The 288,358-nt window shown below is 42.0% G+C and overlaps 1 protein-coding gene and 1 long non-coding RNA gene across 8 annotated transcripts; one reads left to right on the forward strand and one right to left on the reverse strand.

The window, feature by feature from the left end:
* Positions 1–16,949: 16,949 nt before the first annotated feature.
* On the reverse strand, positions 16,950–195,255 carry NR3C1 (nuclear receptor subfamily 3 group C member 1). 7 transcript variants are annotated; one of them, XM_029583736.1, is made up of 9 exons: positions 194,975–195,255; positions 190,226–191,275; positions 82,422–82,585; positions 78,942–79,058; positions 54,872–55,153; positions 45,780–45,924; positions 25,951–26,081; positions 19,971–20,128; positions 16,950–17,163 (listed from the first exon to the last, which is right to left on the reverse strand). In XM_029583736.1, exons 2-9 carry the CDS (start codon positions 191,260–191,262, stop codon positions 17,011–17,013), a joined length of 2,187 nt encoding a protein of 728 aa, XP_029439596.1. In that variant the 5' UTR covers positions 191,263–191,275; positions 194,975–195,255; the 3' UTR covers positions 16,950–17,010. The 7 variants fall into 7 exon arrangements, with proteins under 7 accessions (XP_029439596.1, XP_029439595.1, XP_029439597.1 ...); XM_029583735.1 differs by lacking the exon at positions 194,975–195,255 and adding an exon at positions 193,783–194,030; XM_029583737.1 differs by lacking the exon at positions 194,975–195,255 and adding an exon at positions 193,518–193,725.
* A 33,106-nt stretch (positions 195,256–228,361) lies between these two features.
* On the forward strand, positions 228,362–251,312 carry LOC115079961. Its single transcript, XR_003853464.1, has 3 exons — positions 228,362–228,849; positions 249,417–249,506; positions 250,845–251,312. It is a non-coding gene; the product is annotated as an uncharacterized LOC115079961 (long non-coding RNA).
* The last annotated feature ends 37,046 nt before the right edge of the window (positions 251,313–288,358 follow it).

The following is a 288,358-nucleotide window of genomic DNA, read 5'->3' on the forward strand; positions in this document are numbered from 1 at the left end:
ACAAAAAAAATCTAACTCACCAAGTTCTACTCATTTATGCTCAGTCAGCCACAAAAGAAAGAAGCAAGCTCAGTAGGCACCAACTGTATATTAATGCCCAGTGCTGTTATTAACCAACCCATTGCATCCCTGCGTGCAACATGCAGGAAAAAGAGAATGGGAGCTAGGGAATGAAATGACTTTTACAGACCCAGACTGACAGTATGGCTGCGAATGGAAAAAAAAAAAAGTTTCATTTTGTTTTCTTCTTTTTGTATTTGTATTTCATTCATTTGCTGAACTGAAACAAAAATTACATTAAAAAATATCAAAAGAAACAGACAAACAAAAAAAACTGGGCATCTAAATGGCAGATGAAATTTAATGTAGATATAATGCAAACTGATGCACATGCAGGGACAATAATCCTGACTATACTTACAGTGCTGGATTCCATATTAAGCGTCACCACCATTCATGAAAAGCGGGGAGTGGCTTGCTTGTCACGGCGGTTGCTGCCCCAAACTAAATAGGCCAGATACTTTACTTTCAATGCATATCCAGCATAACTCTCTGCTTCAATGGCAGGGGAAAAGTCTGATACTTCAAGCAAATCCAACATAGCTCTCTGCTTCTACGGCAGGGGAGAAAGTCTGATACTTCACGCAAATCCAACATAGCTCTCTGCTTCAATGGCAGGGGAAAAGTCTGAAACTTCACGCATATCCAACATAGCTCTCTGCTACTACGGCAGGGGAGAAAGTCTGATACTTCACTTTCAATACACATCCAGCAGGGCTCTCTGCTTCAACGGCAGGGGGAACGTAGAAAGGTGGATCTATATACAGACAATAACCAACAAGGACTGAGTGACAGTCTGGGTAAACAAAGGCATGGGTGTAGCTTGCTTATTGCGGTGGTTACTACCCCTAACTATGGTAGATATTCACTTGGATACAGTTCCAACACTGCTCTCTACATTAATGGTGTGGGTGGAGGGGAAATGGAACCAAAGGGTTACTAAGAGCCAAGAGTAACAGAAGTATGAGAGAAATAAAAAAAAAATTAAAAAAAAAGTGCATAGCCTGCTGAGCAGACTGGATGGGCCGTTTGGTCTGCTTCTGCTGTCATTTCTATGTTTCTATGTTTCTAGAAAAGGACCTTGGGCTCATTGTGGATGACACATTGACATCTTCAGCTCAGTGTGCAGCAACGAACAATCAAGCAAATGGAATGTAAGGAATTATTGGGAAAGGAATAGGAAATGAATAGCACCCGTGTATCAATGCATGGTGGCAGCCAGACCCTGAATATTGTGAGAAGGGAAATAAACATTATTACCGTCTCCCTTATGAAGGGAGGGTGAACAGCTCGGCGAAGAGAGGACAGGGGATACAGAAATGCATAAAATCACGAGTGGTGTGGAACAGCTTCTCTGGAACAAACTGCTAGCACAATTAAAACCTAATTTAGGAAAGTAAGTTTTTTCAGTCAACACTATTTATAGACATTTGATATTTCGCCTTTTACCACAAACGGCCTCAAGGTGGATTACAATCAATTTTAGATCAAATGATTTACAGTTGAAATAACTTAGAAGGGCGACCGCAGTTACAGATGGAAGAGACTTGGGAATCCTGGCTATTTGGAAGTTCAGGGAGTTAGAACGGTGGGAAGGCTAGAAAAGTTGTCATTAAGGGTAGTAGTATAACGGTATTTAGAAAAGGTTTGGATGCATCCATCAATAATTATTAGCCAGAACGACTTTGGTTTCACAACCTATTAATTCATGTGGAGAGCAACATGTAACCGACTTTCTTATCAGGATTTGCCAGGTACTTCCAGGCCACCCGCGAGTCGCCACTGTCAGACACAGCCTGAGCAAGCGTGCACTTTTAATTTCTCTCTCAGATGTCTGCAGAGCTTAATACACTCATCTAAAATTCAATTTCCTGGTGCAATGCAGTTGGTTGAAACAGCTTTAATTATTTTTATTTCACACTAATGTACCTAGTTTGCCTTTCTATTTCAAACTAAATTACTGCATTCTCTGTACGTAGGATTTTTTTTTTAAAGCTTGAATGCAGTTTATTTTTAATTTTACTTTCCTGATAGACGGCTACTCATTTTGACTATAAAATTATTCATTTTGAGGTGCTCTCCAAACTCCAGTTAGCTGTTTTGTTCTGAGAATGCAAATTCAAATCTGACCAGTGAATGAGCCATAGGTGCCTGGGGTGGAAGGTCTAACCCTACCTTCTATTCCCAAAGGGCCGATACTCATAAGAAAGCACTGCCCTGAAGTATCTTATATAAATTAAATTAGCTCCGTGATACTCTAATAAGAGAGAAATGCATTCAATCAATCAGACCACATAAATAAGAGGATCTATAAAAAAAAAGTTATAATTACTAGGGAAAAAAAATAAAGAAGTAGTAAAATGCATGCATTACCCAAAATTCTTACCAACATCGTTCAGAGCACTTTATAGCTGTAGATCTGAAAGCACTCTGTGTATCACAGGTAGGGTGAGAGGTGTCCTGGGATATAAAAGCCATTCTATGCAATATCATATGCACAAAAGGTCACCTAAAGGTCACAGTAGCAGCGATCTCTTATAGCACCAATTCCCTCTGAATCACAAAATCCAACTTCAGTAATCCAGTATTCAGTAATCCGGTGAGCAAAAACATAGCTGGATCAAGTTATCCTTGCCACTTTATCTAGAATATTCAGCAGGACTTATCTGGGTAAGTCTGCCCCTGAATTTATTTGGATAACTTTACCCAGCTAAGTTACAGTATCTAGCTATATTTAGCACAACATTTTCCCGGACCAGGCTTCCTTGGCCAAGTTTATCCAGCTGCTGCAGAATATTGGCACTAGTTGGATACATTTTTTCCATGCTTCCTGCTCTGCCTCCGGCTAATGGCTTACCTGGGTAAAACTTCATCGGTGAGAGGGTGGAAATTTCAAACCTTGGGCTTTGTCTGGCTAACTTACTGCCTGACGTAATAATACATTTCTAGCAAACTATTATGTGCTAAATTTTCTTTATTCACACAGTAAAAGTTAATTCCTGTTGCAGTAAGGTAATGGCATGTTAATACATCAAGAGTAAGAAAAAAAAAAAGGGATGCTTACCAAGCATAAAATACTATTTATGTGCATAACAGAGATGTGAATTAATTTAAAACTGTGTAAATGGGACAAATGAGGCCTTACATTTTTACATTTATTAAAATTTGTTTATCACCCAACACAATTGTTCTGGATCAGGCAGACATCCGAGTTTGCTATCCAGGCAGCTAAACTTTTTCTCCAATCAGTTCTCAAGACAAAGATTCTTTAAGTTTGAAATTATTTATTGTACAGGTAAATTCTACTTACAATTGTTGCATCTCAAACATAAGATCTTTGGTAACTGGAGACAGGGTAGTAGGAGAAAGAAGGGAGTCTTTTATGTTGCAGGGGTTGGTTTATGGTAGAGGTAGGAAACATGAGGGATATGAGACTGATTTAGTCTTCGGACGAAGGCAGAAAGAGAAAAGGTAAAAACCTGATCGTTTCACAGGGTTTTAAAGAGCGCTGCTAGCTCAGAAGAAAGCGTGGGGAAGACTGAGCTCTCGTGGAGAGCTGCTAAAGGAAACTCCTCCACAAGCTGGGGGCAGGGGGGCAAGGTCCAATGGCAGTGAGCCTAAGAACCATGTGACACAGGGGAAGCATGAAGTGCAGTCCCTTGAGCCTATAAGGCACCTAGGAAGACTCAAGTTAGATTGAGGGGCATTCAAGCTCTTCCAATAGTGAGAGAAAGTGGAGGGGGGAGGGAGCTTCTCTTAAGGGCGAAGGCTCCTCTTAAAGGCAAAGGCTCACAGACTTTTATCATGGGTTACAAAAAGTGTTTCAGTATCAAGAATCCTCAGAAGGGAAGACTGCACTAAACACAGTTAAACTACAGTATATACAGATACAAACATGTACCTACTGCTGGGGACAGAACAATAAAGGCCTAGGTGATGAACAAAAAAGAACATACATAATCATATAAACATAATACATATTTTTGGGTATTTTCATTTGTTAAGATAATTGGGGCTTTAAAAATTGATGTGGCAATCAAATATGGCGTCTGCATGAACACATGCCAGGATCTCCCTCCTAAGCCTTTGGGCTCTTGGTTATCCCCTCCGCAGGCTGAGAAATCCAAGCTGGTACAACGTCCTTTGCTGTGTCTCACTGAGCTGGTTTGCCACTGAACTCGAGTGTGTCTTCCCGAGATTTTGCGGAGGTCCCTGTTCAGCCAGCTGCAAGGCTGCTTTGGGAGAAGAAACTCTGCATGTTCCTGTTGAAGCCATCCCTTCTATTTGCCATCTGAGAATGGGTACACTGACATCAGTATTGCAGGAAGGGGGGGCCCTCTGAGGAATGTCAGTCTTAATGTTACTGCATACATTGAGGTTCAAGTATTGTGCGACAGCAGAAGGAGAGACACTTTTTATGATCTTTGGTTTTCTTCAGGATAAGGAATGTGTTATGAGATCCTTTTTAAAATGTATGTTTTGTGTCATAGGCACAAAGTGGATATTTCCAGATATTTCTAGGGCTACATAGGAGCACTAGAAGGAGTTTCTGACGATGCACCAAGAAGCTCTGGCTCTTGGTGCTCAGTTTACGTTACGTTTTCCTTGTAAATGCATTATTGTTTTGAACACCATTAAATATCTTTTCTTTGAGCCCTCTCAATTACAATTCTTTTTAGTTTCTGAGGGATGATTCTTTCTTCTTATTCAGAATGCAATTTTATTTTTCAGTCTGTGCTGGTGCTATTTTTTTGTTTTTTTTTCTTTGTTTAGAATGCATGCTCTGATATTGGGTTGCATCTCCCCAAGAATGCGGTCTCTTAAGTTTAAGCAGGGATTTCTTTTTGCCAATTATATCAGAATTCTTTGCTTCTATTTCTGGAATGTGTATGCTTGTGAAATTTTGAGAATGATAAAGATAAAAATATTTGATTATCAGTCATCTTTCAAGAGGGTTACTCTTATGCACACTGCAAAACTTTGAAAAGCTCCTGCTTCATTTTTACCCTCCACCCCACCTCCCCAGTGTGAGTAAACATTTTCACTAAAAAAAAAAAAAGAAATCCGTGTTTGCATGATTATAAAACTCTACAACATTTTTATGCAACCTCAGTGATTTTAGTAAATGTACTACAAACACATAAGGAGGCACGGAATGAAAAAAGCAGGTTTTTATTATATGATTTCTGTCCATTAGTCGGCGCTGCCATGAATAGATCACATTCACCGCAAGTTCTGTACAGATGTGGCTTCGTTTTACCGGAACGGCAAATTTCAGTGAAAATAAATGTTTAACATTTCCATACAAGAAAGAGTTTGCAGTCCGACATTTCATGGAGCAGGTGAAAAGACAGCGTTACTACAGAATCATCGATCAGAATGAATAAAAAACTACAACTTTTTGTTTTAAACAGGAGTCACGTGTTTCAATTATTTTACAGGGTTTAAAATTACTGTGATAAAAAATAATGAAAAAGCACTTTTTTTTTTTGCAGTAATGCCATACACCAGTATAATATAGGATCTGTCGTCTCCATTATATCTCTATTTTTCTTTGTTTAATATACAAAATAGAATATTGACAAACTTGGATCTATGCAGCTAGGCAGGTTATTTGGGGATATTTTCATACATACAACCTTTGCTTAGAACAGAATAAAGCCTGGTCTCGGGCACAGAACATTTCTTTTCTGCAAGAGGCTCTAACTCCTTCCAAACTGGAAAAGGGTGGCTTTCTTACACAGCATAAACCAGACAGGCCAGCTGCAGGCCAAAAAAAAGTTTAAAAATGAAAAAAAAAAAAAAAAGTGCTCAGGACTGAGAAAATGCCAAACCTTGAATCCTCTGAAATATGCAAACATTTAACTCTCTTCATTCACATCCTACTGCTGCCGACACGCCACTCCTTCCTTCCTATTTCCAGTAGTTACGAAAAAATTAAAGTGCAAATCAAGAAGTGATTTCTCTTAAAGGCGCTGTGTTCGTGAAGGACTCAGCAATCCAAGAAAAGCCTTTAGTGTACAGGCCACTGGCTTTAGGATTTTAGTTTTGGTGTCGTAGCGGTAGCAGCTACACTCACTCGCTCTACTTGTCAAAGGGCTTCCAAAACCCAGGATTATTTTGATTTACAAGTTAATCTGTTCCTTCAGAGGGACTGCTTATCAGTTACCAGTGTCAATTTACTCTGGTATAGGGCTACGGACCAAAGCAAGCTGAATTCTGGCATCAGTACAGAAAGACGGAGAGAATAGAAAATGGGCAAGGAGGCAAGGCATACATACAGAGCACTATTTATTCCTGAAGAGGTAACCCAGACAGCACTAAGCTGTTACAGGCTGTAATGTGGTTAATCAGGAGGGGAAGATTTCCTCTGCTGTTCCACTTCAAGAACCATTACAACTAAGACTGATAAGATTTGGGGGGAGGAAACAGGGAAACTGGCTGATTAGCTAATCATCAGTGCTGCTCTAATAATGTTAAGACAATTGCACCACTTCTCTTATCCATACCTGGAGCTCACCTCCATTGTGCAAAGCTATTCCTTGTACCTACTGCATTGCAGGACAAGACTGATGAACCACCTATACTGTAAGGCACTACAAGCTGGGATTAGCCCCCCTCAGACAGTAAACGCAGATATCCCCCCTCCCTCCCAGAGGTAGAGAATCTCCCTTTCCCAGAGGGACCACAGCATACCAAAAATATTTTCTCTCTCACAGCTAATACTTTTACACGGTCTAACCACCTGTACTCTACATATGCTATAAAACCTACCCAATAGCTCTCAAACTACTTCACTGCAATGCCCTACTACAAGGGTTATTTTCAAAGAAGTTACACGTGTAAATGTAACTATTATTGTAGCAATTTTAAAAAGCCATTCATGCGCGTAAAATGTACATACATGGGTAAATCCTATGCACAATTCAATGGCTTACATTGTAGAAATTTTCAAAGGCACACTTACACAGGTAAAGTGCATTTAGACGTATAAAACCCAATTTTAAGCATGTAAATGCTTTTGAAACCCAGGCCCTTTGGAAGTATATTTTAAAGGGACATAAAACAATATTTTCTGTGAAAAATCGGCTTGCTATATAGTTTCCTGCCTGATACACAGGTAAACTTGCATGCGTGCCATCTTGTGTATAAGTTTACCTGGACTAAGCAGAGGCACTCCTGGGGATGGAGATGGGGGAAGGGTCTGGATTTACATGAATACATTGCAAAGTTTCACCATAAACAAGCACATTTTGCAGGAAAATTGTTTGTGCACCAAATATTTGGTGGATGGATTAGATTTTGTGGGATAATTTTCCAAGTGGACATGTGCACATGAATCTGCTTACGTTTACCATAATTACTGTTTTAATTTAAAAAAAAATTAAAATAAAATTGGTGCAACTTATGTGCATATTTTTTGCAATATAAGTTATGCAAGATTTAAAAGTTACCTTTCTTTAGGCCTATTGAACCCCAAGTAAACAGATGACAACTCAGAGGGCTTGTTTGCAAGAGAATATCAGGGTTAGTTTCACAGCTCTGGAGGGAAGATCAGTCTCAGGTTATCCACATGTGGCACTAAGAATGTAAATGGGGAGGGGGCCCACAGTCGTTTATGTCTATCCTTGTCATTGGGATGCTAAGCACTTACTTATAAAGAACTTACTGAAGAACTGCGAATGGATATAAATTCAATTAATAAAAAGGTGTTTTATGCAGTGTGATGTTACAATAAGGCTTTACTAAGATTTGTTTTCTTGTAGAAAAACAAAAGTACTGCAAGGTTTAGAGCCTCTTTCGAAAATAAAATAAAAATTGTGATGCCCGCCTTTTACCCTGGTATATATCTATAGATATATACACACGTTTCAATTAAATTTCCCACTGGCAAGCAAGGAAGCACACCGTTTCCACTTATATCGTGAGATTTCATGAGAATTCAAAAGGAGGTATCAGGATTGAAAGAAAGAGGAGATAGCGATACAAGGCAATTCCTTACATTCTCTTACAATAAAATAACTTTTTTTCCCAGGTGGTGCTGCTATTTTATTTTTAAAGCAAATACTGTTAATCGTCAAGCTAGATCCATTAACAGGCAGTATAAATACTTCCATTTGGCTGGCTTGCAATATTTCCTGCTCTGTAAGAAGGTTAGCTTAGCCTTTACAAAATGTACAGAACTTTACAGACATCCAAGGAGAGACTAGAATAATTACATTTTTATTTTTAAAAGCAATGATACTTTAAAGTAGCATCTTATCAGATTAACATTCAAAATATTCAGGAATTAAAAGAAAGAAAAAAAAAGAAAAACAAACCAAGCAAAGCCATCATCTTTTGTTCCCTGTTTCTTTTTGGAAACAGAATGTTGCTGTACTGGAGGAAAGCATTAGTGTTTTGCAAGGTTCTGTATTTACATATTGCTGGTACCTGTATGTGTATTATTGCCGAACTGTTTGTACGGTTTTCCTATGCTCGTGAGGCTGCATAATGAAATCAGCCCCAAAATGTTAGGTGGCGCGCGCACACACACACACACACACACATATTCACGCATCGTACACTACGATGCACACCCATGCGTGCTCAAGCGCGGCTTTTCTATTTTTTTCCCGAGTTGCCATTTCTTTTCGCCCTCTCCCCCTGGAGCTTGGTGCAAACTCTTCAGGTGCAGAGAAGGGCGCAGGTGTGGATTTGTGGACTCTCAAATAGAATGTAAAGGGAGCACCAAGTACAGGTGTACACGAAAATTACAGGACGACAAGTTCTTACCCAGGCGTTAATACAAAAAAAACCCAAAACACGAAAAGCAGCAGGTGAATTCACATACTGAGAAATTCCCACGAACAGATGTCGTTTTGCCTCTCCTCCATAAAGTGCCTTCTTGATGGTAAAATGTATTAGATAACCACACATTCAGTTTGGTTACCTCTTTAGCATTCTAGTGACCCCAACAGAAAATAACTGTAGAAAGCATCTCTCTTGGTAACAAAACTTTTTTTCATCTAAAAATCTCTTATTATACACTATACAAGCTATTTTTACAATCAATTATTTAATTGCTCTGTGTTTAAAAGCTGCAGTAGCCCTTCCAACTCCTTTGCAGGTTTCAAATATTCTATTAAGATACAATAATTATTTTAACTAAATATAAAATATATTAAAAGTTTCACATTTTGACATTTTCTGTCTAGAGGAATTTGTTTTTAAATTTATGTTGAATGAAATATATCTGCCCACTTTAACTCAAGATTACATTTTAGAGTGGTGATAGTAACACAAGCTCTCAGCTACAAAGAATATTAATTAAGTGTCTGGTGCACAGAGAAAGGGCTACTATAGCTTTGGAATTGTTTAAAATATATATTGATCTATCTTTGACAAGGCAAAATTCACAAGACCTATGGTAAGTGTATGGCACAGTAGTAATTGATATGAAGGGACACAGTTTTTACAGACAGAGAGAAAGCAGGGTTGTTTACCTGTAACAGGTGTTCTTCGAGGACAGCAGAATGTCAGTCCTCACACATGGGTGACATCATCAGATGGAGACCCGATGCAGAAAATTTATGTCTAAGTTTCTAGAACTTTGACTACGCATACTGTGCATGCTTAGCATGCCCTATGCTACACGTCCATGCGGGGTCCCTCTTCAGTTGTGTAACATAGAATTACGATTAAAAATAAAAAATAGGAGAAACCCAACTCTGCAGGTAGCGGGTGGGTTTCATGAGGACTAACATCCTGCTGTCCTTGGAGAAAACCTGTTACAGGTAAGCAACTCTTCTCTCCGAGGACAAGCAGGACGGTAGTCCTCACACATGTGTGAATCCCTAGGTACAGGCTCCTCCCCTACATAAAAGGGGACCAACAGACAACAAAACCAGGTGCCAACGGGCACAACAACAATAGTGCTGTTGGTAATAGAGGTGGAGTCAGCCTGAACCCAAACAATGGGCCCTAGGCAGGACAGAGTTGGGTTCTACACCTTAAAACAAATTCCAAAGGACAGATTGGCCAAACCTACTTTCTTGTCAGCCATCCCTATCCATGCAATGAAATGTGAATGTGTGGAGAGAACTCCATGTAGCAGCCTTGCATGGCTGTGAGCAACAGGGCCTGGAGGTTCAGATGTATCAATCTTCCTCATCTTGTGTGATGAGGAAGACTGATCGGCCTCTGGATGGATGACTCCTGCAGGAGTGGAAACCAGACCTGTCTTGGCCAGTAATAGGCCATGAGTATCATAGTTCCCTTGTCCTCATGAGGCTTCAAGAGAGTCTTCACTACTAAGGGGATCAGATGATACACGTACAGAAGACTTTGCCCCAATGTTGGGCAAGGGCGTCTGAGGCTGGTTTGCTGTCTTGCCCTGTACAGGGGCAGAAATGAGAAGCCTTTCTGTTGCAAGGGGACGCGAAGAGATCCATGACCGGCCTCTCCCAAAGGCAGAATATCTGATTTGCAAACCCCTGGTCCAGGGACCACTCGTGGGGTCTGAAGGTACGACTCAATCTGTCTGCCTACATGTTCTCCGTTTCAGCCAGGTACATGCCCCATGACCAGATCTAAACTACTTCCTGACACAGAAGGTACAATCCCATACCTCCCTGCTTGCTGACACCATATCGCCACTTGTTTGTTGGTTTGAATCAGGACAACTTTGTTGGACAGCCGATCTCAGAAAGCCCATAGTGCATACCTGATCACCTGGAGATCCAGGAAATTGATTTGGCAACAGCTTTCCTGGGCAGTCCAGAGATCCTGGGTGCAGAGCCCATCTACATGAGCTCTCCAGCCCAACATAAATGCATCCGTGATTAGGACAATTTGGGTAGGTGGATCCTGGAAAGAGATCCCCATTCCAGATTTGAAAGTACCCGTCACCAAGACAGAGTCCTGGAGGGGGCAAGGTGACTAGGATGCAATCCTGTCACCACTGCGACCTCAGGGTCTATTTGGGCCTTGCGCATGTGCAATTGTGGCAAGGGAGTGACATGATCGGCTGTGGTCATATGGCCCAACAAGTTTAACATGTGCCAGGCTGACACCTGCTGAATCTCTGCCACAATGGTCAGAGTGAATGCCCTTTAATGAAGCAGGAAGGCCTTGGCCTCAGCCGTGTCTATAATAGGGCTCCTATGAAGTCCAACTGAAGTGATGGGCTGAAATGTGACTTCAGGTAGTTGACGACAAACCCTAGTGACTCCAACACCCGGATGGTCAAGCGCAGGGACCTGACGGCCCCTGCCTGAGATGTAGCCTTGATCAGCCAATAGTCCAGATGGGAAAACATGCACCCCCAGCCTGTGGAAGTAAGCTGCCACCATGGCCAGACAGTTTGTAAAGACCCCTGGTGCTGACACAAGCCCAAACAGCAATACCTGATACTGGAAGTGCTGTTTTCCCATCACAAATTGGAGATACTTCTGGTAATTTGGGAAGATCTCGATGTGGGTGTATGTGCAGGCCCAACGTGACTGGGTGTGCACCTTGCATACCTAGGAGGGTGGTGGCAGAAGGAGAAGACGTGAGGCCACCAGCTGAGCTCAACTTGCCAGCGGCCAAAAATGAAGAAAGGCTGCGGTAGTTTCCGCTTTTAGCTGCATGCATGCCTACAACTTTCCGGCTCCTGCCCTCCCTTCCAGAAAGGCCAGCAGTGGGGCCGAAGAAAGAGTAACCCGTGGGGCCATGGTGGAGCTCATTCCACCATGGCCTGAAGTTAAGGGAAGAGGAGGCTGGCAGGGCTGTGGTGGAGCTCATCCCACCTCGGCCCAAACTGAAGGGGCTGGAGGGGGCCGCAGTGGAGCCCCTCCCACCCATGGCCTGGAGAAAGGAAGCAGTGTGTGTGCATATGTCTATGTGAAAGCTTGAGTGTGTGTTTGTGTCAGAGCTTGCTTGTGTATATGTGTCAGTGCTTGTGTGCATATGTGCATGTCTGTGTGAGAGCTTGAGTATATATGTCAGAGCCTGTGTTCATGTGTATGTGTCTAAGTCTATGTGAGAGCTTTGTATGTGTCAGAGCTTGTGTGCATGTGTATGTTTTTGTATCTGTGTTAGAGCCTGAGTGCATATATATGTAGTGTCTGTGTGAAAGCTTGAATGTATGTCTGTGTCAGAGCTTGTGTTCATGTGTGTGTGTGTGTGTGTGTGTGTGTGAGAACCTGTGTGCAAGTGCCTGTGTGCGCGCCTATGTATCACATATAGGTTCTCACAGGCATACTCACACACACAATATGTCTGTGAGGGAAAGAGAGCAAGTGTGTGTGAGAGCATAGGCATGTAGAGATGGAGTGTGTGAGAAAGTGAACATGTCTGTGTGTGAAGATAAAGTTTGTGTGGCTCTACCTCCCCAATCCACGACAAGGTGACTGAAAATCAAAAGATCCCAGGTATGGAGCGAGCAGGAGATTTTTTAATCCTTATTAGTTTTAATTACTGGATGTAATTAGATGTTTCTACTGTTTTGAAATATTTTATTGTTTTTTTGGGAAATATTAGAACATTTTTAATTATTGGATTTTTTTTATTCATCAGATGTTTTGAAATATTTTATTGATGTTTGGGAAATTTTGGATATTCTATTTATTAATTGGTTTGAAATATTTATTCTTTTTATGATTTTACTATTATGATTGATGTTTTATATTTCTTGATTTCATTTTTTAAATGTTTTATGAAGAATGGTAATGTTTCTTTTTTTCCCATTGTTGCTCTGCTGGCGAGGCGTGTTGTGGGTTCTAGCTCAGTTCTTCTTAGCATGTTTCTATTTAAACTTTCTGGTCTCTTTATTCTGTATATGGTCAGGTTCTGTCTGTGTTCTCCATGTGTGACCGAGGTGAGGTACTCTGCTACCATATAATTTAACTGTAGTGATCTGTAGCAGTCTGATTTGACCTGTTTTCCTAATAGGAAGTGTATTGGTGTTCTAGGGCCTGATGTAATATGTGCAGTGTTATCTTTTCATAGATAAGATTGTTACTGTTTGAGTGCTGGCAGTTAGGGTTGTTTTGGTATGGGAGGCTTACTATATTGCAATGGTAATTCTGTTTATTTGTGGCTTTGTGAGGGCTAAGCCCACACCCAGCATACATTACAAAAAATGTAATTCCATAGGAGTTCCAAGTGTCTTTTTTGCAGGATTTTCTGGTTGGCACCACAGCAGTGCATATAAATATAATATGCATATTGTAAGTGATATTTTGCCTCAGAAGACTGTACTTTTGGATTTTGTTTTCATATAAAACAAGTTATAAATGCATAATTGAATTGTGTGTGTGCGTCTGTAGAGGGTGTGTGTGTGTGCATGTGCGCGTCTGTAGAGGGTGTGTGTGTGTGCATGTATGTAAAGCTGTAAGGTTTGCTTAAGGTACCTAATACCCTTCCCTTGACCATGGGTTCCGTTTGGAGGGGATGTCAGTTTTTAAAAATATAGATTGCTGGACGGAGCTGGGCTTTTTTGATGGGTGCGGGGCAGAAATTGAATGTTGCAGGGGGCAGCACAGTAATTGCTCGCACAGGGCAGCAAAAAAAGCTACCACTGGCCCAGTGCATGCATCCTTCAAATCGAAGAAGCATAGCTAATCCCTTTTTTGCAAAAGGAAGATCAAGTTGCCCAGGGAAACCATCTTGAACTTTTCCTTTTTGAAAAATCTGTTCAAGGCCCTTAGGTCTAGGATAGGACGGAGTCATCCTGTTTTCTTTGGATTCAGGAAGTACCTGAAGTAAAATCCCCACTCTCTTTGGCCTGCTGGAATAGGCCCGACCGTGCTGGCTGTTAAGAGGAAGGAGAGCTCCATTAGTAGTACCTTCTGATGTGCTACCGGCCCCCAACATGGGCTTGGAGGGCAATTTGGCAGGGTACCCAATAAGGTTTAATTGGTACCCTTGATGGACGATGGAAAGAACCCATTGGTCTTAGATTATACTGGGCCACTGGTCCTCAGAGAACTGCAGTCTGCCCCAGGTATGATTAACTACACTCCCTATGACCCAGGCAAAACCCCGTCCCTGGAGTTGATAGAGGCGCCGGCTGGGCATTGAGAGCTCTCTGCTGCCTGGGACAGTTATGAGAGCCTTGATGCTGCTGATGGGAGCACAAGACTTCTTCTGCCCCCATCATGCAGACCTCCTAGCAGAGGAGGATGGGTCCGGAGTGCTGGCAGAGTTGTTGGAGGGTTTCATGGTAGTCCTAGAGCTGGGCCAGCGAGTCTTTCCTGTATCTCTGGTCAGAGACCCGAGACCCAAAGCCATTCCACGGGTGTCGATTCTTGCTGCAGAGATCCTCATTGCCGTTTCGAAAACATTGTAGGTCACGCAGACCTCATGTTTTCCGCACCCTAGGCCCTCATGCACCAGCGACATGAGGGTGTGTATTGCTGCTGCTGCTGCTAAGACAACTGCCTGGCCACCTTCTGCACCTGCTTCCAGATGTCCTGTGAGTATTGGCTCATGTAGAGCTGGTAGGAAGCTATGCGGGCAATGAGCATGGTGCCATGAAACACCTTCCTCCCAAGAACATCCAACCCTCTGTGATTCTTCCCTAGGGTGCTGAGGAATGGGTCCGAGTCTGCTTGGCTCTCTTGAGAGTGGACTGGATTACCGCTGACTGGTGGAGCCTTTTGGACAAGGTAAACCCCCATCAGCTGCCTCATTCCAAAAGCGGCTAAAAAGCCAAAGTGAGCTCACACACCACAATGCTGCAGCTCTGCGGGAAAAGAAAGACTGAAAAGGGACCCCGCGAGGATGTGTGGTATAAGTGCGCGCTGGGCATGCTCTGCGTGCCCAGCCAAAGTTCTAGAAACTGACATGAGTTTTCCGTGTCGGGGCTCCATCTGATGATGCCACCCATGTGTGAGGACTACCATCCTGCTTGTCCTCGGAGAAAGAGAGACGGACAGAGCATGAGAGAGACAGACAGAAAGAGAAATCTGACAGATTATCATTAACCTACAATATCAGGAGCAGAGCTCTTTGATGCTTTGGGAAAGGACATGAACCAATCAGAAATAAGATGTGTTAAAAAAAAAAAATGGGCCTCTAAGCTTGAAGTCAGCATTTTTCAGCCAGGGATCTTTACTGCACAAAGTTAGGTTGCCTTACTCTTACTGTTTACAAACAAGATTTAGCCACTTTTGTTAAAGATTCTGTTTTAGAGCACATTCATTGTAAGGAAACAACAAATTCCTCACCATAATATTCCTGCACGGATGCCGCGTTCATATTATCCCTGCCCTTTTGACCACTGCACATGTGAAGAAAACATTTTGGGAAAAATATTTCAGTACCTGGACTCATAACATAATACTGTCTTGAGTTATGCACACTTAACTATTGTCCTAAATGGACAAAAATAAAAATAAAAGGAACTTCTTTACAATTTTCTTTATACTGGTTATGGCTAATGCTTTAAAGTGGGTCTCCAGTGATTAAAGTCAATATGTAAAGAAGATACCCTTTGGAGCTCTCCCCCTAAAAAGTATGGAAAGCATTCAGCATCATGGCTTAGGATGTACTTTGCATGGTGGCGCATGGGTTACTGAATCAAATCCCCCATCTACTGGGGTTGTCCAGGTCTGGAGGGGAAGGGGTTACACACAGGCTCAGAATGGCATGAAAACAGCTGCTGCTATCCATTCAGCAGCAAGGAGGATGCACCTTGGAAAAGATGCCCCTTCCAGCCCTCAGGTTGGCGAGGGTGCCTTGAACTTCCTGAGCATGCCTTCTGGGGAGAAGGGAGCAGCAGAGACCACTAACGCAAGAGACAAAACACGAAAACAAAAACGTAGGGAAAGCACAGCTTGGGGTAATGAGGGCTTCCTATGAACCCCACTGGCGGTAATGGTATCAAGAGGTGCTAGGTGCAGCTTCCCTACTTTTCAAGGCCCAGCACGGCATACAAGATTGCTCTATGACTTATAGGCTTATGCTGTTCACCGTTTTGCACCAAGATGCACTCAATTTACTACACAGGACTGACAATATCAAACAATGCGGGCTCCTAAAACTCTACTGCAGCAACATCTCATTGGAGGTGGCTGAGTTTAAATAAAAAAGTGAGGTACTGCTGAACAACAAACTTGTGGCACATCCATGCTCACCATTCCCCTTACAGTGTATTCCCATAATGGCTCTTTGCTCCTGGCAACCAGAGTGAAATCAAGGGCCAGCCTCAGGATCACTTACAGACTAGACTGGACTGTCTGCATGGTATCTCATATACAGCTGAAAGTGGGGATTCTGACCATGCACATCTGGGTCTGCATTTGGATTTTTTCTTTGTAAGGAGTTTGTTTAGGAAAGCTATGAGCGTTAAAAAAACAACACACAAAAACGGCAACAACCTCTACTCCCTTCCAAAAAAAGTCCCAAATAGAACTGTACAATAGGCATCTTGAAGTAATACAAAAATTATGTAAGAAAAAAAAAATGAGCAAGCCTGTTGACGGTATAAATTTGAAAGGAAACCGCTAAAACCAAAGAATAAAGGCTTAAAAAAAAAAAAAAAAAAAAAAAAAAAGAAGAAAAAGGCACGACTTCCCTTTTCTGATATACACTTGTAAACTTTCTTTAGATTACATGCATGGGTCAAAATATCTCAACTATACAAAAAAAAAAGTGACAAATTTTTATCTTGCAAACTCAAAAAAAAAAAAAAAAAATTATTAGCCGAATGTTTCTAATGCTGACTCCCATTCGAAATCATTTTTCCTTCTGTTGTCCAACTACGAGAAAATCATCTGCTCCAGTAGCCCAAGTGTTGGCCCTCTGTAAACCACATGTAGTGCATAATTACAAAAAAAATATATAAACAAAAATAAAAACACCATTGCAAGGACAAAAATCAACACGTTTGATAGTCTGTATAATAAAAGCTATAAGTTGACTTTTTTTTTTTTAAATTCCTTAAGGCAACTTTTTTTTTTTTTTTTTTTTTTAATAAGGCAGTCACTTCTGATGAAATAGGAGTTTTTTGATATTTCCAGAGGAGTATTTTGGTATCTGATTGCTGATGATTTCTGACAGCATCTCTGGGAACTCGATGCTCATTGATTTATCCAAAAATGAATGGAAGCAAAAGCTTAGGAGGTTTTCAACAACCTGCGAGAGGAAAAGCAAAAAAACAAAACAAGAATCTCATTAACATGAAAAAAACAAAACAAAAGAAAGCAAGCAAAAAGCCAGGGAAAAGTCAGTCTTTTTACTGTATTCCTTACACTTAGTAGTGTAGTATATCTGGATTTTTCCCTGCTAAATGCCTTTTTTAAAGATTTTGCATAGGACAGCATAAAACACTAATGAAATTCTTTACTACTGCAAAAGCCTGAGCAATTTCTACAATAAAAGATCTGTGAAAAGAAAATGTGCAAAAGTAATCCATTTCCTTCAAATGCACTCAATCAAATGGTTTCCAGATGGAATCTTTTCTAAACTGTTCTGGTGCCAGACCTCTTGGCCACTACACCCTGAATTTCTGGGAGTGTGTGTTGCCCACATTAAAAAACACTTTTAGGTGCCACTTGGACGATCATGGAACTCCAGAGATCAGGGGAAGATCTGAGGAGATTTGAAATTCACCCTGCCCAAGAACAGTGCAGAGACCTTGCAGGTAGAATCAGACCCCCTTCTAGTACAAGGAATAACTGGACCACAAATAAGGGTTTTGAAAAATCTAGTAGTCAATACAAAACCCACTGGAGTTGCCCAAAGGCAAATCTTGATAAACGAAAGATCAATTTATTTATTTTATTTATTTAACACTTTTTTATACCGACCTTCATAGTAAATAAACCATATCGGATCGGTTTACATAAAAATTCTAGAAGGACTGGGCTACTTTCCATTTTAAAACAGTTATCGTAATTCAAAGTCCCTCAGAACAGATCATTTACATCACCAAATTTAAAAATATACTAGAATCTAACAGAGCTAATTCTAATTTGGAAGTTAATAAGGACAAAACAGATGAGTGTGGCTCTTCACGACATTCGACTCGTTAGAGATGCCTATTTGTTGTATGTGCCAGAGGAAATTCCACGGAACAAGAACAGAATAATAGACTTATAACTCGTGTGTGAGGAAAAAACCACTTCAAATCAAAACTGAAAACAAGTTGCCTTTAACATAGCTAATGCCTCTACCTCTGCGACCTGCTCCCCCCTCCTCAGCAGTCTCTGCATGCATTTGCTGCTTCCTGAATTGCTTTTAAGTGCTCCGGAGCTCCTGCTTTGATTGAAAAGGTGACAATTCAAAATGAAAAATACACAAGAGGAGGAATGTATGAGATATGTGAGCTGCCTCCTCACTTTCAGGAACTTGGTTTACTTGCTGCCGGCTGGCCGCCCTCGGCTTGAGTTATGAGGAAGTACATTTTCCCTGTACTTTATAACCCATCGCAGTCCTCACTACGCAGCCTGTATTACCCTTGCACATGGAATCCATTATATAATTGGGAATGCAGGATCTCTGGCGAGGTGACTTCATATTTCTGCCGTTATTTTATTCCATGAAATCATGTTTACAAGTTCTTGTTTGCACAATTCTGCTTCCTTTACCATGTTATGCAAAAGTTGTCGACATCAGTATTTCCTTTCATTTATTTTTGGAATGCTCTTCGTGATGCTCTGAGAGCCATCAATCTTCCTTCCTTTATTTCCCCCTTTTTAACTGAACTGTATGAAAATCTTTTCATTAAATGCAATGTAATTTAGTAAACTATGGCAATAGAAAACTGTCTGCCAATTAGCTTCCTCCATGCCTTAAAATTTCACAGTTTTATTTGGCAAAAGGGTAGTAGTTTGTGTGCCTTCTTTTGGGCATAGAAACACATTGTGCAAAATTTGTGACTAAATTGCAATTTTTTAAACAGCCCCTCTGGACTAAAAAATCACCCCAACTACATTTTTGTTTTATTCCTTTGGGGAAGACAACAAAGAACCATCAGGAGCTGTGCTTTGTGCTTTAAGGCTGTGACCTAAAAACAAGACAACCTACAAGATACAAAGCACCTAAAAACATGCAATGTGTACACTATGGAGGAAGCCATATGGGAGTTGATATAATGGGAAATATATATATATATATATGAAAGAATAGTGTAGTTATCTAAGATTTTCTTTAGGCAACTGCTAAAGTATAGCCGGCCTAATAATAACAAATGATCAAGCATGAAACAAATGCGTGTATTACAAAGAAGGGCTGATCTCATGGCAAATGACCACTCTAGTTAATGCTGTGCTAGAATTACTAATCTGAATGGCAAAACTCTGGTTTTTAATAAGAGATTGATTGTAAAGGCATTGGTTTAAGGAGGGGATTATTGGGTAAGTTGTTGAGACACACTGTGGCACTGTATATAGAACTAGGAAACAACCCCCTGGCACCAGCACTCTCCCCCATCAGGAAACGAGTATTCCACCAGAAACATCTTCCCAGCCTCACCAGGTCTTGCTCAGTATTTAGCTGACATCATGCAGGATGTTGTTCCATGTCAGCTGAGCAGAGAACGTTGGACAAACTCAGGAAACCTCTCTTGTTATACAGAAACTGTGCCAAAAAGGCAATTTAACTAGCCCCACGCAGCGTTTTCTTGATTAAGTCACTGGAAGAGAATGTTGTCTTCGTGACTCCGCCACAACTTCCAGATCATTACTGGATGAAAGTGTGCGAGTCTTCAGAGCCACTGTCAAGTTGATTCGACAGAAAAGTTTGGTTGCCACTGGAGTTTGGCACACACAATTGCAGTTATGACTCTGTAATCCCAGAGGCAACCGAAGAGAAAGCAAGAGGGTTGCAGGCTTCCCACAGCTGACCCAAGAAAAGCCAGTCATGGGAATCTGCACTGGTTATGACAGTGCAAAAGCAACACATCGCTACCACAGGTTTCCGTTATAAGCTGTAAAACTTACCTCATGCATTGAATCCATAAGTTTTGTCAGTTGATAAAATCGTTGCCAGTTCTGACTGGAGCTTCCTTCTCTTTTTACTATGGCTTTTCCCAGCTCTTTGATGTATGTCATACGGATTTCGTCAAACAGTGCCTGGCTTTTCAGGCCTTCCTTTGGAACTGCAATATTACAATTCATTGTTAAAAGGCTACTGATAGGAGCATGTGTTGTATGATGGCCACTGCACAGTTTTCCCATTTACAGATTTGTTTTTCAGAAAGTCAATTTCCAACCTAACAATCTACAACAGGGATTTCAAACCTGTCCCAGTGACCCTGCAGCAAGTTGAGTTTTCAGGCTATTCATAATGAACATGCATGAGAGAAATCTGTGGATATCCTGAAATTCCAACTAGCTGTGAGATTACCAGGACAGGTTTGAGAAGACCTGGTATACCATCCATAGTAATTAAAAATTGTACCATAGCAACATGACGGCACCTAGTATGCCCATCTTTACAATCTCTAACACTGGAAAGCAATTAATCTCCTATCTGTGCAAGGACCAAGACAAAAGGGAATCTGATGGCAGGTTTATGGAATCTCTTCGCTGTCCTTAAAATAAGTATCACCTTTATTTCAAATGAGAAAACATTAACAGCATTGTGTTAATGTCCCTTCCTCTTTGTGCCCCTCTTAGTAAGACCTATGTATTTTTTTTTTCAGGATAGGTCTTTTATTATATTTTAGTAACATTTATGGGTACAGTTGGGGTGTTGGCAATTGTTGTTTACAGTTGTTTTCATTTTTTTCTCTGTGAAAAGTGGTTTGCATGATGAAGATTGAGGTTCTGCTATCTGTTGTTACAGGTAGAGGAAGTTATAACTTGTTTGTTACTCTGCCAGGTATAATCCTGTTTTTTCTTGAGCACTGGAATATCCTCTGAGGGTCTCTTACTTTCCAAATATACAATCTCAGCAAGCTGAAGAATTGTCTGCTATATAAATGCTGATTGTGAGAAATTAGTATAGTTATTAGACCCTTGATAAAATTGCTCCATTGAAGACTACTGTTTCCTGCTATGGTCCTCACTGTGCGCTTTGGTAGTCAGATTCTGTTAAGTTACTAAGAAAGGAAGCTTGTCTGTTAGAACAGTAGCATAAAACGAGAGATCCCTAGCCAAGCTTAATTACAAGATAGCAATATGAAGGTATAAGGTTGCATTTAGTATAGCAAAGAAAGTCTATTTTACTTCTCATATTAGAGAGGCCTTGAATAGATCATGAGAATTATTTGCTATAGTTGACAAATTAGTCCAAATCCCTGATTATACTGATCTGGGGAAAGTTTTGGACTGATATATTTGCAGATTATTACAAGAATAAGATCATAGTCCGTCAGGCTTCCCTTTCATAGAGTCTTGATGTTAGTTTGTTAAGATGTTACTGGAGGCAATATTCCAGCAATTAAGACTCATTGGCAGGTTTCTCAATCAGAAATGCTCATTGCTATTTGAGGTGAAGCTTACTTCTTATCCTCTGGAACTGTGCCCTTTGTGGATTGTTATACCCTCTAAATAAGGGGTGTTCAACTCTGGTCCTCAAGAACCATAAGCAGGCCTGGTTTTTACGATATCCACAAACCAGATATTCAGAGATATATTTGCATACAATGGAGGCAGTGCATGAAATCTATCACATGCATATCATTGTGGATAGACTGAAAACCAGGCCTGTTTGTAGTGCTTGAGGACTGGAATTGGACAGCCTGCTCTAAACCAGTGTTTTCCAAACACTGTTCACCATGGTACACTGGTGTGCCTTCAGACCTAATCAGGTGTGCCACAGATGCTCAGATCCAGACAAGCACTTGTGCACTGCCCTTGGCATCTCACAGCAGCAAGAGACACCAGTGGTGGCTGTTAAATGTGTAAGAGCCTTGTTCTCAGAACATGTTATTAAAGTTAATAAATAAATAAATGTGTAATCATACATGCTTCTTTCTAGTAACATGGTCTCCCAAGTGTGGTAATTAATGGGCAGTATGCAAAGCATGAATCGCTGGGCCTTGCTTTGTGTAGCACACAGCACCTTCTCCTCTTTCCCCTCCTGTCTCTCTCCTCAAGCGGAGTGTGATGGGGAGAGCGTGCACTGAGCACTACATGTGACTTATTCTGAATGATGGGAGCGGCAGCAGTGAAGGAGCTCTGGCAACCACATGTGGCAGCCAAGGTAATTAACTGGGCCAGCTGCCCACACCACACTAACTTCTCCCTCATCCCGCACATATATAGAGAGGGCTGGTCATTATAATATGTTCATGTCTCATGGTTTAACTTTGGCAATTAATGTATAATTGAGAGTCAACAAACAAGTGATGCATTTTTATTGGACCAACTTAATCCTCTCTTCATCAGGTCACTGAAGAGACAGCACAGTTGCACTGGGTTTTAATAAAATTAGTTAAATAGAAATGAAAAAAATTCATAACTTTATAAGGCTAATTAAATGTGAACTCGTATGAGATTTTGGGACTGCTAAGATATCTTCCTCAGGCAAAAGAGCCTTTGAAGGTTTGGTAGCTATGTATCATTACTAACCAATTTTCTTTAACTAGTGCTATTTTGGGTCAGCCAGCCTGGTACTCCTCTTCCACTTCTGCTGTTTGAGACACATTGATTTTTCAAATTGATGGGAGTACCAAAGTAGACTAACTATTGAGAAATAGTGAAATGCAAAACATGGTTATATCCAAGAAAAAACTCTGGCATTTTCAAATCCTGAGTTTTGTTCAAAAGTCAGGTACAGGCAACCCCAATAAAAGTCCATTAACTGCTGTTGATCAAGTTGACTTAGGGAATGGACTCTGCTATTACTGGCATCAGTAGCATGGGATCTTCTTAGTGTTTGGGTAATTGCCAGGTACTTGTGACTTGGGTTGGCCACTGTTGGAAACAGGATGCTGGGCTTGATGGACCCTTGGTCTGACCCAGTATGGCATGTTCTTATGTTTATGTGAATCTCCACCCTCTCTGTTTTAAAGTTTGGGTTTTCAATGCTTCCCCCTAGCTCTTCTTTTGATCATTTGAGCTCTCCTCCATGTCCATACTACTTATTCCATGGAGGCAGGTGTGCCACACCACATTTTTGTTAAAATAAGTGTGCCTTGGGCTTGAAAAGATTGGGAAACACTGCTCTAAACAGTTACTTGCCCCTACACTGTCCATGTTGAGAATGCTATGCCCGATTCATTGAAGAAAGCTGATATTAGACCTGTACTTAAGATATGTATTCATTGCCACCGCTGAGCCAGCTAGTTATTGTCCAGTTTCCAAATTGCCTTATCTGAATAAGTTGTTAGAAAAGTGTGTGCTGAAGCAACTCACTGAATCTTTGGATTATTTGCTAGATAAGCTTCAGAAAATTTGCTAATTGCTTTGCAAAATACCAAGTTGAGGGAATTTGCTATAGCTCATTCAGGTTTTCTTATTTTGATTGATATTTCTTCAACTTTTGATATGCTGACACACTCTTTTTTGCTTGATTATCTCAGTTGGGGGTTAAGGACATAGCTAAAAATGATTGAAGCCATTGAAAAGCTAACAGATATCAGCAAGTGAAGATGGGCAATTCTGTCTCCCAATAGCATCAAATATAATCAGGGATACTGCAAGGCTCAGCTCTTTCGGCATTGTTATTCAATGTGCAACCATTGGGTAGTATACTTTCTTCTTCTGATAGGCATTAGAACATAAGAAATTGCCATACTGGGTCAGACCAAACCAGCATCCTGTTTCCAACAGTGGCCAATCCAGGCTACAAGTACCTGGCAAGAACACAAACATTAGGTAGATCCCATGCTACTGATGCCAGTAATTGCAGTGGCTATTCCCTAAGTCAACTTGATTAATAGCAGTTAATGGACTTCTCCAAGAACTTATTCAAACCTTTTTAAACCCAGCTACACTAACTGTACTAACCACATCCTCTGGCTACAAATTATAGAGCTTAATTGTGTGTTGCGTGAAAAATAATTTTCTCCAATTAGTTTTAAATGTGCTACTTGCTAACTTCATGGAGTGCATATGATATTTAGCGGTTTATTCCAGTTGAGTTAAATCATGAAGGATCACTTTTGAAACATAAGTGTATTACTATTTCTTAATTGCTTCCATACAATATGACTTAAATCCTTGTAAGACTGAGGTTTTCTGGATTAACCATGAAAGTTTTATTCTTAAATCTACAACTATTTAGATATAGGGGCAACTGTGTCCTATACTTGACATAGGGGTGCTCATTCATTCAAGATTTTCCATGACACCACAGATTAAGGCTGTTTTAAAATCTGGATATTTTAAATTGAGGCTCTTGCGTCAACTGAAATATATTTTACTTAAGGAAGACTTTAGGTGCATTTTGCAAAGTTTTGTGCTGTGCTGGACTATTGATTATGGATTGTATGATGGATTGTCCAAATATTCAATTCAAGCTTTGCAATTAGTCCAAAACTCAGCAGCTCGTCTCCTTACTAGTATTTATTTTGTGAACATATTATTCCCCATCTTAAATAAATATATTGGTTGTCTGTTGCCCAGTGGATCCAATGTATTTAAAAGCTGTATGAAGTGGCAGATAAAGATATCTGGAAGACTTATTATAATGGTATTTTCCTTCTAGGAATTTTCACTCAGCAGACAGTCTTTTGCTAGTCCGCTGGAATTGGGCATCATTTAACATGGCCCAATTGCAGGAAACTGTGTTGTTTCAGTGACTGGATTAATTCTGTTGAATGCTTTACCTTTTCAGTTTAGAAAGCTGCAAGATTTATAAGATCTTTCGTAAGCAAGTTAAGGCTTATTATTTTAGGTAGACCTTTGGAATTTAAACTCTTTTACATTCATTAAGTTACTGTTAGGGTTGTGGTCATTGTGCAAACAGAAGCTTCATGAGGTATGTTTTTGATTATTTTTATATACATTTGTTGGGTTTTGCTGATTTCTATGTTGAATGTTAAGTTATTTTATATATTTGTGAACCGCTCTGAGTCAATTGTATTTCAAAAGAGTGGTATATTAAAAACTTTTAAACACAAATAAAATAATGTTAAACCACACTCTGGGAATGCCTCCAGCATCACCTCTTTATCAGGTCAATTCTGTGCAGGCAACACGCAAAGTTTAGGTAGGGTTGAGGGGGAAATATTAAAATCTCAGGTTTTGTCCAGTTAACTCCAAAACTTAAACCTTTTGAACATCACCTCTGTTTGTGTATGCTGAACCAGACTATTATCAACTGAAAAACTGGAGTTCAATGACCACAAAATCATTTGCACAGATTTGTTATTTAGTTTTACCAAAATGTTAACTGAACAAATAATGAAGAAGAAAACCTTTATGTCCGTAAAGTAATTATAAGCAAGAAGAGATGTTTACTAAAGATATTACCAGTGAGCTATTTAAGAGGAGGCTACCCTTCTGGAAAAGGCAACCTTTGCAGGGTCTAAGAACTGGGATATGAAAAGGTTCCACACCTGCTATGCACTCTGCAGTGCCACAGTCAACTGAGGGTTGAGGGATTTGAACCTTTTGGCTCCTAACCAGGGATTTAACTGCTGAGCTAAAGGAGCAGGTCTCTAGCTGATCTAGGAGGCGAATACAACTCACTTTACCAAGTTGCTCATATACACTTCCCTCGGCCATAGTTTGTTCCCACATGTAACACTCCCCACAAACTGGGCTGAGGATACTGAATAGTCTCTTGACTGTAACAAATTCATATGGACCTACTACTTCTACTACTAAACATTTATATAGTGCTACAAGAAGCACAGAGCTGGAAGAAGCCTCTGGTTGCAGAACAGAAATAAAGTGCCACTTATATACCTCCAAGCTCAGAAAAATAAACCTGCAACTACCACACCAGAGTGAAAGAAAAGATGGGATGAACCAGAGTGTGTCCCATCATACCATGCACCCCCCCCCCCCCCCATGGGCTACCTACCTGTGCAGAGGAGCATCAAAGTTTTCATACACAGATATTCCTCATTTGAAACTTGGAGACGTGATAATTCACTGGCAATCTTCAGCATTTCTTGATATTGCTCCTCCATGTATGGCAGGCGCATTCTCTCCCTGGGGGTATTAAAAAACAAAAATGATGGTATTAAAATCCGTCGCACATAAAATCATTACAGAGCAAAAAAGTAATTCTGTCAAAAAATATGTTCTGTGAAAATTTTTTACACTCCTTTTTAATGCCTATGATCAAAGAGCTTGAGATACAAAGCAACAATACACAGCCACTGTCCTACTGCGATGAATAAATTCACATGCATCTCACCCCTAGGGAGGAATCATAGGGGCGGGGGAGGAATGAGAGATGGGTCCCTCTCCAAACTTTCGTCATTTTACGATAGTATACAATAGCAGACAAAAACCAATATGGCCCATCCAATCTGCCCAGTAGCCATGTGTCTACTTTGGGTAGATGGAATATACAAATTAGTCCCACATGGAACCCAACACATCTTCCCCCTTCCTCCATGTCCCTCACCCAACCTTCAAAGTACTACTATTGCCTTAAAGGGCTGCAAATGCTTTGTGCAGGTTATCCCAATGCTTTGACAATTTTTTTTAAATTATATATTAATTTTTTTAAAATATAAATTCCAAGAAATTCAGTTTTAAGAAAGGTGTAACTAATTATAAATATATACAAAAAAAAAAAAAACAACTTGAGAACATATAACATTTATTACCCAAAAATAAAAGTTAACACAAAAACAAAACCCAAATATTTATTGGATTAACTTAATACATTTCTTAACTAGCTTTTGAGAGCTAATATTCTCTTCAGGTCAGAATTCAAATGAGGCAGCAGTATTGTGAATATTGTATGATATTCTTACATTGTTAGAAATCATGTTTGGCAGTTATTTGCCTTACTATGTTCTATGGTGATTATAGTTATATTTTATATATGAAAGTATACGGTATGATTTTGTTAAATATATTTGATGATTTTGTTGCAAGTGATTTTGTATTTGCTTTTTTTGCGATTTTATTTATTTAGTCTTTGTTTGTTTTTGTTTATCATTTGCTTAGTCTTTGTTTGGGTGGTTAAAAAGGCCCTTGTGTTTAGTTTGATATATTGGATATGATTTTCTTTTAGGGTGGTATGAAGAACTTCAAAACAAGTTATTTAGTATTTTATGTTTATGAGATGTTTATTAGAATAACATTTTTGTTAGGTGAGAAATCATATTGCATCCAATTTATTTAATTGAATTCAAATGACAAAAGGTGTCATCTACCAGGAAATATGAAGTAGTATTGCTGTCATAAGTGAATCATGAACCCAATGATAGGGTAAAGGAGAACTGGAATGTCTTTTATGATTCACTCTATATTTCCTGGCAACGTCACCTTTTGCTCATTTGAATTCTGACCTGAAAAAGAGATATTAACTCTTGAAAGCTAGTCAAGAAATGCATTGATAGTCCAATAAAAAGATATCTTATAAATATATTTTGTTTATTATTTGTTAACTTTTATTTCTATGCTTTCAAGTGGTCTAACACAGCAGACAAACATTTTTATTACACAAAAGTTTACCACTTGGGGTGGGGGACATAGCAAGCAATATGCCAAGAAACTGAAAACCAAAAGAAGAACAATTATCTAATAAAGTGAATTAAATGAAATTTGATTTTGCATTGGAAATAACCTGGAACACTTTTGCAAATGGGTTGATTTTCACCAGTGAGAGGAGTAAATAATCATAAATTAACTGGAAACGGAATAAGTTTAGAAAAAATGAACAATACTACTTTGCCATCTATACTTAGGAAATATCAAATGGCTCAAAAAGTAATAAACTAAATGCAATTAAAAAAGTAATGGTGCTGCAGAATGAGAACAAGTAAGGATTAGAAAGGAGACAATGGGTAATACATCATGGACGGAAAGACTTACTTTCTTTGCTACATGTAGCTACAGCCTCTGCAGCACCCACCTAAATACAGCCACTTTTGAGGCCATGAAGATGGATGGAGGTGAATATTGAGAATACAGGATTCATCCAGAATAAGCCCCCCTCAACCTTTATCAGGTAATCAGGGTCGGCGCGTCCATTAGGTGAACTTCGGCGGTCGCCTAGGGTGCCGCAAGTGGGGCCTATCCCGCTCGCGGCAAAGAGAAACAGAGACTGTGTGCTTCTCAGGGCGGCGAGCAGTCGGCGCCGAAACAGGTGGGTGGGGGGGAGGGCAGCGCAAGGGTCGCCTAGGGCGCCCAATACCATTGCACCGGCCCTGCAGGTAACCCCAAGAGGGTGAAAATTCCCATCCTTTCTTGTGCCCTACACTTATGTTTTAATGTTTTGGAGCTCCCTCAGGCTCTGCGTACCTACTTTTAGTTCTGATGCAATCCAAAAACCCTGACTCCGGGCATCACTGGGTTAATCTCATGAACATCCTGGTCCCCGCCTCCTTTCTAGGTACGCTCATTTTCAAATAGCCTGGATAGGCTTTTCACTCACAGACTTCAGCCACAATTTTCAAACTGGATTTCTGAGCATAAATCCACTGTGAAAATGTACATGTGGGCATGGAATCCTGCGTGGTCTAGACGCACAAAGCTGCACCTGCTCTCGAGAGGTGCATGTGGATTTACATTCATACTTTCAAAAATCTAAAGCATGCACATAAATTATGATCCTGTCCCAACTCTCCCCCCAAAACACCTAATTAATATGTGCATAAAAATACGCACAAAATCATACCATGCGCATACCAGCCGGGGCTATTTTCAACAAGCTACTTTATGCGTAAAGCCTTTCAAAATTATCCCCAAATGTGGAAATGCTTGAAACAAAGAAGTTGAAAAGTAAAGAACAAAAGCCTGCACTCTCTCTGACAAATGCACGACGCATTGAAATGGAGAGAAACATTTCCAAGAAAGAGTTGCAAGCCCTTAAAAGCGATTTAAATTGGATTGGTCTTTTCTGCGTACGGAGGTACATACACTTGAACAAATGCCTGGGAAACCATTTTTTTCCTCTGAATCAGTGTTTCCTGTATAATTTATCAACAAACCTTCTACGGTTGTTTGCACTATTTTCTGTTTAAGCCTTTAATCTGGAGGCATAAGGCTTACAATAACCAAGCAGCAGCAACAGGAACACACTGACAAGGCAGGAGGTCATGACGGCTTGGAATGTGTGTTTTGTTTTGTTGAAGGTTGTTCTCCTGTGGGTATTTAAACTGCTTGCTATATTCTTTGAGTCACAGTGAATATGAGATGCAAATCTGTGGTAGCAGACTGCTGGTGCTGGGGAGTCTTCATCTACTCTAATTTTCATTCTCAGCCTTAACATCAGGACTCTTATCCTGCCACTATAGCCACACCCCCTGGGCTTCTACAGCTGATGTTTTAATCCCAATAAAATAAAAAAACAAAAAAATAGGTGTAGGGTAATGGGACCATTATTCAATTGGGTGGGGATGGAACTATTCTCCTATGAGGAAAGCTCTTCAGCCTGGAGAAGAGACGGCTGAGGGGAGATATGATAGAGGTCTATTATATAATGAGTGGAGTTGAACAAGTAAACGTGAATCAGTTGTTACTCTTTCAAAGAGTACAAAGACTAGGAGACACAAAATGAAGTTACTAGATGAGGGGAGGGCGAAAGAGAGTTCCCTCCGAAGCCGCTCCGATTTCGGAGCGGCCTCGGAGGGAATGGAGACAGGCTGCGCGGCTTGGCGCGCGCCGGCTGCCCAAAATCGGCAGCCTTGCGCGCGCCGATCCAGGATTTTAGAAGATACGCGCGTATCTTACAAAATCCAGCGTACTTTTGTTTGCGCCCCAGGCGCAAACAAAAGTACGCGAACTCGCTTTTTAAAAAAAATCTATCCCACAGAATAAAACAAAACAGTAAATAACATTTGATTCTTATATCTTATAAAGTTGTGTTGTTTTTTTTTTCAGAAGGCCTAAACTTCAGATATTGCTTTAAGGGCATGACTATAAAGTGCTTTAAAACCCAGCAGATAAGCTTAAATTGAGAACTACAGAAAACAGAGCCAAAGAAGCTTCTGGGTTAGTGTGATGGGTCCTTCATCCCCATCTAGAAATCAGTCTACCAGCCACATTCTGGACCATTTGCAAGTTACTGCAACCCATTAAAATTATTAAAAATTGCTAATATCTTGATGGCTGTCTAACAAAAATATTAGATTTCTTGGAAATTACTTTCATTACAATTGTATTGATTTTTTATTGGCAGCTCTGCATAAAAGCCAAGGCCGATTAAATCTTGTGCAAGTTGATGGTCAGAGGCCAAAAGGCTAGTCAGGGATGCAAAGGTGAATGCATCTGAAGGTCAATTTTCAGAGTGACTCACTAGGAGCAAGACACCAGTAGACAAGGCTTTTAAAAACACAGCACAATCTGAGCACACACACAGAGGCTCCAATCCTTCTGCAGCAATTTTTGGGTACAGAGCTAGGGCCAAAATCTTGCAATTGTTCCGCAAACCTGTGGCATTGTCTGCAGATACAGTGTCATTTACAAATATAAACGGTCACATCTAGGGGTAGGGACAACTTTAAAAGATATTTTCCAAGGGGCCCTTTGGAAATTACCCCAGGCCCTCTGGGAAAATAGGACCAGTGCTGGGGACAGGGCAGGGAAGGGCTGGACAAAATATAACCACACGTGCTTTCCACTGCATGCTTTGCACCTTCACAGGATCTGGGGTAAAGGCTCCTTGGCAGCACTAGCCCACTGCTGTTTTCACAGGGATTCACAAAGTTACCCATGCATAATGTATATAAATATATTTCTTTTCACACAATTACATACATCAATAACCAACATTACAGCACATGAGTTGTATTCTCTCTTAAGGAATGTGCAAACAATTAGTGTTACAAGGCCTGAGTGAGAAAGTAATCCAGAATTTAAAGGCAAAAAATCCTCTTGGTAGATGAGAGGATAAAACAGAGCTTAACAAGGAAATACAATAATGAAACCACACCTAAGGTAATAACTATATGTGGGCACAGTATCAACACCTCCATCACAGCCGGTGAGATAATTCTGGGCCTCGGCCATTGTTTGCTAATCAAGGTCTGCCAGTCATCCTTCTGAAGGTTAATATTAATGCCGTTCCACTTATTAACCATGTTCATGTTTCACGGGCTCACGGATGCGGTGCTACACTGACTATTATACGCCCCGCCCAGAGATTTATGGTGCTGGACGCATGCCCGTGTGTAATCCTAGAGAATGAAGCAGCACCCACCGGCAGCTGCCCTTCACCATCAACAGCATATCCTTCTGCTCTCTTCTTTCCTTAGATTCCAAGTTTTTTTTGGAGCAGAGATTTTCAATACTATTTCTGTTGTGTGCAAGCCTTTTGGCTGTGCCAAATTTATCCTAGTAGTCATCTCAGCCCAGCCTGCCAAGAGGTATTCTCTAAGTGCTGCATAGGAGGACTCCTATTCTCCACTGAACCACCTTGTGAATGCCGAAAGTACTACGTGGACATAAAAGAAATATTGCTAGCAGACTGGGCGGGTTGCTCAAGACTGTACTGCAGGATTGATCTGAACTCCCAAGCTATAGTTGCACAGAACTGAGAAAGGAAATCCTGCACTGAAAGATAAAACAGTCATTTCACCAAGCAGACAAGACGCCTCTTGTGTTAAAATGCATGCCCATAGCTGTGGCATTTATTCTTTAGAGGATAAAACTGTATTTTCAGCAAACTTTTCTATGATGCTTTTACTCATCTGCTTGGTACATCTCAGAAAACCACTTTCCTCACAGACCCAGTGCGGAAAAGAGAATGAGAAAGCTCCTCAACCCCCAGAGCATGAGGGGAAATAGACCTTTTTAAACTTACATTTTCCTCACAAGCTTACCCAGTACTGCAAAGAAGAATTTTAACACAGGTGATCTGAAAGCCAGCTATGCAATGAGTCATGACCCTTAAAAGACAGAGGCTATTTGAGACACTTACCATTGAAGCATCAAATTGTCAAACCTCTCCCTATCCTTCACGGACACGTGGGTTTGTGGCCTAAGGGACAAAGGTGGGTGTCCGATATCTTAAAACCAGCAGCTCTGGGCAGACAGGGCTCGCCGGCCTTGGATGGCAACTCATCCAAAAGTAAACTTTGACCTTAAACTCCCACTGTCATCTGGGCAATCCTGGGAGAGGCAGAAGGTTAAAGGCGTGAACCTCAACAGAAAATCAGGAGCAGAGCCCCAAAGGCGATTCAGCGTCAGCTCTGACACTGTTCCGACAACTTCTGCAACGGAGCTGCTGCTAAACTGTATTGGCTTTTGCTTTTCCTTTGGAAAATACCACTGAAGGGGGGTGCTGTCACTTGGGCAACACACACAGCCTCCATACCATCCTGCCCAAGCTTATGCCCTGAAAACTCCAAGCGGCAGTCAGCGTTCAGAAGCCCTCACTCTGCTGGCATAAAAAATGGACACCATGCTGTACTTCTCTCGCATGGGCATACAGAGTATATATACTCTATATCAGACCCCCCCCCCCCCCCCAGCCAGTCGGGTTTTCAGGATATCCACAATGAATATGCATGAGAGAGAAATTGCATGCACTGCCTCCATAACATGTAGATTTTCTCTCATGCATATTCATTGTGGATATCCTGAAAACCCGACTGACTGGGGGTTCCCCAGGACAGGGTTGGGAACCATTGCTCTATATTTATAGGGGCAGATTTTCAAAGGCTACGTGCGTAACCTGAGAAAATCTGCCCCTGCGTGTGCAAGCCCCGGGATGCACATATGTCCCGGGGCTTTGAAAAAGAGGCGGGTCCGGGGGCGGTCCCGAGGCCGCCTTCATGCAGCCGTGCTGGAGGTTCGCCGGCCGGCACGTGCAAGATACGCCTGCCAGGCGTAAGAAATAAAATAAGGTGGGGGGGGGGGGGATTTAGGTAGGGCTGGGGGGGGGGACCGAAAAAAAAGTTCCCTCCAAGGCCGCTCCGATTGGAAAGCCATCGGGGCTCCCCTCGGGCTTGGCGCGCGCAAGGTGCATATGTGTGCACCCCCTTGCGCGCACTGACCCTGGATTTTATAACATGCGCGCGGTAGCGTGCGCATGTTATAAAATCGGGCGAAGATTTGTTCGCGCCGGATTGCGCGAACAAATCTACTCCCGCGCATAAAGTTTTAAAATCTGGCCCATAGGGAAAAATGATTTATTTTTTATTATTACCTAATTCTGTATTTCAAGGTTCATGTCATTGGGGATCTCCAGACTTCCTGCCCCCATAACCTGTGAATATGCTGTTGGTTCTGTCTGGTTCAACCCTGAACATCACATATCTCAGTGACAGATTAAGCAGGGGGGGGGGGGGGGGGGGACGACTGCTATGCCAGATGGGAAGACTGTGAATTACTGCACAAAATACAGCAGTGACATTTTAAAATGAAGTTAACCTTGGCTTGTACGGGTGTAACATACCACAATGCTGTTTGGTTTTTGCGCTGGCTTTGTTGTTGCGATCTCTCAGTGTGTCCATGTCACAAGTGACGAGTGATGCAGCAGAATTCATAGCTTGCTAAGGATTTGACAGGAGCCGCAGTGTGAATACTTCCGACCACCCCTCATTTCACAAAGCCCACCTAAGTTAGGATTTGAATGCAGTAGCCTAGAGGGGAAAGGTTCTGTTACACTAAGGCCATACGTCCCTGGGACTGCCTATGAAGAAGCATGGCTTTCAGAAACAATGCCAGGCTTGTTTCCTGTTCATCTTATCTCGCTATGTGATCTGTACAAATGCACACCCTGCTCACTTAAAGGAGATGGAATTACCAGCTTACCAAAGGCAAAATGCATTTAACTAGAGCTTTCTTCCAGTAAAAAACACCTTTATTTTTCATTCTTGATGAGACACCACAGTCACAACATTACAATTACATTTCTCTCAAAGAGAAAAGCTGAATTACAAATTCTTAATCAACAAGTTGCTCAGCACGTTTGCAAGCCCTCCCTCATCCAAGGAAAAGCAAATGACTTCAAGCTGTTTACAGTAAATAGCGTGATTGGAAATGGGGACCTGGGCTGTCAACAAACGTTTGCTGCCTAAACGAAATCAAAAAATGGCTGGGGGTGAGGATTTTCAGGAGCGCACCTAACCGAAGACGAGGATTCATAGAAGGAAGCCTTGCTGCAAAGTTGCCTCTGAGCCTCCTCCCAAAAACTTTGACACGAATGTGTGGACCAGCTAAACATACGATACGACCCCTTCTCTCCCTCAATCTGTCGGAGCATTCTGGCACAAGCGCGTTCATGAATGCGGATGCATTTACATGAGATCTGCAGGAACCGCCTTCTCTCCTGAAGTTAGACCCGTACCAGCTCTATGTTCTAACTTTACCACTTCCGTTTGATTTAGCACTCAGGAGAAGCCGTGGTACTCTCCTCGGCTTTCAACAGGGTATAGAGCTGGGGTCTGTCACTTTCATACACAGCACAAACCACAGGGTGGTCGCAATGTATTTATCCAGGAAGCTGGGGCTTCTTATATCTACATTTCTTTTCATTTTTTTTTTAATTCTCATCCCAATGCAATCCTTGGAGTCATTTTGTATTTCTAAATTATTACCCATGTATGTGTAAAATAGAAGATAAGATACAATAAACTGTAAAGCTACACTAGAAGTAGTGGCAGCTGTCATTATTTCAATTGGAAAAGGATTATACCTCTCTCTCAGAAATGCTTTGAGATGGGAGATCTGGGCTGGATTAACATGAGAGGCTGCAGTCATAGTCATGCATCCCCCCCCCCCCCAGCAGGAAATCTCAACCTTCAAGCAACAGCGACACCTATGGGATGGATTCACGGGGGGGGGGGGGGGGGGGCAGCCAGGCTGTGACCGCCTAGTGATGACTGCTGCTGGTGCCTCAGCTTCAGATCTCTGGCCCCCAACCCATCATAAATTGCAGGGAGTGAAGGTGGGGGGCAGGTTATGATTGGACTGAAAACAAGGCCAGGCCAAAACAACTATTCAAAATGTCTTTGATTTCATGGGGATCCATCTGCCCACCATCTCTCTTTACTGCACTTTGCAATTGCGGAGAGTAATTTGGCAAAAACCCGTGTAGGGCTAAAGTAGCTGCGAACTTCAGCCCAAATTTTCAAAGCAAACTTAAGTCCACTTTGAAAATCTGTGTGTATATGCACACATCTATGCCTGCTTGGGAGCAGCTGTAAATGTATAGACGTATATTCACACATACTTTTGTATATTCCCCGTCCCCCAACTCTGCCCACCGCAACACCTCGTTCAACAATGCGTGAAATCGCTGCCTTGCATGCTTTCATGCTTACAACCCCGGGGTCATTTTCAACAAAACCCATTTACACGCATACATGCTTCCGAAAATGACCCCGACTATGCAAGTGGCAAGAATTTTAATACTCAGTAATTAAAAAGTGATCAAGAGCAAAATGTGAGCTTGCCTGCATCTCGCGAGGCTGAAGGACGCCCCCACAACACAGGCGCTGTTCTCTTTCTAACTTGTTATGCCTTCTGCCCCATGTGTCCTCCATATGATGGGAATAGGATCAGACACCAAAGTGCATTTAATTTAAATCAACAGAGATGACGACGGTAAGAATGTGCACTGAATGTGAAAGTCATCAGTGACAACTGAAATACAGACTTATTTCTTCCCATGCCTTAAAAAGTGAGACAAAGATGAAAGCCCAGCAATAATGGTGAAAAAAACTTGAGAAATATGCGCAACTGACGAGAGAGAGAGAAAGAAAGAAGTGTGTGATACGGCTTGGTTGAATGAAAAACCACACACATCAATTGCATGTCTCCAAAAGATTGGGCAACTTACATTTCCTACATTCATTTCAGCTATTTCACTAAAGATGTTATAACTCTACTCATTTTAGGCAGTGACCACATTTACTCAAAATTCCCATTGCTGGGTACAACAATTCATCTTGTACATGTGCCTTGATGCTGAATGAATGGAAAGTAGATATCAACTTTCATAGTATGCAAAAGTGCCCAGTTCTATAGTTGCCATTTTGGTCCTCCAAATAACTGGCTTCTTTGAAGGCTACGATTCCTTATACAGGTCTCACATAAGAATGAGCCAAAGAATAATTTATACAAAAGCATCCAAAATCACATGGGACGCTCTTCCATCTAAATAACAGGTCCATGTACTCTCAAAAGCTGCAGTGAAGTAACTATGCTATCAATGACAAATGCTGCCTTATTTACTCGACCAGCTCATAAGGACATGCTGGGACAATCCAGTGGTCCACGGAATCCAGCATTCTGTCTTCCACAGTTTACAGAAGGTTGTATTGGGAAGAATCCATTATATGCCACTCAGTTCACAAGAATAAGATTTACTTGGCTAACAATGGTTACTGGAGTGGATCAAAAAATGTATTTGTGGGACCACTGGCTCAGATTAGGAAAAGTACTGTCCTACTGAAGAACTATTAAATATTTCATATAAAGATAGGGAAATAAAAGTTAACTGACAAAAAAAAATATAAACTGATGTACTGTATTAAGTTAGTTATCACTTTATGTTTAATTTTTGTTCTGTGCGTTCAAGCGGCACATGGTAACCACACTGCTTTCTATAAATACAGCAGTGCTTCCCAAGCAGACCTGATCAGGTGTGCTGCCTGATGCTGAGATCCAGACTAGCACTCAGCTCTCACCACCTCACAACAAGAAACTCCGGCAGTGGCTCCTAAACCTGTAGGAGCTCTTGAGGACCTGCGTAATCATGCAGGCCTCTCCTTCTGAGCTACAGCATGAGCCAAGGAGTATACTAATTAAAGGGCAGCATGCCAGACATGGAGAACTGGGACCCGTTTTGTACACACACCACCACCTTAATTCCCCCCCATCTCTGAATCCCTCCAGTCTCTCTCTCAGGGCTTCCCATACCTGTCTTGGGGACCCCACAGCCAGTTGGGTTTTTAGGATACCCACAAGGAATATGCATATCATGAATACTCGATATATGCAAATTTATCTCATGCATGGTCACTGTGGCTACCGACTGGCTGTGGGGTCCCCAGGACAGGTTTGGGAAGCTCTACTCTATCTTACTTCCCCAGGCTGAGTGAGATGGGGAGAGCATGCACTGAGCACTGGATGTGAGGCACTGAATCTTGAGTGCAGGAGCTCTGGCAACCACATGCAGCAGCCAAAGTAACAAACTGAGTCAGCTGCCCGCACCACACTGACTTCTCCCTTCTGCACGTCTACATTGTGACACGTTTATCTGGACCTTCATCCCCGCTCTCCGTTTGTTTTAAAATCTGGAAAACACACTGGTAGGGCTTTCGATGCTTTCCTAGCTCTTCTTTCCGTCATAGTAATTTAAGAATTTATATGCTGCGCTATCCGAGGGTTATGTGTCGCACAATATTTTTGGTTAATGTAGATGTGCTTTAGATGTAAAAAGATTGGGAAACAATGAAATGCAGAATACTAATCTACTTTTTGCTATTCTTTCCCTGTCTTATGATGATTTTTTTTTTTTTTAATAAGAAGTCTGAAGGACTACACACCCTGGGGTCAATATTCAAATGGTTTCTCTGGCTGAACAAACCACAGGCTGACTGCCTCCAAGTTATTTGGCTAAGTAGTAAACTAGGTAAAACTTATCCAGATAACTTGCAGGAGTTCCAGGGTAAAGTTAAGTTAACCGGATAAGTTATCCAACTAAATTTAGGACTACTGAGAGAAGTCCTAAGGTTAGCCAGATAAAATTATCTGGCTTACCCAGACTTAGCCCGAGCATGATCATCAGAGCACTGCTGATAATCACCAGATTAACCCTGATTTTAAATTTCTCTTTTCATAAGTTCACTCTCCTTTGTGGCTGCATTCAAGTTTCACGAGCATCGGTAAGAAGACCACACGGGATGCCAAATTAGCATCAATTGCAGTAGTACTCTGATTTCCAGAGTTTCATTTAGGCAGAAACAGTAGCTTCCAAAAACTTTGATCTTCTACCTCAGGAATTAAATGCATTTAGAACATAAACAGGGTGAATCTTGGTGATTTTTTTTTTTTTTAAACCGATAGCATCAGCGATTTCAGACTGATTCGGATAAATAACTCATATTGTATGTGCACAGGACATATCCTAAATTAGCAAGATAGGCTCTCCTATTTATTTATTTTAAAGTTTTTTTATACTGCTGATATTGGATACCATACTAAGCAGTGTATGATGCATACTTTATTTATTTATCAGCTTTTTTTATACCGACATTAAAATACACATCATATCGGTTTACATCATAACGCAAGGTTGAAATTACATTGAACGGGGAGGGGGGAAACATGAGAACAATAAACAACAGAATAGGGGCTATGAGGAGGAGCCAGAAATCAAGTGAGGAAAAAAAAAAGGGGGGGGGGAGGAGAGGGATATGAACATATTTACAAAAATTGAAAATGATAATACATAACATATTTACAAAAATTCAGGGTGGGTATGAGAATGAACATATTTACATCAAAGAGGGGGGGGGGGTCGGGGTGAATAGTGGGGGGGGGGGGGGGGGGGTTAGTCCGGAAAGGCCTGGTGGAAAAGCCATGTTTTGAGCATTTTTCTGAACTTGCATGGCTCAAGGCGGAGGTATGTAATATGTAATAAAACATATAAGCAGTGTATGATGCATATGTAATAAAAAATGCATATGTAATGCATTTTTTTATTACATATGCATCATACACTGCTTATGTTTTATAGATGCATATGTAATAAAAAACATATGTAATAAAACATGTAAGCAGTGTATGATGCATAATAAAACATATTGCAAAATAACAATTATAATATAATAAAACGTAAGACAGCTATTCCAAACAAAATGAAAAATCAGGAGAAAGCTTCTTCAAAAAGATAGGTTTTCAATCTCGTTCTAAATAGCTTATAGCCAGTAACACCTTTGTGTGCGCCGTGTCCGTGCCTCTGGACTGCACCATAATCAAAATTATGGAGAACTGTAAATACTATAAACCCTGAAATCACAGGCCAGGAATGCTACAGTGGAGGAGCTATCGGACAGCAGCCCCATACTCTGCAAACTAGAACTTTCACTAAACCTGAGATAAATAAGAACTTGCCCATCATCATTATAACGATTGCCCTGTTCTTCGTTCTCATCAATGCACAATCCATTACTAAAAAATCCGCAGTCATTTATGATCTTCTTGCCTCCAGAATATATGACTGTCTATATATTACTGAAACCTGGTCGAAAGACTACAACATTCCGATTCTCAACCACTGCTGCCCACCTAACTTCTCTTATTTTCATAAACCAAGACTAGGATGTAGAGGAGGCGGCTTGGCTAGTTTCTTTAAATCCCACTTGAAATTCACTATGGGGGTAATTTTCAAAGGAGTTACTCATGTAAATGTGACATACTATCGTAGCAATTTTCAAAAGCTATTTACTCGAGTAAAGTGCACTTACTTGAGTAAATCCTATGGACAATTCAATGGCATATATTGTAGCAATTTTGAAAAGCCCACTTACTTGAGTAAAGTGTATTTACTCGAGCAAAAACCAGTTTTGCTCGAGTAAATGCTTTTGAAAATCTACCCCTATGTTAGATGTTTCCACCCCTGCTCCTTATGAGATCTTATGTATGAAATCTCAATACAATCTTTGCTTGACCTACTGCCTTCCTGGGTTACTTTCCAAGAACGCATTCCCCCTATGCGAGGCAATCCTTAATCTCAACCTTGATCCCTCTACAACCATAATTTTCGGTGACTTAAACCTTCAACTCTCAGACCTCATCTATAGCCTCTCTTACCAATATCTTGTTCGATACCTAACTCTCCTGTGGCTGGAAGCAAATCATCTCCTCCCCCACCCACAAGAAAGGCAACTGCTTTGATATGGTATGTGTTAATCCTTCTGGTTTCCACATAAACGAAGTGAATGTAGCGACAACTGATATTCCATGGAGTGACCACTTCCTCGTCCACTTCTGAGATCCAAATCCATTGAGCGAACCCCTCTTAGAAACAATACCAGAAATGACACCCTCTTCCCCCCATCCTCTCTGTAGAAAATGCCTCTTTTGTAAAAAGTGATATATTATAAATTGTGTATATAATGACACTGTTAAGCCTTTTTTACATTCTATGACTTTCTTTCTGTTACTTGTTGATAATTATACCTTCCTTAACGCCAATAGCTCATTGTTATACTGTAAAGCGCTTGTTGCTGAATTATGTTTTATGTGAACTGATGAGATGTTCCCAACGTTCATCGGTATATAAAAACCTCCAAATAAATAAATAAATAAATAAATAAATAAAATAAATACCATTGCCATGAAATGAGGGCACCAAGATCCTGAAACCCTCGCATCCAATCTCACCCTGTTTCTCAATAATAACTTCTGTAACTCACCCGATGAATACTTAGAATACTGGAACTCTTCCCTCAAATCTATTCTCGACAAACTGGTCCCCTTGAAACCATTCTCAAACAAAAGATCCAACTCTGCTCTACAAACCCAAAAATGTGAATTGAGGAGATACGAGAGAAAATGGCAGAAAGACACCCCCCCCACACACAAATAAAACTCTATGTAATGATAAACTTGCATTATACCAAGAGGCCAACAACTCCGCAAAGAAATCATATATTTACACAGAACTCTCAGCAACACTAAACAACCCTAGAGTATTATATGCCTCCGTAAAGAAGGTAATTAACCCCAGCTCAGCCGCCTCTTTTCTTCCACCCAAACTCCCAGGGATGAACATCGCTGCTCACTTTACCAATAAGACAGCAACTGTAAACAGTTCCTTTAAGAACTCTCATACCAATGATCTGAAATCTGATGTCCAACCTGGGAACATTTTGAAGACATTACAGAATCTGACACCATCAAGATCATCAGTAACCTGACACTGTCTAATTCCCTTAACCCATGCAATAACTGTCTAATTCCCTTAACCCATGCAATAGTACTCTTCTTAAACAGATTAAACTGATATTGCTCCATTTATTACTAAGTTCATCAACTCATCACTTCAACATGGAGTTGTCCCTAACCTACTTAAGCCTCAGTCCGACCCATAATCAAAAAACATTCAGCCGACCCTACCATCATCTCTAATTACTACTCAATCTCCGCTCTATCTTTCATGGCCAAACAGTTGTGCTTCACCAACTCTGCAACTTCATTGACACAAATAACATCCTCAACTAATACCAATTTGTGCTCAGGAAGCACCACAGCACTGAATTACTGCTGCTCTCCAGTTCTAACACAGTGAGACGAGGTTTTGATCAAGGCTCTGCTTGTCTCCTTTGTCTTCTTATATCTCCACTGCATTTGACACTGTTAACCATGCCATCCTACTCTCAAGACTGCATTCTATTAGTATTTCTGGCTCTGTGATGGCCTGGTTCTCTTTCTAACTTAACAGAACCCAACAAGTCCAAATCGACTCCGTTTCCTCCTCTCTGATGCCCCTGAATTCTGGGGTACCTCAAGGTTCTGCTCTATCTGCTGCTTAATTTAACCTTTACCTAACTCCAATATGCCACACCCTTGCTGACCTTGGAGTCCACTACAAAATCTATGCTTATGATATTCAATTCTTTTTCCCTCTGAAGGATACTTGGGCCCTCACAGAATCTTTCCTCACCCATTGTCTCACAACTATCCAAAGATGGCTCCACAGAAATAAATTAGCCATCAACATCTCTAAAACTTAAATCATCATCTTATCATGCTACCCTGTAGATAACACACTCAAAAATTTCTCTTTTAATTCCCATCTCACAAACAGGCCGATACAGTACAGTGCACTCTTGCACTGTTAACCTGCATTTGGATGCGCGTTTTCGACACGCTAGCTTTACCCCTTATACAGTAAGGGGTAATAGCGCGTCGAAAATGCGTGTCCAACCCCCCCCCCCCGCCGAGACTAATAGCGCCCGCAACATGCAAATGCATGTTGATGGCCCTATTAGTCATTCCCACGCGATACAGTAAGTAAAATATGCAGCCAAGCTGCACATTTTACTTTAAGAAATTAGCGCCTACCCAAAGGTAGGTCTTAATTTCTGCCGGCGCCAGGGAAGTGCACAGAAAAGTAGTAAAAACTGCTTTTCTGTGCACCCTCTGACTTAATATCATGGCGATATTAAGTCGGAGGTCCCAAAACTTTAAAAAAGTTAAACATTTAAAAAAAATTTTTTTTAAATGGGCCCACGGCTTGAAAACTGGATGCTCAATTTTGCCGGAGTCCGGTTTCCGAACCCGTGGCTGACAGTGGGTTTCAGAACAGACGCCGGCAAAATTGAGCATAGGCTGTCAAACTCACTGACAGCCGCCGCTCCTGTCCAAAAAGAGGCGCTAGGGACGTGCTAGTGTCCCTAGCGCCTCTTTTTACCGCGGACCCTAATTTAAATAAATTAATTTACTGAATTGCACGCACAGGAGAGTGGCCTGTGTGCCTGTATCGGCCTGAAAGTGTAAGAAATCTGGAAGTCACAATTGACTCAATGCTCTCCATATATAACCATATAAGAACTATTACCAACTCCTTCTACAAACTTCACTTACTTCATCACCTAAAGCCCCTTCTTGAACACTCTGACTTTAGGTCTGTCCTTCAATCCCTACTATTCTCTGGGATAGACTACTACAACTCCCTCCTGACAAGTCTACCTTTGTACATGACCCATCCTCTACAGATTATTCAAAACTTGGCAGCAAGACTTCATGAGCACTCCCATGCGTGATCACATCTCTCCTATCCTGAGATCCCTACACTGGCTCCCTATCTCTTTCCCAGTACAATACAAGCTTACCATGATCATGCACTCCTTTATTCATAAATTACACTCCCCTTCGATTTCCTTTACAATAAAGTAGACATAAGAAGAACATAAGAAATTGCCATACTGGGTCAGATCAAGGTTCCATCAAGCCCAGCATCCTGTTTCCAACAGTGGCCAATCCAGGCTACAAGTACCTGGCAAGTACCCAAACACTAAGTAGATCCCATGCTACTGATGCCAGTAATAGCAGAGGCCATTCCCTAAGTCAACTTGATCAACAGCAGTTAATGGACTTTTATTGGGGTTGCCTGTATCTGACTTTTGAACAAAACTCAGGATTTGAAAATGCCAGAGTTTTTTCTTGGATATAACCATGTTTTGCATTTCACTATTTCTCAATAGTTAGTCTACTTTGGTACTCCCATCAATTTGAAAAATCAATGTGTCTCAAACAGCAGAAGTGGAAGAGGAGTACCAGGCTGGCTGACCCAAAATAGCACTAGTTAAAGAAAATTGGTTAGTAATGATACATAGCTACCAAACCTTCAAAGGCCCCTTTGCCGGAAGAAGATATCTTAGCAGTCCCAAAATCTCTCTCATGAGTTCACATTTAATTAGCCTTGTAAAGATATGAATTTTTTCATTTCTACTTAACTAATTTTATTTAAATCCAGTTCAACTGTGCTGTCTCTTCAATGACCTGATGAAGAGAGGATTAAGTTGGTCCAATAAAAATGCATCACTTGTTTGTTGACTCTCAATTATACATTAATTGCCAAATTTAAACCATGTGATCTAGGAAAATGTCCCATCACCTATACTTTACAATGTTTTACAACAATGAAGTGAATTAAGTGCAATATCTGAGAGCATATTTAATGTCAGCCAATTGTTGGCTTATCTGATGTGAATGAGTGAGCATGCAAGATTTCAGCGCAGAGGCAATTTTTTTTTTGGGTGAAAAGTGCATTTTAAAATGCACGTCAGTCTAAGGTGGGGAGAAGCATTAGAAAGAAGACTATGGAAATGTATGATCTCTACACACAAACAGAGAATTTCAAGCATAAGACACTAGTGACTAAGCACAATGAGACTCGGAAAGGACAACGCTCCATGGTAATTAGATAATAGCTACCTCTGCAACTGAAGATCTCTGCATTTTTAGATTTCAGTCAATGTGTTAAAGAGCCAAAAGAAAAATGCACACTGTGTTACTATTATAAGCACTTTGAATGTTAAATTATACTGAGCAACAAAACTAATCAAAATCTCATTCTTGAAGTTGGTTTTTGACTGATCATGTCCTTTCTAAGTTCCTTGACATATGCATAAAAGAGATAGAAATTAAAACAAAAATTAAGAACTAATTCCTGGGGCCAGATCACTATGTTAGCTAATAAAACCCCTGACTGCCCCACCCCCAAACCTATTTTTCTGTCTTCTCATGACACAAAACGTCTGTTCTGAGCACTGGAAAACAAGTATGGATTCTGAGGGGACATCTGCTAGTGTAATAGCACTGATCAAACGCTTTACCAGCAGGTTATGGGGATGCAGAGAGTGCATTGAAACTATTTTAGTTTTTGTTGAGTCCAGAAATGGGATCAGAGAGAAACTGGCTTCAGAATGGAATGAAATTCACTTTTCAAACATTCATAAATCAGAGGTGGCTTCTTTTGGTTAAGGACAGAGTAAGAAAATATATAACATTTCAACAGACCATTATTGATGTATACTGAATTTGAAAAAAAGGTTTCTGATCAGCTAAGGAAGCCAGTTTTACAAGCATCATGATACCCTGCAGCACTTGTTACCAATCTGCAATGGCTAGGTTTAACTCCTTATGCAGGAATTTTAAAACTCTTCTAGGACTTACTTGCCATAGATGAAATGCACTCGCCATATATTCCTGTTTTCTGTATCCTCCCCACCCCCAAAAAATATTTTTTGGGGGCAGAGGTTGTGGCAGCAGTGGAAGTTCATGGTGAATGCACTCCCCTTCACCATACTCTGATGCTGTACTCATAAGAACATAAGAAATTGGCATACTGGGTCAGACCAAGGGTCCATCAACCCAGCATCCTGTTTCCAACAGAGGCCAAACCTGGCAAGTACCCAAACACTAAGAAGATCCCATGCTACTGATGCAATTAATAGCAGTGGCTATTCCCTAAGTCAACTTGATTAATAGCAGTTAATGGACTTCTCCAAGAATTTATCCAAACCTTTTTTAAACCCAGCTATACTAACTGCACTAACCACATCCTCTGGCAACAAATTCCAGAGCTTAATTGTGCGTTGAATGAAAAACAAAATGTTCTCCAATTAGTCTTAAATGTGCTATTTACTATCTTCACGGCGCCCCCTCTAGTCCTTCTATTATCCGAAAGTGTAAATAACCAATTCACATTTACCCATTCTAGACCTCTCATTATTTTAAAGACCTCTATCAAATCCCCCCTCAGCCATCTCTTCTCCAAGCTGAACAGTCTTAACCCCTTCAGCCTTTCCTCACAGGGGAGCTGTTCCATCCCCTTTACAATACTCCTCTTCTCTGCTCCACCTCACTTTCCTCCTCCCACCCCATACAAAAGCTGCTCTCTCCCTAGTCTTTCTCCTGCGTCCCTCTCTCTTCAATCCCCCTCCTTCCCTTTCCCCTCTTCTCCCACTTTCTCTCCTCCAAATTTTCCTTCCCATCAGACCTCTTGTTCTTCTCCAAGAACACACCACTGCCGCCTCCTCCTCCCCTGGATCCCCCATCAGGGCCAAAAATGCCTCCTCCTGCCAAATGCCCCCCCCCCCCCCCCCCCGAGGTTGACAGCTGAGAAAATACACCTACACAAAGAGAGAGGGCAAGTGAATTTTTTAAATCCTTAAAAGTAGCACAGAACCCGCACGCAACAAAATAAAACTCTCATAAACAGCTTCAAAGGGCAGAGCAAAAATGACTTTATAGAGCACTCACTCATTGATGATCAGATCAGGTGCAAAATACAGCATGTTTCCATTGGTTTGTTTGTATGATCTCCAGCCAAGTGCAAAGACCATCAGAAACATCCATGAGTACTGTAGTAGGGTCATTTGGTCATCCAGGTGCAAGTTTCTGAAACCTGGAAAAAGTTGTGTGATTGCTGTGTTAGTCCATTTGAATACATAGTAATACAGGTCAACAAAAAAGCTGGATGTTTTTATTGGACCAACAATACATTTCTGATGAGCTTTCAAGAGCTACACTCCCATTGGGTCAAAGCAAAAATGAGCAAAATGACCCTTCTGACACCTGGAAAAACAATGTAGTAAAGACAGCATTCATGTTTGTTGGGACCATGGCCACAAAATATAATAGGAATGTCTCGCTACCCCTCCCCTTATATACCATTTCCATTCTTTGAGGATTTGGCCTTCTCCACATATACAGGGATATGTGGCTACGTCCAACAATTGGATAAAAGTCTTGAAAAAAAGCTACATTTGTATTAGGATAGACCCCCAATGTTCCTATTCAATACGAATGAAGCGGCTTGCACCATGAGCTCCATATTTGGGGAGAGAGCCAAACCTTACTGAATGGTGTGACCAATGGGTGTATACAACAGTAACAAAATACCCCTTTGATAGTTCCACTGCTAATAGGACACTAAACAAAAAATCTGTTTTCCAGTTCAATTTTTGACAATTTTAATTGGATGAAAAGATGATACTAAATTGATTAAGAAAATGAAAGATAGGCCGCCAATACTAGTGTATTCAGGATGTGTGTTTTTATCTCATTCTACTAATTTAATAATCAATCTAAAGGTGCAAAGAATCTTCAAGACATCTATACACGGAGAATGTAACTCGGAAGAGAAGCGGTAAGGAGCAAATGGACTGCATGCATTTTGTTTACTGAGCCACTGCTTTTGCGCCATTGCTGCAAAGTCTGCATATGTTAAGGAGCTGCTTTGTAAGCAGGACAGGAGTAAAGTTCTAGAATCAGATTTAGACACACTGGGGCAGATTTTAAATCCTATGCGCGCAGGGTACATTTTGTGCGCGCTACCCGCCGCGCACAAATGTACACCCAATTTTATAACATGTGTGCGCTGCCGTGCGCATGTTATAAAATCCGGGGTCGGCGCGCGCAAGGGGGTGCACACTTGTGCACCTTGCGTGCGCCGAGCCCTAGGGGAGGCCCGATGGCTTTCCCCGTTCCCTCCCACCTTCCCCTCCCTTCCCCTATCTAACCCACCCCCCAGCCCTACCTAAATCCCCCCCTCACCTTTGCTGTCAAAGTTACGCCTGCCCGAGGCAGGCATAACTTGCGCGCGCCGGCCAGCTGCCGGCGTGCGAACCTCCGGCACAGACGCTGTGCCAGAGGACTCGGGACCGTCCCCGGACCGCCCCTTTTTCAAAGCCCCGGGACATATGCGTGTCCCAGGGCTTGCGAGCGCAGGGTTTTTTTTCTTAAAGGGTTATGCGCGTAACCCTTTGAAAATCTACCCCACTGGTTTTGGGGATGGGGAGAATTCAATATCTTTGCTTAGGGGAATACATTATTTTGGAATGTAAAATACCCCAATACATTTGTGTGATTAATTTCTTAAGCTGTTTGAAATGTGGAATTTCCCACTTTTGAGTGTATAGCCAGGGAATATTTGTAATATAGACAAGCTCCTGCCACATATAACGAAGGGAATGAAGGAAGTCTCACGTGAACTGGTGGTATCACATATGAGAATATGCTGGGAGGAACTGTACAAAGCACACAGTCCACCTTAAACAAAAGCTGGAAAAAAAAAAAAAACCCCTTATGCAAGCCGTACTGTGAAGGATTCTTTGAGCAACTGTAGCTGCTGAGAATACCTACTATTCAAATCTATCACTCTAACAAAGGAAAACTGGCACTTCCTCAATTCAAATATTCAAATTTTTCAAACTTCTCTTTTATAAGATTACACTGAACTTCCACCTACAAATATTCCTGTTAGATGCTCTTTGTATGCACTGTGCATTTTCGCTTTGCTTTACTACACTGCACATGGCGGAGTAGTGGACAGACTGGGATCAAGTGATCCTGCCCTGCTGATGGCTCTTATTGGCTTTGAGAGCCACTTAATGGTTCCAGTACCTCCGTAATATGCATGCAAACACAATCTACCAGTGACATTCTAGGCACACCCTTTCTGATAAGTTTTAATAGGGAAGTGCCAAAAGTAACCGTGTGAAAAGTTAGTACCTCGACTATGTAAAAATAAACGAAAGGTCAACAAACTGTTTTACACGAGATGATTTGTGACAGAAATGCAGTTCTGATACATTTAAATTGCAAAACCTTTGCTTTTTACACATTGCTAATCTCCTTTAACTACTCCAGTCCTCCCATGCACAGCACACAGACTGATGAGGAATAATGGACCTAATTAAGATGTGTCTAATGTCAGAAAATCCGCCCGCCCCCGAGTGCTTACAGTTACTAATCTGTACTAGCAGCTCATGTCATGCTTTGTCTGCCATGCTGACTCCTTAAATCTGTAATGAAGTCAATTCCACTGGGCTTAACTGAATGCTTTGCATTTGAGCTGATCAACCCGGTACTGGCATCCAGAAATGTTAAGAGTGAGAAGATTTTGCTATATATCAACTATATATCTATAATTTCCATAGCACAATGTATGGATAAGGGACGACCATTCTTTTCTACCTCCCCCTTATTGGAACTGAAGTGGGTGAACGCACATGCTCAGATTAAGGCAAGGTAACTTTATGAGCAGTTTATAATGCCAGTAACTTTACAGAAATAGCATTAAGGGAATTGCTGGATATTATGTAAAAAAAAAAAAAAAGAAAACCAGGGCAGAGAAGTGAGCAGCTAGGACTTAGGGAATTGGCCGAGGCAGGGAAGCAGCTTGCTTCTTAATTTAAAAGCTGAGGAATGGGAATTTTAATTTCAGGATGCCCAGTAGAAAAAATGTAAGCAACAGACACCATAGTGGTTAGGCCTCTGCCCTCCTCTTTGGTTTTTTTTTTACTTTTACTTTTAATATTACAAACAAATTTACATCACAAGATTACACTTGCTTTAAGGAAAACACAACAGTATATGAAAACAATAATAGGCACCATTTAAATAAAGAAAACTATAATCCATCAATATAAGACCACATTACGGGGAAAGAATAAAGAAGAAAAAGAAATTTACAATAATCACCTAATTATGTTTTTGGGGCCCTCCTAAATGACAGACTAGGTATTTCCTAAACTAGCAGACACAGATTTGTGTTGTAAAAAAGCCTCTAACTGCATTGGATCTATAAATGAATATCTAACTCCCAAGTAATCAATAATGCCTTTGCAGGGAAACCTTAAAACAAAAGTAGCACTGAGAGCCAAAACTCTAGGTTGGTTTTTTTTTAATAGAAAAATTCTCCTCCTGGATTGTGTCTCCATCAGGAAATACAGAAATAGAAAGACCCATGAAAGTCACATTTTTAAAGAAAAAGAAAAACCAAACGTAGTGGCCATCATTTATCCTCTTCATTGGCAAAGGTTACCAACAAAGTTGTTCTCTCTACATTCTCAGTCTCTGTAGAACTCTGTTCCAAGAAAGCTGTTAAATTAGTCCCAAAAGAAACCTGATTCTCCGCAGTAACCAACTTTTTAGGAAACAAATACACCTTTGTAAATTCTAGGATCATTTCCTTTGCAACTAAGAAATTCAAGACTGATTTTTTTAAGCACTTGCTTTGGAGAAATTACTGGACAATGAGGAAAATTAAGAAATCTCAAATTGAAATGACAGTCTACATTCTCCAATTTTTGATGAACCAACTGAAGATCTTTAATGAAAGAGATATCACATTCCTGTAACTTCTCACAATGTTTTTCCAAAGCTTTTATCTTCTCAGACAGATCAGATAAAAATTGGGAGTGTCCACTCACAGACACGGTAAGATCTTGAACCATTCCAAAATGAGAGTCAAATCTGGTGGAAATTGACTAGTTTGGTAATAGCTGCCCCAGGTACCGGCTTTGTCGGAAGTACACCCAAAAGGATGTCTAGACGCTTGAGCAGGGGTGCCAAGAGAGACAGCAAGGGCTCCAGCATAGGAACTGGTGCCGATGGCAGCTAGATACCCCGCAGGGCTCATAGCACTGCTAGCTGAACCCTGCAATCCAACTCCTCTTGAAAATCCGCTGAGGAAAGAACGGACTGAGGAGGCCCCACCATAGCCTCCTCGGAGCCCCGAGGAAGCTCAGTGCCCAGCACTGGACACTGGTGGGCAACGCCTGGGACTCCTGGGTCTGATAGAGGCTGAAGCCTCCTCTCCATGGGGTCGCTTCAATGCCGGCACAGCAGATGCCGGAGCTGCACCTGATTCGGTGCCATGTAGAGAAGGTGACCGGTGCCGATGTTTATGAGACGTTCCTCCATGCTCAGCCTGGTCTATCCCCGGCGCCAAGGAAGACGAAGATCCTGATGCCTTGGAAAGTGAAGATACCGGAGGCGGCTTACCTCCGGCCCTTCTTTTTCGAGAAGATCCCGATGGAGGAGTAGAGAGGGACGGCACATCTAGCGGCTCTCCGTGGCCTCCTGGAGATGATGCCCCCGATGCCAGAGTAGATGGGTCAAACTTTTTGAGCCCAAAAACGTTTTCCATCTTGTCCAGCCAGGTGCGATTCATGGACATCGTGCCCTGAGACAGAGGATACAAACCACATGCAGATCAGTGATAGACATGGTCCATGGGCACTGGGGGCATCGTCGAAAACCGGATGCCATGAAAAATAGCCGGCGAGTGGTCGATGGCCAGTGGCCACCGGGGAGGGACACATCAGGAATCGACTCAACAAGGGGAAAAATTTCAACCTACTGCACCACAGAAGACACTGACCAATGAAAGAGGGACCTGGTGCGGAGACCGCAGAAAAACGACAGAAGAATTTTGAAAAACAAACAAAAGAGCAGAGTGCCACAACCATGAGGCAATTACTTTGCACAAAAAAAAGACTGAAGAGGGACCCCATGTGGATGCGCGGATAGTGGCAAATGTTTTCTGTGCCGGGCTCCATCTGATGATGTCACCCACACATGAGGACTACCATCCTGCTTGTCCTAGAATAGGTGGAATCCCTCCAATCCCAATCCACTGGGAGCCCCACTGAAAACTCCAAATACTGGAGAAATGAGCCCTGCAGGGCTCAGAGAGATGGCAGTCTCATCCTGAACGGGGCTAATTGCCCCAAGTTCATCTATCCCTTGCATAAGGTGAAAGTGAAAAAAAAAAAAAGGGTATTACTGTCTGGGACGAAGAGGCCGATGAGATCAGTCTAATACTCCTCTTCCTCTTCTTTTCCATGAGGATGCCAGTAAAACTAACAGAGATACAAAACCTGTGCAAAGGGGCGTGCCCCTCTGGCATGTAGCCTTTTATATGTTGAGTCACTTGGAAGGGGAGGGGGACTGGTACCTCCAGCGGCAATAAGATGTTTCTCAGTTTCTCCCCTCCTCTTTTTGTTTGGCAATTTCCTCCTGATCCTTTGGACCTCCAGCTCAATCAGAACTAAGGATGAGATCTGGCACCACAAAAGCCTTCAACTGAAACTGCTTGAGGATTTACTCCTTTATTTTTTTTTTTTCAATTGAAATTTTATTAAAGTTTCAAAAATACAAAAATACAAACACCCAATTAATGCCAACAAACAAAACTGCAGTATCATAAATGGAATAAACAGCGTACATACCAATTAAGTATACAGGATACATGTGGGTGTGTATAACCCTCAGGATTCCCCCTCCCTCCCTCCCCTCCCCTCCATGAGCCTGACCCATAAGTAATAACGGGGAATAGCCTCAGCGGATAAACGGAAAGTTAATGGGGTTGAACAAGGAAGTAAGACAATCATAGGAAAAATATAAGAAGCAAATAAGGGATATCAGGAAAATAACAGCTAAAGCGACCTTTCAACTGTAAGGTGAACCATGCAAGAGGAAGAATTCACTGCTCTGCCTGCTTTGTTTCCCAAGTTAGGTAAGGTGCCCACGCTTTCTGAAATTTATGCGAAGAGTCATGTAACTCAGCTGTAATGGCTGCCATTTTACAATAGAAGTGTACTTTATGCTGTACGATTGCTAGCGAAGGTGTCATATTCTGTTTCCAGTAACTGGCTATGGTTAACCGAGTGGCAATAAAAACTTGTTGACAAAAAGCCATGTGTGGTTTTTCCATAGGTATGTGGGGATGCAGTAATAGCATAAAACCAGGGTCAAGCAGCCCTTGAATGCCCAAAATATGTTCCAACCACTGGGCAACAAGCCGCCATAACGGAGATATCTTATCACAAGACCACCAAGTATGAAAAAAGGTGCCTGTGTGACCACAACCCCGCCAACATTGATTACTTACATGGGGATATCTGTTGTGTAAAGTACTGGGGGTAAGGTGCCATCTAGTAATAAGCTTATAACAGTTCTCCTGCAATATGGCCTTACTCCTTTATTTTATATCCTCCCCACCCCATCAAGTACCTAATCAATCATTGTAGCAATGGTCTTAGGTTGGGGGCCATGCACCGGGGCTCCTTCTGGAACCCTGCAAGCTGAATCTAGCCACTAGGTGTCACCCTCAAGAAGTGACCATGACTCCCTGTCTCCCTCCCTGGGGGTTGTGAATGCAGCATCCCCAGCCTACCTAGAGAACGAAAGAGTAGGGGACCTTCTGCCTCACTTTAACACTACCACTAAGCCACTTGTTCTTCCTTAGTCTGGAAGGCCTTTCTCCTATTTCTTGTTGGAGCTCTATGTTTGAACTGTCTCATTATGTTTACAGTCTCAGCAAATTGTGTGCTATAGTTCGGTTGAATTACTTTAATGATTAACACGGTATCTTATCTAAGACGACGGCTCAACATGATATGGTTTCAAAACTGATTCCCTCAGATTTTTACCTGTACAACATACAAAGTAATTATTCCATATTCCTTTTCCGTGTTTCCTTGTTTCTTTTTGGTTTGCTGCCATCACTCTGCCAAGCCCCCTTAAAAGTACTCTAATGATTCTCCCTGGTTGGAAGACATGCACCCCAAAATGAGAAGAAACCATGGAATGCAATGCTGGATCCATGAGTGGCACAACAAATCTATTCATTTAACCCTGGGCTTGAAATTCTTAAGACCTAGAAGCCTAGTAATTGGATTCATTTGTGTGTTGCTGGTATTTTTTAATCCAATGCTCGCCCAGAGGGATGCGAGCTCAATGGCATCATAAACATTAAAGGATTATCAGGTATGAGGTTTGTTTTTTTTTTTTTTTGTTTTTTTTTTAATGGTCCTGGATTTCATGATTTGTAAAGCCTAATCTACTAGCTTCGAAAGTTTGAAGCTATAACCACTTGGGGCAATCACAAACATGTTCAATGAGACATTTTAGCAGTGGTGGGCTACGTTGAAGGGACTTGTCTTCATTTACCCTTGGAAAGCCTTTCCACCATTGTATTTTTCATAATTTCAAGACTTCCAGAACTCACAAGAATATCGTGGTGCATATGAGCCATGGGTCAAGTAATGATCTTTGCCAAGAGAAGTCCTGCAGTAACATTTCCATGATGCTCCTTCAAATTTTGTCTTAAGTATGGGAAATTTGTTCAAATGAGTTCCTCTGCAGAAAGCAGAAGGGTCCTTCTCTTGGCAAAAGAAGCTTTAGGAATTACTCCTGCCTCTCACAAGGCGCCGGTATTCTAATATGATGATTCCAGAAATGGTTTGCAATGCATCAAGCATTAAAATGGATTTTAGGAGCAATTAATAACAATCAGAAAAGTTTTCTTAAGCACTGCTAGTGTGCATTAAGCTTTTGCTTGTTCCCTCTGCTGTGGTTTTTTGTTTTTTTTTACATTATACCAACTGTTCCATAAGTATACGCAACAAACACCAAGTCAGAAAACACAACCACAGAATGGTGATTTCACCAAACTGAATCACTAAGATCACAGTTTGAGGTTTCTATAGATAAATCAAAGCCCTTGTGCTGTTTTAACATTAAAGGAACCCTGCTCGAGTCCACACAATTAAAGAGCATCAAATTTCCATTTGACATTCCACCCTTTTCAGGAAAGAAAAAAGGTAGATTACAAAGAAAGATGTGAGGGAGAATATAAACCAAAGAAGTCATTTTCTAGGAGAGGGAGCAATAAGACAAGGAAACAGCACATAAAAGTAGACAGGAAAAGGAGGAGAGCCAGCAGTAAGATGGGTGAAACTGCAGAGTTCAGGGGAAGGCTGGCTGATTAGCCAGTTTTTAATTCTTTTTCAGTTCCTATTAGGAAAAAAATAGGGGGAAAATTACCCAACATGGTCTGGTCTCTTTTTTTTTTTAAACTAGTACATGCTCTGTTTCTTTAACAAAGTCATAAATGGAGCTCCCAGATTATACTGAACTCATCGTTCAGTGTTATTTCTTTAATGCACAATACTACATTTGGGTTTTTATATTTTTGATACTCAGTCTGACTAGACTAATTCAGATTACACTAGGTCAGAAACATCCTCCTCTAAAAATAATAATTGTTTCGCTAGTTTATGGACTTTTAATTATGGGACTTGTAAGCCAGATTCAAATTTGGATGGATATTGAATGGCAACCCTCCATAAGTTATAGATCGGTCCCTGTTGTGTAGCTTCAAACACAGAAAGCTATTTGACTAAATAAGTATTACAGACAAGGTGCACTGCAGTGGCAGTTCACGGTCTTGCTAGAATGGTAGCTAGCTGCGCTTAGGAACTCACTTTGTAGGTGATAAATATGGAGGCCTAGTAAATCTACCAGTAAGAGGGAGAGGGGTAACCTTGCACTTTAGGATCTCTAGTCTAGATTAGATAGCCATTTTGGTCTTTATCTGTCGTCATTCACTAAGTCTATTGACAAATTCTCACATCCAACTTTTCTATATCAGAGGACCTCTCAACTAATTCAGTCTAAAACGTAAGAAAAGATTTTCCTTCTCATTTTCAGGGAGGTATGGGAAATCTCTTCCAGAAGAGAAGCAAAGCTTGAATTAACAAAAACACCACCTTCATTACCTGGTATCGCCTTTGCCCATTTTACGGCTGCAATGACCTGCCGCCCTCCGAGCATGTTGAGAGTTGACATGATACGCCACGTCGAGTCTGGCAGCGTGCTGTCGTACCCAGAGTACAACACCTCCGGCTCTATCACCTCCAGCAGGGATAACAGGGTAGGCGTTAACTGAGGCATTGCTGTGGGAACCATTGCCTTGTTCAAGGAATTTTCAGGACTTTCCCTTACTGCCGTCACATTGGCCTGCTGCTGAATGCCTTTTATTTTCTTCTTTGTTTTCCGGGCTAAAGAAAATGTTTAGAAAGCAGAGTAAAATGTTAAGTGTTGAAACAATATAGCAGCAATCGGTGTCAATGATAAGCTTGGCTTGAAACATCTTCTCCTGCCTGTTGCATGAATCATTCTAGAAAATTTACAGAGAAGGAACAAAAGCACATCCTCTGTGCAGGAAAAGATGAATTTCATTATATAAAAAACAGGAAACCAATTGCAACCAACTCTGACTCCGTGCACGACTCTAGCAGTGGTGCAATGACTCCTTTCCTCTTTCCCTGATTTTGGCTATTTACAAATTTGCAGTTAGAAATACAACACTTCCTGCTAATTATTTTGCGCAGAAGAATCTGTTTGAAAGCTGGTGAGCAGTCCCCACAGTGGTCATCAGCTCCTATTGCTGTCCAGTTACTTGCCTCTCGTAAGCATTCAACTCCCCACATGCAGCTCAAACACAGAGGTCAAGCCAGTGAGCGCGCTCTGCTAGGTAAGACGGTTGTTCTAAAGGCAAAGCGATCAGTTCTGGCAGGTTCTTTAAAGGTCTAACTAACGTAATTACCCAATGATGCACAGTTGCTTTTGAGATTGCATAGGCGTCACGTTCAGATGCCCGAGGGAATTAAAAAGAATCCCACAACACAAAACAGGGTCACAAAATATTGCACAACAAAAAACAAAGGGAAAAAACCTCACTCTGCTGATTGCCCGTAAGATGAAGACAGTGATCTACTGGTTAATAAAGTGCTTTCTTCAACACAGACCATGTCCTTTCATTCAAGCAATGTGAAATCAGTTGCAGATGATATTTAAAGGTATTCTAAAATGGCCAAATGGCCCCCAGCCAAAGGATTGTTACTGTAATGCCTAAAACAAGGTATTTTGAGGTGGGGGAAGGGGTGTTACAAAAGAGAAAAATTCCCAGATAGTTGCAAATGAAGGCTCAATGCAGCAAGATCCCAGCCCCGGTTCAGATTAAATTGGAGACCCAAAGGAGGAGAAGTAAACTGTACAATCAATCTCCACCCCCCCCCCCCCCCCAAAAAAAAAAAAAGCAAGCCACCACCTAACTCCCAAAAGTTCTGGGTAAGGAAGGGTAATTACAGACTGCGTAACTGAATTCCATAAAGAGCTGCATTTTCTGCTTCTAGACCTGTAGCCAACTCCAAGTAGCAACATGTCTTGGGTTAGCACAATCATGCAAGCCTGAAACATCTGCTATTCTTTCGGGAAGTATAAGCACAGCCTGATACCTAATTATTCATGAAAAATGAACAAATTCACCTATCACGTAATCCTCAAAACTTGCTTTTATCATCAACAATAATGGTGGTGGTCATTTGGATTAAAAACAAACACTTTAGCCAAAACCTTAGACCAGCATAGATTATCAAATCTGATATGGTGGGTGTCATGCATGAAGCCACCTCTGGGTAGATTACCTGGCAGCTGGGCTCCATGAAAGCTGCCAAAGATGTCATAGGAGGGGGAACAATGCGATTATTATCCAGTTGTAGCTGGGACAACTGAGGGAAGGGAAGAACAATAGATTTTTGCCTATTTGTTACAGCCAGAGGCAGAAGGGGTTTGAACATTAATTTCAGTTTTCTCCTAAAATAGGAAAAAATAGTGGAAACTATTCTCAAGATCAAAATCGTAGAGCATATAGAAAAACATGGTTTAATGGAACACAGTCAACATGGATTTACCCAAGGGAAGTCTTGCCTAACCAATCTGCTTCATTTTCTTGAAGGGGTTAATAAACATGCGGATAAAGGTGAACCGGTAGATGTAGTGTATTTGAATTTTCAGAAGGCATTTGACAAAGTCCCTCATCAAAAAGGCTTCTAAGAAATCTAAAAAGTCATGGGATAGGAGGTGATGTCCTTTCGTGGATTACAAACTGGTTAAAAGACAGGAAACAGAGAGTAGGATTAAATGGATAATTTTCTCAGTGGAAAAGGGTAAACAGTGGAGTGCCTCAGGGATCTGTACTTGGACCGGTGCTTTACAATATATATATATATATATATATATATATATAAATGATCTGGAAAGGAATACGAGTGAGGTTATCAAATTTGCGGATGATACAAAATTATTCAGAGTAGTTAAATCACAAGCGGATTGTGATACATTACAGGAGGACCTTTGCAAGACTGGAAGATTGGGCATCCAAATGGCAGATGAAATTTAATGTGGACAAGTGCAAGGTGTTGCATATAGGGAAAAATAACCCTTGCTGTAGTTACACGATGTTAGGTTCCATATTAGGAGCTACCACCCAGGAAAAAGATCTAGGCATCATAGTGGATAATACTTTAAAATCGTCGGCTCAGTGTGCTGCAGCAGTTAAAAAAGCAAACAGAATGTTAGGAATTATTAGGAAGGGAATGGTTAATAAAATGGAAAATGTCATAATGCCTCTGTATCATTCCATGGTGAGACTGCACCTTGAATACTGTGTACAATTCTGGTCGCTGCATCTCAAAAAAGATATAGTTGCGATGGAGAAGGTACAGAGAAGGGCAACCAAAATGATAAAGGGGATGGAACAGCTCCCCTATGAGGAAAGGCTGAAGAGGTTAGGGCTGTTCAGCTTGGAGAAGAGACAGCTGAGGGGGGATATGATGGAGGTCTTTAAGGAGTAGATGTGAATCGGTTATTTACACTTTCGAATAATAGGACTAGGGGGCATTCCATGAAGTTAGTAAGTAGCACATTTAAGACAAATCAGAGAAAATTCTTTTTCACTCAATGCACAATAAAGCTCTGAAATTTGTTGCCAGAGGATGTGGTTAGTGCAGTTAGTGTGGCTGGGTTAAAAAAAGGTTTGGATAAGTTCTTGGAGGAGAAGTCCATTAACTGCTATTAATCAAGTTTACTTAGGGAATAGCCACTGCTATTAATTGCATCAGGAGCATGGGATCTTCTTAGTGCTTGGGTAATTGCCAGGTTCTTGTGGGCCTGGTTTGGCCTCTGTTGGAAACAGGATGCTGGGCTTGATGGACCCTTGGTCTGACCCAGCATAGCAATTTCTTATGTTCTTATATTTCAGTGATTTGACTACATATACTTGAAATTCTAATTTCTTAATGACTAAACTGAAAAATGATAAATTGCATGACACTATATTACTTGGTCTAAATATCTGCTTATTTCTTTCTATTTATTTATTTAGTGATTTTTTTTTATATACCGCGGCACGTTAATATCACCACCTCGGTTTACAATAAACAATAATTAGCAACAAGCTTTACAGACAATATTAACTAATGTGAACATATCATATATCATAACACATCATAGATAAATAAAACACAAGTTAAGTTAAGACATCAACATCTCTTGCTGATTTCATGGTACCATGAGCCATCATTCACAGTTACCCAAGGCTCTGCTCCTATCTGCCACCATTTTTAAAACCTTTTCATCCACCCCAGCTATTGCATCAACAGCTCTGTGACCGAGAAGCATGAACTGCAGATCCCTCCAGAATCCGGCACTAGTACACCCCCCCCCCCCCCCACCTAAGTCAGTATGGGTTGCTGTCATATGTTCACTAGGAATTCCCGCTACCCTCACCCACCACCTCCATGGCTAGAACGCAGCCTCTGCCCCAGCCAGGGAACTCACACCTTGCTTCTCCTGCATGGCTGTACACATCTGCACCCCACACCTGTGTTCTCCTCCTTCACCACGCAGGTTTCTAAAGAAACATATTCAGTGTTGCTTTGGCCAGATGCTGTGAAAAGTGCCACGTCAACGGCAATCCCAGGACGGATCAGCCCAAACAGCAAGAATCCAAGGCGGGACTCAACTCCAGTCTCCTACAACAACCACTCTGCCACCAGGTTGGGTCACTCCTATTACCTCCTCTACTCTAGATGACACCTAGCAACAATAAATAGTGAAGGACAACCATAATAATGCCATGCTTACTCGGATACATCTAATCCCTCAATATCACTGCACAGAGAGACAGTCTGAGCAGAGATACAGGAGAAGCACACATCTTTTGGCTTCAGCTGTTCCTATCCTTCAGCATCACTTGCCACTATTTTGTTTTAACTAATCATCTCATGTGACTGGAGCAACAAGAAAAGTTGATTGGAATCAGAGCATAATAGCTTGCCTTGAAAGATTAAGGTGGTCTGCAAAGCACTTTGAGGAAAAGCACTACGCTGCATGATTATTACACTCACTATAATGTGGCCACACAGAAAGTTGTGCGCTTGCTTCCATGTTTAGTAGCCATTTTTGTGGAGGCATGCAAGTCAGTCTACATGACTCTTTATTAAAATGCAATGCCTCAAGTCAAAATGTTTGCTTTGGTTCCTTGTGTCAAATCTCCTTATTGACAGATCAGTAACTTTTTCACTATACCTAGCACAACATTTGAGTTAGTCAGCAAATTCACCTTGCAATCAACAGCTGCTCTTGCTAAATCAAAACTGAGGGGTTACAAATCTCAGCATGTAAAGAAAGAAATGCTAAGACTTATTTTTACTAGAAACAAAATCTTGCCAAAAAGTAAGAAGTGCTAAAGATTTCATTTAGACCTAATTTGCGGGCCAATTCAATAAAGTCCGCGGGAGAGCGGGCGAAAGCCTGCTCTCCCGGCGCGCGCACAGACCACTCGCCTGTGCACGCGATTCAGTATTTAAATGAGGCCCAATGGTAGAAACAGGCAAAAGGAGGCGCTAGGGACACTAGCGCGTCCCTAGTGCCTCCTTTTGGCCTGGAGCGGGAGCTGTCAGCGGGTTTGACAGCCAACGCTCAATTTTGCTGGCGTCTGTTCTCGAGCCCGCTGACAGCCACGGACTCGGAAACTGGACGCCGGCAAAACTGAGCGTCCGGTTTTCGACCAGATAGCCGCGGGCAGGCTTCAAATTTTTTTTTTTTTTTTTACACTTCGGGACCTCTGACTTAATATCGCCATGATATTAAGTCGGAGGGTGCACAGAAAAGCACCTCAGCCCTATTAGGTATTCCGTAATAGGGCTGAGGGCCCTATTAGGGAATACCTAATAGGGCCCTCAACATGCATTTGCATGTTGAGGGCCCTATTAGGTTCGGCGGGTTGTACGCGCGTTTTCGGCCCCTTACTGAATAAGGGGTAAGGGAAAACGCGCGTCCAATGGGAGGTTAACAGTGCGCTCCATTGGAGCACACCATACTGTATTGGCCTGATTGTTTGGTGCTGCATGCTGCGTACTCTGAATTAAAATCCTCGAATAATAGTTGAAGGATCCTGCTCAGCTGGGTGGAGGTTCACAGCTCGGTTCTGAAAATGTTGACGGAAAAATGGCATGGTTTATGCCATCACGGGCAAGAGGAATTTCAAGCCAGACTTCTCAAGCAGCTGGCAAGGCGAAAAATGCTCCGCGCAAGTGGCTAGCACATCCATCCTCAGGTGAAGAAAATAAGATATCTTCTCTCAAAATACTGGGGGACTGCGTCCTTGTGCTGCTCATCCAGCTACTCTCCGATCCTCACTCTGCTGCAGCAGGAGCACAGCTGTCCAAAGCAAATGGATTACGCTTTGCATCAGAGGACCCAGGGTTGTGTCACTTAAACCTTATACCATCTCACAGGGGTGAAAAATAGATTACAATAGTTGAAGGATGGCAGGAATGGGGAGGGTGGGAATGATCCTGCAGAGCAGGAATAGTTTAGGATTAGTGAATCATACCTTACCACCACAATAAAGCCTCAGAAGAGCTTTACTGCCATGTTTGCTACTCTGGGGTTATCACTTCTCTATAACATTGGTTGCTTAGAGAACACATCTGCTGACCTACTAAAGATTCCTTATGATTACCAAGATAATAAATGCCAGGACTTTGCTAGCACATCTGGGCAACATTTTTATACTGCTATTTCACACACTAACTAAATTCTAAATGGTTTGAAATGTGTTGGGTTTTTTCCCCCAATTAATCGTGCAGTTTTTATATTGAGTTTACATCTTTAAGTAATTCATACAAAAGAAGGGCAGTCTTCTGTGTTGCGCCCAGAGTACTCTCCCCTAATATAATACTAGCACATCATCAGAAATGCACCTTATGCTGCAAGGTACAACAAAAGACATCTCTGACTGGCCCCCAACTCTGCTTTCCGACGGGGCTAGCTCAGCTCAGCTCTTCGGGAAGAAGCCCAGACAGACTGGACCCTCTGCTAGCAGAAGGTTAGCACTGACAGATTTCGTCTCCTTGGCTCCCCAGATCATAAAGGGATAGGTAGCTGCCTAGACATGCGGCACAGGAAAAAAGGAGACTTAAAAAAAAAGTGGGAGAATCAGTGGAAAAAAATGTCCTTTCATTTGACCTAGCAGGTACACTGAGGGAATATTTTTCTTTGCGATACATAATCATTAGTAACAGTTCAGGCTGAAAACACCGAACTGGTATCTAAATTTTAGACAGAAATGACAATGTATGTTTCTTTTTACATACAAGTGAAAAAATACTTTATTTTCACAATTTTCTCTCCTTTAAATATCCTACACTAGCCCCTGCGTTCTATGAAACATCCTGGCACCCGAAAAGCCGGCATGCATAGCGTCTGGAAAACAGTGCTGCCTTTCATCAGAACGATACTGTAGCTTGCTGTTTAGTTTGGAAGGTGGGAGAAGAAATGGCCTTTGCCAGTTTCCATACCAGGGTTTTCTCCAAAACAGTCTCCTAAGATAAACGCCAGAGAGCGTTTTGAGAGCCTGTGCCAACCACAGCCCTGCTTCCGCACATTTCTTGCAGGGAAAAAATTATGTAATCCTTCACCAAAGCACAATACTGTAAAATACTTTCCATCCCTCTCTGCCCCTTGCTTTTCAAGCTTTCACAAGATCCGAAAACCAGAAGTGCATAACTGAAGAGAGGGCATCACATAAGGGAGATATGCAGCCATGGGCAGACCAGCACGGATGTCGTTGCAACAGAAAGGACTTAATCTGGTCTCATGGATCTATTGCTATGTTAACGAGGTTTTCATGACACTATCTACTGTCTGTCAAAGGCAGAAAAATTCCAGTCTTGTCCCAATGCTAATGCAGCTGTGTGGCAACAGGAGAAAGTTTCATCTGAAACATTTCAAATTTTTTTTATTTATTTATTTATTTATTTTTTTTTACGGCTAATCATGTGATGTTTGCAATGGAGCCATTAGGAAAATAAATACATTTTTCTAAGGGCCAGGGAAGGTTTTCAAGCAGTAAAGGCATATAACAAAATCTAGTCTAGCTGAAACTACATTTAATGAAAAATATATGTAAAATATATATATTATTGCTGTGCAAATGTGTTTAAGTTACTGATCTAAGTGGCTCTGCTTAAGTCACAGTTCTCCTGATAGATTTTCCATTCATGAATGCTGCATTATCTTCTGATATGATTAATAAGATCATATACAGCAGTGCCCACCTCTCCTAGGAAAGCGAGAATCAAGCTTTAGAGCTAATTATTAACACTGTAGTTTTGAGAGAAATGGTGCCCTCTTTCACTGGACTGTCTATATTAGTGTTAAAAGAGCAGTTAGCAGCTGTGCCACATGTTTAGCACAGTAATGAGCTACAAGTACTGTATCCAGTTATCTAGTGCTGCAAGGTGGGGCTATTCTACATAGACTTTTTGGATGTCTATGGACAACAGGAAACTTGTCTTGACAAATAATGTAGCAGTTGTCTTGTTCTCAGATCCTGGTTAAAGATTAAAGGGCTAAGGACTGTGTAAGTGGATAAGGTAGGCTGGCCTGGAGGATCAGTGGCAGTGCTATGCACTGCCATGAAAGACCTGGGTTTGACCTCCAAGGGCCAGCCAGGGCTGGGGAGGGAGAGAACCAGCCATTGCACAACAGTGACACCTATGACCAAATTTAGGGCCTAATGCATGACACCCAGTCAAATACTTTCACTGCAATGAAAGGACGGTGACTTAGGCAGGAGGGAATAAAAAACACATGGGGAAAAAGAATCCTTGAGTAGTTGAACTTGTTCAGCGTGCCGGAAGCTCAAAAAAGGGAGTAAGAAGAAAGTGTCATGCCTCTCCCCCCCCCCCCCCCCCGCAAAATAAAAGGAAGGAAGAGCCACACATTGTGTGTGTGTAACTTGATTAACGTGATTAACTTGAACTGGTTGATGCGTGTTGGAGCTGGAGACCGCCAGTGCACTCAACCGAGAAACGCCGACACCCGGCAATCATGGCTGTCTTAACTAGAGGAAAGCGTGGCTTACCTGTATTTGTCTTGCTCTCAGGGATTGTCACCCGAGGTTCCGTGTTTGGCAGCAGCCGAGGGCGGGATACTGAGTCCATCTGTCTACACTAACAAAAACAAAATTATCAGGTAAATAATTTCTCCATTTCCTAGCGTGTAGCAGATGGACTCAGGACCAATGGGATGTACAAAAGCTACTCCCAAACCGGGTGGGAGGCTGCTCATGGCCCACTTAGTATTGCCTTTGTGAATGCTATGTCCTCCCGCACCTGGACATCGAGGCAGTAGAACCTGGAGAAGGTGTGAATGGAGGACCATGTTCCCGCCAGACAGATCTCGGCAGGTGGCAGCATCTTGGTTTCCACCCAAGACACTGCCTGGGCTCTAGTGGAATGGGTTTTGAGCTGTAGGGGTGGAGGCTTGCCTGCCTCTACGTAGGCCGCCTTGATTACTTCTTTGATCCAGCGGGCTATGGTTGCTTGCGAGGCCGCTTCCCCTTGTTTCTTCCCACTGTGAAGGACGAATAGGTGGTCCGTCTTTCGTATGGATTCCAACTTAAGTATCAGACTAGGGGTCTGCCGATGTTAAGCTGGCGAAGCCGGTGAGATTCTTCCGAGTCCTTATGCTCGTCTGGAGATGGCAGTGAGATGGTTTGGTTTAGGTGGAAGTGAGAAACCATTTTTGGGAGGAAGGAGGGGACCGTGCATAGCTGTATGGATCCTGAGGTGAACCTGAGGAATGGTTCTCGGCAGGAGTGTGCTTGAAAGTCGGAGATGCGACGGGCCGAACATAATGCCACTAGGAATGCTGTCTTCAAGGTTAGGAGTCTTAGGGATAGACCTCAGATAGGTCTGAAGGAGGCTCCCGCTAGGAAGTCTAGTACTAGGTTGAGGTTCCATAGGGGTACCGGCCACTTTAGGGTGGTCGAATCTACTTGACCCCTCTCAGGAAGCGGGAGACGTTCGGATGAGACACTAGGCTGGTGCCTTCCCCTTTGGCTCCGAAGCAGGCCAACTCGGCCACCTGAACCTTGATTGAGTTGAGACACAACCCCTTCTGTAATCAGTCCTGTAGAAATTCCAGGATTGTGCGAATTTTGACTGTCCGCAGAAGGATGTCACGGTCTTCACACCAAGCTTCGAATATTCTCCATATTTGTATGTAAGTCAGTGATATGAGAACTTGCATGCTCGGAGAAATGTGTCAATCACTGCCCTAGAGTATCCACTCTTCTTCAGATGTGTCCTCTCAATGGCCAGACCGTAAGAATCAATCAAGTTGGGTCTTCGTGGAGGATCGGGCCTTGCTGGAGCAGGTCCCTGTGTGGAGATAGAGGGAGAGGGTTCCCCGTCACGAGTCTTCGCACCACGGCCTTCTTGGCCAGTCTGGGGCCACTAGAAGTACTAGCCCCCTGTGGTGCTCTATCTTGCGGATGATCCTGCCCAGTAATGGCCATGGGGGGAGGTATATAGCAGGTCTTCCTGTGGCCAGGTCTGGACGAGGACATCGATTCCTTGGGATTGTGGTTCTTGTCTGTGACTGAAGAAGTTGGGAACTTGGGCGTTGGACCGGGTTGCCAGAAGATCCATGACTGGGGTTCCCCAGCGGTTTACTATCAGCTGGAAATCTGTCGTCGACAGCATCCATTCCCCTGGGTCTAGACTTTCTCTGCTGAGGTAGTCTGCAGTCACGTTGTCTTTTCCCACGAATTGGGCGACTGAAATCCCTTGTAGGTTTGCTTCCGCCCATGCCATTAGGGGGTCTATTTCCAGGGACACCTGTTGGCTTCTGGTACCTCCCTGGTGGTTGATGTAGGCAACCGTCGAAGCGTTGTCTGACATGACTGACTGATTTGCCTTGGAGTCTGTGACTGAACCACATGCAGGCTAGTCTGACCGCCCAGGTTTCCAGTCGGTTGATGTTCCATCCCGACTCTTCCTTGTCCCATTGCTCCTGGGCTGTCAGTTCCTAGCAGTTGGCTCCCCATCCTCGGAGACTCGCATCCGTGGTGAGCACGGTCCAGGTCGGTGGGGATAGCCTTACTCCCTTGCTCAGATGGTTCTCTTGTAGCTACCATTGGAGCTGGTTCCTCACCTCCTCCGGGAGCTGGAGGTGGACGGAGTAGCCCTGGGACATCAGGTTCCACCGTGGCAGTAGGGAGCGCTGTAGCGGTCGCATGTGAGCTCTTGCCCATGGAACCACTTCCAGGGTTGATGTCATGAGATCGAGGACTTGGAGGTAGTCCCATACTTTGGGGTGAAGGTTTGTTAGGTTTTGCAATTGGTTCATCAGTTTTCTTCTCCTTGTAGGAGGAAGAATGACCTTGTCTTGTCTGGTGTCGAACTGGACTCCCAGGTATTCTAGAGATTGGGAGGGCTGTAGATAGCTCTTGTTTGTGTTGACCACCCACCCGAGGTTCTCCAGTAGAGCCTTGACTCTGGTGGTCGCTTGATGACTTTCCTCTGGAGATTTTGCCCTGATCAGCTAATCGTCCAGATATGGGTATACGAGGATTCCCTCTTTCCTCAGTGTCGCTGCTACTACCACCATAATTTTGGTGAACATCCGAGGGGCTGGGGCGAGCCCAAAGGGTAGCGCCTGGAACTGGTAGTGGTGATCCAGGATCGTGAAGTGTAGGAAACGCTGATGCTCGTGATGGACCGGGATGTGCAGTTATGCCTCTGGCAGGCTGGGTAGGGGGCTTGTGCTTTGACCTTCTTGTCCGGTGATGCCATGGTTTGTACGCGTAGGTTAGCAGAAAATCCCTTTTATGCACGTACTGGGAGGCTTAGTTTTGCGCTCCGAAAGTGCCAAAGATGTGCGTGTAGGCCAGGGTGCGCGCTCACAAAGATGCGCGCACCACTGTTCGCACCAACCTAACTTATGCACCCGACACCGCTGAGCGCGTGGCTGTGCGCCCGGCCCTCTCGTGCGCGTAGCTGTGCGCACGGCAATTATGCGCGCGCTGATGTGCGCACAAGTAAGATGAGTGCCCGCTCGTCTCTGTGCGCACGGCTTGGATAGGCGGACAAGATGGTGATCGAGGGGAAATGGCGTCGGCGACCATGCGAACAATATGGCGACCACCTCGGAAGGTGGGTCTAGCCCAGATGGGGCTGATCAACCAGATAGCCCAGATGCCGACTGGAGATCTGTGCGGCTTTCCGAGCCTCGGAGACCGGAGACTTTTAAAAATTTTCTACCTTACCTTGTCTCGGTGTTTCCCAGTATCGTCCCAGGCGGTCTCCGGCTGCGGGGGGAGAGAGCAAGTACATTCACAGCCACACTCAGTGCTGCACCCTCTGCCTCTAAGCCGCTCCCGTTGTCGGGGGCTAAGTCCATGCTGGGAACCGGCTGCCGGACTGAGGCCTACCTCTGAGGAACCTCGGAAATCACCTCAGGAATTCTCAACTGGGAGAGGAACCCATAGGTATCACCGCAGGAGAGCGGGGCTCATCTGTAGAGGTACGATTTCTTCTTGTTTGGAATTTTCTTTGGTTTGAATACTCTAATGCTGTGCAAGCGTGTATAGAGTCCCGAACTGCTATGGAGACGGAGAAATACTGAAGAGTAGAGCTTCCTGCAGGGGTTTATGTACTGGTGGTGATGTCAGATTGAAATCTGACTGTCTCCAACGCTATCAGGAGCACACTATACCCATTGGTCCTGAGTCCATCTGCTACACGCTAGGAAAACATATTTAGTCAATCGGAATAATCCATAATGGATCCTTAAACTCTTCTGAGCTGCTGCCCCACAGTGCTTAATTAAATTGGCACTGACTGTGTACCTAATACCACTGAGCTCTGTAGTACCACTGGCTTTCAGAACAGTTTTTCTCTCTCCATTTAAGTTATTCATCTTGTGGCCACTGAACTGTTAAAATGAGCTGTTTTAATCAGTATTAACTTGCAAATTCAAATTCTTACCATATCAATCCAACCCCCCTCAAACAAAAAAACAGGGTATTTTGAAGCATGGTGGCAATGCAAGTAGTTCTTGTTTTGTTAAATGACCTTTGAACAGAAGTATGCGCTCCACCAAGGCTTGTACAAGTTTCAGCACAGCCGTTTTTATAGTTAAGAAACTACTCCTCAGGCACAAATTTTACATCCACCTAACCACAAGCAAGTTAATTTAAATGCAAAATCTAAATTGCTCACCAATCACATCTTCTAACAGACTGCATCTGGGAATCAGAGACAGCTCGAACTGTAAAGCAAGAGGATACTAAAATCTTTGTTTCAGAAAGTATGTTATACTGGTAGCAAAAGGTAGCTCCACTATCATTCTTATAAGTCTAAGAGGTGAATGTACTAAACTGCGTTAACTGCAAAGCAAGCGTTAATGAAAAATCTATGCTAATGAAGTGATGAGATGCAAAGATACGTTAAATATTTCAATACCCATTAGCGCAGTGAAAAATAATATGCATTCACATTTGCAAAATGTAACCCAACCGTACTGATGCAAAAATCTTAACTATCTCTCAGGAAGCAGTAACTAACATTTGTATCTTGCAGACTTCATATCATTTTTACAATTATAAACCATTTTTCCTGGGGGAAAAAAAAGAGCCAAAGTAGTTTACAGTACTCCGTTAAGCATAACGGGAACAATAAAGAGTCATCTGACAGGAGGATGAACCAGCAAGGACGTTACTGATCAACAATGCCGTAGAGAGGTTCAGCAGACCTCCAGCAATTAAGGAGAAGAAATCTGGAGAACATCTAAGTTATACAATCAGGTGACAGTTTGTCCCCTGAGGAGTCAGTATTTTGGACTTTGGTTAATTACACTATGTAACCATAGGACAACTAGTGCTACCACTGATGAAGGAATGGTTCATTTCAAAATGCTGGACCAGTATCGGGGATGGTCAACACTGACACAAGTTAAGTAATTAAGAACATTCTTTTGGTCCAATCGTGTTTCTCCAAGGATTTCATTAAGTTTTTACGTGCAATAGTGAAAAAATTCCCAAAAAATATATGTTAGGAACAATATATACACTAAGACCAAGTAACTGAAATTGCCATGTATCAGACATAACAGCAAAGCAAGTTCTGCATGCTGGCTGCGGCACAAATCTGATGATCTTTACCTATCTGTTTATGACTATTCACTAGACTATACTCATATCGCTTGAAATTATTGAGTGATTAAATATATTTTGGGTTGTTTGTATTTCACTCAATATTTGTCTCCGATATAGCAATGTTTAACTTAGTGCCAGGTAAAGGTTGTGTCAGCTTTTGTCACGTAGTGAGTCATTGAAACATACAGTTTTACTAGGGGTGCCTAAACTTTTGCATACAACTGTTCGTCCTAATACTTATTCAAGCAACTGAGCTGCAAGGAAGATGGGGCAATGAAGAAGCAATATGGGCCAACCTAAAAAAAGATGGGGCATCCATTTTTATTGGAGTGGTTTCCAGGCCTCCAAACCAAAAGGAAGAGCTTGACAGAGATCTGGTTGAAGACATCCAAAAGATGGGAAAGAAGGGAGAAGAGGTGATCGTTGGAGACTTCCATTTGCCGGATGTAGACTGGAGAATCCCATCTGTAGAATCTAATAGTAGAGAAATAGTGGATGCCCTACAAGGAGCTTTGTTCAAACAAATGGAAATGGAACCCACGAGAGAGGGAGCTATACTAGATTTAGTGCTCACTAATGGAGATAATGTCTCTGATGTCCAGGTGGGCGCCCACCTCAGCACCAGTGATCATCAAACAGTATGGTTTAATATCACAAAAAGGATATGGAGAAGAAGCACACGGACCCAAGTTTTGCAGTTCAAAAACACAGACTTTGATGAAATGGGGAAATACCTGGAGGAAGAACTAGTAGGCTTGGAGAACGAGAGAGAAGTGGAGGAACAGTGGACCAAACTTAAAGGAACACTTATCAGGAACACTTATCATGGCAACTAATCTATATGTTAGAAAAGTAAAGAAAAGCAAAAGAAGAATGAAACCTATCTGGTTCTCAAAGGAGGTGGCTGACAAAATAAAGGCTAAAAGAACAGCGTTCAAGAAATATAAAGAATCCCAAAGGCAGGAACACAAAGAAGAATATCTAGTGGAACTGAAGGAGACAAAGAAAGCAATTAAAACGGCAAAAAGTCAAGCAGAAGAAAGGATTGCCAAAGAGGTAAAGAGAAGTGACAAAACATTTTTCAGATACATCAGTGAAAGGAGAAAAGTTCAAAGTGGTATAGTGAAATTGAAAGGTGAAAAGGATCAATGTGTGGAGAGAGACGAAGAAATGGCAGAAATATTAAATGAATACTTCAGTTCTGTGTTCACTAAAGAGGATCCCGGAGAACGACCATCGCTAGTTAACAAGAAATTGGAGGGAAATGGAGTAGATGAAACTCCATTTACAGTAGAGAATGTATGGGAAGAGCTGGGGAAACTGAAAGTGGACAAAGCCATGGGGCCTGATGAGGTTCATCCCAGGATACTGAGGGAGCTCAGAGATGTGCTGGCAGGTCCGATGTGTGACCTGTTCAATAAATCCCTAGAAACGGGAGTAGTGCCGAGGGATTGGAGAAGAGCGGTGGTGGTCCCGCTTCACAAGAGTGGGAACAGAGAAGAGGCTGGTAACTACAGACCAGTTAGCCTCACCTCGGTGGTGGGAAAAGTAATGGAGTCGCTGTTGAAAGAAAGAATAGTGAACTATCTACAGTCAGGAGAATTGCTGGACAGAGGCAGCATGGATTCACCAGGGGAAGATCCTGTCAGATGTCATCTACTTGGACTTCAGCAAAGCTTTTGACATGGTCCCGCACAGGAGACTGGTGAATAAAATGAAAAGCTTAGGAGTGAGTACCAAGGTGGTGGCCTGGATTACAAACTGGCTGATGGACAGAAGACAATGTGTGGTGGTGAACGGAACTTACTCTGAAGAGAGAGTTGTGTTGAGTGGAGTGCCACAGGGATCGGTGTTGGGACCGGTCCTGTTCAAAATCTTTGTGAGCGATATTGCGGATGGGATAGAAGGTAAGGCTTGTCTTTTTGCGGATGACACTAAGATCTGCAACAGAGTGGACACGCCGGAAGGAGTGGAAAGATTGAGACGGGATTTAAGGAAACTGGAAGAGTGGTCGAAGATATGGCAGCTGAAATTCAACGGCAAGAAGTGCAGAGTCATGCATATGGGGTGTGGAAATCCGAAAGAACTGTATTCGATGGGGGGAGAAGGGCTGATGTGCACGGAGCAGGAGAGAGACCTGGGGGTGATAGTGTCTATTGATCTGAAGTTGGCGAAACAATGTGACAAGGCGATAGCTAAAGCCAGAAGAATGCTGGGCTGAATAGACAGAGGAATATCAAGTAAGAAAAGGCATGTGATTATCCCTTTGTACAGGTCCTTGGTGAGGCCTCACCTGGAGTACTGTGTTCAGTTCTGGAGACCGTATCTCCGAAGGGACAGACAGGATGGAGGCAGTACAGAGAAGGGCATCCAAAAAGGTGGAGGGTCTTCATCAAATGACTTATGAGGGGAGATTGAAGAATCTAAATACGTACACCCTGGAGGAAAGGAGGATCAGAGGTGATATGATACAGACTTTCAGATTCTTGAAAGGTTTTAATGATCCAAAGACGACAAACCTTTTCCATTGCAAAACAATCAGTAGAACCAGGAGTCACGACAGTTTGATCTTCTTTTGCAGTCATTTCTATGTTAATAACTTGTCCCTGTTTAAACAACTCTGAATAATTCTGTAATTACTGAAGAAAACACCTCTCTTCCAGAACTGATGCTTCTATGTCTAATATATAACTTCAGACAAAATTGTTGCTTTACAAAAAGGTCCACTGGAGAAATAGTATTTTTCTGCCCAAGTAGTTAGGGCTCTTGTAGAATGAGCTCCAACAAATTCTGGAGGAAATATACCATTTGCAACACAGACTTTTTTTTACTATCTTCCGTATAATCCATTTAGATGAAATATGGCTTGCAAGCTGAATGTCCCTCTCTTGGTCCAGAAAAGCAAACAAAAAAATGTATCAGATCAAAGATATGTGTTCTATTTAAATACCCTGATAACTAATGAAGCCTTCCTTCTTTTTCTAAAGACAAGTTCTGAAATAATCTGAAAAGTAGATGTTACTTTTGGAAGCAAGTGCGGCACTATGCATAAGACAACTTTATGGCTGTGAATAATGAAACATGGCTGTCCATGGCTGCATCTCATCTGATCTCCTAGCAGGTGCAAGTTTACAAACAATTTTCCAGAGACAAAAGCTACTGGTCCTTCTTCAGGGGGTTCAAATGTATGGTTAACTAAGACATTCAATGCAATATTGAAATCTCTAGAGGAAGAGGAGCCCGAAAGGGTGGATTCATGTTATACTGCTTTAAAGGTTAAGAAACCAAATAAGAACCTACTGAATAAACCCCAAACCTCTCCAAAAGCAGGTGCTAGAATCCTAAAAGCATTGTATGAAATTCAAGGTATCAGGAATAGATACTGTAAAAGGGAACAGTTTATACTTGTCACATGACAAAAATAATTTTTAGATTTTTGAGTTTCTAAAGTTACTTGACATTTTCTTGACTATAACACTGCATAATGTTTTGAAAATCCCCCCCCCCTTTTTTTTTTTTTAATACCATTAAGTCTCCCAAAAAAAAAAATAAGATGCTAATGGGAGAACGGTGCTCTCAACACTATGGGGTTCCCTATTTTGTCCTGTGCGAGCAGCTTATAGCTTGGGATTCACCCATGTGTGAGGACTGCTATCCTGCTTGTCCTCGGAGAAAGCAGGATTGCTTACCTGTAACAGGTGTTCTCAAAGGACAGCAGGATGTGGCCTCATGAAACCCACCCACCTCCCCCTGGGAGTTGGTTTCTCAATGTATTAGCTACATCATGGACTATGGGACTCTGCCTAGTGGGCAGGGTGATAAATACAGCTGCACATGCTCAGTAGGGCATGTTTAACAGTTCTAGAATCTTTGAGATCAAAGTCCCAGACTGGGACTCCAGCTGATGATGTCACTCATGTGTGAGGACTGCCATCCTGCTTGTCCTTGGATAAACAAGGCTGCTTCTGCTCTGCTCCATCTGGCATGAGTAAAAGCATGATCCGCTAATTGAGGCTTTTCATGCCTTTGTCCCAAAATATTTATCTCAATGTAGTAGCAAAAACTATACCTGGAAATCTCAGCTTTTTTTTTTTTGACATTGCTGCCTGAAAGACCCACCACCATCTTAAAACTTAACATGACTAAGATAGAATTTATTTTTCCACACAAATCAGTGCTCTCTCTTTCTAACTCAAAGGATACACTAGCACCCTCCCAGTTTCATCTTTGACAACGATTCTCTCTTTCTCTGCAAACATCCAAAACACTGGCAAAACAGGCCATTTTTCTCTCTTTATATCACCAGCAAAATGAGTTCCTTCCTTTAGAACACACTATCACATCCTTATTTCCACTCACTCCCAAAAGCTTTTTCTTACTGGTTTCCCACTAAACCATGTATGTGTATTTACTATCCAAAATTCAGCTGCCTGATAGTTTTCAAACCATGTAACTTCTATTCTCAAGTTACCACATTTGCTTGCACACACAGTTCAAGCTTCTGCTTACCTACAAATGCCTTTATTCTGTATCTCCTCATTATCTCTCCTCATACCTCCCTCTGCTTCCTTCCTCTTGATCTCTATTCATCAGGCAAGATGTTCTTAATTGTGACCTTCTCCTTCACCAGCTGCTGACTCAGCATTTTTTCACCTTGCTGTAGTATATATGCCTGTGATGGTATGGCTGATCCTTTGGAAATGTAAGCTTTTTTTTATATCTATGTAGCAATTGTTAATATCTACCATTACTTCTTCTATATGATCTGATTTTATTTACTCTATCCTCCTATTGCTCAAATACACTTACTTTCTTACCTGGAACCGTGACGTACTGAATCAAAGTTTGTGTGTGGCTCTTTGTGTTGGGAATAAGCTCCTGGTTTAAGCCCCCACGTACAATTCCAGTAATTGCATGTGTTTATAGGAGATTAGCCCCCCCAGGTCAGAGCCCCCTGGGCAGCATACCAGTGTGCATGGTCTGCACCTGGAACAGCCTCCATGAGTTGATGCATCATGTCCCCTTTTTAGCCATATTTCAATCCCGCCTAAAAATGTTTTGGTGGTTTCTTTGAAAATCTTAAATCCTGGCTCTTCCTGATCACAGCCCTGTTGATTTAACCATGTTAACTATAAACCAAGTTCTGAATCCCAGTAGTAATCAGTGTACCAGCATGACTGCCTAACTAGGTGTCTTCTTTCTGTCCCTGGTGTTATGTTATGTATATGTTAAGTGGAAAAGGATGAGTCACTATATCCTTTGCTACTAGGATTCCGCAGGCTATTCCACTGCAGGAATGAAAACAAGAACCGATGTAAATGAGCCTAATGAGACTATTTTTTGTTCTGTCTCCATCTACTGGTAGAAGAGCAGATAAAGGCTTGAACTACTGGAAGTATAATATCTGAGAAATAGAAAATAGCCTTTAGTCAAAGGAAGGAATTAAATATTTAATGTGTACTTGGAAAAAGCTGAACAGAAAATCTTCCCACAGCATGGCTCCAGGAAAGTAATAACGCAAACTCAAATGTTTATTTATTTCTGCTTCCTGAGGATTAAGTGTTCTGAACCACATCATACACTGGTACTCATAACCTGTACATTTTGGAGTCTTATCTACATTTGGAATTTAAGGCAAACCACCTTAACCTGGACAAGGGTAGATTCAATATCACCTGAAGCATACTTTATAGGTTATAGGACACTGGGACATGTGCTCAGAGGAGCTTAGAAATAAATACAGCATCGGACAACATTGTTAAGAAAGATTTAGTCCACTCCCTGATCATCAGAGGAATTAATGATTACAATGATATGCACTAGTGGATAGTATTTAATGCTATTACGTTGGCCCTAGCAATCATGAAGGAAACAGATGGATGAGCGTCTTTCTTTTATACTAAAAACTGTGTAACTAGGTTACCAATCAAGTACTATCCTTCTCTGCATCATATGTTAAATAATTCAAGCGAACAAAACTTGAAACATGTCAGAATGGGCAGCAATAACACTGTGAGTGGTGATCTTTATTTGCCAGTCTTTATGTGGTGGTAACCATTATAAATCCAATCTTCTTTTCCATTCATTCCAGTGGGCCTGGCTGTGTATACAGCTGCCTACTACATAGGGAATGGATGACTCCATACCCCAAGGTGGTATCGCCAGAACAGAGGTGGAACGTGAAAGGAGGGTGGTGAGGAATGGTGCCACTGACTGGTAACAGTGAACGCCATGTGTTTCCCTGTATTTGTGCATATTATGCTGCCTTCGTAACCAAGCCTTCTGCTGGCACACACACATAGAAAGCATCTGTTCAATAGCATAAGAACATAAGAAATTGCCATGCTGGGTCAGACCAAGGGTCCATCAAGCCCAGCATCCTGTTTCCAAGAGAGGCCAAAACCAGGCCACAAGAACCTGGCAATTACCCAAACACTAAGAAGATCCCATGCTACTGATGCAATTAATAGCAGTGGCTATTCCCCAAGTAAAAATGATTAATAGCTGTTAATGGACTTCTCCTCCAAGAACTTATCCAAACCTTTTTTGAACCCAGCTACACTAACTGCACTAACCACATCCTCTGGCAACAAATTCCAGAGTTTAATTGTGCGTTGAGTGAAAAAGAATTTTCTCCGATTAGTCTTAAATGTGCTACTTGCTAACTTCATGGAATGCCCCCTAGTCCTTCTATTATTCGAAAGTGAAAATAACCGAGTCACATCTACTCGTTCAAGACCTCTCATGATCTTAAAGACCTCTATCATATCCCCCCTCAGCCGTCTCTTCTCCAAGCTGAATAGCCCTAATCTCTTCAGCCTTTCCTCATAGCAACATCTACTTTTTTTTTTAAGTAATAAATCAAACTAAAACATATGCCATTTTTCCTACAAATATTTGGTTGTATCTGTACTCATGAAAGGCTTAAACTTACTAAAACATAAAAAGAAATGTAGAGAAAATAATCACGTCCCAACTTTACAGAAACTTTGTTTCAAAAATATTGTATTTTATTTTTCTTTTAAAGAAAAAAAGAGAAATATAGGGGTCAATATTCATAATAACGTAGTAAATGACAGCATAAAACAGCAAAGTTGTCCATCCAAAAGTTTTAAGCTCTTAAAATTGGATTTTAAACACATAAATCAAACTGGTTTTAACATCCCTCTTTCCCTCAAAGTTGTCTCGATATTTTGTGTGTACAAAAATCGTTACATATTCAAATTTAGGCAGACAAAAGAGGGGCCAGGTCAGGAATTTTGAATCTACCTGGCTAAAGTGATATTCGGCCCTAACCAGTTATAGTCCACCAAAATGTTGCCACACAGATAATTGGCTTACATCTGACCACCCAATTTTGTGTGCTCAGGTTTTTCAGGTGCACGTTTAGCCTGTTAAGCTGCAGCTGAATCCAGCTAAAGATAATGGGTGTAAATTTACGGAATTACCTTTGGCTGACAAAAATCAACCCAGTCTGCTTTTTGTGCCTGGCTATGGTGCTGACACAGGTCTTACACAATCAGAGGGAGGTAGAAGACTGCAGATCAAGTAAGATCTGCAATGGCACCGTAGGCAGGCATAAAGAGGTAGAATGGGTGGAGTAACAGCTTGTTTTCCACCAACATTTTCTAGTTAACTAAAACAAAGCAAAAATTCAACTGAAAATCTGGCACATTAACAATGGTAGTTCTAGCCAAGAATCTAAGAACACAGCTGGAAGTCATAAAGCTGCTAGATACAGGCAACCTGACAGTCTTACTTTGTTGGCCTCACAAATCAGCAAGACACTGGAAGAGAGGTAGGAGATAACTGGAGACAGGCATTAATGAGTTAACACCCAACAAATGCAAACAACATAAATCCTGGAAGGATGGTTGACAAATAACTTCCCCTGACTGTTTTGTCATATTGCTTCTCATAAAGGGAGTCTTGTAATGAAGTGCGGATGATCAAGTGACTCCTATCTCAGCTGTGATTACCCCGTACCCTACCGACTAGTTAACAATCAGAGCAGCTCGGCTGGCACTGTGGCTTGGAGGCTAACAGAAGGGCTGATGTAATCAGGGGAGCTCAGCAGAGCACGCAGTTTTACTCACAATTGTGCGCATGTTATGTGTGCGCAAACTTTGCTGCTAATGCAGGAGTTTTGCGCTCTCAAAAAAAAAAAAAAAAAAAAAAAAGTATAAATTAGAGTTTTCTTGTACAAATCCCATGCTAATGACGGCACTAGCTATTACCTCCAAGTGTAGAGAGAGGCACGCTGGCCTGACAGTCTGAGGCAGAGTAAAGTTTCCAGGGCTAACGTTAGTCTATGGGCGAGAGCTGGAGTTCCCATTCTGGGACTTGTAGTCAGGATTTTATGCACACAAAAGTGCTAGCTTGTGCACATAAGTTATGAGTCGGCTTCCTTTTCCCTGTCAGAGTTATAATGTGGGAGGAGGGTAATTCCATTTTTTTTTAATCTCACATTGTAATCAGCCTTGCCATACCTTTGTTAAAGAAAAGCATAATAGAAATTGCTCAATTAATTTATAGAAAGATTTACACTGACTGATGACATGTAAAAACGGTGACATATGAAATGTACAGCAGCCACATGTAAAACCATAAGTTCAGCTTCAGTATCACCTCAGCTGCTAACTTTCATGCGCTGATCTTTGTTACTCTGTCTTTAGTAAAAATGTGAAAGACTATTACTACAATATATTGATGAGTACACAGATATATATATACTTTAAAGAGTTTTGTAGAGATTAGCATTTTCAATTACAAAACATCTTTTTTTGTCATTAAGGTTTAATCTACTAGGAGGCCACTGAGCCACCATGATTGTGCGCACTCTGCCACAGCTCCCTCTGCATATTGCTTGCTCTGGTCTTCCTTTCCAAGGACAGTAAAGCCAAGGAGAACTAACCAACAGCTTTGTAAAGAGGGGTTACCAGTGCAACAAGGAACTGTGGGACAAGGTGCTAATTGCTACTAAACAAGCAATTTAAGGAGCATAATCACTCTACCCCCTCCTATTAAATGCATCAAGATATTTGGAAAGAGCTTGTCCATATACATTAATATACATTAAGTAAAGAGCAGGGCTCAGTGGTGGACATATTTTCTGCTCATCTGGTGCCTCTAGTAGTAGTCAGTGGGAAGATTAAGGATTCTCATCTTTGCTATCAGTATTACATCCAGGATGCTCATTTTGGAGGTTAATGGTTTGAAGTGCAAACAGATAGCCTAGAGATTTGTGGGGCACTGCTCTGTTAAACTGATACCCACAGCAAAGTGTCCGTGTGGTATACCCATGTAAAAACAGAATGGACCAGAATGCCATAATGTGAAAAGAAGATTATCTGAAAAGTACAGAGATGTCTTAAAAGCAGATGTGGCTTTGCTCTTCTGGAGGTGTTGAAATAAACGTTAACAAATAAGCTGCAGGTAATCATTTTTTTTTATTGGATTAACTTAATGTATTTGTGACTCACTTGTGCTGCCTTGTTTTGTATTGACTGAAGGAAGACAGCAGAGCTCCAGACAACTGGTCACACATGTATTAAGTGAGTCCAATAAAACAGGGCTTGCCCTCAGCTCTGACCTTTATTTCAAGGTATGCATGTGACAGCCACAGACTCTGCCCATGGCCTGACAGTACAACCATTAAGGGCCAGATTTAAAGATCAGACAAAAAGAGGAGCAAAAAAAGCCTGTGAGTGAGCTTCCTTTCACAATTTTAAAAACCCACATCTTTCCTCCCAGAGACTTTTCAAAAGGGAAATACAGCCACGGGAAAAGCTGCTCAAGCAAAAAATTTTGCAAAAAAACAGAACTTAAATTTAGCCCTCAAGGGGTTGTTTCTCAAATGCAGCCACCATGAATGAAGTTAGCAGAGTATTTCAGGAATTGTCAAGGGGTGGCCCCAGTCTGGGGGCCATCACAGAGAACAAACGTCCTGCAGTGCTTTTCTGCAAGGTTTTGCTTGTGCTAATCCTTCCCATAGATTTTTTTCCTGTGTATCTAATTGCAAAAATCAAATTCTGCTTTAATGAACCATTGTTGCAATAAACACTCACTGGCTTATAGTGTTACTTTATGAAGTGGGACAACTGCATATATATATTATATATATATATATATATATATATATATATATATATATATATATATATATATATATATATATATATATTTATTTTTTTTTTATTTTTTTTTTATTTTATTTTATTTTTTTTTCTTTTTTAACTTGGTGCTCATAAAAGTGATCACCTCATTTTGTCTCAAAAGGGAAAATGGTGGTTAAGATTGCTGATGTCAGCTGACCTGCAGCCCAGGCTGCTTGAAAGCACAAAGTTTCTGGCTGGACGCTGTGGATAACTCACATGCTAGCTAGAAGTTATGTGCATACCTGTCACATCTTGCAAGAAAAAGGCTCCATTTTTAATGAATGGGAGACCAAAAACAAAAAGCACCACACATGCTGCGGTTTTGTTTTTTTTTACCTTCCAGGTTCATGCCAGCCTGAAGACACTTCCGATAGCGGCAAGCCGGACAGTTTTTCCTCCGAATTTTGTCAATGATGCAATCATTCCTCCCAGCACAAAGATAGTTGTGCTGCCCTGTGGGTATGAATAAAACAGAAACTAACACAATTGTTGTGAAGTAGTTCCTAGTGTCAGTCTAGCGCTATCCTGTTCTGTTTGTTTTTGGTGTATCCCAGGAGGCTGAAAATTAGACATTCATCTTAACACAAGATGTCACACTACAAATGTTTGATGTTTTTTTATGGATCTTTTTACTTCTCATTCTCCTGATTTTTATTTCATTCTTGAAGCAAAATATTTCAGGTTTATTTAAATTCATTCTACTTAGTCACTCTTATCTATATGGATACAAATTCATTAGAGTTTTGCTAGACTGGCTATCATGAGAAACTGGTGAATCAAGACATACAATACCTTAAGATCCCTTGAATTTGTCTAAACCAAGCATGAGAGAGAGAAAAACCTAGAAACAACTGGCTCCCTGAGGTTATTATCATAAAGAAAAGTCATTTTTTATTAAAAGCTTGTTTAGTTTAATGTAATTATGTTTTGCAAAAGAGTATAAACTCAATATATAATATAGGGAATTATTTTAATAGCAAGAATAAAACGAAGATTCTTGATTTCTGAAATCATACTTAAAATGGTACAACATTCAGGGCTTCTAAGATTTCATCACAAACCTTAAAAAATGACTGCCCTGTTTTGTTACGCAGGAGAGTGGGAAATAAAAGGCGCTGTACGTATGCCCAGGCTATCAGCTGCAGCAATGTTAATTGTCTATGGTCTCAATTTTTCACCTATCCAAATAAAAATATAAATAGCTGAAGCATAGTTCAGTGTAAGAAGAGACATGCAATCATTTAATATTTGCCGAATAAATAGCTACAGAAGACTGCATTCTCTAGCTGTGGGCTATGCATGCAAATTTCCCACGCAATTAAAACCTCATCCAGAAAACTGCATAACCTCTGTCAATCTCTCCCAATAAATTGTTTAAAGATCAGCATAATTACTAGAATATATTTTTAACAGGAAATTTAATCCTCTTGGTTTGTCCATGGTTGTAACAATTCTGTGTCCACCATGGAGTCAAGCGACAGGATGCTAGCTAAAAGGCTCATGGCACGTGTAACGTATTGCTGGCTCTGTAGCAGCACTGTGCACTGCCAAGTGGAGAGATCTGGATTTGATTACTGGTACAGGTCTTCCACACCCTGGGTTCTGGATCTTCATCAAAGATACACTTTATGATAAGCTCTTGGTCTTCCTTAAGAGTGTGAAGGGGGATTTTAGGCATCATGAGGCTTTCCTCGGAGATTATTCAAATAACCTCTTCCTCATCTTTCCTTTCCACAAGGATGGTGCATTCATTTTATCAGGGTGCTATTTGAAGGATACTTCTAACGATATGTCACAAAGTTAATTGAAGGGTCCAACATTTTAAAGGATCACAGCACAAAGAAAGAAATCTTTTAAAGCAGGCCCATAATCAGATCTTTGATGATATCTGGATAGGAATCCATAGTTCATGTTGCATTTTAGATAATATCAAGTACAACTTCTAAATGTACGAGTAATGCCCATGGCGGGCAAATTTGTAAGTGATTAGAGCTTCACCGCAGCTAGAAAACCTGCAGCTTTTCACCATTAGTATGATTTTTTTTTTCTGTCTTTACGGAATCATTTCAGCCTGACTGATTACTGTCCTCACCTGGGTTAAAAATGTTACCCATGCTTCTATAGTGCTCTATAGTGCTTCTATAGTGCGACTGGAACCCCCCTCCCCCATTTAACTTAAAACCTATTCTGTTGTACAGTTAGGACTTGCTTTCAGGCACTGTACTGCAGGCTGCCCTCCAGCTCTCCCTGCGATGCACAAGGAACTCACGCCTCCTGAGAGAACATCTTAACTGAAACAAGTGAATTTATCTTTTTACTTTGCAAGCTAATTTAAGACAAGCTTTAAGTATGGTACTGGTAAAAAAAAAATAATAATAATTGCATGAATGACACCAGTGCTGCTTTATAAATGGCCATGGCTACACAGCAGCTAGCAGGAGAGAGATTAGGTTAGAACATAATTAAGTAATAAGATTGCAAAGGACTATGGCTCAGCTCAGGAAAAACAAAGATTAGCCCCATGCTTCATCTTTAACTGCCTGAGAAATTAAGCAATCCTTACAATTGAAGAGTCCGACTATCTTACAGTTCTCATATACCAAAATGGCTAAAGAACAGAGAAACGGAGTAGGAAGGCAATCTATGGTTTAATTAAGCTAATGACATGATAAAACCAATCAAGCTCCTCCATTTGCGCCCAGAACACTGAAGTCATTTCATGGGACAACAAGGAAGCTCAAGATGTCACCTCACCCAACCTTTTCCCTCCAGGCCAGGGTTCAAGCTTACATAAACGTTTACCTAGCTTGCTTTTGACAGCTTCTAATTATGGAGATTCTGCCATTTCCCAAGGTAACTTGTTCCAGCGTTCAATTACATTTACAGTTAAAGTTCTGTCTAAACCCTAAACGAAACGTGATCTGCCACAATTTACAGCCATTATTTCTTGTCCTTCCTAGAGTGGAGATGAACAAACAATATGGTACTTCCACCTCTGGAGAGTACAAAGTAAGACATGATACACATATCACCCATCCTCCGTAACTTACACTGGCTCCCGGTGAACTACAGAATCCTTCACAAATCACTCACTCTAATTCACAAATCCATCTACAACCACCAGCATCTGGACCTTGTATTCCCTCTCAATCTCCATATCTCCAACAGACCGACTAGAGAACCATATAAAGGAACCCTACAGGCCCCACCTACAAAAGCTACACGGCTCACCTCGACCAAAGATCGTTCCTTCTCGACAGCAGGCCCAGCTATCTGGAACATCCCTTCCGACCTCAGACTGGAACCCTGCCTCCTAACATTTAGGAAAAAACTTAAGACCTGGCTTTTCCGCCAAGCCTTCGCAGATCTCCCTGATACACATTAGACGAGGTTCTATGGATCTCCGTACTACCTTCAAGTTTCTAATAAGATCCTCCCCTGACTTTCCAATTGTTTATACTCGTTGTTTACTGCGTTCCTAGGCCTTTTTTCCCAGCAGTCTATGCTTCCAAGTTTACTATCCTTGTTAAATGTAACTTTGTTCTTCCTGTTTAAACTATTGTTTTTGTTACAGTTCCCCAATTCGATGTAAACAGATCTGATATGGTCTTTTTAACCATGAAGGTCGGTATAGAAAAATGTTAAATAAAATAAATAAACTCATCGAATGTTGATGAGCACTTGCATGTCATTCTGGCAACAATCAGCAATTTTACCTTTGGAGTAAACAGGCACGTTGTACCAAGATATGTGTTATTCAAGCTTGCAAGCATTTCAGTTATTAGCACTAATGAAACCTTTTAAAACTTGTCATACCTTCTACTGCTCTTTTGAAGAACACTTTACAGCTACCGCAGGTGAGGACACCATAATGACACCCAGATGCCTCATCTGAGCAAACAAGGCAGAGTTTGGGAGGTGGTCCTGCAGGTGCTGAAGAGGTGGATGGAGAAGGACTTACATCAGGTCTCATTCCAGGGCTAAAACAAAGAGAGAGGAGGAAAATAAATATGGAATAGAAAACAACCACTCACATAAATATCCCAAGACATATTTGGATTGTCTCTTCCTGAACATGGCTTCTAGTTCATGGCTTCATGCTTCATGGCTTCATGCTAGTTGCTGTCTATTAGGAATATAACGCCGATTCACACTATCAAACATTGGACATTCAGCATATTTTGCACAGAGTTGACATACTTTTGCCCCTAAAACTATGGGATACTTAATACAGGTAGGCCTGTTGCCAGCAGGTTTCCCAGCACACTAATTATTCATAGAAACGAGGCTGAAGGTTTATTGCTTAGTTTGGTAACCCACAACTGGGCTGTTTCTGTCAAACTTTTCAGCAAAAGGAAATGAAAGTAGCTTAAGCCTCTTTGCCCTGACTGTAAATTAATCCCTATCACTTGAATTTTATGCAATTACAAATTTTCTTGAAAAGGATGTTACATACTTGAAACCCAAATCAACTGCTACACTACAAAGACCATGTGTTCAGAGACTCCCAGAAAAAAGTATAGAAGTTAATGAAACTCTCTACTAAATGCCTCATTGACTATCAAAATGAGACATTTAGGATAGTTGTGATTATCTTATATAACCAAGTTAAATTCTAGCATTTGTCATTTGTGTATCAAACTACAATAGAACATTAAAATAAAATACAATACATACAGGAGTCCATTTTTAGCAGCAATCTGGACAGCAAAGTTAGCTAGACAAACTTACCCTGGGATATTCAGCAGAGCAACTGAATAAACCTGGATATTTAAAGTTAGCTGGATAAGTTAACTTTGGGATTGCGCTACAGCACGATCAGTTAGCCAGAAAAGTTATCCCACTGACTCAGTTAGCTGGATAACATATTTGGCTTACTTTGCTCTGCCTGAAAATGCCTCCAAATTATCTGGCTAAATGTTATCCAGCTAACTCCTGGCATTTGTCTATCGAAATCCAGAATTTAGTCAAACATTAAATACTAAACAGCTTTCAAAATGGAGACAAAGTGCATGCCAGTTGCTAGGAAGGGGAAACATCTGTATTCTACTGTAATCGTGGAATAGGAACTCAGTCAAAGGGAAAGGGGATCCAAGATTACAAGGTGCACAGTCTAAAAAAAAAAAAAGTTTAGCCATTCTTACTTTTTACTCTGTCTGAATTTTAAAAAATGCTTTCATCTCATATCCCTCAATTTTATATCTATATTTATGTACCAAAATATTGAGCATGAATCAAGTTATATAAGTGCATGAATTGAACTCCTACACTTATAAACCAAAAAAATTCAAAACAAACTAGTTTAAGATCAAGTAGCAATAAAAAGGATGGAGAACAAGGGAAACACAAGACTGACCTAGCCAGCTGAAACATCCGTTAATGAAGAGGAAACAATCTGGATGAAAAAAGAATTTCAGCACTAATTCCAGGAGAAAGTCAAATATCATCAGTTGTGTTAGGTGCCCTTTTTTGAACTTTTTATTTATATACATTTCAATACTTAAGAAGCAACCTCTAGAAAGGAAATTAGATAAAGAAAGACAACAGAAACAGAGGCAATATTCATTTTACCATTCAAAGTTCACAATTTCTGAGAGAATACAATCTCAGCCTACGGCAATTACAGAAAAAATGGCCAGGAAAAGGGAGGAGGAAAGGAAGAGTCTGCTGGGGATGGGCCCCAGAGAGAACCTAAGTTCTTAGAGGAAAAATCCATAAAATGCTATTAATTAACAAGCAATAGCAGCTTGAGATTTATTTAATGTTTGGGTACTTGTGACTCGGATTGGTCACTGTTGGAAACAGGTTGCTGGGCTTGGTGGACCCTTGGTCCAGTATGACATGTCAAAAAACCCCAAAAAACACTTTACTGCTCAAACACAAAGAAGGGTCAGAGAAGATAAAAGAAACCTTGAAATACCTGACACACTACTTGCAAGGAAATTTAATAAAAAGCCTCCAACTACAACACACGAGGCAATGTTAGGAATCTTAATGATGCAGCAAGATCTATTTTGGTAACATACTACTCCAGGCCAGCGAGAAACAGCCTACGAGTATTAATTTGATTCATACGGAGGAATGCCAAGGTTTTTCACGTGATGCTCATCAGTTTGACACCACAGAGATCACCAGCCAATGACAATGGCCGAAGGCAGACAATTCTGCTGGTGCCCAAACAATTTCATGAATAATCACCACATCGGCTCGGAACAATGATAGGCCTTGATCACAGAAATGCAAAACCAAACAAAGGACTGCTTCTTCCTTGTTCTTGTCATTTGTGTGAGAGAGTCACTTGCTTGTGATGAGAAGCCTTTCATCTGCCTGCAGGCAACAATACTGCATTATTTTAATTTGCAGAAATTTAGCTCTTATACCTTATATCCGTATATGGCAAGAAGCTATTGATATTTATTTATTTAGATTTATATTCCACTTTTCACACTTTTTCAAAGTGGATTACATACAGGCACTGTAGGTGTTTCCCTATCCCTGGAGGGCTTACAAATTGTTTGTACCTGAGGCAATGGAGGGTAAAGTGACTTGCGCAAGGTCACAAGGAGAGATAGCGGGACTCGAACCCTGATCTCCTGGTTCATAATCCACTGCTCTAACCACTAGGCTACTCCTCCACTCATCTAAAGCTTGAGAGCTGTCCTTGAGAGGAGCAAGTACAAATAAATTATAAACAACCAGACTTGTTTAAATGGATGCTTAAGAATTTTTATTTGAAAAAGCAAGCAAAGGCTGTTTGTGGATTTGAAGAAAAAACATTTCAGTAGCGTCAAAATATGCAAAAAAAAAAACCCAAACCAAAAAAAAAAAAAAATCAATACCAGTCTCCTGCACTCACTTCAGCAAAAGAAAAACTTGTGTATTATTCAAGCACGCAAGATCTATTATTTCCCAATACAAGCATACCCACACAAATACCAACTACCAATGGTCTAACCCAAGAAGAACTGAAGGGCTTTTATGAGTTCATCTTAATTGGGATAATGGCATCTATCTGTAGGCCTAGTTCTTCTGTTTTAAACCAACACAGTACTAGCCCCCCACCCCCCACCCCAATATACACAGAGCAATTAAATGAGCTGAGCACTAACAGTATGACAATTACCACAGGGTGCATGTGCTGCTATTAGGACCTTATGCAGCAAGGATCTTGTTGTGAATGTGAGAGGAAAACCCATAAGCAGTCCTCATACGGATAATCTCGTCACATTGCTCATTACATATATTTAAAGAATCCTAACTCATCAACTGGCAACATCTGGGACTTACATGCACGAGAAGCTCTGAGGACAAAATTTGCTGCCTGGAAGAAGTGGGCTTTGAGAGCAGCAAATTTAACTCCCTGGCTGGAGTGGGGGGAAAGAGTTGGAGAGATTGCGCTCCTCTAAAGACACTGCTGATAAGCTGGGCAAGCCTCCACAATGTCTGCCAGCTGTACATTAATAATGCTGCAGTCACATGCTTCGCTGTGGGCTGCAGAGCGGACACCTCTAGGCAGCTGCCTACTGGGAATTGAGAAAGTACTGGCAGCAAGCTGTTGGCTTTCCGGCCATCACATGAGGGCTTTCACACAACTGGCAACTTGGTTTCTGACAGTGTAGGAAGAGGAGGAGTAGGAACTGAGAAGGAGCTTGGGGGGGGGGGGGGGGGTCCAGACTGTTGCGGTAGCCCTACCAGACCCCCCCTCCAATTTCTAACATCACTTCCTGTTCCTAGGGAGCACCGGTGGGGTAGAAGCTGTGAATGGAAACATCTGTGCCAGGCCAGTGACCCTCCCCACATCCCCAATCTCTTGAGGAGTAGGGGGTGCTAGGGCTCTATCTCCCTGAGCCTCACCCTGCCCCTGGGATAAAGTCCTGGTATGAAACTAACGTGACAGATTACGTAAGAGCTTTTGAGAAAAAGACATTCATATCCCTCATTTCCACTTTTACAAAACTAAAATCTGAGGAGATAGTCCAAGGGTGAAGATTCTCCATTTTCAGTTTTCTTTTTGTTTTAATTTTTTGGCTGATCCATAAGTTTTATTGAACAATGTGATCTTGGTTTCTGCTTTTATATACAGATATAACTATCCTGACCTTTTGGCTGCTGTAGGTTGAATGGTTCGGGAGATAACGTGTACACAAAGGAAATATATAATCAATTTGTGAAAGGCCAAAAAAAAAACCAATACTAAAAATTGCCATCTGAAAACAATGCAGCAAAATCAGTGATCACACCAGTCACAGTGAGATTGCTTTAGAGGCCAATAGCTCATTTCATGTTGGGCCATGTGACCTTGCCTGAACTAAAAAGAAAAGCTGTGATGAATTAAAGAAATCATGTGTGGGTGTAAAAAAAAAAAAAAAGTCATTATGGAGAGAGAGAGAGATGGTTTATGAAGCGAGATAAATAACCTAAATAAAACAGAACTTCAAGGCACAAGCTTGTTGCATAACAGCATCGGTAAGAATGGAAGGATGGACAAGAGAAAACCTGTCAGATGGCTTCTTATTGGTGGGAATGGAATGATCTTAGGCTACAGCAGCGGTTCTCAGCAGTGAGTCACCAAACACACACACAGGTGTGTCGCTACACTTCCTGCTCCCCTGCTGGCCAGCGCAGAGAGATGCAAACTCTTCCTTCGCCTGGGCGGCACAAGCAGCACGGTCTCTTCTTCCCGCCTCTATAGCCCAGAAGGAGTGGTGTGTAGGGGCTGCGCGTGGGAAGAAGAGACCATGCTTAAGTTACAAGTGCATGCATCGACCCGAGGGAGAGGAGCGGTGCGGCCCGGAGCCAAAAGAGAAGCCACTGCTGAGCTCGAAGGACCCTTGGGTCTGACCCAGCATGGCTTGTTCTTAACATCAACCCCTGCGGTGGATGGGACTCCTTTCTTGAGGCCACATGGGGTGGGAGAGAAGGAGGCTGCTGCTGCTGCCATCAGTTGTTCTTTGGTTGGGGGAGAGCATGTGTGTGTGAGAGAGACAGCATATGCATGTAAATGAGTGATTAAGAGCTTGTGTGTGTATGATTAAGAGCTGTGTAAGTGAGAGAGAGAGCGAGCATGTGTGGGTAAGAAAGAGCATGTGTATATGTGTGATTGACAGCCTATGATGGTAACTTTGATACCGGCGCAAGGGCACACGTGTACGCACATATGCCGGCTTGCAGCAAAGGACATGGCCATTTTATAACATATGTGCGTATATGCGCACATGGTATAAAATAGGCTGAACGTGCATACACGTGCGCATAATTTTATGTGGACGTGCATATGTACACGAAAATGCCGCCTCTACCACATAAATGAGGGAATTTTATAAGGGGCATGCGCTGACACCATTGCATTTCCCAGTTCACCCAGATAAGGGACAGAACTTCCAACCCCCCCTAGGTTATTAGCCTCCCTTTCCCCTGTTAGCCCCAACCCTTAAAACCCCGCTGACTACCTGAATTTTTTTTTGTTTTATTACTTACATGCTATCCATAGCTGTACTAAACTTACTCGGCATGGGACCCCGATGCATGCTTTTGTGCATAAATGCTTACGTTCACATTTCATCTTAAAGTCCCGAAATGCCCATGCTCCACCCTCACCCGCCCCTTTTTGGGTGCTCTCATTTGTGCGCATACACGGCAGGACATACTTGTGTATCTCCCAGTTTTGGCATGTGCCAGGCTTTTAAAATTCACCTGTGTGTGTGTGTGTGTGTAAGTGAGAGAGAGCATGTGTGAGAGAGGCTTGCATGTGACTGAGAGGAGAAAGGTGCAAGCAAACCCCTCCCCCCCCATGCTAATTCACAACAATCTCGGGGCACCTGGAAATCAAACGTTCCCAGGTATGGAGGAGAAGAGCATTCTTTTATCCTTATATTTAATTATTGGGTCTTTGTGCCTGCTGTTTTGAAATATTTTATTGGAGTCTGGACATTTTTTATAGGAGTTTTGAATTATTGGATATTGCATTCATCAGCTGTTTTGAAATAATCTGTTCTTTTTGTTAGTATGGTTTTACTGTTATTGATTTTATATTTCTTGAGTTTGTTTTATGAGGACTGGTGATGTTTCTCTTTTTCCTTTGTTACACTGCATACAGTCTCTCTGGCTTGTTGCGGTTTCTAGTTCAGTTTTTGTCTGCATGTTTCTATGTATGCTTTATGGTCTCTCTATTCTTTGTTAGGTGAGGGTCTGCACATGTGACTGAGGTGAAGTATTCCTAATAGGAGGTGTCTTGGTGTTTTAAGGCCTGGTGTAATATGTTCAGTATTGCCTTTTCTTAGGTGAGATGATAACTGTTTGAGGGCTGGAAGTTGGCGCTGTTCTGGTATGGGATTTCTGTTCAGAGAGAGTACTCTCATCTTTCCCGTGTATCATTCTTAACAATAAAAGTAATATTTTAAATTTCTGCCATAGATTGTAACGAGCAGTGCGTCACACACGTGAGCGTTGTCTGTCAGGTGTGTACGATGGGAAGAAGGTTGAGAACTATTGGGCTAGAGCTATACACTTACACCAGACTGGAAAAGGAATTGCAGTACTTGTTTAGGATTCTTCATACTTGCTACTTCACTGAAAACAGATAAAAGAACTAGAGAATTCTTCAATGCAGCATCCTTAGCAAGCAACAAAATCACCATTAAAACCATCTAGAAAAACAAAACATTTAATTTGCAGGCCTCAAGAGGTCAACAGTGCTCTTTTTCCTATTTCATCTTCTTTAAAGATTCTTTTCAGACTAGAGGAAAAAAGTAATTAAAGAGTAGACTCTCTCTTTCTTCCTCCTCATCTGTCCTATGACCGGCTGAGAGAGATCACAGGTCCGGTAGAGCAGGACATGGCAGATGGTTTCAACTGCAACATCCGCTGACAGTAAAGTCAATTGTGACACATCCTGCAATACACCAGCCAGTGAAAGCTGCGTCTTCTTCACAATTCCCGTTTCTGCAGTATAATCCAGGCAATGGATTCTGCTGCGATTGCTTTGAAATTTCAGCCCTCGCTGCAGCAGTCCACAGTAATGAAAACTTTTTTCAAAATTTCAGGACCAAGTTGTTATCTTGCCATGCGACATTAATATTTATAAGTTTTTGCAAAAATCTTTCACATAAATTTGCAACAACCCTACAATAAGATTTACTTTACAGTGAATCTGAGCTTCAAGGACAACAAAACCTCTCAGCGCCTGACATCCTCCACCCCACATTAACCAAGTGCAGTAGCAAGAGACAATGGAGCAGGTACACTGAGTTGACATAAGCAGCAAAGAGCGTCAGTATATGATAGACATGCTACTCATATGTTAAGTCACAAGGATCTTCTTGGCCTGCACTGATGTGCATGCTCCTTTGCCTTAATGAGAATAATTCGTGCAAAAAAAAAAAAAAAAAAAGGCAAAATTCATTGCCTAGTTTTCAGAAGCTCTGAATAATGCAATATGATTGTAAGCAGTCTTACTGTGGGGTGTTCCAAATATGGTAAACAATAAATGTTGCAATATTCGTCTTCAATTTTTATATTTTCTAGACAATTATGTCAATGAGGTATATGATCAGAATTTATATGGTATTCATACGAATGCAGCTTCTCAGCACAGAGGTGTTGTAGTAGTAGTAGTAGTAGTAGTAGTAGTAGTAGTAGGTTCCCATAAGAGTAGTGTGACGTTGATGCTCAATGTCTAGTGATGCAAAGGTTTTACATATTGTGGACAATACCTTGAACTCTTTGGCTTGGTGTGCAGTGGCAGTCAAAAAAGCAAATAGAATATTAGGAATTATTTGGAAAGGAACAGCGAACAAACTGAGAATATCATAATAACCTTCTATGAATCAATGGTGCGACTGTACCTGGAGTATTGTGTGCAATTCTGGTCATCCTATCTCAAAAGACAGTGGACCAAAAAAAAAAAAAAAAAAGATACAGAGAAGTGCAACAAAAATGATAAAGGGGCTAGAAACGCTATCTCCATAATAAGGTTCTTTAATTTGGAAAAAAGACAGATATGATTGAGATTTATGAAATCAAGCGGAGTGGAATGGATATTTTTCCCTTTCAAACACTAGGAGGCACTAAATGAAACCAGTAACTGGCAGATTCTAAACAAATCATAGGACATATTTTGTGATCATTTTATGATATGGCTACACCCATATTAAGAGAGATTGGGGGGGGGGGGGGGGGGAGATGGACAGACTGCCTGTAACACTACAATAATGAAGGTTACTTGCAGTGCCTACTGCTAGCCTTTTGATGTTTTAGAGTAACCCACGTGTATTAAAATGTGTTTAAGGGATTGTACTTGTATACAGCAACTGCCATAATGCAGAATGGATGTCTAGCTTGGCTTAGAAGTCTGCATCATTTTGCCATGGGCCTAATTAGCCACATCTGCAAAGATGTGCACGTAAGAAACTGTGTGCCTCAAAGCTGCTGGCAAGTTACACCTTCAGATGTACACGTAAAATACGGCACCAGGGAATAGGATTCAGAAGGCTACAATAGATAATTATATAAAGCCGTATCACAAAATCCAGAATCTAATTTTCTAAGTTGGGTTCTGGCAACCTGAACAAGCAATCCATCTAGGCTGCATTAATAAGAGCGGTATTTACTGGATGACTGGGAAAAGAATCTAATCTAATATCTGTCACATCCCGCCAAGGCTAGAAAGAATAGTAATAATAAAGAGTGGTAATAACAAGAGAACACCAAACAACATGATAGATTCCATCTGACCCTCTAAGTGATGTCTTTCATAAGCTGGAATATCAACAATTTAAAAATCACCATCAAGGCTGGTAAAAAAAAAACCCAAGGAATATAAAAACAACAAAGACAAATCTCATTCCAATGAGATGTTTGCTGCCAGCTACGCATGCCTTCGAGATCATGAAGTCTTTGATTGTTTGAAAGTTTCAGGGTCTCCACATGCCATGGCACGATGGCTGACATTTGTTCTCAGCCAGTGGCAGAGCAATCATTGTTTGGGCCCTTCCTTCAGTGAGGAGAGTACTGATTGGGGAGGGTGGGGGGACAACTCAGCAGGGCTGAGATTTGCAGGCACAACCTGATCCTGAACAGGCTCCCTTCACTGCTTGGGCCACAGTGTAATTGCTCTGGCTGCCCTCTTGGTAGCTCCACCACGGGGGGTACACAACAGTGAAAATGCAAGCCAGCATCAGCTCAAATGAAACGAGATCAGCAGGATGGCTCAGTCCTCGTGCTCTGCCTGCCTTTTCGGCAGCCCTGCCTTGCAAAATGCAGGACAGTGCGTAGACTCTAATAAAAAAATATTGAGTCCTGGCTGGCAGCCCCTTGCATTATGTAGCTGTTCCTCTTTCCAGCAAGCATACTGGGAACCAACAAGTTTGCTATACAAATAGTTTCCAGCAGCAAAAAGTCACCTGTAATGATATGCAAAGACTACTTTGAGAGGACAAGATTCCACTTTGTTTTGATGAAAGTAATTTCGGACAAGAGGCACCCCCTCCGCTACTGTGTGTATGGTCTATCGGCAAGGAGTAGTACTAAAGAATTTCATGTGGCGGCATGCCAAGAATACAGTAACTGAAACGATCAACATTTTCACTTGCCAGAAATCTGGTTGTTAGTGGAGACGTTTGTTCACATTTGTATATCAAACCATGTAGTATTTTTGTGGCAAAAAGCCACAGGCAAAACTGGGAACTTCACTACTCGCTTTCAGATTAGAAGCCCACTTTCACTCTGGCTTCATTCCATGCTAATCTTTACTTTACTAGAGAGATTTAGAAAACGAGTTACTGTCGGAACACCAGCAGTGGGGGACAAATCCTCAGAACCTTCCAAATGTAGTTCTTTTAGAACTAAAAACAGGACCCAAACCAAACATACAAAAAATACATCTTTTTAGCATTCACCCGCTTTACATATAATGTGCCAGTGGCATTAAATCCCCTTACATGTGGAAAGCAACAGATTTCCTTCATGCTCCCAGATCACAACTGATCCAAGGTCAGGTGAAAATCCATCTTTCCATGAATTTAATCCCTCTCTGATATTTCCAGAATTTGTGAACCCCATGGTTTGTGAATTTTAGGAGCTCAGGTATCTTTTTTTTTTCAGTGGAAGCTCAAAATTTGACCTTCTATCTGTGACTTAACGATCATTGAAGTGTAGATAGCAGAAGTACAGTAAGAACGAATAATACTATTACCACATAAGTGAGAAAGAAGACTACTAAAGGAGTTAGTTATATGGGAAATAATGAGCTGAGAAAGACTACGTAAAGGGAAAGCTTTGAAGGAGATTTAAAGGTCACTTGGAATGGGTCAAAACTTTACAAGAATGGTTTACAGCTGAGGGGGAACTAAATATTGAAAACACAAATCAGATTTGCAGTAGAAATACTGAATGACAAATCAGCCATGTAGGTTGGTGCATTATAATACCAAACTGGCATGGCTACATGGCATGGTTTCTGAGGAGACCCGAGCAAAGATTTTTTTTTAAACACTTGCATCTTTAAACTTTTGATAGCCCCCTCAGGGTATCATCTCTACCCGCCTACTTTGTTCATTTTCCTTAAATTCTGAAATTTCTCGAAACTGATATAAACCAAACAATTTCATTTGATATACCGCCTTCTCCAATCCCACATGTCCCCTGCTGCCTGACACTGTGCTCTCAAAGCTACATAGATTTTCATGTAAATGGGTTGAAAATGCGTTGCACATTCTGAAATCGACATGAGATTCCACAATACAAATCATCTTAAATTAAAAAAGGATATGGAATTAAAGTAGGCTGCTGATCCACACAGGCTACAATGTGATAACATTTTTTCTGTGAGATTTTTTGCACCATTAAAATAAGATTTACATTAAATATTGAGCAGCATGCCCCAACCAATTATAATTCCCAGATTGCTCATTTATCCAGGTATTACAGAAAGGATTACCAATTATTTACCTGATATCCCACTATGAAGCAATGCAGTTTGGAAACAGGAAAAAAAAATAAAGACACACCCTGTAGCAGCTTCCAGTAACATTTAACATTTTTCCTTTTATTAGATTTGCAATTGAAATTACTATAGATTATAAATAAAATATAATAATATTCTTGGAAGTAAAGCCTAATTTAAGTAGACCCAAGATAGTTATTACCATCTTATGTAAGGTTTAATGTAATTAGCCAAGACTAACAAAAACAATTTCTGGTTCAGTGATATGTGGGAGGGAGTTTCCCTTTGTAAAGCAGCTTGCAGGCCCTGTAAGCAGTATAACAAATGCCCCTATATTTTACCTTTCTTCAGAAGAAATGCAGAAGAAACTAAGGAAAGAAAGAAGGGTAAAAATGATCAATTTTCAATCATGTAGCATAGGGATGTGCATTCGTTGGTCATTCGTTTCATGGTATGCGCATAACTGTCTGTGCTTATACAATGGAAAACATACGAGTATATCATGAAACGAATGATCTACGAATGCACATCCCTAACGTAGCAAAGGGCTATACTCATATTGGAATTCCAGGTTTGGTCCCTATTTGACAGAAACATTTCTTCAGCATTCACAAATGCTACTGAACTTTTTGGGTGCAGTTATGTCAGACAACAGAGCCCCAGTGAAACTTAATGAGAGTCGTCCAATCCAGTGTAAGAGAATGCATAAATACACTCAATACTTGTGATGTTTCTGAATCTCCTTCATACAGTCTTCTCTTCTGTCCCATTTCAAAATCTTCCTTTCACTAGTATATCTATATTAAAAAAGGGTCTTGACTACTTTATTGCCATAGCTTTACTCTGCTTTTCTAGATATTCCTCCTTGTCCTGGTCTATCTGCAATCCCCAGTGCTTAAACCTTTTTGTTTCAACTTTTTAGCCACATTTTGAGAATCACAGTGGCTGGCTTCCTGTTATTTCCAATGTAACTATCTGGTGCCCCATCCCTCTATACTACTACTTACGCCCAGATTCATTCCCACAACACACCCACCATATTTACAAAGCTCACATCCTCTAGCCCAAGACCCTCAACTTCAAAGACTGAATCACATCAGCCAGTAAATATTAGTCACAATCCGGTTTACCGCTCAATTTCAAAAACTTGTCATGAGCAAGCTTATGCTCCTGAATATCAGTCTCTGGAGCGTAAATATCCCATGCCTACCACTAAATTTATGGCAAGGAACCTATTTGTATATCATCCTGTTGCCTTCATCACAGACAAGTCTTCACTAACCCAGAGTATTGTACGACCACATACTCCTTTTCAGCACACAAATATAATTAACCAAAAAATATTGTGTTTCCACAAAAGTAAGCATTTTTACTATTAACATGACTGAAGTTCTGACATCTGATGTTCCAGATGAACTTGCTTGGAAACAATGCAGGAAATCTTCACATAATATTCAAATTCCTTCTTAATCTGATATTCCTTCTAGGCTCAACTCAGCTACCCTCCTGAAGATGCAGCCCCGGATGTTCTGAAACCAATTAGCCTCACAGCATTAATAGTGGTCCTCCTCAGGACCTCCTTGGCTTCAAGAATACCACACACTGCTCAATTAATACTAAAGCCTGAAAATTTTCATATGCAAAGTATTTTAATCATCTGAGGTTTATGGAATTTGGCTTCATGTTGCATCTAATTAAACAGTTCTGTCATTTTAAATGAGCTGTATGAAAACCTAAAAACAAAAACAGAGCAAAATAAGCAGAATATTTTCTTTAAGATATGTATTTCTGTTTCTTGGCTCTAATTCTCCTTCCTTTTATCTTATTTGCTGGCTCTTTTACTTTTCTTGCCTATTTTTAATATATATATATATATTTTATTTTTTTTTAACTAATGGTTGAGCATCTGTTTTCCATTAAAAATATGTATTCTTTAAGTTTACAGATTTTTTAAATCATCATATGGGTGGAGGGTTGTATTATTTTTCAAACATACTCCCCCTTGAGGTCACTTTTTCAGCTAAATTCAGATTACAGATGTGTCTCGATGGATATTATATTTGTTTCAAGGAAGAAAGCCACACCAATCGATGAGGTGCTGGAAGAGGATTTAGGGGGCTCCTGAAATATTAAAAATGATCACAGTAAGTGGAGCAGAGCTGGAGACGGTCCCTGGATAAGACCTCTTAAGGCAAACTTTTGAAAAATATCACTTTGGAAAACACCAATAGGGAGTGGCAGGGACAAACCAGCTTTTGTTATAACAAAGAGAAAGGCAACCAAAATGGTGTGGGGTCTGCACCAAAAGGCTTACAAGATGAGACAGACCTAAATATATATATATATATATATATATATATATATATTCACCCTGGAGAAGAGGAGGGACAGAGGTGCTGAGCCGATGCATGGAAATCAAGCTTTTGCCAGTGGAAAGAAAGCTGTAGAACTAGGGGGTCATAATATGAAGCTCCAAGGGGGTGGGGGAAGGGGGACTCAGGAAAATCATCAAGAAATATTTCTTTATGGAAAAGGTGGTGGGTGCATGGAACGCCCTCCTGGTCATGAAATTCAAAAAGGGCAAAGTATAAACACAGAGGATCCTTAACACCTAAATATGGAAAAGAAGAAAAAGGAGAACCTGCACTGAGCGGCAGCTGCTACCCTTAAAAAAAAAAAAAAAAAACCCAACAAAAACCATACCTGCTGAGCAGACTGGATGGATCGTTGGGTCTTTTACTGTCATTTGCTATGTTACTACAGCATTGCTGGTTTTAAGTGTCCTGCCCCGTGGTTGCTGCTCTCCAAGTCTTATGTAGTGGCTTCTGAAAATGCCCGACTGCAGGACACAAAGTATCAATTCGACAGTCAAAATCAACCAAAATCAGTTCTTCATTGGTGATCTCTTCTATTGTTAAACATTTATACAGTGCTACAAGATGTGCGCAGCGCTGCACAGTAAGTACTGCTGGAAACCTTCATGACATGCTTGGAGGGAAAATAAATCTTTTGAAGGCGAGCAACACTACCCAACAAAGCTATTGCTAAAAGTCTCCCTTCTGTGGTTCTGTTTGCTACACACAGCCAGTCAGAGGGAGATGTAGATTTCTCAGACTTGTCTGTGCTAGCACCAGAACAGAGGCAGAGAGGGGGAAACCCAGGAATTAATGCATACCAGAAACTAATTCCACCGATAGAAAATTGCTTTAAAAAAACCCAAAAAAGATGTGTGCTCTGGCAAAACATGAGACTGCTGTATGCTCTAATGCTGCACACCAATGATAAATGTCATTAAAAATTCTCGTAGTTACATCAAATTACTGATTTAGGCTGATGCCCGAGTTTCTGCCTCCTCTCCCCCCCCCCCAAAAAAAATAGCTTTCTGACCCAGCAGTTTCCTCCTGCCTCCTTTACTTCAGAAGCAGGGCTGGGATCTGGTGCAAGGAACCTTCATTTGCAGCTATTCTGGGATTACTTCTCCCCCCCACCCTCACCATTTTATATCCCCTCCTAACTCACTTTAACTCCAATCACTGCAGCAAGAGTCTTTGGCTGGGGGCCATGCACTGGGGCTCCTTCTAGAACCCTGTAATCATGCACCCTAAATCCGGCCACCAGGTGTCGCCATTGCACAACAGGGACTCCCTGCCTCCCTCACGAAAACTTCAATCCTACTTTCACTTCCCTGCAAATGTAATGAAAGATTTTTTTCCCCTTTCACATGACTTGCTGGCAGGGAATCTCTGAATTTGACAATTTTTTCAGTCTGCTTCAGACACTGTTATGTAACCCACAGAAAAATGTTCCCAAGTTACAGGACCTAAAGCAGCTTGCACTTCCCAAAGTTTTCTATTAAATGACCACATCTGGACCCCCTCACGCACAAGCAAGAACACAGACAGATCTTTTTAGTATCTTCGGAAAAAAAAAACGCGTAGCAACTGTGCTCCAGTTTTGATATGATTTTGTTGACTACAGACAAAAGAGAAAGCCTGATTTCCTGGCTGCCTTTCTCCCCTCATTTAACTGGACGTCTCTCACTAGTACTGCAGACGTGGTGGTGAAAGTGGACGGCCTCGGCCATGGAACCACATCGAACTCTAATGAACAAAACTGGCAGACGAGAGTTCTACTAGGATGGAAAAACCCATACTAAAACATCTACAAACTACAAAGTTCACCTTCCTTTGTGGCTGACCGTAACCACTGATTTTTCTCCGTTGTGCAAGATGTGCCATATTTGCACCATTATCAGAAGTCAAGACAATGCAAATGCAGACAGTGCAGGAGCCACCCACCAATTACAAGGGCCAGTCCAGGACTCCTGCATGTTTCCAATGCATTATTGCACATGAAATTGTGCAATCAGGAAAAAGTAAGAGATCTGACCCAGGCTTCCACATTTATCAACTGCTGGTGTCAGAGGGCTTCAGTTAACTCATTAGAACTGTTGCATGTGATGCAACGCTTAATGTGCAGTGTTAAGGCAGGGGGCAGCAATTGTTGCTAGCTACAACACACTCCTTCAGTGGATCAGATAAAGGCGGATTTGGGTATTTTTTTAAATTTTTTCCCCTTAGCTTTAGTGGAGCATTTGCCTTATCACACAGCAGGGTGGAAGTAAAACTTTCCAGAATGAGCAGTGAATTACAGTTTTTCAAAGCAGAGTATATACGGACTAGGAAATGCAAAGGGAACAGGAAATAAAAACAGGCCTAAATGCCTCTTTGGAATATAGGCACATGGTACAACAAGCTCCCATTTATACAGGCAAGTTATGAGCTCTCTTTTTTTTTTAAATTATTAATTTCAATTTCAGACCTGGCCTTCCTTTACTCTTGTGCACACCAGACCAACTCCCTGCCTTCCAGCCACCTTCCTAGCCGCCTGAATCCAAAGGAGCATTGGTGGCACGCAGATGTACCTATACATTTCCTATCTCCTCGCAAAGCACATTTCATGAAATGAGCTCTGTCTCAAAGAGAAATATTAACAAGGAAAACCTAGCACCATGCAAGCCGGGCCGTGTCCAGAATCTGTTCTGATAGAATGCAGCTGTACATTAGCTGACGAATTCTCCAGCAACGAACCAAGTATAATGAATATAAGATTTGCCACACTGGGTCAGACCAAAGGTCCATCAAGCCCAGTATCCTGTTTCCAGCACCTGACAGGATCCCAAGGTAAAAGCTCTAAGTTGCAACCTGCTCCCTGGAATAAGCATGAATGCTGCAGCCATGAAGACATATTGAGAAAACAATAGTTCGGGTCCCAAAAATGCTCCAGTAATCCAGCATGACGCTGCACCTTTGCTTCTAGCCCTGTATACAATGAAGACTCTGCAAAGAGCAACAATAGTGACATACATTCATTGATGGTTACAAATAATTAAGAAACAACTGGTGTACAAAGCGGAAGGCACTAAGCAACAGTATTACAAAAATTACAACTGTTAATATTTATTTGTCTTTGCAAGGAATTCTACGTTAAAGACGTATGTGGTGCATAGGCATGCACACCACAGAGATGCAAATGCTAGCTTTATTCAAGGAACAACCATCACTCCATATCCACATTAAAGCACATGTATTGCACGCTGACATACCATGTAGCATGTTTAGGTCAGATGCTGTTCTGGTCAGTTTGGCTCTTTCTGCAGGAGAATGCTCACAGGACAGACTCTACCATCGGCCTTCACACCAGGATTGTCAGAAGGATCTTGACGTCTCATGTGGATGGCAACACGCAAGAAAACACCATACCCTACTAAGGACTGTGCCATGGAACTCAGGACGGCCACTGAGCCCCAAACAGCATCTATCGAGGAGGGGTCATGCACAACCCTGATCAGCTTCCCAGATCACCCAGAGTCAAAGAAAGCACGGCTGCAGCTAACGGAGTCACATCGATCCAACATGGACCCAACATGCAGTGATCCAATGGAGGACTCCCACTGTCTCCTACTGCTGGAGAACAGGAGGAGATGGGAATGGAATCTGTGTAACACGTGCAGTTCATATATTTTGATCTTTAAACACACAGTAGTTCTGGGTGTCAAAACATTTCTTAGCTCATTTTGCTTCAAGCTCATGACTCTACGTTGTGGCACTATACAGACGTGAAAGTGCAGCTTGTGTAAGCTGGCAAGAAATGCTGTACTAATAATGCAGATATAATTGCTTTACCAGCTAACCCAGTTTCAGGATGGGTTAGTTTCTTCATGAATTTGTGGCTGTGTTGGTTCATTTTTATATGGTGGCTGCGCATCAAACTCTCTTCCAAAATGTCTTACTTGAATAAAAACTAAAGGTTTTCTTGTATGCTGTGTGGTGTGCTTCCCTGTTTCCTGGTTGATCAGCCCGGCCGTCAGGTATCACAGGCTTGGCCAGTTTGTGCTGTCTGCCAGTGTAGGCCATGCTGGAGAGCAGGCAGCGTGCACTGCTACTCTTCAGCCCCACTTGCATGCCTATAAAATGGCGTCTGCTACCATTTTAGAAATCACACAGGAATAGAAAAGGCAAACATCTAAAGCGAGTGAGTGATGTGATTTTTTTTTTTTTTTTTTGGATACTTTCCAGAATGTAAAGGTTTCAAGGGCACAAGGCAAGAGCTTTCTTGGAATGGATAAACGGTAATCGGGCTGCAGCTGCAGTACTCTTACAGCACAGGGGATAGGAAACTAACTAAAGCTTTACAGTATTCATGCTCAGCATATGGGGACGCAGTCCTCTGTTTAATATTTTATGGCCCTCAGCTGTCTGTCAAAATTTTGTTAAGGCCTCTATCCTGACTTGTTTCAGACCGATTATTCGCTTTGCCACCTCTCTTGGGAGTCGCTTTGTAACTAGCTTGTTCCACCCGACATTAGAACCCTGAATCCCAGACTTTTACCCAATCTACAGCCCATAACAACACTTGAAAATTCACATACCCTCCATGCCCCCTCATTCACTGCCTTCTCCCCCAAAGTGGGAAATCACTAGTGGCCAGGGCCGGATTTTAAGATTTTGTCGCCATAGCGGCTCTTAGAAGCTTTGCAGGCTTCTTCGTTGGCCCCTTAGCCAGCTGCCTGCACCTAAATCCAGGCCTGCCAATCCAAGCAGCGATCTCTGCGCGCTCATAAGCTCTGGCCCTTCCAGAGGAGGAAGGGGCAGGACCTGTTAATGGGTACAGTTTCACAAGCTCTGACCTGACTGGATGCAAGCGAAAGTGGCGGTGCAAAGTTTGGAAGGAGGTGGCCTCATTCCTGTGACCATTTGGGGTCATGCTCCACCCTATGGGAACCACTGGATTAGAATGAACAGACTACCACTGTTTTATTGGGTGGGTGCAGGGAGTTCTGTATGCATTGTAATAAAATACGAGCAAACTTGAAAAGAGAAATTTTCAGCCAAATAGGTTCTCAATAACCTCTTCCATTGATACTTCGATATGACCAAGCACTATTGGAGTGGGTAACCTAGGAAAACATTTCTGGTGTTGAGAAGGAATAAAAGGGTGAACGGAGAAATAAAAAATTGTTATTACTACTCATTTATAATTGGGTAAATGAAGGCTGGGGAAGATAAAAGTGATTTTTTTTTCAAAGACCACAGAGATATTCCATGGTATTGGGCAGTTGAGTTTAGGTACCAGGTTTCCAGTTTTGTAATACACTGCTGTAATTACTAGACCACATCACCTACTTTTAGTCACAGTATCTACTGAATACAGACTTTTTGCCTTGCTCTTCTTTTAACTGTTTTCTAGCACAGACTTCCTCTTCGCCTTTTCCGCCATTTTCTTTGATGACATTACAAAAGGGGTGTTTGATCTGAGCTATCAGTGAGGCACAGTAATTCTGAGGCAAAAGGCAGTATCACCAAGATGGCAGGTTTTGACTCCCTAATGCTCTCTTAGGGAATTTAAGCAAGCAACTTAAACCGCCCTGGACTTCTTGGGGCAGGCACCTAGAGCATGTGAATTAATAGTGCTTTGTAAACATCGATGTGATGTATCTTTAGGGACCTTGGTTTTCAGTTTTTATTTTATTTTTCTTGGAAATTTATCAGTATTTATTACAAGAACAAACACGGTATTTACCAAGAAAAATGAAGAGTCATTGTCTTCCATCGATTTCTCCCATTTTTGTTCTTGTTGTAATAAACACTGATAAATTTCCAGGAAAGATTAAAAAAAAAAAAAATATCAAAACTTGAAAACGAAGGTCGCTATATATCTTGTACATTTTACGTACAATGAGGAGAAGCCGGCTGGATATAGTGAGAGATTTACTGTCCCTTACAAAATCCAAGTCATGGCTCGCAAGGGCTTCACCTCCATGTACCTCTGAATAAACAGGATTCTGCTACTGGTGAAGAGTTCACTGGAAGCAGGGCCGAGGTCCTAACGGGCCCCATAGAATTACCAATATGTAAAACTAGACAGTTAGTACTTTATATTTGCAGATTTCGCAAATTGTAGCTTAGGTAACCTGCACCTAAATCCAGCATAGACTGGAAGGAAAGGAAATAGACAAAGGGACATAATTACTATTAGTATTTTCTACCAGATCCAAAACTACCGGTATTTTCTGATTGTGATAGCAAAACAGGGAGGCTTTGGTTATTCCATATCCAATTAAAACTATTAGAGAGCCAGACAACATAGATATCCATAGGTAAGTTTCCATCTTAAATTTTATACAAGAGAAGTTGTGCTAACCAAAGTGCCAAAAAAAAATGACAACTACGTGCTAGCCACAGTTGACCATTTTCCTATCTATTAAGAGCGCAGTAAATTAAAACAAGCTACAATTTTACAGCTAACAATCCTCTCTACACATTTATTCACTGCCCATTAAGGGCCAGTAAATTTTCTCTAAAGCAACTCCCTTTTAGAAAAGCATGCAAAGAAACTTGGTAAACATTTTTTTTTTTTAATTAAACATACTTCATGACAGAATGCGGAAAGACTACCACCTGCCAAAACATGAATAATACCAAAGATATTTTTAGGACATGCCAATATGATGTGTGCTGGACTCAAGGCAACATCAGTATCATTGGAAATAGATTCTCTTATAGGAGACCACAAGCTAAACCTAGAACTTTGTTTCAAAGTTACTGGCACTTTATTGCATTTCTTTCGTGCCGCCTTTAAGGTGGAATCTGCAAGGGTTCATGCTGGCTTAAGCAAAATGGATAGCCAAAACCTCCCCTTAATAAACACTATAGAAATATCTTTATTGAAACAAAGATCAAATGTGTCAGCAGCTATGCAAGAGGTTGCAATATTGTTATTATTTGATGTTATTTAAAAAACATAAGAAACATAAGAACATGCCATACTGGGTCAGACCAACGGTCCATCAAGCCCAGCATCCTGTTTCCAAAAGTGGCCAATCCAGGCCATAAGAACCTGGCAAGTACCCAAAAACTAAGTCTATTCCATGTTACCGTTGCTAGTAATAGCGGTGGTTATTATCTAAGTCAACTTAATTAATAGCAGGTAATGGACTTCTCCTCCAAGAACTTATCCAATCCTTTTTTAAACACAGCTATACTAACTGCACTAACCACATCTTCTGGCAACAAATTCCAGAGTTTAATTGTGCATTGAGTGAAAAAGAACTTTCTCCGATTAGTTTTAAATGTGCCACATGCTAACTTCATGGAGTGCCCCCCTAGTCTATTATCCGAAAGAGTAAAAAACCGATTCACATCTACCCGTTCTGGACCTCTCATGATTTTAAACACCTCTATCATATCCCCCCCTCAGTCGTCTCTTCTCCAAGCTGAAAAGTCCTAACCTCTTTAGTCTTTCCTCATAGGGGAGTTGTTCCATTCCCTTTATCATTTTAGTTGCCTTTCTCTGTATCTTCTCCATCGCAATTATATCTTTTTTGAGATGCGGCGACCAGAACTGTACACAATATTCAAGGTGCGGTCTCACCATGGAGCGATACAGAGGCATTATGACATTTTCCATTTTATTCACCATTCCCTTTCTAATAATTCCCAACATTCTGTTTGCTTTTTTGACTGCCGCAGCACACTGAGCCGACGATTTCAATGTGTTATCCACTATGACGCCTAGATCTCTTTCTTGGGCGGTAGCACCTAATATGGAACCTAACATTGTGTAACTATAGCATGGGTTATTTTTCCTTATATGCATCACTTGCACTTGTCCACATTAAATTTCATCTACCATTTTGATGCCCAATTTTCCAGCCTCACAAGGTCTTCCTGCAATTTATCACAATCTGCTTGTAATTTAACTACTCTGAACAATTTTGTATCATCTGCAATTTTGATTACCTCACTTGTCATATTTCTTTCCAGATCATTTATAAATATATTGAAAAGTAAGGGTCCCAATACAGATCCCTGAGGCACTCCACTGTCCACTCCCTTCCACTGAGAAAATTGTCCATTTAATCCTACTCTCTGTTTCCTGTCTTTTAGCCAGTTTGCAATCCACGAAAGGACGAAGAGGTGGCCGGTGAACAGCATAATGCCAACAAGGTAACATTTAACTAGGCTGCAGCTCAGATCATCCGGCAGGCTGGAGACATGGGTCGCTGCAGTCCTATATTCAGCTGCTGCCAATGCCATCGCACATCTCTGGAAAGCAGGTTTTGTTTTCTTTCCCTTTCACTCTTCCATAACAAAATCAGCTCATTGAACTGTGATAGGAAGCAATTCATTTCAGTTTTTCATCATGCCTATGAGGCAGATGTGCAATCCTTTCCTACGGCATGTCAATAACGTTTTAATGTTTTCACTGAGCGAGGCCACCTGCCTACAACATTGCCCTTCCACATGCCAAACCTTGAGGCAGGCCATAGGCCGAAACATGTGCCGGTTATTTTGGGCTGCCTTTTACTGCATATTCTTCCTTCCATTAGGGTTGCTCGATATTTAATTCTTACAACTCACACATTTCTATATATTACTTTTTCAGTGGTTTTCAATTGCATGAAAATAATTTCATTTGTAAAAAAGTTACTTTACTGTATTTGTTCAACCATCATACTCTCTGTGGTGGCTATTCCATAAGTCAACTTATTTATTTATTTATTTATAGATTTTTCTATACCGGGGTACGTAAAAAACATCACCTCGGTTTACATTCAAACAGTAATACAGCATTGCGCTTTACAATTTAACATGGTAACTGAACAAATACAATACAGTATATAACTATGTATTAAAAGAATATAAGCAATATATGAGAGATTGTGGCGGATAGGAAGAGTAGTTGAGGATACAGATCATTGATAGTAGGCTTTTTTAAATAGCCAGGTTTTAAGGTTTTGTTTAAATTTTTTGTGGCAGAGTTCCTGGCGTAATTCAGAGGGCATGGTGTTCCATATAGTTGATCCAGCAATGATGAAAGATCGTTCTTTTGTACTAGAGAGTTTAGTCAGATTGGGTGCTGGGATATTTAGTTTGGCTAAATTCTGGAATCTCGTTGGGCGGGAAGACATTTTGATTTTGATTAATAGCAGTTTATTGACCTCTCCTTCTAGGAATTTATCCAAACCTTTTTTAAACCCAGCTATACTAACTGCCTTAACCACATCCACTGGCCATGAATCCCAGAGATTAATTGCACGTTGAGTGAAAAATAATTTTCTCCGATTTGTTTTAAACATGCTACTTGCTAACTTCATGGAATGCCCCCAGTCCTTGTATTATTTGAACAGCCAGATGTGCTCTAGAGGAACTGAGTTTGAAACTTGATAACTGATGGTGCATTTGAGTTTTCTGGTTTATTGTTCTGCTGTAGTTTAAAGTTCCTAAGATTTCTACATACTAGGTTTCTATTTTCAATAGTATCTAAATAAACTTGCGATCTGTCAAACATTTCTAAAATAGGTCTTAAATAAAAGGGTTCAATTTGTGGAGAAATCAAAAAGAATGAATAAGAATTGTATTTGGGGGGGGGGGGGCGGAGCATAGTGAATCAGGCTCTAAGTGCCTTACTTAGTCACTCTTTCCTTTCAAGGATAAGTTTGTTTGCATATGTGAGTGGAGGAAGGTGAACTAAGGATAAAAAGCATCAAGGCATGCAGTACATCATGCAACTTGCAGGAAATGGAAAGATGCCACCATTATATTTGGTCCTTGTAAACAAAACAAATTGAGAGACTGAGAAATTTAATTTACTTGATTTAATACATTTTCTGCATTAATAAGTTTGGATGATGGAGAAACTTGAACTAGAGCTCAAGGCGAACAAATGTTTTCAGAGCTGGGCCAGTTCAAATCAATGGAAAGTAAAATTTAAAAAAAAAAAAATGTTGTAGGATAACTATAAATGCACTTATGAAATTTTCTTACAGCGCAAAATGCTGCGTTTTATTTTGTATTAATGCTTCTGGATTCACTTCAAAAGTCCATACAAATCAGAAATGTGACAGATGTTCTGATGCCAATATCAGATACAGCAGACAATTACGAAATTGACCAGATACCAACATAAGCTTTGTTGCAAGATAGTGAGCAGTAAGTGACAAAGTCAAAAGTTAAAACAAAGACTGTTTTCTTGTCACATAGCCAGATGACAATATAAAAATCGCTATTGATCTCACCCTCGCAACCCATTAATGCAGCTCAAAGCCAAAATCTAACATTATCTGCTACTGAAGTGTAGAGGTTGTAAAACTTCTTGTGAATATTTCAGCTGACCAAATAATTATGATATAAACTGAACAGGTCCCACAGGACCTCTTTTAATTGGAGAAGGTCATCTGTTTGAACCTAAGAGAACCTGGCTTTTGTAGGCCTGCTTTCCTCACCCTAGTCCCTCCCTCGCCTTCTGGAATATTTGAAACCATGGAGGAAAATGCAGACTTCTTCTGAAACTCTCAGAGGTAGCTTCTGTCTGTCATATCCTAAACTCATTTGGCTTCTGTTCAGAATCAGATTTTTCTCTGGTCATTTTGTCTGGCTTTGAATCCTTGCTCTGGAAATGAACAATTGCTGAAGAATTTAAAAAAAAAAAAAAAGAAGGGTGGTTTGACCCAGTATTTTGCATTTTTTCCAGAAATTTCTTTGAAAAGGTCTTATAAACAGAATTTTCTGCCTCAGCCTATGTTGCTGTACAAAGGACTTGTCTCGTCTCTGTTATTTCCTTAACAGTAATTTTCCAACTGTGAGCCAGAGGGGTTTTTTTGTTTTTCAAAAGGGGGAAGGGAGGGGATGGGTAGCCTTTTATATAAAATTTGCTGCCCATGACTTTAATCATAATCCCCTCCTGCAGCTGTCTCATATGCAATTCTCTTCGCAGTTCGTGCTCTTGACATCATACGCAGCATGGCCAGTCAAATGTGGCAGCCATCGCCTGGAGGAAACATGCAGACTAAGATCTCCTTGCAGCCTTCCTTTGCTCTCGGGGATTTATTTACTTTTTTTTTCCGATTTCAGAAATTATTGTTTAAAAAGCATTACAAATCAAAAACGGACAAAAAGAAAAAAAAAAAAAAAAAGGTTATGTCAGACTCTACTTACCATCCCCTCAACATACGCGGACAATAAGCTGCATCGTAATAAAGTGGAATTTCGATTAAAATTCACAGAGCCTAAGCTTGGAGAGTTCTTGGTCTCTGTTTTCAATCTGTCCTCTAAAATAGGACCCTCGGTTTCTCCCCCCCCCCCCACCCTGTTTAGCCCTGAATTATCTGCACAGTGAAAGTCCTTTTCTTTTGCAACATTTTGCTTTAAAAGTGCAAGGGAGATGATGCTTTGAAAAGCAAAGGCCCACATTACACCCCAGAGATGTTTTGCCAGCCGTCACTGCTTCTTGGCCTGAGGCGGAGCTGCCAACTTTGTGTTATACTTGTTAACTTTCATGTCATCCGAGGTGCGGCGGGCAAAGCGTGCACAAGATAACAGAAGAGATGTCTCACTCTTTGTGATACTGATTTTCAGCACCTTGATTTTCTGAAATCAAAGTTAGGAAATGATGCCATCAGGGCAAGACCAAACAGGGACTGGATAGCTTAGAGGACCAGCCCTGCACCGGTGCAAAATCTCAGTCACACCACAGTCACTGACTTAGGACACAGCACAAGGTTTAAGTTTCATGCTAAATGAAAACAAAGTAAAAGGTCACCATGGTTTTACCACTTTAAGGGGCACATTTATCAAACTTTTGCACCAGTGTAAAAAACCACCCCACGTCTGTGAATGAAACTCTTCCACTATTTTCAGAGAGAGAATACAAAGCAAAGTAAGAGGTGGGTTTTTTTTTTTTCATGAAGCAAAAGTTGGATAACTCCCTTTCTCCCCACCCTCAAGTGTGGGATCTTGCAAGTACATTTACTGCCCAGTCCAAACTTGTTAAACTTGTTCCCTGAAATACAATCAGGTCAGGAACGCTACTCACGTGTCTGCAATAAGTAACATACACAATCTGCATGTGGCACTGGAAAGATTTCTCTCTTCCATAATACTACTACTGGATTTGTATTCAACTGTTCATCTAAAGAGAAGTCCAAACAGCGAACATTTACAGGACCATATCCAAAAGCCATTTAGATAGATATCTATTACGTTCTCTCTCTAAGTGGCTTACCCAGCTAGAGTGAGCCCTTATCTGGTTAAATTCTACTGGGCGTTCTGGGGGCAGGCAGGAGGTGTTTTGGGGAGGAGCCGTATAAGTTAGCTGGCTAACTCCGATATCCAGAGTTAATCGATTACCTTCTGTGACCAACTCTGGTCAAGCATTAGAGCTGTCCTAAATTAGTCAGTTATACATAACCAGCTAACTTTCAGACAGCCAGGTATATTCAGGTGTGCGACTGCGACGCTGAATATACCCTGCCAGTTACCCAGTTATGTATAACTGGCTATCTAGCACAGCAGCTGAATATGGACCCCTTAGTACTTTCAGAAACCTGCTGCAGTTGCTGCTAGGGCAAATGGCCCAGCAGAATCATTTTTGGAACCTCTACAAGATGAAAGCTTCCAAAAAGGGGTGCAGGAAAACAGAAAAAAAAAACATATTGAAAGCACTTTTGGCAGCCTCTGCTGCCAGAGACACAACCTCCTACCCACCTTCTTCCTCCTGTGTTTGCAGCATGGCACAAAAAAAGCCTGCCTTCATAGCTACCCCTATATTGAAAAGCAGCTTCTGAATTAACAATGTGGGGTACGGAGAGGAAGGGAAGAAAGTGCAATGATGCCATTGGGATTAAGGAACCTTAACAATTTAATAGATAAATGTGAGGGAACACACGCTTAAGGGGGTATCTTGGTACCCTGCAGCGTTCAAGAAATGACCCAATGATCACCACCAAGGAATCCGCACTGAAGCGAGAATTTATTTGGGGACCCAAAATTACATACTTCACAAATACCACCACTTTTTCCTGGAGAAGCTATAGGCAAGAAATTACAGAAGGCTTTTAACCCGAGTACCATTTCATGGCGCATTCATTTTATAGCCCTCAGTTTTAGAAGACATTTTCACCAGATGCTAACTAACTCAGTGGCTTAAATTTCAGTTCAGAAAGCAAGTTTTGATGCTAGCTCCAGGGGTTTGGAATTTTTGCATCCTTCGGCAGATGTGTTCAATATTGATTTCACCTAGCCATACACATAGATCTGTGCTTCAGAAAATTCTGAAGTAAAGCAGGTTTAGAGCAAAGATGGAAACTTTTTTTTCACACCTTACTGTAATCCTATTACGTGGCAGGTGTGGACTTGGTTCAGAGCCTGAGTTTGTGGGAATAGTTCTGCATAGGGGACACTGAAAGGCTTCCAAGGCCCTGGGGTCTGCAGGACACTGCATTTTTAAGTAGGGTTAGCCCCACATTTACCATCTGCCCTGAGCTCAATACAAGCATCCGAGATGGTATGAATTCATATTCAGTGCTCAACATGCGCATTTAGCATGGAGGTACTGGTCAACTCTCAATATATAAAAGAGGGGGAGATGCAACATGATGGAGTGCAGGTTCTTACCTCATTCTACCCCAGACATTCCACTGAGGTGAGAACACTGAAAACAAAAGCTGTGCACCTGTATAAAGAGCAGAGCTTGAGGAGAGACAGTGGGGAGAAGAGTTTCCTACAAGAATTAAAGGCCTAAGCACTGAAGCACTAATTCTGCAGAAAGAGGCCTTTGCCCACAAAACAACCCAAAACACTGAAATTTCAATGTTTTGCATACTTTATTTGCACACTGGTAAAACCCCTTTGCAAGTAGTAAACCTTTGCGCATAATTGACTGTGTGCAAAAGTTTTACTAAAATTCTGAATTAATGAGCTGCTGAGATGCAGCATCAAGCAAACCAGCTCATTAATTCAGAATTCAGCAGCAATAGGCATCTTCTTGGGCTTTTTTTTTTTTTTAAATAATAGTTACAACTCATTGAGATGTAGTTATTTTTTTCCCTGCTGCCTGGGAGCTCCGGTTTGTGCACAAGTTTTTTTTCCCCTCAAACTCATTTGCATGGGTTGAAAACTTACAAGCAAACAAGACCACTAGCCTAACCGGTTAAAACATCAACCTCAAAGTATTTTAAACTAGTTTTGAAATAACGCCTCACCCAACCACAGCGGGGTCCTATGGTCGCCCCAGTGGCTGCGCCTTACATCATTTACACAGAAAATACCCCGTTGGCATCCATATGCATGTCGTAGCCAGTTACCAATCAGCCTGTCCCTCTTTTCCCTCGTTTATTTCTAGTTACAAAACCTCTCTTTCCATTTTTCAATGTGGAAAATCTCTCTGTTTAAAAGCTATGGGCTTTCCTTTGGCTGAACCAATCTCCTTAGCAGTAGAAGGATGGTAGGGTAGGGGTGTTGATCCATCTTCATCTGTAGCGTAGTGAGAACCATGACTCCACTTACTCTCTTCTACTCTAGGACAAAATTTAAAAGAGAGATTTGGTGGTCTTGCTAACTAGTTTGCTGTAAACGTCATTGCAACAGCATCAGTAAAAACAAATAAATCCACATAATTTGGTTCCGAAGTAAAATGCAACAATCAGTCGTGCTCACTTCCATTCAGCTTTCTATTTGACTCCGGAGGAAATATGGTTTAACATTTGCGAGGGAAAACTCTGTAGGCCTTCTGTGGATAAGTGGTTCAAATGGTGTAATACACAGACCTTCACCTCAAGAAAAATATATATTTTAGTCCTGCTAAATCAGTGCAGCATTAACCTGCACACTAGTAAAGAAACTTGCTAGGAGTAGACTGCCCCCTGACAGCAGGAAGCATGACGAACCACTGGGGGAAAGGGGGTGTTTCCCAAAATGATCCCCTTGCAAGAAAAATTCTACTTGCTATTAAATTAACAGTTGAGAGCATTTTTCTCTTTAATTGGATCCTAAACAACCAATTGGAGATTATAGGCCTGTCCATAATTTTCTTTGTTTCTTATTACATTTTTTAAAAATGAATTTATTTATTGAAAAGGCCCATTTTAGAAGGCAAAAGCTTCAATGGAAAAAATGGCTCATGAGGAACTAATCCAGAGCCACAAATGAGAAAAGTATGGGATGGGGGCCAATTAAGGTGATGCATGGAAATACAGATAAATTAAATAAATGGGTGGATACTTTTTTATTGGACTAAATACATTTCTTCATTAATCTCAATGTGCTCTTTTATCCAGGTCTAAACAAAATGAGCAGGTTCAAGCAAAGGATGACGTTGCAATGCTAGTGTGATGGGGAAGGGGTGGAGAGTGTGATGTGTTAGAGCGATATGGAGGTGACCAAGAGACAGCATAATTATGTCTTGTAGGGCATTAGAATGCACACATCTCTGTTCTGTTATCAAATATCTGGATAGATTTCTTTTATGAATATAATGAAGTAATAACATATGACTTGAACTCAAGTACAGGAAAGATATGTTGTAGCATGTCTTCACCCTTCCTATAGTAAGGGCTATCCTACCTGTAGCAAACTCTAAATTTTTCCAGGTGCTTCAGTCAGTCACTCTTGGGTGTTCATTCATCCAGAGCTTCACAATGCGACTCATAATTAAAACCTTAGGAGCCACGGCAGTCATTGACATCCTTTATAGGTCCATGGTGAGACCTCATGAGGAATACTATGTACAATTCTGGAGACCGCACCTTCAAAAGGATATAAACAGGATGGAGTCGCTCCAGAGGGAGGCTGCTAAAATGGTCAGTGGTCTTCATTCTAAAGCATATGGGGATAGACTTAAAGATCTAAACATTTACAGCCTAGAGGAAAGGCGAGATAGGGGAGATATGATAGAGACATTCAAATATCTCAAAGGTTTCCATGCACAGGAAGTGAGCCTTTTTCAGTAGAAAGAAAGCTCTAGAACGAGGGGTCATGAGATGAGGGTGAAAAGGGTTAGACTCAGGAGTAATCTTAGGAAATATTTCTTTACAGAGAGGGTGGTGGATGTGTAGAATAGTCTCCCAGTGGAAGTGGTGGAGACAAACAGTATCTGAATTGAAGAAACCACGGGATAAATACAGTGATGAGCATTATAATGCTAAATTAATTGGACGAATGGGCAAGACTGGATGGGCCATATGGTCTTTTTCTGCCATCATGTTTCTAGTGCATGTGATGCCCTGGTGTGTCACCACCTTAGCTCATTAGGTCAAGGACAGGTGAAAGAAAAAAGGATTACTGTCATTATTAGATGTATTGAAAAAGGCTACAAGGCATATCCATAACAAAACCCAGCTCTGCTACTTAAAAAAAGGAAAATGTTGTTATACTTCTTACCACTACAGATATAGTTACATGATCTATTAGTTTGTAATCTGAATCATCACTGTAGGTGCCATATCTTTGGAGTTTAGTCCATAAGAAAATAAATATTTACTGAATGTTCTTTATCACTGTATCCCATCTTAGGGGTCCCATAAGACCATCTAAAGTGGCTTACATTAAAAATACATACTTGCAACAAATTAAATACACCATGAAAATTATAGTTCATAAACACACATTAAGTACAGATCATAAAAAATTCGAAACAAGGTTTAATTTATTAACATAACATAGAAACGAGGGCAGAAAAGGATCAAATGGTCCATCCAGTCTGCCCAGCAAGCTTAAGGTATTGTCGCTCTGTGCAGTTATCCCCAAGCCTTGTGATACTCATAAAAATTTACTAGTAACATTTTTTAAATGGGTGATGAGCTTTCTTGAAAATTCAGACAGTGCTGCTGGATGTGCTTTCCTTATGGACTTGGCCATAGAAGCAGTCCTGTGCTTTTTCCCTTGTGTCTGCACATCAGTACCCCAGACTGTAGAAGACAGGGCCCCTCTGGTGTCATCTGAATCCAATTCCTCTTTTCCCCATAATATAACATAAGAATTACCAAACTGGATCAGACCGAGAGCCCATCAAGCCCAGCATCCTGTTTCCAACGTGCCAATCCAGGTCATAAGTACCTGGCAGGATCCCAAATAGTAGACAGATCCCATGTTGCTTAATGCCTAGGGGATAAGTAGTAGCTTTTCCCAAGTCTATCTGGTTAATAACATTTTATGGACTTTGCAAAAAACTTGTCCAAACCTTTTTTAAATCCATCTATGCTAGTTGCCTTTACCACATTTCCCAGCAATGAATTCCAGAGCTTGTGTGCTGAGTGAAAAAGAATGCTCTCCGATTTCTTTTAAATGTGCTACTTACTAGCTTCATGAAGTATCCCCTAGCTTTTTTGTATTTTTGAAAAATTAATAACTGATTCATATTTACCTGTTCTATTCCAATCAAGATTTTATAGATCTCTATCATATTCCCCCTCAGCTGTCTCCTCTCCAAGCTGAACAGCCCTAACCTCTTTAGCCTTTCCTCACAGGGGAGCTGTTCCATCCCCTTTATCACTTTAGTCGTCCTTCTCTGTACTTTCTCCAGTGCAACTATATCTTTTTTGTTATGCAGATATATTTTAAAAAGATTTCATTATGAATTTTTGCCTCTGTGGCTAACATTTTTAAATGCTTTTTTTTTGCCTGCCTTATCAATGTTTTACATGTAACTTGCTAGTGCTTATGCTTTTTCCTGTTTTCTTCATTGGGATCCTTTTACCAATTTTTGAAAGTTCTTTTGGCTAAAATAGCCTCTTTCACCTCACCTTTTAACCATGCCAGCTGTCATCTGGCCTTCCTTCTATCTTTTCTAATGCATGGCTTACATTTGATCTGGGCTTGCAAGATGGTATTTTTAAACAATGTCCACACCCGATGTAAAATATTTACCTTTGTAGCTGCACCATTTAGTTTTGGGTTTTTTTGTGTTTTTTTTTTAAACTATTTTCCTCATTTTATCACTCCACCTTTTGAAAGTTAAATGCTAGAGCAGTATAAGAACATAAGAACATAAGAAAATGCCATACTGGGTCAGACCAAAGGTCCATCAAGCCCAGCATCCTGTTTCCAACAGTGGCCAATCCAGGCCATAAGAACCTGGCAAGTACCCAAACACTAAGTCTATTCCATGTAACCATTGCTAATGGCAGTGGCTATTCTCTAAGTGAACTTAATAGCAGGTAATGGACTTCTCCTCCAAGAACTTATCCAATCCTTTTTTAAACACAGCTATACTAACTGCACGAACCACATTCTCTGGCAACAAATTCCAGAGTTTAATTGTGCGTTGAGTAAAAAAGAACTTTCTCCGATTAGTTTTAAATGTGCCCCATGCTAACTTCATGGAGTCCTTCGCTGTACTTTCATGAACAATCTAAAGCAAAAACATGGCAGGCAAGGTCAAGAATCATTCGATCCAAGAAACAAAGCACAGAATTACATGTCAAATGAGGTCTGAGACAGGACACCAGGAACTCAAGAGACAAGCAACACAACAAAGCAACCACCGAATAAACGGCGAACACTAATCAATGAACCATCAGGGAAAGACCCCAAGTTGGGGAAAATATACCCTGAGCAATAAGAGCTGGTCACTGCTGGACCAATCTAGACTGACACCTACTGATCAATCAGAATACAGGAAAACACTACAGAGACAGAAGTAACTGGGCTGAATAGCAATCCACAGGAGGGTCAATAGTTCCTCCCAGAAACACAGAACCCAAGGCTGCCCCATGCCTGGCAGCACTTTGCAACCCAACTGCAGGAGTCCAGACTGTTTCCATTTGCCACGCAAACTAATCTTACTGCTAAATTCAGTTTAAGAAAGTAATCATTTGCTATTGTTCAAAGCTGGCAATTTCTAGTTCCTTTGCTATCAGTAGAGGAAAAAAAGAGCTGTCACAAAAGTACAGTAGACTGTGTGCGTGCAAGGTTTGACCACAAACTCAGCCTTGAAAAACAGGTTCTGGGCAAGTGGCTGTTTGTATGCCAGCTTGCATGCCTAAGTGTTTTGAAGAAAACCCCACTAACCTTGTAAGTTGTACTTTAATGCTATGAAAAAAGTCAACAAAATTTGCGTGCAGATGCTAAATAAAACATCTTCCTTGTTTGCAGACTTGAGGTCTCTGTAACGATGTGTAATATTTAAACCATATATGTAGTACAGCTTTGAATGCATAAGAGAAATAAATCCAATTTACATATTTGTAAAAAAATGATAAAGATAAAAAGGCCAACAAAAAAGGATAGTAAGCACACAAGCACAGACATCAAGAAAATCTTGCCATCTCTGTTATGGCTCATATTTGTTCTCTCTAGACCTAAAAAGGAGCAGAGATTGATTTATTAAAGCAACAATCCGCTCCTTACACGTTACAGCACTAGTTCATTCAGTCAGTGTTACCAAGCAGTAGCATTAAGACATATACACTCTCAACGTGTTCCTACGAAAGCAAAGTCAACCAATCTACTACCTTACCTACTGTACCTGAATTGTAACTCTGGGAAGATGAGTAATTAAATCCAAAAGCTAAATCCTACAACAGATAAGCACTGGTCTTTGTTACAGCTAAGTTGGAGTCGTGCAATGGAGATACTATGTGGGCACCTGGCAAGTTCACTTAATAATGAATACCCCTAAAGAACAAACATATTTCAGACGTTATGCTAGTTTACACTAAAATAAGTTATTCATTCTCTCATGAATTATCAAACTGAAGAATAAATGTGGCAGTTGGCTCAAGCTCACCCCACTTGTTTATTGCAAGTTTTCCCCTCGCCTTTAAAACATGAGCTCACCACAGCAGACATGCTTAAATAATTTGAGGACGACACTATTCCTTACATAAACCAAAATCATCTGAAAATGACAACGGGTTCAATCACAAAGCAGGGGATCCCTAAAGTAGGCCCTTGAGCCGCTGATGAAAGGAATACAAGAACTTATCAGAAAATACCATCTCTGTTTTTTTTGAGAGGAAGAATTTCCATAGGAGAGGCCTGTGATGTCATTAGGCCAACACGCCATTCCAGCAGAAACATTTCCCATCTCTGGGTATTAAACCAACAAAGGGAGTTTAAAGTCCAGAACTGAATTGTTTTTCTCAAAGATTCAAACAGGTGGGCATGTCAGTACAATATGCCTAGTTCAGTGAGTTTGTACTTTGGTTGGGCTGTTTCGCTCACTAGTGGGGGAAGATGCAAAAGAAGACCAGACGGGAGCAAAGGTTAAGTCTTAGCGACACCTGTTTAAAATTCAAACTTACCACATGCAAAGCAATTTTCAAGCAAGCAGCTACATCAGAAAGCTTGAGTGACTGCTATGTAACAGTGGGATGATTGCGTGTTCTTTGGCTGTACCTCAAATAAGCAATGAAAAGAGAATGAAGCCTAGTAATATAGCATGGTGGAAGGAGTAAAAAAAGCTGCAAACCTGACTGCATTGGATTTGATTCTCCTACCACCCACTATAAAACTTTGGCCAAGTCAAATGTACCCCCCCCTCCTTCCCTGTGTTCAAAAATCTGTAAGCTTTTTGGGACAAAGGCTTTTGTAGCTATGTCGTATGGGGGTGTTAGGGTTGTCAACTTTTAAAACAGAAATGCCAGCCAACTGTTGGAGGTGGGGGAAGTCCACCTGCCCCTCCCCTCTACAACTGGCATCTCCCTTCCCACCAACCTTCCCTTAACATCAAATACCCTCTCCACTACCATGGACCTGTTTTTGTTGAAACAGAGGCCTAATAGCAGTGGTAGTGGCAGCAGTAGTGTGTTGCACAGGTATCTGGACCAGAGACTGAGCTAGCATGCACTCAACTCCCAGGTCTCACATTCATCTTGGCTTTTGAATGGAAGGCAGGGCCTGGGAACAGAACATGCTCCTTTACAATGTACTGTTGCCACCACCATCACTATCGGGCCTTGGACCTGTCTGTTTCAACAAGAAAAGTCTGTGGGACAGGGACGGTAGGAGAGCCTGCGGTCAGCAAAAAAAAACTGACACACTGATTGGTTTAAAATCCTGCTGGCCTCTCTTAATAAAAACTGACAAGACTGGCTAAATACTAGCTGGTTGGCTACTCTGTGTGTTGCATACATTACTTTCACTGGCAATAATTACTAACTTGAGAACTAATATGTTAGTCTCATCCTAGGCTGGACCTAATGGGTACAGTACCACCTGCTCAGGTCAGACCAGTAATGTTTTAACTCTTGAAACTCTTCCTTGCTTTTTCCCTTCCTGAGTGATATGATTTAATACCAGTCTACTTGATGATCAGTGCTCCCTGGTTTCTGGCAGCCTTTGCAGGAAGAAATGAGTTGGTAGAAAACTTAAAAGGCCATGAGTTGGTCACTGACTGGAACAAGTCCAACCTGTCACCTAGTCAAATATTATTTCTTGCCATACTGAAACTCTGCAGAACAAATGGCTTAAAGAAATAATGCACCAATAGAATTCATGTAGCAGGTACATATTGGGTGCCTACTCTCGCACTCTATACACAAACTAGAATACAAATATACTTTTTAAAAAAGTCAATGAAAGTACAATTTATCTTTCAATCTCTCTACAACTTTCATGAACATATCCCTGAGATTTGTTTGAAAACATGACAAAGCTTAGATATATATGAAACTCAAGCAACATCATCATCTTGTTTCTTTTGCGGGAGTATGAATAATGCAATTTCATGCCCACAATACTATGACTTATGAAAGTAACCGTGCTGGGATAGATCCTGAAGACTGCCTATCAGATTCCTTTGCTCCATTGTCCTTCCAGCTGAAATTGGAATCAGGGCTAGGTTCTGCTGTTTGGAGCCTTCATTCACAATGAGTTAAATTTTTCTATTTTCTATCCCCTCCCAAATCACTTTAATCTGGTCCCTAAAGAGCCACGCACCAGGGCTCCTTCTAAAACCCTGCAAGCACAGGCCCTGAACTCAGCCACTGGTGTCACCAGCACATGACGACTGTGACTCTTTCCCGCCACTGGAGCTGAGAATGCTGCTTCTGCAGCTTCCTAAGCCAAGCCGGTAAGTGGAAGACCCGACTCCAGCATTGAAGCCTGGTCTTCCAGATGAACCACCAGGATGGTTTGGCTGACAGTTTTCCGATGCCAACTAAGCAAGGTTAATAAATGTAAAACGTCAACATTTAAACAAGCAAGTGGAGGTTCCTTGAATCGTGTAGCGCAGAACAGTGACCCAAATATCCCACTCTCCGGAAAGTCCTATTAGTCAAGGAACTGAAAAAGTCTGTTTAGGTAGAATCCCGGCACAATTTTAATTTTCTCACAAAAGAGAGTACAATAAAAGGATCATTCAAGGTTACACAAAGGAAGAGTCATGTAGCAACAGGTGGAGCTCCTGCTTGTGTCCCTAGGACATCAATCTTCAAAGGAACACTACAACAGGTGTTGGTCTCATTACTGATCATATTTCAATGAAGATCTCTGATGTTATTTCAAGGTGGATACTATCACACCTTCTCAAACAACAGATCCCACAACTGATGTTTCCTCTCTCCGAGAAACCCCAGTCACATCAAGGAATGGAAGAGGAGAGGGGGGCATTAGCAATCGGCAAACCAATCAGACATTAAACCTTCTACCAAGAAGAAACCTGTCAACAGGGAAACTCCAACTAGAATGTACTATTTTATGCAATAAATTATTTAATTGTACAAATACTGTACACTTGTAAAATCTAACATTTCCTGCTCCTAAAGGCCCATCTGAACAGCGCACTTGCTATCTTAATCTACATGCATCTCTTCATAATCTTAGTTAAGGGAATCAGCCTGGCCTGTTCCTTGATCCATAAAAAATAAGAAAAAAAAACTGAAAACACATGTCTCTGTTTAAATGGTTTGCACTAGGGAAGGGTCAGGATTTAAAAAGTTAAATCATGACAATTTTTGAAACTAAGGAAATTCTAACAATCTCTATAAGCCTGCCCACAAAAGTTAGGTTCTTATTGTAAGTCAATTCGCAATGATTTTAATAAATTCTAACCACTGCACATTGGAACACAGAGGCACTGTTCACCCTCATTCACTTTAGAAAGACATAGATCTATATTTTTATGCTGAAAAATGGTGAGATGACAATTGAAATGTATCAATGTTTAACTTAATTTAATTGAAATGTGCCATAAACCACCACCTCACAAAATGAAGATTTGTGAAACAGCCACAACATTTCTCAAAAGGAGTGTGGTAACTATACTTTATTGCATTGCTAGGTAAATGTGAAAATAATTAGGATGACAAATAATGGTTTAGCTTAAGGTCACAAGATAGGAAAAAGGAGAGGCAAGTAGCAAACCAGAAAGGAATGTACACCAGCAGCAAAACGTGGTATGCCAGAGGATGGCAAAAAAAATATGAAAAAACAAATGTACAACAGAATAAAGCATTTGTAGTAGTTCTAGTAATAATATAAAAACCTGACAGTCATATAATCAACAGGTTTAAAGCAAAACTTAACACAAATTAATTGCTAAGTAAAACTTTATTTAAGATTATCTGTGCATGTACTGGGCCAATTTCCTGAGGCTTTTCAAAGCAAAAATGTGTGCCTAAGTTTGCTTTGAAAATTCTCACTAATGTACATGCATACTTTACTGTATGCAGCTTGCTTGAAAATCACCTTCAAAATCATCCACGAAAAAATCCTACATTGGCAAAATCCCAGTAGTTCTTGATAACCATAGACATTATACAGACATACACAAAAAAAGATTCTCAGTGTCCTTACAAATGCCCACTAAATGGGATTAGTCGATATAAGACAATTATTCCTCCAACAGTGAGGAGTCTTTTATTGGTGCTGAAGTCTAAAGTTCAAAAGCTTGGGTCTTAGCGATGTACAACGGCAATCCTACAGAGATTCCGTTGCAGAGACAAAGAAAACTTTGCCGTGCAAATGTCAGTAAATGCTCCTTCTCAGCAGCACTTCTGGTTGATTCCGCCTCTCTCAGACCTGAACACACAGGACAATGTATGGAACGGCTGATAGATGTGGAAGTCCAGCGAGATGGTTCTGAATTAAGTACTGATCCACATCTGCACACAATTCCCAATCTGACCATAATGCACAGGAGCTCCGTGAGAGCATTTGCTGCAAGTGCCATTGAGTGTGTGCATGAGACACACAAAGGGAAAGCACTGCAAGCAATACTAAGTAGGAACCTTCTCCTGCCATTTCTCTAATTAGGTTTTCCAGTCAGCAAAGGAACATTTCAGCAGTTTGCACACAGTAGAATGACTAGGATTTGAGCAATAAATTGATAATCATGAAACTGAGATTTAGTAAGGCAAACTGATATACATAGAAACATCTTTTAAACAAACAAAAAAAAAAAGTCCTAATGTAGCCATGTTCCAGCAAACTGCTTGCATCGGGAAGTCTTTGATAAGCATATTTGTTGTTTGCCCTTTATGTGATGCATAGCAAGAGAGTTTCCAAAGATCTTTACTACATGGGATTTGTTGACATGAGAGAACTGTTTTCCATCCTTGAGGTTTCTCTTGTTAGTGCTGAAGTCCAAGGTGTGAAATAACTGAGCCATGATTTTCCTTCTTGGGTCTTGGCGAATCCAAGCTGTAAAGGAAGTCATGAACGCCGCCAGTCCTGCAGGGACTTTTTCTGATATTCATGTCTAAAAACCCAAGTCACAGGGATGAAGAATAATTCCAGATTTATTCAATAACATTTTCTGGCTCTCAACAGATCACACAGAATTGTGAACATCCAAATGACGACAAACACAAGAGATTCTGAATGTCAGTGTTGGCTGGAGGACAATGGAGATGTCAAGCCGCCTGCTGGATAAAAAATGGTACTGATTGTTATCCTCAGTCTTGCAATCTACCTTATGCCTAATTTGTATCCACTACTTACATTATTTGTCTTGGGCCTACTTTTAAGAAAAGGCCAAATATCAAATGCTTACAAATAAAAGACTTCCCTCTGGACCTCAAGGCAAACAAGAATAATTGTAAGTGCAGACTGGGCAGACAACCCAGGGTCGGCAATAAAAAAGGAAATACTGGGGTTAAAAATACACTGGAGAAAGGGAGTAAACAAGGAAAAAAAATGTTAGAATATTTTGTCAAAAAAAAAGATCTGCCTTAATGATGGAGGTTTTACAATTCAAAAATCTGAGAAATACGCATTTAAACTTTGGGAGATTTTTTTTTTTTTTGCTGTGCTGTGCTGTTCACAAGATATCATAAAGCAAAGGGGAGTTGCTGATTCTCACATTTTGCCTGATGTTACTGTGCTTACTCTCCTGAACAGTTATTTTAATATGAAAAGAATTCAGCTGTTCCCAGCCAGTCGGGTTTCCAGGATATCCTCAATGGATATGCATGAGATAAATCTGTAAATACTGGGTCTCTTAAGGAATGCAGATTTATTCTATGCAAATCCAAATGGCTAGGGGTCTTCTAGGATCGGTCTGGGAACCACTGGAATAGATCAACGGATGGGTTAACACTTCATTCAGCCTTCTGTGCCCGTTTGCCTTAGCGTGTCTTTTTTATTGAAACCTCCAAAAGGGAATGGAGACAGCCTCACATACAGATATCAGCAAATATGTCAGCCCAAAGGTCCATCAAGCCCAGCAGTTACTGTCATGTTGAACTCTCTATACAATGCCTTGGCCCCTGCAGCCTGATCATGAAGCACGATTGTGTCGGGGAACTGACTCTTACTGAAAGGACTGCTGCGTGCTACACTGTGAATAGAAGGAGGAGTATGCTTGGACTACTCCCAGAGTATGGATTTTGCACACCTCACTATTACTGGCTATGACTTCTTTATTGCACATCCAGCATACTTCGCCAGTTCCGTGCATGTGTACACTGATTGTACTTTATAAAGTCAGCACCACCATGTAACCTGCAGTTCAAAAGAATAAGGGGACGCAACTCTTTGGGCAACAGGCAAGGCGACAATCTGTGACAAACATTTTTAAGAGAAGAAAGGGTACATACCACACTAGCCCATCAAACATACAAAATGGCTGGGTAGAAATATAATTTTTATTATTTGGCTAATAAATGCAAGATGCAAACTTCCTCAACACCACAGAAGGAAATTAGCTCTGGAAGCTTGCCTCAAAGGATCTGTCAGCCAAAATGATTATCACCTATATTCAATCACATTTTCCAAAAAGTGCTATGAATTTTAATGATAAAACTAAGTATTTCCAGTAATGCAGACCTGTCAGTTGTGATAAATAGCATTTTTTTCCCCATATTGCCCTAATTCTCTCTGCTTTTCACCAGCTGCTGTGATCACAAGGGTGAATTTTAAGTTGGTCAACTTGTGTTAAAGGCCCAGTGGCAACAACGTCCCCCACACCTGGCAAAGGCTTTTACACCTTATGTACCCATGCATATTATACCTTCAGCTGGAAAGGGTTTATTATTGGTCTTTTCTACTAAAATTGGGCATCGCCAAGATGTTTATAAACGAGGCTTTTCAGTCCTGGGGCCTGTTCTGAGGGATACAATTTCTCAGAAGGTGAGAAATATCCTTGATTACCCCATGTTTTGAAAAAAAACTAAAAGCCTTCTCTTTTCAACACAGGGCTGGATTTAGGGCGAATGGTGCTGCCCCCCCCCCCCCATATGTTGAATCTCCGGCACCAAAAGGTAAAAGGGGAGAGAAGGATCCCAGACTGGAGCTGGGGCAAGTGTAATCAGAGTCCAGCTCTGAAGAAACATTTGGCATGAATTGATATAGGAGGAAAGGTGCATAAGTAAGCAATTGTGGTTTCTGTTGATTTAAGTGTTATGCTTTAAATTGTTTCCATTTTAATCTCTTTCTAATACTGTTTTGTGATAACGGATGTTTTCAGCACCATGGTGCCAGACGCATTGCTAGACCAGTTGTCACTCATCCCTTAATATTTCTGAAAATCAGGAACATCTCTTCCAATCTAGCAAAACAGTAGAAATTAAAGGGATAGAATGATTTTTGAAAACCATTTACTGGGGAAAAATGGGCTTTCTGAAAATTGCCTGCCCCTTACCCGCAGTCCTGGGGCAGGAAATCGTGTATGTAGATAACATTTTCAACTCTGTGTGATATTTGCAAGGAGAAAAGGAAGGTGCACTGCTCAGGATGGTTCTCAAAGGGAAGACATGCTCATACTTTTTCTTTGAAACTGGGTGCAAAGCCCACAGCTAAAAATGCCCATGGACTGCGGGCAGATTTGAAAATTGCCCCTCGAATTCACCCAATGTTGGAGCTAGCAACATACAAACAAAGACTAATGGATTACATGCTCTAATGAGTTTTGAACCAATGTAAGGCTTATAGGCTTACCTAAAATGAATAGTGGCCATAAAGTCATTTTTAGTTGCAGAGATCCAACAAGAGAATGAAACCACGACAGATTGCAATGTCAAATATTTGAGAATTTATAACAATCCTTTATTTAAAATGTCAATCATAATGTTCTCATTTATTCTACATGCCGGAGTTATTGATAGCAATCACCAACCATATTTCTCCCATTTCATTTTTAATCATGTTACACTTACTTAATGCATACAATTTTTATTTTAGAGTGATTGACAGCAATGTATTGAATACTAAACACCTACACAGCACTGGGGCCTCAATACTTAACTCGTTTCTGTAAACTCCAGGACAAATGAATTATGAGCAAGTATGTAAGTTGATGTTCCATCACATTCTGCATGCACCAAGTATATATCTTAATTCATTTCTACTTATGTATCCCATATTAGATTTAACAAAAGAAAATAAAAACCCATTTTCAAAATCTGCATAGGGTTTCCAAGGTCTTTCCATTCACCTAAGATACACAGAATAGTAACATGATGGGAAACAGTAGATCTGTTGTGTGTTCTGCAATTTCAATCAATTTAGTCCTGCCTAGTCTGCAATATCTTTTTCATTCCGTGCACACACATTACAGCAAACTTCTTATAAAATCCCATGACTTTACAGTTCAGTATCACACGAATGCTTGATCTAGTTACTGTCCTCAGGATGCAGTCCTGCAACACTTCTTTATATAATTTGCTGCATCCTCTAGCTTACAGCAAAGTTTCTATAGCACATTTTGGCACAAGCTGCACATTCAAGCAGAGGCAGCTTGCTTTTTTCTTTTAAATAAACACATTTAACATTTTCAATTCAAAACAAAAATTACAAACCAAATCCTAAAAACTTAAAAAAAAAAATCGTAAAGGCATATTCCTGTGATGCAAACTTTTCAAAAGAAAGTGAGCAGAATGGGCTGAGAAAATGGGAAGTGATATAGTGAGTTACCCAGAGCAGCATGGGGAAATGTTTTTGGCATAAAATTACTCCCACACATTCTTATTGGTGCAGGTTTCAGGCTACGAGATATTGTGAGAACGGAACTACTTAATCCCTCTGTAAATTTAGACTAAGTTTCACCGTTTTGTATTCCAACAACGTCCGTGTCATATTTTTGATTCCTTTCCAGAGTCCAAAATATTCACGTTTCAGTTTCTTACTGTTAGAGCAGTTAAGTGTTGGAAATGGTGTCAACGCTGCACTTTCCAAAACCTGTGAACGGCAGGGAATGTTGGCGATAGTGCGACATTACAAGACATGCGTGGCACCAACAGACAGTACAAACTGTTCACAAAAATCTTTACATATTGGGATTTTAGGATCAAGTGATTTTTAATCTAATTTATTGCACTGTGTTTATATAGACAATGTGCCTTTCCATATCATTTATTTTACTATTGATCTTCTCCCCTTCTTTTGGTGTGTACTACTATTTTTTGTTGCATGGATTAGACAAAACCATGTAGGTCTTTCAGATTTCTAAAACTTCTGTGGATGTCTCACTTGTGCGCAGCTGTAAGAAATTTACACAAAGGAACAAACATCCAAGGTTCAGTATTTTCAGTTCAAAAAAATGAAAGGCATACTCCTCCTGTAACGGTGAACGAGCATGAAACAGAGGGCTTTTTTCTGATCATAATTAACTCAAAGTCTGCCTTAATCTATTGAAATACCTATGGGGTTGAACTACAGTATGAATGTAACTTTTGTAAATTGTTGTGATCTTCATTTGAAACGAAGGTATATAAAATGTCTGAATAAAATAGTTTCCTGAGTTTTAAAGTGAAAGGCAGAACTTTAGTTCTCTCTGTCGGGACATTTTATTCCTACGCATCTGATATTGCAGATCTGGGATCAGAATCAATAGTCTGATGAGCTTTATAAATAGCAAATCCAGATCTAACGTGAAAAGAAGAACCTGGCATTTCTTCTAGAGGAGTTCTTCCACCTTATATGGGCTCTCTCAGTGTTTCCCAACCCTCTCCAGGAGATCCACCTCACTAGTCAGGTTTTCAAGATATTCATCATGAATATGCATGAGAGATTTGCATAATGTGGGGGCCCAGTGTATGCAACTCTAGCTCATGCATATTCACTGTGGCAACCCTGAAAACCCAACTGGAGACATGTGCATCCATGAGAGGGTTGCTGAAACACTGAGCTAGCAGAAGATTTCTGCTCCTCTTCCAAGGCTGAGTCACTTGAAGGACCTGGGTAAGAGTCAGTGTAGGAAAAGTAAGAACTAAAAGGTGTTCAGGAATGTTGCTTTCTGCTCTACTGCAGATGAAATAGAGATATAACTTTACTAGAAAGCAGAAACATTGGGGTCGATGCAATATTGGGTGCCGAGTTCAGCGTGCCACTAAACATATGGTTGGACGCGCGTTTTAGATGCGCTAGACATATGCCAATGCAATATTGGGATTAGCGCGTCCAAAATGTGCATCCATAACAGCCGTGTGGTTAACGCTCATCACATGCAAATGCCATGTTGATGAGGCTATTAGCTAGTACCCCCGCTGTAAAAAAAAAAAAAAAGTGCATCCAAGCACACATTTTAACCCTCCAAAATTAATGCCAACCCAAAGCTGGTGTTAAGTTTTGAGGCACCCCAAGCCATGTTCAGAAAAGCAAACAAATAGTTTTGTGGTTCCTCCTACTTAATATCATTGTGATACTAAGCAGAAGGACCACTGAAAGCTGCAACAAAAAAGAATCTGGACTGTGGTCAGGTTAGGAAAAGGGAAGCTCAATTTACGAGCGTCCATCTTCCTAAACCATGGCTGTGCATGGGTTAAGATACTGGACGTTCAGAAAATTGAGTGTCTGTTTTCCTTACCTGCACACAGCCACATCTCCTGGGCGCTTGATGCAATGAATGTGCTAGGGATGCACAATTTATCCATTGTGCGTTCCTTTTTAGCGCAGCAGCTCATTTGAGTATTGCATCAAGTGCCCAAGAAAGGGGATGTGCGTGCGTGCGTTCAAAAAATGCACATTCAGCTTGGACGCACATTTTTGCACACGATATTGCATCTACCCCAATGAGCTTAAGGGCCAATGTAGTAAAGGACAATAAACTTAGTCAAATTTATTGTGCCTCAGGTATGCAAACCTAGCGTGACTTATAAAGCCCCATTTGTATAAACACCTTCATGCAAAGAGGGGAGTGGGGGAGAAGCCTAATGGTTAGAGCAGTGGGCTGCGAACCAGGGAAACCTTGGACAAGTCACTTCACCCTCCATTGCCTCCGGTACAGGCATAGATTGTGAGCCCACTGGGGGACAGGGAAATACACACAGTACCTGAATGTAACCTGCTTTTAAAGTGCCTGAAAAAGTGGAATATAAATAAATAAAAATAAATTATTTTACACCTATCACATATGTCTTTGCTTTTTGTCACAGCTGAGGGAAAAGTTAAAAAGGCAAAGGCAAGGAGAGAAAACAGGGCCTCTACCTTCTGTCCTCACTCTACCATCTCCTCTGCTGGCATCTGGTCAGCAGATTGGGGGACCTGCCACACCCCGATTCTCCTACTGGAAGGCTAAAAATTAGGGAACCACAAGGTATTCCTACACTTCTCCTTGCATGAAGAAGGTGAGACCTCAGGGGCTAATCAAATCTCTCCTCCTTCCCCGCCTTCCTACAAAGAGGACATGAGACCACACAGGCCAGTCAGGTATCTTCCTACTCTTTTCCCTGCTAGGAGGACGGGGTCCCAAGAGAACTTGTCAGACAATTTATGAGCTATCAGCAGGAGGACCGAGTGTACCACGTGTTCCTTGATCTATCTTCCAGCATGCCTACAGAAGTAACAGGGACACTGTGGCTCCCCCGATCGGCCTGCTGGGCTGTTGGACAAAGGACAAGAATTGCCCGATTTTTTTTTTTTTTTTTAAATAATCATTTATTCTTGGCTGCTGAAAAAAAATGTGAAAAGGCAGTGTTTAATTTCTGCCTTTATTTATTTGAGTAGTGGAGAATATTTACATTTTGCAAAAATGTATTTACCTATATGTTCATTCATTTGAATACTAATGACAGTAAGGCAGGACAAGTCCACATGGGGAAAAATTTCATTCTGCATCTTAAGCAGGACTTTTCACGCCTAAACTGGCTTATCATGCTTCACTACATTGATCGCTTAGTGCCATATACCACTACAAGGAAAGAATTCTGTTTTTATTTTCATAAAAGTCAAAAAGTACCCCACAACCATAACCTTAAAATATTCTCATTAGTTCTGCATTTTGCCACTCTCCTTGCTGCTCTGTCCTGTGGTGGATTCAATTGGAGAATGGCACAGAAAGCATAGGAGGTCACTGATCAGACATGGAAAAGGTCAGAGTGTTGGCAAGGAGGAGCATGATCAGATCTGGCAAAAAGAACAAAAAGTTCTCTTATAAAGAACAAAGTTTACCTTTTTTTCACAGCAAGAAGACAAACATAATGGATGTCAGTAGATAGACATCATCTGACCCACACACACTATTCTTCCTCTGGTCATCACCCTCTGCAGTAAATGAGATCTCCCAGCTCTTAGCCTTACAAGCGTAATCACATGCAAAATCTTGCTCATAGTAAAATATTATATGATGGCAGGTACTAGTAATCTTTTTTGCTACTAGCTGGGGAGAGTAGAACAAGCCATCCAGCCATCTCTCACAGTTACAAATGAGAGCACAATGAAGTCCATCCAGGCTGGTCCAACTTGACCCCGACATCTCTACCAACTAACTTTTGGCCCACTAACCTATTCTGCTGTACCTCAACCAAGACCCAGCACCATCATCCTCCCACCACTTTTTTACCTTACCTATTCTCCTGCTACTGCGTCTGTACGTTTCTCAAGCATTCCTGAATTCTGTCGACAGGCTACTCCAGACAGTCATCACCCTTTCAATAAAGTAGTTCACTATATTTCCTCTTAGCCTCCCTCCAACTCTGTATGAAGTTGTGCAAAAAGTTCACTACATGTCATAGGCCACCAATTTATACAAGTGGGCTGGAAGCTTTGGTTTTGTCTTACACTTGGAAAGGAAAATGGATAGAGAAGATTGGCTGCCATCAGCAGGATCAAGAGATACCTCCAGGAGAAGGGCAAACACGGAACAGAACAGGAAGATGCTTTGTGATAAACAGAACATAAGCTGAATGAACAGTAGACCCAATATGACAAGTAGATGAGAGAGGAGCTGTTGCAAGAAAGACCGGATTGATGGGGTTTGTACTTATGGTGCAATCAAAAGATGCGCCAAGCAAAATAAAAAAAAAAAAATCAAACACGAGAAGCACAGTCTCAAAGGAATGATTGAAACTGGAAGAGAAATCAGCACAAGAGTCGCTGCTGGGAAAGGTGTCGGCATAAAGGCAACAGAAGCAACATGTTATTGGAGGCGTGCCAGTGAAAAGAAAAATAAAAAGGTAAACATTTCCTAGCAATAAAATTTGTCAAGAGCAAGTTCATTTCCATGCTTTAATCCAGTGGTGCTCACCTGGGTCTAGGAATCTGACTGAGGACTATGCATGAGATTTATTTGCACGCACTGCTTCCAGTGAACACAGATCTCATTTATATTCCATTAGTGAGTGGGGTAGGGGATGGAAGGGAGCCCAAATATCAGTGTAAGCACTGAATAAATTAGAATTGTGAGGCTCTGTACAACTGTACCATGCAAATCTCCCAACAAGAACTGGTTTCCCATTGCTTTGCATACATGTGCACATGGATTTTTTATTTAAAAAAAAAGAAACCATTCAACAAATAGGAATATAAAATAACCTTGACGCCTCCAGTACTGTCAGTAGTCAAATGCAGTTGTGTTCTAATATCATCCCAAGGAATGTATTCTCTTGCTGTGAGCCAATGCATCCCATTCTCTGTGACCATAATCCACTAACGTCTGCATCATTTATAGTTTCATTCATGGATATTTTCACACTTTTGCGGCATCATAGTTCCCTCCTGAACGAGATCTTTAAAAACATGCTGATTGAGAATTCTCACCCTCCCCCGCCATCGCCATCAATTTTGCCTTCTCTTTTTTTTTTTTTTTTTTTTTATTATGGGGCCTGCTTTCTGCTCTTATCAAACAATCATATGACCGACTGGGGCATTACAGTGAGCATTTTGGAAAAGGGCTCCTAAGCACATCTCTACTAATTAAACGTATATGACAATTTTTGAAGAACAAAAAAATTTCTAGCCAGGGAGCAAGGAGCAAGAAGCGCAGGCGTGCACCCCCACTAATAAAAGGAAAAAAAATCAAGTTAAATATCTTTTTAGCCAAGCTTGTCACAGATGTACAGAATTGCACTTTGTTTTGTACACTTTGAGAGAAATATTTGTGGAAGGGAGAAAAAAAAAAAAAAGGATTATGGACCTCCTACAAAAAGCCAAATTCAAAAGCTATAAATCGACACAAACATCAGGCGATACTGATTTGTTTTATTTTAATCTTCAAAAAACCGAGTAGGATGGTGTTGCTGTGTGAATCCACTTGGAAGGGCAGAAATAAGGGTCAAACAAACAAGGTGTAGGGGAAAGCCTTTTATTGGACTGCATTGGCACGTGCACTGTACCTTTACGGTCAATGGTGCAACAGCGGCAGAGAATCTGGCAGTGGTTGATGCAGACAACCCGGTATCAGGATTCACGTGAGCCATTTTAAAATATTTGGAAAAGGGTAACCACAAAATTCAAGCAAAGCGAGAAGCTTCTTTTTGCCGCACGAGTAGCTCTATAGAAGTGCTAAGTAGTGGTAGTAACACAATCTAGTCGGAATCAAATTATAAGGTCACATTTTTCTTCCCACAGCATGAGTAAATGTTGGGAAAAATACTTTTCTGCCAAAAGTAATGAAGTTTCTTAATTAAGAAAATGCACTGCAGCTGTAGCACATACTAGTCACACGTACGCCCCTCCACGCACTCGAGAACACAGGTCTGTATCATGAAGGAATGCATATATCACATACAAGAGACCCCCCCCCCCCCAAAAAAAAGAAAGTATATGGGAGATAATCTATCTTTCTATTTCTACTGCTCTAAACGCTGTCAAGAGGGCAGTGAATGCCACAGAGCGAAGGCAGAAACGAAAGCCCCATGCCTAAACGTTAGAAAACCAGCACAGCTTAGAAAAGCCTCAGCATTACATGAGTTACTTGAAGGACTGGAGAAAAAAAACAAACAGTCAAGCACTGGTTCAATCCATCGCCTACCGAGGCGGCTTTGCTAGCCAAAGGAGACCACTATCCGCCATTTAAAAATACGCGTACCAAACATATTAAAGAATTAAAACCTCCGGATTAGTTAATCCTGGATAATTATTCAAAAGACATAAAAATAATAGATCCCCTCAGCAATGTACCAACACACATCAGGGTATTAAGAGAATATCCCAGGGATTATCTGCAGGTTATTTACTTTGTATTTCAAAGGCAGATAAGACCAGATAAATACTGTATGCATGTTTTACTAACAAATGAAGCTGTATTCTACAAAAAAATATTGCTCCCCTAAGTAAATGAAATAGAAATAATAGATAGGATTACATCTGCCATTCTTGATGGGTGGAAACTGAAGGTAGTATAGCTCAGTGCTTGAAAACTTCCTTCAGGAATACACAACTGCACCTTGAGTATTGTGTGCAGTACTGGCCACTCCATCTCCAAAAATGACATAGCAGAACTAGAAAAGGTGCAGTTGAAAGTGAAAAGAATGGGAATTGGGATGGAACGGTTGCCCTAGAAGAGGCTACTCAGTTTAGGGCTCTTCAGCCTTGGGGGGAAAATGTAAAAAAAAAAAGCAACGAGAGAGGGGATGATAGGAGGTTTATAAAATCGTGAATGGGGTGGAAGAGGTAAATAAAGGACTGTTACGTACCCTTTCCAATCTCATTAAAACTAACCACCAGCAGATCTGAAATAAATCCTAGAAGGTTCTTTTTCACTCAGCGCACTTTCAAGCTGTGGAATCTGTTGCCAGAAGTCATGGTCAAGGCGATGAGCATAGCAGGGTTTATAAAAGGCTGGGACACATTCCTGGAGGAAAAGTCCTGAAAACATTTGATGATTAAAAAGAAAAAAAGAAAACTATTGCTTGTCCTGGGAATGAGTAACAAGAGATAGGTCTATGACCCTGACTGGCCATAGTGAGAGACAAGTTGCTGGGCTCGATGGATCTTAGCCTAACCCAGCAGGACACATCTTGTGTGCTACATTACTTTGTACTCCTGCCCCCCCCCCCCACAAATGTTTTTTTTTTGGGGAGGGGGAGCAGGAGAACATAGTGAGTGACCTTCTTCCTTAGCAAGTGCACCCCCTACCACTCCAATGTGTAGCCCTCTTTCTCCTCTCCTCTTCCAGTCCCCAGCCCCTCATTCCTCCTGCAGCCCTCTCTTTATCCTCCCAAGTGCCAACACAGGCCAAAGAAGCACTTCCTCTCCTCTGGGCAAGACCCACCACCTCATCTATAGGAAAATCCACTCTCTCTAGTCAAGCGGATGGATTTTTTTAAAACTCCAGATGCTTATCAGGGGAGAAAGGAGGCGGGGAGCACAGGCACAGTGCTGAAATCAACACCGAAGAAAAGTATCATCTAACGTAGCTAATGATACAGTGTCTACAGACACCCATTTATTGAGGATATGATTACTGGTCACCCCTGCATCAACGACACTTCCTTGCCTGATCTAATTACCATTTGCAACACAATACTGTGCACAGCACTAAAGAGCTGAGGATTCTTGTGGAAAACGCTGTCTGATTATCTACGAGCATCCACAGAATACTTATGAAGATCCAAGTTTGGGTTTTTTGTTGGTTCCAAAAAAATTGGGAGTGCTAAAGGTGAGTGCACAAATGGAAGCTGTATACAAGCAAACAGGATAAGATGTAGGGACTGCACCTGCTAATTCTTCTTCTGGGACCACTTGTCCTAGTTTTGGATCATTGGGATGCATCACCTGCCTGAAGAAGGGAGGGTGGGACATGCAGGGGGGAGAGATGCTGTTGTATTTTTAATATTCAAGTCCTTTCTTAACCATCACTAATATCATCTTTGGCAATGGAAACACAGTAATGGATATGCAGACTCCTAGTTTATGAAGAAGAATTTTATTCGCATATATGAAAAAGATTTTTCTTAAAATGATGTTGACATATAAAAAAGACACACCATATTAAACCGGTACTTGGATAATTTGAGGGTTGTAGCTAGAAAGTTAGTCAGGACCCCTACACAAGATACTGGACAACGGAGATCATCAAGAGGTAATAACTCCCCACATTTTTTGTTTTTGTGTTTAATGGAAACAGCACGCCAAGATTATCATCTCTGGCAGACTGTTTAAAACGTTCAAGAAATAGTGAGAACATTTACAGCAAAAACAAGAACCACCAAAGTCCAGAACAGTGTACATAGAGATGGCAAGGCCTCATGACCAAGGACTGCTCATAAAACTAAAGAAATTCTGTTAGTTAAAAAATATTTAACTTGTGTTTTACCATTCACTGTGCAGTGATACATATTATGATGCTAAGCACAGCACACTGAAAGGACCCATATCCTCTACTCAGCTATACACCAACTTCAAGGGCTGCCCCTAGAATGCTAGAGATGGTGAATAATGAAAACTATCAGCAGGAAAAAGACTTGGGTTTTAATGACTCAAGAGTCCACTGTGCCAGTGGTCAGTGCAGTGGTAAGGCACAAATATCATCTTATCATTCTCTTTATTCAGCAAAGTTCAGCGAGTAATTACTGTCTGACGATCGGCCGGGGGGTGGGAGCCCTTCAGAAGAGCTCACAGTATTTGTCACAGCCTGTCAGATGGTTTGAGATGTTTTGGACATTTTCCTCCTCGTGCCCAACAGAATGGCTCTGTTCAAAGATTTCTATCTATATTAGGCTCCTGCTTTGAAGAGCTAAAAGGAACACAGCAACACTCACAGTGACATTTTTTTTTTCAATGCACTAAACCAGTTTTCTCATTTCAAAACTGACATCTTTCTAAAAGGCTCTGCTTCCAAAGACATGGACCATTCATGTCTGGGTCCCACAGTAAAATTAATTTCAAGATCCTTCAGAAAATATACATTTTTTTGGGGGGGGGGGGCAGGGTCATTCTCTGGACAGGAAACAATAGAGCATAAGAGACATAACATTTTCAGTATGATGGTGTTAGCAGATATACATCTTGTGAGCAAAGGGTAACTTTTTTTTTTTTAATATTTATCCTGTTTATATATTATTTGTTCCTCTGTTTGCTTTCTTTTGGCCTACTCTTTTCATTCCTGTCCCATCCCCTGTCCCATTTATTTTCCATCTTTTGGTTCGGATGTGAACCGGTATGATGTACCCACTAATGCCGGTATAAAAAAGCGTTAAATAAATAAATAAATAAACAAACAAACAAACATTTAGCTAAAATGAAGAGCTTCCCAAACCAGTCCTGGTAATCCCACAGACTGCGGAGTTTGCAGGATATCCACTCTATGCATGCAAAATCTCCAGAACATGAACAGTTATCTCATGCACATTCACGGTGGGTATTCTGAAAACCCATCTGGCTGTGGGGTCACCAGATCTAGTTTGGAAGTCTTGATGGAATGGAGACAGAACTGAATCTGCTGAAAATTTCACTGAGGTAACTGGAAGGTCAGTGATGCAAAATTTGAACTGAAACCACTTAACTGTAATACACTCAAGTTAAAAAGACTTTATTGGCAGCCTTCCTTTCAAAAAGTACAGTACAAATATTCACTCTAATATTACATGCAAATTCACACATGCATGGAAAAATGTGGTCACACAGGGGAGGTGGAGTGAAGCTGGCACCAAAGCTAAGACAATAATCTCTAGTTAACTGTACACAGAAACTACACACAAACATTAAAGTTTTCTGTTTTTCACTAAGACATTTAATCACTGGAAATGTACATGTTGCTTGCATGGAGGCAGCTTTGTTTACTATGCAGTACCATGGTATGACAGGTTTACTCCTATGGCATACTCCGTTTAAAAATCTGCTGTTGGGTCTTTATCACCCTTTATGTAACAAGCCCACCGCACCTTAAAACACCTACTGGCGCCTTATCCGCCACTGAGACAGGTACAGTCTTCTCAGGCAGCCTCTCTTACTGTACCAGGTTTGAAGACCGTCCACCTTGTGCGTGCCAAGTAGCTTATCTGCCTCTAAGGCCTAGAGAAGCTAGACTGACATGGGAGTAGCTCCCAGTTTAAGAAAATCACCAACATGTGGCTTTTTAAAACCAGCCTTTGGAATGTGATATTGTTTGGTCTAATTTCATAGTGGCTGATTGTTCAGACTGCCACCAGTTTATGAATTGTGTTTCCCTGCAATGGTGGTGAAATCCAAGTTTGAGCTTGGTCTAGCAAATTTACATCTACTGTAAGTAAATGTTTCATTCTAGGGTGTGTTTTATCCTTGGCACACTGTTATTAGCTTCATGGCAGTTCCAATGGAACCTGGACCCATTTTACTGCTCCAGGGTCTGATTTTGGTAAAGGTGGGTCTATTGTTATTTATCAATAGGTTATGATTGTATGAACATATTTATTTAAAAAATGCATACCAGTAAACACAATAAAAAAGATTTACAAATTTAAATGCAAATAAAAAACAAATACAATAAAACATTCAACCCACTGTCTAACACCTACCCTCCCAAGAAAAATCCCCCAAATTACTTTTCCACCAGTCTCCTCCAGCAGCATCAGCCCACACTATTCATCTTCTCTCAAGCATCCTTAACAATACAAATAAGTTTTGACCAACTTCCAAAAATTACAATAAATGTAACTATTCTTACCAATACTGGTAAACCATTCCATGCCTGCAGAGATGTGAATGTAAAAGTATGTTTTGAGCCATAGCTAGCTCTAAAATTATATTTAATTTGTATTGTCTGTTTAGTTGGTTATTTTAACCATTTTACATTTTTGTATTGTATATTGCTGTCATTATTTCTAATTATGAAAGTGTGTCTCTTGCTCTCAATGTGTATAGCATGCCTTGAGATTTTAAGTATGTAATAAATCTGTTAATCTAATCATGAGCACCCCACATCTGACTATCAAAGTCAGCTCTTTTCTGCAAGAACACCCAGAGACACATGGCACATTCACCAGCGGGCCATTGCATGCTCATATTTTTATGACTTTTCACCATATACAATTCTTTCTTAATTACTAGATGAACATACGGAAACAGGGGCTGGGGAAAAAAAAAAAAAAAAAATCACAAATGCCAGCTTGCCTAAAGTTTGTGGGCTGGTACCAGACGACACCCTGAGCCTGAAAGAAGCTGTCCAGGGCCCAGTGAAAGATGTCATTGCTCGACCAATCCAAGGAAAAAGCACTGCTGTCACTGGTCCAAGCAGAGAAGCCACTACTGCCCCAGCCTAGGTCTAAAAGACACTTGTGACACCACTGCTATGGCTGGTTTAGGGGAAGTCCTTGTGAGGCTGGAACGATGGGGGTAGGGGGGAGAGGAAGAGTGGGGAGAATAAAGGCAAAAACTGAAAAAAATGATAATTTCAAAAAAAAGATACAGAAAAAAAAAAGTAAAATAAACCAAAAAGGCTGACCAAAACTTTTTAAATATATTTCTTACCGGCACCGTTTTCTGAAAAATGTCCCACCCAGCGACTGCAACTATATGGTAAAATATTGCATTGTATAAAGATGTTGTGCTTTTCCTATTGCTTTGTTTTTAGTGGGGTGGACAGGAGTTGGTACTACTTTGCACCATGAGCCTTAATTCACCACTACACAAGAATTTCTCCTATTTTGTAACCCTTCCCACTTTACTCCAGTCCTTTGTCCCTTCTGGAGTCCTACAATCAGGGAACCTGAATCCAGCCACTAGGTGTCACCACTGCGTGATCATCTCTCCCTCCCCTCGAACCCAGGATCCTCTGCACAGCGGCGCAAGGCCCGGCCGCTGAACTACCAGCTCAGTCCTGTGCTTCTGCTATGAAAGGAGACCAACACTAAGCAACATGAACAAATAATTCTGACCTAAATTTCGAGATGAAAAAAAAAAAAAATCTGTTTTACATAAGCAATGTAAAAGCCAAACTAAACAATTAACAAACAAAAATCCTGAAGGAAGCAAACTGACCCTTTTATTTACTAAAACAAATGTAAGCCACTGCATTGCCATGGCAACCGGGGAAATAAACAAGGTGTGTGGAACACAGACAATTGGATATTCTCATTTTCATACATTTTCCCCCTAAACTTCAAAGGTTTCATTATTATGGAGGATGAGGATGTGTCTTTATCCTTGTCTCCTCGGGGTGCAGGCCAAGCAAAGCCAGCTGAAAGCCGCCATGTCGCCTGTCACATCAAAAACTTTCCTCTTCAGACACTGCTGCTGCCATCTCCGTGGCCAAGGCTCTCTCTCCCCCCGCAGAATATGCCAAGGAGGGATTCACTGCTGCCTGCTTTGTGTCATTAGCGCTAGCCCTGTCTCGGAGTTAACCATCCGCAGAGAGCAGCTGCAGCGCAATAATCCAAAAGCCAGAGGCTGCTTATCTTTGCCATCAGTCCTGAAAGGGGCGCCGAGGATAGAAGGCTTTGCGTGGAAAAGGAACAGCCTATGTCCATCCCAGCTGTTTCTGCTGAGGGATCCAACTCTACCGCACCTCCGCCATTCTCAGTTTTATCTCCGTTCCCACCTAGGGCGCGCCACTGTTCTTCAGGATGATGTGGACGTAACTTGGGAGTAGGAGCTCTTCTGGAGAGCCTGGTAAACAAAGTCAGAGTCCAGACGACAGATCAGGAAGTACTGAGATGGAGGGAAAGGCACGTGCTTTCTGCCGGAAGAAAGCCTGATCAGTGAAAGAATGGAATAGGCAAAACCTATTCACGTCTGCTAAATTTGGGATTAAAAAAATAAAAATGTACAGTCAAAAGTTACTGACTTTAGTGAATAAAAATATTCAAACAATGTGTTAAAAGAATGTATAGATTCAGGTTCTGCACATCTTGGGAAAGTCACATCCATTCCCTTTAAGATGAACCCCCCATAGCTTTCCTATCTGGAAGGAGTCAATGTTACCCTCTAAGCATTCGCCTTGCCTGCCTTGAGGACTGTACCTTCAGTAGCTCACTGGGAAATATTCCCTCGTTCCATAATCCAACTTACGTTTTTATGTTAGTGAGCGCTGTTCACCCCTTACCTCAGCCGCAAAGAGCGATAGATTTTTTGCCCTTTATCTGCACCGAGAGGCCTTGTATCTTCCCTTCATTGCTTGAAACTTTCCTGTAGGTTGTTTTTTGTTTTGTTTTTTTTTTTGCTGGTCGCAGCCCCACATGGCTCCTGCCCCAGGCCCAGGCCTAGTGGTTCCGCCGGCCCTGCTCACTTCCCTCAAAACATTTTGCACAAGGACTCATTCACTGCCACACCCACCGAGCAAAATTCCAACCCAAAGACACAAAGGGGTCTCCGCCTTAACATATGGACATTAAGACAGAGCTTAGGAAACTTGGTACAACATGCTTCACAGAGTGTTGGGTGCAAGCTGTGAAGAATGAGGCGTCAGTGATGTGTGCATAGAACAAATTCTATACAGGAGTATTAGAATACTAAAAATATATACTGCCTATACTGGCCAGAGCCCTGCGATCCTCTCAGATGGCTCTGCTTTTGTGTCCCAGATTCTTGTGATGTCATACTAGGGAGAAATTGAAGGAGAACTTTCAATGGCAGACCCTAAATTGTGGGATTCTTTTCCTTTGCAACTGAGGTCAATTTCTGACCTTTCTATTTTTCATAAACATCTCAAAGTCTGGCTTTAAGGTTATTCTTATTTATTTGATTGATTATTTTGATGTTGTTTCAATTGTATTTTATATTGCTGGATTGTTTTATGACAATTTGTTTTTATGGTAATTGTTTTAACTACTGCACATCACATTTGAGCTAGGATTGTACATGCAATCTACAAATTGAATAAATATAATACATGTGATTCATGTTTGTTAAGGCAGAACTGCTGTATGACAATACAGTCTGTGCCCTCCGACATTTCCTCAGTCCTGAGGGATAGGGCTGTGCGATAGAGAAGATGTATGCAGAAAATGTGTGGGATACAAGCATGAGCTGTGACAATCAGTGAACAAGAGATGAAGAGGTAAAGCTGTAAAGAAAAGAAAAACAAAGCTTACATATAGATTAATGATGATGGTAAGGGAACACAGGCTTCTTGAAAGCCCCATTGCAGAAGCTGCTGTCAGTGTTTAACAGGGAATGTTTCACATTTGTGTTATCTGAAAATCTATTTAGCATATTTTAATTTCTGAAGATTTAATATTCCAAAATCTGGAAAAGTTTACATGCTTGGGGGGGGGGGGGGGGGGGGGGGGGTACCCCTTTAATAAACAGCACCAATATCCTGTGTTCTGGGGTATTAAAAAGGCACTGTAGCTTACTAAACACCTTTTGCCTGTATAAAAAGACTGAGATTAGGTTTGGGGGCTGGGGAGCAGAGAGGACAGTATTCATGTGCATTAAAACAGCCCTGGGATACAAGTTCACCACAGCTTTTCTAAACATAGTTAATTGCCTGGCAATTTGCCTTTTCTACCCAAGTCTCTAATCTTCACTGTTTGGTCTGATAACTGGGGGAATAAAAAAAAAAAAAAAAAAAAATCACAAAGCCAGCTCAGCCTGCAATGCGTATTACTGGGAAACAGCTTTGCCCTCCTTTTTTTGGCAGACTATTACCTGGCTAATTATTTGTAAATTGCATTTCATGAAATCAAAGTTTTAAGCCACTTCCAGGAAGAAGAAGAAACAAGTATTTTAATTTAGAGGAGGAGATGCAGAGGCTCTGGCCGATTGTATGCTGACCTCAGCTTTTGTATAATGCAGCTTGCAGCACAGGGAGGGACGAGAGAGAAAGAGAGAGTGTGCCCTAGGACTGTGCACCTCATATTAAGGGCTTCACCTTTACCCAAATTCAACTGAGCAAGGGCACTTCTTCCTGCAGATTTAGACTAGACTAGACTAGTTTTGCCTCTTGCCTGCAAGAAACTGCAATGGCATTCGATTAAATATTAAAATCTGGAGCACCGAGCTCCTAATAAGAACGGTAAATCAAACGCACAGCTTTGGAGATTTTCTGCTTCAAACTCACCCTGGAGAGCTTCGGAGCTCTGGCAAGGAAAAGGCCTATTTATAAAGCAAGGCAGCACGGTGGGTTTCTTTTGGCTTTGAAAGGAAAAGCAAATGACCAAGTTAAAAGGCATTTTTCTAACCCTGAGCACAAGTCACAAGCTTGGGTGCTGTGTGCTGCCAGCTGGCACTGGGCCCATTTACAGTAAGCTGTTTACTCACCATCCACCAATCCTAGCCAGAGAGAAAGAATGTTTTGAACTCATTTTGAGAGGACGGCAGATTCAGGGGCTCTCGTTACAGAAGAAAAATGCTTTTAAAGCTACAGACAACTGCACCAGAAGCAGCAAATACTTCAACAGACAATGAAAAAGCACACTGGTCATATCTGCTCTCCCCTTGCTGGATCCACTTTTTGCAAAAATATGTATTAAATGTTTGTTTTTTTTCAAGCCTAGTGTTTGGGCACTATTGGGAAGGACAGCAGGCACTCTGTGAGCATGCATGTGGGTGGTGCAGCTGGCAATAGCAATGCTGTACGCGGTTTATTTTTTTTTTTCGCACACATGCGAGAAGGTGAAGAAAGTGCTACATTTGCAATTGTGAACTTTTTTTTGTACACGGAGTGCAATAAAACAGATCGTATGGTCTTTTTTTTTCTGTTCTCTCATTTCTATCTAAATGGAAGAATTGTTCCAGATAACTTCCTTCTGGAGTTAATAGGCAATATATCAAGATGTTCCCAGCATTTCTTTTTAATTAGGGAGGTGGCATCCAATACCATTGGGACAATTTCAATATCTTTTTTCAATTTCAATATCTCCGATTTCTGAGCGGCCTCAGAGGGAACGGGGAAAGCCAGCTGGTCTCCCCAACGGCTCAGCGCGCGCAAGATGCACTAGTGTGTACCCCCTTGCGCACACCGACCCCTAATTTTATAACATGCGCTCGGCTGCGTGCGCATGTTATAAAATTCGGCGAACATTTGTGCGTGCCAGGTAGCACGCACAAATATACATCGCGCGAGTACCTTTTAAAATCTGCCCCATATTGCGCTTGTCTCCACCAAATCCACTAGGAGGCTGTTCTGTGCATCCACCACCCTTTTTGTACAGAACTATTTCTTTGGATTACTCCTGGGTCTATCCTCTTTCACTCTCAGCCCATGACCCCTCGTGCCAAAGCCTTTGTTCTGCTGAGAGGCCTGCCTCCTGTGTATTGATACTTTGGAAGTATTTAAATGTCTATTGCATCTCCCCATCCTGACCTCAGTATATACATGCTTACATCTTTAAGTCTCTCCTCTATGCTTTATAATGTCCAGTGATCATTTTAATAGCCACCCTATGGGACTGACCCCATCCAGTTTTATAACCTTTTGAAGGTATGGTTTCCAGAACTATAAACCGTATTCCAGTTGAGGTCTCAACAGGGGCAAAAACCTTTTCTGCTGACCATTCGTTTCCATATGCACGCAAACATCTTTCTGGCTTTGGCCATTGCCTTAGCCACCAATTTGATCACCTTAAGATCATCAAATATGATCACCTCCAGATTCTGCTCTTGTTTCATGATCATAATTTCACCTCCTATAGTGCACTGCTCCCTTGGGATTTTGCAGCCCAAATGTACAACAGCATATTTGTTTTTTTAGCATTAAATCTTAGCTGCCAGACTCTAGACCACTACTCAAGCTTCACTAAATCCCTCCTCATGGGTTTCTATGCCTTCCTGGGTGTCTACCCTCTTGCAGATTTTGGTATTATACGCAAAATGACAAACTTTTTCTGAAAGTCCTTCCATAATATTGCTTACAAAAATGTTGAAAAGAACCAGTCCATGGATCGAACCCTATGACACACCTTTAGTAACGCCCCTCTCCTCAGAATGAACTCCATTTACCAATATCCTTTGTTGTTTTCTACTCAACCAGTTTCTAACCCAATTAGTCACTTCAGGACTCATACCATGGGTGCTCAGTTTACTTATAAGTCACTGCTGCAGAACAGTGCCACAAGCCCTACTGAAATCCAACTACACTACATCTAGCACTCTACCTGATCCAACTCTGGCCACCAAGTCAAGGAAACTGATGATAAAACTATGCTTTTTCGAATCTTATAATACATTGGATTCCAGAAATTGCATTATCCTCTTTCAGCAGTGGTTTCATAAATTTGCTAGCCACCGGGATCAGGAGGGGAAAGAGTTGGAAAGAGAAAGTGATAGAAGGGGTGGTGGAATGAGAGGGTGAAGAGCGAAGGTGATGGAGATGTCAGGGGGTGGAAGGAGATAGTAGGAAGATAATGCCAGGAGGGTTGAGGAGAGATCAGGGACTAGAAGGTGATGGTAATGATGCCGTGGGGGGGGGGGGGGGGGGGTGGATGGAGAAGGAATGAAAGGGAAGGTGATGATTTATTTATTTTATTTATTTAATGGTTTCTTATATACCGAGGCACGTTTGCAAAACATCACCTCGGTTCACAATGTAACATAACTTAGCAACAAGCTTTACAATAATAATAATAATAATAATAATAACAACAACTTAGGAACAAGCTTTACAATAATAACATTAACAGGTAGCGGTTAATAGGGCAGGGGATGATAATACGAGATATATATACAAATGTACATGTTAGTTTCAACAATAAAGTTATATAAAGCAATCAGGAAAATCAGCAGGGTGAAGTGAACGATGGAAGGGGAAGATGAGGAGAAGACCTCAAGAGGTTGGGAGGGGGGGAGAGAAGATAGCGAGGGTGAGGGTCAATTGGGTAGGGAGAGAAAAAGAAAGGGCGAGGGTCAGGTGGTCAGTCGGTTAGGCGGTCAAGTCATATCTTAGGTGAGAGACAAATCGTTAGTCAGGGTATGCTAGTTTGAACAGCCATGTTTTAAGATTGTGCTTGAATTTTTTGTGGCAAGGTTCCTGGCGTAATTGGGAAGGCATTTTATTCCAGTGGGCGGTTCCTGCGATGATGAAAGATCGCTCTCTAAAGGTGGTATGCTTCATGAACTTTGGAGAGGGTATCTGGAGTTTGGCCAGGTGATGCGTTCTTGTGGGTCTTGTTGGAGCGTGAAGCAGGAGATGTTCAGGGAACCATTGCATGTCATGGTTATGAATGGCTTTGTGTATGAGCGTGAGTACTTTATATACTATCCTGGAGGCTACGGGGAGCCAATGTAATGATTGAAGGACGGGAGTAATGTGGTCATGACGGTGAGTGTTGGTAAAGGATGCGTGCTGCAGCATTTTGTAATAACTGTAGAGGTTGTAGGGTACTTTTTGGTAAGCCTAGGAGGATAGCGTTGCAATAATCAAGTTTGGACAGGATCATAGCTTGCAGAACTGTGCGGAAGTCAGAGGTATGAAGAAGAGGTTTGATTCTCTTCAAGGTGTGGAGTTTGAAAAATCCACTTTTTATGGTGGCTGAAATGAATTTTTTGAGATTAAATTGATCGTCTATCATAATGCCAAGGTTGCGGACTAGTAGAGTATGAGGGCAACTGGGTAGTGAGGGTGTGGGGGAGAGACTGCGTGAAGGGTTGTTGGGAGGGGAGAGAATGAGTAGCTCTGTTTTGTTGTTGCAGGGGGGGGGGGGGGGGGGGAGAGAGAAGGGAAGGTGATGATGAAAGAGGGTGGGGGAGAGAGGCAGGAATGTGATAATACCAGGGGATGAGGGGAGAGAAGTTGATGATGCAGGGGGATGGGGGAGAGTGAAGAGAAGAGAACCTGATGGTGTCAGGGGTGATGGAGAGAAGATGAGGAATGCAGGAGAGTGACGGGAGAGATAGGGAAGGGGGAAGAGAAAAGATGATGATGCAGGGGGGAGAAGTGTGAAGGAAAGGTAATGATGCCAGGGGTTGGGGGATGAGAAGAAAGAAAAGAGAGGATGATGATGCCACAGAGATGGAAGATAGGGAAGGTGATGATGTACCATGATGAAGTGAGCCCAATGCCAGGAGGTTGGAAACAACTGCTCTAAAGAATCATTGGAAAGGTCAGCCAATAGAGCTGCCACAACTTCTGTAATACCTTCAGATGTATCCCATCCGGCTCCATTGTTTTAACTACTTTTAGTTTAGCTAGCTCCTTAGGAACACAGTCTTCTGAAAACTGAGGTTTACCTCACTTCCTATTCTAATGTTGTCTATTTTTTGTGGTTCTACTCCTGGTCCTACCTCAATGAACAGCAAATAGAAAATCTGTTAAGCAATTTCACTTGTTCCTCATCAGCCTCGACAAATTCTCTCCCCCTGTCCCCCTTCACCTCTGAAGGCAAAACTGGCATCGTGAGAATGTCTCCCATCACTAAGTTATCTTAAAACAAAAAAGTCTCATTTCCCCGTCCCTATTTGCTATTGATCTGGGCAGCTAACCTAAGCAAGCCTTCCTGACACCCGATAACTTCAACAACTTTCAGTCACATAGTATCACCTAAATCTTGCTCTGTAAACCGTTATGATGGCAAAACCGAATATATGGTATACAAAACATGTTAAAATAAAATAAATAAACAAACACCACACAGTGAAATGAATGTGTAAGATTTGCCCTTGCATGGTACCTGTGCCATTTCATACCAATCTTCACCCGGGCACTCCTTTTCACTCTCCTGCCTCCTACTCCTGGGAAGTGCTATGCTCTTGTACTACTGACTGAGAAAGAGAGGCCAAGGGGCCAGATCTCAGCCCAAACAGGGCATTCAGGTAAGATCATTTTCTTGTTGGCATGTGTCCCGCAGAATGGCTGCTTTAAGTCACTTGCTGTTGTAACCGCTATTTTCTGCGATGCTTGGGGGAATAAAATCCGTAACTGAACAAAGCAAGATGAACAAAAATAAATAAAAGCCACCAAGAAAATTGAGCTACAGGATATAAGGAAAACAAGTCCTAAATTGAGTGGGCCTTTTCTTTTTCTGGAAATACTTGCCCAGTGTTTCATGTAAAGTGAGCATCTGAACTGAAGAATTAACAGACAAGAAGCACAAGCATAGAGAGGGGAAACTGTAGCACGGCAGAAGAGTGATGCACACGTTACAGTTTATATACACAAATGTATACAGGATATGTATGCATGAATATTTTCCTATCACAGGGAGAGTGAAAGGTGTACAAATTCCATACATTAGCTTCTACTCCATTTGTAGAGATCAGTGACTTAAGACATTAGGCACTGTCACTGAGCAGACACAGATGAATTAACATCTGTTAGTAAATGTATAAGTTTAACTTTTTTAGGATGTTTTTACATTTCTTATATATTTAAAACATTTTATGCATACCATATACGTTATATTTCTAATTACCTCAGTACAATACAGCAAGAATGATAATTCTCTGCTGAAATGGTTCTCCCGTTCGGCATAGCACTAAAATATAGTGCTATTATACTCCAAAGGAAACGAACATGAAAATAAAATTAGCTCTGTAATCTGAGAAATTCCAGATGTCTCCCAGCAGGAGGCTGGGACAAATCAGAGTATGCAAGAACCCTGGATGGTCCAGCAGGCGGCCCAATGTCCACTGGGGAGGGAAAAGCAGCTGGCATGCAGAACACCCAAAAATGACAAAGCAAATAACGTAATGGAAAATTATCTGCTAATATGAAAGACACTAAACATATACCCACAGGAGAGCAATTAGTATAACTGACTTCAATGACCTATGCAAGAATGCTACTTTTTTGCTGCAATTATTCCTGCCTTAAGACTTCCTGTTTGCAATTATTCCTCCTATAAAGTAGACTTCACACCAGTTGGATCAGCTCTTTAGGATGCTAACAAAAGTAGGGCTGGTTTCATTTTCCATAACCTCCCTTACTGATTTGGCTTGGTCCCCTGCTGCACGCTCGCCTTTCCCCACTTCAGCACCTCAACCACATAAATGCCCAGAGCGTGCATGTAAGAGAACGACTGGAGAGTAGGACGACAGAGCGGAGAGATGCATATCACGCTTCTTCTGCCGCAGGGAATCGGAGCCCTGTAATCAACATTGTTAGAGTGAATTGAAGCAGCACAGCCAGAATTCCGAGGAGGGCTTCATCATTCCTTTAGCTGTAATTACTCAAGACAAGCATTGGTCAGGCTTGCCAAATAATCCACGGCCCTAAATAAACGCAAAAACAAAAGCACGCCGTGGTAAATTTGCCCATGCTCAATAAATTGAAGCATCATAAAGGTAAACGGGTTTCCTCCTTTGGCATGCTGAGCAGGGTGTATGGGATAGGAGGATGAGAAAGATAGGCTCAAACTCAGCTTATTGCTTAAAGTTTCTCCCTCTTCCCCCACAACCCACACACTGCGAAGCTAATAATGCATTCTTTAATGTTTTAATTTTCAAGTGCCAAGTATTTTCTTTCCTGGGTCCCTGATGAAGACAAGACAGCACAGGTTAAAAGGAAAATAAAAACCCCACACTAAGTTCTGCACGGAACTAATGGCGTCTGCTTTCCTGGACATGCACATGCATGGCCACATGTAGATGGGTGTCTTTAAAAAACAAAAAACAAACAACCCCCCCCCCCCCCGGCTCTTTGGTGTCCTACCCATACCACATTTTCAGGATATGTCCAAATGACCAACAAAGACCAACGTTAATTGGGGTGGGGGGAATACTCATGAACACACAGAAATACAGGATGGTGATCTCACAAGCCTACGTTTCTTTTAGAAAACAGGCCAGAACAAAAAAGCTTCTTGGTGGTGTGGCGTGGTGTAGGATTGTTTCCATGCATAGGATACCTCCAGGCAGCACATCCTCCCTGGCCAAAGTCCTTCACAAGTAGGGCAGGAACCTCTCCTTTTACTCCGCAACTTCTCGGCTCAGTATTCCTGGCAAGTTGGAAAATCGGATGGCCAGAGCCCTTATTGAAAGCGACATGGAGTTTCCTGGAACTTGAAGACCAAACACGAAACGCGTTCGAAATAATCTGACTGGTATATAAAAACCCACTGCTCCAGTGAAATAGCCAGTATATCGAAGGGATGGGTGGAGCAGCAGTGGCTGGGGCTAGATGCAGAAGTGCCGCCTGCAGTGACAGCAGCTGACAAGGACATAAAGTGGAGCAGCTGCTAGACTGCAGAAGAAATGGGGGAGAAAGGCTGGCATGTAAGGGAAGAAAAAAATGCCCCCCCCCCCCCCCATTTAAACTACTGAAATTTAAATAGTAAGTCATTTAAATTATATGTACTCTGACGAGCTACCATATCCTTCAACATGCCAATGCTCTCCATACCACACAGACTTGTGCTCCTTGCCCCTTAGGACACCTTGACCCCCCTCCCTCCCCCCCCCTCCAACATACCTGCGTGCTCCCTGGGCCGGCTGACAGCAGCCCAGTTCACAGAACTGCACAGAGCACTGGAAAAAGGAAACTCCCAAGCTAGCCATGAGATGACGCCAGCTGTTCTCTGGTTCATGTCAGAAATATTACATTTTGGACTAAACGGTAAATGATTAAACCCAGGGCTGGTGGAAGTACTCCTAGGGCGCCACCAGTTGGAGGCAGCATCGGCATGGTCTCTACCTCTTCCCACCCATGCGGCTGGAAGAGAACGCGCCATGGCGTGGAAAGAGGGAGACACCATGCAGCACCAATGCAGGCGGGAAGAAGAGGAGCGCGTCCTCTCCACAAGAAGATGCAGTAGTGGCCCTCGCCATGCTGCAATGAAGAGCAGGAAGAGCAGCAGCAGCAGACCAGTGTGGCCCCAACCACTCAGGAAGCCGTAACGTCAGCCCCGGTTCCTCCTCAGCTGTAGTCAGAGAAGTTTCAGCCCCCACAGGCCTGAAGAAAGAAAGAGCACCGTGGGCTGCGGGAGCTGAAGGACGAAGCTGTTGCTGTTAGCCTTGTGCTGCTGGGGGAGGGGAAGTGAGTGAGAAAAAATGTCTGTGTGCATTTATGAGAGAGGGCATGTGTGTGCATGTATGAGATAGAAGTCATGTCTGTGTATGATGTATGAGAGAGAAAGCATTGTGTGTGCACATATGAGAGGGCACGTGAGTGCATGTATGAGAGAGAAGTCATGTCTGTCTGTGTGTGTATGTATGAGAGCGCTAGCATGTATATACACATATGAGAGCGAGAGATATGAGCAACAACCCCTCTCCTCTCCTCCTGCTAATCCACAACAATCTCAGGGCATCTGGAATTCAAAAAATCCCAGGAATGGACAGCAGGGGATTTTTTTTTTTTTTTTTAAATCTTTATTCATTATAATTATTGGGTGCCCCCTTTAATGTGTCTGTTTATATATAGCTTATTGGTATTTGGAAAATTTGTTTAACTTTTAAATTACTGGATGATGTTGCATTTGTCAGCTGTTATGAAACATTAATTCTTTTTATTAGTATGGTTTTACTTTATTGATAAATTATTTTTCTTGATTTTATTGTTTATGTTAAATTATTATAAATGCATAATTTTGTTTGTAGGGAGTTTATGACGGGGGGGGGGGGGGGGCAGCAGACTGTTAAGTTTCTCCTAGGGTGCCTAATAACCTTGCACTGGCCCTGATTAAACCGTTTACATTTTAGATTTACTTGCCTTTCCAAGCCTCAGCTCAAGGCAAGTTACTGATTCAGGTGTGCTTGGTTGGCATTAGAAAGCACACTTGCACTCTCCTTCTCAGCAGCATTCCTGTAGAAGTCTCTGGAATTTTCTCAAGGACCCTAGTACACTCTCCCCCTACTGAGCACTTGTCAATCCCATCATAGAGGAGCCTGGGGAAATTCTGTGCAAAAGAATTTAAAATTTTGCAAAACTCTGCATACTTTATATTGGTTAAAATAACACAATACACATCATAGTCTTTAATTAAATTACAATATAATACAGAAAAGTTATTACTCAAAGATGCAGAGTTTTAAATATTTTAAGCAGAATTCCCCTAGAATTCCCCTGTAAAAGTGGCCCTTCCACTTCTCTCCCTACTCCTTTTTCACTCTGCCCTCTTAGGCCCCAACTCCTCTGCTCTCCACTATCCCCTCACCTTCCAGATTCAACTCCTTCCAATCTTTTTCCACCCTCCAGCCCTCCACTCCTACAATCTGACCCCTCTCTCATACAGCCCCTCAATTCTGGCTCCCTCTGGCCCTCTCATAACACACATACACCCACACCCTTTTACAGGTTCTCTTGCACACACACACCCTCACACAGGCTCTGCCTCTCACACATACTCCCTCTGTACCTCTCACCCTCATACAGGCTTCCTCTCTCTCACACACACACACACACCCTTGCACAGATTCTCTCTGTCCCACTTCCTGTCCTCTCACACACATACATACCTCTTTCTTGCACACACAAACACCCCATCACAAGACTCAGTCTCTCTCCTCCACATACACACCCCCTCACACAGGTACCCTCTTCTCTGTTTTACACACACACACATACACCCCACTTGCACACAGGCTCCTGCTCTCTTTCGCTCCTTGCCACACACACATACATCCCTTCACATAGGCTCCCTCTCACACGCACACACCCTCACAAGCACACAGGCTCACGAGCTCTCTTGCTTCTCACTCTGGGCCTGCTGATCTTGGCTTGAGCGGGTTCTGCTCTTGGCCAGCTGATGCTCCGGGCCTCTCTCAGAAATTCTGCACAAAAACTGTAAATTCTGCATGGGAGGGGAGAAATATAATACGCACCACACTTTAGGTGCCAGTCTTCACCAGCACAACGAGAACACTATTCATGCTTCGCTCATTTTTTTTTTATATGGATAACTACAATAAAGGTTCCCTAAACAAATTTGTTTATATACAAAAATATATAATGGAATTGTGAATGGATGACAATGCAAAACCAGTCACCTGTCTTTTTTTATGGCTCCGAAGTTTCCTCTTATATTTGGGCCTTCATTTGCAATGGGATATTTCACAAATTTTTATAAACCTGCCTCCCCCCCTCAATCAGTGTACTTAGTCTGGTCACTGGGCAGGGCGCCATGCACCAGGACTCCTTCTGGAACTCTGCAATCATGGGTCCTGAAACTGGCCACTAGGTATTACTCTTAAATGATAACCATAGAATCCCTCCCTCCTGCTATGAATGTTGCTTCTGCAGCATCCCCAGTCAACCTGGGAAGTGAAAGACCTGAATCAGGGATGGAACCGGGGGCCATCCACTAGGAACTACTCAGCACTGCCAGTGAGCCACCAGGCCAGCTTCAGACAGCTGTCTTTAACAGAAAGGTGCACAGGTCTGAGGTCAAAGGAAAGCACCTGGCCAACAATCAGAATCAAGGCCGTGGCTCAGAGGAGGCAGCTTTAGATCTAGCAGGAGTTTTTTCAGCTACCTGGACATCTGATCTGGGATGTGGGTGGGTGTCAAAGATGGAGAGTGTAAAAAGGCAGCACTTTAAAAAGATTTTGAATTTTTGCAATTTCAGGTGGTATTCAAAACATTGAAATACATGTTTTGTTATTTCTCAGAATGAAAAAAAAAAAAAGATAAAATCATAAGTTGCAGCCATATTGGGTCAGACCGAGGGTCCATCAAGCCCAGCAGTCTGATTTCAACCATGGCCAATCCAGGATACAAGTAACTGACAAGTACCCAAGAATTAAATGAATCCCATGCTACTAATGTCATTATAAGCATTGGCTATTTCCTAAATCAACTTCATTAATAATGAATTGACTTTGAAAATTTACTTTTAAGAGCATACTGGTTTGTAGTAAAACATACTGTCTGGAACAATCTGTGAAAGTGACTTTTTAGGGGTTTGAATACTTTTGCAAGCCATAGCAGAAAGACTAAATGAATTCTTTGCTTCAGTATTCACTGAGGAAGATGTAAGAGATATACCCCTGCCAGAAATGATATTCAAAGGTGATGATTCAGAGGAACTGAAACAAATCTCAGTGAACCAGGAAGATGTATTAGGGCAAATTGACAAACTAAGGAGTACCAAATCACCTAGACCAGATGGTATACATTCCAGAGTGCTGGCAGAATTGAGAAATGAAATTGCGGACCTGCTATAGGAAATTTGTAAACTATCAATATCATCTTAGGTACCTGAAGACTGGAGCATTGCCAATGTAACGCCAATTTTTAAAATGGGATCAAGGGGTGATCCAGGAAATTACAGACCAGCGAGTCTGATGTCTGTGCCAGGCAAAATGGTAGAAACTAACATAAAGAACAAAATTGCTGAACATATAGATAAGCATAGTTTAATGGGACAAAGCCAACATGAATTTAGCCAAAGGAAATCTTGCTTCACTTTTTTTTTTTAAGATGTAAATAAGCATGTGGATAAAGATGAGCAAGTTGATATAGTGTATCTGGATTTCCAGGAAGGATTTGACAAAGTCCCTCATGACAGACCTCTTAGGAAATCAGGTCATGAGATAGGTGGCAGTGTCCTATTGTGGATTGCCAACTGGTTAAAAGATAGAAAACAGAGAGTAGGCTAAATGATAAATTTTCCAAGTGGAAAAAAGGTGAACAGTGGGAGTGCCCAGGGACCTGTTCTGGAACTGATGCTTTTTAATATATTTATAAATGACCTGGAAATGGGAACAATAAGTGAGGTGATCAAATCTGCCGAAGACACAAATTATTCAAAGTTGCCAAATCACAAAAGGATTGTGAGAAACCGAAAGAGGACATTGCAAAGCTGGGAGACTAGGCATGCAAACGGAAAATGAAATTTAATGTAGACAAGGGCAAAATGATGAACTTAGGGAAGGGTAACCCAAATTATAGCTACAAAATGATTGAAATGCAATGAGTAAACAATCAATTGTTTATTCTTTCAAAGGACACACAATGAAGTTTAAAATTAATAAGAGAAAATATTATTTTACTCAATACATAATTAAGTTCTGGACATCGCTGCCAAAGGATATGGTGAAAGCTATAGTATAGCTACATTTAAAAAAGGTTTGGACAAGTTCCTGGAGGAAATGTCCATTAACAATTATTAAGGGAGAGTTGCAGAAATCCACTGCTTATTCTTAGGATAAGCAGCTTGGAATCTCTCTACCCCTTAGTATCCTGCCAGGTACTTGTGACTTGGATTGGCCACTGTTGGAAACAGGATACTGGGCTTGATGGACCCTTGGTCTGACCCAGTATGGCAAGCCTTATGTTCACTGTATCAAACTGATAGGATTAATGAGGTACCAGTCCCAAAAATAGTACAAGACTGTTCTTTATATCTCTGCTTATTTTTATGGTTTGTGACTATAGCAATAGGAAATTTTCGGTTTGGGTAAGTTCCTGGAGAAGTCCATCAATTGGAATTTCTCTGTACAAAATTAAAAACTGAAAAATGCTGCTTGTATAAGTATTCAATCCCTGTGCTGCAGAAGCTCCAAGTTTACACAGATAAAAGATATTGCCCTAACAATTGCCTTACAATTGGCCTCTATCTGTGAATCATTAAAAAATATCAGCTTTTCTGGATGAAAGACCCCCTAATTCCAGTATGATTGGTCAGACTGTGACTCTGCTGTGAAAATGAAGAACAAAAAGCATTCTAAGGAAATTAAAGATAGCATTATAGACATGCACAGGATAGGAAAAGCTACAAAATAATATCCAAATGCTTTGATATCCCAGTGAGCACTGTTGGATCAATTGTGGGGAATGGAAGATGCATCATACTACCCAGGTACTATCTAGAGAAGGCCATCCCTCAAAACTCAGTGTCAAAGCAAGGAGGAGACTTGTAAGGGAAGCCACAGAGAGGCAAAAGATCACTTTGAAGGAGCTACAGTGGCTGAGACTGGAGTGGAGGTGCACCAGTCAGCCATATCAGGAGCTCTGCATACAGCTGACCTGCATGAGAGGACGGCTAGACAGAAGCCATTACTGAAGAAAAAACAATCAAAGCACTTCTGAAATTTGTCAGAAAGCATCAGGGTGACCCAGCTAAAATGTAGGATAAAGTTTTGTGATCAGATGAGACAAAAATGGAGCTCTTGGGCTTAAAAAAAAATTCAAAACACTGTGTGTGGCGCAAACCTAACACTGCCCACTCCTCAGCAAGCACCATCCGAACAGTAAAATATGGGAGTGGTGGCAGCATGTTATGGGGATGCTTTTCCTTTGCGGGGATTGAGCATCTTATTAAAACTGAAGGACGGATGGATGGTGCAACATACAGGGAAATACTGCAAGACAACCTGCTTCAGTCTGCTAAAAAAACTAAAACTTGGGAAAAAGTTCACCTTTCAGCAGGACAATGATCTCAAGCACAAGGCCAACGCAACACAGGAGTGGCTGAACAACAAAAAGGTGAATTTTCTACAATGGCCAAGTTAATGTCCACATCTCAAGCCAATCGAGATTCTGTGACACTATTTGAAAATTGCAGTCCATAAGTGTTATCCAACCAACCTAAACAACCTGGAGAAAATCTGGCAGGAAGAATGGGCAAACTTCACTCCTAAGCAGTGTGCAAAGCTGGTAGAAACTTTCCCCAAAAGACTTAAAGATGTTATTGCAGCAAAAAGTGGTTCTACCAAGTACTAGTCTAAAGGGGTTGCATTATAATGCAAGCAGCATTTTTCGGCTTTTAATTTAATTTTACAAAAAATGCAGAGAAATAATGAATTGTGACTTTGAAAATTTACTTTACGAGCATACTGGTTCACAATAAACATACTCGAACAATCTGTACAAGTGACATTTCTAATCCACTGACTTTTAAGGGGATAGAATAATTTTGCAGGCCACTGTAATTATAAAGAGATATGCAAGGATAATGCACCTATACAGAAATCAATCAGATAAAAAAATTAAGACTGATGTCTGAGACTAAAGACCAAACCTGGACTTAATTTTGGTATCAGATCAAAGCAAAGGAATCACTAAGGGGAAGATCCTTCCAGCTGCTAAGGCAGCTTCCGAGAGTTATGGTAAATGGAGTTCACTCCAAAGATAAGTGGGGTTTTAAATAGAGTGCCTAACGGTTCAATCCTAGATACACAACATTTTCAGAAATGATAGCTGCAGTATACTGCGGTAGGCAATATTTACCTTTCTGCAGATGATAAATAAGATCTGTAACAGGGTGGATACTCTAAATCAGTGTTTCACAACCCTATCTTAGAGGCACACCTACCCAGTCAGGATTTTTCAGATTTCCACAATTAATATGCACAAGATAGATTTGCATACACTGGAGACCCAGTGTATGCAAATCAAGCTCATGTATATTCACTGTAGAAATCCTGAAAACCCAACTGGCTAGGCATGTCTCCAGGACAGGGTTTGGAAACTACTGCTCTAAATGGTGAAAATAAATGGAGTGGCCAAGAGGTTGGCAACTATGATTTACTGCAAAATGTTCTGAGTCATATCTGGGATGCAGAAATCCAAGAGAGTAGCAGTACATAAGATATGCCAAACTGGGTCAGACCAAAGGTCCATCAAGCCCAGTGTCCTGTCTCCAACAGTGGCCAATCCAGGTCACAAACACTTGGCAAGTATCCAAACATTAAATAGAACCCATGCTACTAAATACTGGCAACAAGCAGGGGCTATTCCCTATTGAATAATAGCAGTTTATGGACTTCTGCCCACTGACACTCCTTGTGACCTTGGGCAAGTCTTCTAGCTCTCCATTGCCCCAGATATCAACTTTGATTCTGAGCCCTCTGTGTACCTGAATTGTAATTTGCCTTGGGCACAGATCTGGACACGTGAGAACTTAAAATTTCTAAATCCTAACTCTTCAACAAAAGCAGGCAGACTTCAAGTAATTCACCGATGACCACATCAGATCAACGACTATACTAAGCACACTGTTATACAAAAAAACACCAAACAATATTTATGTGTTTTCAATACTTTCACACACACCGTGATCCAAATAAGCACATAAAACTAGATTTAACTATGGAGATTCTCCCATTCAGTGCTTTGTACATACAGCCCTTGACGCTTAGTCACTGCCATACAGTTAAGCAATAAAATACAAAGGGGTGTGGTGTTGTCTGATGTTATTACCACACTAGGGTGTGGTAAGGACCAGCATGAGGCAAGCCATGTGCCACAATCAATGCTAGGCGTGGTCACAGTGGCACCATCACACATGTGCTGTCTCGCCATTTACATAATAGATGCTCTTCGGTTTAATATTTATGTTGCAAAGAAACATTTAAAGTTAATTAAAATACAACCTGGTCTATAGTTGTCAGGTTTTTTGTTTTTTTCTTTCCTGAAACAAAAATTTGAACTAAGAACAACACAGCTGTCTTGCAATGTTAAAAGCAAAAGGTAAGTATCGTTAATATTTACTGACCTCAGGATGATGTACATAGCAGATGATGGCAGAGAAGGACTAACTAGTCTGTGCTGACTTCCTCTCTGATTCTCTACCACTTTAGGATTATGGGCACATATATTCCCCATTCTTAAACCATCCCCCTCCCTCCCCCCCAGCTCCTCTTCCCAACCTCTTCACCCTGTTCCTACCTTTGCCCTCTGTATCTGCCCCAAGCATCTTTCTATCCTGTAACAGTGCTGGGCTTCACCTCCCTCCCCCACCCGCTGGTCAGCTATTTCGGGCTTTGTCTTCCTACTTAGGTTCTTACAAGTTTCATGCTTGATGCAACACCCCAAACCCCTCCCATGTCCTACCAGCAACCCATAGGCGTTGCTTCATATTACGCCATCCACAGCTGACTTTAGCCTGACAGATGAACGGAATGTTTTATTCATTCTGTCACTGCCAACGCTTACGAATTACATGAGCCACCACTAACCTCGGAAAATCTTTACACCGAAGAATGGGTCTAAAGGAAGTGGTCTGCTACATGTTCTTTCAAAAGCATTTACTGCAAAGAAACAATAGAATCCCTTATCATATGAGATAGCGATTTTGGAAAGTGAATTCACTTTAAATAGTCCATTTTTAATTAATGCTTTCAGCGAAGCACTGGGAGAATAAAAATATGGTTTCTAATGTCTCTGCAGGCCGACAAGGACGTAACCAGACTTCCATATACGGGGCTGCACGCCTGCAGTGGCATCAGAGGCTCAGTTTCAATGTCTCTGACAAGGACGTCATCAGACTTCCATATACGGGGCTGCACGCCTGCAGTGGCATCAGAGGCTCAGTTCCAATGTCTCTGACAAGGACGTCATCAGACTTGTCTATACGGGGCTGCATGCCTGCAGTGACATCAGAGGCTCAGTTCCAATGTCTCTGACAAGGACGTCATCAGACTTGCCTATACGGGGCTGCATGCCTGCAGTGGCATCAGAGGCTCAGTTCCAATGTCTCTGACAAGGACGTCATCAGACTTGCCTATACGGGGCTGCATGCCTGCAGTGGCATCAGAGGCTCAGTTCCAATGTCTCTGACAAGGACGTCATCAGACTTGTCTATACGGGGCTGCACACGTGCAGTGGCATCAGAGGCTCAGTTCCAATGTCTCTGACAAGGACGTCATCAGACTTGCCTATACGGGGCTGCATGCCTGCAGTGGCATCAGAGGCTCAGTTCCAATGACTGCAGTACTACTGAGGTCAATTACAAAAAAACCAAAAAAATACACTTTGGGCAAAAGAGAGAGGCGGATTGATTTTCAAACAGATGTTCCTTGCACAATTCCAGCTTCCAATGGTAAGTGGTTACAGAAATATGTACAGTAATATTCAAGATAAAAATCCACAAGGGAAGTGCTGAGTTCTCAGACAAGAGAAACTGTACTACATCCAGGAATGAGTTTAATTTGACCTGCTAGTATGAATAAGCTGCTGTAAGCATTTAACCAAATACAAAAATTCAACCTGTACACCGGGACACTTAGCAAGAGCTGGCTATCTATTTTACTGTGATAAAACGATATGTGTAAATACACACATGGAAACAGCGAGAGAGAGAAAGCTCTCTAGTGAAACTGGGAGGCACAATTCACTTTCTTCCTTTTCATTTTCCAGTGAATTCAGTGAAAGATGCTGGACAGACAACACCAGAGTGCAAAGCCCTCCTCATATCCACAGAACAGGTACAACAGGGAGCAGTCATACTGTGAGCTTCCCCACACTGGCCCAAGCCTTGCTTTGAAGGGACCATCTCACAAGGGTCAATGGCAATTTGTCTTCAAACCTGGCTTCTCTGGCAAGATTGACACTGGGGCCAATTATTGCCAAAATGTGAAGGCAACACTAATGATCAGTGATGTGGATCTTCGGTACCAGGCAAACTTACTTCTCAGCGAATACCAAACAGCTTGCAGTCTAACTGCTTTTGCTGATACTGGATTTGAACTGGGGGGGGGGGGGGGGGCGGCGTGAATAACCCTGTGCCAATTCACTGATCAGGGATGGGGGAGGGGGGGGGGGAGGAATCTCAGGCACTACATAATGCAAATTTCTAAAAAATTCAGTGTCCGACACCAAGCAGCCAGCACTGTGCCAGGAGCCGGGGCTCCACCATTGCAGGTGCAGGCATGAGGGGCATTAGTGGGGAAAGAAGCCGGGGATGCATAGGAATGGAACAGAATGAAGTGGAGGGCCGGGTGGGGATGGCAACAGTACATTTAAAAAGTAAACATTTTTTAGTATCCAGAGAAAACCATTTTAGGCTGGTGCCTAGGATTTTTTTTTTTTTTTTTTTAAAGTCCACCCCATTATGGGGGCCATCCAGTTCCCTTAGCACTGCCTTCATATTGCTAAACTAGCTAAGAGAGTAACAGCCACGAGGGTGCTACTCCCCCTATTTATAAGAGCGGACCTTTAAACCAAATCAGCAGTTTTGTGAAATCCAGTCCAGTCCTTTGCACTGTGTTGGAAGAATTTGCACATTGGACCCGGACCCAGATGCAATACACGGAGCCTCCAAGAACAAGTCACAACTTCCATTCACACTTATTTGACAGGAAAAGGTAAACAGGAGCAGGTGAAACTTGATTTTCTAGACATTATGGGAAGGTCTGTTTTACTTGAATTGGTAGGTGAACAAGTGCATAGAGGGAGAAAAAGTCACTTATGATTGTAAAACAAATACTGGAAGATAGAGATCTTGCACTCAACATATATTTTAACATGTTAGTTATCTATTAATCTATAAAGCACATATAATCCACAAAAGAAAACTTAAAACCTTGGCTGACAGACCTTAGCATCAAAAGAAATTAAGCTCCAAAATAAGAATCAATCTTCCTGGGGAAAAAAAAAAACTGAACAGCACTTCCGGTGTCTCCATCACTCCCCAATATGTTCTCCCCCATTACAACACTAGAATCCAATACAAGAGAAGCCGAAATTTGACCGGGATTCGGTCCTCGACAGTGCTCGGCTGGCAAAGTCCCTAGGGGCATTCGGCGAGAGAACAGTTTCTTCAGGCATGCGCCGTGCCGACACGAAAGCCATGGTTCAGGGAGGCTGTGGCTAAACAGATTTGCTTGAAATTGGTTTCACCAAAGGAAAAAATCCAGAGGGATATTTCAAGAAGGGAGCTAAACAAGCAGGGGACTCATGATGACACTCAGAACCTGCAGTCCCTAACGTGCATTCTACAGTGCCCAGTCCCTTCGCTTAACTGCACAATGAGGAGAGACTCCAGTGTGCATAAGGTTGGAGGTCACTGCCCAGTAGAAGCATGCTCTAAGGGTGAGTCTTACTTTACATTTTTTTCTCTTTTGACGTAGTATTTAAAAAGTAACATGGGGAGAAAGATTACCCATCTGAATTATGCTGCTGAACTGAAGAAAGAAGTGACAGATATGGGGAGGAATGAAGAGCCATTGCAGATCACACCAGAAGAATGCAGATAGAAGCAAGTTCTGCATGGGTTTCAAGCTGTTTATACTACTAATAAAATAACATTGGGAAGAATAATAAATTAATGGTTCTGCTTTGCTGTAACCACTGGTGAGCTTCCCGGTTAACAGACCCTCCTCCTCCAGCTCTGAAATACAGCCACAGATGGGAAAATGGATAGATTCTTCCACTAGCCAGGCAGATTCATCATCTACAGTTATGTAGGTTAATTAGCAGATAATAGAAATTCTGGAATGAATATGTATAATAAACAGAAGAGAAAATAAACAAAAAAAAAAAATCGCAAGCTTCATACCAATTTTGGATACAGCTAATGAAGAGTTTTAATGCAGCCTGCTCACTATTGTGTTGCAGGCATATATTTATGCTGGGCTAGATATACCTGTTCGGCGAAGCTAGATACAGATGTGAGGCGGGAGGGGAGTGGCAGAGAGATGTAATGGTCTCTCTCTCTCTTTTTCTCTCTGAACATGTGCTGTGACGAAAGGGGCAATCCTCTCCCCACTTCTGGCCCAGCAGCACTTGCCCTAGTGGAGGTGTCCCGCTCTCATGCCTGACTCCTAAGGGTGCAGTGGAAGGCCATCAGTGATTTTATTCTACAGTCCTCGTGCCACTGTCCCACCAGCCCCTGTGCCTTTAATGCAGGCACTGCCACTCAAAGCGCTACCCAGGTGGAGGCATCGGTGCCCCTTGGCGGCTGCCTATTCTGCACAGTGGAATATCCGGACCTGTGTTTAGGACAAGAAGCTGACTGAGTGCATTAAACACTAAATCAGTAGTGCGCAGTAGGATATTTGTCTTCTTAGTATCTGCTGTACTGAATAAGATTCTAACTCCAAATTGGCTCCAATAATGGTTTCAAACACCAATGATGAACAAAGTGGACAGCAGGAAACAAGAATGGTGGGAGAAGTGTTCAGGTAGGACAGACTCAAGATAACAGGAAGCTGATTCAGGGTTCAGCAACCCTGAAGTCAATAAACACAAACAGAAGTGACCTTCTCTGGCAGAGCTACAAACCACTACTAGCAGGGAGAAACAACACAAACAGTCCTTAGTGCAGGAATCTGGAAGGAGCAGTGAGAAAATGTCCTCCGGTTTCAATGCCCCCTGGCCCACACTAGAGAAAGCAGCCTTTAAGATTGCAGTACACAGAAATAGCCCTAGCAACACTGCCCTGGGAAAGAGCCCAATCATCTGAGTCAAGCCTGGCTAGTACAGGATAGGACGACACCAGGAGAACGAGTACTGGGGACTGCAGAAAGCAATGACAAACCATTGCAGTAACCTGCCAAGAATGTCACGGTCACCATGGTGGGGCTGTGATCACTTAAGTCTGTGACGGACAAGTTACTTACCATCAGTGCATGCACAGAGGCTTTAGCCGAGCAGAATGGACTCAGATGACCTCAAGAGCCTTTCTACTGAACAAAAAAAGTGGCTTCGCGTGTTAGCTAAAGGCCTTCTCAAATTAAGGGAGCAACCGGTCTCCTCTAGCTCCACTTTATGGGCTGGGAAATCAAGTGTGCAACAACTTGGCTCTGTCCAGCTAGACTGGATTACTGTTAAGTAATGCATCTGCAAATCTAGAAAAACAGGATTGTTTTCCTGTTACTAGATGTGCAAAGTAAGATATGCAAATGGTACAAAAGGGTTAGACCTACATGGATTTCTACACAGAGCACAAAAAGAAAGGTCAAACAAGTTGTAGGCAATATCTTTGTATCGGGTAATACATTTGTGACAAACCTTTGAGAGGCAGGCTTCCTTGATCACAACAGTGCAAAATGTGCAAACTGACTGCACTCCGAGTCATCACAAAAGACACTCCGACAACTATATCAAACCACAACTTGAAACACTAATTAACCGACCATGCTTTTAAAACTAAATGTCATATATATATCCATATATGAAATACTCTGACGGTGTGTCTTGCAGACGCCTTTTGCTGTGAAGCCCCTGGAAGACCAGAAAAGTAGAGCTTTCATCCCGAGAGAAATCCTTATACTGGTTTTCCTACAACTGGATACTCTTGCAGATCAAAGAATGAAATATCACTTTCTAATGCAAAAAAAAAGGGGGGGGGGGGGGAGTTTTGAAGAATGATTTTAACATTGAAATTTGGGTAGGATGCATCCATTTTTCAGCAAAAACTACAGTTGCCTGTACTGGTACAACCCCCCCCCTCCCCGTCTAAATATGATCCAACTAGGGCCTTTATCACATTGCCATTTGCTCTAAGGCAGGTGGTGCTGAAATCCAACCAGTTTCAAGAGAGCTCAAACTAGTCATTTGCTATCTTGTATAAATAATTTTAAAAAAACAGTCATTATTTGCCCTGTTTATATACTTATTTAACTCCTAGTGTCAAGGTTAGCCTGAAGCTCCAGCAGCTGGCTGTAACTGTTACCATCCAAGTACAGCCATCAAGCATTGTGCAATTTGCTCAGTTACTCCTTGTTAAAGTTCAACCAGCTGTCTGGACGCCAGCTATCAAATTTCAGGTTTGCACCTATAATCAAACCACAAAGCCTGGCCAGAAAACAAGACAATTCATTTGCTTGCACAGCCAAAGTTATTTCCCCTACAAAATTACCTGAAAATGTTTTAAAACCACAAGCAATGGACATTTCAGACCAGGGTTCCCAACAGTTCTATACAAAACACCCCGGCACTCATATCTTCACAAAAGGGCTACTTTCAAAGCAGTAAGCACGCAACACTGGAAAAAAATACCAGAAAAGCAGAGGTGGATGGAAACGCCAAGTTCAAGAAACTTGTTTGGGGAGGGGGATGGAAAAACAACAGCCTTATGTTTTAAGTCTATTTACCAATGCAGAGCATGGGTCCTGGAGAAGCACAAGGGAGGGTAATTGAAAACTACACCAACAATAAGAATCTTTGGAGAAAAATCCAATTCTACCAAGAATCACCAATTCACTGCTGTTAATTACACATGCACCGCAGTTACCTTACTGTTGGAATCATTTTATGTTGCAATTTTTTTCACTTTGCCCAGTCTACATTTTATTTTTCATTAAAGCCAGCTGAACGCCAGGGAAGGGGAATGAAGTCCTTGGGAGGCGCTGGCCTGTAAACTTGAAGGGGAAGGTTCTTATTTGTGAAAACCTTTACTGATTGACAGAAAACCTTTCAAAAGAGGATGCATGGTGCGGCACTGCCGGCGAAATGGACTGGCAGTGCTTGCCTGCATGCTGCCCACTGAAATATCAGAAATGGGTGCTGGTTGCCCACTGCAGGGTACCAGTAAGAAACCCAAACACACAGCCTTAGGGCTCACAGTGACACCCACTTGATGGCAGGCTATAAAATATTTCCAGAAAGCATGTTTTACGAGCCAAAGGTTTGCCAGTTCCAAAATGTTGGATGTCCAGTCCAGGAGGATCATTGAGCTTTTCATAGCATTCCCAGACACTAAATGTAATGATCCCTACAAAGTCATTTATAACATCTTAGAAATTTGTGAACCATGCAAAATGACCACTTAGCCCTCCCATCTGCTTCATTTTCAAGCGATCCAACATATTTCCGTCTAGCATAGTACTGGAAGCACATTAGAAAAAAAAAAAAAAATCTAGTGTGGAAAGAGACACACCCAGAATATAAAAGTGACTTGTGACTTTATCTCCTAAAATCACTGATCTGCAGCCAAAAAGCCTGGCAAACTGTTCTGGGAAGTGTCCTGGAAGGCATGGCCATCTCTCAGAGTTTCTAACCTGTGGCAGATTTATAACAAATAATCTAAAACAGTTGAGAAATTCTGAAGATAAAATCTCTCTTTACCAAGAAAATATAGTTACACTTGATGTTTAGAATAAAAGGTGAACCAGCTCGCAGACATTACACTGTGCACGCCAGTCCCCTGTATTAAAACTGCACTGAGGATGTAAAATGTATTTGTGGGGGCTACAATCTCTTATCCCCTCTCCTCCAATTAAGATTTATGGATCTTTGCACTCCATGTACAAATTACGTGCTAATAAATGATATGGGGAGAAGATGTTTTGCACAAATCCCTGCTTTAAAATACTATTGGAAAGCAGTAATACCCTCTGCATGTAAGACTCCCAACAAAAAGTCTTCTTATGACCTTTCATGGCCACCCTGAAAGAGTATAGACAGTGCAACTTCAGCTGCCATCTATATGTCCTTTAAAAATACAAACTGCTGACAAAACACTAAGACCAGGGCTGTAAAGAATTTTATGGAAGAGACTTACTCTTTAGAGGCCTCTATAAAAAAGCCTCAAAAAGAAGAGCTGGTCCCATCACATGAGATATGTAAAGTCGGCTACCACCTGCTACAGGTATCAGGAAGGCAAGATGTAAGAATTACATAACATGGAAACAGATGAGCAAAGCTCTGCTGGACAGAGCAGGTGGGAGCAAAGAAGTTAAGTACCTAGTGCTCGTTTTCAGCCCTAGGCACCTAACAAGACAAATGAATTGCAGACCTAAATTTTCAGGTGAAAAATGTAGCCCCACATCCCCCCCCCCCCCAAGCGATCCATTGAGCATTGTTTGCAAACAGACTTCTCAGGGAGCACCTTTCTTTCCAACAGTGCACAGGACTCTCTCCCCATGCCCCCCCCCCCCCCTCCACAAACCTTTATGACAATTTTCAAACAGAAAACTTTCTAAACCAGTTTTGTATAAACTAAGACGTGTACACACCTATACCTATTTGTGCGCTCACTTTTTAAGTGCAAATGCCTCCCTGGCTCCGGCACACACTGCCATGATGCACGCAACCTTCTGTGCAGATAGGGTAGACAATTTTCAAACACCTCATTTCTGCATCTAACACATGATTTTAGGCATGAAAATAGCGCAACCACGTACGCCATTTTTAAGATGGGACACATCATTATTGGTATTTGCTCATGCCTCAAAAAGCGACCAATAAGACAGAAGCAACTCTACACATTAAGCTCAGAGATGCTCATTACACAGGTACAGGATCAATGCTGGAGTCAAACAAATCTGGTTTATAGCAGATTATGGGTGGGAAAAGGGGGAGAAACAGAAAAACCATAATGGAACATTAACTGTAAAACGGCTACAATTTGAATCATTCAAGCAAAGAGTGGATGCTCCCAGAAAGAGTTGATCAGTGGCCAAACAGAATGGAAGATTATGTCAATTGTGGTATTTTCATCGACAAGAATAAGTACGAAGGATTTAAAGAGCAATTCAATTTTACATTTGATACAACATGTAAGACCAGCTAGTGCACAACCTTTTTAGAAATGCTATAATCTGTATTTTAAACAAACCGTGAAACGCTCAAACTCTATACTGTGAGGGATGAAGAGTCCACCATTTGGAGGATCTTGCTCAACAGCGAGGTTAGAAAGTGGGGTTTCAGTGCTGGTGTTTTTCCCTCCTCTGCTAACTGAACTCCAGTTACTGAACATTGTTCTCAAGAGCAGAAATCAAAACTAAAGCAAGATGGGTGAACTTCAGTCTTCTGAGAGTGGCAGAATACTAAAAGCCAACATACATAATTAAACTCTTGACAGGATCAAACTCTACGCACTGGTGAACAATATCTAAAGAAACACACCAAGAATGCCTATCATGGCGGTGGTACCTGTATTTAGTAAGTTTTCCAAATCTCAATCACGCATCAGGAAGTCACATTTTAAGAAATACTCTTTACATACAGAAGCCAAGGGCAATTTAAGAATACCTTTTGTTCCAACAGATTGGCAGCTGTGCTTTTAGAGGTGGTAGAACCACAAATAAGTCCCTAAGAAACCTGGCTGAAGCACACTCCATCCTAGTCACACTGACTTTTCTCCTCGCCCTTGAAAGTCATTTATTATTTTCTCCACCCCACCATGAACCAACTTAACTGTATGATTCACAAGCTACACACCAAACTTGCGCAAAATGAAAGTTTGATCTCAAAAGTGGTCATACAGGTTGCACATTGGCCTACACAAAAATCAAGATTACTACCATTATCATGAACCTATTGGATGGCCAGTCACTAATCAGCTGGTTTTGCATTCCTTTATAGATGGGGAATGGAGCAAGCCTGTCACAAGGGGTGGGCTAAAAGGGCAACCAGCCTGCACATCAATCTGGGGGGGGGGGGGGAATGCGGAGGAAATGATACCCTTTTCAAACAGTCTATGAGTCTGTGAGCCATAAAGGGAAGACATGGATGCTGGGAGGAGGGGGGAGGTGCATTTTGTCTAGTGACTGCCCTGGAGGGAGATATCCTTTTCAGAAAAAAAAAAAAAATGAAATTAAAAACAATCTGCAACTCCCTATGAATAACTGGAATTCCACATTAATATCAGCATCTTATATAATTTCAGTGGTTGATAAACTGCTGCTCTCTATGGACACAAAATAAATTGCTGGTTGACTCACCTTTGAATTCTAGATAGGAGTCAGTAAAAAAAAAACAAAAAAAAAACAAAAAACCCCCCCCACACAATTAAATTCTTAATGAAACGTTTACAAAACCAACATATTGCAGAAAAAACTGAAATCATACACCTGTCCACTATCCCAAACTCCACTTGTATCCCTCCCACTGAACTTATTTTTAACAAATGCCATATACCCATACGCAGTTATGCTCGCAACCTAGGTATTTTCATTGATTCTAAGTTATCCATGTCCATAAATTTCGCATCTATTACAAAATCATCATTTTATAAGATTCACTTACTCAAAAACCTCAAACCACTACTCTTTCCTACCAATTTTTGATATGTGCTTTAGTCTCTTATCTTGACAAGTCTTGATTATTGCAATTCCTTATACTAGGCTTCCCCGACTACACATTACAACCCTTCCAACTGATTCAAAATTGTGCAGCTAGACTCCTTACCCACACGCCCTGCAGGAATCACCTAACCCCTTATTCTCATGCAACTTCATTGGTTACCCATTCGTCAGCGAATACACTATAAAATCCTAATGATAATTCATACTTTGTTAAACAGTACTTCATCTATATGGTTGTGCTCCACTCTGCGAATTTACCAACCACTCCATCATGCCGACAAAAATCTCCTCCAAATTCCCACAGTAAAAACTGCCAGACTGAATTTAACATGTAATTGTGCCTTTTCAGTCACAGGAAATAAACTATGGAATTCCCTACCCAATCATATTCACCAACACTCCATAAAACATGATTTCAAAAAAGCTGTAAAAACTTACAGGCCGATACAGTACAATGCGCTCCGGTGGAGCGCACTGTTAACCCGCGATTGGACGCGCTACCTTTACCCCTTATTCAGTAAGGGGTAATAGCGCGTCCAAAATGCACGTCCAACCCCCCCGAACCTAATAGCGCCCGCAACTTGCAAATGCGTGTCGATGGCCCTATTAGGTATTCCCGCGCGATTCAGAAAGCAAAAATGTAGCGCCAAGTCGCACATTTTGCTTTCAGAAATTAGCGCCTACCCAAAAGGTAGGCGCTAGTTTCTGCTGGCACTGGGAAAGTGCACAGAAAAGCAGTAAAAACTGCTTTTCTGTGCACCCTCCGACTTAATACCATAGCGATATTAAGTAAAAAAAAAAAATTTGAAAACCGGACGCTCAATTTTGCCGGCGTCCAGTTTCTGAACCCATGGCTGTCAGCGGGCTCGAGAACCGATGCCAGCAAAATTGAGCTTCGGCTGTCAAACCCACTGACAGCCGACGCTTTTTACTGCCAGCCGTAATTTAAATAAACTTACTGTATCATGCGCACAGGAGAGCAGGCGCTCACCCGCGATTTTTACTGTATCGGTCCATTACTTATTCTCACAAGCCTTTCCTAGCCCATAATGCCAACCCATTAAGTTAAATTTTACTATCCTTCTTTATTTATCAGTCTGTAATTTGTATCTTGTATTTAATACTTTTAATTTTGTTTTTTTTACCTTGTTTGATTATGCATGTTTCTTTTAACTGTAAACCACCTAGATCCACTTTGTGTGTGTATATGCGGTACATAAAACTTTTTAAATAAATAAATAAAATGAATTGCAACAAGTTGTTGCTGAGCTATTTATTGCTCCAGCCCCAGAAAGCAAGGCCTCCTATTTTCAAAACAATTTCTCGTTTAGTGTGCATGCAGGAAAACAAAATCTTTTGAAAATGGAGCCCAACAGCTGATTGTTTACTAACCATAGTAAGAACAGGAAGGAAGAGGAAAATGATATAAAATATCTGAACAGCTAAAGCATTCTCCCCAAGGTAAGAAGGAGCTCACAAAGTACCCCGATGCCAGAGGTCTAAAAATCTGCATAGTCTGTTAATCCTTTAACAAAAAGATGCACAAAACTGAAATGTACTTCACTTAGCCCTTTCCCTTGCATGACCAATTAATAAATACAGGCCTGCTTTGGATTTGATGAAGTATCTTTTTAATGAAACACTTATTTGTCCTTAACCCACTTTTGATGAGCACAGATATCATCCGACTTCTCATTTGAAGCTCATGAATCTGTCACAGTGGATCCGGTTAAAAAAAATATTTCAAACACCATTTCAAAACAGCTCTATGCCCCTTTGGCATTATTCCATTATTTTTGGTTTACAAAGCCGACCACTTCCCTCCAAGCATGCTCTCCGACCCTCAGTGTGTCATCTTAGGATGTATAATTTTCTATGGCAGTGGTTTCCAAACTGTATTTCAGGAGCCCAAATGGGGGTGGGGGGGTGGGGGTGTCGCAGAATGGGGGCAGCTGCCCTCCACTAGGACCTGCACCCAGTAGTGGCAGTCACCGTGGGACCTGCCCACACCCTGCCATTAGAGTGGAAACCTGTGCAGAGGGCCAGTGCCAGGCCACTGGAGTTGCCCATTTCAGGAGAGCTGCAGGGAGAAGGAAGTGGGGTGCCAGGGGCTGTAAAGGTCTGTTGTCAAGTCACTTTTTAAGTGTTAAAAATGGGCTCATACTGGATAAAAGTTTGGGAAGCAATGAGCCAGGCCTACCATATATTTTATTAGAAACATGATGGCAGAAAAAGACCCTATGGCCCATCTAGTTAGCCCATCTGTCCAATTTATCCAGCCTTACAAGATGTCTACCATTACAGTGCTAGGCAACATGAAAAGAGCAGTGCATTTCAACAGGATCAGCTTTCCACTGGAAGATGACCATGCAATCCAGATACAGTCTTAATGGACAGGCTTCACTATACATTTAAAAGGGGTTTATTCTCTTTGAATTGCACAATACAAAACCTTACCCAAGGTTTTGGAACTGAACAGCTCGACTGATGCACTGAACAGAAGGAAACAAGACCAGCCAGTATCTGAACCTATAGGCTAAAAAATCAAGGCATGTTGGAGATGATGGGTTCCAGGAGGGGGGTGCATGTGCAGTGGGGCAAGACTCGAGATACACTATGCAAAACCAGGTCTGAATTTTTTTTTTTTATTTAACAGTTGGAGCACCTGCTTTATAGTACCTTAACGTTTCGACTGATCCCAGCAAAATGTCAAATGTTGAAGGGCTTAAAAATAAATAAATAAGGGCGATGGGAACAAGTCATGCAGTCCCATATTACTGCAATCCAAGCAATGCTGATTTGCAGATATGCTTCTTGAAATTATAAAAAAGCCAAGTTACACGCTCTAAACCAGGAAGAAAAGAAAAAGGGGAAGCCACTAGAATGATCTCAAACAGATGCAGTGGGCAACTGAATAGAGCATTCCTGCCTCCCTCCAGATTCTTTGATGTACAAGAAAAACAAAATTCAGCCTATTACTTTAAATAATATGGCCGCTTTATCACTGCAATCAGAATATAAAAGCTACTCTTCCTGTTCCAGACATTTATCATCTGCAGACTGAACTTCCACCAAGTCTGTTAGCACAAGGAAAGCTGTGGGGGCGTGAATGAGAGATCTAGAACCCGATAGACCCGGGCAGTCATTGCGATTCTGGCAAGAGTGCACACGTTAACAAGCATGGCAGGAACGGGTGGAGGTGGCATCCATGCCACCCCAAACAAAAGCTAAAGGTAAAATAAGGATAAGGGCTATGGGTTTGTTTTCATTCCACGAGACTGATGCTGACTTGTGCAGTTAAAGGCCTTTATGTACGGGGGATTCTTTGGTGCAGAGAGAGAGTACGGATGTCGTTTTAGATTGTAAGGACTATAATGCACACCCTTTCCCCTCCAAGTAAGAGTGGGGTTGGAACTGTGCTGCTGGGCCAGTGACTGTACTACAGTATTTTTATTATATATATTTAGAATGTATTAATCTGCAATTATTTATCTGATTTATATTCTGCCTTTCAAAGCAGATGACATTCAGGTACTGTAGGCATGTCCCTATTATCATATATTTATTAACTATGTATTTATGTATATTCAAATTGCTGGAAGCCGCACTGGGTGATCCTATGAGGGACCAGAAAGGTAGGATAAAAACATTAGATTAGATTAAAGCTGCTTAACTTTTACAGCAACATTTTCAGGAACAGCTGAATGGCAAATTGACATCTTTGCTCCAAGAGCCTTCTCTTAAAGCACTGCCTTGTATAGTGCGGCCCCTCACATTCATTCATTCTGGATGCTGGCGTATTTTGGGTTCATGCACATCTAATGCTTGCATTTTCTTTCCCACTTGTATCAACCACTTCATTTTGTTTCAGTTGCAGCTACAAAGTATGCTGGGGAGTATCCATTACTTGCCAACAGTTAAACAGCAAACCTGCTGCCTGTTTCATGCAGCATCAAGCCATGTATTAGCAGCATTCCCTCTATCACTCTCGTCCAAATTCACCTCCAGGTTTGCTCTGCTGAAAATAAACCGTGTTTAATTATGTATAGGGCTTCTGAACTTAGATTTTAAGCAATAAACACAGAGGCCAAATAAATAAATAATATATACATATATAAACAAATAAATAAATAGAGAGGTGTTCAGTGGATAAATACAAAAAAAAATGTTTCTCTAATACTCCCATTCCTGCCGTGGTCCTTTACTCTCTTTCAGTGCCTCATCGGCTGCACAATAGTAATAGCAGCTGCACCACCAACACACAAACAAGCACTGATTTTTTGTACTCTCAAAAGAACTCCTAATTATCTGGAAAATAAACACCTACATTTACAATTTATAAAATACCTAAGAAATGAAACCCTAATTATGTGAAAGATGTGAATTATTTCCACGTTTCAAGGTCTCCGTAGTGCGTATACAAGGAGGAAGCTATTCTGAGTCAATTTTGAAATTGCCCAGGAAGCTTGCAGATGCTCAGGGTTGCCTTTGGAAAACCTGGGGCTGGCAGGGAAATTTTGCCTCTGCATAATACCAGTACATGCCATCGGGTTTCTTAAATTAAATCCCTGTATGCACTTGACTTGCCTTGCCCCTTTCCCCAGGTCAAAAAACTACCCCTGCTGTAACATGGCCTGCACACTTCCACAGAGGCAGGGAGGGCAAGCTTCAGACCAAGGAATCTGCCTGGGCAACTAAGTTCTCCGGACAAATTCCTTTGAAGATAGTTTCCTCCCAGACAAACCGGACAATGAATGAAAACAGACAAACTAAGGAAATCATTGTGGGTCAAAATTTAGAAGATTATTTCCCCCCAAACCGAAGACGACAACCAGGATCGGGCATCCCCCAGTGGGCCGATCGCTGCAGTCACGTGGTCTGCTGTGCGCGGCCGTGACAGAGCCGCGCTCGGCAGACCACGTGATGTGCCGTGGGCCAGCCTGGGCGGCAAATACCCGGGCCGGTCCGACATCGTGAATCTGCTGCTGAAGACAACTCTGTTTCCTCTGCACTGCTGCTGCTACCATAATTCTTTCACAGGTGAGGGGCTAACCAAGTCAACATAAAACCAAAACACATGATTTAGAAAAATTCTGGTTTGAGTTATTCTGTAACCCAAACCACAATTTCCTGGTGAATATCAAGGCAGAAAATTACCATGTGGCTGGAGAATATATCCTGAAAGGGGGAAGTCACCTCAGGCAGATCAAGGTGAGCTCTTAACGTTAAAAGCTCTTGTTCTAAGTGACTTCAAAATTTGCCACAAGCCCACCTCTACTCCCCTTCACAGTGACAGGAAGTGCCGCGGCCTCCAGCCCTGCCACTTCCTGCTGGCCTCAACGGCCAGAGGAGGTCAAGGCCAGCCCAAGAGCAGCTCCTAAAAGGAGGCCTGACAGAAAAAGCGGCCTACTGAAGCCGAGACAGAAAAGGTTTGCAAAACTAAACCTAGTAAAAGCCTCTGCACCAACGAAAGAAGTTTATAACCCAAAGTAAAAAACTTTTATAGACTTCAGGGACTATTTGCCTGCCCACGACAGGGAGGGTTTGTTAATCTTTTTTTTTTTCCCCCCAATTTAGGGTTTGACAAAAGCAAGGATTTTGGGGGATATGGGGTGGAGTAAGAGGGTTGCTGGGTGGGTTTTTTTGTTCATTTTCCCTCTAACAATGCCATACAAGCTTCTCCTAAGAACAAACTTAGTAACTTGGCAGATAAAACCCAACTGGCCCATCCAATCTGCCCCACTGAAGCAGCTATGGAAATCCAATATATAGAAGGGCCAGCCACGCCAAGTTACAGTAACTAGAAAACTAATCCAGAAGCCAGAGTTTTGGTGCCAATATGGGAACTTCATTAGGAAGGTCTCCCATATTATAGCCAGCATGTTGGATTCTAAGTTCAATATTCGCATTACAGTAAAGCAGCTGACCCTGGTCTTCATTCTGCAACTGACATTTCAACAATGACCAGTCTGACGACATCAGAAAGGTGATGTGCGTTCTTAAAGGCTCTGCTCCCTGTAACGAATTGTGAATGACAAGCATGACGGCCCCTCCAACAGGTCAGGATAGGAGAAGTAATTGCATGTGTTGCTAAGACCAAGCTGCCTATTCATTTTCTGCTAAATTAAAAGTTGCTGAAACAAAGACCTCTGCACGGTACTATGAATGTTTTATCTCACAACGACACTGTGCTGCTGTCTGAGCTGGGATGCAAAAAGATTTATCATGGATCTGTTGCTTTTTAATCCAGTGTCCCAAATTGGGTTGCTTGAACATAAACAAGAACAAATAACACTTTTTAGGCTCAGCAACAGTGACATGCACTGCCATGTAGAGGCTTCCTGGATCAGGTCTTCTATGTGTTAGCAAGTCACTGGAAGAAAGGTGAGCAACACAAAATGTTTTGAATTGTGAGACAAGAATCAAAAACGCACACTGAATGGAGAGGAGTAGAGATGGCTCATAAGAAATCTTGCTGGTGGTGATACAAGTTTACAAATAGTTGGCAGATGGGCAGGTGCCCGAACTAAGCAGAGCTTCACTAGTGGGATCCTGCAACTAAATCGGCAGGCTGCATGGAGGAGCACTCAAGGCTACCTCCACTCAACAGCAGGACAGAAATCAGTTCATGTTAGTCTTTACTAACTCAGGAACTAAGCATGGCACGTTCTGGCCCTGAGTTCTGTGCACAGCAAAGTAGCAACATTCTGACCACAAATCCGTAGGATCCTTTGCTGTCTGACCGTGCTAAGAGGTGGGAAACCCCAGGAAACTGTGAAGGCTTAGGGTACCATAGCCATCCCTCCACCTGCACCCCAGGGAGAGGCTACAGGAGGAAGAGCAAAATTAACCTTAAAAGCCAATGGGGCAGGCTAACAGTCACAAATTACATAAAACAAACCTTTTTCCTTCCATCATAACCTATTTGAGCTCAGTTTTCAATTTACTTATTTATAAGCATGCATACCACCAAGTTCACAATACAAGCACACAATCCTCTAGATAAGCCAGTGGTGCACTTCATCAATCCAGTTACCTGCTCTATTAATAAACAGAGCTACAGACACCAAATTCCTTGTCAGCTGCCAAATTTTCCTGTCTCAGTCTCCTTTCCGTTTACAAATTCTAGACTAAACCAGTTTTCATGAGTTTGCACATTTCCATTTCACTGCTGTAATCATTGCCCTTCCATAGCTAAGCAAGTCTGCTGCATGCAAAAAAGAAATTATGTATAAAGGATAACATAGCACAGATTAAGGCAGGACAAATCCACCTCCAGCATTTGACTGGCTGTAGTTGCCGGTTCTGAACAAAAGTCCAGCCTGAGAGTTTCACTTACAAGAAGCAGCTCTGTGGGAGCAATGATCCTCGAGGTTAAAAAGCATCCATGTAAACTTTTCAACAAGTCTTAGAAACCAGAATAATCTGAAGTTTCTTTTCTGTATAGTAGGTGCCGATATATAATCCAGCATCATATGACACAGAGCGTGTGAATCCTGCTGCCCTGTAACGCGAGACAACAGAATGCAGGGCAGCAGATTTCTTCAACGGCATCTGAATTGTTGAAATTTGTATTTCCAAAAAGTCTGTTCTCTTGTGCTTTTCCATGCAACATTTCACTTACAAACTAATTTTTTTACTGGGGGGGGGGGGGGTTGTTGGAGTAACAACTTGAAATGGAAACAATGCTTGTAGGGCGTTTTATTTCTAACCCTTACAAATTACCCTGGCTTATTATAGTTTTACAATAAAGATGTTGCTACAATGTCATTCTGAATCAAAATACCAGAGAAAATGTAGCTGCTATTATTATAATTATTATATAGGGACAGTCATACCACCCCACAGATACTGGGGCTTATTTTTCTGCCTTCCAGTTTTTTCACCGCTCAGGGTTCACTTTAATCATTGGTCCAGTACGTTAACTACTTTTTTTTGGTTTTTTAGGCTTTTTAATATTTAATAAAAGGTTAGATACTTCCCCATCAGACATGATGCCACGTTTCACAACCACTGCCTCAGGGGCTGCCAATATAATTCTCAAACGGCGAAAGGAATTCGTATCTCGGATTTACTGGTAGCAATTCTAGCAGACAGTTTAAATAAAGAGCGCAGAAAGCTGCTTAAAGATGCTGCTTTAAGCACGTACTAGACAAATGATTACAGTGTACCCTGAGAAGTGAAAAAACTGGAGGGCATAAAAATTTGTCTCAGAATCCGCGGGGTGGTATGACGGTCCCTATATAATAATTATAATAATAGCAGCTACATTTTCTCGGGTATTTTGATACTGGATGACATTGTAGCAACGACTTTATTGTAAAATTATTTAATTTCGTTTGCACAAGATTGACTATTTTTTGTGTGATTATTATAGTTGCTAGTTTTCGTGCGAAGACCACACGTGATGACTACTGCTACTACTAATAATTCGTATCCTTCTCCGCATGTGATGAGAAATATCTATGTATGTCTTCCCAAACTCCCGTGTTCTCATCTACAAAAAAAGTTCTAAATGAACCATTCTATTTTTATCATTTATAATAAAATATATATAGAAGAACGAGGCTAGTTTCATATTATTGGTGCATACCTCCACGGCCTTGCATCCTTCTTGTGCTATAATCATCAACTTGCCTCCTTCCTCCTCTTGTTCTTTTTATTTATTTTATAAATTATTTTAATGTGATATTAATACAAAAATTTTTTTTAAAAAACAATTGTAATCTCCACTGTGCAATTTTGGATTAACCAAGGAACAGATAACAGGAATGGACACACTCCCCTGACGAAGAAAGAACGAAACGCAGCTGTGTCGGGAGATAAGTCTCTAACAGTTTTTATTTGGACATTGGTAGTCTAAGATATAAGACCATGGCGTTCACAAAACCCTTTTGGGGAATTTAAAGGAAAGGCATAAGGCGTATATACAAACGGAGATTAAGATATAATCTTCCACAAGCAAGGGGATAGCGTAATTGAAGTATTCGATAGAAAAATATAAATTAGATTACCCTTTTTCATGCACAGTGGAGATTACAATTGTTTTTTAAAAAAAATTTTTGTATTAATATCACATTAAAATAATTTATAAAATAAATAAAAAGAACAAAAGGAGGAAGGAGGCAAGTTGATGATTATAGCACAAGAAGGATGCAAGGCCGTGGAGGTATGCACCAATAATATGAAACTAGCCTCGTTCTTCTATATATATTTTATTATAAATGATAAAAATAGAATGGTTCATTTAGAACTTTTTTTGTAGATGAGAACACGGGAGTTTGGGAAGACATACTGCTACTACTACACATTTCTATAGCACTACACAACATACGCAGCGCTGTACAAACATACAAAAAGACCGTCCCCTGCTCAATAGAGTTTCCATTCTAAGACGACAAACATACAGACAAGAGACTTGGTTAAAAGAAAAAGAAAGAAAGTCAAGACTAAAAACAGACAGACAATCAGGCATAAGATTTAAAAGTGATTTCAAAAAGGTGGGTCTTTAGATGGGATTAAACATAGCAAGAGAGGATGCATGAACAACCAGTTCAGAAAGACTATGCCATACACAGGGTGCAGCCAGGTGGAAAGCACGGAGTCTGGAATTGGCAGCTGTGGAGAAGGGCATGGATAGGAGTGACTTATCCGACAAGGGAAGTGCACGAGGTGGGGTGTAGAGAGCGATAAGAAAGGAGAGGTAATGAGGTGCTTGCAGAGTGAAGGCATTTGTAGGTGAGAAAAAGAGGAGCCTGAACTGTATGCGGGAGCGGACAGGGAGCCAATGCAGTAACTTCAGAAGAGGGGTTATGTGAACCCAACGACTTTGACCTCAATTCAGCTGCGTGACTTATCTTTCGCCAGATTACATTGGAGTGAGATGACTTGCCAGGAAACCCGTGAGGAGCAGGTTGCAATAGTCTAAGTGGGAGGAGATGAGGGAGTGATAAGGATTATGGTAGTGCATTCAGAAAGGAAAGGACGGATTTTGGCAATTTTACAAAGAAACGACACGTTTGTTTATGTTCCTTGCTCCTAACAGAACCTGGTGTTTGCCCAGGTCGGACGTCGGAGGAACTCCCTGGAACCAACGTGGGCATATGCCAATATTCCTTGGAGTTTGGGTGATCATGCAGTTCCCTATCTAGGGGGGAAAGCGGAGTCAGTCTTTTGCATGCATAGAGACAGAGAGAATTCAATAGGGAAGTCTGAATTAAGAAAAGCAGGACCACATCTCCCTACATTCAATGGGATAAAATCAAGACATACTCATCTTCTCCTCCATAGACATGGAACTATAGTCACTCCACATCCAGTGCTACAGAAACCACCTATAGAAAAGAGAAGAGGTAACAGCACCTTCCGATACAGGATAATGACAATCAAGGCGACTCCATAACAGCAGAACCTAGCTCTGCTCATTCTGCCATGCTAAAAACCAGACCCAAGCCTTGAAAGCACTGGTGTAGTGTAGGCTAATGCTAACCAATAGTGTCTGAAGAACAAAGACACAATTTTGCCATAGGACCCATCAGCGAGGAGGCATACGAGATCAAGATAGCGTGAATTATTTGTTGTACTTTTGGAAGCCTGTTAATCTGGTCTCAAACAGCAGGTTAGATTGCTAATGAGCTCAGCCAGATTCTGGATCACTGATAGCTCCAGAAAATCAATCAGGCTGAAATCAAAGGTCAGTGCAGAGGTTTCACTACTGGAAGCGTGTCAGCCTTCCTATGCCTACCAGACCATTGTTTGCAGAACAGTGACATTTCACTTTTTTTTTTTGGTTTTACAAAATATTTTTCTGTACCACACAAGTATAAAAAAATAAAATTGTGAAAGCCAGGCGCAGGTGCACCAGTGGGAAAATATTAATTCACATTATCTAGTTCTAAACCCAAGTTAATATTATATATACACACACATATATATAAATAAATTTGCCTGAATACATTTTAACGCAGAACGGCAGTCTCAGACCAGCATGTTTTGTATCACTGAGGACTGCGGCATCAGTAGGGGGGCTTCATGTCACAGGATGACAGTGCAAGAGAGTGGAGCAGATCGGAACCAAAACTACATTTCTACTTATTGCAGAAATACTTATTTTCCTTGTAAAAGCATTGCTGCTTTTATACATGATCCGCTCTCAGTGAAACATTTGCTAGTAGCAAGCTTAAAGTTGGGCGTATACCCCCCCCCCCCCCACACACACAAACACCTGTTACTCCCCAATTAGGTTTAGTCTACTTTGATTTTATGTAGTTCACTATCTTTCAGCTGAATGTGTTTGAATTTGTATCGATTTACAGAAGTTACACTGGAAAATAATTTTTCACCGAGAAGTAGGCAGACACCTGGACAGACTTCCCAGTGGAAAAAAAGCGAGAGTACATGCCTGAAACAAAAGCAGAAGGGGATTTTTGTAACAAGGCATGGGTGTGAAGAGATCAGAAGGAGAAGAGTCTGCAGCAGCACAGGAGGCAGGTACCAAAACGGACCAAGTGGGTCTCCTCTGTCAATTTTATTTCGGATAGGAAGTGCAAAATTTCAAATCTGTTTGAGTTTTGGCAATGTGGCTATTGGATGAACAAACCTGGAAGCCATCTCCCACGTGAAAAAGGACTCAACATCCAGTAAGAGATTCCTAAATCTAACAAAACAGGGTTTGAGAATTTGTATTCAAGTGGTATAGTGGATTCAGCACACCCATATTTACTCTTGGATATACAAAATCTCATTTCAAACTCATCCACGGTTTACAGTGCAAGCGTAATAACACTTTGAAAAACTCTGTAGTCAAAAGGAAAGAATGTCATGTAAATGAAAGAGGACGGTGGTCTCTCACTATACAGTGCTCCTAGTCTACTACAATTCTGTAGGCGCTGGAGAAACCACAAATTTACAATTTGCTGCACAATCAAGAAACCAGAAGCTCCCCCCATCTACTAATTTCATGGTCTGAAGCCAGGTTCATTTTTTCCTGTCCTTAGTCACCACTTTTTCAGCTTCCTGCTCCAGTCCCTCCCCTGGCAAACAGCTTGCAGGGAACAGGAGAGAAGGCCGAGGCTGGAGCAGACAGATCAGGGAAGAGAAGAGGAGGCCCTCTAATCTAGCCCGTCCCCTCCTGAGAGTAAGGGGCGAGGCTGAAGCAGGCAGAGCAAGCAATCAGAATGTTTGATCAGTCAAAGATGAAATCACACCAACATCCTGGACAGTCTCCTGGCCCTTTAGAAGAATTTCGTCTCTTTTGAAAGGTTCATGCAACTGCATATGTGGGCAATCATACACCATGCCCAAAGACCTGGATGTGTTTTGGAAGTCTGCCACTGCTGGCAGAGGGGGCATTCATTTCAATTGCTAGAAGCCTTGATGATTGGCACTACTGCTGACAAATTTCAAGTTTGTGCTAATTCAAACCCTTGTTGTGTCCATTATCACATGCCCACACTTTTCTGTGTAATTAACAAGACGACAAAGTGCTGAGGACATTTTCACCATACATAAACTCATATACTCAGAAAGATGTTTCACAGTTAACAAGTTTGCATTGTATATATCTTTGCTGATTTTTGTGCACATCTTAACATACCAATACAAAATTTACAATTTAAAACAATGTGAAGTTTTCAATAAAAAGAACAGGTATTTTTGCTTGGTGAGATGCAGAATCTTGAAAAATCTTCCGCAGGAAACCAGGGGCTGAGACTATACTGAATAAGATCCTGGCAATCACATTTTCCATTTAAAATTTTTTTTTATTATTATTTAAAAAGGATGCATTAATGTACAATTCCTACACCAGAATGCTAAAATATTTACATCTTTTCCAGTGTGTCATTCTGTTTCTGGATGCTGGCATTTTAAAGTTCTTAAAAATTTTTTTACATGAACACAAAATGGTGAGATAACACCATCTTTCCATGCCTAGTACGGCCTGAGCCGCAAGTCAAACTTCTGGTGTGATCTAGTTCAAGCTGAAATGAACAGCAGGAATAAGTAAAACAGGAGATGCTCGCCATTACTCTGACTTCACATCCTATAATCTAAGTCAGAGCACAAGCTAGCAAATGATGCCAGCCATGAAGTAAATACTGAGAATTTCATGGTTTATATCCAATGCATTTCCCATGGAAACACAGACTTCCTCTGGGGAAGAAAGCGTGCTGTAACAATGACATCTTCGGATTGCTGAAGAGTGTAAAATATGCTGCCTCCAGCTTGGTTAACTGGCCAAGATCTCTTCCACTTGCTGCATGCCAACAACGAACCAGAAAGCTCCAAATGTGTTTCTAGAACCAACAAATACAGAAAGGCAAAGATGTTCTCAGGTCAAAACAAAAAATAATGGAAGCAGCAGGCAAAAAAATGACATTGTAATATAGCCAATGACGGCAGGCCATCCAGTCTGCCCCAATGAAACCAATGCGGAAATGCCGTCGACAATAAAAAAAAAAAAAAAAAGGCCAGCCATTCCAAAAATGACAGTAAACAGAATGTTGTTTAATCCATAAGCCAACAGTTTGGTCCAAATATGAGAATTTCATCAGGGATCCCCAACGGAGGTCTCCATTTTAGGGCCAAATGCTGAATTCAATGTTTCCCGTAATATAGCAGGCTTCCTGGTCTTAATTCTGTGACCAGCCTACTGTCTGACATCACGCACCCTCACTTTGGGTTCATTTTTCTAAGGAGTAATTCTGTGCGGAAAAATGTAGTTTAACCAGGAAACTTGACGGAAATGATCCAGAAACCATAACGCAACCACATAATAAGCAACCCAAAAAGATCTCACGTCCAACTATATATGTAATTCTGCATATTGGTGAGAGCAATTAGTAAAGAAGGGAAGCGGTACCACCCCAGCTGACATTCATTTTGCTTCCTACTGAAGCCTTAAAGAAAAAGGAACAACTTCTAAGCCCTCATATATTTTCACTAGGATTTCTATTATCTGGGAGCCCATTTCTTGCCCCATATTTGCATCAAAGTCCCAAAATAATATTAAGTCACATGAACAATGCTCGTCTACTGCAATAACTTTACACAAAACATCATCCTCTATCTGGGCTCCAAATCATGCTTGGACTTTAATGCTATATACACTTCAGAAACAAAAAATGTAGTGTTCTCTTCCCACTGCAAAACAAGCAGCCTGCAGAGATTACTTTCAATATTCCACGTTACCGATCTCACATCCACTGCTGATGGCTGCTAATGTAAATAAGCCAAGCAACTTTATTGTCCATTTCTACAGTAGCTGCACAGAGTGAAGTTTAAAGTTTGATATTTTTTTTTTTATCTGCATCTGTCATGCAGCATCTCCTTCAGAACCTGCAGTCACTGTCTGAACTCGAACTCCCTCTAAAGTTAGGGCAGCCTTAACCACCTCTTGCACATATTCTGAATTGTTTGAGCAAATCTGACCTTCATTTTTACTTCAAGCTCCAGTCTCACTAAATCCGTGGGAAAAGCCATCTCCGATGATTTAAGAAGGGCCATTCACTCTGTAGGCGAGTGGGACACAGAGGGCACTGTCTGAACAAAGAGGGGCTGGATAAACAAGAGAAACTTACAGTCTGATAAACGTGTTTACATTAAATTATATATATTTTTTAAACCCCATTAACTTGAATGGGTTAATGAAAGAATGCATGTACCTACATATATGGGCGCGCAAATACACCACTGGCACTGGATCTCTAAATAATTCAAACAAACATATAACAAGTAAGAAGGCGGCGGCCCGCTCATACAGCTGACAATTACTGCTCAGGTTGTAAGAGAAAACAAGGGGACCCTCCCTACTGCAGCTTAACATAGGGGGGCAATGTTCAAACTCTCTGCCCATTACCCACGAGCTTTCCAGCGATTTTCAAAGCTAAAATCCCACCTATTTTGGCTTTGAAACTTACCACGGATATGAAGTATGCACTGTCACTATCATCTGCTTTTTCGATAACTACATCCTTGATGGAAAGGTCCGTGCAGGGAGCTGGAAATGCCATCCTTGTGTGGATACGGTGATAAAGTTACGCGTGCCCAGTGAATGCTGCATGTGCTTCCCGTCCCAAGCCAGTTCTTTATATCTCTCAGAAAGCATCCACCTCTCCTGTCTGGAACTTAGGATAAAGGTCTCTGTTGATCAGCGAGTGGCTGCAGGGTTTTCCCCCCTCCGAAGCAACAGCATGGCAGAGAGATGCCGCAGGATGAGATACAGAGCGGTCCCTTTTTCGGGCACCATTTCCTTTAGACCTCAGTTTAACACATCACGTGTTCCCTTCTCATCCTGCGATACAATTCAATGCATGTGCATGGAGACTTTGGAACTTTATTATAGGATGCAGAATTACTTTTTCCTGGACTTCACTACACTGAAACAGTTAATAAAATCCCTGCTACTAGTGACCGATTTGACAAGCATGGTTTCAGAGTAAAGCTACAGAAACAGTGGCGTTTTTACTCAGAAGCCAGGATGGGAAATATTTCAAGAATGTGAGCGTGGAGGAAGAGCCTCACAGCGGAGGTGGTGGGGACACAACTGGTATGAGAAATGAAGAAGAACACCAGTTTGGTCCCCAAGTTAGGTCTTCTGGTCCCAGGGTCGGCAGGGGCTGATGATGCTGTGGAGGAAGTACTCACGGCCCCTGGGGAAGGAAGAGCGTGCCACGGGCATCACTGAAGGTGATGTACAGCGGTGAGATTTAGATCCCAGGATACCAGTTCCAGAAAGCACCCCGTGGTGCATGGTATCCACCCTCAGGACAGTGAAAGGGAGGGGAGGGGGTCTATTAAAAGAGGAGCAAAAATAATCTTCAAGAAGTTGTGAATGAAGGATCTCAGCTTTGATTCCCCCTTCCTACCCCATCGCAAAAGATCCTCAACAGGGGGAAAACCGCGGGTATCAAGTAGTCTGCCATACAGTGTACCAGACAGGGAAAACGGGCAAGCTAGAGGGATCTGGAGGTGTTTATCTGCCACCAGTTTATAGATTAGGCTTCCCTGCTGAACCTCCACTGCTGCAACGTTTTCTTAAAGCCAGAAATGCTGCAAGCTCTCGGGACTTCTCTGTAGCACATCTGTCTTACGCATACAGCACGCTGGATGTACTTTTTTGCAAGATCCAGAGAACAAAAACAGAGATTATTAACAGTTTCAGCAGACAAATTGGAATTTTTGAAGATGGATGACTCAAGTTACAAATGGTTATATTGTAACTTGTGAAAACAGAGTTTAACAAGCTTGAAAAGTCCACAAGTGTGAAAAGAAGGTATCGTAAATTGCTCCCGAAGGCAAAGTGCTAGGAGGCTCCTGATTAAAAGCACTGCAGCCAAGATACAGCAATATGCTTGTCATCTCCATCTGTCAGCTGACTCATACAATAACGGGAAAAAGTGGTAAATATAACGAAGGAGCAGCTTTCTCATCACTGGCAAAATGCAGTTTTGAATGCAGCTTCCTCTATTCTGCGGTACGGCTACCAAGAGGAAACTAAGCCGGTGGGGCTGTTTTGCGATGGTCAGCTAGCGTACCTTCAGGATCCCTGCTTCTGATCGGCAGCCCGAAGCTCCTACACCTGTCGGCGTGTGCGTCTTTGCACATTTGTATTTACAGATCTGGTGCAGACCTCTGAAAGAAAGCATTGCTTCCAGAACGCGGAACCCTTCCAACAAAGATACCTGCCACACACGAAATAACTTACAATACTCCTCTCCAGCGAGCATACTTGGAAAGGAACAATTTAATATACTAAAAAAAAAAAAAAGGTAGCATGGCTTTCATCAGGTCTGCCCCTCCCTATAGGTATATTTCCCGTCCAATTCACTTAATTTCTACTGCAGATAGTGGAGCATTCGTGTCACACCTCACCCCCCAGCTCACATTTTTCCTTTTACTATTCAGTTGAGTTGAAATCTCTGGGAGATCAGAGCACACTGTGATGTCATCAGGCATTTTGACAGCTGCCCTGCCATTGGTTAATCATCACCATATGCAAATTTCTGCCCAAAGGGCAAGAAATCCTGCGTTGAATCAGTACAAGTCTGGCACTATTGCTCATGAGTTTCAATCGTCAGGGCTTCAAACCTGATCTTCACAGGTTTCAAACTTGTGCCGTGCATTACCATGTGTCCAATGTATGTGCATATATTTTTCTAATCAAAAGGAAAAAACAAACTGGGCACTATAAAATGGTCACACATTTTCTTGCTGATCTCTGAATTCATTGAGTTAAAAAAAGAAAAAAAAACTTAATTAGGTAGAATGGAGTTTTCTGGTTTCATACAGCTGCAGAAAGGGGCATTTGCTCTGCATTTCTAGAAGAATGATTACCCAGTGCGAAGTCTAGTTTTATTTAGTTTTAATGGGGTGTGCGGTTTCTTATTAACTGTTATATACTTATGATTTTATTATTTTAATATTATGTTCTTAAGGTGTTGTTTTAAGGTGTTCAGTTGCTAATTATTTAAAATAAATAAATATGCTTTGGAGCATAAGAGGACTGGATCAGCCCATCCAAGAAAAATGGAGCTGGCTGTCAAACCTAGGCCTAGGCCTCAGGGACACTGCCTCATTTGAGACCCCACGGCGGTCTGGGATTAGCAGCATTTCACTGTGAGCGGGCAGAAGCACACTCCCAAAATGCACAGGACCCGCTCCTCGTGGCTTGGAGGTCAATGGCATCTCTATTATTAATATTACTGCATTTCTGTATTGAACACTACTGGATACTTAGACAAATCACATCATAAACAAAACTGGACCCCAGCTCAGGCAAAGGAACCCATTTTATTGCTGGCGCTTCACACTCATGGTCACTCAGTTTGCATTTCCAGTTTTCTATTTTGTGACCGCTTTGTTTGCAGACGTGAGTAAGTCAAATACTCAGGCAATACAAAAGCTCTCCAGCATGAGCGTGTGCGACAAAGGGAAGTTCATCAAAATGTGACAAAGATAAAAAGAAACCAAATATCATAAGTACTGCATGCAACCACCTCTGGAATGCAATCTACCCCTTACTAACATAAGACCATCCCCCCTCCTCTTCCTGTCAACAACAAAACATGAATCTGACCATCCTCTCCTTAGAACAAGGGCCCCTTCACCTAGAGTTCATCCTGAAGTTATATCTTTGCCCCTTCAAAAACATGAAGCCACCTCTGTATGCGTACTCAGTCTCCACCACTGCTCAATGGCGACATCTACTGGTTGAACTTAAAAGTACAAACACCCCAGGCTCCAGAGGGAGCCGTGGCCTGTGACCCCCTGGCCAAGGTCTGCCACTGAAATGGCAGAGCGTTGGTTGGGGGTGGGGGGGGGGGGCTAGTTAGAAAACAAGGTGGAAAATCCCAGGAAGCTGCAAATGAAGGCAAATGGCAGCATGGCCAAGAAGAGGCTGCTTCTGATGAGATGAAAACCAAAAATGAGCAAAGAAAAATTGCTGGGTTAGAAGGATTATTTTTATGTTCTTTGCTGTATTTTGGTGCTAAATACCCACAGATAACTTTTCCAGGTACAGTAGTTGATTTTGTTAGGTGGTTAGGCGGAAGCATCACCAAAATTGAACCTGTGTATGTTCATACATGAAAACAAGACTTCCCACAGCTGACAAGGATCATTTTACTGCCCACTGGATTTCCTACACTCAAACAATGATATCATCAGCTATTGCAACACTTTGTTCCTCTTCCAAAGGCCTGCAGGGTGATGGTGCAGTCCCTTCCTGAATACACATCCCAGAAACTATGAAACACACACACACTCAAAAGGCTTAGTCAATATTTGTTTACCCAATTATGCAGTGCAATTTCTGGTTTGGTTGAAAGTAAGTAGGGATTTCTGCAAGACTCAATCTATTTGTAGGTCCATGAAAGAAGGTGCCAGTCCTCCAACAGCATATTTTGAGTTTGTACAGTAACAATCATTTGGTCTTCGGAAACAGCAAAGTTCATGAAATTGTATGGCTCACAAACTCAAGGGGACTTTTCTAGCTACAATCAGTTAACATTCGACTGTCTACTCTAAGAATGTCCAACACATGAGGTGACAGCTTAGGCCAATAGCTCCCAAACCCATTCTCAGGACTATACAGCCAGTTGAGTTTCAAGATATTCACAATGAACGTGTCATAGAGCAAAGACTCCCAGACACCTGGATGCAGCCTAGATAGGCTACCTGCTTCATATATCCATGATATAATGAAGAAACATGGCTTTATGAGGAGGCTCTTAGGCACTGTAGTCTGCAATACAGGGATAGGCAACTCTGGTCTACAAATGCCGCAAACCAGATGGGTTTTCAAGACATCCACAATGACCGTCCATTTGCACGCAATGAAGGCAGTTCATGCCAATACATCTTATGCATATTCAGTGCAGATATCTTGCAAACCTGACGGAAGTTGCCTACCCTTGCTGTAACAGAGTTAGGACTCCAACCAGCATACAGCAGATCAGGGACAAGGTGCACCACAGAAGCACTGAGTGAGGCAAAGAAGAAAATTAAAGTAAGACAGGAAGTGACATCACAGGAGTTATAATTCAGTTCCGAGTCACAGCAGCTGTGGAGACAACTGGTACATGGGTAGGAGTCTGGGAGCAGGATTGGATACCAGATTACTCAAAATGGAAATGATGTAAATGTCACTGGAATCTTTCTTGAGGAACTACTGGGGAAAAGAGCTACTCATGATGTTTGAATGTCCTGCAGGGTCACCAATACTCTCCCATGAAAGAAGGCCAATAACGGAAGATGCATTCATCCTCTGGCATTATCCTATGTCCTGAACTAAGCAAGTTTTGAAAACTACCGTCAACTAACAAGATTGCAATTCAACCACCATGAATAATGAAAACGTTTTCTGAACGAACACAAAACTTCATCACTGCTATTGCTTTTATCCTGCAACTCAGCATTAGAGAGAGAGACAGTCCGACAGTACACATACAAACCGCATGGTGCCTCTGCCACCCACCACGAGTCAAGAGCCATACCAGGACACCGATACAAAAGGGCCCATGCACACAGCCCACCCACAGAGGTCAGCCTGAAAACAAAGAGAGACATGCTGTGAAATCTCAAGACTTGGACTCCAATCCCAGTGCCATCACCGCTCAACTGGATGATCTAGAGTAAGGTGGGGATGTCAAGCCACGAGAGATTTCTTACAAGTATTCTATAAAAACCATAACCACACCCTACACTAATACAACAAGATGAAAACCCTACATTATGATAGCCAGCGACAGCTCCTTCTTCCATCACTTTTGTTTACTCTCTCAAATACTAAAAAGGCAGCAGGGGTGCATGTAAAGCAAGGCAATTGTTGTCAAATTTTCCAATGTGCTTTTATTACTGTAATTCCTTGAAATGTAGAGAGGGGCATAATTTAACTGAAAGGGCACGCTGCACAGGGGCTTTGGTAATTATTTTGGAATTTAGGAATGAAAAGCAAGGTCATTCTTAAATAACCAGGGGGCTCGTTTTACCCGACTACAATCTGTTTATTGGAGCAGTGCGCTGCTTTCTTTCAGCCACCGAAGCCAGATGCAGAAAAGCAAGCATTAGATAAGCAGGCAAACTAACACCAACCTACAATGAAGCTCGAATAAAAGGAACCACACGCATTAGCGCATTTATGACTGTCAGAATTTGACACTGATCCAGTATGGGGACAGGTCCCTTTCCTTCCAATGCCTTTACCACTAAAGCATGTAAATCAGTTAAAGTAATTCACAGTGTGGTTTCAATTTCCTCAAATCTTTTCTTGAAGACATAAGGCTCCAAATATGTTAATTTTGAAACCATTGACACTCCGTGCATGTAGTTAAAACGATGGCATGCAAAGTCACAGAAAGCTGAAGACTTCTTCCAGATCAATAGTGTGATTTTCTAGCACTGTCTATCCAGCCCAGATGTTAGGATTTAGCAGGCCAAGTCCTGAAAACCAAGCAGGATCTTCTGGCACTTTTCAAGGTTACCCGAGGGAAAATAATCTGAACCTCATCAGGTTCCCATCCTCTTTGGGCACATATCATGCAGGGCCCTGGCAGACCTTTCTGACTTCTCCTCCCCCCCCCCCCTTGACAAGCTTGGCGCAGTTTGGCAGACGTTAACGCGCCTCCAGACAGAAGGCTTGAACTGGCTCCCAAGCGCTTCTGATGCGCTAAAAGGGAACAGGAGACATTTAACGAATGAAAATATGAAAAAGTACTCTTGTAAACCACAGCGTATTTTAAAACAGCAAAAGGCAAAAATGAAATTGAAATTTTAAAATGGTCAAGTTGAAAAGATGAGGTCAACCTCGTTGTTAAAGATAACGTCTTGTGGCTCTTGGCAAGTTTTCTATACAAGCCCCAATGCGATCATCTACCAAAAGCTTCCGCATTAGGACTAAGGCTATATTAGGTTACAGGTTGCTAAACTGATTGGGAGAGAAAAATACCTATCCAATGTGGATTTAAAAATGTTCCCTTCGGCACCACTCTGCTGTGTGTGTTGAGACAATGGCTGCAGCTTTAGCCACAAATTTACATTTTTGCTACCTAGAACTAGTGTGTGAAACACCCCCCGAATACAATCCCAGGAAAATAAAATATAATGCTAAAGTCATTTCTGAAAGAAAGCAGCGAACTGCTCCAATAAACAGATTGTAGTCAGGTAAAACGAGCCCCCTGGTTATTTAGGACTGACCTTGTATTTTTAGCATACACCCTATATGTAGCGTGTGAAGGATGTGCATCAATAAATGCAACCACACCCACGGGAAATTACTTTCTGCATCAAAAAATGAAAAGGGAAGCAAAACCTGCAATACCTTTTAAATACAAATTTACAACGGGATATTTGTAGCTGCTGAACTGCAGAACTGAATTTTTATGAAACTATTATGGTATAGTTAAATACAATTTGTTTTAAATTACAGTTTTTAAAGACTATTACTAGTGGAAATGCATACAAAGATGCCACAAAAACTCCAATAATTATTTTTAAAATGGACAAAGTATGACCATGACCTGTACTCTGTAAAATTCTTACAGTTTCCACATTTATTGTAGACAGAAACTGATATCACTGTACTAAATTTAAAAAAAAATTGTGTAATTTAGTAGCTAATGGATCAGAAAAAGTTATTTGACCTTCCTCCAACGCAATACGGGAGAGACAGATTTTAATTTGAACTAAGAGCTTTGTATAAACGTAATTGTTTTCCTGTTATTTAAAGTCACAAGCTGCAATGCACTCTGGATAAGGATATTTCTTGCTAAATGCGAGTTTTAAATAATTTTGACTATAGGCAATATTTGCTTATAGTAAGCCATAATGGACCATGAGTCAGATCAGGAATATTCAAGCCAAATCCAGCCTTCCAGTGTGTCATGTACATGATAAATTTGCAGCCTAAATCTTTAACATTCGAGCATCACTGAATAGAATCAGGAATAGGATTTTCTGTCCCCTCAGCCATTCAGACGAGCAATATTTCAAACAAAAGTCTGGGAGAACATATCAATACTTAGTTACAAACCTTGCTACCATGCCAGTCTTCTTCATGCCCAAAGGGGGAGCGAGCCAAGGTTCAACTTCATTTGTGTACATGAGTTTCACAGCACTTGCTTTGTAGGAAAACTAAAGTGAGTGCGTGGTGGACACACAGGACACCTTTAAACTCCACTTCATAACGTATCAGCCAAAAAGATTAAACTGGTCACCTCTCTCCGTATAACAGAGCACACATCAAAACCAACTCCTTACTTGCAACCAGAGTCCGGAAGTCCCTTAATAACACAGTGCACCTAGATCAGATGTGCTCAACTGGCCCTACAGGCCCCACCAGCCAGTTGGGATTTCAGAGTTTGCATGCACTACTGCATGCAAATAAATCTCATGCATATTCATTAGAGATATCCTGAAAACCTGACTGCTTGGGGGGTGGGGGGAGGGCTGGTTGGATCGGTTTGAGCACCCCTTTGGGACATGCCTGACCACTGCATAACTTTAAGCCCCTTGTCACGAATGGTGCTGTTCCTTAGAGATTAAATAGTGATGAGAAGACATACAGACCTCTCTATTACAATCAATAAAGCAGCAGTGCCATTTGGGAAAGATTTCCTTATGTACCCACATTTGAGGAATGCAGTGTGTTTCTCCCCAGGGACCCATCTATGAATCATATATTACCTCTTCCTCCCTCTAGTGAGTGACACCACTGTACATTTCCATAAAGATTCTGGCCTACAGGCTGTCTTTAGAGAAACAGGTCCTTATTAAAACATTTCTCCAAAAGTATACAGAAATCAAGAGAACATTAGAAAGTGTTCCATGGAAGCCTACATATAAACCGGACAAAGCTAAGACTTGCACCAGCTGCCAGAAATCATATTTTAATTTAAGAAAACAGTGCCTTAGAGAAATCTTACTAAACACAAACTTTAAAGGAGAAACACACATTTAGGAGTGTCATAACTCATTCTCTAGCTGCTTACTAGGTATCTGATAGGCATCATCAATATGCAATATGCAAACAAAATATAACAGAACTGTATTTAGAACACCAGCAATTGATTTGTCAATTGTAGACTAATGACGTTGGAAGTGCTGTACTAAAAGCTATAGCAGATGGAACAGCAGCAATTAATCTTGGATATATGCTTTTGCCTGACGAGAGGGGAGCTAGAAGCATTTACTGAACGTTCAAAAGCACCTTATGATGAAGCATAGAATATTTTCCTTAATGCTAAATCAACAACCTTGCCCAATGGCAGAGCTATTTGCTAGAATCTGTCATGTAGCATGCTGTAAAATGTTCTGTGGACACACCATATAAATACAACATGCTACATTCTGGATGTGTGGTGAGAGTAAAGGATACTGAAGCACCTAAAGCAGGATGAGAGTCGTGTCAGCAAGAAGCCGTCATCCAGAAACGTGCAATAAAAGAGTTAATACAGTTTAATAATGCAGCCTGCAGAAGGTGTGCAAATCACCTCAATGTCCTGCTTGGGGAGGTGGGGGAGTAGTGTTTATGAATAGAACACCTTGTGCTCTGGGTCGGTAAATCCTGACTAACCCGGAGGCATCACGCATAGTGCTCCGGACCCTACTGACGGGCTCCATGACCCACCTCAGAAAGGCACTACTTCATAAAACATTACAACAGATAAAACTAATGTATGTGTTGACATACATTCAAAGAGTATGCTGCAGGCCTTCTGAAAAGTTAACTCCAGTTCAGGGAGGGTATTCTTTCTTTTAACACTGGCTTTGTTGGAAAAATAATGTGCCTACATGGACTAAGCAGAGACTCACTCTCAGCCAGCTAACAAGGAACACGCACAAACAAATGAAAAGAAAAAGCTTTACTATTCTTGTTTTGAAAAACCACCATACTATAGAGGATACGATGTTTGTAGAAAAAAAAAAAAAAAGCAAAAATACAATTCAAGATATATTAAACATACCATAAACATGCTGCTCAATTTCCAGAAAAAAAGTAATTAACAAAATACACCAATATGCCCTTGTTATTAGTCTGCACTTGTTTCATTTATTTTAAAGGTACTGTTTCCATACAGGCTTCCTGCAGGAGAGTTTAAGGGCTTGCTTGTTATATAAGACTCATGGCAGAACAGGATTAAGTTGTTTGCAAACAGCTTAAAATAAACAAACATTTAAATGGTTACAATTTCACAGTGGCTGCCAAAGCAAAATATTTCTCATCAGTTGACAAAGGGTTCCAAAACTAAAAGCATGGATCTGCAACACAGCTGAAAGCATGCAACTCAGGCAGGTTTTTCTACTGCTGTCCTAAGTCAGCATATCACCACCAAAAATAAAGGGAGAGGACATTATTTTACCAATAAAAGGGAAAAGCTACAGCAAGTAATTACTCTATGGCTTCATGAAACAATCCCATGACAAAATAGAAACTGCTTAGTACCCTAAATCTCCAGCATTAAACGCGCAGAGCTCATGTTACTGAGACAGTAAACGCTTAAAACAAACTTGTAAGATCTGACAATAAGGAAAACTCGCCAATTAAATCAATACTCCATTTATTTCTCCAGAGCACATCATTTCCAAAGTCATTAACGGGACAGCATCTGATTTCCCTACCAGACCCACGGGCACAATAAAACGCTTTAATGTGCCCTTAACGAGTCTCTGTTCAATTAAGTGGTTTGTTTGGCTGATTGGCCGGTCAAGAACCTTTGACCCCTGCAGGGTGAGCCCTAAGTAAGCAGCAAGGCAAGGCAAACCAGGCATTGCTAGAAAACGAGCCCGGAGCCCAGGAGCGCCCGCTCCCCTCCCCTTACCTGGAGTAGCCGTTGGAGAAGAGGGGTCTGCCGGCGAAGCTGAGCGTGCCCAGCATGGAGGCGGCCAGCCCGCCCTCCTCCGGGCCGCGGCCGGCCGTCCAGGCCTTGGCGACGGGCGGCAGGAAGCTGAAGAGGGGCTTCTGGTCGGGGGGCGGGGGCGGCGCGTTCAGGCCGTAGTGGTAGAGCTGGCCCCCCGACGTGCTGACCCCGTGCACGGAGACGGCGGGGAAGCGCGCCCCCCCCGCGCAGTAGGCCGGGCCGCTCTTCTCCTGCTTCACCACCCCCGGCGTGGAGAGCTCGATGTAGTCCTCCTTCTCCACCTTCACCTGCGGCAGCCGCCGCAGCAGCAGCAGCTCGGCGCCCAGCGGCGGCGGCTTGCGCTGCCCGCCGGCCGGGGGCTCGTCCTCCACCGGGGAGAGCAGGGCGCCGCTGCCCCCCATCACCGCCTCCTCCTCCTCGAAGAGCGGGCACCGCCAGGGGCTGCCGTTCGCCTCCTTGCCGGGCGAGTCGGGCGGCAGCGCGAAGTCCTGCAGCAGGTCGAAGGCGCTCTCCTCGTCCGGGAAGATCCTCAGGGCGGCGGCGGGAGCCGAGGTGCCCGGCTGCGAGGGGGCGGGCTCGGCGGCGGAGGGGCCCTCCCGGGCCGGCAGGCCGCCGCCGCCGGCCGCCTCCCCCGGGCGCGCGGACTTGGCTTGCAGGCTGGCGAGGCTCTCCTCCAGGAGGCGGAAGTCGGCGGCGGCGGCCGCCTGGCCCGGCGGCGGGAAGGCCAGCTCGTTGCCCATCACTCTGGCCTCGGGCTCGCCCATGTAGAGCCCCATGGACAGGGAGACGGCCTTGGAGAGGTCGGGCTGAGGCACATTGCTGAGTCCATTTGAGAAGTCCCCCGGGGCGCCTCGCGGCCGGCGCTCGCAGGGGGGCGGGGCGCAGCCGCCGGCTCCGCCCCGCGAGGGGGCCGGCGAGTCAGCGGCCTCGCCGTAGCTCGCGCCCTTCGCCGAAGGCTGCGCTCCGCGCGCGGCGCTCAGAAGCTCTTTGGGGTCCATCGGACGACGGTGGCTGCAAACAAAACAGAAAGAAAGAAATAAATAGGGGAACGGGCAACGAAATCTACTTTGTTTGTAAGCGTGCAGCACTGAAAATCAAAGGTGGTCTGCTCTCTTTACCCCCCCCTCCAGAACAAAAAAATTGATAGTTATGTTTTCACGGGAAACTGATATTATGCAACCGCCTGCAAAGCAAGCTGCGAGGTTTTCCACGGTTGCACGACAAATAAAAGTTCACTTCCAAGTTTTGCTTCAAAGGAAATACTCTTGAAATGACATTTTGGGCAACCCTACGCCATCTCCGTCTTGGCATTTTAGTCGGGACGGAGGGGCAATTCAAGTCTTCACGTCTATTCTTACGCGCTGTCCCCACTGCCAAACTCGTCCTACTCACCCACTCTCACCGCTTCGGCAGCCCCGACAGTGCCCAGACTCATAACAAGATCGCTTTTTAAAAGCATCAGCTTCGTTCAAATCAAAGAAGATGCACTCGTTTGAAACACGTAGGGCATTTTGCTTTTGCTGTGTTCCTTTTTATTTTAACCCTGCATTCGTTATACCGAAAGGAATAAAAGGCTAAATCTGCCGCCTGTCCTTGTGGTTATGAGTCAGAACTTTCAGCACTAACAATCCTTTGTAGATGTTTCTAACAAATAACATCCAGAACAGTAAACATTGCTTGATCTGCATTAACAAGGTGGCAGCAGAGAAGACAAGGCATGCAAGCAGACGATCCTTCTGTATTTTTTAATCTAGCTCATATTTATCCACTACAGTATTGCCAGTATATATTATTTCCCAAACAGGGCGTAACTAGCAACAGAAAATATTTATCCTACGTTCGCTGAACCTTGTCAGGACTCACGAATTCCGTGCAGCAAATAAAAGAAAAAAAAAAACATTTCACTGACAATCAAACAAGCGCCCCCCCCCCAAACCGGTATTTTGTTTGTCAACGGTAGACGGCTGACATATAGGGTTTTTCATTAGAATCATACTGGTTAAATCCGGTCTTGGCATGCGTCCACCGAAACCTCACTGAACAAATAATGAACTTCATGCACACCGAAGAGGGTGAAGGTGCACGCGTCTCCCGCACGCTGACGTCAGCGCCCATACATGCATGCAGCGGCGCGCGGTATACAGGGACGTGCTCTGCCAGCACAAACTTCCGCGGCCGCCGCCGCCGAGCAGAAACTCATACACACACACACGCGCGCGCGCAAGTCCGACAAACACCCCAGCCGCAGCAAGCACGCTACAGAAATGCGAGCGCACGGTGTCGGTGCATGAAAGTTGCAAGCCAGCGAGACATTCCCAGACATTGCACTCACAAATAAACCACATGCAGGAAGCGCTGCGAAACTTGGGCTCCACTGTCGAGTTTGGCGATCGATCCCGCAGCGCAAGGTCCCCGCAAGACGGTGGCGGTAAAAAGTTCGGCCGCCGAGAAGACGGCGTCGGGAGGCGCGAAATCACTCCAGCGCATACGGGAGCGCGGTCGCCGCGGATCAATGTCGCGTGCTGGCGGCAGGCGCAGAGCATATTTAGGGGGAAATAACACAATTTGCCCAGACCTGTTGATCTGGACGGCACGCCCACCTCTGAAAGATCCCAGCCTCGGTGAAGTCGGGACGCCTTCGGCTTGCTTTTTGAAAAGACATTAAAAGGAAGGGGCTGGGGAGGGCAACCTTCGAGAAAAGCAGCCCAAAACAAAACGACCACCTTTACAGCCCCACCCCACCCCCCCTCCTCTTCCCAAAAGCAGGAACTAATTTAGCTGCCCCACACCCCAATACCCCGTCAAAAACGAGAGGTGAAACCGCTCAGATTCAGTTTCTCCCGTCACGAGTAAAAAAAAAAAAAAAAAAATTCCTGCTGCTTCAAAATGGCAATGGCAAAAGGGAAAAAAAAAAAAAGCACCTCTGCACGTCAATCCCATACGTAAATACGGGGCCGATCTTTAGTAATATCACAATAATATAGCGAGAGCAGAAAGGGGAGGCTGCCAGGATCGAACCTCGTCCATGCCGTGCCGCCTTCCTTTCTCGAGTGTTTATTACTCGCATATTTGCTGCGATTTGCTCTTCCTCCCTTTTTTATCTGACAGATCTCCATTTCTGAGGCGGGATACGGCTATAGACATAGATATATTTTTTATTTTTTTCAGTTTATGGGCTGAGCCCCTCGCCCTGCCGCCCCCCCAATAAACAACCCCCTAACTTGGCAGGCACGGGCCTCCTCCTCCTCCTTACCTAGGTACCGTGCCAGCCCTGCGGGCAGGGAGCTGCTTAGAGGGGCGCCTTCATTTGACAAGCTCCAACTTCCAGCGCCAGCAAACACGAGTGTATAAATAAACAAGTTGGCGTGAGAAGCCCGAGAGCCGCGAAAGGAAGTAACCAGGCGTCTCGTTTTATAGTTCAAGAAGATCTCCCTCACTTCACTCCCTCCCCTCCTGCACCTTCCCGGCTCCCCTCAAAACTGCAGCAGGCACTTCACCCCCCCCCCCCCCCTACTTACCACAGGGTGCTTAAGGGCCCAGAGAAGAGCCCCCCGCCCTGCTCCACCCCACCCCTTACTCCTAGCAGAGCTGGGGAGGGGTGGGGGGATCTGCACTCCCACTCTCTCCCGTTCGGCGAGATCTAGAGTGTAGAAAACGTCCTTGAGGTGGCGGAGCCCCCACCTCCCCAGCAGGCCGTATATAGCGAGAGCGGCGCGGTACAGGCAGTATACAGTGCACGGGGGGGGGGGGCAGGACTCGCTAGGTTGGGGAGGGGAGGCTGCTGCATGCGCGGGCAACGCTGCAACCTGTTGGCTGTAGAGGGCAACTGCAGCTCATCTTCCATCTCCTCCACCGCCCCCCCTCCCCAACACACTCAAGGAATCAGGCTCCGCCCCCTCCCGGAAGGAGGCGGTGCCACCCCAGCAGCTGACAACTCATTGGGGGGACAAGCCTCGCCCCCCATAATCGTGCCCCTTCTGCCAAAGCTGGGGCTGCAGGCTGTAACCTTTACCCCCTTCCGTGTATTAAAATACCTAATCACCTTTTAAACCCGTTGGCGGGTCTAAGAACGACTTTTTTTTCTCTCTTCATTTTTCATGTTTGTTTGTTTGGGGTTTTTTTTAATCTCTTTACGTAATGGGTCTTTGGTCTGTGCATTGTTTTGTTTGCTTCAAAGTGGAATAAGACTATTCGACACTCCCAGCTGTTAAGATGGCTTGGGAAAAAAAAAATGCGAGCTGGGCGGCTGCTTTATTTATTTATTTTTATTCTGGGGAGTATTGCACGTGTCAGCCCGCAGGTACGGCATGCTCGTCCGTTCTTCCCTCTGCCCGGGAGAAAGCAATTCCAACCCCGAGGGGCTTGTACAGAAGTGGCACAGAACACGGGGGGGGGGGGGGGGATTTGAGAAAATAATACGCGCCAACAACTGGAATTAGGAGAGAAAAAAAAAAGGTGAAGCGAGCATGACATGATGTAAAAAAGAAAAAGTTGCAGGTGAGATAAGAGTATAAACATAAATCCCCAGCAGCAACATTAGAGGAAAGGGGCTGGGAGGGGAAATTTGCGGCACCGTGCTTCGCAGACCACGTTCGCGATGTGACAGCACCAGCTCTATCCCCTCCATACAGCGCTCTCGTCCCCCGCCACACCGCGCTCCCGGACCTGTCACAGATTCCTGACCTGAGACGTTGACCCTCCTCTTCCTACCTTTGGCAATTTGAGTTTGATTTTTTTTAAGGCAGTTTTCTTCGGTCACTGAATTACTGTCATTTCAATAAAATTAAAAAAAAAGGCGTCACACATCCACGAGGGTAACGAGTGCTCCGATCGGAGTGGGGTGCGGGACAGCTACCGCCGCCGCCCCCCCCCCGGGCTGTCCTCCGCTCCCGGGTCGCAGGATCCGCTCTCAGCTCAGGCCCGGCTCCGGCCGCCCGGACATGTTGAGCACGGACTGAAGGGTGGGAGGGAAGGAGGAGAGCGCCGCGCCGGAAGCGTCTGCCACCATTTTGGTAAAGGAAGGAGGTGAGGAGGAGGAGAGCTGGATCAGGAAGTGCCTGCCGCCATCTTGGTAAAGGGAGAGCGAGAGGAAAACGACGCACCGGAAGCATCTACCGTCGCCATCTTAGTAAAGGGATGAGGCGCGAAAGACGTAAATTCGGTGGATTCATTGAGATGATTCTAATGTCTAAAGTATCCTAAAGACCTGAGTCATGCCGAGACACAGAAAAGGAGAAAAGTCTTGCTGCAGGAATTTGCAGTCTTCCCAGCACGTGTGCCACATGGTAGAATGTGACTCTCTTCCAAGTGGCATGTTGCTGCTTCCTGGATTCTGGCAGAGTGAGCAGTTTCAAACTTTGGCCTAGACTCATCATTCCTCTATAAATATAAATATAGTGGAATGAAGAACTGCCACAAAAAAAGGGGTGGGGTGATAGTGAGCACACAGCCGCAACGCCACAGTGTGTTTTTGCCTGCTGCGGTTGTGGCTGTGTTGCACACTATCCTGTAGGGCCGATGAAATAACTGTAGTTATTTCCAGTGCTACTGTGGGCGATAGTGTGCGATACATTATTGCCCATGGCGCTACAGGCCCCTAATTTCCCTAAACCCTGCCCAAACTCCTACCCTTTCCATAATGTAAATGTTCCAATCATGATGCGGTAGTTATTGCGTGCGTTAGGGCATTATTGCAGTATCACCATAACACACGCAATAATGGCCCATCGCAATTGGATGAGTGACCCTGTTTGTGAGCTCCCTGTAGCAATCTTGGATTAGCACAACTAGCCCATGAGTTTTGAAGCTGCTCATAGTGTCTGCATATGGGAGGTGTAGGTTTGAAGGCAAAAAGGCATGGCTGGTTCTAAGAAATCCATCCCTACGACGAATGACAACATCACTATGTTGCCTATTTTTTTGGTGAACTTCGCTCAAGAATTTTACCCACCCGTGTTTTAGTGAAACAGGTCTGAAGCAAAAGAAAAGGAGAGAGAAAATATATTCTTGTGCCTTAAATCTCTTTCAAAATAAGAATTTGCTATACCGAAACATGAGATATAAAAAAGCGCTGACATAATGAAAGAAGCATAACTTATTTATTTATTTAAGTCTTTTTTATACTGTTGTTAAGTAGCTTCCGTCACAACGGTTTACAATAGGCACATAAAAATAAGGATGCTGAAACATTAATTTACACAGGTGCCATATCGGTCCGGTACATAGTTTTTTGAAATAAAATAATTGGAATGCGATACAATACTGTTCGGAGTTTTTTTTTCGGAATTAAAAGCAATGCTAACTTTATAAGTGTCACTTTATCTTATAGTGATGGATGATAAGACAAAGTAATATAAAAATAAAATACAGCTACACACATATTGATTGTGATGGTGTGTGTTTGATTTTCATTTTCATTTGTTCCTACCTCGCAGTTCGCCGGCTTCACTACTCCACCTACTCTCTTTGATAAGCTTGCTTAAATAGCCAGGTTTGACACAATAACATATGAAGGGCCATGCTGGGTCAGACCAAGGTCCCTCAAGCCCAGTATTATGTCTCCAACAGTGGCCAGAGTGGATCACAAGTATCCGTTGGATCCCCAATAGTTGATCTTTTCTTATATCCCACTCCCAGGGATATGTGCTGGCTTTCCAAGTCTAATAACTGTTTATGGACTTTTGCTTGAGGAATTTGTCCAATCCTCATTTGAACCCCATTGTTAGTTGCTTTGACCATGACCTCCAGCAACAGCTTTCAAAGCTTGCTTATGTACTGAGTGAAAAAAAAAATACTTGCTATGATTTGTTTTAAATCTGCTGGTTGCCAATTTCAAGGAATGTCCCCTCCTCCTCATTTTGTTTGAAAGGGTAAATAAACGTTCTATATTTTATCCATTCCACCCTATGCATGATTTTATGTATTTATTTAAAATAATTTACAAACTGCTTTCTCAGCCAAAATTGATTGTCCAAAGAGGTGTACAACAATGGAACAAGTCAAATTTACCACAGGTGGACTCCAGTCAAGTTGGAGAAACATCTCAAGGATTATCAATGGAAACAGGATATATCTGAGCTCAAATTTGATAATTCAGGGTTTGTTTTTTTTATTAATATGCACAGATTTCTGCAAACATGATTTTGCTTTGTCATTATGGGGCATTGTGTGTAGATTGAGGAGGGAAAAATGCATATTATCCATTTTAGAACAAGGCTGTAACATAACAAAATGTAGAAAAAGTGAATTCTTTCTGAATGCACTGTAACACGGAATCCAGCATCGTGTACTTGCAGCTGGGATTATTTTTCCCTAGTGCACTACTTTGTGTGTGTCCGCATTAAATTGCACCTGCCATTTTTGAAACCCGGCCTCCTAGTCTCACGCGGCCCTTCTGCATTTCTTAGGGCTGAAGCTTTGATGACTGGTGCTGCTACTCCCAGGTGTTAGACTTGTTCTAATTCAACCATTTGCCTAAAAAAACAAAACAAAACCAACCCCTAAACAAATGTGGTTACTTTTGTAAACAGAGGTTCAGCAACTGAAAGAATGGAAGGAAAAACTGTCTGGAGTTGTAGTTATGGGAAGGTCCATGTGGACAAAAACAAGAAAAAACCCAGCAGAAGAAGCATTGTCAGACCTTTCTAAAACCTTTGCCACGGTGACTCAGGAGAGAGTGCAGCAAGTTCATTCCTGTTGCTGGAAAAATACATCAATTGCGTTCCTGCGGATAGTAAACGAGCAGAATGCTATCTGCTTCTTGTTATGAGCAGGCAAACAATCTTTGCCAGCAAAGTGACATTCTGTTACGCTTTAGTAGCTGACACGTTAATTAATGCAGTTTTCTGCTAGAAAACGATAACAAATAAAGGCTAACGCTATCTATTTGTTCTTCACCAGGGATGACTTTTTTTTATTGTGCATTAACTTGTATAATAATGTAATGCAAAATGTGCACAAAATAAATATTTTTTTTTGTTTGCCCATTTATGTAATGTCAGGAATTAATGAATTTAGGGCAAATCATTATTTTTTCCATAGGCACATTTTGAGGAAAATTCCTTTTTTGAATAAGACCCCTTAGGCTCAGATTTTTACAATGACACAAACTTGGAGACACACCTTTATAAATCTGGCTCTTAGGACCTCTGACTTTTTTTTTTTCTCATAGACCCAGAATGGAAGAAAAACCTTCGTGAATCAGACCCTGAATGTGCTAGGAAGGCAGGACTGCTAAGGTAAAGGCAAAGATCAGCTTGCAGTTGGTAGTCCTAAAAGGATCTTACTGTCTGTCAGCTGTCATACTCATTTGAAGGGTTTGTTCCATGGCAAATAAAATAGAAACCAAAAACAAGGATCCCTGCCTACAGAGCACATGCGTAGACTTAATATGACCTTTTGTTAAGAATCCAAGAGATTCTACAATGTTTTGGGGTTTGGTTTTTTTTTGGTTTACTTCTTAGCTTGGAAAGCGGGAGGACTTTATTTCTGTTCTGTTATCTGAAGGTATTTAATAAAAGTTAAAAACGTTTCTCACAGTCAAAAGTGCAAAGGTTTTCATGCTTGATTTAAATTGTTCATGCTTCATGCCAATATTTGCAATAAGTCTTGTGACAGCTGCCAGCAGGGCCCGGAGTTAAGACATGGCAGGACCTGATTTACTAAACCTACAGAATAGGAGAAAAACCGTAGTGCACCAGTCCCAAAGTCTGCTTAGGTGCAGAAAACCCCCAAGGCTAGATATGCCCCATCAAATTACTCAGACTGACGTGATTAACGAGATGTTTTGCAAACGTGCCTCGGTATATAAGAAACCATTAAATAAATAAATAAATAAAATGTAGGCCCAGTGTGTTTCATTTTCACTTTTAAATTGAAGTGCTGACTTCTGGTCATAAACTGTCTATTTAAATACATGGCAGGATTTGTTAATAGTTTTGCAGAAGGTACAGATGTGCTAGGCAAAGAGCAAATATGTATTGATTAGTTAATCCCATGCAATCCTTTCTGGCTACTAAAATCTCTGTGTCTTTAGTGCATACCAATTATAAAGATTTTACTCCAGTAGGCTTCAAATTTGTGTGCTAGATTTGCTTTTTTTTTGTCTTAGTAAAGCATAATTGATCAACAAAAAGAAGATGACTGGTACAATATGGCAGAGCTGCTGCTAGTTATATCTTCCCCCTTTGATAATGTCGTTGTATGTGACTTGAGGATACCTTACCCATCTAATACTTCTTCTAAATAAGATTGAACAATAAACTTAGGCCACAAATGTGTCAGAAGTTAGTGTGCTGGGGTGTGCAGCCATCTTCAAGAGCAAATACGTTATGAATGGTGCTTGTGGAGTGGAGGATTAGCCTAGTGCTTAAAGCAGCAGGCTATATACCAGCTAAACCAGCGTTCAAATCCCACTGCCATGCCTTGTGACCTTGGCAAGTCACTTCACCCTCCATTGCCTCAAGTAAAAACTTAGTACCTGATTCACTGAGGGTTTTTCCCATGGACACAAAATGGGAGAAAAGCCTTAATGAATCTGGCCATTAGATTTTGAGCCTCTGGGGACAGAGAAATATCTATAGTACCTGAATGTAAACATAAGGAGCAAACATAAGAACTTGCCATGCTGGGTCAGACCAAGGATCCATCAAGCCCAGCATCCTGTTTCCATCAGTGGCCAATCCAGGCTACAAGAACCTGGCAAGTACCCAAACACTGTAATCCTTTGAAGTGCCTGAAAAAGCAGAATATAAATAGGAACTGTACACTGGAAATGTGTCACGCTGAGCTGGATGTACCCAAGGCAGAATTAAACTATCAGGGAATAGGGTAGGCAAGTAATGGGAAAGATTCTTCCATTCCCGTGAAACAGTCTTTGAAAATTGTTACAATATATTCTGTTGAATTGTCAATAGGTTTAATTCATGCTAAGCACACTTAACATGAGTAAATGGATGTTTAAAAATTGCTACGATACTGTGCTACCCTGAGAGACTTTCTGCAATGGACGTGCTGCCATTTGCTAGACATCCCGAGTTACTTTTTCCCTCTTCCAGTTTATCACTGAGATTGATACTTGTGCTCTCAAGGGCAAAAATGAAACCATTTCTGTTATGGAGGAGATTTTGCTAATGAATCTCCAGATAATTTATCTCCTATTTCAATGACACATTCTTGCATTAAAAAAAAAAAGAGAGAAACTTGTTGGCAGCCTCTGTTATTCCAGATTTGTATTCTTTCTGATTTTGTGAATTTAGGGTGCTTTTCTATTGAGACTCCATTACTTCAAGCAAATATGGTGCATCTGAGGAAGTGGACTCCGTGCTGGAAAGCTCAAGCTGCCACCCACCTCGTGTCACTTTTTCTACACCAGACTAATGAAGAGTCTTCATTAGTGCAAGGCAGCGTTTCTCACTGTTTTGCCAATAAAGGTAGAACCTATTTTTGCTTCTCTTGTGTCTTAAGGGTTAATCATCATCATCACCACTGAAAACAAAACAAATGAAGGGGAGAGTTTTAGTATCAATTAACCATCAAGTAGGAAAGTCACAAAGAGTCTTCCTAGACGGATGCTAGGAAGACTCTTTGTAGGGGGGGGGGGGGGGGGGGGTGATTCACTTTTTATCCCTCACAGGGTGCAGGTCTTCCAGCGCGGTGGAGGGCATGCATTAATGCAGGGTGGTTGCTGTCCTTTGTCTTCGCTGTACCTTAAAAAGCATCTGCTCTGGCACTGGCTCCATCCTCAGGAACGCTGCAGCTGCTACCTCTTTGCTGAGTCAGCTTTCAGGTTTGCTGCGGCAGCACATCCCCTCTATCGCTGATCCCTATTATGCTCACTCTGACCCAGTATCTATTCACCTTGTCTTTAGATTATAAAGAAAGAACACAACCTCTTTCTGAGTCCATTGGAATCGTGGAAAAGCTTACATTATCTGAGGGCTCATTGGTAGTGCATACTACAGAGTGTTACAGGTAGAGAGAGGCCTTTGCTCAACCACCGGCTCAGATTTTCCACGCCCTGGGGCTAAGGCAGCATCCGCAGCTCCTATTGGAGAGGGAGTCGTATTCATTGCACAAAGGCGACATCTAGTGGCTCAGTTTAGGGCCTGTGAATGCAGGGTTCCAGAGGAAGTCCTGCTTCATGGCTCCTGACTGAGCACTGTTGCTGCAATGGCCGGACAAAAGTTGGCAGGAGATATAAAACAGGGCTGCAAATCCTTGAGTAGATTTGAATAAAGGTTTGTGGCCCTACATTGTAGCCCTGGTTCTGTTGAACTGGAAGCCCAAAGGAGCTGGGTGTAACCTGCCAGTTCAAGAAAAAATCAAAGGATATTATTTAGCTGGATGCCATGTATATGTGCACATCAGTTTACTATGCTGAATATTATTCAATGTGCTGCTTCCATTTGACTTTTAATTACATAATTTCGTATGCTTTGCACCTTTTCTATGGTCATGTGGCCTGCACTGGTTATAAAAGATGACAGGATCCTAGAAGCCAGTCTTGCCTTCCCAAATACAGAATTTGAATGCATTCATCATAAATCTCTGTCTTTTAAAATACTGCTGCTGAGCAAGCTGATACCTCATAAAAAGGTCAGGTTGGAACTCACTGCCTATTTGTCTTGCCTTTTTATTTCACTCCTTCTTGTGTGTTTTTTTTTTTTTTTTTATCAGGCTTGCACGTCTGTTATCTCCAGTTGCAATTACACTTTTGTTTCCCTTGTGCTGAAGGAAGGTCTTTCATTTTTTTCATACTGGGTGCGTGAGTTGTTGTTTGAAGATCCTGTGCAGGAGGGACTACCTATCATATGTGCGTATGTGTGTGTGATTGTAGGGCTTCCTACACTTGCCCTAGGGAACCCAGAGCCAGTTGGGCTTTCAGGATACCCACAATGAGCATGCATGAAGTGAATTTGCATATGTTGGATTTCCAATGTATGCAGATTTATCTCATGCAATTTCATGGCAACTGGGCTGTGGGCTCCCAAGGACAGATTTAGGAAGTTCTAATTTTTCGGTTTAGTTAGTATTTCAAATGCACAGCACTGCAATGGAATCTTTTTATAATAATTCTATGGCTTGGTAAAGAGTACACTTATTTTAAAGACCGTTTTCCCTCTTCAGGTTATACATTATTCTTAAATTAAAACAGAATCATACGTTTTTGGAGCCTTCCGTCCCCAAGCTGTTCCCCACTACAGATCAAAATGCCCGGTGTCACATTGGCAACAAGAAATATAATTTACTAACTTTCACTATTTTTTGTATCGTACTTGCATGTTGATCTTATTTATTGACATTTCACAGCCCATTTTTGCTTATGTTCCTCGGTGGGTGATAATTGCAGTGTTGATGTGGGACCAAGTCTAAATTCTCCCTAGGTCTGTCTTGATTGACCAGCAGGAGACTTGCTTGTATAAGTGGGCAAGCCTGATAAATTGCTCTCTAAGTCAGAGAATGGCTCTCAACACGTAGTGAGGTACGAGCTGGACTGTTAATGAACACAAGAAAACTCGCTTCCCACCAAAACGCCAGTTGTTTTAACCTTTGAAGTCATTTATCAGCACTCGCTTGGAGATCCTGCAGCCACAAATGGACGGAATATTCTTGCCACTTGTCCAGTTTCAGATGTGCTGCTTCAAGAATCTGCTTCCTCAACTCCTGATAAAGTGACTGGCAAGTAAGGACTTCAGCTGTAAATCAGTTTAGCAAGTTTTCCATTTATAGTTCATTTATCAAAGCTATCTGCATGTACTGTGGTTATACCTTTCATACTTAACATGAAAAACATGACCACCGTCTTCCATTATTCCACATCCACAGGAGAAGCTACCTAATTAGCAAAATACATCTGTTAGTTGGATCCTCAAAGCAAAATTCAATTAAATGTTCTGCTAGCGTGTGCTGTAGGCTTAACTGTCTTTCTCTTACATTCAGTCACATTCCTATCAGTGGGAAAGCGAGCCAATGGGAGCTTAAAGGAAGGAAGCAGAAACTCAAATGGAGACTGGACACACAGCGCTGATATTGTTGCTGCAGGCTTTCATCGGCATTGCTGTTGGTTCTCTGGAACCAGAGGTGCGTATACTGCATCTGCCACGTATTAGTGTTTTATATATTATTTTAAATTATTTTTATTTATATATACAAATATATTTTTGCGTATTGTATTTTTGTAATTCTTGTTTCTTACTTTTCTCTCTTCAGCTGTCTCTGTGGCCTCACACCCTCCCCGCATGGCCTACCCAGATGACTCAGGGGATCTTCATTTCCTGGGACTGAAGGGGGAACTTCATTCAGTTGGTCTGGGTGATCACAACAGTGGCAACTGTTTTCCCTCCCTCCCTCCCTCCCTGGGCCTGAGCTCACCATCGCTGTGGGATCCTCTGCATCATAGCAAGGCTGACCTTTTATATCTGGTATTTTAGATATTTATTGAAAGTAGAAATTATTTAATGGTTTACCACATTTTGTGATGTCTCTCTGTGGCGCCGTGTGCATTTTATTTTTGCATAATGAACCAAATTTTGCATAATGAACCAAATAATGAACCAAATAAAAAATCGGCATATCAGCACAGTGCTGATATGCCAATTTTTTATTTGGTTCATTCTATTTAAAATGTATAGAATTTATAACATTCAATTTGTTATATTCATTTGAATTCATTATAATAAAATGTAACAAACTTTGCTGATGCTGAGCACAACTCCAGCATACCGAAGCTTACATACTCAGAGAACGTTTCCAAGAAAATATAAAATAAATGGTTACACTGTATTTGAATTCAAGCAAAAAGGTGACATTTCAGCGTTAAAATCTGTACCTTTATTGCAGGTCTTCACTTGTTAAGAAGTTTTCATGACCATGTGTAAATTCTGTATTATTGGTACAGGTTCACTATCTTTTAAGCACAATTGGAAAGATTTTCAATAAAAAAAAAAAGGTTTTATACATTTTTAGGAATGTAAAGTTTGGTGCAGATATGCAAAATGATTGCCACAAAATCTTGAAAAATGTGCTACAGAATTTGCTAACCCCTTGCTAGAGGATCTACTGATAGTCTGCTGCAGGAAACAAGGGGCCTAACCTCCAGGAAAACCCAAAGATATATTTTCGTATAGATTTTATTATGCCAGTTTCATTTCTAAAGTCACCAGAATCCTGTGGTGGACATATTCGCTTGTGCAGTTTATTTAGACCAGCATTATAAATGCTATGCCTGTTTTTCTACCATTTATTTATAGCATTCTTATAACCCATATATTCCATGTACCAGCTCACAGCAGCTTACAATATACATACAGAATAAATAAAATGATAAAATAAAATACATTTACAAAAATCAAGGAAAAATAGAGACTGCCCCCCCCCCCCCCAAGTTAATGAAATGCCTGTTCAAAACAGTACGTCTTAAGCGCTTTCTTAAAAGCTTTCAAAAATGATGCTGTGCGTACAGGTTCTGGAAAATTGTTAAAAAATTTTGCATAGATAAGTTATAGGGTTCACTGTAACCCAATATACTCCATATTGTTATGTTACTTCATTTAACAGAGAAAGTAGTTTGCCTGCTGTGGCTGAATGTGCACTAAACATTTATTTATTTGTTTAGAAACACTTATAGACTGCAAATGACAAATCAATTGAATTATTAGTTTAAAAAGCAACATAAATCATCTTACATAAAACAGTGATTCTTAAAAAAACAGACAACATAAAATCATACATATCACAAAAGATACAGAAAGCAACAAAACATCAAACCAGAATGAATTTACAAATAACAAGGTATTCTGTCTGATGTTGGTTCATTTTACTAAGTGTGCATATAAACATATCTACCAATTTATTATCATTTTGTATAAGGCCAGTGGTGAATAGTCCCTGTCTAGCTTTGACGTGTCATGAAAGGCAGAATATGTATATAGGCAGTGGTATCCTGAAAGTTACTTATTAAAGTATCTAGTCTTTTAAACTGTTTGGTTGTTCCAGGGAAAGCTCCTGGATCATCAATTTAAAAAAACACCAGTGCTTATAGAAATAATTTGGTAATTGGTAAATAATTTCAACAGAATTTGCAATCAGATATCAATTATAAATATGTTTCAGGGAATAAAGCAGGACAATCTTCTACAAAAATAAGAGTCAGATGAGGTGAACCAAGATGCCTTTTTGTTAAAGTTTATTGCCACAGATGCAGAATGGGAGCAAAGCTTTGAGAAATCAGACCCATCCTCTCCCCACCCTATGAAAAACCGAACAGTAAGACCAGCTGTTTAAAAGGTCAAAAAGGTGAGGGCTAAAAGAGATATTAAATGGAAAGTTTAATTGTATTCTGTTACATTGCTAGAATTATATAACATAAAGCAGCATGCATAAAAATACGATGGGAAAATATTCTATAGACCAGAAGTTTTCAGCTCAGAGAACACATCTAGTCAGTCAGGTTGATAGGATATCCCAATGAATATGTCTGAAACAGATTTGCATGCAGTGGAGGCAGTGCATACAAATCTAGCTCATGCATGTTTTTTGTGAATATCCTGAAACCCCAGCTGCCTAGGTGTGACCCAGGATCTAGGCTGAGAACAATTGCTATAGAGCAAAGGAAAGGGGATGTAGACATAATGGAAGGATAAATCTGAAATATACAGCACGTCATTCTTGTCATCCCACAGACTCTCTCAGGCTACATTTGAGGTTCATTTTCTGGCCTGGCACTGTCTCCCACATTCTTTCATCTCCTCTTTCCAGGACTCACACCTGTAGCCTTTAGTGCTGAGACAGGAAGCTGACATGGACTACTTTCATTCAGTCCCTAAGGACTACGCAGCTCTCAAGTATCACCGGCAACCCATTGTAATCAGGTTCCTGGAGATCACCCGACATTCATATTCCAGTGTGCAGAAAGGGAAGGGTGTGGCTGCAGACTTGGAGAATCAGAAACTATGCTAGTTGCCATATTTAAAAATGTTAGCCAGAAATACTCTCGATATGCAGTTGTGCCATGAAAAATATGATCCTGTGAAAGGGAAGTACCTGGATAACAGTGTGCTGTTTTGTTCCTTTCTGTTAATAGTGCATGCTGTCAAGCAGAGAAAGTTTTGAGAATTTCAAGCTATTATTTATATTTTTAGTTTATGGAGAATTATAGTTTAAATAATGTCATTTTACCTTACATAGTGAAGATGAAGATAGGAGTCATAACTTTTCTAGAGGGGATAGATCTAACTGGGCATTTTACCTTCTTTCTTCTTGGCACTGATCTACATTCTACCAATCACAAATCACAAATCTCTCTCACATGAGCTGAAAGAGGTATTTTGTTTTTTACTGTCAGAGTCCCTTCTCCTATATGCATCCAAAATCACACAAATCTCCTGGTCTGTGTTTCCTTTACTTATATTCCAGATGTTGGCAAGAAGCTGAAAACTTCTTTTAATGAAATTTGGAAAGGCCACACTAGTTAAGGAAGAAGGCAGAAAGAAGAGAACATGAAGTGTAAACAGACTCTGTTAACAAGCTTCTGTGCTGGCAGTGCATCTCTGGATGGCAAGATACAAATTTTAAGATATTTATCTCACCAAAGCCAAGACTCGTTTCCAGGCTAAGTCATCATAAAATGCAGGCAGGGATTTTTTTTCCCCTCTGAATCAAATCCTATGAAATTGAAATTCAGGTTTACAAGAATACTGCTGTCTGGCCTCTGCAACTCTCCAGCCTCTGATTAATAAGTGAAAAATATGCAGCTATAAGGCCCTAGCAGTTGGGTTCCTCTTCTTACTCCCTACCCAGCACAAACACTCCCTTGCTTTCCTACTACTCAGGCCAATTCAGTACGGTGCGCTCAGGCCAAGCGCACCATTAGCCCCCATTTGGACGCGCGTTTTTGACGCGCTATTATTACCCCTTATACAGTAAGGGGTAATAGCATGTGGAAAACGCGTGTCCAACCCCCCCCCGCGAAACTAATAGCGCCCTCAACATGCAAATGCATGTTGATGAGCCTATTAGTTAGTCCCGTGCGATACAGAAAGTAAAATGTGCAGCCAAGCCGCACATTTTACTCTCAGAAATTAACGCCTGCCCAAGCAATATTAAGTCGGAGGCCCCAAAAATAAAAAAAAAAATAAAAAAATCTGCCCGCGGGTTGGAAAACGGATGCTCAATTTTGCCGGCGTCCGTTTTCCGAACCCGTGACTGTCAGCGGGTTCGACAACCGACGCCGGTAAAACTGAGCGTCGGCTGTCAAAGCCGCTGACAGCCACCGCTTCTGCCAATAAGGAGGCGCTAGGGACGCACTAGTGTCCCTAGCGCCTCCTTATTAGCACAGGCCCTCATTTGCATACTGAGTTGCGCGCCCAGGAGAGTGGGCGCTCGTCTCGGAGCACCGGCTCTCCCGCGCATTTTACTGAATCGGCCCGACTGTGAGCAAATTCCATCAAGCGTGTCCATGGAGTACATCTGCCGCAAGGGCTCAGAGGATGGGTACGGATGACTAACTAGTAGGCCTTTCAAGTCACTTTTCCATAACAGGCTAGCAGCTGGCTGATTTCCGACTGATCAATGTGGAGCCTCTGCAAATCCCCCAGATTTTTCACTTGAATAGGGTCCTATGCTAGTAATTAGGAGGCATTCAAGGAAAGTTTTAATATGTTGAAAGCCTGAAGCACTGGAGAATTGTAAACAACAATCCTAAGTGAAAAGCAATTAAGAAGCTGTCATGCTGGGGAAGGTTAAACTCAAATATAGAATAATGACAAAGAAAAGTAAAGAGCAGAAAGAAATTATTGTGAGCAAGAGACTATATACTGTAGAACCTCTTACACTTCCTTTATCTTTCATCATCTTTTACAGGCAAGAAAAAACTATAATGCATGTTCAAATTGAATTTTAAAAAAATGTAATGGAATAGCATAACACTGTTATCATTAATACTACATGGAAAATATTCTCTTTGAATGAGCCAGTCAAAAACAATGATGCAGCTAAACTTTGACAGTGTAGCAAGCATGAAACAGATGGGCAGGAAAAATTAAACAGATTTTCCTGTAAGCAGAAGTATAAAATGAATTTAATAAGACCCATTAAATGTACAAGGTCATAATGACACATGCCCACACCCAACAGAAACTCTTATAAAAAAGTCTACCCTTTCGTGTTCTCTGTCACATGACCATTCCTTGGCAGAAGCATTCAGAACTCAGAGGAGGCTTAAGTTATAGTCAGACTTCCCGATATTAGCTCCAGCTTCCTTCTTAGATATAATGGGGCATATACCCCACTACAGGGATGGGCACTTCTGGTCCTCAAGGGCCAAAGCACAGTTGGGTTTTCAGGATATCCCTAATGAAGATGCACGCAACTGAGGCAATGTGCAGGCAAATCTCATGCATCTCTATAAGGGATATCCTGAAATTCCAACCGGTTTGTGGCCACCTCTGTGCCATCACGTCCTTACCATGACACTGAATTACACATCCCCTTGGCTTCTTTACTCAAAAGATGCAATTTGTGCCCTTAGGCTTGGTCTGCTTTCCTTTTTTCTCAGCAATTGAAATATGTAGAGGGTAACTTTCAAAGGCACGTCCATGGGTGAAACAGTGAAGCAGTAAATACAGAATCATAAACATCCACTTCCTGGATTCATGGTTAGGACAGCAATATTACAGGAGTTGCCGTAATATTCACGGTAGGACAGCAATGTAATACGGACCTGGGCTTGGCCCACTGATCCCAACTGGGCTCTGCCTCTTAACATCCCCAGCAGGGTCCCACCCACAGAGCTCTCTCCCTCTGTGGGGATTAAGGTGGACCAGGCATCTAGCCTGGTCCTGCACAGGTCTAGGGACACTCCTTCACACCTTCCATTAAGCCTCTATTTCTTCTGTCTGTGATGGACGTCGGTCTATTACATCAGTATAAACACAAGCTCCATTCTCTATTTCCAATTAATCCACAGTGCTTCTTCCTTACCTCGTAAGCGCTTTATTCCTGTTGTTTTAACATGATCTTTTCAGGACCTATCCTCCCCCCTTTCTTCCTGAATAGATTGCAGCCCAGTATGACTATATCCCAGTCACTGTTTTCTGTATGCCCCATCTCCACCTGAGCCAGCCTCTGGATGTGGGATTTCACATCTCACACCGTGAGCATTAGTGTATGCATAGCTTTCCAGATGTTGCCCTTTCTTTTCCCCCATTTGTCTATAAGCATCTCTCCCTCTTCTCTTCCCACCACTATTAGTTTTGCCTTTGGGAATAAGGCACGAAAGGGAACAGTTTTCATTTAGCTGCTTTGTGTCTTATGCTGCCCAAGCCCCCTCTGATGACTCTATTAGCTGCCGGTTATACTGGCACATCAGTTCTATTAAATAACGCAGACTGTACTGCTACGTATGGTAGCCAGCACTATTTTGTATAAAGGCACTATAATGTATAATGGTGGGGGCTTACCCCCCCCACCTACATGACACTTGTTCCTAAATCTTATTAGTTCCTAATTTCTGTCAGACCCTTAATGGTGGCTCTGAACCACACAGAAAAGGAAGGGCTGAGAAGACCGCAAAGTACTAACCTATATGAAAAACGTCCACTTGGGATAAATGTATAAGAAAACAGTTTCCAGGAGACCTGTGTGTCACACAATAAATCACCGGCATTGCGTGATGGGGCTGCCATGTGGGAAAGTCCAATTTAATTATAGCACATCTATTTTTTGTACATGGGATGCCGGATGCAATTGTAGATTCAGAAGTCCTTGGGGCTTTTCTCTTATAATGTTTATTAGAGGTCAGAAGCCAGCCAGGAGCAAAAAAAAAAGACTGGAATCAGGTAGGAAAAGTAAACTGGTAATGACTTTAATCTCCATCAGTTGTTTTTGCCCCCAGAAGAATGCCCACAGCTGAGCAAATCAACAATTATCGATCGCCTGTGCCGAAGAACTGGTTTTCAAAACAGGAAAGAACAAAGGGGTAACATTTCTACATGGTCTGGCCGCTTAACTCTGGAACTTAGCTGTCTGGCCCTGAGCTTTAGAAAATGTATCCCTGCTGAGCAGCTAAATATAGCTCCCTATGTTCACTAGGCGGCTATCCTTAGCTGTTCAAAAAAAAAAAAAAAAAATGGTTATTCCCGGAGCCACAACTGAGTCGGGGAGAGGGGGGATTTGCTTAAGTTCCATGGCTGGCCTTGCATGCAGGAATAGCAGAGAGCGTGCTCCACCTCAACCTAGCCTGCTAAATCACGCTGAAAAGTTTGAATGGACACAAAAAAAAGTAAAAGAGACAATAATAGATCAAACAGGGGAGAATGACTGTGTCCAGAGTAAAAAGGTTCCCACATGAACTTTGATTTTAATTATATCACTGGGCATAATAAGAGGTAACATTCTTAATCAGTAAATGTTTTCTTATTCCTATATAAATATATATAAATTATTGGCATTTAAACTTGTCACTTTCACCAGAAATAACACAGAAAGACTTTAACAATGAAATGTCTTTAAAACAGTCGCCGTTGTGCTTAGGGCAGGAACTGAGAAAAATACTGAGCTGTATTTTGCAGCTGAAGGCCAGGTAGCAAAGAAGGACTCTGCGTTGCTGCAAACCTCCGGGTCTCATTTATTTTCTCTCTTATTATTTCCAGAGGTAAACAAAAGTTTAACAGTGCAAAACCAATTGAGTTTCAGTAAGGGCATTACTTTAATTTTCAAGACAGAATTGCTACAAAACGTTGCCTGCTTGGAGAATGAAGTCCTAGAGCCAAAAAAAAAAAAAAAAGGTTCTGTATAGAACAGGAGGAACAAAAAAAAGTGATCATCTATTTATTGGCTTTATTGACTTAGTTACATAAGCTGTTGTTAAATAAATTGTTATCATCCCTCTTCTGACCAAGTTCCTCATAACTCACCCCACACTTTCACCTGACACCTGATTTGACATCCTTGTGTTGTCATTGCACCTCTATTCGTTTCAACAAAAACGAAACAAAGCAGGGTCATTGTTTCTTGTAGAAAAATCATCTGTGGCACAGCACAGTCTAGAGTACAAGAAAGGAAAATAATTTATAGAATTAAAAAAAACAAAACATCCTATAACCTGTTAGGAAGATGGAAAGAAAACTATTTAATAAAAACATGGAACCCCAGGAAGGGGTCACATTATTATTTTTTTTGGGAAGTTACTCTAAAAAAAAAAAGATTTCTGTTTAATATGAAAAGAACTGTAAAAGATGTAGAGCCTTATATTCTCCTGCTGGCTGACTAGAAAAGTTATATGGATAACTTTCTCCAGCTAACTTAGGCCAGATTTTCCATTCTCTCAGAGAATGGTGAATCCTGGCGGTAACAGAGGGCGGGGGGTGAAGGGGGGGTGGGCCTAGGAAAGTCGGCAGCGATCGCACCACCATGGTGTTATTGCTGCCGGCTTTTGCACCCAATAGCACCACCGTGAAAGGTTTCAGAGGGAGCCATTGTTTGTGGTCCCTGGCTGGGGACGGTGGCTGTGACGGCTGGGCTGAGTTGGGGAGGGGTAGGGGGAGGGAGCAGACGTCCTGGGTAGGTGTGAATGAAAGCTTATGGCACCATAGCTCGATGGAGGTCAGTTCCAACTAAACAGAGACATGTGACAGCAGAAAAAGGCCAATCAGCCTACCTAGCCTGCCCATCCACACCAGCTGTCCCGCACAACAGTTCCTACTGCCCCCTGAGAGATGCTCTGTGCTCGTCTCCACCACCTCCACCGGGAGGCTGCGCCACGCATCCACTACCTTGTCTGTAAAGAAATATTTCCTTAGATTACTCCTACCCTCATCCTCTGACCCCCCTCGTTCCATTGAAAAGGCATAGAAAACCTGGAGGTATTTCAGTATCTGGTGAGCCCAAATACAAACAGGAGGTTTATTAAACTTGCATACGTGAGTGGGAAAGTCACAGAATGGGGAAATCCTAGTTACAGCAACTAATGAACCATGAAACCAGATAAACTCGTTTTTTTGTTTTTGTTTTTTTTTTGTAAAAAGCCTTTCGGTAGAAGAGAATCAAAGGAAAAAAACAAATTCCTAGGCCTCTGTTCAGCAAACCATTTGTTCATCTGCATCTGTTCATCTGTCACAGGAGCGTTTACCTTTGAAAAACAGGTGAAAATGGATCCACAGCCAAAAACCCCTTACCGGCTACAGCCTTTAGGATGTTTCACAACAATAGAAAAAATAAAAAAGGACCCAACAATAAACAATAGAACACATTTCTATCAATATCAGGGTTTGTTTTTTTTTTAGCCAAATGTTTGCATAAAACAATAAACGCGGACTGAGATCAAAACAGATGGCCAATTGGGCCGCGTTAGAGCAGCGGCCCCTGCCTCTGTACCTGACTGCGGGCACAGGAGCCAGAACAGAACGGGAAGAGAATTAGAGCTTCAAGTCAATGCAAAGTGCGTGAATGCTTTTTCAGCCACAATTACCTTTCTTTCTAGGCAGTGAGAAATATGAACCTGCGCCAGTCCGGGTTTCCGTGTCCTCTGGCGAGCTACTGCCTGTATCCTCTGCAGGGGTGCAGCTGTCCCCGGTGCCCTCTCAATCCTTCTTCACCCCAGGAGCGTTACGTTACTGGTGTCATCGATTTTCTGAGAGCATCAAATGAATTCTAAATAAAATGAATCAAGCAAACACCTCATTAACGTCAACACGTTCTGTAAATAATCATAATGGTAATATTATGAAAGGAGGAGAGCTCCCAATAGCTAATTAAAAACTTAATGTCAGTCTAATAATAAGTTGACACTTTCATCTTGTTTTGTTCACCTTCGTTTCCAAATATATAGGTGGACCGACGTGGCACATCACTTCTTTTAAAGGAAAAAAATAAAAGGTGACTTTATGTCCATTGCAGTCTCTCTGTCAATGTCCACATAAACGCTCCTGTTATGGCAATTTATTTCAATAAGACACAGATCTCTTGCTGGTCTAATTAGGATTCATTGCTTTTGTATTTTGTTTTATACTGATATTGCCTTTCTACCCTGACATATACTGGAACACAGAAAAATGTGTTTCAAGGAGCTTAAAACTTGATTTTAAACTCTGTGGTCTGCAGAAAATTATTAATAATATTAAATTAACAGTTATTGGAAGAAGGCAATACTTATCCCTTGAGATAGAAATTGAGTGCGAGAATGTTTCCCTTTCAAAGCCCTATACCATGCTATGACTTCCATTTCAACTGTAAAGGGAATGGCGGTGCTGAATGCAAGGTAATTACAAGGTACATTTACATAGCCAGGAGGAATCCATTGGAAATCGTTTTGAGCAGGGTTATTTCTGTGCTCAATGAGAACCTTACAGACGCATACGATTTCCCCTTTCCGTTGGCCCTAGGAGTTACATTTCAAATGCAAAGTTCACCAAGAAGCTGAGAATTGTATAAACCATGGCACAAGGATTTTCTGACCCTAATTATAGAAGGAGCACCCAATTCTCATTGCGGTCCACTCTACTGTAGATACAAGCTATGAGGATTATGGGGCCCTCGGAGCAATCTTTGGACTGCCCCCGTTTGGACAACGTCCACAGCTTCATTTTACCTGCGGACTCTCGCTCTGAAACTTTCCCTGGGAGCACCCGCTTTGGTGCAGGTAGGTTGGTTTCTATTTTTTTTTTTTCCCATGGAAAATAATGCTCGGAGAGTTTAAAATGCCGCCTTCATAAATTGCTTTGCAATCCTGCCCAAAACACACTCAGGGGAACACCTCCCCTATATGTGGTTAAAATCAGGCACATTGTGGGATGCTGTGCACACTGGGAGTGGGCAATTTAAAGACATAAATAGCTTTGAACATTGTCCTCCCCGTTTATAATCTGAAATGCCATCCCCCAGGAGGAGAACACGCAGGATGGTGGCTCTTCCATTTTGTGACCAGCCTACTAGAGCATCTGTCTGTCAGTCACACTAGGCCAAGACAATCAATTTATGAGTTGTTCATGAGTAGACTCCAGTCTACTCATGAACTTTGAACTCAGCTGTTTCCCCCCCCCCCCCCTGGTCTTCTAACATAAATTGGGCTGTTAAGCTAATGACATGCAAAAAATAGCAGGAAGGTCAGGGAAAAGACCCCCAAAATGTTAATGCATCTTTAATGTCTCATTGTTATTACAAAAAATTAATTAATTTCCAGCACAGTTTCATACATTCTGCATTCACTGCCGAGATGTGGGCCAAAATTTGGTAATGGTAAATTCAGAGCCCAGATCCATGAATACAATGTACAAAATCTCAGCAGCTTGTTTTGGAATGATAATTAGTGTGTGAATAGTGAAAAAGAAAATACATTCTATTGTGCATATGACTGATGTAACTTGGATTTTGGAAAAAAAAAAAAAATCCAAACCTTGCAGTCTGCCACAACCAATCATATTTGACTCGCATAAATAGAACCAAAACACTCAGCTGCACTGTGTCTGTTCTTCCGTTAGAAGGCACAATTCTGCAGGGCAAGATATTCTTAACATACAAAATCCACAGACCGAGGGAATGATATAGAGAAATACGGAAACCTTTAGACCAAATGAAAGTTTTAAATTGCTTCCCCTGCTCAGTCGGAGCTGGCCTCAAATGGAGCTACATGTTTAACTCTCTCATCTCGGCCAGGAACCACAGATTGCAGCTTCCTCCACTACCCAATACTTGTGCACCCCGACTCTGGTCACTGGGTGTCACCTTCGGGCAATGGCTGGTACTCTGTCATCACAGAAGCTACACAACAATGACTTGTTCCAATTGTTGAAGTGAAAGTATTTAGAAAAAAGATGTTCAGTAGTCAGGTGCTTACAGTATCGAAGTGCTTGAGGTGGACTATATAATATATATATTATTATATTATATATATAATATATATTATAGCACAGGTCAAATGTTAATGCTTTACCGTTCTGAATGTAGTTAAGAGGAAATTTTGTAGAATATACAGTATACTTAGCTTATGACACAAGAAGGATCCTTTAGCTTCCAATCCATCGCTTGTACCAACTTTTTTCACTTGAGACCTCCATCCTACTTCTCTCTCTCATGCATCATGCCCACTGCCCAGAGATCCCTTCTAGCACATCCCCTATCAGTACGATATGTCTTGAGAATGGCCCACATAGGACAGATTCCTAAAGTGTTCCTTTCATTTTGCTCCTATAGCAAATGTTTTTTGGGGAACAAGGTCCCAAAAGAACAAGATGGCTTTTGATGTATACATCAATTAAAATTGCAGGCAATGGCAACAGATACAAACTAAAGGTGTTACTAGCATTAAGACAGAAAAACGTTTTGCATTCATTGATTTCTGAAGTCACTGAGGCTGATTCCATTTGTTGCACTGGAGACATCCTTGCCTTCAGACTCACATAATGCATTAATTGAAAAGAAGAGAATATTAATTGATGGTATCTTTTATTTGAATTCAGACTTAAAATATGGATAAGTGTAGTATTCCCTTTTAAGTTATTTAAGAACTATTCAAAGCCCAATTGTTATGCTGTATACAAATATGGAATTAAATGACATTACATAACGGAATGGATGGTCTACAGCAAGAAGCCCCCACCTCAGTTTTTGAAGATTGCAGACCAGTTTGGTTTTCAGGTTAACCAAAAAAATGTGGTGATAAAACCACATTTGAATTAAAGTCCTCGCATACACTACAGTTTTAGAAAATGTATTGTGAATATCCTGAAGATCAGTAGTTGAGTTGGCCCATGGCCATCCCCTGCTTTACAGCTCTGAGGTCTTGAAAGACAACTATGAAGAATATGAGCAGGGAGTAGACCCCTGCAATTCCTTACAGTAACGAGCTCCTGGCACAAGACGAAGGCCGGAGAATCAGTTTCATGCTGCATTTGGTTCTTAGTACTGTGGTCAACTTTCCTCTGTTGGTGAGGTTAACCTTGTGCTGATGGCTTATGTCCAGGTTTCTTCAACATGTCTAACTATATGACACCTTCAAATGTAGGATTTACATGGCCACAATCGTTATTGTTTCATCTTGGGTCTCCTATGGATCTTGGTCTCCTATGGATCTTGAACTTGCCTGTAGGTTAGAAATGTGTAGTAACTAGCAGGCACCTCAAGACAATATGGCACTTATTGTTTTATAAGGCCTTAATAATTTGTAATGGTGGGTTTGACCTCTCTAGACCTTTAACTACTTGCTATATCAGCCTTCCAGTTTTCAAAATAAATTTTCCAGGTCAGCTAGTGAAGGGTAGTGCATCATGGAACATTCAGGAAAAGGACATGATTCAATAAAAAGATATGGATTTTCTGCAAAGCATCACAGCTTTACAGGGAAATATATTATATCTTTGTTTTTTTATGAAGCCTAGGGGTCCATCATACCAAGAGACTCATCTCTACAGATAAAATACCAATAGCATCAATAAACTGACTGGCTTGATCTGTTATATAGAATACTTAACCAGTTCACGTTAAACGTCATACATGGGCTTCTCTTTGGCAGATAGGCATTTTTTTCCCTTTTGACCCAGCAGTTTTCCTCTTGCTCCTTTGCGGCTCTAGCTCAATCAGAACCAGGGCTGGGATCTGGCACCGTGAGCCTTCCTTCACCACCCCCTGGGGAATTTTTTTCCCCTCTGTTTTATACCCCCATCCGAATGTGCTGTGGCCCCGTCACTGCAGCATGGCTGGGCCAGGAGGGGGCTTTTTCCTGCAATCGTGCATCCTTCATCCTGACACGAGGGGGGGTTACTGTTAAGCGATGACCATGACTCCTTCCGCCAAGAGGTTCTGAATGCTACCTCTGAAGCATCCCCCGGCCCCTCAACCCACCTTCTCGGGGACTGAGTGAGGAACGTTGCACGTGGCATGCGCTACCGGGCCGGCCCAAATCAAACACTCCGTGGGCTGCTTTAATGAACATGCCTGTTCCTTGTCACAATTAACACAGTCCCTGCATTCCTTTAAAGTACAAATTGATTTGCACTGTATCACACACATGGTGCATAGCTGTTTTGACTCGATATGGTGATGCTCTGCACAGTCACAGCAGAAAAACCAAGTGGAGTGTGACTTTAAGGGAGTGCAATATGGTTTTTCATTTGTTATTGGTGCAAAAACCATTACAAACCAAGATGGGTCTGAATGTAGTTGATGGATTTTAAATCCCGGAACACTTGTACAACTTTATCTGCTGTTCTGCCTTTGAAACCAAGAGGTCACATGTTTCACAAGCAGAGGTCATCCAAGAGCGCTGATTCTCGCTTACCTTCTTCTTAAGAAGTTGCAATAGTGGGTCAGACCGAATGCGCGTTTCGTAAGAAATAAGTCGACTCAGCTGCAAATATAGAAGCATCTTCAATATATTTTCAGTTCAGTCAAACCGAAAATGAAATGAGACCTCCCTGCCTCCTTTGGAGAACAAGTCGCTCGCAGTGCCGACCACATTTGAAAAAGCACCTAGATAAGTGTGCAAAAGGCTGCTGAGCGCACATCCCAAAAGTTTCTTACAGGGGGCAGGGCATGGGCGCCACTGAATATCCTTGAAAGTTATATCTTGTCCGGCGGGCCTTTGAATATTTATCCCCTATTGTCTCACTCTGCTACCATAAGAGATTAAAGAAAGCAGTCACCCGTAGCAGAGTAGCAGTGTTAAAATGCCTTGACTATCTGCAGTAAGCACCAAGGAAAGACAGAAGCATTTTCACAGAACACTCTTACCATCTGAATACTACAAGGAGATTAACTGCAACGCCTGCGAAAAGAAACAGCAGGAAAGAATGAAATTCTTTATCAACACCCATCATTCCAGTGGTGATAAATCTGAGAACTCCAAGACCTATGCAGATATCTACACTTATCCGATGAGAGCTCTTCTCTGATACAGCTAGGAGAAAACAGTCCCAGAAAGGGAAAGAGACAGAAAAGCAAAGGTTTAAGGACCATCGTTCTCTGTGTTGTGAAGAATATTATCTGTTTTATATGTGATATCCAAAAGATTGTAAACGTTTCAACAGTACTGTTTCTTCTGAATGAAGTTTGACAAAACGGTGTTTTTTGAATGCAGTCTTGAATTCGTCTGAGTTTTAACCTTTCCTCCCTACCCTTGGGAGAGAAGTTGGTGGATTCTAGTCCCCTTGATTCCTATTCACGGGAAGACCCAGGGGGAAGGAGCAATGCTTCTCTCTCTTATCCCCACTTTTGTGGCTCTAGTCGTGACACCTGAAACCCGGTAGCGCCGTAGCACCGCACAGGCACCGCAGCGGCAGAGCCACAGCCCAGAAGTAGTGAGTTGTACGAGGCATATCATCACCACTTACTCGCTTCTTCCCTGCATGCTGTGTTACAGTACGACTGCTCCAAGTCAACATGTGATATAAATTATAGCAATTGCTTGGTAACAGAAACCTGAAACACACAACACATGGACTCCGTGTAAACCCATGGCTGACCTGACCTGAAAAAATGCAGAGAGACACGGAAAGAACAAGAAGAAAAGAAATCGTGTACCCATTAATCAGAAGGAATTCACAAGTTTATAAGAGAGGCTTCTTCCAAAGTTTTTTTTTGTTTTTTTTACGTAGATGTTGAGCAAAACTTGGGAGAAATTATTTTTCACTAATGTAGATTTGTCTTACAGATATTTCTGGCTCTCGTTCTCTACTTTTAAACCTCAGGACACTAAGGGGATGATATAGTGAAGTGTGATAAGGCATTTGTCACATGGGGAATGCCTCGTCCTATGTACTTAACCATTCATCGCTCCTGTCAAGATGCAATAAATGGCCTCAGAAAGGGTTATCGCCATTGCCTATGCAAATATAGCAATGAGCATGCTACTGAAGCCTAATGAACTATTTAGGGATTTCTCCCCCCTCCTCCCGTATTTTAAGGTGCAGGAAGGTGATGTGGTATTATTACCGCAGGAAATTTAAGTCAGAATAAAATTTGCCACCTATAGGGTGATGGAAGGGCAGAGGAAGAACCCCCCTTTATAACACGGAGCATCTTTTTGTGCTCTTGCTGCAGCAGGTGAGAGAAGGGGGAGGAGGGGGAGGAGAAAGGAGGAAAGAACCCAGGAAGAGAGAGGGTAGGAGAAACCCTCAGCAAGCGCCACCACAGAGGAAGCCACGCCGGCAATGAGGAGTCAGGTTGGGACCTGTGCCCTCAACTTGTTCAGGTTCCAGGATTTCCTTCCGCCATTCCTCCATGGCACAGATCTCAACTGAGCATGCCCAGGGCCAGATTTAGAAATGTAGGTGCCCTTAGGTACTTGGGGGGGGGGGGGGGGGGGGTTTCATAGGATGAGGGGAGAAAGAAGGAAGTCCTCCCCAGAAAACATCAGGTGGTGCAGGGGGAAATCCCCTTCCATTCTCTCAGAAACTGTTGGACGGTGCGGGGCCCTGGCCCAGATCTTCCCTCCCTTCTCCCCTCCAGAGGTAATTTGGGCCTGCCACCACTTTTCACTTCACTGCTAAACTCAGTATAGGGCCTGTGGGCTGGCACTGTCCCTGCTTCTGGTTACCAGGGAAACCCACACGAAGGGGAAGGGCATCGCAGGGTCTCTGAGCACATCTGCCAGCTCATGGGGCCACACTGAGTATAGCTTAGGCATTTGTGGCAGCCTGGATGCAGAGGGAAGCAGTGGCTAAGAACATAAGAACTTGCCATGCTGGGTCAGACCAAGGGTCCATCAAGCCCAGCATCCTGTTTCCAACAGAGGCCAAACCAGGCCACAAGAACCTGGCAAAGGCCACAAGAACCTGCCCTGGATTGCAGTGGTGTGCAGGGCTGGTGCAAGGGAACAGGGCACCCTAGGCAAACCTTTCAGCCTCGCGCCCCCCTCATCCCCAGCCATGCCCTCCCCCCAGAATATTTTCCCTATTTTCTTCAGTCACCAGCAGATGGGCTCTGCCAGCAGCCCTGCTGGGACTCTCTCTTCTTTTCTTCAGCCACCACCGGCAGCCAGGAGCTCACACTGGTGAGTTTGCTGCCCCCCCCGAGGGTTGACGCTCTAGGCAGCCACCTAGTTTTCCTAATGGAAGCACCGGCCCTGGGTGTCGGCAATATTCCGGTGTGGTGCCTATAGAAATTTGTCACCAGAAGCAGTTATCTGCATTGCCCATGACTCGGTCCAGGTCTGAGTATGTTCTCCCTCCCTCACCTGCTGTCAGTAGGAGCATCCACTATTTGAAGTACTGTCTGCTGAATTAGTTATATGCAGTTCTAGTGCCTTCTCTTGCAGTGAAATCATCAGGAGCCCCCCATGCTGGTGACAGTCATTGCTATCTTGTTCCGCAACTTGTCCTTTGCCAGAGTGGACCTCCTGCTGGTGCATTCCCCTAGGGTCAAATTCCTAGCCAGAGTTACTGAAGCCACACTTCCCTCATAGGGTTTAGCAGAACAGCAGGTTTAACTCAAAAAGCAACCAGGGATGAAAACATAAACTATATGTTCCCTCAGGGCATAGAGATAGTCCATAGTCATACTTTTCGAGTTCATAAGGAGGTTCAGGGATCTGCATCAATTACCGGGTTTCCAGGGAAACTCTATAACTTTCCAGGCCTCTCTGTTGATGTCTCCAGCCTCCTCTTCCTCTGCAGGGAATGAGGGGAGGGACTAGAGAAGGGAAGAGAACAATTTTATTTTTTGCTTTGCAATGTCTGCTCCAACTTCACCCCCTCTCCTTCCCCAGTAAGCCTGCAGGGAACAGGAGAAGAGGGGTAATCCTGGAGCAGACCCTGCAGGCAGCATGGGGGAGGAGCTGAAAGAATTTGGAACAGACACAGCTCAGCCTGCAGCTTTGTCCAAGACTAGGGATTCACCTGAGGTTGGAATGGGGGAGAAGAGTCAGGGAGATGTGACATGGTGGGGGGCGCAAAAGGGGAAAGGAAAGGGCTGCAGGTCATCCCTGGAGTTGTGAGAAAGAAAGTGAGAGGGAGGTATTGCCAGGTACTTATGACTTGGATTGACCATTTTTGGAAGTAGGATGCTTGGTCTGACCCAGTATGGCAAGTCTTATGTTCTTATGTAGTATGGAGGGGTGTTGCTGGAAGAGAGAAAGCTGATACGTATGATCCCCACCACACACACACACACACACACACACACACACACACACACACAAACACATACAAACTATTACTCAATCACAATCTCGGGATGACCTTAACAAAAAAAGCTATCCGCGATGTTTGTAGTATGTGACAAGTCCAAATAGTTTATATCTTGGTCCATCCAATCCAATAACTCTGTGGGTCCCAATGATTGGTGATTGTCCGCACAGTGTATGATAAATTGGTGAAAATGGTTGACAGCAATAATGATCATTTCTGAACATTTGTAGAAGACATACCCTGGAAATTTCCGCCCCATTGCAAACTTACCTTTTATAGCTAAGCTAATGGAAAAGCTAGTTAACATCTGACTCACAGACTACCTTGACTCTCACAATATTCTCTACCCTTCTCAATTCGGATTCAGGAAACGCCTAAACACAGAATCTCTCCTTCTTTCATTAACAGACAAAATCCTGATGGGCCTTGACAAAGGCCAATCCTACCTTCTAGCTCTCCTCGACATTTCAGCGGCGTTCGACACTGTAAATCATTCAATCCTCATCAACCGTCTAAAGGAAATAGGCATTTCTGGATCTGCACTTCTCTGGTTCAAATCCTTTCTTCACAACAGGCACTACAAAGTTAAAATAAATGACAAAGAATCCCACCCAGTCCCTTCTAAATAAGGAGTACCACAAGGTTCATCACTCTCTCCTGCCCTGTTTAATATTTATCTATTTCCTTTATGCCAATTACTCAATAGCCTCAACCTCACCCACTATATATATGCTGATGACGTGCAGATACTAATCCCCATCTCGGACCCCATCTCCACTACACTAAACTTTTGGAACAATTGCCTGCACTCCATCAACCTCCTTCTCTCGAGTCTCAACTTGGTTCTTAATACGTCCAAAACAGAACTCCTCGTCATTGCCCCTAGTGACAATAACCCTTCACCAACAACGCACCAAACCACTAGCAAGCCAGGTGAGAGACCTTGGGGCCACCCTAGACTCCAGATTGAACTTCAAAAAGTTCATTAATACCACAACGAAAGAATGTTTCTTTAAGCTACAGGTCCTAAAACAGCTAAGACCACTCCTACATTTCCATGATTTCCGTTCAGTTCTTCAAGCCATACTGTTTTCAGAGATTGACTACTGCAACGCACTACTACTCGGTCTCCCCGCCTCATCTACTAAACCTCTACAGATGCTGCAAAATGCAGCGGTCAGGATCCTTACAAACACACGTCGCAAGGACCACATCACACCTATACTAAAAATCCTACACTGGCTACCCATCCACTATAGAATACTCTTCAAGAATCTTACAATCATTCACAAATCTGTCTACCAGCAATCTTCACTCCAACTCTCCTTCCCTCTCGAACTTCATGCCTCCACAAGGCCGATCAGATCCGCATACAAAGGTTCTCTCCAGGCTCCCCCAAACAAATCCTCGGTCCACAGCTCCATTCATAAATGAGCACTTTTGACAGCGGGTCCGCTCCATTGGAATTCTCTTCCCCCAGATATATGCCAGGAACAATGCCATCTATCCTTCAGAAAGAAACTGAAATCCTGGCTGTTTGCCCAAGCTTACCGTTGAAGGAGCCTCTATCAACCAATATTGACTCTCTCACCTTCCTAGCCATTCCCTATCTCCTCCCTCCCCCCTCGCTCTGGTCCCTGCCCTGCCACCCCCCCCCCCCCCCATTTACCTCCCCTGTTCCTCCTTCCACAGGAAATGTTATGCTAATAATTGCCTATGATAAATCACCAGCCGAATTCAGCAACCTTATGTTAACCTTTATATGTCTTGCTACTTAATTGTTTTTCGCTGACTATTTTCAGTACTCTCCTGTTGTATTCGTTTGAAATCTTTCCTTTCTTCCAATGCCCATGTTTATGCTCCCTGTTTAATGTAACTTTATCTTCTATATAGTTGTTAATTGGTTTCTCCTGGTTCTATTGTAAACCGGTACGATAAGACTTGGTCTTGAGCATCAGTATATTAAAAGAATTTAAATAAATAAATAAATAAATAGAAACAGCTGTGGCTTATGGGGGATGACTGTAGCACACTGCAGGGCGTGCCATCCATTGGTATCAGACATTAAGTTATAGTGAAACATATTTAATAATTAGTAACATAATAAAGGAAATGAAACTAGATGACTAATTGTATAGGCTTGAATTGCCTGCTTATTAGAGAGACTCTAGATGATCCATGTATCTGCATTCCATTATACATGAATACATACTGGCCTGATATATCTAAAGGTTATTAGAGAGACTCTAGATTATGCATGAATCTGCATTCCATTATACATGAATACATACTGGCCTGATATATCTAAAGGTTATTAGAGAGACTCTAGATTATGCATGGATCTGCATTCCATTATACATGAATACATACTGGCCTGATATATCTAAAGGTTATTAGAGAGACTCTAGATTATGCATGGATCTGCATTCCATTATACATGAATACATACTGGCCTGATATAATCTAAAGGTTATTAGAGAGACTCTAGATGATCCATGTATCTGCATTCCATTATACATGAATACATACTGGCCTGATATATCTAAAGGTTATTAGAGAGACTCTAGATTATGCATGGATCTGCATTCCATTATACATGAATACATACTGGCCTGATATATCTAAAGGTTATTAGAGAGACTCTAGATGATCCATGTATCTGCATTCCATTATACATGAATACATACTGGCCTGATATATCTAAAGGTTATTAGAGAGACTCTAGATTATGCATGGATCTGCATTCCATTATACATGAATACATACTGGCCTGATATATCTAAAGGTTATTAGAGAGACTCTAGATGATCCATGTATCTGCATTCCATTATACATGAATACATACTGGCCTGATATATCTAAAGGTTATTAGAGAGACTCTAGATTATGCATGGATCTGCATTCCATTATACATGAATACATACTGGCCTGATATAATCTAAAGGTTATTAGAGAGACTCTAGATGATCCATGTATCTGCATTCCATTATACATGAATACATACTGGCCTGATATATCTAAAGATTATTAGAGAGACTCTAGATTATGCATGGATCTGCATTCCATTATACATGAATACATACTGGCCTGATATATCTAAAGGTTATTAGAATCTAGATTATGCATGGATCTGCATTCCATTATACATGAATACATACTGGCCTGATATATCTAAAGGTTTTTCGCCAAATTGTGGGGGAAAACACTTAGTATGAAGGACACTACCTTAGCACATCAACTTAGCTAACTCTCAAGTCTGATATTGAAATGGTGCTTTAACATTTGATTTGCTGAAAAATGACCTAATTTTCAGTGACAGTGTAAGATGGATTAGGGAAGAGGTTGAAAGTCCCTGCAAGCTCTTTTAACAGCGTCTTCGGGTGTATATGTATTTCTGCTGTCACAGCACTTTGAATAATGCCACTAGCACGGGGCCCATGCAGCATTACACCTAGCCCAGCGGCTTCAGAGTGGGGAAGGTTTCCGAGGTAGCCCCTGGCCAGGTAACACAAATACCTCACACACCCAGTCACCTGGTACACACCCAAGCATGACCCTACACCCTTCCTCATATACAGCATTTCCATATCTAATTAAGTTGCAGTAAGTGCCTGCGTTTATAAGGAGAAGGTGTATTCTGGTGATCTGGCATCGTGCTACCTGAAGAATACTTCTGGACTCTTTGGAATGCATTATATTTTTAAGCCGTGCCATTTCCAAGTCACAGTGCATTTAATAAGCATGAAGGGAAATATCTTTCAGTAGCTGCAATATCCAGGCTTAGCTGAATGCCTAGGGCTGAACTCATTTATTCATTATTTATTTATTTAAGGCTTTTCTTTACCGACATTCGTCAGGGACTTCGTGCCGGTTTACATCAAACAAGGGAGAGGCTAAGAGGTGAAGGCAGTTACAATAAACAAGGAGCAGAAAAACTGGGAGCCGAGGAAGTAATATACGTAAAAGCAAAGCAAATAGGCATAAATAAGAAGTTATCAAACTAAACAGAGAATATAACATGAAGTAATATGAGAGAACTATTTACAAATAATGCCACAGTGTCTTACGAAATAAATATCTGCGGCACCTGCCTGAGTGAGAAGGGAGTTCGATAGTTTTGTGCAACTTAGCTGAGGTAGGAGGGCGGGAGAAAGGGTGGGCATTTGAACTGCAGGATTCAGGTACATTCGTCTCAAATTACAAGGGCCGGTCTGCTGATGTTCAGAAGCCTCAATGCGACTTCGCTTTCAGTGTAAATTTAAGTTCAGCCGTTTACTGAACATTTACCGCAGTTTGGTTTGCCTTTCTTGCAGAATAAAGAGTCCTAGTGGCAAGATTAGCCCTAGAGAAAAAAGTATATTTCCTTCCTTTTGTCCGACCAGCGAAAGAATTGCCCCAATATCTTGGCGTGCGTGAGCTTTCAAGCCCACCTCTCCAGACACACAGCATTTCGTCTCATGGACTTCTGCACCTACAAAAAAGCGGAGCAATGCGCAGACTCTTACGTTCCAGAAGCCAATGACAACTTGAGATATTTTCAATATAGGCCATGTTCAATGACTGCAATGGAGAAAGCTGCAGATACGACTTTTATAGCCAAGGAAGTCGTATGGAACAGGGTAGGGATGTGCGATCATTTTTTTTCTCAGGTTTGCTTTATAGTGTGCACTAAAAAAACACGAATGCAGACTAAATCAAAATACTGCTCCTTGAATTGAAGATCATGCATGGATTTAGTGTGCTTGAAAGAGAAATGAAAATTGAATGAAAATAAAAAAAAATACAATGAAATTAATGCTTAACCCCTCCCCACCCCTCCAAATTTTCTGGCTGCACATCCCTAGAACAATAATACTTTCACTTTTTAATTATGATCCCCACCAAGGTGTGTCAGGAAGGCCACACCGGTGTCAGGAGGTTCTTGGACACAGAGTGAAATGTTGCCATAACTGAAAGAATAACAACCGTATGAAGCTGAGGAAAGTAGGGCTTGTCTTGCCTAGGGCTCACGCAGGATGGTGTAACTTTATTGTTGCATATAGAGTCACTGGGGTCATATCTATGGTAACAATTCAGGCCTAAATCAGATTATGAGGTTGACAGAAGACCAACTGGATGGTCCCATGGGTTTTTGTTTTTTCAGATATTTTAAAATACTGTTGTTGAACTGTGCATTGATGGTTTTCATCTTTGCTTTCATATCAGGGATATTTGCTAATTTTATTTGTAAGATGTGTATTTTTATATTTATTGTAATTGCTGAAAGCTTACATTTAGGGTTACATTTAGATTTAGGATTGGCAGTCTAGAGGTCTGCTTAATAAATTAAAAAAATCATCTTTAAACATAATGATTTGTGCTTAATTAGTGCCCATTACCTGCAAAGAATCCCAGCCATCATTTCAGTGACAGCACTTCAGGGACACTTACAAAATACCCTTAGAAGCAAATGTCTGGGCAAAGAGAATGATGGATGGCAAAGGTGAGAGAGAGAGAGAGAGAGAGCAAGGAATAGGAAGAATATTGTTTTGCTTAGCTTTAGCAGATTATAATAATCTATTGAATTGAGGTGCAGGAAAAAAACATGACTTGCTCCTTCATCACAGGCAGTGCGTGTTTCAGAGCTGCGAGAGAACCCAAGGGTCCTGACTCTTAGATATATGATATAACCACAAGACATAAGGACATAAGAAATTGCCATGCTGGGTCAGACCAAGGGTCCATCAAGCCCAGCATCCTGTTTCCAACAGTGGCCAATCCAGGCCATAAGAACCTGGCAAGTACCCAAACACCAAGAAGATCCCATGCTATTGATACCATGAAGTCCATCCCCATCTCCCCCCAGCACCTCACAAATCAGAATCCATCACTAAGAGGCTGATATACTAGACTGCAGTCAGTTCCCCCATTTGCATCGATTTACATAACATGCAAATAGATTCACAGGGCTGGGTTGGTTTGTTTTTTTGCAGTAACGTCCATGCAAAATTATGGATTTGTCGCAAAAATTAAGTTCTCCTCCCTGAGGCATGCTTGAGTTTTGCAGAAGGATCACCACGTTGCACAACTTTCTGCGCATAATTTTACAACAGCAAAACTGCTAATGAACTGATTTGCACGATTCTTCAACTTCTGAGTGATTTGATATCATTTTTGCGAATGGCTTTGCAAAAGCGAAATTCTGCCTGAACAACAGCCAAGGGCGCACGTTAAAATTTGCCGGGGCAACCACACAGGCTGCTTTTGCTATTTTTTCCGTGCATTGTTGTGTTTGCAAAGCCGTAGCTTTGCCCCTTTGAGAAAAATGTGATTTATCTTAAGGGGGTGTCATTCGGAGTTTTCGGATATAACCGAAGCAAGGCGCATACGGAGAGGAGGAGAGAAAGCAGTTTCTCAATAAAGATGCATGCAAACCTTCTATGACTCTATTTTTTAATGAGCAGAGGATTTATGAGATGCAGGGAAATGTTTACCAATAAAAAAAAGGGGGAGGGGGAGGGCATTGGGCTTTTAGAGCTGATGAAGCAGACAAGTCATAAGACTGATCAAGGAGATAACTGTACAACCCTCAGGAAGGAGCTAAAAATAGAGGAGCCTTGGGTAGACAATAGCACAACCTGCAGACAGTGCTGGATTTAAGGAAAGAGCATCAGGGACACCAAACTAAAGGAAAACAAAGGAGCTTTTTTTTTTTTTTTTTTGCAAGGAAAACTAAAGAAGGAGACGGAGAGAAGGCCCCTTTATCAACTTTTGGAAAGATGCATTTAAACCGGGTGACCTTGGAGAAAAGGCAAACAATGGTGGCATTTAACGTTGGCCTCTACAGATTACAAAAAAATATATCCTTTTGAAAAAAAGTAGAAACAGAGTTTAGGACTTTGCTTGTACTTTGCCTTTTCAGGCAGATAAGGACCGTGGGACCCATCTAGTTTCTGCTCAAATCGAAGGCTCTTTTTTTTGTTTTCCAGGGTCACAGCTAGGCTTGTCGGTGCCTGTAAATAATGGTGTTGCACTTTTCTGGCGGTGGTGGTGCTGGACAGCCTCAGCATGCAGGCACCAGGTGCTCATGGCTCGATGGAGATCAGCCATGTCTAACAGCATCCCAGCCACTTTAGCAGAGGGCCGTCAGTGGCTGTTTCCAGACCACTACTGGCAGTAATGTGAGGAAGGGCTGGCAAGCTGTTTTAGAAGCAGAAGAGCAGAGGGCTGCACTAAAAGCAGCTGCAGTAAAGGCAGGTGATCTTTATCTTAGGAAGCAAACGAAAGTAAGGAGTTAGAGGGTATCGCCCGGATATCCCCTACCGGCGTCTTCACCTTCAGAACGGAAAAGAAGTTGGATTATCCGAGGGAAGGGTTTCCACCATGGAGAGGGGACCCTGGCCCACCTGGAAGGCTTCACCATTCCATGCCCTGGAGGGGGCTGAGACCATTTCAGGACTCTCATACTGAGGGACACTCGCGCAGCAACAGGTAAGATCTGAAAAGGGCCGCGCGTGCACCCATGTCTTGCCGTGCGCAAAGATACGCGCTATTTTATAAAGTATACGCGTAGGTTTTAAAATACTCTTCACGGGCACATGCCTGCAGCCTCTACATGCAGAGAGAGAGCACGTGCGAGAGAGAGAGAGAGCGCATGCGAGAGAGAGAGTGCGAGAGAGAGAGAGCAAGCACGAGAGAGGGCCTTTTCACAGGACTCAGCCTGACACTCAATATATGCACCATTGTATAGGAGTGAAGTCTTCACTCCTATACATTCTATAGGAGTGAAGTCTTCACTCCTATAGAAATAACCGCCAGTTCTTATTTACTTAACCCTATTCTGTAGACGTAAATTTTTCATGAAGACTGTAATCTGTAAACACCTGTATTTATTATAAGAACTTGTATTTACTATTTATATTTATTATTTAGCTATTAACATTGTTCTATTACCACTTGGTACTATTTCTCTCCTTCACCTCTAACTCTAAGTTCCTACTAAGTTAGCCATGTTATTTATACCCAATTGTTGGATGTAATTGTATATTTGTTTAATTGTTCAATCTGTTTGATGTAATTTTCTGTTCCTTGTTCCGTGTAAACCAAAGTGGTATGCACTAGTGCATGAACTCCGGTATATAAAAGCCTTTAAATAAAATAAAATAAAATAAATAAATTGTAAGGGGGCACTTTGATTTGGGGTGAGTTTTCGGGAGGAGGGTTGGCGTTTGGGGGGGGGTGTTACAGAAACATTCAGAGGTATCCATTGTAAAATTGACATCATTAAATTATTTTAGTCCTTATAAGCAATTCTGAAATCAAAATCAGGCTGCTCCCCCCACACGTACACACACACACGCATGTACCCTTCACTCACCTGCAGAGTCTGCAGGGTACAAATCAACTCCTCTTGTTAGAATTTTCATCGCTTATAAAACCTGAAATTCTTTAGTGATGTCAATTTTACAATGAATACCTCTGAATGTGTCTGTACCGCCACCCCCCAAACTCCAACCCACCTCCCGAAAACTCACCCCGAATCAAAGTGCCCCCATTACAATGGTGCATATATTGAAAGTCAGGCCGAGCCCTATCCAGTCTCTCTCTCTCTCTCAGGAAAATTAGGGGTTAGGTGTGTCAACGAAGTGATGCTGTCTTTCAGCCATACTAAAAGGATAATTCCATTACACCAGCTGCTGAACCCCTTTGTGCTGTGTACAGTAGAATACGCTGTAATAATGCGGCCAGGTCAGCTCCTGCAGAGGAGAATTCCACTAATGCATGATTTTTTTTTTAACCCCCTCTACATTGGAAAACCAAAATCGTTAAAATATTTTGCAGTTTTTAGAAGCATACGACTAGAGGAAGTGAGAAAAGCTTCCCCACTTCTGTATCACTGCATAATTAAAAAGGAATAAAGCAAAAGCATGAAGCAATGTGACACAGTATAATAATCAAATTTATAATAAATAATTTACGGGCTTTTAGCCCGCTCTTCCAACTGATGCTCAGGGTATCTTACAGGACTATTAGAATCCAGGTGTGCTGATACTGGGAAACATTGCACCAGGCTGAAATACATGAAAGCGTGCTATCTCATTATAACTAACCCTCAAATCAACTGCGGAATTCTTATGATAATATTTTAAATGCAAAATAAGACTGCGCCATATGTACAATTGTAACTCTCAAATACAATTAACTGTAACCAAATGTGTTCTTTAGTTGTTTCACCTTAAATCCGCTAGCACTGCTGTGGGAAGCACTCACGTAATGATAAAGCATCCCTCTCAGTGGATCAATGTACAACTAGTATGCAAATGAAGGCTGTTAAAGACGATGAGCAGAATTAGGGATAGGATAGGCCACAGGCCTTGGGTGCCAAATTCTGAAGGTATTCAAAACCTGGGACTGCCATCGGCTTCTCTCTGCTTTCCTCTGCCTGTGGGCACCATCATCTTAAATCTGCCCCTGGGGCAGGGCCAATCAGAGGGCTGGATCACCGAAACCAATTTTATAATCAACCATCCCAGGTTTCTTCAGTTCCACTCACTCATGGTAACGGCAAGAAATGTCAGGTAGATCTGTAAACTCGCTTTCCATGGTAGACCTGCTACCTGTATAGTCAACTGGCAAACTGACTGACAGCATGGACAACCAATCAAGAAGGTAAAAACAACAAATGCTTTGATTTCAGAAGAGTAAAGCTGATTGCAAAGGATGGATTTTTGTGATTAATGAAGCCATGTGTGCGTGTGCCTGTCCAGATTATCAGACTGCAGTATATAGTAACATGGGGGTCAATATTCAAAATATTTGTCCAATTAACTTTTGGAGGTAGCCAGACAAACCTTCCATTTTGAAATTAACCCATCATTGACTGGCTAAATTTTGTCCGGTGAAATCATTGCCGGCAAGGAATTCAGCCAGATAAAAACTAGTGGAGACGTTCCTGGGAAGACAAACTTTGACTGGTCAGTGCTAAATATTTAGTGCTGGGGTCCCCTCGACATCTTTTATTATTTTCACTTTCCAGTGCTACTTATCTTTTGAAGATATCCAGTTTTGTAGCAAATTATCCGGCTGCACAAGCCCAGATAACTTTAGACCTGCTCCGAACCAGATCTAAACCTCTCCTGCTGGTTACAACTGAAAATCAGCTGTTAGCCGGATAACGTAGGCCCGCTCCAGAATGGCCCTGGAACACCTCTTTTTTTTATCCGGCTAAATTATAGCCAAATAAGCGCCCCAATATTAATACAGTTGCTATTTGGCTAGATAGCCTAGTCACTAGGAGGTCAAGTTATTTCCTTGAGTGGACCCTCAACTGAAGCAGCTATTTCAGGAAGGAAAATTAGCAAAATACTTTCTCCATCAGTGAGACCTGAAATGGTTTACAAGAAGGCTAATGATGAAACAAAAAAAGACTCGTAACACCATAATGAAAATGTTCAAATTACATATTTATGTTCCAGTTCTCCTCACAAGTCAGCGCTGTCTATTACTTTCTTTAATTAAAATGCATCAGCTCAGCAGTTCCTTGAGAACTAGCTCTCCACACTGAACTGAAGACTTATTTTTCCTAATACATTCCATTTTCAGCTACTTACCGAAATAATGGAAAATGTTCTTTTTTTTAAATATTTTGTGCAATGTAGTATTTACACCATTTACATAAGAACATAAGATATGCCATACTGGGTCAGACCAAAGGTCCATCAAGCCCAGCATCCTGTTTCCAACAGAGACCAATCCAAGTCACAAGTACCTGGCAAGTACCCAACATTAGATAGATCTCAAGTTACTATTGCTTATTAATTGCCTTAAATGCAGTTTATGGAATTTTCCTCTAGGAACCTATCCAAACCTTTTTTAAACCCAGTTACATTAACTGCTATAACCACATCCTCTAGCAATGAATTCCAGAGCTGAGTGAAAAAGAATTTTCTTTGATTTGTTTTAAATGAGCTTGTTGACTTCATGGAGTGCCCCTTATTCCTTCTATTATCTGAGACAGTAAATAATCGATTTACATTAATCTGTTCAAATCCTTTCATAATTTTGTAGACCTATCATATCCCCCTCAGTCGCCTCTTCTCCAAACTGAACAGCCCTAACTTCTTTAGCCTTTCATCATAGAGCAGCCGTTCATTGCCCCTTATCATTTTGGTTGCCATTCTCTGCACTTTCTCCAGTGCAGCTATATCCTTTTTGAGATGCAGTGACCAGAATTATACACAGTATTCAAGGTGCGGTCTCACCATGGAGCAATACAGAAGCATTATGACATCTTCTGTTTTATTTTCCATTTCCTTCCTAATAATTCCTAACATTCTGTTTGCTTTTTTGATCACTACAGCCACTGGGCCGATGATTTCAATGTATTATCCACTATGATGACTAGATCTTTTTCCTGGGTGGTAGCTCCTAATATGGAACCTAACATTGTGTAACTACAACAAGGGCTATTTTTCCTTATATACATCCCTTTGCATTTGTCCACATTAAATTTCATCTGCCATTTGGAAGCCCAATCTTCCAGTTTCGCAAGGTCCTCCTGCAATTCATCAAAATCCGCTTGAAATTTAACTACTCTGCATAATTTTGTGTGATCCGCAAATTTGATCACCTCACTCATCATACCTCTTTCCAGATCATTTATAAATATATTAAAAAGCACCGATCCAAGTACAGATCCCTGAGGCTCTCCACTGTTTACCTTTTTCCACTGTGAAAATTGACCATTTAATCCTACTCTCTGTTTCCTGTCTTTTAACCAACTTGTAATCCACAAAATGACATTGCCTCCTATCCCATGACTTTTTAGTTTCCTTAGAAGCCTCTCATGCGGAACTTTGCTGAACACCTTCTGAAAATCCAAACACACCACATCTACTGGATCATCTTTGTCCACATGTTTATTCACCCTTTCAAAAAAAGTAGGAGATTTGTGAGGCAAGACTTCTCTTGGATAAATCCATGTTGGCTGTGTCCCATCAAACCATGTCTATCTAAATGTTTTTTTATTTTATTCTTTATAATAGTTTCCATGACTTTTCCCGGCACTGAAGTCAGGTTCACCGGTCTATAGTTTCCCGGATCACCCCTGTATCTGTTTTTAAATATAAGGATTACATTAGCCATCTTCTAGTCTTCAGGTACATCGGATGATTTTAATGATAGGTTATAAATTAATTGAAATAGGTCTGAAATTTCATTTTTTAGTTCTATCAGAACCCTGGGGTGTATACCATCCGGTCCAGGTGATTTACTGCGCTTCAGTTTGTCAATCTGGCCTACCATATCTTCCAGGTTCACCGTGATTTGGTTAGGTTGGTTTGTATAATCACCCATGAAAACCTTCTCTGAAACAGGTATCTCTCCAACATCCTCTTCAGTAAACACCGAAGCAAAGAAATTGTTTAATCTTTCTGCGATGGCCTTATCTTCTCTAAGTGTCCCTTTAACATTTTGATTAGTCAATGGTCCAACTTACTCCCTTACAGACTTTCGCTTCAGATATATTTAAAAACATTTTTATTGTGAGTTTTTGCCTCTGTGGCCAAATTCTTTTCAAATTTTCTCTTAGCCTCTTTTATCATTGTCGTACATTTAACTTGCCAATGTTTATGCATTATCCTTTTTTCTACTGATGGATCCTTCTTCCAATTTTTGAATGAAGATCTTTTGGCTAAAATAGCATCTCACCTCACCTTTTAACCATGCCGGTAATCGTTTTGCCATCCTTCCACCGTTCTTAATGCGTTGAATACATCTGGTCTGTTCTTCTAGAATGGTATTTTTTTAACAATGTCCATGCCTGTTGCACACTTTTTACCTTTGTAGCTGTAACTTTCATTTTTTTTCTAAATATTTTTCTCATTTTATCAAATTTTCCCTTTTGAAAGTTTAGCGCTAGAGCTGTGAATTTACTTACTGTCCCCCTTCCAGTCATTAATTCAAATTTGATCATATTATGATCACTATTGCCAAGCGGCCCCACCACCGTTATCTCTCACCAAATCCTGTGCTCCACTGAGAATTAGATCTAAAATTGCTCCCTCTCTCATTGATTCCTGAACCGATTGTTCCATAAAACTGTCTTTTATTCCTTCCAGGAACTTTATCTCTCTAGCAGACCCTAATGTTTCACTTACCCAGTCAATACTGGGGTAATTGAAATCTTCCATTATTACTGCAATACCAGTTTGGTTAGCTTCCCTAACTTCTCTTAGCATTTCACTGTCCGTCTCACCATTTTGACCAGGTGGATGGTAGTATACCCCTATCACTATTCTCTTCCCCATCACCCAAGGGATTTTTACCCATAGAGATTCAATCTCATGTAGAATCTTTATCCTGTTGGATTCTATGCCATCCCAGACATTAAGTGTCACCCTGCCACCAAGATGCTCCTCTCTGTCATTGCGATATGATTTGTATCCTAGTGTAGCACTATCCCATCAGAGGAGGAAAGCCTAGTGGTTAGAGCAGTGGGCTATGAACCAGGAGACCAGGGTTCAAGTCCTGCTATCGCTCCTTGTGACCTTGGGCAAGTCACTTTACACTCCATTGCCTCAGGTACAAAACTTAGCTTGTAAGCCCTCTGGGGATAGGGAAAATACCTACAGTACCTGAATGTAAACCAATGTGATATCTCAGATTGAATGTTAGTATATAAAAAAAGTGTCTCTGAGATGCCAATTAAGTCTATGTTATCATTCACTGCTATATACTCTAATTCTCCCATCTGACTTCTGGCATTAGCCTACAAACATTTCAAAGTGTGTTTTTTGATGTATTTACATTCTGCTTTTCGGTTGACAAGGATAAATTAGAATCTTTTAGCTCAGGTGAGTTTTAAATTATAGGCACTTGGACTACCTTTCTTATTATTGGAACCTCTCTGTTGTGATGCCCTAACTCTAATGCATCATTAGTGTCCTTTGAAGTATTCTTTGTGACTATGTGACTTTTATCCCAGAATATAGTAAGAAAAAATTGCCTCTGAAACATTAAAACAATCTAAAAGTGATGCAGATGGGATAATTAGGTAAGGTTTTATGGATAATACTTCACAGTTATGGCTGAAAATGCCTTGAACATATATAAGGATCAATTTTCAGAAGGCCTTTGGGTGGCAAAGATAATCGGGTGATTTTGCCTGGTCATCTTTAGACAAATTTTAATCTGCACTTAACCGGATGCGACTGAAAATTTCCCTAAATCTAGCCAAATCCATGCTGAGTGGTTAAGTCTTCACCCTTCATCTTTTTCCTGGCTGGCTAAACATTTGTGTTTCTGACCAGACAGATTGAACTGGCCACTGGGAGGGGTGGGGGTGGGATATTGCGTCAGAGGTTTACCCGGCTAATTCCAAACGTTAGTCGGGCAAACCTTTTGAAAATTGGCGCCAGTTTACCTAATTGAATGGCCACACATGTGTACAACATGAGCCCCTTCAGATCCTTTGTGGCCTGTGAAGAAAGAGCGAGTGCGGTCTTGAAAGCTCATTGCCTGCATCTCTTTTTGTGGATACACATTGATTTGTGCAATGTAAATTGGATGTTTGGTCTCTCTCCATCCGCCTCCGTGTTCATGGGTTGCTCTGCAGGGTGTGCGCTTGTGGCTGAATTTGGGGCGGGGGCATTTCTGGGTGCTTGCCTTATTGGCAGGATTGTGAAAGAGCACGATAAATTGTATTTTTAAATCGGTGTTTTGTTATTTTCCCCAAGGAAACTCCACCCGCGCCAAAGCAGGAGCATCTGCAGAAAAGAGGGGCAGTCTGAGGATTGCCTCCTTTATAGATATCGCAAACTACTAAGGCTCCAGGTTTCTCCAGAGCCAACCTGCACTCCAATTATAACCCATTATGAGTCAGGCTTTCGGGATTATAAATGACTGAAATAAAACATCCATTAAACCAGTAGACGTAATGCAATGGTACCTCTTATATGAACTGCAATAAGGGTGGAGAAATGCATTACAGGCTAGATCTGATAATGTGTTTCGGGGGCCGTAGCAGGTGCATTACTGTTTTATCACAGGAAATCAAATATTTAGTCCCTGTTTCGTTAATGCAAAGTACAGAGGTTTTATGCTGAGGCTTTACTTTAAATACAAATAGCATTTCAATTACCAGAGGGTCAGTGTTAGGGCACAATGTACTTACTGTAACCCAAGGACAGGGAAAAACACATTTTGTTTACCTCCTGTCTCAGAATTTTCCTCTGACAATCCAGAGTCAAAGCCCATGCAAGACTTCAGGCTTCTCTTGGATCGCAAGTTGTCTTCGTTAACTGACTATGTCTACTGCTGCTAATTATTTTTAGAAGTACTCAGCACTGTACCGACACACACAGAGCTTGCAATCTAGTCAAGACAAAGACACATGACCAACAAGAATCTAAGGGAAATTCACTCATTGCAGAGGAGGGGTTAGGAGTTTTCCTAAGTTAACTTTCTCTGAGGTGATACATAGTAAAGCTGCTAAACTTATCAGTCTCATCGATGCAATGGAAAGTCCAATAGACAGAAACAGGGAACAGGAAACGTCCTTTGAATTTATGGGGTGGCTGTTCAGTGCACACTGCGGAGTAAGATACAATCTGCTGCCAATTTCAAAGACTGTCAGGGAAATACCTTGTGCACATTTCTGTACACGAGCCCAGCGGGGAGAGAGCCTGCATCACATTAGCTCGACTCCCTCTCGTCTACATCTGGTTTCATGACCCCTGCAAATGGTAAAACTGCAAACTGCTCGTAGTGATAAGCGTTCAGTTGAATTTATGCATTGTAAAAGATCGATATTATGTAGTTTTCTGTTCTAAAATCGGCCTATTTCCTTTGGTCCGTTACTATTGAAGGTACATAGGTCTGTTTGTGATGTCAAATGCACAGATTTAAAGTGAATAATGGTAAGGGTATGCGAGCAGGAGTATTCTGACAGGAAACTGTTTGGGCTTTGTGCCCTTGTCCATGCTGTGGCCATAAAGTGTTTGCACTTAACTGAGTTTTCTCTAGTCGTGGTGTTTCACAGCCTGGTTCTCTTCTCATGTGGCTTGTAGTGGCCATGGACTGGCTTTTACTTCGGAGTCTGAAGTTTGCCATTACAGGGTTAACAGTTAGTAGGGTTGCTATGCTGAAAAATTCTCATGATGACAGAATGTTATTTGGATTTTGGATTTGATTACTCGTCTTTCCAAACCAGTGCTCAAGGCATGGTAGGCAGCCCCCTGCCCCCAGATGGTTTACAAAAAGTTGGTACCAAGGCAAATGACTTGCCCTAGGTCAAAAGGAGGGTTGTTGGGAGAAACGGGATGATCACTTACCATTCTCTGCTTCTTGCCCTACTCTCGTCCAATTGCACTACAGATGTTGATAGGAAGGATGTGCATTCATGTTCTAACAAAATGAAAAACAACCAAAAAAACCCACCCCCATTTTTCTTTGTTGGGAAATGTAACCACCTCCCCCCATCCTCCTGCACTGCTGATATATTAAGGTTTTTGTTTCCTTTTATTTTAAAAATGAAAAAAAACTCCAGCCCGCCAACATTTCAAACTCAACACCTCGCCTCTTTGGACCTTGCTCTACACCCTCCATTCAGCTGGATACCACTTACCTCATCCATGGGGGTTCCAGTTCTTAATTGGGGCTGGATCCATCCCTTGTTGCTCCTGCCCTGCTGGGTCCAATTTCAAAATGAAGCCAGGCTGAGCCTGCCGGCAGGCCAGGAGTGACTGGGGATCGCTCCTACCTCATTTGGACTTCTAGGACCTCATGGATGACGTCAGTGGTATCCAGGGAGGGTGGGGGAAAATCCTTTGGGGGGGGGGGGGTGTTAATCTAAAAATGCTAGCACTGGGCTTTTTTTGTTGGGGAGTGTCTAGGGCCCTGCCTTTGTGTTTCTAATGAACGAAATGAAAGAAAATGAACATCAAAGCGAAAAACGCATAAACAAAATAAACATTTTTTATGTGCACACCCTAGTTGATTGTTATAAACATAAGTGTCACATCAACATATAAAAAGTGCAAATTTACAATTCATTGTTTCCTAGATGATTACATCATAATTTTCTGACTACAATTTATTACAAAATATAAATCTGCTTTTTCTTCTGCTCCTAATAGTTCTGTATTCACCAGCTATGTACTGAATACCCCAAGACAATTATCTGCTCATCAATATCATTAAAAGTTAGTGGTGTCCTTTAATTCCTACCAAGGATTACTTTTGGTTTAATTTTGTTACTTCTAATTGAATAGAGTACAGGTAAAAAGCTTCTAAAGCTAGAGGAATGTGTCATATCTTGAAGGCCGAGGAAGACAAAGGAGACAGAAAGGCGTCATCCTCATAGTGCTCCTGTACTGAAACTGGAAAAGTGCTTTAGGATTTGAAACGTTTCTTTCCTACTGAAGTGTTGTGTTACTTGGCTGCCCTACTTCCTGGAAGCTGCAGTTACTCCATCTTTGGTCTCAGGACCTCACACCGCATTTGGCTCATGGCTTTCAGATCTTGCACCTCACACCCTGTCACAGGTTCCCTACGTGGCACACGCAGTACCCTGCTCCAGGATGATTTTTTTTTTTTTCTATTGTGACTCCCCTGGTGCCCTTGCTGCTCATCCCCAGGTGGCTAGGAGGAGCAACTGAGCAACCACAGGGCTGGAGGTTAACCTTCTTGGGAGGCACCACGCACCCAGTGCCACCTGTTGGTTGGTAGGGGCCATTGCTATAATGTAATCTGCTTTGAAGTGCAGAAAAGCGGAATGTAAATCGAACGAACGAGAACCGGAGCAAAAGATTTAGGCCTGACATTTGCCCAGCCGGGGTGACCTGGATGCATTTAGATGGTGAGGGCTGAGTGTTGCACTAGCTGGCTCAATTTGTGCGGCTTGCGATTTTAACCGCACCCCTTAGAGGGGGGGGGGCCGCAGTTTTAGTCGGGCAGATTTACTCAGCTAAAAGGGGGCCAAGTAAATCTTTTGAATGTTGACCGCCATAATGTTACAAGAATATCGGTATAAAAAAAAAATGTAAAATAAATAAATAAATAATGTACATGGCACTAGATCAACAATTTCCCCTCAGATGTGTTTTGCCAGTGGTGGGGCTAGACATTTCAGTGGTGTGATAGTGTGTCTTTTCCTTTAATAACTGCCGGTTGGAGGATGTCCAGATTTCACCAGCTTCTCCACAGGGTATTTTAGAGGGGTTCGAGGTAAGGGAAAATGATTGTTATAAGCCAGCATCTTTAAGAAGTTGTTTACTTGAGTCATCCATTCTTGGCTCACCGGGTGGTCATTAAGTAGAGATGTTGCTGTAATTACTGGTCCTGGGACTAGCTTGACATGAATACAGATGCCCCATTAGCAGGGAACGGCATTTACGCAATATTCCCATATGATACAGTATAAATAGAAGCACTGTATGTCATGTTAGAGAAGAACATATGAATCCTTAATGCACTTTACGGTTTTGAATTAATACTGGCAGCTTCTTGCCAATCTCATTTCCACTTCTGATCAAGGAAGGGAGGCGAGACTGGGGTGGTTAACTCACTCCAAAGCAGATTTGGCGATGGATGACAGAGAGGCTTAAAATTCGCTGATAATTCTGTTCTTAGTGATTGTCTTAGGCTCACGCAGCTCATCCCTGCTTGATTCGCCCATTGCCCCTTTCAGCCTGCAGAGGGTGAGCAGTGGGAAATTTTCAGAGTTTGTCAAGCAGTAACGGTCACGGGGAGGGCAAATTTCAGAAGCTGTTTACCCGGGCAAACTGGCGGTGGGGAAACTACCCTCCCTTTCCTTGGGCAAAAATATGGATGGGGGGGGGGAGGGGGTCAACAATGCGTGCGTACTTTAATCGGTGGGAAAAGCAGGTGGGATCGGAGGGGAGGTTAGGTCGGGGGAAGCAATAATGTGTGTAGCTTTGCATTTTCAGAACTCTGTGCATTATTTTGAAGGGAGAACGTAGGCGAGTATGCTCAGGAGAAGCGGGTGCAGATTTGTGCTGGTAGGTTTACCCTGGGGCAACTGTCAATGGGAACGGAGGCACATATGTCCCCTTTAAGAACTGGTGCAACGCCCACAGGTGAAAGGACCCCCTGGACCTTGCAATTATGTGGGCTGTTCTATACGACTGCCCCCCAGTTAGGTATCCACCAGATAGTTGACGGAAGAGGAGAGTGAACGCCCTAGCCTGATAAGGATTTTTGAGGTACAGTGTATGGGGGTAGAACTAATCACAGATGCTCCTCTAGCACACTGCTGCACCCACACCTACTTAAAAACACATATTGCTTTCAAACCTTGAACCCTGACTCCTCCTGATCACAACCTTGTGGATTTTAACCGTGTTTATTGTAATAAATACATTTCCTGAAGCCTTGACTACTTTGTAAGCTCCACACAGCAAGGCCAGTCTCTTGTGAGCGTATTTGTATAGTACTGTGTAACTCTAATAATAGCATTTACCCAAATACATTCTTGACTTATTGACCGCCAGGAGCATGCAACTTAATGCTTTTATCTCACTTTTTGGAAAATAAGATAGCTGGATAGAACAAACCCTTTTCTTTTAACTCTTGTTGATAATACCAAAATACAATTTTAAACAATTTCTCCTTACCTTTGAGCGCTGTAAGAGTTCTGTGCAGGGTCATGAGCTGCGGGGTACGTGTATGGTGTAGCTGTCTGTTTGTAATGTGTGTCTCCTAGGTTGTTTTGTATTTCAGGCCCTGCGTGTTTATTAATCTAAAACCTCACATATGGGAGGGGGCAAGGGGCCTATTAGTTTCCCCTGCAGTACATGGGGCCTCCGAGCCGTGCTTCTATAACACAGGGTGTGGTCATTTTTGTTCCTTAAGAGTTACCAAATGTCTCTCTGCTGGAGAAGTTTCTAAGTCCCAGATTGGGGTGGAATGAATCCTATGACATGAAGTAGCAGCATATTTGAAGTGTCCTGGGTTGTCAAGCTGTGTGCCATGGCCAAAGTTTTTCTGACCTGGTCAGCTGTACACAAACTGAAATACTTACTCATAATTACTTACCAAAGGTCATCAGGGTCGGAGGCATGGATTTTGACTAGGAGATGCAGAGCACTGTAGCATGGCCGAATTTCCTAGGAAGGCATGCAGACACTGCCTGCTGGTTAATGTTCAAGATAAAAGCCTTATCCCTCAGCTTTTGCATCAAGGTATTATCTGCGGCTGTATCAGGAAATTTCTTCTCCATCTGCTATTGTTGCTGGAAACTCACAGGGAGCTAAAGAAACACTCACTTATTCTTCAGCCCCAAACAGCAACATTATTTCATAAAATTGCTCACCTCATAATTCTGCATCAAGCTGGGAAATTAGGACTTTCTGGAGAGGTGACAAGCCTTTTTTTTTTTTTTAAAAGAGAAAGTCGGATCATACTAGAAGAGTTCTGGTATTGTCATATAGTCATTTTCTTAGTCATTTTCATTACTAGGGTTGGGGAAATTTTAAAAGTTCGCAGGCACATTGAGCTCATGCACACTGCAGTTCGTGGTGAAAGGGAAACAACACGTGTTTCTTTTCCTTTGAAAACTAGCCAGAACTACATTTTTAACGGGGGGGGGGGGGGGGGGGGGGGGGTTAACATGGGTAGGCACTGTGACCAGCACTCCTCACCTCACACCCCCATCCCATCCTACACGGGTCTTCAAGGCGCTGGCTACAAAATCCTTTTAATTTCTGGCTACACAGTCTCTTCACCCTCTCCCTGCCCTGTCTCTGCTGTTTCCCACTCTCTCTTTGAGGATAAGGCAACTACGTTATACAAGTGTTACTTGCTAAGGCTGCTGAAAAGAATTATGTAAAAGGCTTCTACTCAGCCCAGGCATTCCTGAACTTTGACGGGGAAGAAATTTCCAGGTTTGCAGCTGATTCCTGTGAACCTCTAAGACATGCTGCCAGGGTGACCATTTACTGAGTGCTCTAGAACATAGTAACATAGTAATAATGGCAGAAAAGGACTAACTGATCCATCCAGTTGGCCCAGCAAGCTTCTTATGGTACTATCTTCCATGTTATGCAGGAGGTTACCCCTATGTTTCTCTTAAGGGTAGCAACTACTGCTCCATGAAGTTATCCCCAAGCCTTATGATAACCTATAAAACATTTACTGCTAACAATATTTTTACAGGGTAATGAGCCTTCTAGAAAAGTGATCAAGTGCTGCTTGATGAGCTTTGCTAATGTACTTGGCTGTAGAAGCAATTCTGTGCTTTTTAACTTGTGTCTGCGTATCAGCACCCCAAACCATAAAAGTGAGGGCCTGTGTTGGTTGTTGTCTGAATCCAATTCCCCTTCCCACCTCCCCCCACCACTGAAAAAGTGGAGATCGATGTTGCAATTGTGTGAAAAGCCTCAAGGCCTATTGGGTAAGCGAAGTAATCCTATGCCTTCTGTTAAAAGTAGTGACTGCTCCATGCAGGTTACTCCCCTGCTTATCAGCTCCCAGTCCATAAAAGTTGAGGCCCTCGTTGGCTGTTGTCTAAATCCAATTCCCTTTGTCCCCCTGCCATTGAAGCTGAAAGCAATGTTGCAGTTGCATTTGCATCAAAAGCATCAAGGCTTATTGGTTAAGGCTATTAACTGCCGCTCCGTGCTGGTTACCCCCCCCCCCCCCCCCCAGCACTCTTTTCTTCATTTCCATCCTCTAGCCTTTAGGGATCCACAACGTTTATCCCATGCCCCTTTGAATTCTTTCACTGTTTCTATCTTCACCACCTCCTCCAGAAGGGCATTCCAGGCCTCCACCACCCTCTCTGTGAAGAAATATTTCTTAACGTTGGTTCTGAGTCGTCCTCCCTGAAGTTTCATTTAATAACCTCTAGTTCTAATGATTTCTTTCCAACGGAGAAGGTTTGTCAATTGTGCATCATTAAAATCTTTAGGGTGTCTGAAGGTCTGTATCGTATCTCCCCTGCACCTCCTCTTCTCCAGGCTATACATATTCAGATCCTTCAGCCTCTCCTCATAAGTCATTTGATGGAGACCTCCCACCATTTTGATCACTCTTCTTTGGATTGCCTCCAATCTGTTTCTCTCCTTCTTGAGATACGGACTCCAGAACTGACCACAGGTGAGGCCTCACTAAGGACCTGTACAACGGCATTATACTTACTGGTTATATTCCTCTCTATGCAGTCCAGCATTCTTCTGCCTATTAATGGGGCAGCCCTTTGCTGCTCTGGAAGCCTTTTTGGACTACAGGCAGTAATGTGGACCCCTGTGTGGTGAGGCAGCAAGAAGTACCACCATAAACCCGACCACAGTTAGAAGTACAAAAGTGGGACCTGGAGAGCTTCATCTATACAACCCTCATTCTCTCAGGTTGAGCGCTTGGTGAGGATGGCCAGCAGGACTTAAGCAGACCCCAAGGCGCAATCAGGTACAGTCAGAAGCCAGGAGACAGTCTGGGGTCAAGACAGGCATCAGGCAAGCAGAATCCAGTGGCTGGTCCGGAGTCAAGGCAGGCAGCAGGCAAGCAGAATCCAGAACAGTCCAAGGCCAAGAAAGGCAGGAGCAACATTGAGAACCAGGCACACACAAGCGAGACAGGAATCAAAAACAGGCCAAGGAACTTGTTGCCAAGGCAAGCAGACCAGGTCCAGGCAGGCTAAGTAGTCCTGAGCATGTGACATCATCATCAGAGCGATCACCCAACTCTCCCACCAGAGTGCGCAGAATCGAGAGCAGAGATGCGAAGCATGCCCTCTGTGTCTCTTTGCTGGGTCCTAGTAAAACACGCATCAGAGAGTGCAATGGAAGCTCCCTGCCGCACAGTGAGTGTCCGAAGCCGAAGACTGTGGGAAGGCGACTGAATTCTAACACTGGCTTTAGCTATCGCCTTGTCACATTGCTTCGCCATCTTCAGCTTGACAGACACTATCACCCCAAGACCCCCTCTCTTGGTCTATACTTACAAAGGATGAGATTGCTACTATGGTGTGGGGTGAAAATAAAAAGAAACTGTGGAGAAGGGTTGTGGGAAGCACGGGAATGAGGAGGAGAATTGCTGTCTTAATTCTGGGCACTAATTGTGTTCTGGGCAGCTTTAGCTTAAGAATTCTTAAGCCATGTGTAGGAAGCTCGGTATTTTGCTGATTCTCTCTGCACAGCTGCACCGATGGGTTCCTTTGGGTTGGGGACAGATATGTATTCAGAAAAGGGTTCTGAAAGATCTTATTGGAGGAGCAGGGAGTTTGCTAAACAATAAAGCCTCTATCTCCATTGTGTTTCTCAATGATCAGCCTTGCTTCTTCGCAAAACTTTGATCTTCAGAGGTGCTGGTCTCCAGCCAGTTTCTTGCACTGTGTGAAACAGCTATTCTCCTTTGGATTACCACGGTCTCATTTTTGAATCATGCACAGTGTAAAACGTTCTTTGGGAGCCGGGAATCCCTTTTACCTAGGCGATGCACTGAGAGTCAATGCATTATCCATTCGGCTCGACGCACACTGTAATTGCTATGGACAATTACAAGCAATGATATATTGGGAGGATAATTTCCAAAGAACAGAGTCAGCACAGACTTTCCACTAATTTTCAAGGTGAAAGTGGCAACCAGGAATGAATTTTCCAAGCAGTTATGTGCGTAAAGCTTGCATATACGTGCGTCAATGGCTTGTGTTTGACTAATCGCTATTTTAATATATAAATATCAAAGGTACACACATAATTTAGGTTTCATGCGCACATATACACAAATGAAAAAAAGGGGCAGTCTAGATGCATTTCCAGAGTGGGGCCAACAGTTAGCACACATAAGTTATTCACATTATTTTACCCCTACTAATTATTTTGCATAATTGATATCAGACTTGGTTATTGTGTACTATGGGTTGCTCAGGAGGTCTGGGTGAACTGGGGGGGGGGGGGGATGAGTATGGACTGAAGAGCCAGGAAGGTCCCAGTGACCTGGAGGACTGGGGTCTTGGGGTGATAGTGTCTGGCAAAGTGGTAGAGGAATCAGAGAACTGGTAATTTCAATTACGCGTGCATGCTTTAAAATATACTGACTTCCACGCGTAAATCGGGTTTTGCGCAATTCCTACTTTATTTTTGCACATAAAATATCTGTGTGCATATTTTTAAAACTGGTAGGTAAAGTACCTGCTTTCAATACATTGCACGTATTCGCGCTTAAGTGTGCATACGCACGTGTGTTGCGGGTAGACATACGTGTATTTTATAACATGTGCGTATCCGATTCGCACAGCATATAAAATACTTTCATAGATCGGTTTGCGGCTGGATACACGTCTATCTGGGGCCACGCAGAGCTGTTTGAAAATGATCCCCCTTTCTTTGTTTTTGAAAATTAGCCATCGGCACATGCAAAAACTCGCTTGCACACATATATACCTGCTGACGGCAGGGCACAGCTTGTGCCAGTGGATTTGTGCATATACTGTTCTTTTAAAAATGAAACATATACATGTAAATTTTAATTCTACCCCAACTCTGCCCCCTTGGAACTCCTCTTTTTGGTGGATGCGCAAATTTTGTGTGTGCACAGACTGGCAAATTTTCTAACATGCCAGGCCCTACTGTTTATGTAATCACCTGGCATGGACGGTTGCACAAACAGTCAAGAGTCACTCCCAGGTCTTTCTTTTATGTGGATAGCCTTCTCTCAGGCCCTCCCAGTGAATGCACAGTCTTTTTCTCTTGTTGAAATCACCATAGAGGAAAAAAAAATGGTGACAATGTGCACAGTCCAGTTTGAAAATTACAAAAGGTAAAATGAATGTTAAGAGTTTTTCTCTTTAGGGTAGAGTACTCCATCCTACAGTTGCTAAAGTACATCCTTTTTAGGGCTGAGGACAGGAGCTGGGCCCATTGGACATCTCACCGGATACTGAATCCAGCCCAAGATTAGGTACTCACAGGGTCCGGTGCTGGATCATTTCCTCTCCTTTGATATCTTGCCTGCAGATTCTAGAGATCAGCAGTATCCTTCAGCAGCACTGAGAGAAAGTCTCACAGCTTCATTACCTTCCTCCATTCTTTTTAGAACTGGTAGAGGGCCTTAGGGAAGAGACCTTTACTCAGAGCTTGCTCACCTCATTCTCTCTGTACAAGAAGAAGACATTTACTTCCTACTCCCTCCTAAACTCATTCAGGCTGTGCTCTGCCACCTGCTGGCAGAGCCCTGTCACAGCAGCCTGCTTTCCAGCTAGAACATTCTCCACTTCACCAATTCACTATGATGTCAATACTCAAAGCGCATTCAGCTGCTGAATATGCGCAACTTTTTAGCTCTATAAGTTGTGGGTGGGCAGTGGGCAAATTGGGGTGGAGTGACTTGTCACATAAACTTATGCGGCTAAGTGTGAATATATTCGTGTATATTCAGCAACATAGCTGTGCCGCTGAATATACCATGTAACTTACCTGGATTAAGTTATATCTGGCCATGCTATTTAAAAGGCCGGCTTTGAATACTGACCTTTATATCTTTTGACCAAGAGTATACTACTGCTAACATATAATTCATGACATATAAAATCCAAGGTTTCAGAAGTCATCGGATTGTCATTCTTCTGACTCTAGAGGAGACTCTAGAGGTAAGAAGGGCCACACTATAGCACCATCTACAATCTTGTGATCATCACTGCTGTGGGTTAGTGTATCTCCATTGGTAAGGTAAGGTCATTTTCCTAGCAGGGATGGTGCAACATTTTTTGTTTACAGAGCACAATGTTCTAATAAATAATAATTAAAAATACATTATACTGTCAGAAAAACACTGAACATTCCTGCATCATTCCTATGATAATAGATTAACACTGTGCTTACTTTTATTTTAAGGAAATACAATTTTTAATTAAACAATATACAGTAGATGTACCCATTCCCCAAGGCAGCAACAAAGCACCTTCATATTGCATTTGTCATCAATTATTTATAAGATCATGTTCTTTTCTCATTAAAACATATTTTTTAAGGAGTGAATTTTCAAAGATTTGAGTGGCAGATTCTGTGAGTAAAAATTGGCATACATTTTTATTTTATTTTATTTATTTAGGCGTTTTATATACAGTCGTTCCAAAATCAGATCACAACAGTTTACAATATCATCTTATGGTTGCTGGGTCAACATTCCCATTCTGTTTCAATGCTCATATTCTAGGTCAATATAACAATGTCCATTTTCTAGCAAATATATTTCTAGGTCAATTTTATACAAAATCTAGTTCATCTCAACAGTAAATGCGTATTCTTGGTCGATACATCAACATTAATTGGGGTGCTTTGAAGTAGAATTATAATCTAAGATTTCCCTTTCATTATCCTTCATAGAGAGGAGGCAGCAAATAGAGAGGAGGCAGCAAACACTGCACGGAGCGGCAGTAGCCACTGAGGCATTCACGGAGCGGGATGCCAGTGGCCAGTAGTTGGTGTTCCACTTTCATGCAACAAAACACTGCACGGAGCGGCAGTAGCCACAGAGGCATTCACGGAGTGGGATGCCAGTGGCCAGTGGTTGGTGTTCCACCTTCACGGAGCGGAAGGATGGAGGGCTTCCATCTCAAAAAATAAAAAAAAAACAAACAAGCAAACAAAACAGGGGTGGATAAGGGGCAGGGGTGTGGCCTGCTAGTTGCGGCGGTTGCTACCCCTGATTGAGCTGGATGTTCACTAGGATGGCGCTGCTCTCTGCATTGGTGGAGGGGTGGAAGGGAATTGGGGCCGGAGGGTGCTGGAAGCCAATAGAGACAGGTGGGAGGGAGAAAAAAGGGGGAAAAATAAAAATGGATAAAGTGCGTAGCTTGCTGGGCAGACTGGTCTTCTTCTGCCGTCACTTCTATGTTTCTATTATATTCAGAATACATCACTCAATAATTATTACTCAGACTGTTAGCATAGTCTTATGTTCCGACAGCTATGTTATTAACATATTGGAGTTTTACGTTAGTTCGTATGCATTTATAAAGAGCCATTTTTTAGTTCTCGTTTGAAATACTTTCTTTCTGTTATCTGGCATAGCGACTCTGGAAGAGAGTCCCATGGTCTGGGGCCCGCTGTGGAGAACATTCGGTCTCTTATTTGTGTTAGGTGTGTGTCTGTATTGTGGGAACCTTTAGAAATCCTTTGTTTTGCGATCTTAGGGCGTAAGGTTGAAGAGTCACTCCTATTAGACATGCGCGTAAGTGGTCTCTCTGCACAGTAAGAGAATTTTCAGAAGGGTGGGCATACATGCATACTCTTGCTGCTGCGTGGAAAAGCATGTGTGTACAAAGAGGATGTTTTGAGGGCGTGCTGGAGGAGGATTTGGAAGCACGGGCACATTTATGCATTTTATAAACAATGTGCATGCATACGTCATCCAATATCCACTTGCCTTTATATCTGCTAAATGTGGAAAAAAAAATCCAGCAGCTCTCTTCTGGCTGTTTGTGGGTGGGGGGTCTGGAGCAAGGGGTAGGGTGTATATGTGAACTGGTGGAGGATGTGGGTGAATTGGTAAAGGTCTTGATAGACTGGTGCAAGTCTTGGTGAACTGGTAATTGGAAGTACATGTAAAATTAAGTAGTTTTGTAAGCGAGATACACACATACATCAGCAAACATTATAAAATACCTGCCTCTGCACATGAACTCAAGGTTATTACATGCATGTTACAATTATTTAACATGCAAAATATATATACATACTTTTATAAAATAGGTGCATGCAATTTGAGGATCCCTGTGTAAAGAAATTAGTGTGGACTGAAACATATGCACCTACTTTCAGGGTGCGATATGCAGTATTTTGTAAACCGTGTGGATCCTAATAGAGTTATAAAAACAGTATCTGAAATCACGAAAGCATGGGATAAATATAGGAGATCTCTAAGGAAGTGATGAGTATTATAATGCTAAATTAATTGGACGGATGGGCCATATGTTTTTTTTTCTGCCATCATGTTTCTATAAAATAAAAGGCATAATGTTAGTGCCTGCATGAATAAGTAGACGTGCCTGAGTTATGCACACTGTTGAAACTTACTCTCTCTTGGTCTGCTACTTACAGATAGAGAGTTTCAGCCATCATTATCGCTTGCTACTTATTCACTGACCTAATGAAGGGAGCATGGTTCTCAAAAATCTCATCCACAACACGGTAAGTTAAAAGGTATCACCTACAACTCATTTCTTGACCTTTCTTTAAACAGAAGTAGGTGGACCGATATACCAATCACACCAGCTTATGAAAAGCATCTTAAAATAGTATTTCTAAGACTGGAAATCAACAATTAGAGGAGAGAAGATTTTAGGTGTGTTTAACCTATTTTAGACCAAACTGTGCCAGGATCTAACACCCATCTATGCTTTTTTCTGTATTTGAATTATGAAAAGTGGTTTAGAACAAGAAGGGGTGGTGGGCAGCAGAGGGGATATTAGACTAAACGAGGCGCTTTCTGCTGTAACAGCAATCAGCCCTTGTACTGTGTAAGTGTTAATTGTTTCGGCAAATCGTGGAAAATGGCCAGAGGACAGCTGCTTTATCTCTCCTTCCATCTCACGTTCCTCAGCGCCGGTGAGCTGCACACAGCAGCATCAGCAGCAAATAAGCCGCTGCAATCAGGGCTCACATTCCAGTCTATAAGCCTGCAGTCAAGGGAGGACATGTTTTTAGAAAGTTACAGGTGTGGCATAGGGTCAGTCTACTCATGAGGGGCTAAAGAAAAGGAAACGAGGGTCAGGATGGAGCCAAACTGACTTCTTGGTGTCAGAGTCTGGACCTGGTGAGGATGTCAGATGGTGCAACAACTGAAGAGCACAAATATGTCATAAAACTGACACAGTGTTTTCTTCCCAATTTAGCTGATAAACATTGACTGTGACCATCACAATAGGCATTCCCGGCAGTGAACTATCTTCATTTGCCTTTTATTTAATCATAGGCCACGTGTTCATTTTTCAATTTTTTTGTGTATTATGCAAGTAAAATGCACTTATCTTATGTATCAAATATACCTGCTAAAGCCTTATTTGCATATGATGTTGCTGCATTTACATGCAGGTAAACGTTTTGTGCTTGCATGCATGCTAACGTATTTTCAGATTGGTTTAGCATGCATGCTAAGTTCTAGTGCCCAGGTCCCTCCCAAAGTGACAGAAATAATAGCACTGGGAAGGCCAATGAGCGAGGATACAGTATCAGTGCACTGCCATTATACAAGGTTACAGTGACAATGATGAGAATTATCTTCGTGATTCTTTACTGTGACTGACTTTTGTGACAGTCGCCATAGTGAAGCATTACATTGACTCTCTGTGATGAGAATGGTGCCCAATAGCAGAGGGGCTACAGAATGCCCCTGGTGAGGTCAGAACTAAAAGAGTGGGAGCTGACTGTGAGCCTGTACACAACGTGATTCTGGAATCAGAGACTAGGGAACGTCCATTTTTAAAGTTCTAAATACAGATACAGAGATTATTGTATTTGTATCCCCAGGTTTTCCTCTTTCACAGAATTCCCACCAACCCAGATGGCCATGCTTGGGCAACACGGGTGCTCTCGCCAACTGAGAGGACCAGAAGGATGCTTCTTACAAAACTAACCTCAGCGCTGCTCCTTCAGCCAACAGGTTGTTGCCTCATTGGTGGCAGAAGCAGCCGCTTTTTACTCTCGCCTCAGAATCAAACGCGTGGGCTCTGTCGCACACCTGACCTCTGCTGGCCCTCTCAGACAGGAGACTTGGATTGTCTTGTGGCTAAGGCCCGACGCCACGGGGGCAGCCCAATAAATGGATTTGTTGTATGCTATTTTGCAATGTGCAGCCTTTCTGTTTTATCCTGCCCAGGCCGCTAGGCGTGCACCAAACACTGCATTTAAGCTGCACCGTACCTTGGCATTTCCAGCCTCCTAGTTAGCTGCTTCGTTTGATGCATGACAAGCGTCGTCTCATTTCCATCCTTTGCTTCCCGGAATAAATGTATTCATTATCAACAACTTTGTTAATGTGTCTGAGTTGGTTTTTTTTTTTTTTCCCCGATTTGGGTTTGAGGATATGCGCTCATTGCCACTGTGTTAGAAAACTCAGCCACTGCATCTGGGCTTCGCATAGTGAGCAGCACTGAAGCACAGAGAAGGAAGTTGTGAAGCCGTTCAACTGAATGCAATGCATTAGCATCAGTTTAGTGACTCATGTGAAAGGCAGCAGCAGTCTCGGTTCAGTCCTGCTTGAATGAGTGTCCCCTGAACTCTTCCTTCCAATGAGGCGTATTGGGGATGTGGCTAGCAGGCTCAGCAAAGAAGGAGTCCAGAGTACCCCCCCTAGTCCCGCAGGGCAGAGGTCAGGCACCTTGATAGAGCCAGAGAGGGAAGCCTTCTACAATAGCATTGATGGTGCTCCTCCCATCTCAGGGATTAAAGGAGGACTCATTTCTAGTGCTGGCAACCTGGCACGAGCACTACATTCACTATAAAAAAAACAAACAAACACGAGGTTCACGTTGAGAGAGGTTTGTCTGGCAAAGTCAGCACTTAGGGGCTTCAGAATTCCCACCGGATTCGCTGCCAGCTAACAACTTACCTGGATATCTCCGTGGGGTGGTGTGCGGGGGCATTCTCCGGTGGAGCAAAGTTAACCAGACAACTTATCCAAAAAATGCTGATATTCAGCGCTAGCCGGTTACTTTTACAACCGCAGTGAGGCGCTCCTAAAGTTAGCCGGATACGTTTATCAGGATAACTTGTAACTGGGTATATCTGGTGGTGTACACGTGCTGCTGGATATCTGGTATTAGTAAGATCAGCAAACAGAGCACTTCTACCCATTCCATCCGTAAAAACAGCAAGACTCACCCAGGTGAGGGATCGCGCATTATCTCTAGCCGGACCCACAATATGGAACTCCATGCCCCTTGACCTCAGACTACAGAGCAATCATAAATTTTTCAAAACGCAACTCAAAACCTGGCTTTTCAAACAAGCCTTCAAGAAGGAGAACAAAGCAGGAAATTAAATAAATGAATTTAAAGATAAGCGGCATAAAGCACCCAATGACTATTTTCCAGCTCCTAATGGAATTAGTTCAACCTATTTTTAACTATAGTCAACCTTCAGAATGAAACTCTACTCAACACTCATCCACAAGTAATGTCTTTTGATATAAACTCATGTTTGTTACCGAATTCTAATGGCACCACCCATGTAAATTATGAGATATATTTTCCTTTGATATAGGTGCCCTATTGTAAACCGTTATGATGGTGAATAACTTAATGACGGTATATAAAAACATTTAAATAAAAATAAACAAACAACTGTGAAGGCTCACCGCCCGTGCTGCCCTGGGAGCCGCTCTTCTGCCTCCAGCTCAGGCCCCTCGCGAGTCCTGGATATCCCTGGAGTCCCTCAGTCGCACAGGACTCCCTGGGTTCAGGTCTCCGCAGGCCCTGGTTTTGCTGGGCTTCTGGGTTCTCTTTGTATGTAGTGGGGTTGAAGCAGTCCCCAACCCCCAAAGATAACACAGAGAGAGAGAGGTTCCTCAAAGCAATTTTATAAAGCAGAGTAGCTGAATCTGTTACATTGGCTCCGTCCCCTCAGGAGCTGCACAAATGGCCCTGCCCCCGCTCTCCAGCAGTCTAACCCCTTAACACAGGTGCTGGAGCAAAGGTACTGTTTGAGCCCCCCCCCCGGCTCTCCAGTTCACCAGCAAACACCCCTGCCCTAACTTCCCTTAGGGTACAGGTTCTCAGTTTCCCTTTTCTGGCTAGGCTGCAACCATGAGGCAGCTGGAGGATTCCTCTCCCCCGGAACCTACCTCCATTTCCTTCTCTCCTTTGCTTCCTGGCACTGGCTTTTTCTGGTCACTGCTGCTACCTAGGCACGCCCTCTGCCTCTAGCTCCCTCGCTTCACCTGTGTTACTCATTAGTCCAAGTCTGCCACTTGCTCTCCTCCAGGCTCTCCCTACAGGTCAGGTGGTGGTTCTAGGTGGTTGTAGTTTCTCAACTTCACCTGCTCCCCCTGCTGGCTGGCTCTAGTATTACCAGCCGCCTTATGGTATCTTATCCATTCCTGCCCCCCTCCCCCCCCCGGCAGCGCTGCACTACATCACACAACAAAGTAAATACGTAAACGGAGCCCAGCTTTCAAAACTGTCCACGGTACGCAATTTGCGCACGTACGTGGATGTGCGGAGATCTAGGCAAGCGTTTTATAAACTGTGTGGCGGGTGCCGCCGAGTTCATAAAATACCACATATTTCTGCCCTGAAAGTGCGGGCATGTTGTAGTAAATAGAAAACGCTTACTTTCTCTACCTATCAAAATGTACATGCGAATATCTCAGGTGCGTAAAAATAAATAACATGTCTGCCTAATATGGTAAATAAAGGTGGATAAAGACCAAAAGGCCCATCCAGTCTGCCCAGCAGCGATTGTATGTACATTTACCTAAAGTAGATCCAATTCCACATGAATCCCTACCCCCAGTTCCCATTATCTCTGAATGAAAGGTTGTGCAAATGCCTTTCTGAAAATACCCCTATCAGTACGCTGATACCTCCGCCGGGTCATCCAGTCCTTTCCCATCTCACCTGGACCCTCTAGCACTTCACCCTGAACCCTCACCAATCCACCCAGTCTCTCACCCAAAAACTACAGACAAAAGCCATGTCCGATATCAATTGCGTGAGTCCGTTAGGACTAGTTCAGTAAATGAATGCACGTTTACCTCTTACAAAACATCAGCTTTGTGTGCGTTCTTCTGAATCCCACCCCGGAAGGATCCTAGACTGGCCCCTTTTTTTCCCCTGGTAAAATGTACGCGCCTTACTGCAAGTACACGTGCACATCTCGAGGTTTATAAAACAGCAAGTACACGTGAACATGCTGCAGTGCTTACACGTGTACGCGCTATTCTTACACATGAAACTCCTTTGAAAATTCGTTCCGCAATGTTACAACATTTTGTAAACATCCAGGTCTATATTCAGCAGACTGGTGAGTGGCAAAGTTATCTGGATACATTTTCCTGGATAATGTTAGCCAAATATTCAGTGGGCGAAGTCTCCTACTGTATGTACACTGGGTAACTTCAGCCATTCTAATGAATCTACTTGAATAAAGTTATCCAGGTATGTGTGACTGGGTAACTTGAACCTTGACCGGCTCTATTCAGAATATAGACAATAATGTAAATAGAAACAAGCAAACAAAAGATCCTTTTCAGGCCATCAGGCCTATTCCCCGCCCTCCCCCCAAATACTAAAAAAACCAGTCAGGGTGCACTGCCTGATCCTGCCCCCTCCCCACAGCTTCCCAAAATAAAAAAATAAACAGTTCTGGCCAAAGAGGTCTGAGACGCTACATCCCTCCCCCCCTTCCCCAATATTAAAAATAAAATTCAGGATCCCTTCCGCCCCCTCCCCCCCATTCTTCCTATCTAGATCTCCAACCTGCACCTTTCCACCCCACCCACAGCTCCCCCAAACCTCCAAGGCTGGCCAGAGCAGTAGAATCATCCCGCTCCGGCCAGTGTCCAGCGTCCAGTAATACTGGTAGCACAAACTACTAATGCTGCCGTCAGGTGAGACTCTGAATAAATGATCCCTTCGACTTAGCCCCAGTCTGGAACACTCCCCTGGACACCCCCGATTTTATCAAAAATAGTTTTAATCCAGGTAACGACTTGCGTGGATAAAATTAAACCAGAGAGGTAGAAAACGTAAACTTCGGGGTTGTTCAGGTATGGAGCTCAATGTATTCTCAGAGCAGCAGTTGACAAAGCCAGGCACATAACATTTCCTGTTTCAATGCAGACGTCCAGTTTCCTCTGCGAGGTTTGGCACGGCTCAGGAAAGGGAAGATGTTTATTTTCTATCACGTTAACAAGGTCCACAAAGGAAGTATGGACAATGCTATGATTAATGGTGCATCCAAGGATAGCTATGACAAGAATTTCAGGATTGCTAATGAGGATTATTCACCTAAAATTAAAGTTGGGATTCTGATTAAGAGACCAATTAAGGTTCCATGAATTGCACTTAAATCTAGGGGAAGGCTACACAGAAATATTAAAGTCGATATTATCAAAAGCCTTTTCTTCCCATGTAGGCATAGAAAAAAGCTTTTTGGAGAATCAGGCCTCCGGAACTGAAGAACGTCAGTACACTCCATTCATCTGACACAGAGGTTTGTCTACAAATATGACACCAAGATGTGCATCATCATCAGCATTCAGGTTACAACCCACCATGCTCTGGGCTGCCATGGTATTTGCAATGGTTTTCTACCTCTCACCAATGGATAGGTTTTGAGGGTCTTGAGGGTCTTGAGATTTGTTCATTTATTAGAAATGCTACAAATCTGGATGGTCTTTAGGACGTCTATCAACTTCCACTTAGCTGGAAAAGGTTTTCTTTTTACTTTTTATTTATTTATATATATATATTTCACCTTTTGTGATTGGTCAGCTATTTCAAAGCTGATTCCATTCAGGTACAGTAGGTGTTCCCTATCCCTAGAGCGCTCACAATTTAAATTTGTACTTGAGGCAATGGAAGGTGAAGTGTCTTCACAAGGCACGGCAGCAGGATTTAAATCCTGGCTTCCCTTGTTTGCTGCCTGCTGCGCTCACCACTAGGCTACTCCAAGCTCCCTGTGATTGTCCTCATGTCATTGAAAAAGTTGAACTTTCTCTTATCCTTACAGTGAATGCTGAAAACAGGAAAGCACTTCTGAATTTGAATACACAGAATATTTTGGGCTTCCAAAAGCTGAAATTTAATTGAACATCAAAATGGACTCTTTGCATGACATCAGCTGATTGTGCAAGGGTGGGGGGCTTGGACTGCAGGCAGCACCAGCACAGAGACCACAAGGTTTGGACACACCTCCAATCTAACAACCCTATTGGTAAGGCAAATAGAAGAGTATTTATTTATTTATTCCACTTTTTATTCCACCAATTTTATATATTGGAGGCGGATAACATAATCACATACACATAACAGTTAAAAATAATAAAAACAATTACAAATCAAAATACAAATAAAATACTCTAATATCATATTTTTAAGAAAAATTATAATGAAATTTCACTGTCCTCACCACTTAATTCACCATTGAGTCTGCACATGTCCAGTCAAAGAGAAATATCTCACATGTTTCCAAAACTTTAAATAATCTTTTTCCTGATGAACCATTACAGGCATAATGTTCCATAAAACAAGAACAGCCAAAGAAAAAGCACTATGGACAGTTACCTGCAAACAAAAAGAAGCAATGGATGGAGTAGCAAGTACATTTTTTCCTAAAGAGCATAAATTACACCCAGAAAAATACCAATTGAACTTTTCCATAAGACAGTACTTTACCAAAAACAATGACATGTGCCATGGTCAATACCTTAAAACAAATTATTCCACTTATCAGTAACCAATGTAATTTTTTCTGATAAGGAGTCAAACCATTCCCCCATGGTAATCCAAAAATCACACATATTGCAGCACTTCGAACCAATTCTAATTTCTTAATCTTTTTGGCAATCTCAGACAAAGAGCGTTACAGTAATCTAACTGATTGAATCAACTGCCTGCACTGCTATTCTAAATTCCTCCACAGATAATATAAAGGGTAGGGATGTGCATTCATTTCATGCATTTCATATGTTTCCTATACAAGCATGTAATATGAAACGTATGAAACATATGAAACGAATGCACATTTAATTGGCATATAATGGGAAACGTATGAAACGAATTAAACAAATGAAACAAATGCACATCCCTAATAAAGGGTGAATGGTTTTTAACTTTAAAAATGATACTTTGGCAACATTAGCAATCTGAGCTTTCATAGTAAGCTTAGAATCCAGATCCCATACCATGTTCTATAATTTCACAGGGTGACCAAATAGTTTATAATTATTAGACAATACTGGGATACTGATTCGCCTAACCATGTAACCATTGTCTTTTCATGATCTAAAACTAACCCATGAGATTCCATCCATAGAAACATAGAAACATAGAAATGACGGCAGAAGAAGACCAAATGGCCCATCCAGTCTGCCCAGCAAGCTTCACACACTTTTTTCTCTCATACTTATCTGTTTCTCTTAGCTCTTGGTTCTATTTCCTTTCCACCCCCACCATTAATGTAGAAAGCAGTGATGGAGCTGCATCCAAGTGAATATCTAGCTGATAAGTTAGGGGTAGTAGGGGTAGTAACCGCCGCAATAAACAAGCTACACCCATGCTTATTTGTTTTACTCAGACTATGTTATACAGCCCATTGGTTGTTTATCTTCTCCCCTGCCGTTGAAGCAGGGAGCTATGCTGGAGAAGCTTGAGGTATCAGTTTATTCTTCTCCCATGCTGTTGAAGCAGAGAGCCATGCTGGATATGCATCGAAAGTGAAGTATCAGGCACATTTGGTTTGGGGTAGTAACCGCCGTAACAAGCCAGCTACTCCCCGCTTTGTGAGTGTGAACCCTTTTTTCTTCTCCCCTGCCGTTGAAGCAGGGAGCTATGCTGGATATGCGTGAAGTATCAGTTTTTTCTTCTCCCCTGCCGTTGAAGCAGAGAACTATGCTGTATATGCATAGAAATAGAAGTAACAGGCTTATTTGGTTTGGGGTAGTAACCGCCGTAACAAGCCAGCTACTCCCCCCTTTGTGAGTGCAGATCCTTTATTCCACATTTCCTCTTGCTGTTGAAGCTAGAACGATGTTGGAGTCACAGTAAGCATGTGTACGTTTATTGAATAAGGGTATTGTCTCCAGGCAGTAGCCATCATTCTGGCGAGTCACCCACTCTTCATTGGCGGCCTCTTGACTTTATGGATCCACAGTGTTTATCCCACGCCCCTTTGAAGTCCTTCACAGTTCTGGTCTTCACCACATCCTCCGGAAGGGCATCCATTTATTAATCTTCATCATCTTCCGAGTAAGATCAGCAAGAGGGACTTCCTCTCTAGACTGAATAAACTAAATAAAAAAAACCTAAGGAATCCATAACATCTTCAAGGGTACGAATATATATAGCGATGATAAGGAGGACCTCTGAGGAACCCTCATAATAATGGGGAACCATGCCAATGTTTTGTTATTGAAATCGACCTGACGTTGATGACTGAAACCACCAGTACACCACACCACCTCTTCCCATTTCTTGTAGCTTCATAAGCAATCTAACAGGGGGGCCATAATCAAATGCAGCTCTGATGTCCAGCTGCACAGATATTCCACAATATCTACTATCATCATCCCTAAAAGAGACCAACTAGGTCTCTGTCCCAAATCCCTTATGGAAACCAAACTGCTCTTAATGCAACATGCAACACCTTATTTTCTTCCCGAAAATGTTCCCATTATAACAATATTATTTTTTCCAGTGCTTTACTTATAGTATAAAGATTGGATACAGGGCGATGGTTAGTTAAGTCTGTACTCAGCTTTGAATTATCTTTTTGGACTGGTTTTACTACAACCCACTTTAGAACGGTAGGCACCTGACCAGTCTGTAAGTATTGCTTAATAATAGTAATTAATGTCAATTGCAGGCAGCTTAGATTTCAATATTCCAAAGGGACAAGGATCCAGCATACAACTATTTATCTTAATCAATGAGACAACAGTTTGCAAACTTCGACTGGTTAAGGACACAAATGTATCCCATTTCAGTCCTTGATATCCATCAATAATAGTCTGCATGAACATGTACTCGTTTAATGGTACCTAACTTTCAAACTTTGTCTTGGAAATAAACAGCAAGTTCATTACATGTTGGTAAATTATTGTTCTGGGTTCAGATCACACACACACACACAAGCAAGCTGCCTCACACACGTGCACATACACACAAGCTACTCTCAAACTTACACACACAAGCAAGCTGCTTCTCACCTAAGCATACACACACAAGCAGGCTGCCTCTCACCTAAGCACACACACACAAGCAAGCTGCCTCTCACCTAAGCACACACACACAAGCAGGCTGCCTCTCTCTCATGTGGGGCCTCTCTCTGTTCTTCAGCCACCCCTGGCCTGGCATACTGGGGGGCCTTACTTTTACGCAGTTTCCTACATACTACGGTAATTGGTGCTGAATCATTATAGAATGCTTTCTAAAGAATTGTTCCACCAATCTACCATCTGTTCAGTGGGACCATTTGGTAATTCTAATTTTCGTTCCTCCCACATCCAACTTCCTTCTAAGAATTTTCATCTCACACTGTGGGAAGTTTATCACCTAGAGAACAGTAATAAACAGTGATCAGACCATGGCACAATCTTATTTTTTTTTATGTTTGATATCCAATCAGCGCAAATTAAAACGTCAGGAGCAATTACAAAAAAACAATAATATAGCCAGCACGACCAGCAGGTTCTGTAACCATCTATGAAAGTCTTAATATCAAAAGAAAAATTTTAAAACGTCTTCCTTTACTTGCTACGTCGTCATCATCATCGTCATCTTAATTGAGTTGGGGCAAATTCCTCCAAGAAGTCATTCAGGAAGAAGTTTGCGTTCTTGTGCATGGAGTGATGTGAGTTCTCTCCTGCAGCCCGACTCACTGAGGCTTTTCTCCCATTCTGTGCCTACGGGGAAATGCCTTGATGAATCAGGTCCCTTAATTTGCTGCACCACAGAGAAGAACAAGAAGACCTGTTTTGACAATCTCTTTGCATAGACATGGAACCATTAACTTTGCTTGCTTTTTTTTTTTTTTTCTTGTTTTTCTTTTAATTGGAAGATGAATTTATACAAAGCAGTAACACATTGTTATCATACAGAACATATTAGCAAGGCGCGCTCTGCAAATGTTTACACCCAGGCACCAACGTGTCAAGCCCTTGTGAAGGTGAATGTGCAGCTATGCAGTTTCTGTGTTGAAGCAATTTCAATGCATTTGCTCATTAGTTGCGTGACTTTTGTACAATAATTAGCAGGGGGTGAGTCAGACTACTTTGGAAACAGTTTCATATCTACTCTATGAATACTGTACAGTGGTATTAGAGAGCCAGAAAGGGCAGGAAAATACTGGTGCCTGCTGGAGTAATGTCACATCCTGGCAGTTGGGTACGCCTGGGGGGGGGGGGGGGGGGGAATGTCAGAGGTACCTGTGAGTATTTTGGGGTACAGAGATGGCATTGCTTTTCACATAGCATTTCAGCTTGGTAGCGTAGCCTAGGAATTATGATCCTCAGGTCAGAAGTTAAAATCCAGTCTCTGTCACTCTTACTGTGTGACCAAATCACGTCAATTACCCGTTCTTAACATCTACCGCTCTGCATTTTTTTTTCCTTTTTTTAAAAATTTAGATTCTAAGGGTTCAATTTTCAAACTCTCTGCAAAGTGCACGGGTGCAAAGTACCCATGGACCCTGTACCTAATTTTCCAAAAAGGATTGTTCCACACGCTTTCCCTTTGCAAACTGCCGAGGGGGGTACAAATTACTCACAGTCTTATCACCTGATGTGCGGGTGAAATTTCAGTAGAAAATAATGCAAGTAGAATACAGTCTATGTGGTTTATTTTCCCTCCTGCCCTCCTCTTAACCTCGCACACCTCTCGGAAGGCCTCCTCACTTTGGCTAAACGTGGCCCGTGCCACGTATGACCATGCAGAGTTTTAGCTGGACTGAGACAGGATGATTTTCGGACAGCCAGTTTACCTTGCTAAACGGCTTTTGGAAATGGTCCTCTATGTTTTGCTTTTTATGGGTGGGCTGGGGGGGGGGGGAAGGGTTCTAGAGAGCTTTGAATCTTAAGCTGTCCTGCATGATAGCTGACATGTACGACATCATGCATACGGATGGCAGTAGTAAGAATTGGATCCCTGCAGAAAACTCCTTACGGTTGAAAAAACAGTTATCAACAAGAGAAAGCAATGCTTGGACCTCCGATCTGATGCTGACCGGCTTGAGTAGACAGAAAATCATCTCAGACAGTGCAACGAGTAACATTTAGCAGTGCGAGTACAGCTAGCATTGCGATAGAAAATACCCCCTTCAACATGTAAAGCATCTCCTTCCCGTCCCTGAGAGGTCTTCCATTAGGAAAAACTGGCAGAGTATCTGGGCTGTGAGCATCTTCCTGCATTGAGAGTAGACGGTTAATGCTTACGATATTGTCTAGCTGTGAGTGAAAAATGAAGGGAATACTCGCAGTGAAAAATGAGTGCAGCTCACAGAGCACTCACATGCACTCTCTGCCTTAGAAATGCTTCTTGTCAGCGACGTAAGCTTACAGCCTTGAATGGTTTCTGTTTAATCTGTCTTTTCTGTGGAAGGTAATCTCATCTTTCCTGCTTTCCGTCTGGCTCTCATTAGGGACAGTTTCCAGTATTTTCCAAGATTTTTTTTCCTTCTCTTTCTCTGTAACAAAGACAGTGGGATTTGCCTACCAACTCTCCCTGGCTGAGTCATTAATAAATGAAGTTTTTGTGACTCTGATATTTAAGAAAGAGATACCAAGAATGCCTGTGGAAGTAAGTGATGTGGGGAAAATATTTTTAAGAAGGTGAAGCCCATTAAAGTTTATTCCCCTTATTCGAAAAGGAATTTTCCCCATTCTGTGTCTATAGATATTTATTTATTTTTACATATTCATAGACTGCCTATAATGAACCTGTCATGCTAAGTGGGTCACATCATATCAGAAACAAACAAACAATTAGTTAATAACAATGAGGCAAATTAAAAACAATTTAGATTACAAGTCAAATGTCAAATGCATTCAAATTGCCTAAAAGCAATTTAGATTACAGAATACTTAGTTTTTGGGTACTTGCCAGGTACTTGTAGCCTGGATTGGCCACTGTTGGAAACAGGATGCTGGGCTTGATGGACCCTCGGTCTCACCTGATACGGCAATTTCTTATGTTCTTATGTTCATTGCAATCTAAAATATAACGAACATGATGTAATGTATGTAATTTGCTAAATCCTGTGTTTAGAACTGATTTAAGTTGGGAAAAATTCAACTGAGGATGAAAATAACCCCAAGTTTCTTACCACTGTTTTAACGGGGAGAATTATCCCATTAACCTTAATGGGGGTGCTCTGATAAATCTGGCACACTTACCAATGTATAGAAGGTGGAAACCCACCTCTCAGAAAGTCAATATAAAGTTCAAGGGGGAGAGATGTCACACCATTTACATTTCCTAATGGAGAAAGAACTTCAATAAATGCATCAAGTGGAAAACCCAATAAAGGCTACCAAAAGGACTTAAAACAGGGTGCACAAGTCAATGTTAAGGAAAGTGCATATCCTAACAACCCTTAATAAAACCAAATGCATAACAGCAAACGTATACAACTACATACCGTGTCTTTAGTCAGCAGTTCCACACATCAAGAATGACTCTGTCCTTAATTGTTCTCTTTAGTCTCTATTTCAGTGTATTGTCCCTCCCGATGAAGCACTAGCGTGTGAAACGCAGATGCGCTGAGGGCCAGACTTGCATTCTAGTACCTTGAATGGGAAATAGCTATCCTTGTTTGACAGAAATACCAAACTCATATTTCACAGGAAACAGGTTGCTTTTCATGACTTGTTGGAGGTTAATATCGGATTGAAGGCACATTTAGACACCAAACATAAGGAGTTAGGTACCTATAGCTCTTCCAAATGAAAATTGCTCCCCTCTCCTCCAATGATGGCCTAAATTTAGGCATCTATTTCTAGTGCTCAATACTGATTTCCAGTGCTAGGCAACTAATTGTAGGACCAACCGAATGGCAGATCTAAATTTAGAGGGGAGGGGAGGTCCTCAGGTACCTTTTTTTCAGCTCAAAGCTTAGGGAGAGAGGGCCCTAACGTAGTCTGAAATTCCACCTAACTTTAGGCACCTAAAATTGATGCTCCATTTTTCGAATATCAACCTTTCAGCTGTTGGGGATACACTTCCAGGGCTCACAGCACAGAATTGGCCCTCGATCCCTTTCAGTGAGAAAAATGTCAGTTGCTCACTGGGGACAATTTTTGCATCCCAGTCAAACTTTAATACATTCCCTGTGATGTCCCTGCAGTATTTCTACACATAAGTATAAGTCACTGACACTGTAAAGGCTTTCATCCTCCACCCACACAGCTCATTGCTTCTGGCTCCCAAGAGTTTTTTTTTTTTTGCTGTTTCTATGTTTATTTAGTGGCATATTGTTTCTGTTTCTCTTTTTCTGTGTTACATACTCCTTCCTTTCTGATTCTTCTATATATATAGTCTCCAATATTCGAGCATTTCTTTTCAAGGTCTCCTCCCCAGGGCTGGATTTAAGATTTTGGCACACATAGATAGGACCAGGGACCAGGAGGTGGAGGGACATGTTTGTTTGTGTGTGTGTATGTGGTGGTTGGGAGGGGGGGGGGGGGGGTGTCTCATAGATTGGAGCCTGGGGAGGGGGGAGGTGCCAGAGTGCTTCTTTGAACTGGCTCCAGCACATGGTCCTAAAACAAGCAGGCATCGTCTGTAACCTGTTCCTAAATTCAGGCCTGCTCTTCCCATGACCGAGGTAAAACTCCTGCAGTCAAGGGAGCAGGAAGCTGCATCTTGCAGAGCTACATCCCATGCACCTCTTTTGTCCCTGGTCAGGTGTTTTAAAGCCCCCACCCCTGCAGGAAGTGTGTCAGGGGCACTCCCAGGCACTGCTAGCCAAAGGACCAGCAGCCTGGGAGGGCAGAATGCAACCTCCGGACCGGCCACTGCCTCTCAATGTAGCTGCAAGTCAAACGGAAAAATGTTCAGGTAAACGTTTGCACTCCTAGCTCTAGATATCTGCTGTAGTTTAATTAGTTTGGTTTTAGTTTATTGAGATTTATATACCGTCGTGCAGACATGCCAACACAACGATTTACAATGTTACAAGAAGGATAAAAATGCACAAAACCAGGTATAAATTATCAAAAAAACATCAAAGCAATGAAACGAGATAAAAGCTAATAAATAAATTATAAACAGTAAGATAACTTTAAAAATAATAAAAGACATATTATACTCTTCCAAGCTGCCAAATCTCCAGCACAGCCACTAAGAATAAAATACCACAAAATGATCTTTCTGTGCCTTCTGGTTTGTTTGATTCCCCTCCCTTTGCTCCAGATGATATTCCAGATCTAATAACAATGAACATGTGTGACGAGGGCGATGTTGCTAGGGGAAATTATTCATGCTTGGTGATGAGCAGGACTAATAACACCAGAGACGTCGCATGCGGCAGCAACGTGGAGCTCACGGACCTTTCTTTCATTAACGTTTAAATCTGGAATTTTAGGCTACAGACCGACTCTGCCCCCCCCCCCCCCCCACCCTCAATGGTCTATTCCTGAATTCAAGAATGGTGGGCTTTCGCCACCCACATAACCTTGTGGCAGAACAATGACCTCCATCACCAAATTTATTCTTTTAGTGGGTGCTTCAAACATTTCCCGTGTCCTGATGTTCACTTCTTGTTAAATATTCAACAGATCTGTTCCTCATTCTGCGTTTGTACTTTCTGCTTACTGCCCTGTAGTTTCAGCACGTTTATTCTTGCTTCAGTTCATCATACGAAAGGGCTTTTTGGTAACTTGGCTTGGTGTTGGAAGGAAAATGTTTTTCTAGCCAGTTTATTCCTTTACTAGGTACGTTTGCTATTTAATATGGATGTACTTAAGAGAAATAGCTGCTTAATGAAGACTTAATTTACTGCAGTGGTGATTTTCTAAATAAAAGAAAAAACCGGTACCAGGTTGGGTCCGGCGGCAGCCTTCCCCTTCTATTTTTCCCATTGGGCGGGAAAGAAGCAAGTTTGCAATGCTGGAAGAAAATCACCACAGGTTGCAGAGACGTCTGCTTAATGGGTCCCAGCTGCGGAGGTGGCTGCCTTAAAGAAACATAGCTGCTGGAGATGACTGCCTGGTTGATTGAATAAAATGTGTTTCCAGGAAAAAGAATCAAAATGTTTCAATCAGCCTGCTTAATTGAGCTACTGTTACTGGTGAGGAATGTTCCCATCATTCAGTTTTTTTCCTGTTTAGGATCTTCTGGGTTCTTCTAAGTGAGAAGCAACCCAGACTGGCCGCTGTTGGAGACAGGATGCTGGGCTTGATGAGCCACTGGGTCTGTCTCAGCATGGCACCTCTTGTGTCTTTATGTTCCTTGTCACCAATGTGTCAGATATTTTTACAGTATGCCACAAGTCCTATGCCAGCATGGCACAGGCGTCTGTTTAGTTATACTCTGAATCTCTGTGTAAGGAAGAGGGCTCAGTTACAAACAGATCCTCATTTTTGATCATAAAGGATACCACATTTTTTCAGTATTTCATAACTGGACCAATAGTTAGTAAATGTGTGGAATGTATTTCTAATGCGAGCCATTTATTTATTTATTTATTTAAGGCTTTTCTTTACCGACATTCGTCAGAGACATCATGCCGGTTTACAATGCAAAAACAGTGAGAAGTAGAAAGAGAAATCAGTTACAAGAAATATGGATCTGCAGAATGGGAGAAGTGAGCGTGCAAAGGATAGAGAGAGAGAGAGTGCTAGATGCATGGAGAGGCAGGGATAGATGCATACGTAGGAAATCATAAATAACTAACAAACTAAGACAGCATTTTACAACAGCGGTAGCGTTATAACAGTATAGTCAATATAACAATATATATATATATATATATATATAAAACAATATAATAGTAGATAACTATTTACAAGTCATGTGTCAACGTCTAGATTGGCGTGAGGTAGAGGCCATGTTGAAGCATGGTAAATGTGAATAAACCAGATCGCGAATGGATCAATGAAGAAATATAGGAGCCGAGTTTAAAATTTAAGCACACAGGGTACATTTGTGCGCGCTACCCGGCGCGCACAAATGTACACCCGATTTTATAACATGCACGTGCTGCCACGCGCATGTTATAAAATCTGGGGTCGGCGCGCGCAAGGGGGTGCACACTTGTGCACCTTGCGTGTGTCAAGCTCAAGGGGAGCCCCGATGGCTTTCCCCGTTCCCTCCAAGGCGTATCTTAAGCGCGCACCCCTTTGAAAATCTGCCCCTAAGCGTGCAATTTTATGCTGCTCCCTACAGTAAAAAAATGTGTATGTACTAAAACATGCACGCTTGTTTTTGGGGCAGACATACATGGTATTTTATAAACTGTATGGATTCTGCCACACAGTTTATAAAGTACAGTTGTAAATCGAGATGCACTGTCTTATGTAAGTACATTCTGTCTTACCCACACACTGCTGAAAAGCTGCCCCTTCCACCCCCTGCGTGCGCCGAGCCTATGTTGCATAGGCTTGGTGGCACGCGCAAACCCCGGGATGCGCGTAAGTCCCGGGGCTTTCCTGGGGGGGGCGTGTCGGGGCGTCTCACGGCTGACACGTCATCGGGGGTGTTCCGGGGCGGGGCCAAGGGGGCGTGGTTCCAGCCCAAGGGCGTTCCGGGGGCATGGATGCGGCCTCCGGACCATCCCCCAGACCGGAACATGGCGTGCTGGCGCACGTAACTTTTGAAATAAAGGTAGGGGGGGAATTAGTTAGGGCTGGGGGGAACGGAGGCAGGCTGCGCGCGCCGACCCTGGATTTTAAAAGATACACGCGGCTATGCGCTTATCTTTTAAAATCCGGTATACATTTTTTGGTTTTTAAAATCTGCCCCTTATATTTTATGCATGAAGTAATTGTAACAGGTGCACATAATAACCCTCAGTTATGTATGGGGCATGCATTTTATAATGAATTTGCATATGCTGCTTATGAAAATACTTGTGCACTTACTTTTAATTGCCAGTTCACCCAGCAGTTCAGTAAGATCCTCTACCTCTTGACCCGACCCCACCCGCAACATCCTTTAATCCAGACCTCTCACCCAAAAACTGCAGAGAAAAGACAAATGCAATTTCAGCTTCACGACTCAATAAGCAAATGTAAAAGCGTGTGTACAAGTTGGTAATGTCTGTGTGTACACTGCTTACAAAATACCAATGTGTGCGTGAAGTTCTGAACCTTACCCTAGAAGGCTCCTAATCTTCTCTTTTCTTTCCTTTAACATTTACGCACAACACTGCTAGTTCGCACATATGTTGCAAAATATTACTTATGCCCATAACTTCCAATTTTCTGCACTTTTCAAAATTGACCCCTTAATGTGTAAGAAAGAGCAGTGAAAGAGTGGCATTAAAGCACCTGTCAACATGGAGCACGAGGCTCTTGAGACTACCTACTGCTGTCGTGGTGTTATTTGGCAGTGCACAGAGGTTGTATATGGGCCAGCAGACATTGGCATTCAAACAGCACTTACAACACAGTCAGCTCAGCTGCACACAATTCTGAGAAAAAAAAATGTTGGCACGGATAGGTGTTTTTTTTTCCATAACTTAAAGCCAGGCACTGTATTCCAGACCACACTCTGAACAACTACTCCAGGACGCACGCTTCATGATCGACAGGTTAGTAATAGAGAATATGAGTGCACTAACTCTTCCAAATACAGATATGTTTGCTCAGCAGAACCAATTTTTTATGTCTATCTTGTTGAGGCTGATACCTTACCTCTAGTCCAGATAACAGCTTACATTTAGGTGCTAAATATATACAGTATATATATATTAAAAAGCAATAATGCTAAAAGAGCTGATCCTTGGGCACTGCCAGCATCAGACTGTCACCGTGATGAAGATGAAGAGCCAGTTCTCGCCTGATGAGAACAGTTTGAGAGATGGGATATAAGCCACTTCAAAACAGTGCCTGAATGTCCAATGCTGGCCAGGTGAGTCAGTGAAATTTGATGATTTATGGCAGTGCTTTTCAACTCAGTCCTGGGGACACACCTAGGGAGTCAGGTTTTCAGGAGCTCCACCATAAACATGCATGAGATCGATCTGCATGCACTGCTTCCACTGTGTGCAGCTCTCTCTCTCATGCATATTCATGGTGGATACCCTGAAAACCTGACTCACTAGATATGCCTGAGGACTGGGTTGAGAAGCACTGGTTTAAGGTATCAAAGGATGCTGAAAGATCAAGTAATACTAGTACATAGCTCAGTCCACTGCCAAATTCTCATCTAAATATGCCCATACGTGACAATAATGTTTCTGTATTAAACAACTTACAAAAACAAAATTGGGATTGGTCTTCTTGGTGTAATCAGTTAGCTTTTTAAGTGCAGCACTTTTAGTAATTTATGCCAAAATTGGCAGTGAAGATATGGGATGATAGCTACTGAAACTGGATGCATCGAGAGAAAGGTTTGTTTTAAAAAAAAAAAATTGATCAAACTGTCACCTGCTTCATACTCACAGGCGTAACTCCCTCTGAAAGATACAAACTCATGAGAGCAGCCACTGCATGCCCTACCTCATCGCACTTTTTATAACGCGGCGGCTCGAGGATTCAATGGGGCAGGTAGATGAATTCGTAGCAGCTATAATGTTGCCAGTCTCTTCCCAGGACAGCAGATCAGACTGCTTCCATTTCGGCACATCAGTCCCAGCTGTGAGGGGCATTGCACGCTCTTCCTGTGGGAATCTACTACAGAGCTGTACAACGTTATCTGCAAAGAGGCCAGGAAAAATCATCGCAATATGAGTAGACCAATAAGTATTTGAAGGTGATAGAGTAGAGGAGCGAGTTAAATACTTCACTGTCTGAAAAAACATGTGGGGAATATCCCCAGTCATTTGTAGTCTGACAGAAGAATAAGCCTTTTTAAAATTTTTATTTTTGCCTTATATTCACCTCGGATCTGTAGCTGGGCTGGCCTGGTGGTAGCACCACTGTACACTGCCATGTGGAGGAGCACTTGGATTCGATGGTTTTTTTTGTTAATGTCTTCTACTCTCTGGGCTGCCCAGGGCTGGAGATGGTGTGGAGCCAGTGTAGGGCTCAGTGATGACATTTAAGAGGGGGCAATTGTGTAATATCACACACATAAGTCCGCCAGAAAATAGATGTGCACGTTACACAAAATTTCAACACGGACTGCATTGAAAATTATCCTGCCCAATCTACCCACGCAAGCTATACCTATTAAAAAACCTCCACACAAATATTCTGTGAAAATTTATGCTCATATTTTTTGAAATTCCAAAAAATCTGCATGCAAGTCCAAAACTTTTTCCAACTCTGACTGTGGGAATGCCTCCACTTAGTTTGGGTAAACTTAAGCCTGAACATAACACACGTGCTTATCGGGCCAGCAATTTTATAGAAAACAGTTTTACCCAAGGAAATGCTTTTAAAAATGACCCTCCCTGTGGCCGGAGTTAGGATCCACGTGCAAGGCCCCCTGCCCCTGGACCCTTCACTGTCGTGACCAGAAGAGGCAGGGAAAATCCCCAGGTAGTTGCGGATCCGAACCCTGGTGCCAACTGAGCTAGAAACAGAAAGGAGAAGGAACACATTGCAGGGTCAGAAAAATAGGAGAAAAGAGACACTGGTATGAACACTTTTGCTACAGTAATATACAGAGTGTCAAAATCATCATTCTGTGGAGATATAACAAGAATATTTAAAATATAGGCACTCTGGGATTAATAGACCAAGCTAAAACTGCAACGGCTGTCATCATGTTAAAATGATCTCCGAGGACTGGAGCGCATCGACAAACTGTGGCGTGCAATCAAAATGTTGTAATTTAAAAGATAAAAAAGATGTTCCAGGCATGCAGACAGCTAGTTATTGATGTACGTAGTACATACAAACCACAGTGTTAAGAGTCCCTAGAGGCCTTCTAATCCATCCAGCAATTGTGACTTGTTCAGTGAATTCAATTGAAAAAAAACCCACATCATCTTTTTGTCATCTTTTCAATCATTCGTTTGTATAACTTTCTTTAGGGTAGGGTTGTTTTTTTAAAATTATTATTCTGGTTATCTTTTATTTGTCATCATTTAATTCTCGATCTTAAACGTTCTTCCACTGCCCTAAGTCCATTCTTTGTGAGCTTGAGGAGGTGCCAAAGGTCGGTCAGAAATGGAAAGAATTGGAAGCCTCGACGACAATGTTCTCAAGGCTTCAAGCCTGTGCCAATTCAACCAGACTTCTGTGTGGTACCCTACATCCAGCAGAGTCTAGGGATTTTTCTAAACTTTCTCTAATGCTTTTATATATGAAGAAAAAAAATAGAGCAACTTCACACGAAACACAAGTGCTGGTATAGCACTGGCAACGTGCACATAGGTATAATGGAAGGAAAGGACCTCGGGCTTCCCAGAATGCTCTTTGCAAAAAGTGCCTAGGCATATAGGTAAAAAAAACCCAAACAAACCTCCCATCCATATCCTTTCTACTTTTATTTCAGAGGCCCAGGTAAGAAATGAATGCTCACTCTGTCTGGTTCAAAGCAAAAATCATCAGTCTTAAAAATCCTCTTTTTTAAATTGAATTTTCAAAACACTTAAAAGTGAAAACTTACCTTAAGGGGCAGATTTTAAAAGGGTTACGAGCGTAACCCTTAACCCCCCCCCCCTGCACACGCAAGCCCTGGGACGCGCGTATGTCCCGGGGCTTGCAAAAAGGGGCGGGGTGTGGGTGGTCCGGGGCGGTCTGGGGGGAGGGGCGGGGCGTGGCCTGAGCCTCCAGGTAAGGGGGGGGGGGTTTCTAGGTAGGGCTGGGGGTTACGTAGGGGAAGGTGTGGGGGGGGTGGAGGGAACGAAGGAAGGGTGCGTGGTTCAGCGCGCACAGGTTGCACAATTGTGCACCCTCTTGTGCGCGCCGACCCTGGATTTTATAACATGCGCGGCTGCGCGCGCGTGTTATAAAATCGGGCGTAGATTTGTTCGCGCCGGGTTGCGCGAACAAATCTGCGCCCACGCGCAGGTTTTAAAATCTGCCCCATATTGTGCTGTGAAAACCAAACACACAGTTTATATATCCAATCCTTGGATATTGAAAAACATTTCTTAAAAATAAACAGTTACTAGTTTCTGAAGGGTATCCTTTCAATTAAATGTATTGAAGTGGCTGCTCATCTTAAAATAGGAGACACACGGATGGAAACGAGCTAATTCCATTTAAAGATGGAACTCTTAAAAGCCGATCAATCAGCTGGATCAGAATGACGTGCATGCATAAAGGTCTAATAGACACTATTCATCCACAAGCTCCACTGATTGTACCGACTGGTAACAATGGAAATACATTTATAAAAAGAGAAAAAAAAGGGGATTTCTTAAAACCATTCACAAAAGAAAGCCCCATTTCAACAAACTTTGATTTCATGAATATCCTTCAGAAACTAGCGTTATTTTTTAAGAAATGTTTTTCAATATCTAACCATTGCTTTATATAAATTATAAGATAGATATTAAAAGGGCTGCATGAACATGCATACACCCATAAATGTGTATATCTCGCTGTGTACAAAAATACGCACTATTTTATAGCCTGTGGGCATAGATTATAAAATACTCTCTACGCATGCCTCTTTGCTACTGCTCCTTGTTAGGTGCAGGAGTCTGATAAACATTTTTTTGGTGGGGGGGGGGGGGGGGAAGAAAGAGAGAGAGAGGGGTATTGTTACAGACACATTCAGAGATATCCATTGTAAAATTGACCTCATTAAAGAATTTTTTACCTTATAAGTGATGAAAAGGATTTGATTTGAACAATGCAGCTAGCAGAGACTGCAGGGTACAAATCCTAACCCACCTCCCGAAAACTCACCCCCAATCAAAGTGCCCTCTTACAATGAGCCCTATAAAGGCGTGCTCTCTCTCTCTCTCAGCTAGCTCTCGCTCAGGCCACTTATGTGCTGAAGTTTTAAAATCTACCTTTTAGTGTTCTAGAACAGAATGAGGAATCCCTGATGCAGCTGGGAAGTGAAACATTGCCCATGTTTTGCTCCAGGATTTGAAATATGCATTTAAGATGAGTTGTCACTTTTGAGTGTTTTGAACTGAAATTTCACTTACAAAGGAGGATTTTTTTAAAGACTGATTTTCATGTTCAAACCAATTTAATTTTCACTTGGGTCTCTGAAGACTTTTTCCTCTATATATATTGACCTTGGAGGCTTGTTTTGCATTGGTGAAAGTTTTTCATAGATTTCTGTAGTGCATTTAACCTGACTGCCAAATTATTTGTTTTAGCAAAGGAGAGAATACATTTATTTGAATTTGTTTTGGCTTTCTGCAGACATGTCAGCTTGTTCTTTAATATTTTTTATTTTGTCATAGGTAGAAAATGGAAGGAACACTTTATTGTATATTTTATTTATTCAGTGTATAAAAAACAGTAATGGAATTCAAGAACGCCTGGGATGAGTGTAACCTGTGCCACTCTATCTTCCTTAGAGCTCTGGTTATTCTCCTCTTACTGGTATCACAGCACAGTCCAGCATCCAACCATCTTGTTTACTTATGTCACACACTTAATACAGCAAACAATACTCAACAGCAAGAGAAGTTGAGCTGATTAATCCATTCTTGAACTAGAAGTGCAGCTTGTAGTGGTTAAATTAATTCTGATGTATTTATTTATACAACTCAGCCATTTCTCTCTCTAACTGAGTTCATCATCTCTTTGCTGCATACTCCCATCCGAGGAGAGCTCTAGATGAATTAGATGGCATAACCTCCCAGGAGCTTATACTCCACAGGGAGCTGGGTCCTCTAGGACTACGTGTTGGAAAATCTCACTCTTTCCTAGTCCATGAGCTCTTCTCAGTGTAACCTTACAAAACATTGGAGCATGCTCCAACAAACAAACAAACAAAAGCACAGAACAAACCATTAGCAACCCCACAAGGGTGTGCAGAGTCAAACCACATTTAATAGTAACCATGGGTTACACGAGCAGAGAGGATCCCCTGTTGTAATGGAATGTGGGGAGGAGAGCCAGAGATCACTTGGGGTCTACAGCAGGAATGAAATCAGGCAGAGCAGGTGGGCCCGATGGTTCTCGTGTGCGTCAGTCCAGGCTTCTATCTTAGGCATTCAGTGAGGTCGCCCTTACGCCACAGACTTTATGAAACAGGAAATAAGAGGAAGCTTTGTGCTTATTTTCACGGGTTGAAAGGAACTAAGAGGTGAATGCACGTCCAAGCCTTCCTGCTTTCTGCTGTGACTGCCTGACTAGGATGCCGGTACTTACCGCTGCCTTACAAGCTCTCGGCATTTGCGCCACCAGTGGAATGCCACATCATAGGAGCTTTAGGATGGTGCATTAACCGCTTTGTAGACAAAACCAACCGCCTCCCATCACTCAGTCTAGGATCACAGGGTCCCTGAAAACAATTACAGATCATTCTTGCTTCTGAACAACCCTCAGGAAGTAAGAGTTCCCTGTTCAGTTCATTCATCATTCCTTTGAAAGCATCTGTTTCTCCACCCCACCCCCTATACAATTAAAGTTGCCTGTGTATGAATTCTACTCAGATTATTCAGCATCTTTTTCCCAGGCCCCTTCTGTATGCTGGATTCAAACTCCCACCTAGCAAAAGCTGAATCACTTGTGTAGGAGTTTATTTGCTGTCTTAATGCCAAACTTGACTTTCCTTGCACAATCTATTAATATACAGATGTAATTTGAATAAAATAATGCTCCAGTATAATGCGAAGAGTGAAAACACTTAATGATATTCTGAATAAATTACCAGGTAACATTTCCTGTAAAGTCTCTTGTGGAGATCAGATAACATGTAAATGTCATTATTCCGAACGCTGAATTTTCCCAAAACTAAAGATGCACAGTGCATCCCAGAAAGTACCATTGATGGCTGAATGAGCAGAGACAATTCAAAACCACACATATTACAATCCTAGAAAATTAATGGAAGATCTATGATGAGAACAAACACTCTCTCCTATGTTTGAGTCAATTTTGAAACTTAAGTTTGACAAAAAGGAAAAAAAACCCCCCAAATCATCTTTCTTTTTAGGGCACTTTTATTTACCACTGAGCGACCGGATGTACATGAGGTCATCACTCAACTCACCTTTACTGCTTGTGCAATGATCTCCTGAACACACCGGTCCTCACACCATTCACCTCCACAGATACCTTCGTGCAAATCGAGACGAGACGCCATCAGACCGGCGATCAGATAAGGTGTGCGCACTGCTGGAAGGTTCCTGCTGCAGGTGAGGGCACTGCCTTCTAAACTGGAATCACATCTTAGACTACAAGAACATTTTTTTTTCTTATTCATTGTCTCTACTTAAAATCACTCCCAAAACATATTCTCACCTCTGCCTTGCCCCAGTTAATCTAATTATTAATATAAAATTCAGGGAGGCCAATATTCAAAGAAAGAGAACACAAATAACTTATCCGGCTAAAGTTAGTCAGATAAGTTATTAGGAATATTCAGTCAGATAAACGTCCTGCTTAATATCCCTGAATAAAGTTACCCAGATATCTATACCTGGATAACTTTAAACCTAACCCGCTATTTTTGAATATTGCTAGTTAGGTTTAAAGTTATCCAGCTATAAAGCTGATTAAGTGCTGAGCTGCAGGGTTTATAAAAAAAACTACAAGATTGTGGGTTTAGTATCAGACCCCCTCGCCCTTCCTCCCGAGCTCTCTCGCCCCCACCCCTCCCGATTCTCCGGTAAATAAAAAGAAAGGCGCCCATCTTCCACGCCCCCAGAACCCTCACTCGCCTGCTCCCAGCTCATGCAATTTCTTGGTGGAAAGTTGCTTCCAGGTTCAGGTTCCACGCCCCCCCCCACCCCCAACCTTTACCTTCCCACCCTCCAGGTCCCTTCTGAGTAAAGGGTCTTCAGCCCTGATCACGATAGCAGCCTTCCGCGACCCGGGCTTGACGCTTCCAGCATATCACTTCTACCCTCGCCAGAAGATTTTCAAAGGCGCGTGCATAAATCTACGTGGAGCCGCTCGGGAGCAGGCGGGACGTCCTGTGCTTATGCCCCTGCCTGGGTTCCATCACAGACTTGGTTCCATGATAAGGGCTGTCGCATATGCTTGTAAGAGTTGATCCAGCTCGAGAAGAACTACAGGGCGTCCCCTGGTGAAGCCATTTTATTTGTTGGGGTTTGATTCTCAGGGCTGTTTTTGAGAGATGCAGAGCAGCAGGCTTCATGGTAGGACTTTATTTTATTTTATTTATTTATTTACGTTTCTTCTGTACCGGCATTCGTGATAGGTATCACATTATGCCGGTTTACAATAAACAGGAGGGGTGTGTGATAATAGGTTACAATAAAAGAACAAGTAACAGGTGCTAAGCGAAAACAATTGCAGTTACAATAAAACAGGGAAATGTACAACTAGGAGCAGAGAAAGGCTTTGTGAGGACACGTACGATTCTGTATCGTTTCAACACTTTTAAGTAAAAGGTATATGGTTATCTGAGTGTTTTTGAAGGTGTGTGTGTCATGATTATTTGAAGATTTACATTTGTTATTTGGATAATGACTATATTGGTGTAGCGTATGTATGAACAAGCCTATTTTCCACTTAAAAAATATTGTTAGTGCTTGTATTTAAAAATATGAAATCTAAAAAATATATACATAGTAAACGATTAATAGTTCCTTTCTTTTTTGAGTATTACATAGTTTGGTGGACTTTATTTATAGCTTCATATTGTCACCTTTGACAGCCTGGGAATTTTCAAACATGTGCATCGATTCATTTTGAAAATTTGAGCTAAAGTCTGTGGGTGTATTGTACCTGCAAACTTTAGCTCTATAAGGGCTGCTGGAAATTACTCTCTAATTCCATATGCAGAGATTTATAATGAGTCCCTGCTTTTCTTAACTGATCTGCAAGGCCTGGTTACTGTTTTATGAGTGCACCGAGCAAAGAATGGCAGAAATTATGTGCAGGATAAATCAACACCAGCCTATGGACAGGGATGATTCAACTGCTCAGATTTTCTTCTGCCACCTAAGGGAGCATCAGTAAAATGAATGGATCACACAACCCAGCCCACCGATACACAGAGAGGGCTGTCACTGTGAAGCACAGGAGCTTGAAGTAACACAGCATGCCGGGTTCCTCTCGAGTGTTCAGGAAACATTTTCTGCAATCCCCAGGCAGAGACTTCCTGTTTGGGAAATGCTCAGTTCCTGCATGTGAGCATGAACCCGACAGAAAGCAATGCACAAAAGAGGTAGAAATAAAACCTGGTGATTAGAACAATGAACTGAGAACCAGGGTTCAAATCCCAGCTATCCCACTGATGCTCCTTGGAAAAGCCACTTTATTTCTGGTTGTCTCAGATATTCACCTTAGGGAGTAATTTTCAAAAGGAGTTACATGTGTATAAGTTGCATATATTGGAGCAATTTTCAAAAGCCCATTTATATGCTTATTTATGCACATAAATTCTTTTGAAGATTACTCCTTATGATTGTAAGCTCTTTGGGGAAGGTACTTATTGTAAGTGAATACTAAAAATGCTATTAGAATGAGCATTATTTTGAAAGGCGGGCTAAAAAACCCCAAAAATTATTATAAAGTTATTTATTATTTATCTTCAAGTTCTCCACATTTTCAACTCTTTTCCAAAGCAACAGGTTTAAAAAGCAGCAGGCAGAGTCTCTTCATCAGTCAATGGCCTTACTAGTTTTCCACAAGAGAAAAGCAAAGGTAGCATCTTGTGAAAAATAATGAAAAATTAATATAATGCGGAAAATAAGCCAACGTGAAGGGTGACATATTATATTTCTGATGGATGTTAATAAAATTATTTCCACCTGCAGCATACAATTTTGCATTCATACCATTTCTAAGTGCAATGAGGTGTAGACGCCCTGTGGCAACAATTGTTTGTGCACAGCACACGAGACAACTGTGGGGGAGTGGAAAGTGGAATTAGCTATGAAACGCTGAAGAATACTCCTACAGTACTCTTTCAAACAGTGCCAGGAGGCTTTTAATATCCAGAGAATACACATTCATTGTTCGGTGCCTCTGAAGCAAAATGGAACTTCCAACAGCATGACAACGGCAGCCGTTCCAAGGACAAGTCTTGGGTGCAGATGTGGCATGCATCGAGCCACTCAAGCTGCGAGCAAGATAGGGAGACATGTGACAAGTGATTTTATCCCCCAATCAGAGGATATTTCACCCTGCATACCCCCAGGAAAACACGTTGATTACAGTCAGATGAACCGGTTTTCAATAAGAATGAAATGATACTATATTTTGCTATTGATTGGAGAAGGTGAAATGGTAAAGACATGAAGTGGGGAGGACGAAGGGGTTATTTTACAAGTAAATTTTCCTAGTGAGGTGACTTAAGTTCATTTTGAAGATTTGCACATAAGTGGCTGGATTCAGGCACAAACTCATCCCAAAAAGTTATCCCCGCTCTTTGGAGGGTGTGAATTGTGCCGGTTATCTTAGGTTGAATGCTTTTTAAAATGGCTTTGAAAATTCAGCCCTTACAGCTAAATGAATGTACTGTTATTGGAACATAAATTGCCGTATACCTAATGACATCATCACTTATCGAAACATTGAAATGATGGCAGAAAAGGACCAAATAGTCCACCCAGTCTGCCCAGCAAGCTTCTTATGGTAGTATCTTCCACGCCATGTTTCTCTTAAGAGTAGCAATTGCCGCTCTGTGCAGTTATCCCCAAGCCTTATGATAACCCATAAAAAATTTACTGCTAGCAACATTTTTACTGGTGATGAGCCTTCTTGAAAATTCAGACAGTGCTGGTTGATGAGCTTTGCTTATAGACTTGGCCATAGAAACAGTCCTTATGTCTGCGTAACAGTACCCCAGACCATGAAAAATTCAGGGCTCGTGTTGGTTGTCTCTGAATCCAATTCATATTTCCCGCCACTACCCCTCTCCATTGAAGCAGAGAGCAATGATGCAGTTGCATCAAAAGCATCAAAGCTTATTGGTTAAGGGCAGTAATCCTATGCCTTCTGTTAAGGGGAGTAACAGCTGCATCAGCAAGTTACCCCCATGCTTATCTGTCCCCAGACCGTAAAAGTCAGGACCCTTGTTGGTTTCTATCTGACTCCAATTCTTCTTTCCCCCCTGCCATTGAAGCAGAGAGCAATGATGCAGTTGCATCAAAAGCATCAAGGCTTAGTGGTTAAGAGTAGTAACTGCCGCACCAGCAAGTTACCCCCATGTACGTTTTCTTCATTTCCATCCTCCAGCCTTTAGGGATCCACAGTATTTACCCCATGCTCCTTTGAATTTTTTCATTGTTTTGGACTACCAGCTCCTTCGGAAGGGCATTCCAGGTATCCACCACCCTCCCCATGAAGAAATATTTCCTGACATTGGTTCTGAGTTGTCCTCTCTGGAGTTTCATTTCATGACCCCTAGTTTTATTGATGTTTTTCCTACAGAAAATGTTTGATGTTTGTGCATCATTAGAAACTTTCAGGTACCTAAAGGTCTGTATCATATCTCTCCTGTACCTCTTTTCTTCCAGGGTGTACATATTCAGATCCTCCAGCCTTTCCTCATAAGTCTTCCAATACTGACTCCCCACACCATTATGGTTGCCCTTCTCTGGACCACCTCCATCCTGTCTCTATCCCTTTTGAGATAAGGGCTCCAGAACTGAATACAGTACTTGAGGTGAGTCCTCAAGACCTGTACAAGGGCATCATTACCTCCTTTTTCTTACTGGTTATACCTCTCTCTATGCAGCTCAGCATTCTTCTAGCTTTAACTATTGCCTTGTCACATTGCTTCACCATCTTCAGATCATCAGACACTATCATCTCAAGATCCCTCTCTTGGTCCATGCACATCAGTGTTTCACACCCCATCACATACAGCTCTTTTGGATCATCACACCCCAGATGCAGGACTCTGCACTTCTTGACATTGAATCCCAGCTGCCAAATCTTTGACCACTCTTCAAGCTTTCTTAAATCACTTTTAATTCTCTCTACTCCTTCAGACGTGTCCACTCTGTTTGCAGTGTCATCTGCAAATAGGCAAATTTTATCTTCTATCCCTTCTGTAATGTTGCTCACAAAGATATTTAACAGAACCGGTCTTACTACTGATCCCTGTGGTACTCCACTTATTAACACAGTTTTCTCTTCAGAATAGGTTTCATTTACCATTACATGCTGTCTCCTATCAGTCAACCAGTTTGTAATCTAGCAGATCTTAAAATGCATGAAAGGATTTACAAAGGGGAGAAACCATTTAACTGTACAATTGAATGATAGCTACTTTTATAAGAGACTTCACAATATAATGTAAATAATTAATCCTAACTACTCGGTTATTTTACTCTAATTCTCTCCCCAGTTATAAGATCCTTGTTGTAATGTAACTTTTGATCTCTTTCCACTTTTTATGTTCCATTTCTTGTTCACACCCCCTTGTTATATGTAAACCGGCATGATGTGGTTTCTAATCACGAATGCCGGTATAGAAAAACTCTAAATAAATAAATAAATAAATAAATAAATAATCCATGCCACCACTTTGGCACTCATTCCCAAGCTTCTCATTTTATTCACAAGCCTCCTATGTGGGATTGTATCAAAAGCTTCCTCACGGTCATCTTCCTTATTGTCCACAATCAGTCTCTCTGTCTCACACACACACACACACACACACACACGTCACCTCCTTGACCAATCTCTCTCTTATACAGTCACCTCCCTGAGCAGTCTCTTTCTCTCTTTCACATACCAGTCCCCTGACCAGTCTTTCTCACACACACCAATCACCTCCCTGACCAGTCATCTCCCTGATCAGTATCAGTCTCTCTCAAACATTCATTCTCTCACTTACACACACGCTGGCTAAATCACACATGCTCTCTCTCTCACACACACACTTACACACACATGCTCTCAATTATACACATGCTGTTTCTCACACACACACACACACTGGCTCATTCTCTCTGTCTCACTCACTTCCTCCCCCCCCCCCCCCCAGGAGCACACATGGCCACTGCAGCAGACTCCTCCAGTCCCTGTGGCCTAAGAAAGAATAGTCTCATTGGCTATGGGAGCTAATGCTGCTCTGCCTCCTCTTATTGATTGCCAGCTGATCCTTGTTTTGCTTTGGCCCACGCTGCTCCTATTGCAACCACTGACTACTGCTCTGGGTGCTCCTGCTGCTACGTTTGAATGCAGTATGGCCCTTCTTCCTGTGTGCCCTTCCTCTTCTGCGCTGCTGGGCAGGAAGAAGAAATAGGCCATGTTGCTGTTGCTGGCTTCCACAAACATTGCTGCCATTCCCATCCAGGCTTTAATGTACTAATAGCCTGGGCAGGAATGGCAGTAGTGTTTGTGGAAGATTTGTCTACATCTCGCTGAGGTGGAGAAGAGGGAGGGAAGAGCAGCAGGAGACGAGAAAGCATGCAACACACCTGCTGGTGCTTGGTGACCCAGTGATGGGTCACAACACACTGGTTGAGAATCATTGGTTTAATCCTTTTTAGACATGTGATAATCTCTACACCAATCACAACTCTGAGTCTTCATGGAAATACAGATTTGCTCCAAGAGTGAGAAATGTGACACCAATTAAAGAGATAATCCCAAACTAAGTCAGATGAAGCCTTTATGCTATTTCTGACTAACTTTCATGGGCAGTGCTGTCAGAATTATTTGGCCTTCTAAGTTGGTTCCACTCATTTTTCACATATAATTCATGCAGAAATATGTTCGAATCTCAAGCGATTATCATGTACGCCTCTAAGGCAGAAGCCATGCACATGAAGCAAGCATTTTCCAGTGAAAAGGAAGTTTTAGAGCACTGGGTCAAGGCATGAGGTCAAAGGGTGTAGAGTAGCCGCAGAAGGAAATATTTTTTTTCACAGAAAGGGTGGTGAATGCATGGAACGGCCTCCCAGGTCGGGTGGTGGGGGTCATAAACAGGATCAGAATTCAAGAAAGCCTGGGATAGGCACAGAATAACCTCGGTTGCAAGGAAGCCGGGATAAAGTCAGAGATCAAGTAGAGTTTGTAGTCTTGAAATCAAAAAAGGAAAAATGGGCAGAGAGAATGGGCTCTGTTGTTATTTTGTATGTGATTTATTTATTTCTATTAATTATATGGTGCCTGAAAAGTTACAAACAAAGTATCCAGATCCGTTTAGTTTTGTATGGGTTACTTTGCCTAGTCAGTCTGGTTGGAGCCTGTTTTTGGCAAATATTGTCACCCTCATAACCTTCATTTTAATTTTTGTTTACAGACCACTCCCTACCCCCACAAGAATAAAACAGAGAAAAACACCTTACAAAGTAAACACTGCATCGTGCACCGCCCACTTAAATAAGTATTTCCAGGAAAAAAAATCCTTCCTTTAAAAGTGCATCAATGGCACTGCACTCAGTTCCAGGTGCTGAACTTAATTTGAACATCCCTTAAAACAGGCTTGAAGGCTGCAGTGGCTGAAAAGAATGCTCCTGACATTCTCACCTCACACTATTGTCTCTGCTTCAGCAGCAGCTAATGAGCAGAAATTTGCTAAACTTTGATTTGAAGTGTAATGTTTGTTTTTAATATTCTGAAGACTGCAAGCTGAACGTGTGATTTATAAATATTTGCATTCTATAATTGTCTTCGGGAGAGATCAGTGGGGTTGAATCACACTGGAGCCGTCTTTTTTTCCCTCCCTGTGAAGAGCAGGAGAATTGCTAACAAGCTTCATTTCCAGCACTCAGCGACTGATGTGCGATCTGGAAGGCTGATCACACCTGCACTTGAAAATGGCACTCCTCCAGGGAGCGTCATTAGCTTAACTTTCTTTCATGTTGTCACCAGTGGTTTTCTAGAATATATATAAGCACACGCAAAAGGCTCGATGGAGCAGTTTTGGTGGACATGGTATACTGAGGAAAGGTAGAGAGAAAGAAGACACGGATGGTTAAATTATATGAAAACGTTCCATACTGGGGAAATAGTAGCAAAATCTAGGCTGCTTCACCATGGGAAAGAGCTGAGAGAGAACACACAGAGCAATATAAAATCATGACGTGTGCAAAGTACATATGGAACTGCATACAAAGCTTTTTGGCTTCTGGAAGGGGAACCCATCAACAAGAACTGGCATAAAAAGAGATATTGAGGTGATACAATACTTGGCATCTGCCCTAACTCTCACCTCCCCATCTGCTTCACAAACTGAAAAAAAAAAGAGACTGGAATACTCAGAAGAAGGAGTTCCCAAGAGGCTCCAATACCAAAAATACATGCACATCCTTTATTTGCTTATCAAACCTTCAAGCCAAAATACTCAAAGGTGGCACAAGTCAGAGCTGGAATTCAAAGCTTAAGTCTTGAATCAGATGAAGTTCAGCCTGATTTGAATTGAATGGAAATTTGGGGGAATTTTCCCCAGATCGGTTGGGAAAATCTCAAGTCTGTCAGAGTTTGTCCAGCAGATGGGGGAAAATTTGAAGCAAATCTGAAAAATGAGTTTCAGATCTGTGGGAAATCTGAAGTTAATACACTGATATGCTGAAATCTGTTTTGGGGTCTGATTTGCAAATCCTTGTAAAGCTTTCCTAAAATATGCAGGGCCTCTGAGCTGCCTTTTTATTTTAACCTAGCTTTGGGTGAATTGACCCCCACGTCTCATAGTGCGAGGAGGCACCCGATGATACTATCAAGGACCAAGTAAAAGAAAAGGAGCTGCCTTGTTGAATTCGTTGACGCAGGACATGGTGGAGGCAAACCAATTTAACTGAGTTCAAAAAGGATTTAGAAAAATGTATGGGAGATTGAACCAGCACATGCAAATTAAATAACATTCAGGGATGGAAACATGCAAACAAGCTCCTTACTTCCATTTCCCTTTCTATAACATCTTGAGCGATCCATCCCCTCCTGCCCTCCTCCCACCTAGGAGAGCAGGGATTGGTTACTCATGCTCTTTATAATCAGCCATTTTGTGGTTTAAGGCGTGGCTAGTTTCATTTTAGAGCAGACAGTAGAGAAGCAAGATGTAGAATGTTTCCCTCCCTGCTGAAGCCCCCTGCCTCATCAGGATTCCCCTTTTTTTGTAGGGGATTGTCCTCTGTGCACAACCTGTCAGAGGATCCCTAAGTATTTAGCTCAGCAAGATATGTTTTTGCCAGATTTCCCTTTGAGGTCAAAAGGACTCTTAATCCAGAGGACTGAAGATCCATGAGCACCAACTCTACTCCCTAAGTGGGCAAGACTGGTGACAGATCTTTCTGAGTGAGAGTTTTGATGGCCGAAATTAATCCTGTTTTTTTCAAGAAGGAAAATACATTTTTTTTGTTGTGAAGATGTTTGAGATCGAAAGACTTTTCAACCCAAGAGTGACCCAAGGAGTCATCCTTTCAGAGCAGCTTAATAGAGTCAAGGAAGAGCGATTCTCCACTATTTTGGGACCAGGACACAGGGATGGGTATATAGGAAGACGCTGGAATGTAAGGTAGGGTTTTTACTATGCGAGCAGGGGACCCCTGACCCAGAAATCCTGGATAAGCTGCTGGGGAGCTTTGAGTGCACAATTTACTTCATCATGGGAATCTCAACCAGTGTGCTGAAGGAAAAGGACAGCTACCCACAGTGAAGCACCTTATCTGCACAGACATCCTCTGTAACTGCACCAGTATTTCAAGATGGACTTTTATTTACCTTAAACCAATCAGTAAATTATTATTTAACACCCAGCACCTGGTCCTGTTTGTTTATTCACAGCATCTTCCTCTAGGAAATGCCACAGCTACAAAACACACAAGGGACACTAACGTCTCCCCCCATAAAAAGAATGCCCCCCCCCAAGGATTGAGAGTCAAGCTGGGAAGGAGTCAGCTAGCCGGAGCAGCCCCAGAGGTTATAAATGTGATCGAGTGCCCTTGAGACCAAGCACCCCGGTCTAAGGGTTACAATGAGTTATTTATTTAATACATTTGTATCCCATTGATCTACAGTTCTCAGCAGCTTACATCATTACACACACAATCAGAAAATAATGATTACAGGACATCAATGAGTTATTAACCAGGTGCCTCAGGGAGACCCACCATGTCACAAGGAGTGAGCAGCAAGAAATTAAATCTTGTTAGAGACAGGATGCTGGGCTTGATAGACCTTTGGTCTGACCCAGGTTCTTAAGATGCTGGCAGATGCTTTATGGGATTAGGAAGTATTTGTAAATTTCGTTAAATATTCCAATAAACCGAAAACATCTTGCAAAATCCTTATGCAGAAATCTGAAATGGGTTTGAAAACTGAACTGGACTGCAGATCCGCTGTTGAAAAATCTAAAATGGTCATTTTTTTTAAACAGCTTTGGAATTTCAAAATTTGTTTTGAATATTCCCCAAATGTGATGAGGAATCCCCCCTCCCCCAAAACAAATGAATTGACTCAGACATTGAGTTTGCCTTCAGCTTGTTCACACATCTCTAGTGGCATGCTTTCTTTCTGATTCTATATTCATTTATTCAATGGTGATTTACAGCAATAATATATTCTGTATGGCTAGCAATTGTTAATGGTAAGGCAGAACTGTTGTATGTCCTTCTGTCGCTTGACATCTGTCAGGAATGGCGTTTCCAAAACTGCTCTGACTTTATTTACAGGGGAAAATAATCAGTTGCTTTCTCATGGGATATAAGGAGTTACAGCACTTCTCAGTTTCCGTGGAGAGAATGTGAACTATGACCCTGGGGCAGATGACCCCCCCTCCTCCCAACATAGCTGTCAATCAATTAGCCATGCTGCAGAAGCTTGAACTGGCCCGCCATTTGCATTAATGAAAGGAAAGTTTAAAATTGATATTAAAAGAATCCAACAAAACAAATAAAGGTTGTAAAAATATATTAAAAAGGGCAAAAGACAAAAGAGATCCCGAAGAACCTTGACTCCTGAAAATAAACAATTAGAGCTTGCTTGCAGCCCCAATTTTCATCTGCTGCTGGCGAGAGGAAAGGTAGGAATGGAACCATGGAAGCGCCATTCCATCAACCACGAATTTTCCTAATATAGCAAGCAAAAGTGTGTAATGAATGGAATCAAAGGCAGAAGGTGTATCTAAAGAGAGTGAAATAACAGCCCCTCCTGCATCATTCATGGAGACCCCTAAAGTCTCCGTGCTGCGATTTGAGTGAAAGCTGCACTAATTCTGGTGCAGGATTGGAAGACATGGCGAAACCTCTTTTAATTGAGTAAAAACCGCCTTTTTTTTAATCAATTTCCTCATCTTCCAGCAGATTTCCTTTCTTTTTACCCAGACAAATTAATGATTTTTTTTTAAAATCCCTCTCTAAGAGGGACTGGTTAACTAATTACAAAATGAGATCAATAAACTCATCATTTAAACCCAAAGAACCCAAGTTCGTCAATAAACAGTGTGCTTTTCTATTCAGCATAAAACATTGGATCTCCACTTTAGAAGCACACAAAGGATTCCCAAAAAGATACTGAATTATTATCTACTAAACTGGATGAAAAAGAACACATTAAATGCTGCCCAAAAGGATCTATACTAATGTATTCATTTATTCTGGAGCGTTAATTGCTATATTACCTATTATTAAGGAGCCGAGGATGTGAAAACTAATAAGCTTGTATTTATATTTGATTTCCTTAAGTACGCTGAAATCCTTTAAATCAGTAATACCAAAGGCAGATTTGATGTAAAATAAAATAGTGAATTCAGAAGCTCCGAGAGTTTATTGTGTGCTGTATTTTTCACTGAAGACCAGGATTAGCTGTAATAAATTGCCAATAACAACCAAATAAGGGGCAAACTTGATTAGAGGATTGAGGTCGGGCGAGATGGAGTAAAGCTTTTTTTTTTAGTTTTCCCAAAATAGGAAAAACTCTTTTAGTATCTCTGACCCTGAGTTAATTTGAAAGTTCAGTATAAGTGACCATTACAGTGAGTTGCAGGTAACTATGATTGCCAACTCTGCCTGTGGTTGGTTTTCTTTATTTTACCAGTGAACTTGGAGTCATGTGAAATTAGACTCTGGCTTGGTTGCCCTGGAAATCAGAGTCCTTGATCTGTCAACTGGAGCAAACAAAGCGCAGACAGACAGACAGGGTGTATGAGAGAGAGACAGAGGGAAGGGGTGTGTGCGTGTGTGTGTGTATGTATGAGACAGAGAAAGCCTTTATGAGGGACTGTGTATGCGAGTGTGTGAGAGAGACAGAGCTTGTATGAGGGTGTGTGTGTGTGAGTGAGAGGGATTGTGTGTGTACTAGAGAGTGATGGTGTTAGTGAGAGAGAGTGAGCCTGTGTAAGGGTACGTGTGTGAATGAGACAAGGAACCTAAGTGTGTGTGTGAGAGACGGGACCTGTCTGAGTGAATTAAGGCAAGTGTATGTGAGGGAGAGAGGGTGTGAGAGCGAGAGAGCATATGTGTGTGTGTCTAGTAGAGTGTGCATGTGTAGGAGAGCCTGTGTGCATTTGTGTGTGAGAAAGAATGAATGTGTATAATTATGTGTGTGTGTATATGAGAGAAAGGAAAAAGTTTATGCACAGCAACTACTGTTCCCCACCCCATCAGCTAATCCACGACAATCTCAGGGTATCTGGAAATGTAAAGTTCCCAAGTATCATTGAGTGTTAATATTTGATGTATGCGCTATTTTTCAATTTTTGTTTTGGAGATGGAACTTTTTTTTTTGGAGTTTTTAATTGTTGGACGTCACTCAATTTGTCTGCTATTTTGAAATATTCCTTTTACTAGTATGGTTTTACTATTATTGATGTTTTATATTTCTTCATTTTATTGTTGCATAATTTTTACTTGTGTGTTTGGGCTGGGAAGGTCAGGGCCGGGGCCTGGACGTGTGGGGGGAGGCGGAAGGTTTGCCTCAGCACCTAATACCCTTGCACCGGCCCTGCTGGTACTGCCCCCAAAACCGCTACACTGTAGACACTCGGCTATGTCTGCCTCAGGGAAAGGTTGGCTATGGTCATCTTGGATTTATTTTACTATAAAAATGTATGCAATGGGGATGAGGCGTGCTCTTGTGGCTACAGCACTGACCTGCGAGTGGAGAGGTCCAGGACATGAGTAGGTGCCTCGACTTTCTGTGTGACCTTGGGAATGTTCCATGTAAAGCTCCGCCCTCTGTTGAGCAGTTCTTCTTTTTATGTAAACCGGATTGATTTGTAGTCCCTACAAGAACTTCGGTATATAAAAATAAAAATAAATAAATAAATAAATAAATTGTATTCCCCGTTTCTTCAGGGCTCATTTAAAAACAAGACATCTGCCTTAAAATCCGATTTTCCTGGTCCAAGCTGAAAACATGTAAACTAGAGTTTACTCAGCTGGACATGCGACCTTTGGTCGATCAGCTGGGACCAGGGCGACTGCCTGGATATAGTTCCCTGGGAGCAGCTTCTGCCTGGCTTTTCAATCCCTGTTGTAAAATTATTCTTATCAGGACAAAAGCAGACTGCTCTGAAGCAGGAGCTGGCAGAGCAGGACTGACTTTCTTTCTCTGTCTAAGGCACTGAAAAACAAAATGACAATGCAGAAGTTGGCTAGCAAATTCAGAAAGTATCTTGGTAGCCAGAAAACTGCGGGCACTGGGGAAAATGATCACGCTGGTACATCACAGTGGCAAGCTTGCTGGGCACCATGATGGTCATTAGTGCGTTCGTGGAACCTTACAGCTGGCAAGCACAAAAGGTAATCGCATACAGTAATTACAGGAAAGGAGAGTGCCACCTGATCCCGTGAGATTTGTATGTGAGTAAGAGGTGGGTAGAGTCTGTCTGTTAGATTTTAATTAGCCACGCACGTCAAGCTTCACTTAATCCCCTGATAAGAATATTCTGGGCACCAGCTCCAGTGCAGAATCCCTTTTCCCCGTGAATAATTTTGCTGGTCGGGGCTGTTTCTTTTGGAAGGCTGGAATGGCATCGCACGCTCATTGTACGCCCATGCATCCTTTCAACGTGCGCTTGACTTTGTGGGAAACTGGGGCAAGGGAGGTGACGGTTGCTGGAAGGCAGAGAAGCGAGAGGAAGAACTCTGGGGGCACGCAGTTCGGTGGCACTCAGCAAATGCTAGGGAGCTGAAGCCCAGCTTTCTTCCGGAGGATTTTAAGAGCTGGTGCCTCGCTGACACTCCCCTTATTGTTATTACTGAAT

The sequence above is a fragment of the Rhinatrema bivittatum genome, chromosome 18, assembly GCF_901001135.1.
Source record: "Rhinatrema bivittatum chromosome 18, aRhiBiv1.1, whole genome shotgun sequence".
In the NCBI taxonomy this organism is placed as follows: domain Eukaryota; kingdom Metazoa; phylum Chordata; class Amphibia; order Gymnophiona; family Rhinatrematidae; genus Rhinatrema; species Rhinatrema bivittatum.

Bases quoted from the DNA above. Each gene is read 5' to 3' on its own strand.
- NR3C1 (XM_029583734.1), bottom strand. From the start codon at position 192,926: ATGTCTTTTCAAAAAGCAAGCCGAAGGCGTCCCGACTTCACCGAGGCT. The intron at 79,059-82,421 runs GTATGACAAGTT...TCATACCCACAG, and splicing joins CTTCAAAAGAGCAGTAGAAG to GGCAGCACAACTATCTTTGT. The intron at 45,925-54,871 runs GTAATGAAGGTG...AACTTTTTCCAG, and splicing joins ATGGGCAAAGGCGATACCAG to GTTTCAGAAACTTGCACCTG.